This window comes from Vicugna pacos, chromosome 22, assembly GCF_048564905.1.
Source record: "Vicugna pacos chromosome 22, VicPac4, whole genome shotgun sequence".
Taxonomy (NCBI): Eukaryota; Metazoa; Chordata; class Mammalia; order Artiodactyla; family Camelidae; genus Vicugna; species Vicugna pacos.
This window is the reverse complement of record NC_133008.1, coordinates 1,762,170-2,050,527: the sequence shown is the minus strand read 5'-3', so window position 1 is coordinate 2,050,527 and position 288,358 is coordinate 1,762,170. Positions and strand designations below refer to the sequence as shown.

The following is a 288,358-nucleotide window of genomic DNA, read 5'->3' as shown; positions in this document are numbered from 1 at the left end:
TATGTATGTGTTTATTTATATGACATAGGCATAAAGGTCATGAAATATATACTCCACATTGTCAGCAGTTTTTACTCTCAGGAAAAAAGGGGAAGGGATGTAGGGGACTTTCGGTACCACAACAGATCTCTTTTCAGAATTTCAGTTAAGTATACTTGGAATTTAAAAGTTTATTTAAGTCCAAAGTAAAATGGACGAGGACTCCACAAGACAGAATGCTATACTAGTCATTAAAAATCATGCCAGGGGAGATAGAATATTGTAGAAAAATGTGTAATAAGCCGAATGGAAAATGGAGGTCTCCACACAGTATACAGGCACACATTGCTCGCTGGTTTTTATGACAGAGGTAATACACACTGATGAAAAGAACAGAAAATAGATGTTAATGTGTTAATTATTATCTCTGAGTACTGGCACCAGGATAGATCCTTTTGACCATTTTTTCAGACATTTATATTAAATACACACTATTTTTCATCTGAAAAATGCATTTTTAGATGTCTAGTACCACACATTGGAAAATTACACGAGTAATTACAGAAACAAATAACTAGGAGACACCGCAGCAGCGTCACAAAGTGTAGAAAGGGCGATCCTGAATAACACCGCGCAGTTACATAAGGACCCACAAAGTGAGAGCACCTGCTGTAACAGGGCGCGGCCCCCTTCCATTTGTCAGATGTGTCTTCAGGGCTGAGGCAGTTCTGAGCACGGCCAGTGTCAGTGCTGGTGTCTGGATGGATGCCACTGGAGGTGAGGGTACCTGCAAGCCGAGAGGAAGAACAGAAATCATCCTCTGCTTTTTCTGTCTTGTTTCTTTGTTACTTTTAAAGAGAGGCGGAAATAAGATAAACTGGATCTTTCCTACTGAAATTTCAGTAATGAAACCATTTTTAAAGTGATCACAACTTATATTCTGCCTATGACTGTCTTTTCAACAAAGCATCATATTTATAAAATGTTAATTAACTCAGTTAATTAACTCCCTGTTGAAACATTCTAGTAAAGAGCATGAACTGCAGTATGTAAAAGAACCACACCTGCAGTGACTAGCTCAGCTGTCTTGACGGCAGTGCAGTCAGCCCCCACCATCCCGTGGCCCTGAGCTCCTGATGCTGGTAAGAGAGCGCGCTGCTGCCTCAGATGGAAAGAAAAGGTGAAAGCATTTTCAGAACCCTACAGCACTGACAAAACATAACTGATAAATCCCAGGCTCCTTTGAGGCTGTCATTTTCCGTTTCTGGCCAACACCCGTCAATGAGCAGAACCACCCCATTCCCGAGTCATGGGACTCACGTGGGCAGAAGTTTTGGAGAAATTTCCAGGTATAGAATGTAAACCAACTATACATAAAACTCTGAAAAAGAAAAGATGCAATAATCTGATTTTGGAAGACACTAAAATATTCTCCTAAGCCTTAGTACTTGGAAAGGCTGGGCTTCTACTAAGCCACTTATTTATTTCACAGCCAATGAGCATCTCCCACAAACCCTGTTTCCCTGTGTCTGCTGGGAGCTTCAGGCACATTGATGTTGTCTATCTTATAAGTCACAAGGCAGAGGCGTGTGTCTCACGCTTGCAACTCTCACACAGGCTCAACTCCTAGCCTCACTGTATGAACTTGGCCCCATTTTCTCACCTGTTTATTTGGTATCTGTTCTTCTGTAAGCTGCCTGAAATGCTTATTGAAACAAGTCAGAAGAATGAGTGGGTAGAGAAATGGACAGATGGACAGGTGAGAGATGGGCAGAAAAACAGAGGGTCTCCAAGAGAAGGGGAGCAATCAAAATTACCTATGCAAAACCCTCTTCTAGTCAGGGAAGGAAACCACCACGGAGAAGTGTGAAGAGGCAGGTTGCTTAGGACTGTTTCCTGGATTCCATGAAAAGTCACACCAAGAGATGAGAGGGTAGAACTATAAATAATAAAAGAAAAAATTCATGCATGTTTGAAAAATATATCTACATTATGTACTATCTAAAGAATAGAGTCAAATCAGCAAGGCCCAATAACACAATCCTTGGGTATTTACAGAAGTGAGAATCCCATCTCCAATCTGCAAGGCATCCCTTTGGAGCACTGAGAGTCTACACGGTGCGGTCATAAAGCCATCACCGCAAAAGCGATGCTATCCTGCACTTACGAGGAAAGAGCAGCTGTGCTCGGTCTGCCTACACGTGTCTTTTACACCCCTCAGCACCTCTACGGGGGAGGGACGCCTAGCGAGCCCCATCTCTGCAGGACAGAAAACAAGTCCAAGAGAGGCTAAGCCGACCTATCAATTCTTCATCTCACAGGACTTGTCACTCCAGACCAGGACTCGAACTCGGACCCACGTTTGTAACCACAGTACTACCGTATTTTATGTGCTTTTTGTGTGTATAATACATTTGTTTCTGGCATGAAAGGGTATTTAATAAATGATCGGTTGTCTTGTCTATCTCATTAGCTCACAATCTTTGTATTTTTGAATTGTACTCTTCCCATGGAGAAAGGAACGGAAAGAGCGGGGATCAGAATGAGGTGGGGCTCCATTCTTTATCTGTTGCCTCATCTCATTGAAGTCCCCAAACAAGGAGATAGAGCAAATGTTCTCGTCATCATTTAAAGAGAGGGCTCCAGTGATGGTGACTTACTCAACTCCAAAACCAAGTCTGGGGGAAGGGCACATGCAGCAACGAGAGCAGTATCACCTGTAGGAAGGCAAAAAGAGCTCAGGGGATGGCTCAATGGGTCAGCCTGATTTCATTTCAATCGATAATACAATAACACACTCTAAAAAATCTAGCATGCAATGGATTTGCTCTTTCTTGACATCTAGCAAGTTTCCACATCTCATATGTAACATTATCAAGAACTAGTGAAAGGAAGAGTCCACAGACAAGGAAAATCAATGCCACAGGCAGGCTGAAACACAGGCTGGAGGAAAGGAAGGGAAAGGGCATAGTTAAGAAGAGGCGAAATTCTGGGAAAAAGACATCATCACAAGGAATCTCAAGCATCATCCAGCAATCATATAATCATTCTTTCAAGGGAGAGTTACTTAGGTCCTATTTTGTGCAACATTGTACAGTGGGCGAAGCAAGAGCACAGCGTCCATGGTGGCAGCAAGTTGCGGAGCTCCAATACACTTCTGATCCCGGTACCTTGCACACTTGTCCTCAGTATAAAGGCAAAATATATAGTAAAATAATCCAATGTAAACTCTATGCAATGCTGAAAAAAATTAAAGAATACCTAAATACCTGGACAGACACACCACGCACATTCCTGAATCAAATGACAGCATTCTTGGGATGGCAGTGCTCCCCAGAGCGATCCATATATTCAACGTGGACTCGATCACAATCCCAGTGGGTTCCTCTGCAGAAACTGACTATCTGCTGCTACAATTCATATGAGAATTCGAGGATCTCAGTAACCAAACCATACTTGAAATAGAAGAAGAGTTTGAGAGGACTTGTAATTCTCAATTTCAAACCTTACAACTGTATCTCCAGGTGAGATTAGAGGCCATTTTTAAGTTATAATTGTGTTTATCCTTATTTTCTAAATTCTGTACAACGAATATACCTGTTAGAATAAGAAATTTAAAAAGTAAAGTATCTTTTAAAACATGCAAACCGATTCATTCATTGGGAAGAAAATATTTTGACTATAAAGAAGTAAACAAATATCTAGTGAAAAAGGACTATTTAAAAACAGGAGTGCATTTACAGTTTTTGTAAATTGGAAACTGAAAAGCACAAACACATCAAGTTTCTAGGGAGAGTGTTGCAACATATTAATTGTTATTTCCAAAATTCTAATTGAACAATGAAAACTCAAGAAAGAGAAAATCTTGATTGACAGCCAACTGCAAACACATGGAGAGCAAAGGCCTAGAAATCACAGTTCCTTTAACTCTGCTACTAACTCAATAGGAGAGGAAATTCCTCACAGAGGGGACAGTGGAATCCCATGCATAAGACAGGATACACAGTACAAACTGCACTAGAATTGGGGGTGATTTCCATAGAAGAATTCTAAAGTTACAACATTGCTGAAAAACTATAAAAACACTGACAGACAGATTAAAACACACAGTCATATATATTATATAGAAACATATGAAGTCTGCTCCCATGTTGCATAGAAATACAAACATATTTGTTCATTTATGGGCACTGATTACTTTATCCCAGGTAGAATATTTCAACTAAAATAGATAATCAATAATACACTACTCTTGTCAAAACTAGTTGATAAGTTACTCTGCTATGTATGCATAATGTGTCTAAGATAGATTTAAAATTATTGAAGATTTTTGTATGGTTTCTTGAACCCTTCTCAAAACACCAAGCTTAATTTTAAAATAAATCTGAGCAGTATTTCTATATGATCTTTTCCCTTGTGAAATGAACAACACAGTCTGTTGTCAAAATTCTTTCCTTACAATGATTCACGAGCACTGTATACTCACAAAACTGCTGGACAGCAAGGCACTATCCAGACACTGTGACAAATCAAATGAAACACAAGGAAGACAGTTACCCTATTCTGCAGGGCTTATAATCTGTTCCAACACCGGGTTTTTATTTGATTTGTTTGATTGGTTAGAAAAATAAAATCACTCAAGTACATTCTTCTTTGAGCATTATGTAAATCATGACTCTCTTTTTAGTGTCATGAGCAGGAAAGTCTTGAGTATGAATTGATTAGAACAACTAGGCACAATCATCACTGGAGCCTGTGTAATAAATAAGTACACGAGATCTAAAATAAACCTACACAGATCTCTGCAAGGAAAATGAAGAGGTGAGTTCCCCAATGAGAAAACAAACAATCAAGAAATCAAAAAAGGAAAACTTTTTCATTAATGATTCCAGGCAGTAGTGGAGCATGGTGGTGAAGATCACAATTGCTGGGGACAAACATGAGGGTCTGAAATCCCACAGCACTGGGTAGCTGTGACACTGATATTTCAGTGAAATTTTCTGCACCTCAGTCTCCTATCCATAGACTGGGGACAACCACAGCACCCATCTCCTAGAACGGTCTTAAGAATTAAGTTATTTTTTATATAAAAGTTTAAATAAAATACCTCAGATTTTAAATATTACCCCAAAAGCTCAAGGAACAAAGAAAACAGTGATAAATTGGAGTTCATCAAATGTTAAAAATTTGCTTCAAAGGACACCATCCAGAAGGTGAAAAAACAACAGAGAGGAGAAAATTTTTTCAAATTATTTATCTGATTAAGTATTTGTATCTTCAAATAAAAGAAAAAACTCCTACAACTCAACAAGAAAAAGAGAACTCAATTAAAATGTGTATAAAGTATCTGAAAATGTATTTTTCAAAGAAAATATACAAATGGCCAATAAGCACAATCAAACGATGTTCAATATCATTAGCTGTAAAAGAAATCAAGTCAAAACCACTAGGAGAAACCGCTTCACACTTACTACAATAGGTTATAATAAAAAAAAGGTGTAACAAGCACTAATGAAGACACAGAGGAAGCGGAGCGCGCAGCCCTTGCTGGTGAGGATGTAACACAGCGTGGCCACTTTAGAAAACAGCCTGGCAGGTCCTCAGAGAGTTGAACATTTGGTTTATGAATGACCCAGCATTTCTGCTCTCTGGTCACACAAGTAAGAGAACTGAAAACAAATGTCCACATAAAAATTCCTACAGGAGTATTCACGGCGCCATTACTCTTCACAAAAAAAAGCAGAAACAACACAAACGACTATCACCTGATGAATGGGTAAACAGTAGGGCCCAGATATACAGTAGAATATAATTCAGCAATAGCAAAGCATAGAGTACTGACCCAGGCCACAACCTGGAAAAACATTGAAAAAGTTACTCAGTGTGAAAGAAGTCAGTCACAATAGACAGTTCCATTTACATGAAATAACTTGTTTTACATGAAATGTCCAGCACAGGCAAATCCATAGAGAGAGAACAATGGCTGCCTGGGGCTGGGGGAGGATGAGGAAGATGGGAATGACTGCTTGTGCATACAGGGCTTCCTGTTGGGGGATGAAAATATTCTAAGATTGACTGCGATGCACAATTCTGGGCTTTGAGTAAAAACCGCTGCACATTTTAATGGGTGAATTGTATTAAAACTGTTAAGGACAAAAGCACCTAGGGCCAGAACCTTCAAATAGTAAATGCAAATTGCTAACTTTTATTACAGGAAGAAGAAACTGCCCTCAGCATGAAAGCAGGAGATCGGCAAATATGGGTTAACAGAATTGGACAAGAGCATTTCACTTGAAAGAGTTGCTGAGTGTACACGAAATATTCAGAAATAGGAAAATCAGCTTGACATCACGAAGAAGCATTCTGCTTCAAATGCAGATCAAGGATTCGGCAAGCCCAGCTGCTAGAAATAACCAGAGAAGAAACCTGGTTCTTACAACAAGCACCAGAGCCAACAAGGAAATGGTGGTGAGGAAAGCAGGCAGCCAAAAATCTGGAACAGTTTGCTACAAATAATTTCTCCACTGAAAATTCAAAAATAAAATGAAAGTGATGCAATGCTGAGCTGGCCTCACGTTAAAGGGCTTCCTCTGCTGCTCGACAGTTCTGTAACCTCGAATGAGAGACTCAGGAGAATCAGCATGGCTCCTGGGGGTCCCCAAGTGACTGCCCACCAGCACGTTTACCACCATCACATCTGCCAGGGTTGTATTGCAGAGAAGAGACCAACTTCTAAAAGGCACAGGAAATGTTTACCAGGGAAGAAAAGGCTGCTGTCAGTCCTGGGACAGAGGCAGTGTGAGCAGAGGCCAGAAGGCTGCAGGTGAACTGGAGCAGACCTGGGGCAGGAAGGGACCACGGAAGAGCAGATCTCAATTTTCTACTCTCTCTCCCTCGGGTAGGAGAGATAAAGCCTGCATCCTTCTCACCTGGAACTGTGGGTTCTGGCTGGCAGAAGTCTTACGTACAGGGAATGAATACTCAAGACTCTGTGGAAAAAGTCACGAAAGAGAGAGGGCGTAGGGACCCAACTCCACGAGCCTCTCAAATGATCCCATATTTATTGTGTATAATCAAAGGAAAACGTCATTAACAGTTGTGTGATAGTAAGCAGGAACTTGGGGAAAGAAGGATGAGACAGAGATTGTAGAATCCACCATGAGTACAAAGGCTTAGTGTATCTTTAGGTAAGTCATGGGGTGAGGGGAATAAGATACATTCTTTAGACATGTGAATTACAAAGCAGACCACCAGACCAGCTAGGTCCTTGCTTGGGGGATAATAGAGTATCTAACTGCACACAAGCCCAGCCTTTATAGCTGTGGGCCTGGGTCATTGCTTTGCGATGAGCAGAGTGCTATCTAAAACATCATCTACGCAAGCAAAGCATTATCTCTGCTTTTTAAGGCAAGGAGACAGGAGTGAGGATGCACAGGCACTTGCTTGCAAAGCAGTTACTAAGCATACGTTTTCTTCTTAAATTTGACAGGCAGCTGGGGTCTGTTACAATTTGTTAACCCAATCATGGGCTCCCACATGGAACCATTATGGAGGACACCCTAAGGTGACAAATCCTGGCTCTAGGTCTTTTCCTGCCAGCTTCAGCCACTCTAGCAGAGTCTAGGCACATTCCTGAATAATGATCATACAGAACCACCCACACTGTTAACTCCTGGTGCTTGAAACTTAATTTTAGCTCTACACAACTTAACGTAGAAAAGTTTCAGAAATAAAAGATATTATATTTACTTTATATCTCATCATAGGACTGATTTTTCTGATTGCTATAAGCTGCTTCTTCTTGGTAAAGCACCTAATTCTGCAGGTGAATTCAGTACTTTCTTTGGGCATAACTAGCCAGTTTGGGCTCGCTAACTTCTATTGGTCAAATACCGATACACTTAATTGATTTCATTGTTCATCAATTTCAGCTGGGAGCAGAGGGAGTGTCACTCTGTTCCTCAGCCCAACCTCAACTCTTTATCATCAGCAACTCAGGACTCCGGAAACCAAAAAAAGCTTTTGTTTCCCTTCTACAGTTTCAACAAACCCAACAGGATACATAAGCCTGGAGAAAGAATTCAACACAAATGTTAAAACAAAAATCAATAAACCTGAAGCAACTCCATCTCCGAATCATGATACACAATGACATGAGATTAAGTGTGTCAGGCCCAAAGCATGGGTGAGCCTGACCACCTGATTTCTATTCTTCAAAGGAAGGAAAGTTTTCCTATTTTTTTATTATCACTCTGTCATTGTTTCTGATTAAGCCAAAAACTAGTGTATGAAATAATTAAGCATTGAAATAACAGATTTTTGTTGTATCAATTACAGAAGGCATTCAGAGGTGTTAGGAAAAACCACCTCTGTAAAAAATGCAAAATTTCTTCCACTGTGAAGAACACGTATACAAAATGCAACAGAGAATTCAAGCTCTTGTGGAGAGGAGCAAAAGCCACAGAATCAAAGCAAAGTCATTACTATGAGTCAACTCAAAATTCACTGGACAATCATGTTCAATGCATTCAATGAAATTTAAAGGCATACTGCAAACCATACACTTAATGATCTGCAGGCTAGAGGAAGAATTTCTCTCTTTAACAGACAAGAGTAATCAATAGGGTGCCCCACCAAACAAGGACCAAAGAACAATCAGGTTTTTAACAGTTATGATAAATCAGCATTTTCTAAAGATCAAAATCCAGAAATTTTAAACATTCATTCACACCACAATGAAACAAGCACTTAAAAAAAAAAAGAAAATAAGCACATAGAACATGTACATAGATCAATGAGAATTTCTTGAGACGCTGGAAGAAACAGGCTATAGTCTTTTACTTGAGAAATAAAACTACTTTTAAAGATAAATGCTAAAACACATTTCATCATTCATGTTGCCTTGAAAAATCTGAGGCACTTGTATCTGATTAGAAAAGCAATTCTGAGTAATAGTGTGTTACAATTCAGAGCCAGTTTGCTTTAGAAGAAAAGAGAAAAGAAAAGCTACCGTTTCTCATATACTGCACAAAGTGTGAAGTGTCTCCCTGCCTCTTTCTCCTCCCGTTTTCTAAGCTCATGCTTCCCAACCCTTCTGAAACAAGTATGAGAACCTCTTATTCCCGCCAATATGCCAAATGACAAAAGAAAATCAATTTATTTGTGTAAGTATATGCTTAAACCTTGAACTGGAAGAGAAAGATATCAGAAGTCTATATGGAACTTATTTCTACATTCCTGAAATCACACACACAAACGTTCACACAGACACAGACACAGACACATACCCCCTGGATTACTGGGAAATTCACAAACTTAGGATTTCCATCTTCTAGAAGATAACTTTGTAGTTAGTTTAAAATACAAAACTGTCAGCTTTGGAAAGCCTTGATCACCTGCTAAACCATCCAAATATCAAAGAGACCCAATTAGCCTTCTCGGTAGAATGTAATTTCCCATGATGGCAAAACATACCCTAAAATGTCCTGGATCTAAGTCTCGTGATTATCACTAGCTATGATCGTTTTTAAGCACATTAACAGATTCAGAAACGTATGTCTCAACAGCATTTATTCTTATTGAAATAGTATACGTGTTCATTTGCCTATACAGAGACCAGGTCCCATGATGGAGTTTAAGAGCTATTTTGTGTATTGCAATATTTATTTTTAAGTGCAGAAAAGGAGGGTGGGTATTACTCAGTTGTAGAGCACCAGCATAGCATGCACAATGTCCTGGCTTCAGTCCCCAGTACCTCAAAAAAAATAAATAAAATAAGGGCATATTTAAAAATGAGTAAAGTTATAAAAAAATGCAGACTAAAAACCACTGCAATCTAGGAGACACAATTACAATAAAAAAAAACAAGAGTTTCTGTCAATTATTGGCTATTTGCCAATCGCAGAGACAACCAGAAAGCACACCTGATAACCATCACGTGTGAGTCTCAGCAACCCTACTAAGTAGACACGGATGAGAAACCAGGCTCTGCAGATGAGGAGACGGAGCTCAGAGGAACCGGGGACGCTGACCGTCCTGCTTCCCGTGACACCACATCAGCCCAGGGCAAGCGCTGACGGAGCTGCAATGAGGGGACACCCAGCTGCATGGAACCTTGGGGCACTGGGGAGTCCCAGAAAACACTAAAAACTGTTCAGTGAAAAACCAGCTCAAATATAATACACTGTGCCACATTCTTTAAACAGGGAACATGAGTGAGACCTTTTTGATGCCTCCGTGTCCTTTCTGCCATCGTCAGCTACTTGCCCTCACAGCGTGACCAGTGATGAACTGGACCCCATATGAAGCGCACTCAGATGGCAGAGCATTTGAAGCTGGTTTATGAGGTTTGTAAGACTCTGTCTGTGCCTCACACAGGCGGTCATCCATCACTTCTCACCGGTGTGGACGTACCACCTGAAATCACTCCTTTCTGCTTTTTAAAATCCCTTCATCTACTCCAGACTATTCAACAGCAAAGAAGCAGCTAAACCACAGACAGTGGACAGCTTTTCACCAAATTTCTTGAACAGCCCATCGGACTACCTGGAAGCCCTTTACTTTTATTAAACCCACTTCCAGGTACTTCATCATTTTCGGATTGGTGGACTTGGCCTCTGACTGAGCTACTCAGAGAGCTCCCAGCCTCACATCCGTGAGAGGACCCTGCTGTTGGGAGAAATCAGTGAGAAAGGCGTACATCCCCCAGTCATGTCTGCATGGCTAGAAGTACCACAACGTGCTAAAAATTTATACCATCATAACCCCTGGGCTCCCATGGACTGGTTTCACATTAACCAAACTCATGAGACACTGATGCAAGAAAACCAGAAATTTAACTTATTAATGTAACAGAAGATGTGAAACTATGAACCAGACTGCAATATCAGAGTTCAACCATGAGTATATGTTCTCCTCCACGGCCCAAACACGGGCAGGCAGTCACATGGCAAGTGTGGACATAAGCAGAGCAGGAAGGATTTCTAGATGAATTCAATGGACTAAATTTCTGTTATACCAACAGATCTGCTGCCTGGAAAACAATTAATTCTAATCACGGTGCACTCTTCGTGGACAGTTGCCGAGACACGACTGTGAGCACCTGTGTAACTCTCCTTTCCCTGTCCTTTCTGGGCTAATTGATGCACAGACGTACAGAAATCGAGGGATGCAGATACATCTAAACACCCAAAGCCCATTCTGGGAGCCACAATACCATACAGCCAGGGTTAAAATACTTGCTCTGCCACTTACTAGTTCTGTGACCTTGGTCAACTTACCCTCTGTGTGCCTCAATTTCCACACTGTAAAACTGGGATAACAATCAAACCTTCCTTACTCGCTTGTTGAGAAGATTGAAGGATTCATTTCTGTAAAACGCTCAGAAAAGAATGTAGCACATTTTGGGTGCTCAACAAATGTCAAATTAATATTACAGTGGTTTACAAGTCTCCTTCCTAATCATCTTCTGTGTTTCCTGGCTAGACTAATACCCAAAGGATATTCTTATTTCTCCTTTTATAAACTCATGGGATGCACCCTTCTGTTCCATCCCACCACCTGTTTAAACTGATGGAAGGGATACCTCCTCCCCACTCCTCTGGGCCATGCAGAGTGCTACTCCCTTCACAGCCCTGACGCCTGGCCCACAGCTAGCCCTCCTCACATTAACAGATTGAGTTGTGATTCCAGGGAGACAAGCAGGGCATGTGAAACCCTTCCTTTCCCTCCAGTGTTGACTACCCTAGGGAAGCACCCTGGATGCTCAGCTGCATTGCAGAACAGCCCTGTGCATGATGGGGCACATTCTCTCAAGGGAAGGCTTGCTGTGGCCCAGAGATACCTGGGACAGGGTGAGTCTCTACTTCTGGGACACAGTATCATGACACTCATTTATCCACAGCCCTGAAGTTCATGGAGAACGTGGCTTCATCAGTAACAAAGAAGACATTTATCACCTGCCTACTCTTTTGTGTCATCTCTCAGTTGGCTGCTGGAGACAACATGTGTATAAGTATTGGTTCCCCTTAGGCCCCAACATATATGAAGTAACAAAAATTTCTGTGGCTTAACGTTGGTCCAGGGCGACTGTGTAACAGTTCTGACTCTGCTGATGCTAAATTATGGGTGTAGGAATTATGGAACCTCCTCAAATATCTTTCATCATAAAATCAGCTTTTCTTATTTTCTTGTTTCTTTGTAATTACCAAAGACTATAAAATGATGGCTGCACACAAAACAGCAGCTAAAGTTTATGAGCTCTCTTGACATACCCACTGTGGTAAACATGTTACATAATTACTAATTCTCACAATTCTACAAAGCAGATATGAGTGTCCCCTTCTCACAGACGAGGGGAAAACTCAGAACGAGCTGACTCAGGATCACGTGGTTCAGTGTCAGCACGTGCAGGCAAACCCAAGTCAAGAAACTACACCCCATCATATATGTACCAAATCAACTCCCACCAATTAACACACAGCGGCGGGGTCAATACTCAGGGAACTCAACACACTTTTCAGCTTTATGGTGCTCCAGAGGCAGCTTCTAGCTGTTTTAAAATATCCCGGCTCACTGGTTTCTAACACTAGAAGAAAAGCCCGATTTTGCCATTGTTTGCACAGCAAGTCTGAAATGTTCACAGCGAGATAAAAGAATAAAACTATGATATAAGCAGAAAAAATTTTCCAGGTAGAAAGACATAATGGACGTTGTGCTATTCTGAAGCATTAAGCAAAGGAATCAAAATAAAATCACATTGTTTAAGCCTTATTTTACAAACAGAAAAATTAAGACTGTAAAAAGTTGCAACAGCGCCACCTATGGCTAAAAAGATCTTCCAGGTTGCCGGGAAACATGCAACACAAAAATTGACTGTAAGATGAGAAACGAGAATCAGATAACTAGAAGCTTATGTAGCATATACTGCACTTTGCTTCGGGGGGAAGGAGGGGTATTCAGTATTTAATCTGATATTGCTAATACTCCTAAATATAAACAAAAGACATAGGCTCATGGAAGCTCATCTTAGAAGAGGAAAGAATCCAGTCCAGCCACTTCATTTTACACCAGGGGAGACTGAGACCTGAGATCTGTCCTCCTGGCAATCAGCAGCAAAGCTCTCCTAGGTCTCATGTCTTGCACTGTAGTAAAAACCAACAGAACTGTACTACGCCTATATTCATAAAAGTCACGTCTGTATTTTTCCAACAGTAGGTAATCTAAGTATCTTGCAAAATACTTCTCAAAGAGCCAGGAAATCATAGAAGGGTATTGAAATACAAAAACATTTATTTACATATTAAAACAGCATGAGCTTTATTCTCTCTATTAAAAAAGTGACATGTCAAATCAAAATTTTGAAATTTTAAAACCTGAAAAGAGTGCAGAAAAAAATCAAAATTTTCTTTAGTCACAAAAGAGAGGAGCTTATTCCCTGATAATAATCAATGTGGATTTTTCTAAACTTAATGGTTCTGGTCAGAATCCCGAGAAATTAAATGTCTGATGGATGGTTACACGGCAACATGAATTCTGAGCTGTAACAATACACATTCTGTGTAAATAATCTTCAAGGTCGTCTGCTTAAGGCAATTTAAGTAGTCCCTGTCTCACTAGAATGACACAGATTTCATTAAAGCTTCATACTGCACTTAAAAAAAAACAATCCTAGTTACTTTAAGCCATAATAATGTATATCATATATATACATATTGAATATGCATCAGAAATAAGCTACCCTTTTTAGTATTCAGAGTTGATACTTCTAAACTATCAGTCACTGTGACAGCACATTTTTATTAAGCACCTCTACGGTGCTTTGTATACAAGGCGTCCAGCTCTCACAGTCAGACAAGGTAAACCATATTACTCAAATTTCACAAATGACGAAATATACTTAAGCCATGTAAACAACTAAGATATTCATCATCAGGAAAGAAAAGAGTAAGGATTTTACTTACAATACTCACTGACAAACTTTTCTTTCATACTAAGACTACATAAAACAAATTCAGTGTTTGGAAATTTTTCAGTAAATAAGCACCACTAGAAAAAACAAGTAACATCATTAGCAACAGTTGGACTTTCAAAGACCACTTCTCTCTTGCACAATAATTATTTTAAATGTTTTGTTTTTAGTTCTCACAAAGCACTAAATTAAAAAAATATTACCTTTAAAGTCATTACCTGAGAATAAAACATTTGTGAAAATGTACAATTTTAATTTATGCCACTCTGCCTCTCATTCTCACTGGTGTCTCTCCTTTGAAGACCTCATCAGGCTGACATAGCTAAAATCGGTCATTTATGGGCTCACAGGAGTTCGGGAAAACACTCAACGGGAAGCTGATTAGAGGAGCAATTGAGAATTCATCCTGTGCAGCCTGGATTCCAGCATCGAGCTAGCCACCGCCAGCTGCGTGTGATTTGGGGCAAGCTGACCCATCTCTCAATCCCTCAGCTACAAAAAAGGAGACACTGATAACTACAATCAAACACTTGCTATGAAGTAAAACATGAGCAAAGCATTTTAGCCTCAGTTAGGCGTCCACTCACAGCAAGTTTGGTCATTATGATGATGAGGATGGCTGTTAACAAATTAAGCTCGACCAAACAGGAGAAATCACCTTAAAGGAGAAACATTCTAAGTCCATGAGCATTTCCTTTTGGATGGACTGCAGAATATTCTATAGATTTTTTTTAATAAACCAAATTTTGTCCATTAATTGTAGATTTACAGGTTCATGGACAAGTCTCCAGAAAAATAATTAGAGGCCTCTAACCTCTGAAAATTAAGATGTAAATTTTAAAAAAAATCAGGGAAGAGATTATACCTCATTTGGGAGAGTATGTACTTAGCATGCATGAGGCCCTCAGTTCAGTCCCCAGTAACTCCATCTAAAAACTTTGTTTTTTAAGAAATAGAGAATTAAAGCAAAAGGATGGAGGAATACGGAAATTTTTAGAGACTCATCTCAGATTTAAGATGGGGAAGAAACCATCCATTTCTCAGAAGAAATCTTGAGGACTATGTAAACTGGATCTGAGATGTCTAGTCTTTTAACATTATTCATGAAATCATATTACCAAGTCTTAAAACTACCTGATAACCCACAGTGGTGATACTGATCATAACAGCTACCATCACGTATCGAGCTCCGGCTAGGACTGCTCTGTTCTGACATCTCTGCCCCTAAGGCCTCACCAGGCGGAGAGCACTAAATTCGGTCATTTATGAGCATCTCGTGTAAGTCCTCCATTTGTGCTTCTCACACTCCCCTCACCAGCTCCTCTGAGGGAAGCACTGTTGTCATCTTCCCCACCCGCAGATAAGGCCACTGAGGCACAGACACTAAACCCGTTCCAGGCCACATTGGAATTAAAGGACGTCTGTATTTCTGCTGTTTTGCTTTTGACAAAGGAATCTGAGATATCAATTCAAAGCAGACTGTTAAATAATCAAGTCTGTCAGGTCTTCACCTCAAAGAGCACATACTATAAATTCCTGTTGTAGGATGAGGCTGCCGCCACAAACTGACTCAGCTTGAAATTAATATCCAAGATGAAGCAGCGGATACACGTAAATATTCACGATTGTCAAGTCTGCCCACGGGTCTGGGCCCTTCACTGCCTGAAAGGGGGTGAAATCCCCACCCGTGTCTGGGAGGGAAGCGCGGCTCTTCCCGGGCTCACCCAGGCTTCATAGGCTATTTACCCCCACAGACTAGCCTCAACGGTTAAAAGCTCTCAAGATTTTTACACCAGGCAAAACTGAAAGACATTTCTGCAGATGGAGCAATTTCTCTGGCTTAAATTTATTTGCCTACACTCAGCCAGAGGGAGAAAAGAAACAGGACTCTACAAAGTCTCTGACCCTCACCACTCACAGGAGTAGAATGACCACAGCAGAAGATGGCCCTTCACATTGCAGGATGTGAAGAAAATAAAGATGACCCAACAACAGGCACTCACAGACACAGCGCTCAGCAGTCTTCTGCACAATCACGGTTGTGCAGCCCTCAACACCTTCTATTTCCAGAACACTTCATCAGCCCAAAAGAATCCCCCTATCACTAGCATTCACCCTGTAATCCCCCTCCACCCAGCCCCTTCCAACCATCACCTGCTCTCTGCCTCTGCATGTGCCTTTTCTGGGCTTTTCAGATCACTGAAATCAACAATATGTGGCCGTTTGTGTCTGCTTCCTTTCAATTAACATGCTGTTAGCAAGGCTTGTATATTTTGAAGTGGCATCAGCATCTCTTTATTTATTTATTTTTTTTGGAAACGTTAAAGATTATTAGAAGGTGGTAAGTACTATCAAAAAGAGTAGAATGGAGCATAAGTGATTGGGTTTCAAAGGGAAAAGTGTGGGTTGAACAGTCAGGGTGGACTTCCCAAAACAGGTGGCATTTTTCATTTTCCTCTTTTTTTTTTCTTTTTTATTCACTCTTACGTGTGAATAATGTTCCACTACATGGAGATACTACATTCTGTTCATCCATTCAGCACCTATGTATGGACGAGGTCCAGAAGAATGAGTGTAAGGGATGACTAGCATGGATGGCATTTAAGCAAAGGGCAAAATGTGCTTTCAAAAAAAAGCCAACAAACAGAGGCACAAGGAAATTCAGTGCGTTTCTGAGCAAAGTGCTTGCTTGCTTCGGCAGGACTACCGTGCAGGGCTGGGGCAGATATTGGCAGGAATCACGGTGAGGGAGTCACCTGAGAAGACACCCCACTGCAAGCAGCTCAGCCAATCCTCCTCCCTCATCCTGTATTGTTAGAGCAATGTTTCTAGGTTACTCTTATTTCAATTAATAGCATTTAACTGCACGTCTGATCATCACCATCAGACCACATTACCTCCAAGTCACAGAAAATCATTCACTGACCGGAGCAGCACCAGGACATAATGGTGATGGATTAGGGAGTCCTGCAGCATTCCAGCCTGCAGGCACAAACCCCACATGTGCCCTGGTGATGTCCAGAAAATAAAATGCATGGAAATATCTCACTGCTGGAACACGACATCTGCCCTCAAATTGCCCGAAAATCATCCTGGCAAAGCACTACTCAACCTTCTCAGTACAAAAAAAAAAAAGCTAAGAAGGCAAATTTAGGCTCTTCCATTGAAAACCAGCAACCATCACTGCCAGTATCTGAGCTGGAATGCTCCTGACTTTGAAAACCACTGCGCAGTTACTTTTCAAACGTGAAACTTATATATATATACCACGTAGATGATATTGCAGTAGGATTTTTCTTTTCAAAATTTCCAGTTGCAACATTAGCACAAGAAAGTTTATGTTTAGGCTTTAAAAAAATCAATTATCCTCCATTTTCTTAATTTTGAACTTATTATTATTTTATAAATGGAGCTATGTTGCGTATTTAAAACCTTTTGATTTCTGAAAACAAGACCTTTATGACCTCACTATTTCAGAGCAAACTTTAACGATTCTTTGAGAGGTGGGGCCTGGGGTGTTCACTAACAGCTCTTTAAATACTGACAAGGATGTGCTATTAAGTAATGCAAAGGCTCTAACTCCACATTAGCTCAGAAAGCAAAGAAACTACACCAAAGACTTCCTTAAATATTTTATATATTCCTATTCTTTTGAATATTAAAGCTCTTAAAACATATGATTTTTTTTTGAAAAAGACAACAGCTGTAATAATTTTCCTCTCACCAAGAAAGCAATCTTTATCAGGAATAAAAACCCCTATGGAAATCGAAATGACAGGACGTTTCTAACTAAGTGAACATCCAGATCTGAACACAAACCTAAATCCTATCAGATCTCACTCGAAGGAGCTCTACAAAGGCCTGGGCAACCCTGGAGATTAGCTCTTTTGTTCCAAATGTTGGCTGAGCTAAGATCATCACACTAGGCAGGGAAGGAGAGAAGAGGAATGTCCACCTGGCAGCCTCCATCAGTTTTCTTCCAGCAACAAGGTGCCTCTAGGGCAGCCCCGCTAACAAGTCCCCCATAAGGAAAGCCGGCATCCACACTGCCCCTGCCGTCCCCAAGTAGCCCCGAAGCCCATATCCCAGCCTGTGAATGGTCTTCAAATGATCCCCCAGTTGGTGGCACCCTCCACCTCTTTCCCGCTACACACACACACAAAGCCACGACAGCCTTCCCAAAGCACAAATTTGGTTACATCAACCCCACTTCAAACAGTTCAGAGGCTCCCTGGTAGAGTTCTAGCCCCACCCCAGACCCTGCTCGCCCAGCCTCATCTCAGTACATAGGTCCCCAGTGACCTCAGGAGCCCCCTGACCTGCTCCTACTTCCCACTTGCCTCCAGGTTCATTTTGACTGTTTCCCAAGGAAGCCTTCCCTCCCTCCAACCTCCACAATTTGTTCCTCTCTTCCTAGAACATTCTAGGCTAAGTCAACTTCTGACAATGCTAAGCTCTCAAGAAGCAAATACATTTTGCTTATTTATGTGGCTACACTCTCTCTCCCCTAGACTCACTGAAGTGCACGTGTTATGAATAAATGAATGACGGGTTGGATCTCAAAGGGACAGACATACCTGCTCTCGCCCGTCCCGATCCTTCGGTCTGTAGAATATCAGAAGCAAAACCAGAAGTACCTTTCCTGAGGGTCACTTCTGTTGACACCCTTCACTGCCTACTGTGTCAGTTCTAGTAAAACTCAACTTCTTCCAAAGCCCTACACCCCGGACTCTCTCCAGTGTCCTCCCCAGCAGGGGCTCCCTCCACCCTGGACCGCACAGGGCACTCTCCACGGGTGCCCACGCCAAAAGCCTCCAGGCCTCTGCCCGGGCTGCACCTGCGACCTGAGCCACATTCTTGACTCCTTCTCTTGGCTGACCCTTACTCTGTCCTCACAACTGAATGTACAGCCCATTTCTTCCAGGAAGTCCTCTCTGATAATGTCCTTTAGGTCTTGACTGGGCTCTATCTATAGCAGCAGTACATGGTGACCAACTGGGTGTTTGCCCGCTCCTTTGAGACCACGAACACTTGGGAACCACGTGGGAAGGAGTGAGAGATTACAAGACAGGTGGGGGAAGCAAAAAGCAGAAATCACAGCCCAAGTCCCAAATTCAAGGATACTTTCTCAGAAAAAAGTATAAACTATTTCACACGTGTGCAATTTGGCTACTATTTTTGTGGCTTGTGGACAGCAAGAACTTGGTGTTCTAGCCCAAAACCCAGGTTACATGCAAAGAAATGTATATATTCTTATCCAAAGGAAACCAGAGCTGCTCAACAACAGTTTTCAGTTAGAACTGAAAGGAACTTTGATAAAGGCAATCTCTCTCTCTCTCTTCTTTCTTTTCTGGAATCATATAATTTTAGAAGTATTTGCGTGACTAACAGACGTCTACAGCCCGTGATTCTGCACTGAAGTGTTTGGGGCTGAGGAAGCCCAGATTACATTCACTCTGTAAATGCAATCACACCAACACACTGATAGGTGCCGTGAGTGGTGGAGCTGATGTTCCAAAGCAGGCAACATTATTCTGTAAGAGAACTCTAAATAGAAAGTAAGAAATGCAATGTCCTGTACTCAATTTCATTTGCTATATGGGCCATTAACTGATAGTATATTTTGACTAATGAAACCCAAAAATAAATTGTCAACGTCGATTTTCTTCATCTGACCATTTTATGCTAACATCGGATATTAAACTCTCACTCCATATGGAAAGCTCAGGCCTATGCTGCAGCACAGATACATCCCGAGGAAGAAAGCCGACCAAGGGAGAACTGGAGAGTTTCCCTTCAGAAGCTGCAAAGTCTGGTTTTGCACCTGTACACCATTTGCAACCACGTCATCATCAAAGGAGTTAGACGTTACCTCTCTGGGGCGAAAATCACTGCGTGCTTCAGAACCATCAAAGAATGCTGAGCTTTGTGAAACAGTCCAGAGGTGCTTAAATCATACTTTTTCTGAAAGGCTCCAAAACTGACCCACTTCACCATTCCAGGTATAACAGGGAAGTACTGGAAACAGTAGAGAGAACATGCCCTTGAATTCTGACAAGGCCCTGCTTGAATCCTGCTACAGCATTTACTAGTCACTAAACGGACCAATTCTTTAACCCCTCTGAGAAGGCTTCCCAATCCCCAAAAGGGGGCTGTCAGCACCCACCTGGGAGGCATGGATGTGAATGCAACACGCAAGTAGGGCGGCCGACTGGTACCTGACACGGGGCCTGGCTAGTTTCCCTCCGCTGCCCTTTTCCCCCTTTAAACTTGCACTGTTCCCCCGGTAACGATCAAGCCCCCGGAACAGACTGCCAGTATCTTCTGTGTATCCCTGGATACATGCCTTACCCTTAGGAGGCCAGAAAAACAACTGCCTCCTCCCAAGTCACTGACAATGTTCTTAAGAGTCTGGGTATTTTTAACTCTATTTTTCAAGAGACTATTCCAGAATTTTGCAAGCACCATTCTCCAGGTTGGCTCCCCTCCCAGTGCCCATCCCTTCTCACCTCAGATCCTCTGTCTGACTGCCTTCTGTTCATGGGAAAGCGAGTCCGGTAAGGTGGGGCTCCCTAGACCTCCCTCCCTCCCTCCCAGGTGATTGTGACTAACTTCTCCCCATTCCTCACTGCAAATCTAGCATCTGAGTAGTCTACCCTCCCGTACCCTGCAGACTCTGCACCTTCCCAAGACGCACACGTGGCCACGACCCTCCCTTCAGATTTCTTCCTGGCTGGCCCTGCCCAGCCCCTGGCCCCTTAAGGATAACTGGCATTGCTTTGAAAATGGCAAACGCCACTGACTGACACACCAAAGCTGTATGGTCTGGGCTTTCCTCCAACCAAGACACAGCCCTGCCCCCCCTCAGCCTCAGTCTGCAGCTCTCGAGATGATCTAATTCACATGCAAGGCTGTGAACACCAGCTAAGAATGACGACTCCCAACGTGTATCTCTAGTCCGGCTCCTTCACCTGAGCCCCAGGCTCATCGACCCGAGTGCCTCTTTGAATTCCTAATGTGGATGACAAATGGCATCTTAAAAATGCCTCATGTCCACCATTTACTCTAGAATTCCATTCCTGGCAGGTATCTCCCAGACTCCCCATTTTAGTAACAGCCCCAGCACCCACCGAGGTGTCTGAGGTCACATTCAATTTCCACTGTTCCCTCCCCCAGGCCCTGCCCTGGAATCAGTCCTGTTATTTCCATCAATAAGCCCATCTCAACTGTAGTTCTGTAGGGACCATGGCCGGAAACACACAAGCTCACAGCATGGTGCACTAACAGTCCTCCGTAGGGTGCTCCCTGGAGGGGGAGGCATCTCCTGCCGCTGTTCACCTCAGAAGGCAGTGGATTCTCACACAGGATGTCCAGGAGAAGGGACTCAAGGTTCTCCCATGGTCTGAGCTTTGAAGGGCCCGAGGTCTGGGGGAGCTCCTAATTAGCAGACACACTTGGCAATGAGCAGATGAGGATGGGGGAACCCACGCAAGGCTGTTATCACTCCAACTCCTGGGCTCTCAGGAGCCACGGGAAAGGCCTGTGTCCAGTGTACAGCCCAGCCATCACAGATCCCAGCCTGCATTTGCCAACCCGGACAGCCTAGACTCCATCTACTTGCGACACTTACTTCTGTTCTGTTCCCCACCCAGAATGTGATGGACTCATTCAGATATTCTGGCCTGTCTCAAGCGAGACAAATTCAGTGAAAAATAAAGTGTCCACATTTGGACCAGAGCATGAAAGGAGAAACAAGGCCTCATGGTCAGCATGATGGTGGTGGCCACACCCTTCCACCGGGTGAGATGAACCATGGTGAGGGTGAGAATCCAAGGTCCTAGGTCGGCCAAATCATCTTCCTTCACGGTTGTCTGGGGTGTTGGAGACTGACTACCACAAACTAACGACACGGCTGTCAGTGGTGGATGTCAGCTGCAACAGAAACGGATTCAACTCTTTACTGCCAACATGGGTTAAAAGTAAAGGCCGGGGCAGGGAGGTCTGCACGGCTGCTGAGGCAAACCACAGACCCAGCTCTGAATGCCCACTGGCTGAAGCAGAGAGGAAGCTATGGCCCTTTTAGCTGTCCCTATGTCCAACAGATCCAGGTGAGCCAGCTACTTAGGAGAAGGTCATGTTGTCCTGATACCCAGAAAAACCAGCCTCGTAAAGGGAACAAATAGTGTCATGGATTTTAGACCCAATTCTGCCCCTTTATGAAGGCAAAGTAAAGTAAATGGCACGGGGAAGTTGAATGCAAAAAAAAAAAATTAAAGAACCAAACGGTGACCGCTTCCTCCAACAGCGTCCCCTGCAGCTGTCACCTCCATGGCGGCCACTTCCTCACCAGTGACCGCCGGCCAGGAAGCGCCGTCACACACGTCACACAGCGACAGCCAGGAACCGCGTGCCGAGCACGTTTGTGTAAAAGCAGGAATCGAGCAAAATGCTGCAGAGTTTGACCTTACAAGTTTAAATACTCCATGAAAAGAATCCCTGAGCAGCCGACAAAATCAATTCGCATCTTACTTCTTCAAAACAATCAAACAAATTTAATAAGGGCGCATTTGTCACCAAATAAAAGGAGGACCAAACATGTTCCTCAAAAGCAAGGATTTCAACAGGTATCAAACACCAGTGGGTGATGAGCTAACAAAGCAAATATTCCAAAAAATTAGAAAATAAAAAATGACTAAGATAATAGATGGATCAAAACAGCTGTTAAGTTGTTGCTTTTTAAAGCGATGGAGACTGTACGGACGGCAATCTGACTATTTCCAATGCAGGGTGTGCACAGCCCACATTTTCAGAAGCAACAACATGCTCACTGGGCAGTACAAGTGAAAAAGGAGTAAAGAAAAAGGAAAAGAGGAACAAGATAAAATTAGAATCACACAAGAACAAAAATGATTTTGACTGCATATACAAGAATTTATGTGAGTGTGTGAGGCCAGGGACACGGGGTTGGTGAGGCCCAACCTCACCTCCTGCTCAAGGGAAAGCAGGGGCCTGAGGGGAGCGGCGCTGCCGGGGGACCACAACGTGTTCAGCTCCCCTAACCAAAATTCGACCTACAAGCGTCTAGGCAGCTTTTGAGCTACAAATTGTTGTCGCATTTCAGTCTGGACCGTTTTACTCACTTCCACCAAGAGTAGCAGGAGAGAATGAGGCTCTGCTCCTGCACCAAAGCATTGTTTAAAAAATTAATGACTGTGGAATAGTAAAAGAAACAATGGAGTAAAAGTGACTGGAGGAGAATGTGCTTGACCCTAGCTCACTGGCCGCGTTATCTCAATGACGTTCAGATGCTGGCTGAGCCCTTATGGTACCACAATAGACAGACCCACAAGGAGGCAGGTTCAATGCGCTGAACCACTGTGGGCTAAGTACACATCCGGCTACTCCGCCAAGTCCCAAGGGCAGACTTCAAAAGGCAAAAACAAGCTGGCATTCTCTGGTGGGTCTGCAGACTCAGAGACAAGCATTTGTTGAGCAAAAATGTCACCAGTGCCTCCTATGACAAAGAAGTGGCACTGGCGTGGGGGCTGGGGCAGGGCTCCAGGCTTCCACTGCTCACTCACCACTCTGTCCAGGGGTAGAAGGTGGTCCCTGCTTAGGTTTCGCTGATGCACCTACCTTGACTAATGTCTGGGGCCTCAGCAGGAGTTGACAGGTGAGGTGAACAGAGCCAGACTCTGTGTAGCACGGTGCTGGGAGCTATGCCCTCAGCAGTGCCCAGGCTCCTAAACATGTCAACTCATCTCCAAGAAGCAGATGGGGAGTGCGGGCATGTAGATCACAGGGCCCTGTGAGGACAAGTACAGATCATGGCCATGACATGCCTCTCCTCTTCCTTAAGCCATAGAGGTATTTCCGGGGAGGAACAGAAAATTCATCCAGAGCCTGCTAGGTGGGCTCTCGCAGGTGGGACTAGTGTCCCCTGTGCTTCTCACTCACAGGGCTGGTCTAGACATTCTTTTTATTAATTCTCTAGCATCTTCTCCTCCAACTTACCAACAACCAGAAAGTAGGATCTGATCTTAGGTAAGTTCAAGAATCACAGAGCACCACCTCCAAAGCGGGCCCGGTAGCACATGCCAGGTCTTCTGACCGCCACCTGTGGGACCACCATGAGCCCTCTCCAGACTCAAGGACCGAGGCCGTAGGCCGTGGGGACACAGCTTCCCTCACTCAGGCCAGCAAAGGGGGACCACGTCTCGGCAAAGGCATCTCACCCTCTTCAGCCCGAGGGACAACATGATAGATATATGGGGAAACAGAGCAGAAGGTGGGGGGTAGGCAGCCCAGAAGAGCTCATCTGTACTTCCGGGCCATTGACTTAATCACAGGGACAAAGTGGGAATGAACATTTCCCTGCTCTGTCCCATACACCGTGATACGCCTTTCCCTGCATAAGGAGTTCATTAGGAAGTCCCTGGCGGTGTTTCTGATGTCCTAACTTGGCATGGTGGCTGTCGGGCAGGAAGAGACGGCCTGAGCTGAAAAGGTGCTGGGCCTGGGAGGCAGGTGACAGCGGCTCCAGCCGCAGCTCAACCAGCGCCTCGTTCTGCCTCTCGGGGCTCAGCATCTCATCTATAAGCAAAGGGATGAGCATGTACCAGGACAGGCTGCCCAACAGAAATGAAATGAGAGCCATGTAAAGAAAGTTTCCCAGTTGCCACGTTTAAAATTTGAAACAAAGAAACAAACCAACAAACAAAAACAAATACTAGAATGTGATTTTAAGAACAGATCTTACTTAATCTACTGTATGTAAAATACTATTATTTTGACATGTAATCAATATAGGAAGTAAAGAGATAGTTTATGTACTTTTACTAGACAAGCCTCAGCGTCTGATGTGCATTTGACCTACAGCACATCTCAGCTGAGTCCAGCCTCCTCCCCAGTGCTCCTAGCATCAGTGGCTTTGGCTACTTTATTGGACAGCAACTCCAGGGGTCCCACCATGTTCCTGGCTGTAAAGCGGGAGTAAGTGTCCACACTAACCCTAAAAGGATCTCTCTGAAATAAAGGCAGATTCACTTTGAAATGTCTGGAAACCGGCGGGCTGCACCTCCATTCCCCCTTGGCTACAAGATTGACTTCTTCCTTGCTGATCCCTTTCTGGATGTAGGGAAGCAATCCAGCACACAGCCAAGGTGGACTGGCTTCCAGGTAAACTTACCTGCTGTCTGTGTCCAGTCCCATGAAGTCCTCCTTCTCAAACGGGATGCAGGGGAGGGGGATCTTGTCCCCAGAATTCTTGGGGCCACCATCCAGCCACTTGGACTTGAGCAAGATGAAGAGTGACTCAGTGAAGTCCTCGATCCTCTTCTCCACCACCCTGCAGTACTCTTAGATTGAAGGCAACGTCGGTGCGCGTCTGCTCGGCTACCTCCCCATGCTGCACAAAGACAAAAAGCTGAGAGTCATTAAGCGATGTGCCATACAGCTCCTCTGCATGTGGAGCTTCTCGAAGGCCTTGGCAGAGAGACATTCGGTAATGGTGACAAGGCCCACGACCTTGGGGTGTTTCTGGAAGACGCTCCACCGATTCTCGGGCACATAGCGGTGCCTGTAGTGGATACAGAGTGTCCACTGGGAGCCACAAGGGCTGATATGGCTAACCGAGGTGAGTAGCTGATAGATGCAAAAGAAATTCTCCTCTGAGATGATCTCTATGGATTGGACCACAACGGGACGAGTCTGGTGGTCCTCAGCACACTGCACGTAGTCAGGGATGCTCATGTTGCAGGCCCTGCCGAGAGGGGAGAGGAGATCGAGGTACATTCTCTGCTGTGTGCTACGGGCCCATCTGGGTTGCGGTGACCTGGTGTGTACCAGCCAGAAGACAAGGGAAGCCAAAGCAAATCCAAGGGTACAGTTTGTCCTCAGAGTCTGCATATGGCTACTGTAGCTCGATCACATTACCCAGCTTTTGGTCTAGGCTTCCTGCCTCTGCAGAGAAAGGTCATTTCTTATTTTCTATTTCCAAGCACCTAGCAAGGCCCTGATGCAAAGTCACTGCTCAAAAATGCTGAATAAAGAAATGAACAAAGGAAATGCTTCCCCAACCCCCTTCAGCAGAATATAAAGAAAAGGACCACAGTAGGATCAAAAGATCTGGATTCCTATTCAATTTATTTGAACTCCTAAGCTTCATAATAATGGATAAGAAAACTTGCCTTGGGGTAGAGGGTACTGTTCATTGGTAGAGCATATGCTTAGCATGTACGAGGTCCTGGGTTCAAACCCCAGTACCTCATTTTAAAAATGAAACAAGTAAATACACCTAATTACCCAGCTGAAAAAGTATTTTTTAATTCAAAAGTCAAAAAACACCTTGCAATTGACACAACATTGTAAACTTGACTATACTTCAATTAAAAAAAAAAGCCTTGCCTTACAAGAATATATCTGGATTACGGATGTTTGAAAATGTAAAATGCATAGGGTACCACCTGCATAAAAGGAGGTGACTGTACACATGTTCTATCCCTCCTTTATGAGTTATACTTCCTTTGGGGGGGTTATAACCTCTCAGAGCTAATTTTCTCAGATTAAAATATATAAACATTACCTGATTCTCAGTACTGCTGAAGAATCAGATAACTCTATGAAAGCATCTGACCCACAGAGTTTACTCAATAAATGTTTGTTGAATGAATGAATAAACAAGCAAAGTGAATGCTGCTCCCTGCCACAAACCATCATAATGGTACTGCCTGGAAATCCCAAGCCCACGTTCACCCGACTCTGCATTAACAATGTGGGTGACCTGGACAGGCCTGTGTGCTTCTCGAAGCCCCAGTTTAATCGTGAATAGAAATAAGGGCAATAACACAAACCTCAAATTGTTAGTGAGTCAGTAATGAATTGTACCCCAACACTGCAAAATGGAACCATTAAGAAAACTGGGCAAAGGGTCCATAGGCCCTCTCCATATAATCTCTTACTACCACATGGGAATCTACATTACATCTCAAAATTAAAAGTCTAATATTTTAAAGAGGTTATCGAGGTTAGGTGAGCTCACTGTCTCAAATAAGGAACACACAGTACAAATAGGACAATGCCCAGCCCATGAGATACACTCAGTTAACATTCCCACTGAGCCCACTAGTCCCTCCAACTTCAGAGCAAGAGGATGGGTCCTCGTGGCAACAGGCCACAGCACCTGAAGCTAACAAAGCTAATGGTGTCCACTTAAAAGAGCCCCTGTCACCACCCTTGTTCTAATTTTCTATTTGTAATTTTTTTCTTTTCATTAAATTGGAACTCCAAATTGCATAGAATTCTTACCAGATATCATGATGGCAGCCCTTCAAAACCTGACCACAGAGATCATGATGGCAGCCCTTCTTGGTGAAACAATAAAATGAAAAGCCATTTCCACAAGACCTCTGTGTAAATCTACTAGGGAACTTCATCCTGGACTGAGGAAGAGGACTGGGGAGTAGGGGGTAAACTGGGACATGGAGAAATATGGGCCACCTGTCCCACAATGGACTTTAGACTCACCCTCACCCTCCAGGAACGTCTAAATACACACAGACAGAGTGCTATGGACAAGAATTTTTTTTAAACAAATCCCTGAATCCCTAGCAGATCTTGTTTCTACCGAGACACAAATGTCTTATTTGTATAATGTTTCACAGAAGCCTTAAAATATTATCACCCCAACTTGACACATCAAGAAACTGAGGTAGAGAAGTTTATCACATTCTACAAGATTAGAGAGAGGCCACGTCAGACACCGTATTTAAATCCAAGTCCCTGCTCCGTTGCTCACACTAGAAAGTGTCACATACTGCCTCTTTCCTGCCCTCTCCCTGCAATAAATCTCTGAAGAGTCTTTTCTGTGTCACCTGCAATCAAAATCACATCAATTTTTCACAAAGAGCTATGTCACTCCTTGGAGGACATACCAAAATCTAAAGGGTTGGGTTGAGAGGAGATATTTGCATTTTCTGTTTCTCAAAGGAAACATGGCTTTAAAAGAAACTGAAAAGTATTTATCTAGTCTAAGCGCTCATTGTGCACAGAAAGAAACGGAGGCTCAGAGGAGAAGAGGAAAGGGCGTTATTAACAAATATTGCCTCAGTGCAGCACCAAGCCAGCCCTGGGCACTTCTGGGGGAGGATCTGGAAGGCCCAGGAGAATGAGTGTTAGAAAATAGAAAGAGAAGAAGAATATAAGGCCCCGTCTGTACACCACCATACCATGAATTTCCACCAAATTACCCAGTATGGGTGCAGCCAATATTAAGGTTGTCTAAACAGGTTATTGAAACCTGGAATTCTCAACCATAGTGGAAATTCCAGCATTTACTGTGCTTTTTTCCCAGTTCAATCATCAATTCAGTGGGCATTCTGTACCAGGGACTACACGAGACCTGGAGTTCTCCCAAATAAAGATCTCTATTACCACGTGTGCAAACCACATAAAGGCCACCAGAAGAAAAGCGCCCACAGATAAGATGGAATTACTGAAACTGAAAGCAGCCAAAGAGCATATATTACTAGGAAAAATGGTGCTCCTATAAATGGACTCATGGACATAGAAAGCAAACTGTATTTAGCAGGCAGGAAAGGAGGGATTAACAGATACAAATTAGTAAATATAAAATAAATGACAAGGACCTGCTATATAACACAGGGAACTATATTCAATTTCTTGTAATGAGTTATACTAAAAACAATCTAAAACATATGTATATACATATGCATATGTTTATAACTGAATCTCTGCTGTACACCTGAAACTAACATTGTAAATTGACTACACTTAAATAAAAAATAATTTAAAAAATAAGTAAAAATAAAAGCAACGCCATTAAGAAAAAATAAAAGAACACTCTAATCCCCTTAGCTGTAGGTGGTGGAGAATTCTGGTTGCAAACACCAAGTCCACTGGATCACTCCAGCAATGGCTGTCACTCTTTCTGACCATCAGAGAGTCACTTGTTTCACTGAGGTTTCTTTTCTCTTCTGTGAAAGGCTACAGCTGCAACTAACGATGTATAGAATCTCATCATTCACAAGCCCAACAAGTAGTGAGGACTTCCCATGGGCCAGGCTCTGGACAGAGGAAAATATAGGGTCCGAAATATATTCATGGGTAGAAGAAGTTTGTGCCATAAAGACGTTAATTCTTCCTGTTTTGATAGACAGATTCATTGCAATTCTGATTAGAATTCCTACCAGATTTTTCTTGGAATGTAACAAGTGAATTTATGGTCAAGATTAGCCAAGAAATTTCTTTAGAACCACCACTGGGGAGGGGTGGATAGGTCATTAATTTCCACTGCTCTTTCTGAAGTGATAAAAACGTTCTGGAATAATAATGGTTGCACAACTGTGAATATGCTAAAAGCTGCTGAATTTTACCATTTAAATGGATGGAATTCATGGTGTGTGAACTATATCACAATAACGCTGTTATATGAAAAAATATTTCTTGACAAATATTTTTCTTTTTATACCACTAGTCTGTCCCACAATTTAAGAAAAACAAAAAACCAATACAAACCAAACTGTGCCAGGAGTTCTTTAGGACTGCAATATCCCTGGGTCTCCAAGGCCTCTGGTGATGCTGTTCCTGTTAACACACACTAGCTGGGCTGGGCTAGTTAGGGACTGTAACTGTCTTTTTAAAATCGACGGTCACACGTTTCACCCTTGGAGAGGGAAGGAAGGAGGATATCACAGCTTCATGCCTTCAGCTCATTTTTAACAGAACCAAGCCCTGCTTTCACCACTGTTAATCCCTCTCACTATAAAAACCACGTGACATCAACAAGCACCGCCATCATAACACCTGAAAGTGTTCAAGGTACTTACCTGCGGCAGAAACACTGAGGGAGGAGACAGAAGCTTGCTCAGCACTGATGCTCCCTTTTCCCGACTCCACCAGGTGAAGCTGGGCGCTACAGCCAGAGGCTCTCAGCCCGGGGAGCAGCACACACGCCACTGAGCTGGTCCTGAGGGAGGGTGAAAGGGAAAGGAGGGCAGCCCTAGGGGGGAGGGAAAGGGGGGGTGCGGGCTGCAGCCCCACTCGGAGGCCAGCCCCAGCACCAGCATAAGCCGCCCGCTCCCGTCCAGGTCCGCAGACCACGCCCGCCCGGGAAACAGCCCGCCCATTGGTGGGGACGGGCAGGCGGCCCAGGAGAGGAAGCCCGGGAGGAGAGGACTCGCGGGCGGGAGAGGGGAAGGGGACGCCAGCCATGGACTGAGGGGATCCCGGCTGCGTGAGAGGTGGCAGGCGCACACCTGGACCTGGACAGCTGTGGCCGGGGCGCCGGGGCAGGTGGTGCTGTCAGAAGGGTCTGGCCAGAGAAATTCAGCTGAACACGGACTGACTGGCGCCCTTGGGGGCTGTGAAAGGCGTATCACCCTCCCGAAGCCGCCTGAACCCTTTCCCGGGAGCCCCCCACCTTGCACTTCCACAGCCAGAAGCCCCGGCCCCAGGCAGGAACCAAAGGCCTAACGGGCGACAGAGTTGAGAAGCATTTGGGACCAATCCCCGGCTCGGACATGGAGCTTCGAACCAGCGGACCACCAGGCACCGACAGCGCATGCGCAGGAGGGACATGGATCCTCTCTGGATTCTGAGATAGAAGGTGGGACAGCGAGGGAGGGAGAAGATGGGAGCGGGTGGAGAAGAGGGGAAAAGTGGAGGGATACAGATGGACAGGAAGAGCAGAGAAGGGATGGGTCTGGATAGGGGAGTGTCGTAGCGGAGTTGGAGAGAAAAAGCTTTACCTCTAGGGCACCCTGAGATGGCAGACCTACCTCTGTACCCTTCTGTAACCGTTCAAGTCCCGCAGCTCATGTTTTACCTCCCTGATCCAGCCCTCCATCAGATGCTTCTGCAGAAACACTACGGGGATCACACCCGTTGCCCCCATGCGGAGCTGGGTTTTCTGTTGCTCTGAGAACCAAGCACCCGCAGGTGTTGTCGCTCAGAACTTCCTTGGGAAGAGCACATATTCCCCTTTTACACGCTGGGAAACAGGCAGGAAGGATCACTGCCTTAGCTCCACTGTCCCAGGTGTTGGGCTGGGGAGAGTGGTGTGGTACAAGATCAGAGCCCCAGACAGAGCAGACTGCCTGAGTGTTGGTGCATAGTCCCCATCCCTCCTGGGTAAACCATACCCCACCCTAGTGGAAACATCAAGGGCTCACAGTGGTTTCCTGGGGGTGGGAGAGCTGTCCTCATGTGAAGGAAAAGTCCAGCTGGGCTAACAAGCTAAGTCACAAATTTAAGTGTGATAAGTGTCGGTTTACTGATCTAAGTTCTGCTGGGCTATCTCGTAAATCTGAAGTTTAGTGTCAGTTTATTGGCCTAACAACCTAACTCGTAATTCCAAGCTCAACAAGTGTCAGTAACGTGATCTATTACAAATTGATAAGCTCCAGTGTACTGATTCCTTGCTTTTTGTTCTTTAAGTCTTATTGGCTAATATCCCCTTACTTGTATTGAAGTATTTAAAACCTCATGTGCACGTCTTGGAGGTGCTCAGAACTTCGGAGAAGAAGCCCCTCTGAGCCCGCCGGCATAATAATTCTGAGTACTCCAGCACTCCGATTGGTGCTTGTTTCTTGGCTGGCCTGTTTCCATAACACTCAGCTCCAGTGCCAAGCTTTCTAGGTAGATAGGAGTGTTACCAAGTCCAAATTCATTCTCCTCAGTGCAGGACAGGCCAATAAGTTTGGAAACCAGATGTTGGGGCTTGGAATAGCAAGTTTCTGTAGACCTAGTTGGCAAACAAATGTTCTGGAAAACTATCTCCCCAAGTCACAATTCAGGCTCCTTTCCTACGCGCTTGGTTGTTGCAAACTTCTTAGTGTAGGAATTCCTTCTTGTTAGAATCCTTTGTTCTTACAGCTATCTGCGTGGGTCAGATCCCTGTAAATCTCCAACAAAACAAACGTTATTTTCTATTCTGCAATTTGCTATCTTTTAATGAATGAAAAAGTGTTAAATATCCTTAAAGGTCAGAGCTTCAGAATAAGCTCTCCTGTGTATTTCAGGCTCTAGGCAACAATTTTTTACAAGCAAGATGAAGCCTAGGAGACAGAGCATAGGGTTAAATTCAAAGGAACAGATCTAATATGGAGTCAGATTTGTTCTGTTCTATTACGCGGGCAGAAGCCACTTGAGGATTTAAATCTCTTTAAGTTAAAAATAACTAAAATTTTAAAGGAATTTACATACATAGGTGGGAATGTGCAAAGCATATCTGGAAAAGCACCCAAAAGATAGTAAACAGTGGCATCTCCAGACAGGGCTGAAAGAACAGAGGATGAGGGAAAACTTCTTTCACTTGTGTATTTTTGTGCTCTGTTTGAGTTTCTTTTTTAACCATTTGCTTGCATTTCTTTTTCAGTTAAAATAATGTGTAATGGAGCAAAGGAGTAACTAGATTAGCAAATACAGCAGCCATGGAATCACTAAGTCATCACTTTTGATTTAAGCCAGAAAGCATTTATTGACTCTCTCCAATGTGCTCAGTCCTGTTTTAAGACTTCTTTTATATTATTATTATTATTATAATACTATTATTATTTCTAGTACTATTACTATTACTATTATTACTATTATTTTATGAAATAATAACATGGTATACCTCACCCCTGCCCATGGCTGGTGGAAAACCAACTGAGTTTTTCTTGAGTTGTTTTCCAAGGAGTAGAGATGAGTTTATAAACAGAACACATCTTCAGGGCAAAACAGGCAGTGTGCATTACCAGCAGGCCAGACAGCAATGAAGGGTTTTCAATAGAGGTGCCCAGAAGCTGAGAGAGAAAGCCTCCAGGACACTACAAAAAGCTGCCCAAACTGCCATCTCCATGGTACTACTGAAATAGGAAAGAACAAATCTGACTCCATATTTGATCTGTTTCTTTGACTTTAACAAAGCCAAGTTAATATGCTCCGGTCTTTTCATGGGTTATGATGTCACAGAGGAAACGGACAGGTCAACAAGGAACCACTCTGCCGTGATCACGGAGCCGGGGAAAGGGACGGGCTGCAAGATGTATGAAGCAGCCGCAACTGTGCCCGTGCTTCTAGGCAGGTATCCAAAATCGCCTCGACGAGGTGTCAAACATTTGTGCCCATGTCCTCATCAACAGACATGTATTAAAGACAAATGGAAACATATAAAAGGCCAATACCCTTGCTGGGTACACCGTCCAAAGAACAAAGTCTCAGTTTGACAACTGGCCATCTTGGTTCCATGGGATTCATTCTTGGAGAACCTTAAAAACCACTCTTCTGTCCTCAAGAATTGCTGCATATTTGTCCTATCTTTGGCTCAGGGATGCAGCACGTTCAAGTGAACTTTAATGTCTGCACAGATTTGACTGTCTTTCTCCAGGTTCATTTGTCCATTCCAATGAGGCCTGAGCTAAGTCCATCCTCTGTAAGATCTATTCCCTCCAGTGACAGCTCATTGAGCCTGCAATTAAAAGCCAAGTGAACAAGACTGTCCTCAGCTAAAAATTTCACCCACCCTTCACTGTTTTCTTAATCTCCTCTCCTGGCTAAGTGCAACAGACTAACACCTCCCTCCACCAAGATTACCAACTATGTCATTTTGTCTCCCCAAAGAGAAAGTAAGGTCCATAATAGAGGAGACAACTACATAGTCACCTCTGAATTCGTAGCATATAGAAATGTTAATAAATAGAACTATGATCATGGCTTCTTTCCTTTAAAACCTTTCTGGTTATTTGAATGAGACCTTGGAAGGGAGGTGTTTGCTGTCCAGTATCTTGATCCACGAGACTCTGGAGGCCTTTTTCAGAATGGCTGTTCACTGATTCATTCAAAACACAACTTATCAATCAAGGAGTAGCTGTGCTTTTCTGCCAGGTGTTTGTGGTCACTCTAATGCCAGAACAACTTTAAACTATATCCTTACTTTGGATTTGTTATTTTTCCCCTCTTCCAACAAAATTGACTTTCCTTATTTTCTTGCCTTGAGGAATTTTTTTTTTTCCTATTTCACCCTTTAGTAAACCAAGATCCTCAGGATGGGCTTGGCCCATAATATGATCCCCCATCCAACTCCTAGTGTCAGAGGCCTGGGGCTCACATCCTGCCCTCCTGTCAAGGCAACTGAAAATCAGTTCAGGATCGAACCAGCACCCCAGGGATTCTAAGGCTCGCATATCTCCCAGAAACCCTGCTTTCTCATTTGTCTTGGCTTCTGAGAATTTCCCCTCACTTTCTTGACAATTAGTTGTGCAGCTTGAAAGATGAGGAAGGAAGGTTTTATTTCTTAATCAGCATTTTAAGGAACTTGTGTAATGAAAGTTTTCACGAGTTTCTAGAACCCTCCATTGCCGAGATAGAAAACACACTAGACATTTTCTAAATTTAGCTCCCATGTGCATTATTTCTTTGTTTTTGTTTTCTTAACTGTTAACAGACATTTTTTAATTAAAAAAAAATAAGGCCCCAAAAAGGATAGAACACTGAAGGGGCAATCAAAATTAAAGGGCAAAGACAGAAAAATGATAACTACTCTACAAAGTTAATATAATACATACACTATGTATCAGATCAGCAATTCTCAGTAACAGCTAATTGAAACATGACCATGAGGTAAAATTTCTCTCCTGTCAGGACATGGCCAACAGAAAATAAAATTAAACCAACAAACTAATATCCTAAGTCTGGCGAGGTACAGAAGTCTACAAGCTAAATGTGTCTTCTTCTGGAAAAGAGGAAGACACACCAGCTCTTTTCTGTGGAGCCTGAGCCCACGGGAGGACGGTGAAGTGAGCTCTGTAAGTACCCAATTAGCAAACTGAGTGATGAATAAATAGACGTGAGCTTTGATGACAGAGGTGATACTACTATTCATTTGTCCTGTAAAGTATGACTTCCGTTCAGTGATCAATACTTCGGTGTCCTCAGGAGTTGACATTATTCGAAAATGCACAGCCTGGGCCCAGACCTCCTCTTTCAGCTCGTGACACTGCACTTAGATGTCACAAGGGCACCTCCAACTCCACCTGCAAAGAGCTGACTTCACGGTGCTCCTCCAATAGCCGTCCTGCCCAGGGCCTCTGGTCCGGGGCTAAGTTCTCCGTGCCTCTCCCAACTCAGACCCATCACTCACAGATGTGAATGGACCCCTCCTTCAGGGCCCAGATATCCTCAGACACCGAGTCCCACCACCCACACCTGACCTACCAGATACTCACTGTCACTCACTCAGCACTGACTCTGTGCTGGGACCATGCTGCACACTGCAAACGTTATCTCACTGGATCTCCACAACAGTCCTGGGAATTGGGTACATCACTGTTTCAATTGATTAGATAAATTGTTTCACTTCCTTGAGTGCGTCATTCAAACTGACACGGCTACTGAGCCACAAGCCTGGGCCTGAAAACAACTTGAAAATTGGACACTGCTACACCTCGCAGCCACCCTACTCTGACTCATCACATCACCTCCTGCCAAGCCTTCTAAATGTTTCCAAGCATTCTACAAGACAAAAGTGAACTACGAGAGCACCCCACTCTCCAACATAAAATCTGTCAATGATGGTCCACTGCCCTTAGGAGAAAGCCCCACCGGGCCTGAGCACAGCCCAACGGCCCAGCATCCGCGTTCCCTGCGCGGCCGCGCCGCCTCACCCAGTACGCAGCTCTACACGTGCCTTCTCTAGGACAGGGATGCTGACTCCGCACAACCCAGGGCTTGTCTCACTTGAACAATGATCACCTTCTTCAGTGTTCATCTTCTTCTTTGCTGACCCTCAGAAAAATGTTTTCTCATGATGAATCAATATCTTTTTCCTTATAACTTCCCATCATTGATAATGAGCTCCCCCAAAAGAGAGAAGACCTAATTGTCTGTCTCCTTATCTGTAAAGTGAGATTAACAAGGAAATATGTGAGGTTTTATGAGAAATAATATTCATGTGAGGCTGAGGGACAATTCCATCATACAATAAGCACTCAATATGTGCTTAATTAATATTAATAAGATTATATTGCATTCCAGCAACCTTCAATCAATTTTTAATGACTTTGTCCAACAGACTACTGACAAACGGTTGGACGAAACACTTTGAGCAGATCAGCACAAGCGTACTGGGATAGGTAAGCGCTGACTCCAGTTGCAGCTGCAGCCACCCAGCACTATGGGGTAGAGGCAGTTTGCTCAAGCTCTTACATGTTGCTTGAGCATTTAGTTGTCGTTATTGATTAAAGACAGGTGTTCTTTAGTCAAAGCCCCTGAAACATAAATCTTCAAAGATTGATGCAAATTAGGTTTCAAGAACAACACTCTCATTAGAAATTATTTGAAAATCATAGTCTTAGCTACTCCGCACATCAAAAGGGCATGTTCTTAATGTATCTGACTAAATACACCGAAAGGGTTGTTTAAAAGAAATTACGATGAAGCCATCCTGAATAAGCTCCAGTATCATCTGCACAAAGCCCCACCCAAGGGTCTCATTTCACACTTCCACATAGGTGTTCAGGTAGCTTAACTTGGGTCTTGGTTTCTTATAACACGGGGTGGGGAATTGTTGTGGATAGATTTAAGTAGCAAATATATAACTAGGGTAATTGCTGTTAAGGAATTCTAGAAATAAGAAGATTGATATATAGTCCCACCCATAAGAAACTCAGCATTTCCAATTACAGCAGCATTAAAAATAAAATGAGAGATACATTTAACAAAAATTTACAAGATTTGTACATTGAACTTTTTGAAGTATCACCAAAATAAATTTTAAAAGATCTACATATATGGAAGACATCCCATTTCCATGGAATGATAGACAGTATTATTAAAAATATTAAGACTCCTCAAAATGATCTACATATACAGTGGAATCCCTATCAAAATTCCAGCTGACTTCTTTGCAAAAATTGAAAAACTGATCCCAAAATTAATATGGACGTGCAAGGGGCCCAGGATAGCCAAAACAACCTTGCAAAAGAAGAGTAAAGTTGGAGGACTCACTTTAAAAGGTACTAAAATGCTATAGTAATAAGTCAGTATGTTGCTGGCATAAGTTTGGATAAATAAATCTATGAGACACAATAAAAACCCATGGGGAAAAACTTACATTTACAGACAGTTTTCCACTAGGGGGCCAAAAACACCCCATTGAAAGAATAGTCTATTCAACAAATTGTGCAGGGACAGCTGGGTGTCTGCAGGCAAAAGAATCAATCTGGAATCTGAACACCCATATTTTATATAACAAATAAAAATTAAAACAAAGTAGATCACAGACAGAAATGTAAAAATTAAACCTATAAACTTTCTAAAAGAAGACACAGTATAAATCTTTGTGGTCCTAGGATAGGCTTTGGTTTCCTGGATACAATACCAAGAGCACAAGTGATAGAAGAAAAAAGCAGATAAACTGGACTTCATCAAAATTAAAACCCTTTTCTTACAAAGGACATCATCAAGAAAGTGAAATGACAGGGGAAATGGGTATCTCAAGTCAGAGAGTGCTTGCTTAGCAAGAAAAATAAAATAAATCATTACATCTAACTACCTCCCCTGTAAAGAAATTGTTTTAATGTTTAAAAAAATATAGTGAAAGACAATGTGCAGAATAGAAGAACAATTTTGCAAAACATGTATCTAATAAGAGAGTAGTATCCAGGATATATAACGAATTCTTACAACTGAACAATACAATAAAACAGACCCAATTTTTAAATTTACCACGAATTTAGATACATATACAAATGGCCAATAAGCATATGAAAAGATGCTCAACATCACTAGACAAATCAAAATCAAAATGAGATCTCATTTTACACCCACTAGGATGGTTATTACCAAATCACGGACAATAACAAATGTCGTTCAGGAGGCAGAGGAACCTCATATGCGGCCAGGGGAAAGGGACAATTGTGCAACTTCTTTGGAGAAGCCTGGTATTTCCTCAAAAGCTTAGAGTTATATGGCTCAGCAATTCCACTCCTATATGTAGAGTCATCCCTCAATACCCTTGGGGGGTTGGTTTCAGGAACCCCACACCCTGGATACCATAATCCAAGGATGTTCGAGTCCCTTTACAATCAGCCATCTGGATCCATGTAGTGGAAACTACAGATATGGAGGGCCAACTGTACAGCCAACAGAATGAAAACATATTCTCATAAAAATTTCACATCAATATTCATAGCAGTATCATTCAGAGTAGCCAAAAGTTACTAACAATATCCATCCATCAATGAACGGATAAACACATTTACCAAGAATAGGCCCACAAACTTTTGGTCATTGAAACTTTGACAAAGGAGGTGAGAACATACAATGGAGTAAAGACAGCCTCTTCAGCAAATGGTGCAGGGGAAACTGCACAGCTGCATGTAAATCAATGAAGTTAGACTACTCCCTCACAGCATACACAAAAATGAATTCAAAATGTGTTAAAGAATTAAACATATAGACAAGACACTATAAACCTCTTAGAAGCAACCATAGGCAAAACATGTGACATACATCTCAGCAATGTTTTCCTAGAGCAGTCTACTCAAGCAATAGAAAAACAACCAAAAATATACAAGAGGGATCTAATTAAACTTACAAACTTTTGCACAGCTGAGGAAACAGTAAGCAAAACAAAAAGACAACCAACCTATGGAATGGGAGAAAATATTTGCAATAAATGAAACTGCTAGGGGCTTAATTCCCAGAATATGTAAACAGCTTTTACACTTAATAAGAAACAAAAACAAACAATTCAATTCAAAAAATGGCAGAAGTCCTAAAGAAACATTTCTCCAATGAAGACGCACAAATGGCCAGTAGGCACATGAAAAAATGTTCAATATCATTATCAGAGAAATGCAAATCAAAACTGCAATCAAATATCAACTCTCACCAGTCAGAATAGCCATCATTGAGAAGTTCACAGACAATAAATACTGGGGAGGCTGCGGAGAATTGGAAACCCTCCTACACTGTGGTGGGAATGCAGTTTGGTGGAGCCATTGTGGAAAAATGTATACAGGTTCATCAAAAGACAAAACCTTGACCTCCCAGATGACCCAGCAATCCCACTCCTGGGCATATATCCAGAAGGAACCCTAATTAAAAAAGACACCTACACCCCAATATTCACAGCAGCACTATTTACAATAGCAAGACATGGAAACAACCGAAATGTCCACTGACAGATGGCTGGATAAAGAGGTTGTAGCATATTTGTCCAATAGACTACTATTCAGCCATAAAATAATAATAAAATAATGCCATTTGCAGCAACATCAATGGACATGGAGAATGTCATTCTAAGTGAAGTAAGCCAGAAAGAGAAAGGAAAATACCACATGAGATTGCTGAAATGTGGAATCTAAAAAAAAAAAAAGAAAGAAACAAAAAAATAAACTTATCTACAGAACAGAAACAGACACAGAGTCACAGAAAACAAACTGTGGTTACCAGAGGGGGGAGGGTGTGGGAAGGAATAAACTGGGAGTTCAAGATTTGCAGATACTGAGTATGTAAAGAATAAACAGCAAGTTTATACTGTATAGCACAGGAGAATATATTTAATATCTTATAGTAACTTATGTTTAAAAAGAGGATGAAAATGAATACAGGTAGGTTCCTATTTAGCTGAAGTGTTGTGCTGTACACAAGAAACTAACACAAAATTATAAACTAACAAGACTTCAATGAAAATATTTTTAAATAGACCAAAAACGAAAAAAAAAGGAAAAGGATATTATCAAGCAAAAAGAATAAAGTACTGATTCAGGCTACAATTATGGATGAACCTTGAAATTTTATGCTAAAATAAGCCAGACACAAAAAGCCAAATAGTGCCCTTTAAAGTGAACTGTATCTAAGCGTTTATTGTACTACTCCTGTAAATTTTCCAGAGGTTTGAAATCTATCAATATCAAAATAAAATGTATTATGCATTAAAAACTTAAAACGCTTCCTCACAGGAGGGCTTTAATTATTAAATGCAGAAACGCATATAAAGCTCTTGGAAAAACAATTTGCACGTCCACACACAGTCACTGCTGTCACTGCCACTCAGAGGGTGGTGACAGCGCTGATGAGAGCTGCCTCCACTCGCTCCCCTGCAGAAAGGAGTGAAGGCCTGAGCTCTGACAGGCAGGGTGAGCGTGAACCTGAGTCATACACAGCCACGTTCCAGACTCTGCGTTACCCAACTTTCTTATACAAACTGCAACATGTAATGTAAACACGCTAGAGGGATGTATCTTACAACACAGGGAATACAGACAATGTTTTACAGTAACTATAAATGGAGCATCTATTGTACACCTGAAACTAATATCATATTTTAAATCAGCTATATTTTTATGAAAAATTAAAAAATATTTTTAAAATGCTATCACTTTAATATTCAATTCGGTTTTTAAGTTACTACTAAACAGCTCAGAATGTATAAAAGCATTTAATTGTGCTGTTTGCTTACATATTTATTTACATTCAGCCTCTTGCTAAAAGAGAATTTAAACAATTCTGTTAAACACAGCTTAACAACCATAACAACAAAAAGGCAAAACTGAGAGTGAAGAGAAAATGAAGATTCAATACTTAAATGAAACCAGGGGGAAGTAAACTCATAAAAATGGATTCCATGAAGTCAGGGCAAGTGTTAAGGCTGACTAGAAATTCAGCTGTAGGATTCTTGGCAGCGAAACCAAAAAGAAAAGATGATGGGGCGGGTGGTAGAGCGTGTGCTTAGCGTGCACGGGGTCCTGGGTTGAAGCCCCAGGGCTTCCACTAACAGGTAAATACATCTAATTAACTGCCCCCCTAAAAGATCACCAAAGAAAAGGAAAAGAGAAATTTCTTTCCCAAAGAACCCTGATATTAAATTTGGATTAAATATTAAAAAAAAGAAAAAAAAGAAAAATTCAAAAGATAAGTGACACTGAAGGAAAACCACAGCTGGGCTAACAAGCTAAGTCACAAATCAAAGTGTGATAAGTGTCGGTTTCCTGATCTAAGTTTTGCTGGGCTACCTGGTAAATCTGAAGTTTAGTGTCAGTTTACTGGGCTAATAAGCTAACCCGAAAATCCAAGGTCAACAGTTGTCAGTAACGTGATCTGTTCCAAATTGATAAGCTTCAGTGTACTGATTCCTTGCTTTTTGTTGTTTGAGCCTTATTGGGTAATAGCCCCATACTTGTAATTAACCCTATAAAACCTCATGTGCACGTCTTGGAGGTGCTCAGAGCTTTGGAAAAGAAACCCCTCTGAGCCCGCCAGCGTAAAAAATCTCAGTACTCCAACCCTCTGTGTGATTCTTATTTCTTGGCTGGCCTTTTGTTTCCATAACAACACAAGCGATAATGCCCGTGAGATAAATCTGGGGAGGCTGCTGGTAAGTCCCCATGTCTCACGTGGGAAAATCTGAAACATCCTTCTCACCACTCAGAGTCATCATAAGCCCACACCACACCTCCTGCCGTTAAATGCAGGAGCACGGTTAGGGCCCGGCCTTTGCTGTCTCTGTGTCATCACAGTGATACAGGATGGAAGGGGGAAGAGCACAGCCATTCAAGGAAGGCCGCAGCAATTGACATCAAAATGGTGAAGGATTCAACCCCCAATAGGCCTTGAGGCTCAGGATGAAGAGATTTAACTTCTAGCAGATCTTGAGATTCAGTAAACACCCATTGTAATAGTAACTTGGTGAATAACATGCCCCAGGCACCATGGCAGTCCCAATGCTAGCCACAAAAGGTCAAAGGGTGGGAAATGGCCAACTCCCTGGGAATCCTAGCCCCTTGCCCTAAGGCTGGTCCTTCTACTTATTAGCATATGAAACCACCAAGCCCAAGAAAACAAGCAACACAGCGCCACCTCGCGGTCACCACTCTCTGTCCCTCTTTGGAGAAGACAGACCTTCTGTCTGTGGGGTGTGTACCTACTTCTAATCTGTGCATGAAACCCCCACACCTCGTGACGTTTCTCTTGCATTTCAATGTATCTGTCTGAATATATATACCTTTACTCAACACTGGCTTGCTCTTGAATTCTTTACTGCATGAAGTCAAAGAACAAAATCTGGTGGGGCACATCCCAGGGGCTCAACGAAAGCCTGGGACACAGCCCTTCTCATGCCCAACGTTTTTTATTCTTGTATCAACAGGACTGGGCTGTGAAGGGAGGTCTGAGGCCCCAGCTAAGGGACAGAACCAGCTTCCAGGGTTCCAATTTGAGGGCAGCCTCTTCCCCAGCTTGGGCCTTGGGTTCTGCCCGGTTCTCTGTGTTTCTCTGTTGTGCTGACTCCCCAGCCAGACAGCGTACTCCTAGGCCTGTCCCCACAAAACCCTTCTCTCCAAAATACAAGCACGTCATGTCACAATCCTCTTGTTCAACCAGGAAATGTTCAGCCCACTTTTTTCCTCCCCAATAAATTACCCAACTGTCCTCCCTCCCATCACATCACTTCTTTCTTTGTGAGAACTCTGCACTCGCCACACCCCATCATGAACACAGGTGTCTTGCTGGCTGTGACCGAGATGTTTCTTTCTCACACAGCAAGCGTCCTTTCACTTTCCCCTTGTTACCTTAAAAAAGCCTTTCCTGAGTCACCCACCCCTCTGATTATGAACTCACAATGTGCTGAAGTTGCAGTCACTATGTACATACATCCCAGTTTTGGCTAGGTTTCCATCACAAGATCTTCATTAAGGAGCTGCATCAAGAAGTTTAAAGAGGCTATTCTTACATCAGAGTGGAGGAACCTGCAAAAAAGTTGAATGGCTTTAAAGAGAGTGTTAACCAGGGACAGAGATGTCGCGGGTCCTAGTCAAAAGTGTCATGAGGAAAAATGTTCTCCCAAGGCTCAGTGTGGCTTCTGAACACAGAATCCTCAGGGAGGAGGTGACAGGCAGTGATTAGGGTGGGTGATACAGGTTACGCTCCCCAAGCTGGGGAAGAATAGGTTTTTTTTCTTGTTTTCCAAACAATTTCTTACTAACTTTTTCTCTTATTGCCACATACCATTTCCTACGAATTAAGCATATCAATGTCAGTCATTTGGGCCACTTGGGAGAAGCTACACGATGCCATTCACAGGGCTGGGACATGACAGCCACACCAGTCTAGATTGAAAGACCAGTCGGTGTATTTGCAAGGTAATCACGGGCATGCAGCAAACTCCCCAGCTTCAATGACCTCATCTCAATGCTGGGGCCAATAAAACTACCAAGCAAAGTGCGTGATGATTATGGCCAACATCTGTTTATTAGTTAAGTGCCCGAGACAACTATCGCTTAATGGGGAATGAGTAAGATCAACGAGGCCCTGTCTACCTGGCCACACGCCCCCTGCCTTCCTGCCTTGGTGCAGCAGCAGAACTTGTTTAGCTGAGATGAACACCCCCAGAGCAGCCCAGACGGGAAAGCTCCCAGCTCTGCACGGCGAGACATGTTCCTTTCCTTCTCAGAGCTGATCACAATTTGCTGTCGTCTGTTTTTATGTTTATCCCTTTTGTAACTGTCTCTCCTTCGGAGTTTTTGCTCAAGCAGCACAGGGCCAGATGTGTCTTGCGGCCTGCCGGATATTCTGGGCAGGGAAACAGCCGACTCCATATCTGGCTCTGGTGCTGAACAGAGAGGGCAGAAGACCCAGGGGCCCATGCTGAACCGAGGCCTCTGCACCCAAAATTATGGTCTGATTTTGGGCAAATTATACAGTCTTTTTACCATGAGATTCCTCATCTGTCCATGAAAATAACTGTCCATGGCACATAGAATTACAAGGATTATAGGAAATCACCAAATTCATAACCTAGCCAAGGGGCTGCAAGTGCATCCTCAACAGACAAATGCTGCCTTTACGGCTCTGACACATGCTAAGCGGGGCGGCCCCACACAGTGAACACTGCTAAGTGCCAGTGGGTTAAGTGCTTCATGTGTGCTATAATACTCTTTAGATCTTACAACAATCCCAGGGTGAAACGAATATTATGCCCATTTCACAGATTCACCAACAGGTTAAGAGATTTTGAATTCTATTCCAAGGCCCTATGGTGAAGAAATGGCAATTTAAACCGGAATCTGGGCCCAGGCCTTGGCTCCATCTCTCTCCAATCCACCTGACCACTTGCCTTTGAATTCCACCTCTCCAATACACAAGTTTCAGCCGGCCAGCTCTTAAATGCAATTTGTGCAGTTTGTCAATGTTGGTTAATTACCATAAACTGTTCTCAGAAACCACTACAGTAAAGAAAGGTGGACTTAAGGAATTCTGCATTGCGTTCTCCTGCAATGTGCAGGATCCCTTTCCTACACCTCCAAATCCAAGTGTATGCTTCCTCCCTGTTTATGTTTGCACACGGCTTATTAAAGCAGAAGGTACCTGCAGTAATTCCATCTCGGTTGCTTTCCAAGGTTGCAGATTATCCATAATCAGTCTGTGAACGAAAATACTACAATGTGAATGAGAATACTGCAACCATGACAGTAAACAAAGAATACTGAAACCAAGTCATTAAAGGCTGCCGCCACCCCCCAGCTAGGACAGGCCTGCAGCACAATTGCTACAGCAACTCACAATGGTGTCCTCTGAGCAGACTCAGAATAAGAAAGGACAGGCTACTGGCCCGAGATAGCTAGGTGCTTGTCTAAAAAATGAATTCAGTGAGTCCAAATATTTGCTTCCTCTCACACATACAAAAGTACTAAATTCTTGAACTTGAGATACCTGGCTTTCTTTAGATAACAAGCAATCTTTTATTGTTCCAACAACCTGGTCTTTGTTGTAAAGCTCCTATATATCCTAGCTCTGCCTCAACCTCTTGGGAGCAGTCCCTCAGAGAGTTCTGACAGGCTGTCATTCCGGCTCGAGTCCTTCCGCCAAATGAAACATAACTCTTAACTTTTAGGCTGCACATGTATTTCAGTCAACAGTTTTGGACACCATGAAGCACCACAGCAGATTTCTCTACACCTGAACTCTCCAAGTAACCGGAGCCTTGGTACCAGCAGTGGCCCTTTGTGCTCATCCGCCTCCTCGGGGAGTCCAGATGAATTTGGATGAGTCTCTCTAGGTTCTCGGATCTCACATATTGGTTGATGATCCTAAGTTTTATCTGGCGGTGTATCCAGGTACGTGGCCCTCCAGTTGAAAGAAACTGAGGTGAATTACCCACCCAGTGGAGACATATTGAGTGGGGCCTGGTTGAAAGATAACAGGAAATATCCACCTTGAGGATATGTCCAAAGTGGGGCTGGTGGAAACATATGAGGAAAATACTCACCCAGTGGAGACATCCTGAGTGAGTCCAAGTTGAAAGACACTGGGTTCAGGACTGAGTGGTTAGGTAACAGTCTGGTCTAATATTTTCCTCAATTTGGTTACCTCCATTGAATTTTTCAGGATAAAAGTAAAACTCTTATGAGGAAACTTTCAACTCCAAAATTCGGACCATCCTCCTGGCTGGTAACAGCTTTCTCAGGTGACAGAGAATCTTCCAGGAGTGGTAGACACAAAGACTTCATGACACAGACTTGTCCCTGTGGGAAATCTTACTAGCAAATTTATTCTGAGAACCCGACCTTACAATGGGGAATAGAACTTTCAAAAAAAAAAATAAAGAACAGAAAAGAAAAGAAAAAGAAATGACAGATTGCCAGTCTCCAACTATTACCCCAGCCAGGTTTATGTACATACAAAATTTACAACATTAATTGGGAATAAGAAAAAAAAAAAAACTTACTCTGAAAATAACTAACCAGACCTGATAAAAACATTTTTTGGAATTCTGAACTTATAAAAACAAAATCCCCTTTAGTGGGAACTTGGATTTCTCTTCCTGTGTCCTTGAAATGTAAATGTTTTATCTTTCTCTGGGTGTTTTAAGTGTGTGTATGTATGTATATGTATGTTTAGTTTATTTTTTAAAGGAAACCTTGGACTCCACCATACAAAAGTTTCAAGTATTGTGTACATATGGTGGCCACGCAAATAAATTGGGATTCTAAGCAATTCTTTGATTGTACCAATTTTCAGATATTTTGCCATCTTAAACTTTGCTGCATCAGCCTGGACCACAAAGGCTTTTAGCTTTTGGAGAGTAAACCTTTGAATTTTATTTAGGCAACACCCCGACTCTCATGTGGAAGGGCCTCTTCATCTTATTGGTTTAAAATCACTATATATATATTATATTTGTATATAAATTGACGGCCATATGATGGATTTTTTAATTTGGAAAAACATTTTAATTGGTGAAAGTTTAAAGAGATCTCATTATAAACAGTTGTTTTATGGTTTCTATTAAAATCAAGTTTAAATGTAGAAAAATATATCTAATGGTTAACCTAAGAACTTAGTTAAAAAAATAAAACTGGTTTGAAAAGCTACGTTTGTGTTTTCCTTTCTGATAAATGTTTCTAGATATGCTAATAAAAACTTAGAATAATTAATGTTAATTAGGTTGAATAACTGGAAAAATGATTGTAAAAATGTCGAAAAAAAAAATAAGTGGCTTATCCCAAAAGGATAAATATTTTTATATGGTTATTTTGAATCAAATAAATAAAATGGACATTTTTGGATTTACATACAGGGTTTTGATACTACACAACGTAAAGTTAAAAAAAAAAGGGCCAAAGAGTTCACCTACTCCCCCCCAAGATTAAAGTTCAAACAAGCCCATTTTACTTACCACAGTTTGAAATATATGTATATATAGACTGAAATACTTGATCAATAATTGGGATAACAGACCAATTAATGAAATTAAAACCTGAGAAGTGCCTAAGCTCTTTGGCTGAATCTTGGGCATCCTAGAGACTTCTATAAAATTATATACAATGCACACACACACACAAAAAGGTTTCTGGCACTCCTTCTAGAAATAAGAATTATTGATTAAACTTAATAAATATAAAAATTAAAGCTATAAGATTTAATAAAATTGAGATAAAAGTTTGTGAAATTGGTATATTTAAGTGGTCTTTATACAAAACTTTTGCTTGTGTTGTGGGATACATATGTTTAAGAGGAAAAACACTTCCCCTTCTTGGTATTATAAGGCTAGGCACATATCTGTCCCTCTGAAAATATTAATTGAACAAATTAAAATAAACCAATATAGTTACATAAGCCGTCCAATATAATGTAAAACTAAAAACTAATTTGAGTGGCTAATAAAAAAATACAGGTTTACCCTGGGTTTAACTTATAACACAAGGAAAAGAGATCTTACTAAATGCCTTATGCAAGTTTTGGAAGACATATTTAAGTAAGCCTTAAAGTTTTAAAACATGGAATTCTTTGTTTACAGCTCTTCTCACTGATACAAAAATGCCATTTAAGGAGATAAAATACGGCCTGGGTGAGAGAGCAGTTCTCTGGGGACCTGGAAGACAGTGTCTTTGTCTTGCACATCAGAAATATAAATACAACAAACAGTGACCTAGGACTGAGTCTAATTAGCTCAACGAAATAAACCTTAAGGCCAAGAAATTTTTGGCATATTAGAACTCAGAACTCTGAAGGGTCCTTCAGACATTGTGAAGAAATTTTAACTGTCTGTTTCATAAATAGTAAGCCTTAATGATTTGAGCAAGCAAATTCAGCTTACTCCAACTATTATTATACCTATCTTATAAGTAAGTTTTAAAGTGAAGCTATGAGATCTCTAGCTTTTTTCTGATTATAAGCCTGTGTACACATTATAGAAGTGAGATATTTCTACTGCTAAAGAAAAAAAATTCAAAGTCATAGAGCTCTGCTTAATTGACGTAAAAATATAAGAGCTTAAACATTAAGTATTTTTAAAATAACAACTGAACAAATTGACTTTCAGCGTCATGTGAAATGGAAAATATTCAATATTAAGGTAATATTTGATATTGTTTAGTTTAAGTATGTTCTAATTAATATAGACATCTTTAAAGTCATCAATATTATGTATAATACCTTTACTGTACCTAGGTTTAATGAAAGTCAAATAAGATCCTGTTATATCTGTTGCAGATTTGTCAAAAAAAAAATAAAAGTAATGTGCTGTGGTAAAATTTTAAGTAAATTAAATGCAAATGACATGAGAGCTTTGGGTAAATATTTAAAATATATTTTTAAAATGTATGTTTAAGATAATCTCTAAGTGTTTGGTATCTTTAAATTCTAGTGTTGTGCTAAATTAAGTTAAATGACAAGATTTTATTAAATAGCTATGCCATTTTCAGATAAAATAACATTGAAACACGAATTACTTAACATTTAACTTCCTCTTACAGTGAAACTAAAGGTATATAGAAATATTAATAAATGGTTGGTGCCACACTGAAATAGTCTCTATTAGTAAGGGAATGATCTCAGTATCCTAGGAAAGTAATATAAATGCGTAAAGGAAGATATAAGAATGGAATTATATTTTGTTAATGAAAAATAGTGACTTTCTCCTGAACCTGGTTACTTCTGAATAGAAGAAAAATAAGGGACACACTAATATAAGTATAGAAAGCTGTGGAAGGCTTGTGGAAAAGGAACCCTGAGGGAAGAGTTTTGTACATGGTCAGAATTGGCTAAGTTTAGAAACAAATTGGGCAACGTAAATGAATCTTAGAAGTAAGCTGGTACAAGATTAGAATTGTTTTTCTCTCTGTTAAGAGGAAAAAATTTTCTTAAAATGTTAATCCTCCTTCAGTAACAGATTGTAAAACTTCTTATACCACTTAGCTGATCTGTTCTGCCTTTACCTTTGACGTATTTTCTTTTTAATGAATTAGTACTACTTTACAGTGATCTATATGTTTATCTGATCAAGTGTTCTGAAATCTTTCAAAAAGCTCCCCAAATATAAAATTCTAATTAATTAAATAAAAATTAATTTAATTAATTAAAATTCTTTTAATCTCCAGTTAAGTTTGGGATGCTACAGAAGGCCCCTGAAACATCCCAAAGAGAGATTTTTAACTATAAAGTTTCATTTGGCATTTTAAATAACATGGAATTGTCAAATGAATCATAAAACTTCTAAGGTTATATTGAATGAGACAATATTATTAATATAGATATTGTAGAAATTATATGGACTCCCTAAAATTCTGGTATATCTGAAATGTTACCAGTGATAATTATGGGTATAGTGAACAGATTTCTTTATTGATTATAGTGTAACGGTGTTTAACCATGCTTTTAAATCTTTTGTCATTTATAGACAGTTAATTGTTTTCTTCTGATGGTTTTGCAAAATGCTTTCTCTTCAAGGAGATTTACTGATTCCTAATAAATTTCACACTATAGCACTGAACTAAACTGGGTAAGACATTTTAAAGTTCTAATGAAAACTCTCATTAAAAGAATTAGTTACATGGGACTGATTAACCTGCTGAATATGGTTATAATTTTTGATATTGTTTGAAATACTACTGGCTTTTAACCTGTTTCCCAGACGTAAAGAATCTCTTCTCCTTAAGCTAGTTATGGTTCACAGCAATTTGATAAATTATACCTATGTAATCACACTTGGAACACTTATCTTTTCTCTCTATCTGATCCCTCAAGAGACTAAAAACACTTAGGTCCCCAGTGGCTCTATCAAACAAATTAGGGAGATCATCTCCTAACAGATATAGGAGTATAAAGATATTTTAAGGATTTTAAAGAGAAAAGAATTTACCTAAATCTGTAAGGCAGAAACCCATGAAAAGCCTTGACGTGGCTTTCTTGGCCTTAGCAAACCTTAACATTCTACCCTGAGACTCCGTATTAAAACTTCCAACACAGCCAATTTAAAAAAGCCTATATGATCAAATAATCAGACTTAACTTGTAAAACATTAATCTTGATTTGGCTATATTTGAGAAAACTGAGGGTAACTTAAGAGAGAAAATAAATTATATTTTAGTGGATATTAAATTCTAGTTTTGTTAATTGAGGTCCATATTTACTAAGACACTTCCCAGATCGTTCCTTGCTGTTATGTCACATTACTGTACGGTTTAATTGAATTATGAAAAGGATACTCTAGGTTTGTTTCTGAAGCTCAGAAATCTATCCTTGGGTAAAGTTCCAATGCCCCATGACCTGTAGCCAGGGGATTATACATACTGCAACAGGCATGACTTAAAGAACTGTCTCCAACCTGAATGGAAGGACCCTTTTTCAGGTACTCTTTACCAGACCATACACACCAAAGCTGAAGGAAACGGAGTCTCGGATTCATTTCCTATCTGAAACATCCCCTGCAGTGCACTGGCCTATCGAGTGCTGCTCACCTTAAAACAATGCCCAAATGGAGAAAAACTACCAGACCAGGATGAGAAGAAGACGACATCTGAGCTAGACAGCTGACCCAAGACACCGGACCAGGACTGTATACCAATTACTTTGATAATTTCTCCAACCTTTGATTATGATCTACTCCACTTGTTAAGTTTATGATAAATTACCTATGTCTAGTACTTCTGTGTTACCTTGGTGGGTTTCCCTACTCCAAGGCTCTAATTAGATAGCCCTCAGAAACGTTATTCTAAAAAGAATTTATAGTTCTGTTTAGGCCACTGTTGATCTTACAAGGTGGGAGATTTCAACTGGCCAATTAATACCTGCTCTGACCCTGACCATAAATATGAACTTTCTCATAGGATCAAACTCAGAAACACAAGCAAAATTTTAACCCAAAAATACAACTTCTCGACTAGTAAATTCTTACTCGTGACTTTATTAACGTTACTAGCTGTATTACTTATATCCTGTCTATTTTATAAAATTGTTGTCTGTTACATTTCCCAATGTGTAACTAGGCCCACAAGATTGATGATGGCTAAACATCTTGAAGAAACAGATAAAATTTATAACCCTGAATAAAATAAATATAATAGTGTGATTCTAGATATGGGAATGAGCAAAGATGGGTAAACACTTTCTGTATCATAATAGACTAGTAAGACAGGTGATCCAGAGAACTTTTAGTATCAACAGGGCCTGTCAAAAAAAAACTAACACCTTGAATGGCAACTCAGAAGATTCTTCACCTGAACTAGGAATGAGCCATCCTAGCACCGTGGGACAAAATTGGTCATGAAATGTCTCTCAAAATATTGGTCAAATTTAGGACCAAGTGGGAGCACTGTGAATGAAAATACTACAATGTGCATGAAAATACTGCAACCATGACAGTAAACAAAGAATGCTGAATCCGAGTCATCAGCGGCTGCTGCCAACCCCCAGCGAGTACATGCCTACAGCCCGGCCTCTCAGCCACTCACAGTGGTGCCCTCTGAGCAGACTCAGAGTAAGAAAGGACAGGATACTGGCCCTAGATAGCCAGGGGCTTGCCAAAGGAATGAATTCAATGACTCAAATGTTTGCTTCTCACCATACATAGAAAAGCAGTAAATACTTGAACTTGAGATATCTGGTTTTCTTTAGATAACAAGCAATATTTTATTGTTCCAATTACCTGGTCTTTGTTGTAAGCTTCTATATATCCTAGCTCCTCCCCTACCTCTTGGGAGCAGTCCCTCAGAGTGATCTGAGAGGCTGTCATCCCGGCTCGAGTCCTCCAGCCAAATAAAACAAAGCCCTTAACATATAGGCTGAACGTTTATTTCAATGACGTTCCAGAATAGACACAACTCATCAATTCTGTAATGGAACACACTGAATCAGGAACCAAAGCGTGTTTTAGTCCGGAAAATCTCCGGGTTCCTATTTCTTCCTGTCATTATACAATCCCTCTAGAACTCATTAATTTGCTGTCTGCTCCTCTGGCAACAAAACTCGTAGAAGACTCAACTCAGCAGAGCGCCCTGCTGGGGAGAACACCCCGCAGAAGCACTGCAGGCTGCCTGCCCTCCTGCACGCTCTGCTGACCCTTGGTGTCCTCCGTGGAGACCAGGCCAACAGAGCTGTTCCTAACAGCTACAAATTCGCACACGTTAAATAAATCATTTTATTTTATATGATATTTTACGTATATACACATCTCTGAAAACAGCTTTGCAGAAGCTCAAATCTTCAACATCAATCCCCAAGGCAAATCCGGTCCCCAAGGGGAAACAAGACTTAAGACGACGCTAAGGCCTCCAAAGTCCTCTCAAGGACCGTCAACCAAACTGCCTGCAGGTCTGCAGCTGCAGGCTGTTACATGTCTGCTTTTAAAGCAACCCCTTCCTGCCCTCGGGTATTACAGTGTCCCTCTATGCCCTCCCGTCTCAGGGTAAAAGCAGCCGTTGCAGAACCTTGCAGGGAAGCACTGACAGGAGTCGACAAAGAAGATCAGAGCTAAGCTAATACTTCTGATGACACGACCTTGTCACTGTGTCACTTTACAGATGAAGATATATATAGAGAGAGGTGGGGTGATATTGCTCAAAGTCACACAGCTAATAAGTGGCAAAGTCCATAACTCTGCTCTTCCCTTCGGCGTGACGCCCCAGCTGGGACGCCCACAGGGTTGTCTCATGCCTGCCTGAACAATCCTCTCCTGTCACTCATAACCCACCACAGGGTCTGACCCTAGCCTGCCTTTTCAGCATCTATTTCCTCCAGTCTCTCAGGAACAAGGCCGTTTGGGCCACTGTATGACTTCCGGCTCCCGGAAACATCAGTGCTCATGCTGGTCTTGCCTGTGCATCTGGCCCGCTGCTCAGAGGCTCTTCCTCCCCTGCAGGAGTACGTTTCCACTCTCCGCAGGGACACCTCCTCAGGGGAGCCCTCTTCTCGCTCTCAGCACGGCAGGGCCACATCCCGAGCTGCCCCATTAGGACAGTGTGCCCCCAGGTCTGTTAATCAGACCAGCAGCATCAGAGCTAGGTATTATGCCCGGGCTACCCTGCAAAACTACTGCCCGCCACACAGCCCCCAGCCAGCAGGTCACCTGGAAGTCACAGCAAGTGCCCCACCCAATCCAGAAGCCTCTTCATTTGCCAGCATCGCTGATGACTGGTTTCCAAACTTTGGTCAGTTTCGCACAAAACAGCACCTTCAACTGTGAAGCAGAGGGTTTCGCTTCTGCTCCCCATCCTTACTGGTAATGTCAAGGAAAACAAAGAGGCCTTTTCTCAACACTTTTATAATGACACCCTCCCACCCACAATACTCATATGCTCAAGAGCTTTGGATCCACGTGATTTTCTTTCCCTTATGATAAGCGGCTCAAAACACTGCGGGATTCCTTCTATTTAGAGGGTATTTGTACTCAGTTTATCGGCTTTAATCTGTTTTTGTCTCTCTTCAATATCCCTAGCATTTGCCACCTCTTACTCCCTTCAGCAGCCTCCCTCCCAACATCTACTCTAGGAAATCAGCTGTGATGAGGGGCCCTGGGGCAGTCACAGACGATGCAACTAAGGCAAAGAGAGGGTCCATAATTTGCCCGAGAAGATCAGCTTCAACCCCCAACAATGTGTGTCACGTCCGTGTGTTTAACTCTTATGCTAAGCAAGATAACTTTTTGTAGATTATGGTTATAAACAGATGAGGTATAAAAATACATACAAGGACACACATCTACTCTAAGATGCTCACTAAATCCACTATTTTGTTTCTACTTATTTCTATTAAAAAATATTAAGAACCTCTGCAGTCAGTATAGCAAAATGTTACTGGGCTTTAAATCCAGAATATAGAGGTGTTAAATGTGTCATTACTCATACTTATTTGTATGTTCACAATACAAAATTATTTGAAAGTCCCTCTCACCTCCCCCTACTCACTACTGGCTCTCACCTGAGCTCCCAGACCACACATCTAACAACCTTTCACTTTACCCACAGCTGAACTCATCAGTTTTCCGCAGAACTCCCTCTGCAGCTTTCCCTCCTCAGAGCACAGAAGGACCATCATTTACCTCATTAATCCACCCAGAAACCTGGGCCTTACTCCATCCTGCATTCACAGCCAGCCTTCATCCTTTCCTTTTTACCATCTAAACATACCTTCAATATGTTCGCTTTTAAACACTGACCGTCCCACCGCTCAAGTGGAAGCCACCAACACTGCCCACCTGGACTCACGAGTCTCCTAAGTGGCCCCACAGCCGCTCTCCCCTACTTGAGACAAATGGGACTGTGCCACTCCCACGCTTTTTGGACTCTTTTAAGACCCACTCTTCTTAGAAGAAACTCCAAGTTCTTCACCAGGTGAAAGTCTTTGCCATGAAATTGTCACCTCAGGGAGGGCAGGACCCGCCCTCTCCCCTCGGCCCCACCCTCTGGCAGAGCATCAGCTTGGGAGGACCTGCTGAGCTACACCAACCTGTATTCTAAACCTGGTCTGAGTTCTTAGCAAACTGCTTCACTTATCCATACAATTCCAAGGTAAATTAGAAAGATTTTAGATGTTGAGCTAGACTATTGATTTTGGGATTTTGCACTAGCAACCTGCAAGGACATGTTCTAAAGACTCTGTCTTCTTAAAACCACACCCAGGTTAAAGGAGTATTTGTGGAATGTCTTCGGAGGAAAGGGGACTGTACTTTTACAGGCTTTATGTTTTATAACATGAACAACCCGGACAGGGTCACAAATGGAACCGCCTCACAAGTGACAGAAGACAGGTGAGAGGCACAAAGCAACAGGTTGCAAAGATGGTAAGAGTAAACATGATTCTCCAACCCCCCCAAAAAATTTTTGAAACAACCAAAAATTCTGAATTTTAAAAGTAAAAGAGTATCATATAGAGAAATGAAATAAATAATGCTCTTCATCAGGGTTTCAAGATCTCACTCCAGAGTTTTTAGCAGGCCATACTGAATCCTAGCACAGAAAAATCAAATGGACTTGTAGTGAGAAAGTTCCAGGAAAACTGCAGTAATTCCTCCACTTGTGTAAGGACATACACTCACCTGCTGAAGGTGAATGTAAACCGCATTCTGGATAAATTCGAAAGCTTCCAGGCTCCGCTTCTGGATGCCAAGGACATGGACAGCTTGGAAGCATGCTTCTAACTAAGTCACCGGCATTTTTACACTGCAGGGGAAACGGAGGCACCCAGTCAAGAGCAGAGATGTTCCTGTCGTGTCTCACAGGCCGTGCCTTGGGGATTCAGTGCCCTGCAGCAGCCCGGCCCCAGGCAAGGACCAGCAGCGTTTTCCACCCAAGCAGGAGGGGCACTGTGCTTGAGAAAGCCCATCTCCGATGGGGGCAAGAGGGGCTGGTGGGGTTCAGTGAACCTATAAATGCCCACAGAAATATGCCTGCATTCATTCAAGTGATGCAAACAACTGTAGCAGGCTATTTAACAAAATTTCAATTGTCAGTGGAAATTTTGCCATTCCTTTCCGCTTGTCCCCTGCACTCTGAGACAGGCTTAGGCTCTCTTACACCTGCAGCTCTGTGCAATAGTTGTGAAGTCATTTTACTTTACAGATACCACGGTTCTGCCCAGGGTGATATCCAGCCCAGAGAGGTGGCCCAGGCCAATTTAAAGCTATGCGGCTTGCGTGCAGGGACAATTACAGGAGCTGGTTCCGGAGCCAGGCCCCTCCCCACCCCTGCTCCCCTCTCTCCCGAGGCCCCGCTGCCAAGCACTCAGGCTCCGTGATCTTAAGTCCTACTCTTCTACTCTACTCCAAACCCTTTTCCTTTTCTTTTTTTTTCCCTAATTATTCCCAGCTGGAGTGATTTTTCAATCTCAATATCTGAAAAAATTCCTGCAGCCGGAAAAGAGGTCTCCAGAGGTCAATGCCCATATGCTGGTTCCTGAAGAGAGCCCCTGGCTACGGGGACCCTCACCAACACTCACGGGGCATCAGAGATGTTGCAGGGTCGGCCACCCCCTACAAGAGTTTGCTGTCACCCCAATGCCTGCACAGCATCCCTGCTCACAAAATATAGTTGGTACACTTATCGGTTATTAAGAAGCAAAAATACAAAATTGCTCATATTTCTTACTAATATTATCTATGAAGCTGGAAACGGAATTGTAATAAAATGTAACAGTTTTTACCCTATGTTAAATCTGTTCCTTTGAGTTTAAACCTGTGCCCTGTTTCCTAGGCTCAGACTTGGTAGCTCTGCACCATTTGAAAAAGAAAGTTGCCTTTAGCCTGAAATCTGCAGGAAAGCCTATTCTCCTGGCCCTGATCTTTAAAAATGTTAGCTCATCTGCACTTCTGTAGAGATGGCAAGTTGCATAATAGAGAATAGCCTTTGTTTTTTTGGAGGTTTTACAGGGGTACCATGATTTGATCCACATGGACAGCTGCAAGAACAGCGGATTCAAAGGACAAAAATTCATAAAGCAAGAAGTATGTAACAACCAACCACAACCCACCCCCCCTTTTTAGTATAAAAGGAGACTGAATTCTTACTTGGGGAATATAGTTCTCCAGGACATCAGTCTGCCGTCTTCTGGGTCTGCCAGCATTGCAAGTGAAGTCACTATTCCTTGCTCCAACACCTCATCTCCCGGTTTATTGGCCTGTCATGCGGCGAGCAGAATGAGTTTGGACTCGGTAACAAAATGACTGCATTGGAGGTAGTATGTCTCCAATGTTTCCTCGTTTCCAATATGTAACATGCACATCATTTATGATCTAGTGCAAATAATTCATCAAAGACAACCACAAAAAGAAACTATACTCACCTAGCTATCAACACTGAAGTCACAACCTGTCAATTTTATATCATGTTGAACAACACAATGGAAAAACCTAACATAGGGAGTTGATTCCACGGAAATAAAATTATTTCTACTCCTTCAATACTTTTTCTTTTCTTTTCTATTTTATTTTGTTTTGCTTATTGAAAGGAAAATAAAAGTCAAGTCATTTTATTTCACGTATTTTTGTTATAGCTACATTCTTTAAATACTACAAAGAGATTTAAACTGCAAAAAAATATTGTTCATATATTAGTATAAAGATATATACACAATCAATGGGGATTAGGAAAGGAATGGACATTTACTAAAAATCCACTGCAATCTTGTCTTTTACAAGCATATCCTGGAATATAAGCTGTATGATCCAGGGGGCCCCATCCCCATTCTCACTGTTGAGTCCCTTAGCAATCAACTACTAAGGCACCAGCATAGAACCATGTGATCAGTATTTGAGGAATAAATTAGGGAATTAGCACATTCAATTCTAAAACAAAAAGCCTAAAATAAATACTGAACTTATTTACAGATAAAGAAAATTGGAACCAAAAAAGTAGTTATTTCCCCAAGGTCACAAAGCTAATAACTGGTAAAGACAAGATTTGAACTCATCTGCCTGATTCTAAAAACTAAGGTGGAAATCCCATTCGACTGGGGAGGGTCCAGCAGCAGAGCCTATCACCCTATCTTTGTTCAGATCTAGCCTTAGACAGCCTGAGACAGCACCCCATTCCTATGGAACTCGAGGGCAAATGATAACAATAAGGATTTTATATCCAGTAGTTTGTTAGGTCTCATTTATATAAAGTGTCAGCAGGTCAGCAGAAAAACTCTGGAAAATATGAGTGGGTCCAGAGCTTTCTGCTGATTAGTAACTCAGTCTCTCAGGACATAGTGACCTTCCCATGAGAGGCCTCATGGACATAAACTAAAGGCAGCTGAGCAATGAAAACTAACAAGAACCTGGAACTCAAGCAAGAAGGTTCCCTGCCATCCCCCACCCAGTTGCCTCCTCACCCGCATGGACACGATGGCAGGAGACCCAGATTTTTGTCCAAGTTACATCATCATGGATTCTCATCCATAATAATGTATGACTCTATGCCACCTTATGTCCATTAAAACTCAAATATGATAACACCAATATCTCAGCAGAATATCTATGTCTCCACTTCCTGTCTTCTAATAGGAGAATATTTTTATGGACAAAAAGCAGAAATCCAATTTAAAAAACCATGCACGAAGCCAGGTGAAATTCTGCTTAAGAGACTGCTCTCACGCTGAGTAAATGAAAACTCAGAAAAAGTGGCCCGTCTCCCTCAGTAAATGGGAGGTAGCCTGATGTGTGTGTGTGTGTGTGTGCACGTGTGTGTGTGTGTAAATCAAATACAATGAATTCTGGGATGTGTACAGTTTTTTTAAGTCACTGTCATTTCATGGGAATGAGCCAACATTTAAATAATTTGAATCTAGTGTTCTGAGAGAGTCTCGGGCTCTTGGTGGAGGAGGTGAAAGGGGAGAGTGAAGGAGGAAAGAGGTACATGAAGCAAAGAAGTAAGAATACTGCCAGGGAAAGGCAAGACGTTAGTTTTGTTCTTCCTTGCACCACATACAAATTAGGGACTCGCTTTCTGCTGATGACTTATCGAGCACTGAGTTGCAGGAGAAGAGGGGACAGCTCATTGCTCACTGAGCTTGTGACTGTACGTGGCATCTTATAGACACAAATCATTTACCCTGATCAAACACTCTAGCAGCAGGCTGTAATTCTTCTGTTTTGAGAGACAACAAAGCAGGAGTTCAAACAGGATGCATAACTTGACAAAAGTCAGAGGTCCAGTAAACTAAAGAGGATTAATTCAAACTCAGATCTGAATGCAGAGTCTGATCTTCCCACTCCCAGGACTGGAAAATCCTTAACACAGGCTCCCCAGCTCCCCTGCTTTGTTCCTGGCACCAAGCATTTGCCATGGCAATGGTCACCATTTCTCACAGACACAGCGCTCTGTGCAGCAAATGACCTTGATCAGACCTTGATCATCTACCTGCCACGCCCACCAGGCTTCACCATACAGGCAGGAAAGCTGGCTTTCAAGTGCATACAAAGCCATTCCTTGTCTAACCTGGGCTCTTCTGTGGTTTCTCCAGCCTAAAGGCAGCCATGAAACTGCTCACAGTTTGTACATGAGCCACACTACCTCTCTCCATCTGTCTCCCCACCTATACTACTTAGCTATGAACATTTTGAGAATCTTCGACACAAATTTTTAAAAACAAAAAAGAAAGGATTCTGGAACAACTACTTAATACTTACAATTTTAAATGACAAATTACAAAGTGAGTATTTACAAACCGAATCTTCCTTTCTAAATTTCAGTTTTAAGCGTTTAAAAATATAATAGCAAAAAATTTTCACTTACAAAATTGACAAAAACATAAACAATAATCTGGAATAAGTTAAAAAATAATGCCCATGTTCTAAATGGAGAAACTTCAGGGCTGTACTGAGGGGTAAAGTAAGAGGTGAGAATGTAGAGACATCAACAAATTGCATGGAGGAAAGCAGTTTTGTAAAGATGTAAGTTCTCATCAGAATAATTCAAAACTTACTGAAAACTCCCATGACAACTCCAATCTGATTTTTTTTAACTTGAACAAAATATTTTGGAATTCTTCAGGAATAATAAAATCATAATACTAGACAAGAAAATTTGGGATGGAAGAAAAGAATGAAAAAAAATTCAGACTGCCAATTATTAAATAAATTTTTACAATATGTAAGTTATGGTGCTGGAGTAAGAAAGGCAGATTGACAGAAGGGAACCATGAGCTCAAAAAGAGACTCTAGTGTACATAAGTATTTTGTAAAGGTGGGATTTCAAATCAAAGAGAAAAGTATGACTTCAGTAATTGTCCTGAGACAATCAGACAATCACCTAGAAAGAATAAATACTATTCCTCTCATAAGGACCACAAGATAATTTACAGACAGTGATGTAAATATAAAAAAGTACTAATAACAGCAAATACAACACTTTGTTCTTATTAACTCAACTTACCCTTACATTAACAAGTACTATTATCATCTCCATCTTAGAGATTAAAAAAAACCTACAGAGGAGATTTATTCCAGTATAAGAAATTATTTTTAAGAATAATTTCAAAGATAAAACACATAAGGAATACATTTATTATCATAAGAATATTTTGAGACACTACCAAAATTAAAATCCTCCTAAACAAAATGAAAGGCAAGAAATGACAAGAAAAAGCTCTGTGATACATGTTGTTGAAGACAAGAAGTTAATGTTCATAACATACAAAGAGCTGTCACAAAGCAACAAGAAGCTCCCCCATTTAAATGTGTGCAAAGGATAAAAGGAATCATTCATTTTAAAAAAGTCAAATGGCTAATGAGTGAAAAATGCTCAATACCTCACTGGTCATCAAATGCAAACTAAAACAATGAAAAAGCACTTTTGCTCATCATATTGGCAAATATTTTTAAAAGATATTCTATCTAGTGTCCATCTGTGGGAGAAGAAACCATGAGCGACATTTTCAGAGGACGACATGTCAATGGATATGTAAACTCTGAAAAACGTACGTACACACTGACTCAACACCACTTCTACGAATCGTTTCCTCTAGGAAAAAACAAATTTAGTCCAAAAAGATGTACCCATCAGGGCATTTACACAGCACTGTTTACAATGGTGGGAAGAAAAACTGAAGTGAAATCATATCCAGCAATAGAGAATTGGTTACATAAGTAATTGTGCATCTTTTCATTCCCCTATGGAAGTAATTTCTAGAGTTACTTGAATGGAGTCTGTGATGAATGTAAATGTCACATCCAGGGACTAAATTTCCAGAAGCCTTAACTAAAGGAATACTCATAAAAGATCACAGGAATGTCTGTACAAGAAGGATGCCAGTCAAATATCCTTTCTGACAGTGGAAAATGGAGAAAACTTAACTGTCCACCATCAAGACAATGATGCGGTAAATCACGACGAGCTGCGAGCAATGAGGGAGCCGGCGTTTCGCCGTGGTCCAGGGCCTTGTCCACAGCATTCTCTCACCAAAGGTGTGCGTGGGAAAGAGACCACACCAGCAAATCAGGAGACCCCTCCACTCTATCTGAAAGGACCGTGTGAGTCTGGAGTGGGAGGACGTCTATGATATACACCTGAGTGATTAAAGCGAGCTGCAGAAAAACATATAGTATGGTCTCATTTTTAAATAAAGCATATATACACACACGTATACATGGAATTCTCATATGTGTGTATATATGTATGTCATAGGCATAAAGGTCATGAAACATATATATCAAATTTTCAACAGTTTTTACTCTTCGGAAATAAGGGGAAGGGAGGTAGGGCCTTCTTCTACCACCACAGTTCTCTTTTCAGTATTTCAGTTAAGTATACTTGGAATTTAAAAGTTTATTTAAGTCCGAAGTAAAATGGACAATGCCTCCACAAGACAGAATGCTATACTGGTCATCAAAAATCATGCCAGAGGAGATAGAATATTGTAGAAAAACATATAAAAAGCCGAATGGAAAATGGAGGTGTCCACACAGTAAACAGTCACAGAGTGCTCTCTGGTTTTTTATGACAGAGGTGATCCACACTGATGAAAATATACGTTAACGTGTTAATTATTATCTTTGAAAAGCGGGACAAGGATAGCCTTTTTTGCCCCCTTTTTCAGAGTTATTATTTTAAATGCACATTCTTTTTCATCTGAAAAAAAGCAATTTTAGGTGTGTATTACTATGCATTGGAGAATAATACAAGAATACTTAGAGAAACAAGTAACTAGGAGACAAAGCAGCAGCATCACACAATGTAGGACGGGCGATCCTGATTAACACCACGAAGTTACATAAGGACCCACAAAGTGAGAGCACCTGCTGTAACAGGGCGTGGCCCCCTTCTATTTGTCAGCAGTGTCTTCAGGGCTGAGGCAGTTCTGAGCACGGCCAGTGTCAGTGCTGGTGTCTGGATGGATGCTACTGGGGGTGAGGGCACCTGCAAGCCAAGAGGAAGAACAGAAATCATCCTCTGCCTTTTCTGTCTTGTTTCTTTGTTACTTTAAAAGAGAGCCATATATAAGATAAACCGTGTATCTCCCCAAATGAAATTTCAGTAATGAAACCGTTTTTAAAGACTTCACAGCTTATATTCTGCCTATAACTGTCTTTTCAACAAAGATCATATTTATTAAATGTTAATTAACTCAGTTAATTAACTCCCTGTTGAAACATTCTAGTAAAGAACATGAAATGCAGTATGTAAAAGAACCACACCTGCAGTGACTAGCTCAGCTGTCTTGACGGCAGTGCAGTCAGCCCCCACCATCCCGTGGCCCTGAGCTCCTGATGCTGGTAAGAGATTACGCTGCCGCCTCAGATGGAGAGAAACGGTGAAAGCATTTCTTGAACCCTACAGCACTGACAAAACATAACTGACAAATCCCAGGCCCCTTTGAGGCTCTCATTTTCTGTTTCTGGCCAACCCCCATCAATGAGCAGAACCACCCAATCCCCGAGCCATGGGACTCACGTGGGAAGCAGTTTTGGAGAAATTTCCAGGTATAGAATGTAACCAACTATACATAGAACTCTGAAAAAAGAAAAGATGCCATACTCTGATTTTGGAAGACACTCAAAATATTCTCCTAAGCCTTAGTAGCTGGAAAGGCTGGGCTTCTCCTAAGTCACTTATTTATTTCACAGCCAGTAAGCATCTCCCTCAAATCCTGCTTCCCTGTGTCTGCTGGGAGCTTGAAGCACACTGCTGCTGTTGATCTTATAAGTCACATGGCAGAGACATGTGTCTCACGCCTGCAATCCTCACACAGGCTCGCCTCCTAGCCTCACTGTCTGAACTGGGCCCCATTTTCTCACCTGTTTATTTGGTATCTGTTCTTCTGTAAGCTACCTGAAATGCGTTTTGGAACATGTCAGAAGAAGCAGTGGGTTGAGAAATGGACAGATTGAGAGGTGAGAGATGGGCAGACAGAGAGAGAGAGACTCCAAGAAAAGGGGAACAAATAAAATTTCCTATGCAAAACCCTCTTCTAATCAGGGAAGGAAACCACCACGGAAAAGTGTGAAGAGGCAGGTAGCTTAGGACTGTTTCCTGGATTCCATGAAAAGTAACACCAAGAGATGAGAGGGTAGAACTTTAAATAGTAAAAGAAAAAAAGCACGCATGCTTGAAAAATATATCTACAATATGTACTTTCTAAAGAATAGACTGAAATCAGCAGGACCCAATAACACTATACTTGGGTATTTACAGAAGTGAGAATCCCATCTCCAAACCACAAGGCATCCCTTCAGAGCACTGACAGTCTACATGGGGCGGTCATAAAGCCATCACCGCAAAAGCTATGCTACCCTGCACTTACGAGGAATGAGCAGCTGTGCTCAGGCTGCCCACGCGCGTCATTTACACCCCACAGCACCTCTACGGGGGGGACGCCTAGCGAGCCCCGTCTCTGCAGGACAGAAAACCAGTTCTGGAGAGGCTAAGCCGACTTACCAGTTCTCCATCTCACAGGACTGGTCTCTCCAGAGCAGGACACGAACTCGGACCCACGATTGTAACCATGGTACTACAGTGCTTTGTGTGCTGTTTGTGTGTATAATACATTTGTTTCTATCATGAAAGGCTATTTAATAAATGATCGGTTGTCTTGTCTATCTCATTAGCTCACAATCAATCTTTATACTGTTGAATTGTACTCTTTTCCCCTGAAGAAAGGAACGGAAACAGCGGGGGTCAGAAAGAGGTGGGGCTCCATTCTTTATCTGGGATCTCATCTCATTGAAGTCCCCAAACAGGGAAAAGGAGCAAATGTTCTCTTTATCTTTTAAAGAGAGGGCTCCAGTGATGGTGACTTATTCAATTACAAAATCAAGGCTGGGGAAAGGGCACATGCAGCAACTAGAGCAGTATCAGCTGTAGGAAGGTCAAAAGTGCTCATGGGAGGGCTCAGGGGGCAGCCTCATTTAATTTCAATCAATAAAACAATAACAAACTCTAAAAATACTGGCCTACAATGGATTAGCTCTTTCTTGACATCTAGCAAGTTTCCACAGCCCACATGTAACATTATCGGGAACCAGTGAAAGGAAGAGTCCACAGACAAGGAAAATCAATGCCACAGGCAGGCTGAAACCCAGGCTGGAGTTTAGGAAGAGAAAGGGCATAGTTAAGAACTGGGGAAAGGCTGGGGAAAAAAATCATCACAAGGACTCTCAAGCATCATCCAACAATCATATAATCATTCATTCAAGAGAGAGTTACTGAGGTCGTATTCTGTGCAAGATTGTACAGCGGGTGAAGCAAGAGCGCAGCGTCCATGGTGGCAGCAAGTTGCGGGGCTCAAATACACTTCTGATCCCAGTACCTTGCACACTTGTCCTCAATATAAAGGCAAAGATAATTAAAGTAAAATAATACTCTGTAAACTCAAAGCATTGTTGAAAAAAAAAGTTAAAGAAGACCTAAATACCAGGACAGACACTCCACACACATTCCCCTATCAAAAGAAAGTGCTCTTGGAATGGCAGTGCTCCCCAGAGCGATCCGTATATTCAACGTGGTCTCGATCACAATCCCAGCGGGCTCCTCTGCAGAAACTGACTATCTGCTGCTACAATTCATATGGGAATTCGTGGATCTCAGTAACCAATACGTACTTGAAAAAGAAAAATTTGAGAGGACTTATAATTCTCAATTTCAAACCTTACAACTGTATCTCCAGGTGAGATTAGAGGCCATTGTGAAGTTATTACTGTGTTAATCCTTATTTACTAAATTCTCTACAATGAATATTACTGTTACAATAAGAAAAATAAAAAGTAAGTTATCCTTTAAAACATGCACACCAATTCATTCATTGGGAAAAATTATTCTATCAATTAAGAGATAAATATCTATTGAAAAAGGACAACTTAAAAACAAGAGTGCATTTGCATTTTTCATAAATTGAAAACTGAAAAGCACAAAGACGTCAAGTTTCTAGGGAGACCAATGCAACATATTAATAGTTATTTTCAGAAATTCTAATTTAACAATGAAAACTCTGGAAAGGGAAAATCGTGACTGAGAGCCAACTGCAAACACATGGAGAGCAAAGGCCTAGAAATCACAGTTCCTTTAACTCTGCTCCTAACACAATAGGAGAGGAAATTCCTCACTGAGGGGACAGTGGAATCCCATGCATAAGACAGGATACACAGTACAAACTGCACTAGAATTGGGGGTGATTTTTTTAGAAGAATTCTAAAGTTACAAAATTGCTGAAAAACTATTAAAACACTGACAGAAAGATTAAAACACACAGTCATATATATTATATAGAAACATATGTAGTCTGCTCCCATGTTGCATTTAAATGCAAATATATTTGTTCATTTATGGGCACTTATGACTTTATCCCTGGTAGAATATTTCAACTAAAACAAATAATCAATATAACACTCCTTTGTCAAATCTACTTGATAAGTTACTCTGCTATGTAAACATAATGTGTCTAAGATAGATCTAAAATTAGTGAAAAAGAGCTTTGTATGGCTCCTTGAACTATTCTCAAAATTCAAAGCTTAATTTTAAAACAGATCTGAACAGTAATTCTATATTACCTTTTCCGTCGTGAAATGAACAACACAGTCTGTTGTCAAAATTCTGTCCTTACAATGATTCACGAGCACCGTATCCTCACAAAACTGCTGGACAGCAAGGCACTATCCAGACACTGTGACCCAACAAATGAAACACAATGAAGACAGTGACCCTATTTTGGAGGGCTTATAGTCTGTGTCAACACCAGGGTTTTATTTGATTGGTTTGATTGGTTGGCAAAATAAAATCAATCAAGTACTTTCTTCTTTGAGCATTCTATAAGTCATGACTCTGCTGTTAGTGTCATGAGCAGGAAAGACTTAAGCATGACTTGATTAGATCAGCTAGCAACAATCATCACTGGAGAGTGAGTAATAAAGAAGTTAACTGATAGCAATGCTTCTCCCTACATGAGACCTAAAATAAATCGACACTGATATCCGAAAAGAAAATGAGAATTTGAGGTCCCCAATAAGAAAAAAATCTAACAAGAAATCAAAAAAGTAAAGATTGTTTCATTAACGTTTCCTGGAAAGATTGGAGCATGGTGGTGTTGAGCTCAGATGCTAGGGAAAAACATGAGGGTCTGAATTCCCACAGCACTGGGTAGCTTTGACACTAATATGTCAGTCAAATTCTCTGCATCTCAGTCTCCGATGCATAGACTGGGGACAACAACTGCACCCATCTCCTAGAACGGTCCTAAGAATTAAGTTATTTTATATATACAAGTTTTAATAAAATACATCAGATATTAAATATTACCCCAAAAGCACAAGGAAAAATGAAAACAGAGATAAATTGGAGTTCATTAAACTTTAAAACTTTGCTTCAAAAAACACCATCCAGAAAGTGAAAAAACAACACTCAGGAGAAAATTTTTTCAAATCATTTATCTGATAAGGAATTTGTGTATCAAAAAAAAAAAATTCCACAGCTCAACAATAAAAAGGCAACTCAATTAAAAAATGAAAAAAGAATCTGAAAAGATATTTTTCAAGGAAAATATACAAATGGCCAATAAGCACAATGAAACGGTGTTCAATAACATTAGCTCTAAAGGAAATCAAGTCAAAACAACTAGGAGAAACCGCTTCACATTCACTACAATAGGTTAAAATCAAAAAAAGATTAACAAGCACTAATGAGGACACAGAGGAAGCGGAGCCCGCAGCCATTGCTGGTGAGGATGTAACACAGCGTGACCACTTTGGAAAACATCCTGGCACGTCCTCAGAGAGTTGAACATTTGGCTTCTGAATGATCCAGCAATTCTGCTTCCTGGGCACACAAGTAAGAGAACTGAAAACAAATGTTAACATAAAAACTCCTACAGGAATATTCACCATTACTTTTCGCCATTAATTTTCAGAGCCAAAAAACAGAAACAACCCAAATGTCTATCACGTGATGAATGGGTAAACAAAGGGGCCCAGCCATACAGTGAAATATTATTCAGCAATAGCAAAGCATAGAGTACTGACCCAGGCCACAACGTGGACAAACATTGAAAACGTTACTCAGTGTGAAAGAAGTCAGTCAAAATAGACGGTTCCACTTACATGAAGTGACTCGATTTGCATGAAATGTTCAGCACAGGCAAATCCACAGAGACAGAAGAGTGGCTCCCTGGGGCTTGGGGAGGATGGGGAAGTTGATAATGTCTGCTTATGCGTACTGGGTTTCCTGTTGGGGGGAAGAAAATATTCTAAGATTGACTGGGATGCACATTTCTGGGCATAGAGTAAAATCCGCTGTACATTTTAATGGGTGATTTGTATTAAAACTGTTAAGAACAAAAGCACCTCGGATTAGTACCTTCCATAGTAAATGCAAATTGCTAACATTTATTACAGGAAGAAGAAACTGCCCTCAGCATGAAAGCAGGAGATCAGCAAATATTAGTTAACCGAAATTGGACAAGAGCATTTCACTTGAAACTGTTGCTGAGTGTACAAGAAATATTCAGACATGACAAGGAAAATCAGTTTGACATCACGAAGAAGCATTCTGCTTCAAATGCAAATCAAGGATTCGGCAAGCCCAGCTGCTACAAATGACCAGAGAAGAAACCTGGTTCTTAAAACAAGCACCAGAGCCAACAAGGAAATGGTGGTGAGGAAAGCAGGCGGCCTAAAATCTGGAACAGTGTGCTACAAATAATTTCTCCACTGAAAATTCAAAAATAAAATGAAAGTGATGTAATGCTGTGTTGAACTCACGTGAATGGGCTTCCTGCAGTGCTTGACAGTTCTGTAACCCCGAATGACTCAGGAGAATCAGCATGGCTCCTGGGAGTCCCCAAGTAACTGCCCATCAGCACACTGACCACCATCACATCTGCCAGGGTTGAATTGCAGAGAAGAGAGCAACCTCTGAAAGGCACAGGGAATGTTGACAAGGGAATAAAAGGCTGCGGTCAATCCTGGGACAGAGGCCCTGTGAGCAGAGGCCAGAAGGCTGCAGGTGAACTGGAGTGGCCCTGGGGCAGGAAGGGACCACAGGGGAGCATATCTCAATTATCTCCTCTCTCTCCCTCGGGTAGGAGGGATAAAGCCTGCATCCTTCTCACCTGGAACTGTGGGTTCTGGCTGGCGGAAGTCTTACCGACACGGAATGAATTTCTCAAGACTGCGGAAAAAGGAAAGAAAGCGAGAGGGATTAGGGAGCCAAATCCACGAGTCTCTCAAATGCTCCCATATTTATTGTGTATAATCAAAGTAAAAAGTCAATAACAGTTGTGAGATAGTAGGCAGGAACTTGGGGAAAGAAGGGATGAGACAGAGATTGTAGACTCCACCATGAGTACTAAGGCTTAATTTACCTTTAGGGAAGTCATGGGCTGAGGGGAACAAGATACATTTTTTAGACATGTTCATTACAAAGCAGACCACCAGACCAGCCTGGTCCCTGTTTTGGGGATAATAGACTATCTAACACCACGCAGGCCTGGCGTTTATAGCTGAGGGCCTGGGTCATTGCTGTGCAATAAGCAGCGTGCTATCTATAACCTCAAATATGCAAGCAAGGCATTGTCTCTGCTTTTTATGGCAAGGAGACAGGAGTGAGGATGCACAGGTGTTTGCTTTAAAGCAGTTAATAAGCACATTTTTTTTCTTAAAGTTGACAGGCGGCTGGGATGTGTTACAACTTGTTAACTCAATCATGGGCTCCCACATGGAACCATTATGGAGGACATCCTAGGATGAAAAATCCTGGCTCTGGATCTTTTCCTGCCAGCTTCGGCCACTCCAGCAGGGTCTAGACACATCCCTGAATAACGATCCCACAGAACCACCTAAACTCTTAACTCCTGGTGCTTGAAACTTAATTTTAGCTCTACACAACTTAATGTAGAAAAGTTTCAGAAATAAAAGATATTATATTCTTTTTATATCTCATCATAAGACTGATTTTTCTGATTGCTCTAAGCTGCTTCTACATGGTAAAGCACCTAATTCTGCAGGTGAATTCAGTACTTTCCTTTGGGCATAACTAGACAGTCTGGGCTGTCTGACTTCTATTAGTCAAATACCAATACACTTAATTGATTTCTTTGTTCATCAATTTCAGCCTGGAGGTGAGGGTCTATCACTATTTTCCTCAGCCCACCCTCTACTCTTTTCTCATCAGCATCTCAGGCCTCCTGAAAACAAAACAAAGCATTTGTTTCCCTTCATCTACACTTTCCACAAAGGCAACAGGAATCATCATGCCTAGAGAATGAATTCAACACAAATGTTAAAACAAAAATCTATAAACCTGAAGCAACTCCATCTCCGACTCATGATACACAGTGACATGAGAGTAAGTGTGTCAGGTACAAAGCATGCGTGAGCCTGACCACCTCATTTCTATTCTTCAAAGGAAGGAAGGTTTTCGTATTTTTTATTATCATTCTTTGTCATTGTTTCTGATTAAGCCAAAAAATTTTTTATGAAATAATTAAGCACTGCAATAACAGATTTTCGCTGTATCAATTACAGAAGGAATTCAGAGGGGATAGGAAAACCCACCTCTGTAAAAAATGCAAAATTCCTTCCCCTGTTAAGAACACGAATACAAAATGCAACAGAGAATTCAAATTCTTGTGGAGAGGACAAAAGCCACAGAATCAAAGCAAAGTCATTATTATGACTCAATCCAAAATTCACTGGACAAACATGCTCAATGCATTCAAATAATTTTTAAGGCACACTGCAAACCATTCACTTAATTATCTACAGGCTAGAGGAAGAATTTCCCTCTATAACAGACAACATAAATCAATAGGTTGCCCCACCAAACAAGGAACAAACATCAGGTTTTTTGCAGTTCTGATAAATCAGCAAGTTTTAAAGATCAAAATCCAGAAAGTTTAAACATTCATTCACACCAGAATGAATCGAGCACTTAAAAAAAATAAATAACCCAAAGAAACTAAACACATTGATCACGTACCTTGATCAATGAGAAATTCTTGTACAGCTGGAAAAAAAGAACAGTCTATAGACTTATACTTGAAAAATAAAACTACTTTTAAAGATAACTGCTAAAACACATTTCATCATTCATGTTGCCTTGAAAAATCTGAGGCACTTGTCTCTGATCAGAAAAGCAATTCTGAGTATTAGTATGTTACAATTCAGTGCCAGTTTGCTTTAGAAGAAAAAAGAAAAGCTACTGTTTCTCGTCTTGCACAAAGTTTAAAGAACCTCCCTGCCTCTATCTCCTCCCATTTTCTAAGCTCATGCTCCCCAACCCTTCTGAAACAATTATGAGAACCTCTTATTTCCACCAATATGCCAAATCACAAAAGAGTATCAATTTATTTGTGTAAATATATACCTACACCTTGAACTGGAGGAGAAAGATTTCAGAAGGCTATATGGAACTTATTGCTACATTCCTGAAATCACACACATACACGTTCACAGAGACACAGACATATACAAACTGAATTACTGGGCACTTCACAAGCTAAGGACTTACAACTTCTAGAAGATAACTTTGTAGTTAGTTTAAAATACAAAACGGTCAGCTTTTGAAAGCCTTGAACATTGCAAAATCATCCAAATATCAATGAGATCCAATTAGCCTTCTCTGTAGAATGTAATTCCCCATGATGGCAAAGCAGACCCTAAGAAGTAGTGGATCCAAGACTCGTGTTTTTCACTAGCTATGATCGTTTTAAAACACGTAAACAGATTTAGAAAGGTATGTCCCTATGACATTTATTCTTATTGAGATGGCATATGTATTCAATTGTCTATGCAGAAAATAGGACCCATGATGGTGTTTAAGAAATATTTTGTGTATTGAAATATTTATTTTTAAGTGCAGACAAGGAGGGTGGGTATTACTCCATTGTAGAGCACCTGTTGTGCACGCACATGTTCCTGGCTTCAATCCCCTGTACCTTCATGAAAATAAATAAATACAAGTGCTTACTTAAAAATAAGAATAAATTTATATAAAAAAATAAATGCAGACTAAAAACCACTGCAATCTAGGAGCCACAATTATAATAAAAAACATGTGTTTCTATCAAATATTGACTATACGCCAATCACAGAGACAACCACAAATCACACCTGACAACCATCACGTGTGATTCTCAGCAATCCTACTAAGTAGACACGGATGAGAAACCCGGCTCTGCGGATGAGGAGACGGAGCTCGGAGGAGCCGGGGACACTGACCGTCCTGCTCCCCGTGACACCGCGTCAGCCCAGGGCAAGCGCTGACAGAGCTGCACTGAGGGGACACCCAGCTGCATGGAACCATGGGGGATTGGGGAGTCCTAGAAAATACTCAAAAGTGTTCAATGAAAAACCAGCTCAAATATGTTACTCTGTGCCCCATCCTCTAAACACAGAACATGTCTGGGACCTTTTTGATGCCTCCGTGTCCTTTCTGCCATCATCAGTTACGTGCCCTCTCAGCGCGACCAGTCATGAACTGGACCCCATACGAAGTGCACTCAGATGGAAGAGCTTTAAAAGCTGTTTTATGAAGTTTGTAAGACTCTGTCTATTCCTCACACAGGCGGTCATCCAGCACTACTCACCGGTGCGGATGTACCACCTGAAATCACACCTTTCTGCTTTTTAAAATCCCTTCATGTAATACAGACTTTTAAACAGCAAAGAAGCAGCTCAACCACAGACAGTGGACATCTTTTCACCAAACGGTCTCAAACAGCCCATCGGACTACCTGGAAGCCCTTTTCTTCTATTAAACCCACTTCCAGGTACTTCATCTGATTGGTGGACTCGGCCTCTGAATGGCCTACTCAGAGAGATCCCATCCTCACATCCGGGGGTGGGAGAGGACCCTGCTGCTGGGAGAAATCAGTGAGGAAGGTGGACATCCTCCAGCCATTTCTGCACGGGTAGAAATGCCACATGCTCAGAAATTATACCGTCAGCACCCCTCGGCTCCCATGGACTGGTTTCACATTAAGCAAACTTATGACACACTGATGCAAGAAAACCAGAAATTTAATTTATTAATGTAACAGGAGATGTGAAACTACAAACCAGATTGAAATATCAGAGTTCAACCATGAGTACAGATTCTCCTCCACGGCCCAATCTCGGGCAGGCAGTCACATGGCAAGCGTGGACAGAAGCAGAGCAGGAAGGGTTTCTAGATTAACTCAATGGACTAAATTTCTGTTATAAGAACAGATCTACTGCCTGGAAAACAATTAATGCCAATCACGGGGCACACTCCATGGACAGTGGCTGAAACACGACTGTGAGTACCTGTATAACTCCACTTTCCCTGTCCTTTCTGGTCTAACTGATGCAGAGGTACAGAGATCCAGGGATGCAGATACCTGTAAACACCCAAAGCCCATCCCTGGGAGCCTGGAAACCAGATAGCCAGGATTTAAATCCCAGCTCTGCCACTTACTAGCTCTGTTACCTTGGCCAAATTACTTACCCTCTGTGTGCCTCAATTTCCACACTGTAAACCTGGGATAACAATCAAATCTTTCTTACTCACTTGTTGTGAAAATTGGAGGATTCATTTCTGTAAAACTCTCAGAAAAGAATGTAGCACATTTTTGGTGCCCAACAAATTTCAATTTAATAAGAAAGTGATTTACAAGTCTCCCATCTAATCATCTTCTGTGTTTCATGACTATTCTGAGTCCCAAAGGAAATCCTTATTTCCCCTCTTATAAACTCTTGAGGAGCACCCTTCTGTTTCAAGCCACCACCTGTTTAAACTGAGGGGGGATTCCCTCCTCCCCACTCCTCTGGTCCATGGGAGACTGCTTCTCCCTTCACACTCCTGACCACTGGCCCACGGCTAGCCCTCCTCACACTAACAGATTGAGGTGTGAGTCCGGGGAGACAAGCAGGGCATATGAAAGCTTTCCTTCCCCTCCAGTGTTGGCCACCCTTAGGAAGCAGCCGGGATGCTCAGTTCCATGGCAAGACAGTCCTGTGCATTATGGGTCAGAATCTCTCAAGGGAATGCTCGCTGTGGACCAGAGTTACCTGGGACTGCGTAAGTCTCTAATTCTGGGACATAGTGTCATGACACTCACTCTCCCACAGCCCTGAATTTCATGGAGAACGTGGCTTCATCAGTAATAAAGGAGACATTTATCGCCTGCCTGTTCTTCTTTGTCATCTCTCAGTTGGCTGCTGGACACAACATGTGTATAAGTATTGGGTCCCCTTAAGCCCCAACATATATGAAGTAACAAAAATTCTGTGGCTTAACATTGGTTCAGGGCGACTGTGTAACTGTCCTGACTCTGCTGATGCTAAATTATGTGTATAGGAACTATGGAACCTCCTCAAATATTTTTCATCATAAAACCAGCTTTTCTTATTTTCCTGTTTCTCAGTAATTGCCAAAGACTATCACATGATGGCTTCACACCAAACAGCAGTTAAGATTATGAGCCCTCTTGTCATACACACTGTGCTAAACACTTTACATAATTTCTAATTCTCACAATTCTACAAAGCAGAAATGAGTGTCCCCATCTCACAGACGAGGGAAAAACTCAGAACGAACTGACTCAGGATCACGTAGCTCAGTGGCAGCGCGTGCACACAAACCCAAGTCAAAACACCACACCCCTTTGTATATGTACCAAATCTCCTACCACCCATTGACACACAGCGGTGGGGATAATACTTAGGGAACTCAGTACACTTTTCAGCTTTAAGGTGCTCCAGAGGCCGCTTCTAGCTCTTTTATAAAATCCCGGCTCACTGGTTTCTAACACTGCAAGAAAAGTCCGATGTTGCAACTGTTTGCACAGGAAGTCTGAAATGTTCACAGCGAGATGATAAAATAAAATTAAGACATAAGCAGAATAATATTTCCAGGTAGTCAGACATAATGGACATTGTGCTACCCTGAAGCATTAAGCAAAGGAATCAAAAAAAAAAAAAAAGTTTAAGACTTCCTTTACAAACAGGAAAGTTAAGACTGTAAGAAGGTGCAACAGCGCCACCTATGGCTTAAAAGGCCTTCCTGGTTGCCTGGAAAGGTGCAACACAAAAATTGCCTGTGGATCAGAAACAAGAATCAGATAACTAAAAGCTTATGTAGTACATACTGCTCTCTTAGTCTTCATGTCTTGCACTGTAGCAAAAACCAACAGATCTGCACTAGGCCTATATTCATAAAAGTCATGTCTGTATTTTTCCAACAGGAGGTAATCTAAGTATCTTGCAAAATACTTCTCAAAGAGCCAGGAAATCATAGAAGTGTATTGAAATACAAAAACATTTATTTACATATTAAAACAGCATGAGCTTCTTTCTATTAAAAAAGCTGACATGTCAAATCAATGTTTTGATATTTTAAAACCTATTAAGAGTGCAGAAAAATAAATCAAAATTTTCTTTAATCACAAAAGAGAGAAGCTTATTCCCTGAAAATGATCAATGTGGATTTTTCTAAACTTAATGCTTCTGGTCAGAGTCCTACGAATTTAAATGTCTGAGTGTATAGTTACACGGCAGCATGAACACTGAGTTGTAACAATACACATTCTGTGTAAATAATCTTCAAGGTCGTCTGCTTAAGTCAATTTAACTAGTCCCTGTCTCAATAGAATGATACAGATTTCATTAAAACTTCATACTGCACGCACACACACACACACAAAACCCTGAATCCTTGTTACTTTAAGCCATATTCATATATATCCATATTGAATATGCATCAGAAACAAGCCACCCTCTTTAGTATTCACAGTTGATCCTTCTAAACTATCTGTCATTGTGACAGCACATTTTTACTAAGCAGCTCTTGGATGCTTTGTATACAAGGCGTCTACCTCTCACAGTCAGACATGGTAAACGGCATCACTCAAATTTCACAAATGAGGAAATATACTTAAGCCATGGAAACAACGTACATATTTATCATCAGGAAAGAAAAGAGTAAAGATTTTACTTTCAATATGCACTGACAAACTTTTCCTCCATACTAAGACTACATACATAAAACAAATTCAGTCATTGTAAATTATTCTGTCAATAAGCACCACTAGAGAAAAACAAGCAACATCATTAGCAATGATTGGACTTTCAAAGCCCACTCCTATTTTGCACTATAATCATTTTTAATGTTTTGTTTTTAGTGCTTACATAGCACTAATATAAAGAAAACATAAACTATTTAAGTCATTACCTGAGAATGCAACATTTGTGAAAATGTACAATTTTAATTTATGCCGCTCTGTCTCACATTCTCACTGGTGTCTCTCCTTTGAAGGCCTCATCAGGCTGAGATCGCCAAAATCGGTCATTTATGGACTCACAGGAGTTCGGGAAACCACTCAACGGGAGGCTGATCAGAGGAGAAATTGAGAATGCATCCTGTGCAGCCTGGGTTCCAGCACCGAGCTAGGCACCGCCAGCTGCGTTTGATTTGGGACAAGCTGCCCACCTCTCAATCCCTCAGCTGCAAAAAGGAGACATTGATACCTACCGTCAAACACCTGCTTTGAAGTAAAACATGAGAAAAACAGTTTAGCCTTTGGTAGGTGTCCACTCACAGCAAGCTTGGTCATTATGATGATGAGGATTACTTTTAATAAGTTAAGCTAGACCAAAAATTAGAAATCACCATAAAGGAGAAACATTTTAACTCAATAAGCATTCCCTTTTGAATGGATTGATAAAAGTTCTAATGATTTTTTTAATAAACCAAATTTTGTCCATTAATTTTAGATTTACCGGTTTATGGACAAGTCTCCAAAAAAAGAATTAGAGGCCTCTAACCTCTGAATACTAAGAAAGTAAAGTTTAAAAAAATTATGGGGGAGAGTATACCTCAGTTGAGAGAGTATGTGCTCAGCACGCATGAGGCCCTCAGTTCAGTCCCCAGTAACTCCATTTAAAAACTTTTATTTAAAAAAAAGGGAGAATTAAAGGAAAAAGATGGAGGACTACAGAATTTTTTTAGAGAATCCACTCAGATTTAAGATGGGGAAAAAATATCCATTTCTCACAGGAAATCTTGAGAACTATGTAAACCGGATCTGAGTTGTCTAGTCTTTAACATTATTCATGAATTCATATTACCAAGTCTTAAAACTACCTGATAACCCACAGTGGTGATAGTGATCATAAAACCTGCCAATGCGGATCGAACTCCGGCTAGGACTGCTCTGTTCTGACATCTCTGCCCCTGAGGCCTCACCAGGCTGAGAGCACTAAATTTTGTCATTCATGAGCATCTCGTGTAAGTCTTCCATTTGTGCTTCTCAGTCTCCTCTCACCAGCCCCTCTGAGGGAAGCACTGTTATCATCTTCCCCACACGCAGATAAGGTCACTGAGGTACAGAAACTAAACCTGCTCCAGGTCACATCGGCATTAAAGGACGTCTGTATTTCTGCTGTTTTGCGATTGACAAAGGAATCTGAGATATCAATACAAGATAGACTGTTAAATAATCAAGTCTGTCAGCTCTTCACCTCAAAGAGCAGATACTATAAATTCCTGATGTAGGATGAGGCTGCCGCCACAAAATGACTCAGCTAGAAATTAATATCCAAGATGAAGTAGCGGATACACATAAATATTCATGACTGTCAACTCCTCTCACGGGTCTTGGCCCTTCACTGCCTGAATGGGGGTGAAATCCCCACCCGTGTCTGGGAGGGTAGCGCGGCTCTTCCAAGTCTCACCCAGGCTTCACAGGCTGTTTCCCCCTACAGACTGTCCTAAATGATTAAAAAGCTCACAAGATTTTTACACCAGCCAAAACTGAAAGACATTTCTGCATATGGAGCACTTTCTCAGGCTTAAACCATTTTTGCCTACACTCAGCAAGGGGGAAAAAAGAAACATGACTCTGCAAAGTCTCTTAGCCTTACCACTCACAGGAGTTGAATGGTCTCAGCACAAGATGACCCTTCACATTACAGGATGAGAACAAAATAAAGCCGCCCCAACAACAAGCACTCCCAGAGACAGCGCTCAGCAGTCTTCTGCACACTCACGGTTGTGCAGCCCTCACCACCATCTATTTCCAGAACACTTCATCACCCCAATAGAACACCCCTGTCACTAGCAGTCACTCCACAACCCCCCTCCACCCAGCCCCTTGCAACCATCATCTGCTCTCTGCCACTGCATGAGCCAATTCTGGGCATTTCTAAGATCACTGAAATCAACAATATGTGGCCATTTGTGTCTGGTTCCTTTCAGTTAACGTGCTGTTATCAAGGCTTTCCCATGTTGAAGTGGTATCAGCATGTCTCCTTTTTTTTGAAAATGTTAAACTTTATTAGAAGGTGGTAAATACTATCAAAAATAGTAGAGTGGGGTATAAGGGGTGGGGTTTCAAAGGGAAAAGGCCGGGTTGAGCAGTCAGGGTGGACTACCCAGAGCAGATGGCTTTTTTCATATTCCCCTTTATTTATTTTTTCTTTTTTATTCACTCTTATGTCTGAATAATATTCCACTAAATGGAGATACTACATTTTGTTCTTTCATTCAGCAGCTATATATGGACGAGGTCCAGAAGAATGAGTGTAAGTGGTGGCTAGCAGGGATGGCATTTAAGCAAAGGGCAAGATGTGCTTTCAAAAAAAAAAGTGAACAATCAGAGGCACAAGGAAATTCAGCGCGTTTCTGAGAAAGTGCATGGTTGCTTCAGTAGGACTGCCATGCAGGGCTGTGGGGGATAGTGACAGGAGACACAGTGAGGGAGTCACCTGAGAATATTCCCCACTGCAAGCAGCTCAGCCAATTCTCCTCCCTCATCCTGTATTTTAGAGACATTTTTGCTAGCTTTTCTCTTATTTCAAGTAACAGTACTTTAGTTACACATCTGATCATCTGCATCAGACCACATTAGCTCCAAGCCACAGAAAATCATTCACTGACCGGAGCAGCTCCAAGACATAACATTGATGGACCAGGGAGTCCTGCAGCATCCCATCCTGCAGGCACAAACCACACATGTTCCCTGGTGATGTCCGGAAAGTAAAATGCATGGAAATATCTCACTGCTGCTGCACGACATCTGCCCACAAATTGCCCCCAAATCATGCTGGCACAGCACTACTCAACCCTCGCACTACCCAAAAAAAAAAAAAAAAAAAAGAGAGAGAGAGAAAAGAAAAGAAAAGAGAAGAAAAGAAAAGAAAAGAAAAGAAAATATAAGAAAAGAAAAGAATAAAGCTAAGAAAGCAAATTTAGCCTCTTCCATTGAAAACCAGCAACCATCACTGCCAGTATCTGAGCTGGAATGATCCTGACTTCAAAAACCACTGTGCAGTTACTATTCAAATGTGACAGACATATATGTATTTCACTTAGATGATATTACAATAGGATTTTTCTTTTCAAAATTTCCAGTTGCAACAATAGCACAAGAAAGTTTATGTTTCATTTTTTAAAAAAATCAATTATTTTCCACTTTGTTAATTTTGAATCTATTATTATTTTATAAAGGGAGCTATGCTGCAGATTATAAACCAAATATCTGGCTTCTGCAAACAAGACCTATATGACTTCACTATTTCAGAGCAAGCTTTAATGATGCTTTCAAATTGGGGGCGCTCACTAACAGCTCTTTAAATACTGTCAAAGATGTGCTATTATGTAATGCAAAGGGTCTACCTACACATCAACTCAGAAACCAAAGAAACTACACGAAAGCCTTAGTTTATCATTTTAAAATATTCCTATTATTTTGAATATTAAATTTCTTAAAAGATAAGATATTTTTTGAGAAAGACATCAGTTGTATTAAATTTCCTCTCACCAAGAAAGCAATCTTTATCAAGAATTACTACCCCTATGAAAATCCAAAAGACAGGACGTTTCTAGCTAAGTTAACTTACAGATCTCAACACAAGCCTAAATCCTATCTGCTCTCACTTGAACGAGCCCAGCAAAGTCCTGGGCTACTCTGGAACTTAGCTCTTCTGTTCCATATGTTGGCAGAGCTAAGATCATCACACAAGGCAGGGAAGGAGAGAAGAGGTAAGTCCACCTGGCGGCCTCCATCTGTTTACTTCCAGCCACAAGGTGTCGCTAGAGCGACCCCGCTAACAAGCCCTCCACACAAGGAAACCCGGCATCCACTCTGCCCCTGCGGTCCCCAAGCAGTCCCGACGCCCCTCTCCCACTGGTGGCCTCCGAGCCTGTGAATGGTCTTCTAATGATCCTCCCAGTTGGTGACACCCTCCCCCTCTTCCCCGCTACACACACACACACACACACACACACACACACACACACACACACACAGCCAAGGCAGCCTTCCCAAAGCACAAATTTGATTACATCTCCCCCACTTCAAACCCATCAGAGGCTCCCTGGTAGAGTTCTAGCCCCACCCCCGACCCTGCTTGTCCATCCTCACCTCAGTACCAGGTCCCCAGTGACCTCAGGGGCCCCGTGACCTGCTGCTACTTCCCACTAGCCTCCAGGCTCATTTTAACTGTTTGTCAAGGAAGTCTTCCTTCCCTCCAACCTCCGCACTTTGGATTAGGTGCCCTGCTGTGTTAATAAAACATTTTAATCTAAGTCAACTTCTGACACTGCTAAGCTCTCAAGAAGCAAGTACATTTTGCTTACTACTGTGGGTCCACCCCCTCTCCCCTAGACACTCAGAATTGCGTGTGTTGTGAATAAAAGAATGAAGGGGTGGGACTCAAAAGGACAGGCAGAGCTGCTCTCCTAAGGGTCACTTCCTGCTGACACCCTTCACTGCCTCTTCTGTGTCAGTTCTAGTAAAAACCAAGCTCCTCCAAAGCCCTCCACCCCTAGGCCCTCTCCAGTGTCCTTCAAAGCAGGGTCACCCACCACCCTGGACCACACAGGGCAGTCTCCCCGAGTCCCCACCCCACAAGCCTCCAGGCCTCTACCCGGGCTGCTCCTGCCACCTGAGTCACCCTCTTGATTCCTTCCCCTGGCTGACTCTTACTCTGTCCCCAGAACTGAATGTAGAGCCAATTTCTTCCAGGAAGTCCTCCCTGATGATGTCCTTTAGCTCTTGGCTGGGCTCCATCTACAGCAGCACTGCTTGGCGACCAACTGGTATTTGTCCACCTGCTCCTATGAGACCATGACCTCTTGGAGGCCACGTGGGAAAAAGGAGTGAGGTGACAAGAGGGGTGGGAAGAGCAAACAGGAAAGTCGCAGCTCAAGTCCCATATTCAAGGATTCTGTCTCAGATAAAAAGAATAAACTGTTTCATACGTGTGTCATTTGGCTATGATTTTTGTGGCTCATGGAAAACAAGAGCTTGGTGTTCAAGCCTGAAATCCAAGTTACATGCAAAGAAATGTATATATTCATATCCAAAGGAAACCAGAGCTGCTCAACAACACTTTGCAGTTAAAATCCAAAGGAACTTTGATAAAGGCAATCTCCCTCTCTCTCTTTATTTTTATTTATTTATTTTTTTTTGGTATCATTTAGTTTTAGAAGTATTTGTATAACTAAGTGATGGCTACAGCCTATGATTCTGCACTGGAGTGTTTGGGGCTAAGGAAGCCCAGATTACATGCACTGTGTAAATGCAATCACACCAACACAATGACAGGCGCCCTAGTGGCTGAGCTGAAGTTCCAAAGCAGAGAACCTTATGTTGGAAGACAGCTCTCAGTAGAAAGTAAGAAATGCAATGTTCTGTACTCAATTTCATTAGCTTTATGAGCCATTAACAGATAGTATGTCTTGTCTAATGAAACCCCAAAATATATTGTCATCTTCGATTTTCTCCATCTGACTGTTTTATGCTAAATTTGGATATCAAACCCTCACTCCATACGGAAAGCTCAGGCCTTAGCTGCAGCACAGTTACATCCCGTGGAAGAAAGCCGATCAAGGGAGAACAGGAGAGTTTCCCTTCAGAAGCTGCTAAGTGTGGTTTTGCACCTGTATGTCATTTACAACCACGCCATCGTCAAAGGAGTAAGACCTTACATCTGTGGGGCAAAAAGCACTGCGGTGGTTCCGAACCATGAAAGAACACTGAGCTTTGTGCAACAGTCCTGAGGCACTTAAAGCGTACTTTCTCTGAAAGGCTCCGAAACTGACTCACTTCACCATTTCAGGTACAACCGGAATTAGTAGAGAGAACATGCCCTTGAAGTCTGACAAGGCCCTGCTGGAATCCTGCTACAGCATTTACTAGCTGCTAAATGAACCAATTCCTTAAACCTCTGAGGAGGCTTCCCAATCTTCAAAACGGGGCTGCCACCGCCCACTTGGGAGGCATGGATGTGAATGCAACACACAAGTAGGGCGGCCGACTGGTACGTGACACGGGACCTGGCTAGTTTCCCTCCGCTGCCCTTCTCCCCCTTTAAACTTGCACTGTTCCCCCTGGTAAGGGTGAAGCCCCAGGAACAGACTGCCCGATTCTTCTGTATATCCCCGGATACATACCTTACCCTTAGGAGGTCAGAAAAACAACTGCCTCCTCCCCAGTCACTATCAATATTCTTAAGAGTCTGGGTTTTTTTAACTCTATGTTTCAGGGAGACTATTCAAGAATTGTTCAACCAGCGTTCTCCAGGTTGGCTCCTCTCCCAAAGCCCATCCCTTCTTACCTCAAATCTTCTGTCTGATTGCCTTTTGTTCGTGGGAAAGAGAGTCCACTAGGGTGCGGACTCCCTAGGCCTCCCTCCCTTCATCACAGGAGAGTGTGACTACATTCTCCCAACTCCCCACTCCGACTCCAGCTTCTGAGGAGTTTCCCCTTCTGGACCCTGCAGCCTCTGGATCGTCCCAAGACGCGCACACGTGGCCAAAACCCTCTCTTCAGATTTCTTCCTGTGTGGCCCTGCCCACCCCCCAGAACCTTAAGGATAAATGCCATTGCTCTGAAAATCACAAACGCCGCTGACTGACACACCAAAGCTGCATGGTCCGGGCTTTCCTCCAAACCAGGCACAGCCCTGCCCCCCCTCAGACACAGTCTGCACCTCTTGAGATGAGCTGATCCACTTGCACGGCTGTGAACACCAGCTAAGAATGACGAATCCCAATGTGTATCTCTAGTCCGGCTCCTTCACCTGAGCCCCAGGCTCATAGACACGAGTGCCTCTTGGAAGTCCTAACTTGGATGACAAATGGCATCTTAAAAATGCCATATGTCAAAAAAAAAGGCCTTATGTCCACCATTTACTCTAGACTTCGATTCCTGGCAGGTACCTCCCAGGCTCCCCATTTTAGTAACAGCCCCAGCACCCACCTAGGTGTTTGAGGTCACATTCAATTTCCACTGTTCCCTCCACCTGGCCCTGCCCTGGAATCAGTCTTGTTATTTCTGTCGCTAAGCCAGTCTCAAGTCTGGTTCTGCAGGGAGCACGATGGAAACCCACAAGCTCACAGCAAGGTGCACTGAGTCACAGTCCTCCGAAGGGAGTTCCCTGGAGGGGGAGGCATCTCCTGCTGCCAGTCACCTCAGAAGGCACTGGATTCTCACAAAGAAGGACCAGAAGATGGGACTCGAGGATCTCCCGTGATCTGAGGTTTGAAGGGCCCGAGGTCTGGGGGAGCTCCTAGTTAGCTGACACTCCTGTCAGTGAGCAGATGAGGATGGTAGGAACCCAGGCAAGTCTGTTCTCGCTCCGACCCCTTTTCTCTCGGGAGCCACGAGAAAGGCCAGTTTCCAGGGCACAGACCGGCCATCACAGATCCCAGCCTGCATTTGCAACCAAGACAGCCTAGACTCCTACTTGCGACTCTTACTTCTGTTCTGTTCCCCCCCAGAATATGATGGACTCTTTCAGAAAGTCTGGACTGTCTCAAGCGAGACCAAGTCAGTGAAGGATGAAATGTCCACATTTGGACCAGAGCATGAAAGGAGAAACAAGGCCTCATGTCCAGCATGACGGTGGTGGCCAAGCCCTTTCCCTGGGTGAGATGAACCAGGGTCGGGGTGAGAATGCAAGGTCCCTTCACGGCTGACAGGGGTGTTGGAGACTCACTACCGCAAAATAACCACACGGCCGTCAGTGGTGGACATCAGCTGCAACAGACACAGAGTCAGCTATTTACTGCCAAAAAGGGGTAAAAGTAAAGGCCGGTGCAGGGAGGCCTGCACGGCTGCTGAGGCAAACCACAGACCTGGCTCTGAATGCCCACTGGCTGAAGCAGAGAGGAAGCTACGGTCCCCTTTAGCGGTCCCTGTGTCCACCAGATCCAAGTGAACCAGTTACTTAGGACAAGGCAATGTTTTCCTGATACTTAGAAAAACCAGCCTCATAAAGGGAACAAAAGAGTGGCATGGTTTTAGGCCCGCTCCTGCCCCTCTATGAATGCAAATTAAAGTAAATGGCACTGGGAAGGTGAATGCCAAAAAAAAACCAAAAAACAAAAAACCGGTGACTGCTTCCTCCAACAGCGTCCCCTGCAGCTGCTCACCCCCGAGCCGGCCACTTCCTCACCAGTGACCGCCGGCCAGGAAGCGCCGTCACGCACGCCACACAGCGACAGCCAGGAACCATGTGCCGAGCACGTTTGTGTAAAAGCCAGAATCAAGCAAGGTGCTGCAGAATTTGACTTTCCAAGTTTAAATACTCCATGAAAAAAATCCCTCAGCAGCCGCCTAAATCAATTCGCATCTCACTTCTTCAAAACAAATAAACAAAATTAGTAAGAGAGCATTTGTTACCAAATATAAGGACGAACTAACAGGTTCCTCAAAGCAAGGACTTTAACAGATATCAAACTCCAGTGGGTGATGTGCTAACATAGCAAAAATTCCAAAAAAGGAGAAAATAAGATGACTAGGATAATATACGAATCATGGCAACTGTTAAGTTTTTGCTTTTTATAGCGATGGAGACGGCACAGAGGGCGATCTGGCTATTCCAATGCAGGGTGTGCACAGCCCACATTTTCAGACCCAACAACATGCTCACGGGGTGGTATAAGGGAAAAAGGAAAATAGAAAAAGGAATAGAGGAACAGCCAAAATTAGAAACACACGAGAACAAAAATGACTTTGACAGCATTTACAAGAAATTACGTCAGTGTGATGAGGACAGGGACGCGGGGACGGTGAGACCCACCCTCACCTCCTGATCCAGGGAAGGCAGGGGCCTGAGGGGAGCGATGCTGCCGGGGGACCCCAACATGGTCAGCGCCCCAAACCAAAACTTCACCTAGATGCGTGTAGACAGCTTTTGAGCTACAAAATGTGGTCGCATTTCAAGCTGGACAACTTTACTCACTCCCACCAAGAGGAACAGGGGAGAATTAGGTTCTGCTCCTGAACCAAAGCATTGTTTAAAAAATTAATGACTGTGTAATAGTAAAAGCAACAATGGAGTAAAAGTCACTGGAGGAGAACGTGCTTGACCCGAGCTCACTGGCCACGTTATCTCACTGACGTTCAGATGCTGGCTGAGCCCTTATGGTACCAGAACAGACAGACCCACCAGGAGGGAGGTTTAATGCGCTGCTGTATTTTGATGCCGGCAGCCATGCCTGGTACACGAGGTTCTGGGTAAACAATGGTGACAGTGTCAACCACTATGGGCTAAGCACACATCCAGCTACTCCGCCAAATCCCAAGGGCAGACTTCAAAAGGCAAAAACAAGCTGGCATTCTCTGTTGGCTCTGCAGAATCAGAGCCAAGCAGTTGCTGAGCAAAAATGTCACCAGTGCCTCCTATGACAAAATAGGAGGCACTGGCGTGGGGCTGGGGCAGGGCTCCAGGCTTCCACTGATCACCCACCAGTCTGTCCAGGGGGTGAAGGAGGTCCCTGCTTTCATTGCACCGATGCACCTACCTTGAATGACGCCTTAGGACTCAACAGGAGGTGACAGGTGAGGTGAACGGAGCCAGCCTTGGTGTAGCACGGTTCTGGCAGCTATGCCCTCAGCAGTGCCCAGTTTCCTAAACCTGACACCTCATCTCCAAGGAGCAGAAGTGTAGTGTGGGCATGTAGATCACAGGGCCCTGTGAGGACAAGTACAGATCATGGCCACGACATGCCTCTCCCCTTCCTTAAGCCATAGAGGAATGTCCGGGGAGGAAGTGAAAATTATTCCAGAGCCTGCCAGGCACCACACGCAGGTGGGACACGGATCCCCTGTGTCTGTCATTCACAGGACTGGTGTGGATTTTCTTTTTATCAATTCTCTGGCATCTTCTCCTCCATCTTACCAACAACAAGAAAGTAGAATCTGACCTTAGAATCACAGAGAATCACAGAGCCCCTCCTGCACAGCGGGCCCGGCAGCACGTGCCATGTCCTCCGACCGTCACCTGTGGGACCGCCATGAGCGCTCTCCAGACTCAAGGCCCGAGGCCGTAGGCCGGGGGGACACAGCTCACCTCACTCTCCCCAGTAAAGGGGGACCACCTCTCGGCAAAGACGTCTCACCCTCTTCTGCCCGAGGGACAGCTTGAAAGATACACAGGGAAACATAGTAGAGGGTGAGGGGTTAGGCAGCCCAGAAGTGATCGTCTGCACTTCCAAGGCAGAGTGGGGCCTTTGACCTAATCACAGGGACAAAGTGAGGACGAATTTTTCCCTGCTGTGTCCCATACACCGTGACACGCCTTTCCCTGCGTAAGGAGCTAATTCGGAAGCCCCTGGCAGTGTTTCTGATGCCCTAACTTGGCATGGTGGCTGTCAGGCAGGGGAGAGGGCCTGAGCCGTGCTGGTGCTGGGCCTGGGAGGCAGGAGACATCGGCTCCACCCTGAGCTCAACCAGCACCTCGTTCTGCGTCTCGGGATTCAGAGTCTCATTTATAAGCAAAGGGATGAAACTGTCCCAGGACAGGCTGTCCAACAGGAATGAAATGAGAGTCATGTAAATAACGTTTCCCAGTTGCCACGTTTAAAATGTAACAAAAAAAAAAACCAAGTAACTGATTTTAAGAACAGACCTTACTTATTCTACTGTATGTAAAATACTATCATTTTGACGTGTAATCAATATAGAAAGTAACAAGATAGTTTATATTCTTTTTACTAGACAAGTTTCAGCGTCTGATGTGCATTTGACTTACAGCACATCTCAGCTCAGACCGGCCTCCTCCCCAGCACTACTAACATCAGTAGCTGTGGCTACTCTATTGGACAGCAACTCCAGGGGTCCCCCCAAGTGTCCTGGCTGAAAAGGGGGAGTAAGTGTCCACACTAACCCTAAAAGGATCTCTCTGAAACAAAGGCGGATTTAGTTTTAAACGTCTGAAAACCGGCGGGCTACACCTCCTTCCCGCCTTGGCTACAAGAAAGCCCTCCTCCTTGATGATCCCATTCTGGATGTAGGGAAGCAATCTGTCACACAGCCAGGGTGGCCCGGCCTTCAGGTTGACTTGCCTGCTGTCTGTGTCCAGTCCCACGAAGTCCTCCTTCTCAAATAGGATGTAGAGGAGGGGGGTCTTCTCCCCAGAATTTTCGGGGTCCCCATCCAGCCACTTGGACTTGGGCAAGATGAAGAGTGACTCAGTGAAGTCGTCGATCCTCTTCTCCACCACCCGCAGTCCTCGTAGATTGAAGGCCACGTCGGTGTGCGGCTGCTCGGCCACCTCCCCATACAGCACAAAGACAAAGAGCTGAGAGTCGTAGAGCGTGGTGCCATACAGCTCCTCTGTGCGTGGAGCTTCTAGAAGGTCTTGGCCAAGAGGCAGTCAGTAATGGTGACAAGGCCCATGACATTGCGGTGGGTCTGGAAGTCACTCCATCCATTCTCGGGCGCATAGAGATACCTATAGTAGATACAGAGTGCCCACTGGGAGCCGCACGGTCTGATCTGGCTCACCAAGGAGATTCCATTATAGATGCAAAAGAAATTCTCTAAGATGATCCCCACGGGTTGGAACACAATCGGGAGAGTCTGGTGGTTCTCAGCGCACTGCACGTAGTCAGGGGCGTTCATGTTGCAGGCCCTGCCGAGAAGGGAGGGTAAATCGATGTACATACTGTGCTGTGGGCTGCGGGCCTCACTGGGATGCGGCGACCTGGTGTGCACCAGCCAGAAGGCAAGGGAAGTCCAAGCAAATCGGGGATAATTTTGTCCTCAGCATCTGCACATGGCTACTGAAGCTCAGATCACATTACCCAGCTTTTGGTCTAGGCTTCCATCCCCTGCAGAAAAGGATCATTTCTTGTTTTCTCTTTCCAAGCACCTAGGCAGGCCCTGATGCAAAGTCGGTGCTCAAAACTGCTGAATAAATGAATGAATAAAGGAACTGCTTCCCCACCCCTCAGCAGGATATAATGAAAAGAACCATAGTAGGATCAAAATATCTGGATTTCAACGCCAATTTATTTGAACTCCTAAGGTGCAGAATAATGGGTAAGAAAACTTGCTTTGGGGAGGAGGGTACAGTTCAGTGGTAGAGCACGTGCTTAGCATGTTCAAGGACCTAGGCTCAATCCTCAGTACCTCATTTTAGAAAAATGAAACAAATAAATAAACTTAATTAACCCCCTCAAAAAATATTTTCTCCATTCAAAATTCAAAAAAAACCACCTTGCAATTGACACAACATTGTAAACTTGACTATACTTCAATTAAAAAAAAACTTCTTGCCTTACAAGAATATATCTGGATTATGGAAGTTTGCAAATGTAAAATGCCTAGGGTACCACCTGCATAAGAAGAAGGAACTGTACAAATGTACTATCCCTCATTTATGAGCTATTTTTCCTTTGGGGAGATTATAACCTCTCAGAGATATTTTTCTCATATTAAAAAAAAAAGAAAAAGAAAACATTACCTGATTCTCCATACTGCTGAAGAATCAGATAACCCTATGAAAGCATCTGACCCACAGAGTTTATTCAATAAATGTTTGTTGAATGAATGAATAAACAAGCAAAGTGAATGCTGCTCCCTGCCACAGACCATCATAATGGTACTGCTTGGAAATGCCAAGCCCACGTTCCACCCAAATCTTCACTAACCACGTGGGTGACCTGGGCAGACCTGTGTGCTTCTCTCAACACCAGTTTATTCATAAATAGAAATGAGGGCAATAACACAAACCTAAAAGGGTTAGTGAGTCACGAATGAATAGTACCCCAACTTTGCAAGATGGAACTATTAAAGAAAATTGGGCAAAGAGTCCATAGGCCCTCTCCATATTATCTCTTACAACTACATGGGAATCTACATTACATCTAAAAATAAAAAGTCTATTATTTTAAAGAGGCTATTGAGTTTAAATCAGCTCACCATCTCAAATAAGGAACACACAGTACAAATAAGAGAATGCGCAGCCCATGAGATGCACTCAGTAAATATTCCCACTGAACCCACTGGTCCCTCCAAATTCAGAGCATGAGGATGTGTCCTCGTGGCCAGAGGCCACTGCACCTGAAGCTAAAAAAGCTAATGGTCCCCACTTTCAAAAGCCTCTGCCACCAACCTAGGTCTAATTTTGTATTTGTAATTTTTTTTCTTTTTATAAAATAGAAATCCCCAATTGCATAGCCTTCAGGTCACCAAAACCTGACCACAGAGATCATGATGGCAACCCTCCTTGGTGAAACAATAAAATGAAAAGCCATTTCCACAAGACCTGTGTGTAAATCTACTAGGGAACTTCATCCTGGACTGAGAGGAAGAGGACTGGGGAGGAGGGGGCAATCTGAGGCACACAGACCCAAGGGCCACCTGTCCCACGATGGACATTACACTCAACCCTCACCCTCCAGGAACTTCAAAATACACACAGACAGAGTGATGTGGACAATATATATGTATTTTTAAAGAAATTCCGACTCTCTAGCAGGTCTTGTATCTACCGAGACACAAATGGCTTATGTGTATAATGTTTCACAAAAGCCTTAAAACATTACCACCCCAACTTGACACATTAAGAAACTAGGGATAGAGGTTTATCACATTGTGCAAGATTAGAGAGATGCCACATCAGACACTGTATTTAAAACCAAGCCTTTGCTCCAGTGCTCACACAAGAAAGTGTGACATACTGCCCCTTTCCTGCCCTCTCCCTGCAATAAATCTCTGAAGAGTCTTTTCTGTGCCACGTGGAATCACAATCACGTCAATTTACCACAAAGAGCTATGTGACTCCTTGGAGGACGTGTCAAAATCTAAAGGGTTGTGATGGGAGGAGAGATTTGAATTTTCTGTTTCTCAAAGGAAACATGGCTTTAAAAGAAACTGAAAAGCACTTATCTAGTCTAAGCCCTCATTGTGCAGAGAAGGAAATGGAGGCTCAGAAGAGATGAGGAAAGGGACTTATTAACAAATATTGCCTCAGTGCAACACCAAGCCAGCCCTGGGCCCTTCTGGGGGAGTACCTGGAAGGCCCAGGAAAATGATTGTTAGAAAAAGGAAAGAGAAGAAGCATACAAGGCCCTGTCTCTACACCACCATACCATGAAGTTCCACCAAATTATCCAGTATTGGGTGAAGCCAAAATTTAGGTGGGCTAAAGAGGTTATAGAAACCTGGAAGTCTCAACCATAGTGGAAATTCCAACATTTACTGTTTTTTTCCAAGTTCAAGCATCAGTTCAGTGGGCACTCCATACGAGGGACTACACGAGGCCTGGAGTTCTCCCAAATACAGATCTCTATTATCACGTGTGCAAACCACACACAGGCCCACCAGAAGAAAAACGCCCACACATAAGATGGAACTACTGAAACAGAAAAGAGCCAACCAGCATATATTGCTAGCAAAAACGGTGCTGCTAGAAATAGACTCATGGACATAGAAAGCAAACTGTTGTTAGCAGGCAGGAAAGGGAGGATTAACAGATACACATTAATAAATATAAAATAAATGACAAGGACCTACTATATAGCACAGGGTACTATTTTCAATTTCTTGTAATGAGTTGTACTAAAAACAATCTGAAAAACATTTATATACATATGCATAAGCTTATAACTGAATCTCTGCTGTACATCTGAAGCTAACATGGTAAATTTACAAGACTTCAATAAAAAATAATTTTATATAATAAGTAAAAATAAAAGCAACGCCATAAAAAAAAAAAGTAAAAGAACACGGTAATCCCCTTAGCTGTAGGTGGTGGAGAACTCTGCAAGCACCAAGTCCACTCGAATACTCCAGCACTGGCGGTCACTCATTCTAACCATCAGAGAATCACTTGGCTTCTACGAGGTTACTTTTCTCTTCAGTGAAAGGCTACAGTTGCATCTAATGATGTATTGAATCTCATCATTCACAAACCCAAGAATTAATGAGGATTTCCCATAGGCCTGGCTCTGGACAGATGAAAAGATAGGGTCCCAGATATATTCATGTGTAGAAGAAGTTTATGCCATAAAGACATTAATTCTTCCTGCTTTGATAGACAGATTCATTGCAATTCTGATTAGAATTCCTCCCAGATATTTCATGGAATGTAACAAGTTAATTTATGGTCAGGAACAGCCAAGAAACTTCTTTAGAACCACCACTGGGAAGGGGTGGATAGGTCATGCATTTCAACTGGTCTTTCTGATGTGATGAAAACGTTCTGGAATAATAATGGTTGCACAAATGTGAATATGCTAAAAGCTGCTGAATTGTAACATTCAAGTGGGTGGACTTCATGGTGTGTGAACAATATCACAATAAAGCTGTTATATGAAAAAATCCTTCTTGCCAATTATTTTTCCCTCTATACTACTAGTCTGTCCCACAATTTAAGTAAAACAAACAAACAAAAAAAACAAAACAAACCAGATTTTGCCAGGAGCTCTTTAGGAGTGCAATGTCCCTGGGTCTCCAACGCCTCAGGTTGTGCTGTTCCTGTTAACACACAATAGCTGGGCTGGACTAGTTAGGGACTATAAGTATCTTTTTAAGATCGACGGTCTCACGTTTCACCCTGGGAGAGTGAATGATGGAGGATGAGACAGCCTCATGCCTTCAGCTCATTTTTAACTGAACCAAGCCCTGCTTTCACCACTGTAATCCCTCTCAGTATAAAAACATGTGACATCAACAAGCACCGCCATCATAACACCTGAAAGTGTTCAAGGTACTTACCTGGGGCAGAAATCCTGATCAAGGAGACAGAAGCTCCCTCAGCACTGCCGCTCCCTTTTCCCGACTCCACCAGGAGAAGCTGGGAGTTACAGCCGCGGGCTCTCAGCCTGGGGAGCAGCGCCCACGCCGCTAATCTGGACCTCAGGGATCGGGAAAGGGAGAGGAAGGCAGCCCCGGGGTCGCGGGGCAGGGAGAGCGGGGTGGGGGACGCGGGCTGCAGCCCCGCTCGGAGGCCAGCCCCAGCCCCAGCCCAAGCCGCCCGCCCCGTCCGGGTGTGCAGACCCCGCCCGCCCGGGACACAGCCCGCCCAGTGGTGGGGACGGGTCGGCGGCCTAGGAGAGGAAGCCCGGGAGGGGAGGACTCGCAGGCGGGAGAGGGGAAGCGGACGCCAGCCGCGGACTGAGGGGAGCCCGGCTGGGCCATGAGGCGCAGGGGCACACCTGGCCCTGGACAGCTGTGGCCGGGGCGCCGGGGCAGGTGGCGCGGGCAGAGGGGTCTGGCCCGAGCAATCCAGCTGAACACACGCTGACTGGCGCCCTGGGGGGCTGTGACACGCCGACCGCCCTCCCGCAGCCGCCTCACCCCTTTCCCGATATCCCCTCGCCTTGCACTTCCACAGCCAGAGGCCCCGGCCCCAGGCAGTAGCCAAAGGCCTACAGGGCGACAGAGCTGAGAAGCCATTGGGGCCGATCCCAGGCTCGGAGCTGGAGCTTCCAACCCGCGGTCCAGCTGGCAGCAACTGCGCATGCGCAGGAGGGCCAGCGATCCGCTCTGGGTCCTGAGAGAGAAGGGGAACCGAGGGAGGGAGAATAGGGGAGGAGGAGGGGAGGCGGGGAAAAGTGGAGGGAGACACATGGACAGGAGGAGCAGAGGGAAGGCAGTTATCTGGAATTGGGAGGGGAGTAACAGAGATGGGGAGAAAGCGTTTTACCTCTTGTGGCACCCCGAAGGAGGCAGCAGTCCTGCCTATACACCCTTCTCTTACCCGTCATTGCCCACAGCTCATATTTTACGTCCCTGGCCCAGCCCTCCAGCTAAGGTCTCTGCAGAAACCCTACGGGTATCATACCCGTTGCCCCCACAAGGAGCTAGGTTTACTGTTGCTCAGGGAACCAAGCACCCGCAGGTGTTGTTTCTCAGAACTACCTTGGGAAGAGTACATATTCCCCTTTTACACGCTGGGAAACAGGCAGGCACGATCTCTGCCTTAGCTCCACTGTCCCAAATGTTGAGCTGGCAGGGAGCGGGAGGTAAAATGTCAGAGCCCCAGAAGGAGCAGACTGCCTGAGTGTTGGTGTAGAGTCCCCATCCCTCCTGGGTAAACCACACCCCAACCTCGGGGAATAATCAAGGGCTCACCGTAGGCCCCTGTGTGTGGGAGAGCTGCCCTCAGTCCCAGTGTCCAACTTGCTAGGTAGGTAGAAGTGTTATTGAGTCCAAATTCATTCTCCTCAGTGCAGGACAGGCCAGTAAGTTGGGAGACCAAGTGTTGGGGCATGGAATAGCAAGTTTCTGTAGACCTAGATGGCAAACTAATGTCCTGGAAAACCATCTCCCCAAGTCAGAATTCAGGCTGCTTTCCTATGTGCTTGGTTTTTGCAAACTTCTTGGTGTAGGAATTCCTTCTTGTTAGAATCCTTTGTTCTTGCAGCTATCTCCCTGGGTCAGATCCCTGTAAACCTCCAACAAAACAAACGTTATTTTCTATTCTGCAACGTGTTATCTTTATATGATTGGAAAAGTGTTAAATACCCTTAAAGGTCAGAGCCTTCAGAATAGGCTCTCCTGTATATTTTAGGCTCTAGGCAACATTGTTTTACAAGCAAGAAGAAGCCTAGGAGACAGAGCACAGGGTTAAAGTCAAAGGAACAGATCTAATATGGAGTCAGATTTCTTCTTTTCTATTACTGGGGCAGAAGCCACTTGAGGATTTAAATCCCTTAAAGTTAAAAATAAGTAAAACTTTAAAGGAATTTACATACATTGGTGGGAACTTGCATAGCATATCTGGAAAAGCACACAAAGGATTGTAAACATTGGCATCTCCAGGGAGGCGTGTAAGAACAGAGGATGAGGGAAAACTTCTTTCACTTGAGTATTTTTTGCTCTGTTTGAATTTTTTTAACCATATGCATATATTTCTTTTTCAGTTAAAATAAATGTGTAATGGAGCAAAGGAGTAACTAGTTCAGCAAATACAGCAGCCATAGACTCACTGAGTCATCATTTTCGATTTAAGCCAGGAAGCATTGATTGTCTCTCTCCTATGTGCCCAGTGCTGTTTTAAAATTTTTTATATATTTCTTTTATAAAATAATAACATGCTATCCCTCACCCCTGCTCAGGGCTGGTGGGAAACCAACTGAGTTTTTATTGAGTTGTTTTCCAAGGAGTAGAGATGAGTTATAAACAGAACACAACTTCAGGGCAAAACAGGCGGACTGGTTTTCCAGCAGGCCAGATAGCGATGACGGGTTTTCAATAGAGGCGCACAGAGGCTGAGAGAGAAAGCCTCCAGGACCCTACAGAAAGCTGCCCACAGTGCCTTCTCCATGGCACTACTGAAATAGGAAAGAACAAATCTGACTCCATATTAGATCTGTTCCTTTGACTTTAAACCTGTGCCCTGTTTCCTAGGCTTAGTCTTGCTGTTTCTGCACCTTTTGTGAAACAATGTTGCCTAGATCCTGAAATATACAGGAGACCCTATTCTCAAGGCTCTGACTTTGAAGGATATTATCACTTTTCCATTCGTATAAAGATAACAAGATACAGAATAGAAAATAACATTTGCTTGTTGGAGGTTTACACGGATCTGACCCAGGTGAAGAGCTGCAAGAACAAAGGATTCTAAAAACAAAGAATTCATACACCAAGTTTGCATCAACCAAGCATTCCCGCTTCCCCTTTTTAATATAAGAAGAGCCTGAATTCTGACTTGGGATGATGGTTCTCCAGGACATTGGTCTACCATCTTCTCCACTGGCTTTACAAATTAAAGCCGCTATTTCTTGCCCCAAATCCTTGTCTCCTGATGTGTTGGCCTATAATGCACGAGTAGAACAAGCGTGGACTCGGAAACACAAACATACATTGAAAGTACGCATTTGGTATATTAAATGACCTGCTTCCACTCGTATTCCTGAGGTTTTCTTCTCTTGACCACTCCTACTTTATTTATGAAAAACCTGTCATGTGGACACATTTCCTTCTCTAGCCACTACCCTTCCATGTAAAAACTGATGCCAAGAAGGCAATGGAAGTTGCTAGAAGGTATTACCTGGCCAAAAAAGAGCAGAAGTGGGTTCTGGCTGATGTTCAGGAGCAGGCCGGGGCACCTGACAAGATGTCATAAGTACGGATAGACAGCTGGGCACCAAAGGAGAAGCTTCTAAACTTCCATGAGGGACTTGGATAGGAAGGAACAGTCCCAGACTATAGCTCTGATCCCACCACGAGCTTCCTGGGCAAGGCTGGGCAAGTCATTTAAATTCTCTAGACCCGTGCTGTCCAACACGGGAGCCACCAGCCACATGCAGGATTATGATGTTATTCTGTAGCCAGACAGAATTATAAATAAACACTTTATTGCAAAGGGTCAGCAGGTATAATATTTAAAAACATTATTGGTTATCTTGCCCTAACAAGTTATTTTTGTATGTCTAGCTTTCTGTGGGTTGTAATGCCTGCGACTAATGTTTCCCTTACAGTGAGGTATTTTGAAATTATAAGTTACTGGACACAGTACACTCATATCACAGTTGAAAAAAACTGATTAAATAAGCAAGGTGATCTGACTTAGTAGTTATGAGCAGGGGCTCTGGGGCCAGCCTGCATAAGTATTAATTCTCACTCTCCCTCCAGGGAGTTCTGTGTGAATCTTGGACAAATTATTGTTGCTGTTGTTGTTGTTGTTGTCGTTGTCATTGTTATTATTTGTGCCTCTTTTTCCTTACCTTTTAAATAGCGAGGAAAATGTAGACTCTATCCCCTACAGTGTTGGCAGGATTAAATGAGTAAACGTCTGTGCTGCCCACTTCCCTGGGTTTCAGCATTCTCCAGGCAATCAGTGCAAAACACAGTGGCATTCTCCACTGTCTTCGTCAGTCTGGGATTCTGTAACAAATTACCGTGTGTCGGGTGGCTTAAACAACCAGCATATTCCTTATGGTTTGGAGGCTGAGGCTTTCAAGGTCAATGTATCTGGGAGAGGATTGCCAGCTCGAAGATGGCTGTCTTCCCACTATCTTCATGGCCCAGAGAGGAGAGAGAAGCAAGCACTTTGGGGCCCTGTATAAGAACACTAATACCATTCATGAGGGCTCTACTCTCATGACCTCATTTTAGCCTACTAATCACCTCCCAAAGGCCCCGCATCCCTATATCATCACCCTGGGAGATGAGGTTTCGACATATGGATTTTGAGGGGATGCATTCAGTCCACACATCGGCTAACTCTCCCAAACATGCAGTCATCAAACCTGTAGCTAATTTCAAAATAATGTTTATATCTCTCTGCCCATTTCCATTCCTACATCTACTAACACTGAAGCCCTGCTACATTTTATTTCTTATTTTCCTTGTGAGGTTTAATTGATTCCTCTAACTCCAAGGATTCGCTCACTCCAGTCTGCTTGACAGCCCTGCCAGGTAGGTCTTCCTTAAAACACCTTCCCACTTCACCTGGTTGTTTTTTAGGTGTAAATGTCAGAATTCTCTCCACACCCCATCCTAGACCTTTAATCCCTTACACTACCACTCACTATATTATTTTCCTATTACCACTGTAACAAATTCCCATAAGCTTAATAGCTTAAACCAGCACAGACTTATTAGCTTATGGCTGTGGATGTCAGAGATCCAACACAGTTCTCATTGGGATAAATTCAAGATACCAGCAGGGTTCCTTCCTTCTAGAGGGTCTAGAAGAGAATGTTTCCTTTTTTTTTCCCAGTTTACAGAGGTCACCCACCTTCCTTAGCTTGTGCCCCTCAACTTCCTCCATTTTCATGGTCAGCAGCCTTTCTGAACATTGCTCCATCGCTACACCACCCTCTGATTTTAAACTCAGCTGGGAAATATCCTCCATTTTAAGGACCCCTGTGATTACATTCAGCCCACCTGGACAATCCAGACTACTCACCCTATTGTCTCATCTCAGGATCCCCTTGTCCCATCCCACTCAGGCAGTATGTATGTGGCTGTGACATTCACCTTGTGTAACATTTCCTCATGAGCAATTTATGGTTCAAGGCACTTATAAGTGACTTTTTGTTTTTCTTCCTTATCCTTTCTACATTCAGTTTGTCTGGTGAGATTATATGAATCCTTTTTATTTGTGCCCCTGCACTAATCTATAATAATGTATCATGGGTTTAAAGGCTAACTAATAGACAATTTAGGAGACAGAAATCCTCTAAGATTTTTAATCCTAAAATATCTGTCATCCCTTTTGCCATGTACAGTAACATGTCACAGGTGGCTACCCTGTGGCCAGGGAGGGACATGATTCTGCCATCACACTCCCCTCATTCTCACCAATGTGCTGATCAACTAACCAAGGATCTATGCTCTCCAATTCACTCACTTCCTCCTCCTTTCCATTGACTATCCTGTTCCCACCGCTTCCTTCATTCACCACATCAGGATTTCATGACCACATTCTCCCCTAAATGAAATGGGTATCTTGCATCTAATGTCTGACAGCTGTTCTTATTGTATATGCACACACTGACCTACACATAATCCCGTCCATCTCTTTATTTTCCTAGAATCTTCCAGAAGAATCAGTTCCATGATGTTGATGATGATACTGACAATGATGACAGGGGCCTCTCAAGGATTCTGATAAAGAGGGAATCAATAAAGGGAGGGAATCATTGCAAAATTGCCCCAGAAACAGGCTTAAAGGTAAATAACTCTTATAGTGTTTAATGAAATTGACTAATATTTAACTATTTTTAAGACTTTATATCACTGAATTTAAAATTTTAACGGGAATTTTCATTCACCACTAACCAAGATTCAACTCTGGGACCAAAATCTAAGGATTTCTGTCTTCTAAAAAATTGTCCACTAGCCTTTTAAACACGTGATCCTTTTAAAAAGTTTAGTGCTGGGCTGAAAATAAGCAGGATTCATATAATCTCACGAGACACAGTGAATGTGGAAAGACTAAGAAATAAAAACAAAAAGCCATTCATAACGTCTTGAACTTTATGTTGCTCACAGGAGAAAATGTTTGCCAATGTGTGTGTCACATCAACATGACGACTGAGTGGGATGGGGAAGCTGATCTTCCTCATCAGTCATTTATGCTGATTTGTTAGATGCCAAAACAGTTTCCTCATTGAAATTGCTTCTAACAAGTATGGAAGAATTTAGGTTCTACCAAAAGCAGGCTAAATATTTTCCCCTGCTTTCAGGTCTCTGGACTGAATGTCCCTACAAGAAGGACATGGTTATGTTTCATAGGGAAGTCTTCCTGAGAAGCAACAGGCTTTTCTAGGGCAGAACTGCAGGGCCCCCCATGGAGGGCTGGAGGAGGTCTAGAGGGGACACTGGAAAAACAGCAGGAGTGAATTCAGATACTGCTGCTCAGGTCGCCAAAGACAGCATTGCTATCTCTAAGGATATGACATTCTCCCAAATTTTCCATGAGTGAAGGAGCCTGTGAACACTAAGCAGGTTGTTAAGACACAGCAGCACATAATTTGCGTGACAACACAATTAGAGTATGATTTGATATTTGGAAAATAACTAGCCCATTCTTCTTTGAAACTGCAGCAGTAGCAATAGAAATAAAAAAGACTGAGCCGTCTTGGAGACAACAATCAATAAACAATTCTAAATCTGCAGAATTCCTTGACAATATTCAAGCAATGAGCTAGATGTGTGCTGCAGATACCTCTTACTGCAGGGCTCACTCCTGCAAAGCATAGAACTAGTTTCTCAGCACACAGAGGGAACCAAGTCAAGATTCCTAATCTTTTGAGATTTACTAAATGGCTGGAAAGATCACACAAGTACATACAGGCAAATATGATTAAATGGAATCAAATAATATCAAATGTGATTTGAGCACAGACGAAAGAGAAATTCCTTTCACCTGGGATCTAGAGAGACTTCTTCAGAAAATGTGGCTTTGGAGACGGCCAAAGACATGGGTGGAATTTTGGCAGAACAGGATGTAAGGAATTTAAAAACTTATTCTATAATTCATATAAAAATTCAAAGGATCCCAAAAATCCAAAACAACTTTGAACAAGAAAAACAAAGTTGGAAGACTTGCACTATCTGATTTTCAAACTTTTTTTATAAAGCTACAGTAATCAGAAATTATGGTGTTGGTGTAAAACAGGAAAATAGAATAATGGAACACAATAGAATGTTCAGAACTAAACCAAGACTTATACAGACAATTGATTCTCAAAAAGGATGCTGTGGAGAAAGGATCTTTTCAGCATGTAGTGCTGGAACAATTAGATCGTGATACGCAAAAAAAAAAAATGAACTTTGATCCACACCTCACAAAATATACAAAATTTACCTCAAAATGGATCATGGATCTTAATAGGAAATCTAAAACTATAAAACAGCTAGGAGAACAAGCATAGGCTTAAGGTTTATGGCCTTGGGTTTGGCAAATTTTTCTTTGCTATGACACCAAAAGTATCATCTATTTTAAAAAGAAACTGATAGAGTGAACTTTATGAACATGAAGACTCTTCAATGCTCTTCTAAACACTGCTAAGCAAATGAAAAGACAAGCCATAGACAGAAGCTATTTGCAGATCATATATCTGATAAAGGTCTCTCTTTGTATCTGATCCAGAATAAAGAGGTCTCAAAATTCAATAATAATTCAAACACCTGAATGAATGAGGCCAGAAAACACACTTCAGTAAAGATATCCAGATGGATAATAAGCATATGAAAAGATGCTGATTAAAGGTGTCATTAGTCATTAGAGAAATACTTTTAAAAACCACAGTGAGATACTAGTTCACATACATACTAGAATGAATACAGTTAGAAAGACTGACCTTACAAGGTGCTGGCAAGGAAGTAGAGCAACCAGAACTGATACACACCACGAGGAATTTACAATAGTACAACCATTTTGGAAAAGTCTTTAACAGATTCTTTTAAAAAGGTAAACACCTGTGTACCATATAATCCAGATATTCCTCATCTGGTGCTTTAGAAAGGAAAAGCATATGTCCATACAAAGACTTGTAACCAAATATTCACTGCTATTTTATTTATAATAGCACAAGTTGTAAATAACCCATGCATCCATCAAGAAGTAAATGCAGAAAGAAATGATGGTCTATACAAACACTGCTCAGCATCCACAAACTACCTCATGCTAACTTGGCAGTTTGCAGAGGGTTAAATCTTATCCCTGCACAGTTCTTCATATTTAGATAATAAAAATGATGGTGTCATCATGGGTATTTTTCCATCTTTTAAATACCCTTCAGTCTTCTTATAAAGCTACTTCTAATTAAGAGACCGTGTAAATAGTTTTCAATCTTCATAATAAATAACTGTGGTTTTATCTGGTTACTTAAATTATGAATAATAATGTTCACATTTGTAAAAGTTATTAAAATCAACATTGTTTAATGAAAATATCATTTCTTTTCGCATGAACATGTATTAACTACAAGAAATGTTCCATGCTTTCTTCTAAGATTTACTGTTAGAGCCTTAAAGAATAATATTTTCCTCAAAAGATATTACGGCAAAGGGATTTCTTTTGGTGGAACTGTTCCGGCATCAAATCTGGTGCATGTCTCAGGCCACTGGCAACATAGAGATGATAGAAATTAGGAGGCATTATAAACACAGAATCATTTTTAAAGGAATTAAAAAAACTGGATGTGTGTAAACAAAGAATCAGAGAATATTCTGGTGAAATAAATGTATTTTTCAGCTTAAGCAAGACATGGGGTGAATAAATCTGAAATGAAAAAACCACCCAGAGATTAGCAGCGAGTCATGCATGCAGTGTGAATGATCAAAACCAAGTTGTTTCCAAACCAGTGTGCAGGCTTGATGCCTTCATGAATCAAATCTGTGTGGCACCAGGCCACCTCGAATACATGTTGATGAGGTATTTATAAGCCCTTCACCATCCCAAATCAAAGCCCACGCACGAGCCACAAGACCATCACCTACACATTTGGAAAACACACAACATGGTGAATAGCACTTTTCTTGTTCAGTAGCCGGTGGCAGCGAACTGTGAGCAGACAGAGATACAGGGACACAGAGGCACCTCCCCTCACTCAGCTGATAAACTTCCGTGCATCCCTGGGGACAGGATTGTCATAAAATGCACCATGGATTGATTCTCCTCCTAGGAAAGGAACCGTAGTGCTGTCATTAGGTTTGAGCAGGGGTGGGTGGAGGATCTCAGAAGAGTTGTTTCAGCACACCAATAGAATTCTTGGCCACCGTGACCACGAAAGACAAGTCCCCTGCCATCCCGGTAGGCACTTGGGCTCCTGACAAAAGCTGGGCTCAGTAAAGGGTTGAGTAGAAGGCACAGACCTGAGGGATGCCCCAGCAATAGGCAGGAGGTAGGGCCTGGTTTATACTGCTCTGGGTGTATCCCAGACTCATCCGAATACGAAATCAGAAATTTGCAAAACAGCAGAGCTGGGGTGGATCATCTACTCCAGACTCCTCACCTTACAGTTAAAAGGGTGGCAACCCTGACAGGCAAAGCAACGTGCTAAAGGCAGAGCGTGGAAGTGGCAGTGCCAGATGAAACGCAGCGTGCAACCCCCGTTCAAGGCCGCTGACTCTGACGACGGGGCCAAGGTTTCCAATGAGGAGAATAAGACAGTGTAAATACTTTGTTCCCCCTAAAACCCCAAATGTTTTTTAAAGGCACAAAAACTCACCTTAACTAGATCTCTTCTGAGGGGGCTCTCTTCTGCTTCTTCGTCTTTCTGTCTCCATTTCCCTCTCTCAGACACAAACACATTCAGTTTTGTGAAAGGGGACTTCCTTCCATACAAAGACAGACTTCACATCTTCAGAAAGATACCTGAGAAAGCACGTTTCTCAATTCAAGTCTTTGTGGGAGTTCTGGGCAACTGGCTTATTTTCTAGAACAATCGGTAGTTACAAAATCAGGAAATCATCTTCCACAAAGGCAGAGTTCTGGTCCGTGTTGATAAAGTTGGGGATGTCACATTTCATGAGTCTGTTCGGCTCCTCCTCTGGCCACCTGCTGCATCTGATGGCTTCCTGGAGCCGAATAACACTGTAAAGGGCTATGGTAGGGATACCAGCTTTGGCCTTGTCCAAGTGGTCCACTTCATTGATGTAGCAGTGAAAGAGGGACCTAGATTCGTCATTGCACTGCCAGAGAACACCTTGGGCAGCAGCGGTCTTCCAAAGTCTGACACAAAGCTGTTGAGTCTAAATCTCTTCTCGGGAGACTCTGCATTGCTACAAAGAAAACCAAAATAAAATATCGTTCACAGTGTAGCTCGGTGACCTGAAGAATCATAGTTTTTGCCATCTACTGAGAGTAAATCCCTGCACAGAGCATGCTGACATGCACTGGAATCGAAAGACATCACTTCTGAACACATACAATTAAACCCAAGGCAAAAGTCTAAAGTGAGGGCCCATGGACCATCCTAAAAAGACATCGTTCCCTGAGAATCCTCAATATTGGTGCCTCGCACACCAGTGTTTCTCCGTGGGACACTCAGATCTCTTCATCAGGATTCGTTAAAGTGCTTCTTAAAATGCAGAATTCTGGGGTGCACACCCTCAGAGTCTCCAGAGGTAGCGACTGGTAGTCTGTATTTTCATAGCCACCAGGATAACTAAACATGCTCAGGTTTAGCACCGCAGTCTACATCGGGTCACCTGAGCATCGACAATTCTGTCTCACGGGATGGGGGGTGCCATGTGTGTCAGGGTGCTGTCCTACCCATGTGTCTCCCCTGATTCTCAGAACTGACAGTGCTGCCCCATTGGGCACGAAATACCACCGTTTCACAATGCATACGCAGGGCGCCCGACTGAAAAACAATCAGTGATAGGAGAGGGGACAAAACTCAGCTTCCTGTTACCTTGTTTCACTTACTGTGGGACGAGTGATCAATTCAAGGGTAATAAATCAGTGAATGAGTGAATAACATGACTCGCGTTAGTCCCACGAGTGCCTGGAAGAGCAAGCCTGGGCACATTGAGAACCATAACAGCCCATCTACTTAAATGTCATCCTCCACAGATCTATGTAAAGGTTACTTCCACCCAGGCAGTGACTCCACAAGGGCAAGAATCATGTATGAACACACTCTCAAATCCAGAACAGAACCTGACAACAATTAGGCTCTGGAGTCTGTGTTTAGCGAGTGTGGAATCTCAGTGATTCCAGCTCTTACACCTTGCCTTCCCATCCCACCACACACGATATGGCCCTTATGTCCAGTTCTCCCGGGGCTGGGGCCACGGAACCCATTTATAGGACTGGAAGAATCTGATCATTTAAACCATCCCCCAGATTATCATCAAGAGTCACCTGCATTTCAGGGATCAGTAATCCCAGAAGCTTTGCAGTTCAGGCAGCTGAGGGATTTTTATATCAGCTCTGTCTTCTACTGTGACTGCCTGGGTGACATCAGACAAGGAATTCTGAAAAGCCTGAACTTTTCCTTTCAGGAATAATCTAATTAACAAATCTCGTTGACCACTCAACAAATGTGATGTGAAGATCAATAATTTACACAGGAGTACAACATTCACTAGGTCGTGGATTTAGAATCAGAGGAAAATCATTTTAGAAAGATTGACAGAATGTAGCTTTAATGCGAATTTAAGTATTCTTACCTTTCAGTAAATCATCTTCCCCTACTTATCACTTCACCCAAGTTTAAAAGATGTCTGAGAACAGGGATGAGTGTGTCAGCAATCTGAGACCCAATAACCTAAAATGTCACCTAGGAAAAAGAGGGGAGTAACACATTTTTAAAAAGCATGGTGAGGATGGCGGGGCCATCCCCAACCCCAGACTAAGAAGCTCTGAGTAATAGCTTTCCTGCCTGCCTGGGGCATCAGCTGATGTGAAAATCCACCCAGAAACCTCACTGTCCAGCAGCTCTTCCATAACACAGGCTACACTTTCTCAGAATTAAGAATTGCGTCCAGTAACCACTTCGCTGAAGAATAAAGACAAAGGAGAACAAGAGAGTTCTGCCCCTCCCAAGGGAGAGCCCAGACCTCGGGCTGCATGCACTGCGCCCACCTCCCTGGAGAAGAATAAACTGGAGAAGGGCGTTCTGCGAAACTGCGGCAGCAAAGGTTGAGATGGGAACAAATTGACCAGCTGGACAGGGACAGCCCCCTCCGTCGCTGCCTTGGCGGCTGCCTCAGCCCTCTCAGCCCATCCTGCCCACCTCCGGTGGCTAAGCTGTCAGAGAAATTGCTTTGCGACCTGGAGCAACAGAGGCTGCCCTCAGGCCAATCTGCGGAAAAGATGGGAGCTAAACCCCCAGCTCCCGAGCGGCAGGCTCCATACCCCCGCCAACACCCCGACGCCCCCGCACCCTACCGCAACCCCGGGGAAATATGACCCGAAGAAGTGTGACCTGGGAACGAGGGGCAGCAGAGGCCGCCCCCACGTCAGGCCTGCAGAGAGATTGGAGCTTATCCTCCAGCTCTCCAGGGGCAGCCCCTGTCCTCTCCACCTCCTGATCTCACCGCGCCCACCTTCCAGGAGCAATCAGACCAGGTGTGGGGTGTCAGGCGAATCTTGCGCCAGAGAGGACGTCCCCAGGCCAGGTCAGGGGAGAGGAGAAGAAGTGGCCCCATTAGGCGGGGCAGCCGGCCGTCGCAACTGCCTCTGCCCCTCGACCACATCGGGCCCGTCTCCCAGGAGCAAGCTGACCTGGAGACGGGCATCCGGCTTCTTGGGCAGCAGAGGACGCCCCCAGGATTGGTCACGGGGAAGAGGAGAGCAAATTGACAGGCTCCGCGCTGCAGGTCTTCTACCCCCGCCATCGCCACCCCCGCACCTTAAAGGCACCGCCCAGGGCGCCCGTCCCCCAGCAGGCTGAGTGGGACAGGTGCGTCTGGTGACCTGGGGCAGGAGAGGCCACTCCCACACCAGGCCATCGGGGAGACGGGAGCCAATCCACCAGCTCCCCAAGGCAGCCCCTACCCCCGCAGCAGCCACCACTCTTGCCCATGACCTCACAGTGGCCTCCTCTAGGGAGCAGGCTGACCTGGAGATGGACGTCCGACGAACTTGGGACAACAGGGACCGCCCCCAGGGCAAACCATGGGGGGAAGTGGGAGCAAATGGACAAGTTCCATGGGAAAACCTGCCGCTGCTGCCACCACCCCCAAAGTACCAAGTCCAACTCCCGGGGTCAGGCCGACTAGGATACACGCGTCTCATAACACAGGGCAACAGCGACCGCCCCCAGGACAAGACGCGGGGAAGATGGGAGCAAATGGTCCGCTCCCCCGCTGCAGGCCCCCGACCACCGCCACCCCTGCACCCTGACTACCCTGCCTCCCGCCCCCAGCAGACAAAGTGGGACAGGGGTGTCCCGGGACCTGGAGCAGCAGAGGCCGCCTTCAGGCCACGCGGTGCAGACATGGAGCTAATCCACAATCTCCTCCGGGGCAGCCTCCCTATGCCTGCAGCCACCACCTTACCAGCCCCCTGACCGCACCGCACCCATCTCCCAGGAGCAAGCTCACCTGGAGTCGGACCTCAGGCAAATCTCCGGCGGCAGACGTCGCCCCCAAGCCAGGCCGTGGGGGAGAGAAGAAATGGAGCAACTCCCTGGAACACATCCCCTGCCCCTGCCGCCTCCGCCGCCGCCTCCCAGGAGCAAGTTCATCTGGAGACCCGCGTCCCGCCTCTAGGGCAGCAGAAGCCGCCCCTGGCTCCGCCTCTGGGGAGAGCGGAGCGAATTGATCGGCTCCCCCGCGGCAGCCTCCCTCCCCCCGTGGGTCCCGCACCTTAACGGCCCCGCCCCCACTCCGCACTCAGCAAGCTGAGTGGGACAGGAGTGTCCGGCGACCTGGGGAAGAAGAGGCCGCTCCCAGGCCCAGCAGCCGGGACAAGGCAGCTATTCCACCCGTTCACCAGGGGTAGACCCGCTCCGCCCCTCTGCCGCTGCCACCGCCCTCTGACCTAACCGCCCCACCTCCCAGGAGCAAGCTTACCTGGAGTGCAACATCTGGCGAATCTCCGGCGGCCAAGCCCCACCCCAGGCCAGGCTGCAGGGAAGAGAAGAAATCGATCGGCTTGCCCGGGCAGCCTCCCAACCGCCACCGCCGCCGCCGCCGCCCAAAAGCATTGCAATAGCCTACCGGGGTCAGGCTGACTGCAAGGATGTGCACTTGCCTTCTTATCCTGGCCAGGTCCCTGAGCACCTCCCTGCATCCCTACACTCCCTGCACCTCTGCACCCCTGCTACTCTCTGCAATTCTGCATCCCTCCACCCCCACATCCCCTGAAATGCCTGCGCCCTCCACAGCCCCTGCACCCCTGTCACCAGTTACACTTTTGCGCTGCTTACACTCCTGCACCCCTGCATGTCCCACACACCACCTCTTGGGCCTTTGGCAGAGTCTCTGCTGTTAGACCAATGCACAGTGACTCACTCTTTGCCAGTATATGATGCATCAGTGGACGTCAGGGGTTGCCTGCAGGAAGGTACATGTTCCCGGTCACTAGCCTGGGCCACTAGGGTGATCTCTGTGAGGTCACCCAGGACGGGTTCAGAGATGCTGTTCTCTGGGAAGAGAGGAGTTGAAACCGGTCTTGAGGGCAGAGCTGTGCTCACCAGGCCGTCCACGCTTCATGTTTTACACAGGGCTTCGGAGAAGTGAAATGGATCCGGCCAAGTAATACCGGCCTGCTGTGAGCCCACCTCAGTCCTGGGCTCTGAGTCAGACCGACTGGCTCCCTCAATCAGGGCCCAGTTTGGGCACCTGAATGGTCCCTTTGAGGCATCCCAACAGTTCTCAGGATGAAGTCTGGCTGCTTCCACCCCATGGCCCTCCCTCCTACTGTGCTGGCCTCAGGAAGGTTCCTTATATGGGGAAGAAGGCAGCCCACACCCTACCCCACCCCTCACCTTTCTCTAACCCAGGCTGGTGCTCTCTCTGCCCCTCAGAGTCTGGGAAGCCATCCCTCTTCAGTTATGTCCCTTCTGAGATGGACTTGCTTCCACTCAATTCTAGGCGAGGATGCACCATGGAATGCACTGGGTAAGAGAACCAAAATAAATAATTTCTTCTGTGAGGTTGTCTGTTTATCTACTGGGGCTGGGCTGTGTGTAGTTTGCTACAGCTATTGGTGTGAGAGGCTAAAACAGCCTGTGTGTCCTTGTTTTCATCTCCCCGCTGTCTTTGGGTTTTCCCTAGACACTCCTGAGACATTTACTTCTGTTAGTATTATTCCTGTTATTACACACGGGCCCTACTGACATGGAGGTAAGGTGTTGGGGGAGCGGGACAGAGCAGGGCATCTGCAGTCCTGTGATTAGTTCTCATTGAGCCTGTGCCCTGAGCTGTGACCTCCACAAGTGTGTCTCTTTCCCCCCACCCCAATTTGGGTGACACAGAAGGGATTTCCCTTCTCCCAGGTTGGTTAGGCTCTGGTAAAATAATTTCTCATTAAAAAAACAAACAAAAAACAACTTCCCCCAATGAAACAGAATGTTCTGGGTGTATTTCAATACAGTTATTTTCTCCTCTCCAGGCAGGAAGCATGAGGAGTTATCCTCTGACCTTCATTCTGAGAACAGGACACGGTCCTGGATGTAAAATACATGAAAAAGAGCATGGGGCCCCTCTGACTGGCCCCCTGGACTTGTCACACTCTGATTTCCCCACACTGAGCCTCCTGCTGGCCTCAGGGACCTGTTAAATCTGCCTGCCCCCGGGGTTCTTACAAAAGCAGGTTCTGCCTTGGGAGCTGTGACTCTCCAAGCCTGCCCGCTGTTCCCTTTGCAAACTCTCTGGGTTGGAAGCAGCTTTCCCCCTCAGTCTTCTGGGATCTAAGAAGAGCAGTGGGTTTGCAGCTCCCTCAGATTTAGTGTTATTTTCAGGACAGGAGGAAGAACTTCTGAGCTCCACACGAGCTGGACCAGAGGCTGGAATCCTCCCTTCCTCTGCCACCGTGCAATCAGTGGCTGTGGTTCTAGCCGAGTTTCTGAAGATGTGGACTTAAACACACATATCCCAGCCCTCACAGGAGCACACAGTCCCATAAATCCCCCTAGTTTCCACTGGTAACTATGGAGCCGATGGGGACACGGGTTTCGGGACCACAGAGGCCTGACTGCACGACTTGCTCCGTGGCCTATTTACGTGGTTGCTCCGGGCCTTGTCTGAAGTGGCTTGTTTACCACACCTGGTACGTGGGAAACACAAAATAAGTACTAGAACCTTCACTTTTTCTCCCTCCAGGGCCTTCAAACGTAGAAAGTAATAAGTGAACTCAGACAGCCTAGTCACCACAATGAGGTCCGTCCAGCCCGGCTCTCCTGAGTGATGGGCACTGACTTGCACCTTAACTCGGAACAGTAGGGGAACTGCCTTCCTCTAACTGGGCCTCTCCCCACACCAGGCACGCCCGCAGCTCAGACGGGGCCAGCTCCCCCACTGAGGTGTGTGCTGGTGGCTTCAGTGTGACCTGGCCCTGCCGGGACATGAACCTGCAGTGAGTGAGGTGGAGGGTCGGGTGGAGGGGGGTCCCTTCTGGGGTGGCAGGGGGCCCGGTAGCACCCCTCCCAGCCTGGTGCCTGGGGCTCCCTAACACCTCCTACAGCTCCTGGGTTGGCTCCGGTCCTGGCCACTCCACACACCCTCCCAGTATCTTTTCATTATGTCCCTTTTCTGCTTTTATCAGCGAGAAGTGGCTTCTGTTGCTTGTTCAGTGAAACAGTACATCGGGAAACCAGACTACTTCTAACATCAGTAAAATACCAACCTCGGTCAGCTCGCCGGGCAGACCGTGCAGCACAAAGGCCTGAACAGGGCTGTGCGAACGGCTTACGTGAAGGGTCCTCAGCATCTGTCTTCAGAGATACAGAAGCTGATGGTTCAGGTAAAACCTCAGGGTGGGATTGAGGAATCCAAAGCTGGTTGGTTTCAAAGGCTAATTGGTCAGACCAGACCCCTGAGCTGTGGTCAGAAGCCTGGCTCACCGTCACGCAGACTCAGCGCCCTAAGTGCCGGGTGGGGCCGGTGCTGTTCCCTTTGTAGGCTCTCGTTGGGGATTCAGTGTAGCCCCTTAAATACAGCAGAAATTCCAGCCCCATTAGCCCCCAACCTGAGTGTTCCATGACACAAATCCCGGGAGTGTTTAATTTTCATCTTTGTTTAGGAGGATGAAGGTGGTTCAAGAGAAGACATAAATTCACACTTAGTGACACAAGGTCACAGCCAGTACTTCCTCCACGGAGAGCTATGTGCTCCCACAGTGGTGGCTGGGGGCTCGGCAGAGACCCTCTGCTGGTCCCAGAAGGACTCGCTCCTCTGGCCACAACTCATGGGTTGGACAGCAGATCCAGAGGGTGACAGAGCATCTTTCCTGGGAATTTGGAACTGACACATAGAAATCAAGTTCACTCATCTGGAGTTTGGCGGAGGGGAGGGGCGGTGGTTGGAAATCAAATGAAACCAGAGCATGAGAGACACTTAGAAGTGAAAGAGCGAGAGACAGAGAGACTGAGCTTGTGAGAGCAAATAGTCAGAAAGAAGGCAAACAATCAGGGGACAGAGGAATTCCAGCTCCTGACTGTCTAGTCTGTCCCAGCCCATCAATGACCCCGTGAGATGTTTAATAACATTCCAGTTTTGCAGATTAGGAAACAGGCTGAAAGAGGTGGGGGCTGGGTTTGGGTGCACAGTTAATTCAATTGCCACTGGACCCCACACTTCCCATTGCCTGAAGGCACCCTAATCCTCACTGGGACCCCTGTAGTCCCCTGACAGCCCAGCACCCTGATCAAAGGGACCCTGCGGGAGTGGGAACCCCTCTTGAGTGTGGAGAGTTCCCTGCCCCGAGATGCCATGCATCAGCAAGCTCCCGCTCACCCCAGGTTAACATCAGCCCAGCTGTACAGTCTCCCAACCCGCTTCCCTCCCTGCCAGGCACCCCCAACCTTACCACCGAGTGTACTGCAGGAATTCAGGCACAGGGATGCCCAAATCAACACGAGCCCACCGGCTATAGAAACAGCAGACTCCCAGCCCCACCTGGGTTGCGAGGGGACAGAAGGTGTCCTCAACTTTCATGTGTCTAAAACAATCTTCTTCAGCTGGAGGTTCTAGAGAAAAATAAAAGGTCCAAAACATAGTTCAGTGAGGAATTCCTCCAAGGACCTGACTCCAGTGTCTACAACCATGTGTACCTACCCCCGGAATTGGGGTGAAGGTGGATTATTGATCAGCACAACCCCTGGTGGCCCAGCTCCTTGGCTTGGCTGCCCAGAGGGGGCTGGGGGAATGGGTAAGGCCAGGGCACTCAGGAAAAGCACAGAGGACCTGACCTCTCCCTTCTGCACTCGTAAACCCTTCCCCAAATCTCAAGGCATTGGACAGAGATCCGCCACAATAATGAGATGCTCCCATCTCTTCACTCACTCCTGTCGGTTCACTTACATGCTGAGCATCCACTGGGTCCCAGGACAAGACACATAGAATGGCTGATGGGACAGGCTTGGTCCTTCCCCCTGGAACCTGTTCAATCTGATCAAAGAATGATCACTCATAAAGAGTTTCTCAAAATTATACAGAGACCAAAGACCAACTGCAGAGTGAACCAAATTTAAAAATATATATGAAGATCCCCCAGTCTCCCCGCCTAAGGTTAACAGCATAAAGCAAAAAATTCTTGCCTTTAATCACCAGGGAAGTTGTCACCCCCTCTCAGGTGGAAAGGAGAGTTATTCTTTGAGCACGTCACAGAAGTGCTCCATCGGATTGGACCAGGGCATCTACATTCATTCAGCAAATGTGTATAAGCTCCTACTACATACGGGAATCTCCTAACTAGACCGTTCCCAAGGCTCTCGGGCTTTATCAGTCAACAAAATAGACATGACTCCCCATCATGGGGGCTCAGAATTTTAGCAGAGGAAACAGGCAGCATGTTGGGGTAGCAAGAGTTTGGATAAATTTTTAAAAAAGAGTGATATGAGCAAACTCGGGTGATGGCGGTGGGGTGGGAGGCAGGCAGGAGAGAATAAGGCAATCCTGGCAGATCTCACGGAGTAATGAACTTGAAGCAGAATAGATCCGGAGGAAGAAGGAAGAGCCGGAGCCAGAGGCCCCCAGAGTGAGGGGGAGAGTGTGGGCAGAGAGGCAGAGCACGCCGGGTCCTGAGGCCTTTGTGATGACTTTGGCTCCTAATGACATGGTGACCCGTTTAGTGAGTTTTGAGGGGAGGGGTGATGTAGTCCAACTTATGCTTTTGTGTTTGTGTTTTTTGGGGGGAAGTAATTTATTTATTTTAATGAATGTGCTGGTGATTGAACCCAGGATCTCAAGCATGCTAAGCATGCGCCCTACCACTGAGCAACACCCACCACCCCCAATGTATGTTTTTACAGGCTCCCTCTGACTCTGTGTGGATGAGAGATTGTAGGAAAGCAAAGATGGAAACAGAAGGCTATTGGTATCCAGGAAAGGCTGAAGGTGGCTCTTAGGAGGGCGGGGAGCAGAGAGCAGGTATTTAATTAAGACAGAATATCCAGAATTTTCTAACAAGCTGGATTTGCTGTCTGTGAGTGTAAAAGAAAGAGAGAGAAAGGACATGGTTCCAACATCTGGGCCTGGACAATGGGAGGGATGTCCTCTCCGGATGGGAAAGGGGATGGGAAAAGGTGGGGCTGAGCAGGTGGAAAGGGGCTGGTATCAGCTCAGTTCTTCAATGTCATGGTTAAGGGGTGTGTTACATATTGCCACAGAAGTGCCTAATAGGTAGAGGAATCTGTTTTCTTTTTCTTTTTAACATTTAAAAAATATAATTAAACATATTAATTGTATCATGTGAATGATTTGGGAATTTTGTTTCATGCCAAGTTATATGTTATATATAGCCAAATGGAGCATATATCAAAAAGGGGAGAAATGAGGGCTTTCACATAAACTGACTGTCCGTAACGTAGGTAAAATTTCAATAAAACCAGTCTTCAGGGCAAAAACCTCATCTCGGTGTTACATAAAAATAAATGAAAAACGACTATGTTGATGTACCATTATTTCATGTTACATAATAGCCCCAAACTAACAGTGTTTAACTATGAGGCTTGTAGAAATACTATTCGCTTTATTCACATAAATACAGAAGTGCAGAAATGTTCTAAGGTAGAATTAGCATCTTAGTGGAAATAATACATATTTGAGCATTTTACATGATATATATGTACTGATTCAAAATTTGGAAAAGTAATTTCATAGTAGAACATATGTATGAATGTGAAAGCAAGATGAATGAAAGGAAAAGAATGTGATGTGAGTCTCAGGGATAAAGGCTCAGATGGAAAGGGGAAATCAGGGAATTTTGGAGAAATCGAGAAATTGATGGCATGCCAATTTCCAAGGCTGGGTTGCTTCCACCAAAGGAATAGCAGAGAGAGAGAGGAGAGGCCCAGGAACCCACCCTGGGGAACACCCACAGTATATGTTTGGAAAAAACAGGAGACATTGGCAAAGGACCAGCCAGCAGGCCAAAATCAGAAACAGACAGAGAGATGGGCTGGGGGTTGAGTGAAGCAGGAACACGGGGTAGGAGGGATGGAAGAGCTGGGTCAAATGCTGCCGAGGGGCCAAGCATGATGAGGAGTCAAAATTGACCACTATATTTAGCAACATGGGGTCACTGATGGCCTTGACAGGGCAGTTTCCATAGAGCGAGGGATCAGGCGAAAAGCCAGAATGGGTGTAAAAGGGGATGGCTCAAGAGAAGATGCAGACAGTGAGTTTAAACAGCTCCTTAAAGATTTGCTGCAAAGACACAGGGTGGCAATTGGTGGGGGTGAATTAGGGTCAAGGAGTGCTGTTGGTTTAAGAGGATGGACGTTTATATACTGATGGTGCCAACTAGCAGGAGAACAAAATAGATGAGGCAGTGAAAGAGAGGATGGTTTTGGGAGTGACAACCCAGAGAAGATGGGAGGGATGGGGCCTCGGGGACTTTTGGAGGAACTGGCTTTCGATGCCACTTTTAATAAGCAGTGGGGCACCGAGAGTGAGGTCACAGACATCAGAAGGCGAGCGGATGTGCTGGGAGTTGCTTGTGAAATTTCTCTTCTGTTGGCTTGTTTGCTTGTTCAAAGTAGAAAACTAACCTTACCAGCTGAGGAACAAGGAGGAAGAAAGAGTTACTGGAGCCATGAGCAGAAGATAAGAAAGAGCCTTCCAGGGAGAATGGGACAGTAAAAAGGGCAGGGGGAGGCGGGGGAGTGCGCTCCCAGAAAGTTACATTTTCTCTTTGACGTCCCCAAATGTGTGATGTGTTATTACCCTTCCCGCTGTCTACAAAATAAAAATTAATTATGGTTCAGAGGAAATGCTATTTCATTCTAAGAGGCTGCCTGTTTCTCAGGAATGGTCATCTTAAACTGCAAATATTACAAACAATGTTGAAAAGATGAACCTGTGTACCTAAAATCCCCTATTTTCTATTAATCTGTTTACTACTTAGTTCCCCTATCAATAACACATAACAAATACTGCCATGATGGAGGTACATCGATGCTTAAAAGGAAATGAGATCTGTATCCTTTTGCTAAATTCCATGGCTTCCTTAATATGCAGTTCCACTTGGAATTTAGGAATGTCTGGTATAAGAAGTGAGAAACAGTTTGAGAAAATCCCAACTCAGAATTATACATCACAACCACATCTCACAAGTATTTACAGCCGTAAAAAAGTTTAAAAGCAAAACTCCGTAACTACTCTTAAAGACCTTTGCAAACCTGGGCCTGCCAAGATGTTTCCAAACTGGAAAGGAACTCCAATCTCTTGCCTGGTACCGGACCAGAGGCTGGCCAGCCTTTTCTGTAAAAGCGAGAGAGTAAATATTTTCAGTTTTGCAGATCATTTTGTTGTAACCATGCAGGTAGGCAATAAGAAAGCTAAGAGCACTGGGAGATAGGAAACAAACGGGCATGCCCACACTCTCCCTTCCACTCAGGGCAGCTTCTCTGTGGTGGGGAGCTTTGCCACAATCACTTGCTTCTTTTTTCCATTGGTTTCTTTGTTTCCACCTTACTGCTCGAGCTCAGAACTTCAGGTGGGCCTGGTCCTTCAGCATCCATGCAGAGAAGGCTGAGCGGGGTTGGGAACCCCACCTGATGGAGAAGAGAGATTACTGGGAGGGACATTGTGGAGGCCACCATGACACGAGACAATCACACCTTCCGGGGTGAAAGGGAACGAAGACAAGGGAAGGACACAGTAGTGGGACCCCTAGGTCGCCTGCCAGGCTTGTTCTCCCTCCACGGCAACCATGGGGGCCTGGGGGGTGTTGGGCTTCAGCTACGGTGATTAGGATGAAGGGACTCAACATAAAGGACCCTCCAACTCCTCACTAGGTTCCAAACGCAGCCCCTCTAATTCCACCCTCTGAGTTTCTGGAACTCTGCTGGAAGAATACATGAGCAGGCCAGAACCAGAGCCCAAGCCAAACATGACAGGGGCTCGTGGGGCTGTAACCCCATGCTCAGTGGTCGGGGACTCCTTGCAAATCTGCAGAAATCCCTGTTGCACCTCATTCCTGGGAGAAACCCCAGATCTCCTCCTGCTCTGTCTGTTCTTCTCTTGAGGCTATTGTCCTGGAGGGATGCTGAGTCCTTGAACCTGGTCCTCCAAACGTACATAAGCAGCCTGTTCAATAAAACAAATTATGCACTTTTTCACATTTGCCAGTTTTTTGATTCCAGAAAGGTTGTGGGACTCATTCTCACAGTCTCCTGTGCCCCCACCACATGGTGGCCCTCTGCTCATGTAAACACGATTTCCCACAACTGCACCCTGCCTCCCAGCTTGTCAGAGGGGAGTGTCCCACAAAGACACAGGTGTTTGTGAGGATCCTGTCCCCCAGCAGAAAGCCTGCTCCTGGAGCCACGGACAGGGATCTGGCCTCCTAAGCCGCTCAGCTCTAATTCAAAGCCTAAAGTGGGGGCCCCGAACATTGCTGAATGACTTTCTGAATCACCTGGACTGGAGGGGACTGATTTTCTTTCCAGGAATGGAGGTAGCGCAGCCTCCATTTTCAGGGCTGACCTTGACGATGGATCTAGTTCCCCCGACTGCACCGCAGGAAGGAGTGGCCCTTCCATCCCACAGGTTGGAGACCCAACCCAAGGGAGTACTGAAGCAGTGCATTGCTGCCAGTTCCAGCATCCCTGCAGAGTGGCCTCTGCCCTTGAATGACCCCCTTCCCAGGGCCTTTCTTGCCCGGACACCACCACACCCCAGGCTGTGCCAGAGCTCTGGGGCTCTGCGTGTCCAGGGCACACAGGTGGCACCTGAGCCAGGTGTCCCCTGGGCCTCAAGGGAGAGAGGTCTGCTTCTGCATCAGGGGAAGGTGACCCCACAAGGCTGGCAGGACACTCTCAATATGGACCTCCAGGAGCCCTGGGAGCAGTTTCCCTGCAGGTGTTAAGAGCCATCATTAGGAGGGCAGGCCCCTCTTTGTGCAGACCATCCAGCAGTGCTGGGCCCACGTGCTGACCTCAGAAATCTACATGCCCCCAGGATACCCCAGGCAACCTCACAACTTCGTCACTTGGTGACCTGGGTACCACGAGCCCCTTGGCCATCCCATGAGGGTGGTCCTTGCAGGCATGGTCTCCAGGTTCTCCCGTTGAGAAATCCCCCTGGGTTTCTGTGGTCACAGAGCAGACACCAGAAGATTCTAGTCCTGCAGTGACCCCCATAGCAGTCAGCTCCCCTGTGCATGTCCAGGGACAAATGACAGCAATTTATTGCCAGGTACCGTGATGAACAAGGGGGTGGGATTCCATACTAAGTTCAGGATCCTGGTAACTCACTCTGCACCCCAAAAAGCTTCCATGAGAAATGTGTGTATTGGGATGTCTGTGCCCCTAGAAGAGCTGTTCCTGAGGGTTCCTGGGACCCTCCAGCCCCTCTCAAGGTTCTCAGATCCTGGGTCTAAATTTCTATCTGCCTCTTTTGGTGTACGGCCACCTGTGTCTCGTGGTCATGGGTCACTTTATTGCATGACTTGGCATCTTCTTAGTGCTCGTCCTCCACCCCTGCACTAGACTCCCAAGATGTTCCCACTGACCCTTGGCTCCCTGGGTGGCTCAGGGGGCCCTAAGTCTGCACCCTTCACTCTCCTCCTCTACCCCCACCTCTGGGGCCACCCCTAGGTGGACTTGGAGGTGTTTGTAAATGAGTCTTACACAAGGACATGTCTGGACAAAGCAGGACCCCACCCCCGGAAAACTCACCTGCTCCCTTCTCAGAAGAGGACCCCACAGCCCCACATTGCCTCCCAGGGGTCTACTCAGGACACAGTCCCCCAGTTCTGGGCAAGGTGTCTCCCTGGAATCCTTGCTTCCAGGAAGAGTCTCTCTGTCCTTCTTCAGAGTTTAGAGGTGTTCCCATGTCCCTGACCACCAAGATGCCCAGCACAGTCCCTTCAGTGACCTGGAGAGACAAGGAACTTATGTGGCCACAGGTCTCACAGGACACACCTGCTGGGACCCCAGGCTAAAGGGCTGTCCTTCTGCCTTCTCAGGTGTGGCTCCCGTGGTAACTTTTTGCAGGGGGCCCAAACGGGGAGTGTGGCCCAAAGCAGTTCATGGGGCTCTCTGGGCAGGGAAGACTTGGGCCAGGTGGCCTTGCCTGGTTTCCCTGCTGGGCCACTCTGAAAAGCCCCGCTCCTCTGGCTGTGGCTGGAGGCCCCTCAAACCTCAGGGCGGGGCTCTTTCTCTCAGCCTCCACTGACTCCAAAGCCACGCTGGTGCTGGCGAGGGGAAAGAGCTTTCTTGCCTTCTTTTGGCCAAGTTGCCACAGGTGGATGCTGCGGGGAGCTGGAGAGAGAGGTAGCACTTGCTCAGATGTGAGTGGTTAAGCAATTTGACACCCTGTCAACTAGCCTTAAACATTGGAATGAGGTCTTTCCCGGTAAAGCTGGAAGTTACTTTCAGTAACTTGTCTAAAGATTTCTTTTTTTTTCTTTTCCACTTAAAGACTCATAAAACCTCTCCCAGGTCATTCCTGGTATGGACCATTATCCAGGGATCAATCAGGAAATGCAGGAGGAGAGGGGTGGGGGTGGGGGAGAGGGGAGGTTAGATCAGAGCCCACGGAGAGGAGATGCCCCTCCCAGGAGCCTCACACTGGGCAGTGGCTTCTGGCATCCAGCTCTCCTGTTCTCAGGCCCATTCCATCTGCGGGGTTTTCCAAAAACATAATGGTGGAAGGGCCATGGAGGACACCTAGAACTTCCAGAATAGACAGGGGGAGCAGAGTTACCATGCTGGCCCTGGGTTTGGAGACAGACCTGCAGTGGAGACCACAGGCTTCTGAGAAGCCAGTTTCGAAATAAAGGCAGTATGCACTGGAATACCCGGCTCGAGAGAGTGCTTCATCATAGACATGTAATTTACATAGTTCTCACCACTAAATTCTGTGTTCCCAACACGCTACATGAATGACGGCTTCAACACACATTCATTTCTGAGATGTGAAAAAGTGTAGAGCCGCTCTTTCATCCTGCATAATGGGCATGGCTACACTTAAGAACACTTACCAAGATTTCTCAGCAAGAGCCAATTTCGAAATAAAGGCAGTTTGTGCAGGAAAACCCTGTTGGAGTGAGGGCTTCCCCATACACATGTAAGTTATAGAGTTCCCCTCACCATGAAACGCTGTTCCCAACATGCTACATGCATGAAGGCTTCGACACACATTCAGTTCTAAGCTGTTAGCATGTGGAGAGCCGCTCTTTCATTCAGCACAAAAGGCATGGTTACACCCAGGAAGATTTACCCAGATTTCTCAGCTGCTTCCTTCAGCCAGATTCAAAATAAAGGCAGTTTGTGCTGGGAAAGCCTGTTGGAGCGTGTTCAGAGCTGTTTTGGGCTCTGTCCCAGCTGGAGGGTGCAAAGCCCAACCTCCAGAAAGAGGGACCAGGACCCCACCCGCCAGGTGGTGTTGCCTTTGTAGGGGAACAGTGATCTTTGGGTAAGATATATTGCGGCTCTCTCTAAAAACTGCTTTGACTTAAGTTTGCATCCTAGTCACCAGTTCCAGGACAACAGAAAAGGCATACCCTACATCCCTTTGCACTCAACTCTTCCCAAAAGAGCAAATATTTGTCCATGAAAATACCAGCTGCTCTTCTAAGGCCCACTAAATACCCAGCAGTGTGGGCGGTGCACCCTTGGTCAGGGACAGGTGGAGAGGGAACAGCGGTCCTCCAGCAGGCTTGGCCTGGTGTGGCAGCTGCGCTGTGGGTGCGTGGTGGGGAGGGAATGCAGGGAACCCTGTTTGAGGGGCCTCTGTGCACGCCTGCATTATAGTCTGAGGTTTCATACAAAGGCTCCAGGCATCCTAACTGGTCAGATACAGCCCCCACCCTTGGGCTGGAACCACCAGGAGATAAGTACCTGTAACAGGGACGGTGCCTGGTGTGGGGAGAGGTCATGGGACACTCCGGGGGCAGGGGCGGTGGTGCTGGGGAAGGCAGGGGATGCAGTGAAGGGTGGAGGGAGCAGGGTCCTTTGCTTGGGGGTGCGAGTTCTTTGGGAGACCACAGGGAATGGCACACATCATCCCCACCCTATACCCCAAATTCCTAGCCCCGCCAACACAGGGGCTGCTCCGCACCCTCTCAACGTGGCTCTCCTGTAAGACCGCACCCAACCAGGCATCTGGCACCCTGCCCTACCTCCCCTCTTGGGACAGATCCCGTCTTCTTGGAAACTGCCTAGCAGCGCGTATTCAAGGCCGGCAGCCGGCCTGGCGGATCTGCACTTCAGGTGCCCTACCTGGCCAGACGTGCCTGCCTGGGCTCAGTCCTCTATCTTGCCCACAGGTAGCCTGGGTCCACTTCCGGTGCAAGCGGAGGCCGCGGAGCCCAGGCTGAGCCCCGCACACAGACAGGTGAGGGTGACCCCGCCCCGCTGCCCCGCCGCCGCGCCCACTGTTGGCAGCATTGCCCCAGCCTCCGGCTGGTGCCACCTGCAGCTGAGGACCTCCGCGCAGCCCCGCCCGCCCCGGCCCCGCCCAGCTGCCCCATAAGCCTCCCCCCACCCCCGTCCTGGCCGCGCCCTTGCTCCCATTGGCTCCGAATGTTCTGCTCTCGCACGTCTAGCCTCGGGAGGACGCAGACGCAAGCGCTAGGGGAGGGCCCCGCGGCGTTGCCATGGATAAAGACGCCGCGCTCCTCGCGGGCTGGCGTGCGCTTCTGGGGCAGGCAGCGGGCTCCGGAAGTGTGCAGCTGCCCGGGGCCATGGCGGTGTTTGCTGCTGGGGATGGCGGCTTGCTTGGCCGGGCCACTAGTTCTGGCCGCGTCAGTCGGCGGCCGACATCCTTTCTGGGGCGGCGTCTCACAGACGGTAAACGTACGGCAGCGCCGTTGGCGGGGCCAGTGGACATGGACCGGGGTGGGATCCGGGTTGGTGTGGCGGCCGGGGAGGGCTGAGGTCATGATGGCAGCCCTTCTTGGTGAAACAATAAAATGAATAGCCATTTTCACAAGACCTCTGAGTAAATCTACTAGGGAACTTCATCCTGGACTGAGGAAGAGGACTGGGGAGGAGGGGGCATTCAGGGGCACAGAGAATCATGGGCCACCTGTCCCACGATGGACTTTAGACTCACCCTCACCCTTCAGGAACTACTAAATACACACAGACAGAGTGCTATGGACAAGATTTTTTTTTTTAAACAAATCCCTGAATCCCTAGCAGGTCTTGTTTCTACCCATACACAAATGGCTTATGTGCATAATGTTTCACAAAAGCCTTAAAATATTATCACCCCAACTTGACACATCAAGAAACTGAGGTAGAGAAGTTTATCACATTCTACAAGATTAGAGAGAGGCCACGTCAGACACCTAATTAAATCCAAGCCCCTGCTCCAGTGCTCACACTAGAAAGTGTGACATACTGCCCCTTTCCTGCCCTCTCCCTGCAATCAATCTCTGAAGAGTCTTTTCTGTGTCACCTGGAATCACAATCACATTCATTTTCCACAAAGAGCTATGTCACTCCTTGGAGGACTTTTCAAAATCTAAAGGGTTGGTTTGAGAGGAGAGATTTGCATTTTCTGTTTCTCAAAGGAAACATGGCTTTAAAAGAAACTGAAAAGTAGTTATCTAGTCTAAGCCCTCATTGTGCAGAGAAAAAACCGGAGGCTCAGAAGAGATGAGGAAAGGGCCTTATTAACAAATATTGCCTCAGTGCAGCACCAAGCCAGACCTGGCACTTCTAGGGGAGGATCTGGAAGGCCCAGGAGAATGAGTGTTAGAAAACAGAAAGAGAAGAAGCATACAAGGCCCCGTCTCTTCACCACCATAACATGAATTTCCACCAAATTACCCAGAATGGGTGCAGCCAATATTAAGTTTGTCAAAAGAGGTTATAGAATTCTCAACCATAGTGGAAATTCCAACATTTACTGTGCTTTTTTCCCAGTTCAAGCATCAATTCAGTGGGCACTCTGTACCAGGGACTACACGAGGCCTGGGGTTCTCCCAAATACAGATCTCTATTACCACGTGTGCAAACCACATTAAGGCCACCAGAAGAAAAGCGCCCACAGATAAGATGGAATTACTGAAACTGAAAGCAGCAAAAGAGCATATATTACTAGGAAAAACGGTGCTCCTAGTAATGGACACATGGACATAGAATGCAAACTGTGTTTAGCAGGCAGGAAAGGGGGGATTAACAGATACAAATTAGTAAATATAAAATAAATGACAAGGACCTGCTATATAACACAGGGAACTATATTCAATTTCTTGTAGTGATTTATACTAAAAACAATCTAAAACATATATATATACATATGTATATGTTTATAACTGAATCTCTGCTGCACACTTGAAAATAACATTGTAAATTGACTACACTTAAATAAAAAATAATTTTAAAAAATAAGTAAAAATAAATGCAACGCCATTAAGAAAAAATAAAAGAACTCTCTAATCCCCTTAACTGTAGGTGGTCGAGAAATCTAGCTGCAAACACCAAGTCCACTGGATCACTCCAGCACTGGCTGTCACTCTTTCTGACCATCAGAGAGTCACTTGCTTCACTGAGGTTACTTTTGTCTTCTGTGAAAGGCTACAGTTGCAACTAACGATGTATAGAATCTCATCATTCACAAGCCCAAAAAGTAGTGAGAACTTCACATGGGCCAGGCTCTGGTCAGATGAAAAGATAGGGTCCCAGATATATTCATGGGTAGAAGAAGTTTATGCCATAAAGCTATAAATTCTTCCTGTTTTGATAGACAGATTCATTTCAATTCTGGTTAGAATTCCTACCAGATTTTTCTTGGAATATAACAAGTTAATTTATGGTCAGGAATAGCCAAGAAATTTCTTTAGAACCACCACTTGGGAGGGGTGGATAGGTCATTCATTTCCACTGCTCTTTCTGAAGTGATGAAAACGTTCTGGAATAATAATGCATGCACCACTGTGAATATGCAAAAAGCTGCTGAATTGTACCATTTAAATGGATGGAATTCATGGTGTGTGAACTATATCACAATAAAACTGTCCTATGAAAATTATTTCTTGACAATTATTTTTCAGTTTATACACTAGTCTGTCCCACAATTTAAGAAAAACAAAAAACATAAACAAGCCAAACTATGCCAGGAGCACTTTAGGACTGCAATATCCCTGGGTCTCCAAGGCCTCTGGTGGTGCTGTTCCTGTTAACACACAATAGCTGGGCTGGGCTAGTTAGGGACTGTAACTATCTTTTTAAAATCGACGATCACTCCTTTCACCCTGGGAGAGGGAAGGAAGGAGGATGTCACAGCCTCATGCCTTCAGCACATTTTTAACAGAACCAAGCCCTGCTTTCACCACTGCAATCCCTCTCACTATAAAAACACGTGACATCAACAAGCACCGCCATCATAACACCTGAAAGTGTTCAAGGTACTTACCTGAGGCAGAAACATGGAGGGGGGAGATAGAACCTCGCTTAGCAGTGACGCTCCCTTTTCCCGACTCCACCAGGAGAAGCTGGGCGTTAGAGCCGGAGGCTTTCAGCCCAGGTAGCAGCGCCCACGCCACAGAGCTGGTCCTCAGGGAGCGGGAAAGGGAGAGCAGGGCAGCCCCGGGGTCGCGGGGCAGGGAAAGCGGGGAGGGGGACGCGGGCTGCAGCCTCGCTCGGAGGACAGCCCCAGCCCCAGTCCCAGGCGCCCGCCCCCGTCCGGGTCCGCAGACCCCGCCCGCCCGGGACACAGCCCGCCCAGGGGCGGGGACGGGCAGGCGGACGTGGAGAGGAAGCCCGGGAGGAGAGGACTAGCGGGAGGGAGAGGGGAAGGGGACGCCAGCCGCGGACTGAGGGGATCCCGGCTGGGTGAGAGATGGCAGGTGCACACCAGGCCCTGGACACTGTGGCCGGGACGCCGGGGCAGGTGGCGCTGGCAGATTGGTCTGGCCTGAGCAATTCATCTGAACACGGGCTGACTAGCGCCCTTGGGGTCTGTGACAGGCGGACCGCCCTCCCGCAGCCGCCTGACCCCTTTCCTGGGAGCCCCCCACCTTGCACTTCCACAGTCAGAGGCCCCGACCCCAGGCAGGAACCAAAGGCCTACCGGGCGACGTAGTTGAGAAGACTTTGGGCCCGATCCCCGGCTAGATATGGAGCTCCCAACCAGCGGACCACTTGGAACTGACTGCGCATGCGCAGGAGGGCCAGCGATCCTCTCTGGGTTCTGTGAGAGAAGGTGGGACAGCGAGGGAGGGAGAAGATGGGAGCGGGTGGAGAGGACGGGAAAATTGGAGGGATACAGATGGACAGGATGAGCAGAGAGAAGGAAGGGCTCTGGAGAAGGGAGGGTCTTAGCGGAGATGGAGAAAAAAAGCTTTACCTTTGGGGCACCCCTAGGTGGCAGACCTGCCTCTGTACCCTTCTGTTACCCTTCAAGCCCCGCAGCTCAATTTTACCACCGTGATCCAACCCTCCGTCTGATGCTTCTGCAGAAACCCTAGGGAGATCACACCCATTGCCCCCACGCGGAGCTGGGTTTTCTGTTGCTCTGAGAACCAAGCACCCGCAGGTGTTGTCGCTCAGAACTACCTTGGGAAGAGCACATATTCCCCTTTTACACGCTGGGAAACAGGCAGGCAGGATCTCTGCCTTAGCTCCACTGTCCCAGGTGTTGGGCTGGCGGGGAGCGGGATGGTACAAGATCAGAGCCCCAGACAGAGCAGACTGCCTGAGTGTTGGTGCATAGTCCCCATCCCTCCTGGGTAAACCATACCCCACCCTAGTGGAAACATCAAGGGCTCACAGTAGTTCCCTGGGTGTGGGAGAGCTGTCCTCATGTGAAGGAAAAGTCCAGCTGGGCTAAAAAGCTAAGTCACAAATCTAAGTGTGATAAGTGTCAGTTTACTGATCTAAATTATGCTGGGCTATCTCGTAAATCTGAAGTTTAGTGTCAGTTTATTGGCCTAACAACCTAACTTGTAATTCCAAGCTCAACAAGTGTCAGTAATGTGATCTATTACAAATTGATAAGCTCCAGTGTACTGATTCCTTGCTTTTTGTTCTTTGAGCCTTATTGGCTAATCCCCCCTTACTTGTAACTAAGCCTTTAAAACCTCATGTGCACGTCTTGGAGGTACTCAAAACTTCGGAGCCGAAGCCCCACTGAGCCCACCGGCATAATAATTCTGAGTACTCCAACACTCCGATTGGTGCTTTTGTCTTGGCTGGCCTGTTTCCATAACACTCAGCTCCAGTGCCCAGCTTTCTAGGTAGATAGGAGTGTTACCAAGTCGAAATTAATTCTCCTCAGTGCAGGACAGGCCAATAAGTTGGGAGACCAGATGTTGGGGCATGGAATAGCAAGTTTCTGTAGACCTAGATGGCAAACTAATGTCCTGGAAAACCATCTCCCCAAGTCACAATTCAGGCTCCTTTCCTATGTGCTTGGTTAGTGCAAACTTCTTAGTGTAGGAATTCCTTCTTGTTAGAATCCTTTCTTCTTGCAGCTATCTGCGTGGGTCAGATCCCTGTAAACCTCCAACAAAAGAAACGTTATTTTCTATTCTGCAATTTGCTATCTTTTAATGAATGAAAAAGTGTTAAATATCCTTAAAGGTCAGAGCCTTCAGAATAGGGTCTCCTGTTTATTTCAGGCTCTAGGCAACATTGTTTTACAAGCAAGATGAAGCCTAGGTGACAGAGCATAGGGTTAAATTCAAAGGAACAAATCTAATATGGAGTCAGATTTGTTCTGTCATATTACCCGGCCAGATGCCACTTGAGGATTTAAACCCCTTTAAGTTAAAAATAACTAAAATTTTAAAGGAATTTACATACATAGGTGGGAATGTGCAAAGCATATCTGGAAAAGCACCCAAAGGATAGTAAACAGAGGCATCTCCAGAGAGGGCTGAAAGAACAGAGGATGAGGGAAAACATCTTTCACTGGTGTATTTTTGTTCTCTGAGTTTTTTTTAAACCATTTCCTTGTATTTCTTTTTCAGATAAAACAAATGTGTAATGGAGCAAAGGAGTAATTAGCTTAGCAAATACAGCAGCCATGGAATCACTAGTGATCACTTTTGATTTAAGCCAGAAAGCATTTTTTGACTCTCTCCAATGTGCTCTGTCCTGTTTTAAGACTTCTATTAATATTATTATTATTATTATTATTATTATTATTATTATTATTATTATTATTACTACTATTACTACAGCTACTACTAATATTACTATTACTATTATTACTATTATTTTATGAAATAATAACACGGTTTACCTCACCCCTGCCCATGGCTGGTGGAAAACCAACCGAGTTTTTCTTGAGTTGTTTTCCAAGGAGTAGAGATGAGTTTATAAACAGAACACATCTTCAGGGTAAAACAGGCAGAGTGCTTTTCCAGCAGGCCAGAGAGCTATGAAGTGTTTTCAACAGAGGCGCCCAGAAGCTGAGAGAGAAAGCCTCCAGGACACTACAAAAAGCTGCCCAAACTGCCGTCTCCATGGTACTACTGAAATAGGAAAGAACAAATCTGACTTCATATTTGATCTGTTTCTTTGAATTTAACAAAGCCAAGTTAATATCCTCCGGTCTTTTCATGGGTTATGATGTCACAGAGGAATCGGACAGGTCAACAAGGAATCACTCTGCCGTGATCACGGAGCCGGGGAAAGGGATGGGCTGCAAGATGTATGAAGCAGCCGCAACTGTGCCCGTGCTTCTAGGCAGGTATCCAAAATCGCCTCGACAAGGTGTCAAAGATTTGTGCCCATGCCCTCATCAACAGACATCTATTAAAGACAAATGGAAACATATAAAAGGCCAATACCCTTGCTGGGTACACCGTCCAAAGAACAAAGTCTCAGTTTGACAACTGGCCATCTCGGTTCCATGGGATTCATTCTTGGAGAACCTTAAAAACCACTCTTCTGTCCTCAAGAATTGCTGCATATTTGTCCTATCTTTGGCTCAGGGATGGAGCACGTTCAAGTGAACTTTAATGTCTGCACAGATTTGACTGTCTTTTTCCAGGTTCATTTGTCCATTCCAAAGAGGCCTGAGCTAAGTCCGTCTTCCGTAAGATCTATTCCCTCCAGTGACAGCTCATTGAGCCTGCAATTAAAAGCCAAGTGAACAAGACTGTCCTCAGCTAAAAAGTTCACCCACCCTTCACTGTTTTCTTAATCTCCTCTCCTGGCTAATTGCAACAGACTAACACCTCCCTCCACCAAGATACCCAACTATGTCATTTTTCTCCCCAAAGAGAAAATAAGGTCCATAAAAGAGGAGACAACTCCATAGTCACCTCTGAATTCTTAGCATATAGTAATGTCAATAAATACAACTCAGATTATTGTTAGTTTCCTTTAAAACCTTTCTGGTTATTTCAATGAGACCTTGGAAGAGAGGTGTTTGCTGTCCAGTATCTTGATCCACAAGACTCTGGAGGCCTTTTTCGGAATAGCTGTTCACTGATTCATTCAAAACACAACTTATCAATCAAGGAGTAGCTGTGGTTTTCTGCCAGGAGTTTGTGGTCACTCTCATGCCAGAACAGCTTTAAACTATATCCTTACTTTGGATTTGTTATTTTTCCCCTCTTCCAACAAAATTGACTTTTCTTACTTTCTTGTCTTGAGGAATTTTTTTTTCCTATTTCACCCTTTAGTAAAGCAAGATTCTCAGGATGGGCTTGGCCCATTATATGATCACCCATCCAACTCCTAGTGTGAGAGGTCTGGGGCTCACCTGCTTCCCTCCTGTCAAGGCAACTGAAAATCAGTTCAGGAGCCAACCAGCACACCACGGCTTCTAACGCTCACGTATCTCTCAGAAACCCTGCTTTCTCGTTTGTCTTGGCTTCTGAGAATTTTCCCTCACTTTCTTGACAATGAGTTGTGCAGCTTGAAAGATGAGGAAGGAAGGTTTTATTTCTCAATCAGCGTTTTAAGGAACTTGTGTAATGAAGGTTTTCAGGAGTTTCTAGAACCCTCCATTGCCGAGACAGAAAACACACTAGACATTTTCTAAATTTAGTTCTCATGTGCATTTTTTCTTTGCTTTTTTTTTTTAACTGCTAACAGACATTTTTTAATTAAAAAAAAAATAAGGCCCCAAAAAGAATAGAACACTGAAGGGGCAAACAAATTAACGGGCAAAGACAGAAAAATGATAACTACTCTACAAAGTTAATATAATACATACACTATGTATCAGATCAGCAATTCTCAGTAACAGCTAATTGAAACATGACCATGAGGTAAAATTTCTCTCCTGTCAGGACATGGCCAACAGAAAATACAATTAAACCAACAAACTAATATCCTAAGTCTGGCGAGGTACAGAAGGCTACAAGCTAAATGTGTCTTATTCTAGAAAAGAGGGAGTCTCACCAGCCCTTTTCTGTGGAGCCTGAGCCCACGGGAGGACGGTGAAGTGAGCTCTGTAAGTACCCAATTAGCAAAGTGAGTGATGAATAAATAGACGTGAGCTTTGATGACAGAGATAATACTACTATTCGTTTGTCCTTTAAAGTATGACTTCACGTTCAGTGATCAATACTTCAGCGTCCTTAGGAGTTGAGATTTTAGGAAAATGCACAACCTGGGCCCAGATCTCCTCTTTAAGCTCGTGACACTGCAGTTAGTTGTCTCAAAGGCAGCTCCAACTCCACATGCAAAGAGCTGACTTCACGGTGTTCCTCCCATAGCCGTCCTTACCAGGGCCCCTGGTCGGGGGGTAAGGTCTCCCTGCGTCTCCCAACTCAGGCCTATCACTCACAGATGTGAATGGACCCCTCCTTCAGGGACCAGATATCCTCAGACACCGAGTCCCACTACCCTCAACTGACCTACCAGATACTCACTGGCACTCACTCAGCACTGACTCTCTGCTGGAGACCACGCTGCACACTGCACAGTGTATCTCACTGGATCTCCACAATAGTCCTGGGAATTGGGTACATCACTGCTTCAATTGATTAGATAAATTGTTTCACTTCCTTGCGTGCGTCATTCAAACTGACACGGCTACTAAGCCACAAGCCTGGGCCTGAAAACCACTTGAAAATTGGACACTGCTACACCTCGCAGCCACCCTACTCTGACTCATCACATCATCTCCTGCCAAGCCTTCTAAATGTTTCCAAACATTCTAGAAGACAAATATGAACTATGAGAGCACCCCACTCTCCTACTTAAAATCTGTCAATGATGGTTCACTCCCCTTAGGAGAAAGCCCAACCAGGCCTGAGCACAGCCTAAGGCCCCAGCATCCGCTTTCCCTGCACGGCCGCACCGCGTCACCCACCACGCAGCTCTACACGTGCCGTGTCTAGGACAGAGATGCTGACTCCGCACAACCCAGGGCTTGTCTCACTCGAACAATGATCACCTTCTTCAGAGCTCATCTTCTTCATTGCTGACTCTCACAAAAATGTTTTCTCATGATGAATCAATATCTTTTTCCTTACAACTGCCCATCATTAATAATGAGCTCCCCCCAAAGAGAGAAGACCTAATTCTCAGTCTCCTTATCTGTAAAGTGAGAATAACAAGGAAATATGTGAGGTTTCAAGAGAAATAATATTCATGTGAGGCTGAGGGACAATTCCGTCATACAGTAAGCATTCAATATGTGCTTACTTAATATTAATAAGAATATATTGCATTCTAGCAACCTTCAATCAATGTTTTATGACTTTGTCCAACAGACTACTGACAAACTGTTGGACGAACCACTTTGAGCAGATCAGCACAAGCATACTGGGAGAGGTAAGTGCTGACTCCAGTTACAGCTGCAGCCACCCAGCACTACGGGGCGGGGGCAGTTTGCTCAAACTCTTACATGTTGCTTGAGCATTTAGTTCTCATTATAGAATAAAGACAGTTGTTCTTTAGTCAAAGCTCCTGAAACATAAATCTTCAAAGATTGATGCAAATTAGGTTTCAAGTACAACACTCTCACTAGAATTTATTTGAAAATTATAGTCTTAGCTACTCCGCACATCAAAAGGGCATAATCTTAATGTATCTGACTAAATACACTGAAAGGGTTGTTTAAAAGTAATTAAGAAGAAGCCATTCAGAATAAGCTCTCAGTATCATCTGCACAAAGACCCACCCAAGGGTCTCATTTCTCACTTCCACATAGGTGTTTTCAAGTAGCTTACCTTGGGTCTTGGTTTCTTATAACACGGGGCGGGGAATAGTTGTGGATAGATTTATGTAGCAAATATATACCAAGGGTATTTGTTGTGAAGGAATTCTACAAATAAGAAGATTGATACATAGTCCCACCCATAAGAAATTCAGCCTTTCCATTTACAACAGCATTAAAAATAAAGTGAGAGATACATTTAACAAAAATTTACAAGATTTGTACATTGAACTTTTTGAAGTAACACCAGAATAAATTTTAAAAGATCTACATATATGGAAGACATCCCATTTTCATGGAATGATTGACAATATTATTAAAAATGTTAAGAATCCTCAAAGTGAACTATATATTCAGTGGAATCCCTATCAAAATTCCAGCTGACTTCTATGCAAAATTGAAAAACTGATCCCAAAATTCACATGGACGTGCAAGGGGCCCAGGACAGCAAAAACAACCTTGAAAAAGAAGAGTATAGTTGGAGGACTCACTTTAAAGTGTACTAAAATGCTATAGTACTAAGTCAGTATGATACTGGCATAAGTTTGGATAAATAAATCTAAAAGACACAATAAAAACCCACGGGGAAAAACTTACATTTACAGACACTTTTCCACTAGGGGGCCAAAAACACTCCATTGAAAGAATAGTCTATTCAACTAATGGTTCAGGGACAGCTGGGTATCTGCAGGCAAAACAATCAATCTGGAATCTGAACACCCATATTTTATATAACAAATAAAATTAATTGGAAATAGATCACAGACAGAAATGTAAGATTTAAACTTATAAACTTTCTAAAAGAAGACACAGTATAAATCTTTGTGGGCCTAGAATAGGCTTTGGTTTCCTAGATACAAAACCAAGAGCACAAGTGATAGAAGGAAAAAGCAGATAAACTGGACTTCATCAAAACTAAAACCTTTTTCTTACAAAGGACATCATCAAGAAAGTGAAATGACAGGGGAAAAGGGTATCTCAAGTCAGAGAGTGCGTGCTTTGCAAAAAAATAAAATAAATCTTTACATCTAACTACCTCCCTTGTAAAGAAATTGTTTTAATGTTTAAAAAAATATAGTTAAAGACAATGTGCAGAATAGAAGAAAAATTTTGCAAAGCATGTATCTAATAAGAGAGTAGTATCCAGGATATATAACGAATGCTTACAACTGAACAATACAAAAAAATACACCCAATTTTTAAATTTACCACGAATTTAAATAGATATACAAATGGCCAATAATCATATGAAAAGATGCTCAGCATCACTAGGGAAGTCAAAAACAAAATGAGATCTCATTTTACACCCACTAGGATGGTTATAACCAAAACATGGACAATAACAAATGTCGTTCAGGAGGCAGAGAAACCTCATATGTGGCCAGGGGAAAGGAACAATGTTGCAGCTTCTTTGGAGAAGTCTGGTATTTCCTCAAAAGCTTAGAGTTATATGTCTCAGCAATTCCACTCCTACATATAGAGTCATCTCTCAATATCCTTGGGGGGTTGGTTTCAGGAACCCCACACCCTGGATACCATAATCCAAGGATGTTCGAGTCCCTTTACAATCAACCATCTGGATTCATGTAGTGGAAACTACAGATATGGCGGGGCAAATGTACAGCCAACAGAATGAAAACATATTCTCATAAAAAATTTCACATCAATATTCATAGCAGTATCATTCAGAGTAGCCAAAAGTTACTAACAATATCCATCCATCAATGAACGGATAAACAAAATTACCAAGAATAGGCCCACAAACTTTTGGTCATTGAAACTTTGACAAAGGAGGTGAGAAAATACAATGGAGTAAAGACAGCCTCTTCAGCAAATGTTGTAGGGAAAACTTAACAGCTGCATGTAAATCATTGAAGTTAGACTACTCCCTCACAGAATATACAAAAATGAATACAAAATGTGTTAAAGACTTAAACATGTAGACAAGACACTATAAACCTCTTAGAAGCAACCATAGGCAAAACATGTGACATACATCTCAGCAATGTTTTCCTAGAGCAGTCTACTCAAGCAATAGAAAAACAACCAAAAATATACAAGAGCGATCTAATTAAACTTACAAGCTTTTGCACAGCTATGGAAACAGTAAGCAAAACAAAAAGACAACCAACCTATGGAATGGGGGAAAATATTTACAATAAATGAAACTGCTAGGGGCTTAATTCCCAGAATATGTAAACAGCTTTTACACTTAATAAGAAACAAAAACAAACAATTCAATTCAAAAGTTGGCAGAAGTCCTAAAGAAACATTTCTCCAATGAAGACGTACAAATGGCCAGTAGCCACATGAAAAAATATTCAATATCATTATCAGAGAAATGCAAATCAAAACTGCAATCAAGTATCACCTCTCACCAGTCAGAATAGCCATCATTCAGAAGTTCACTGACAATAAATACTGGAAAGTCTGCGGAGAATTGGGAACACACCTACACTGTGGTGGGGATACAGTTTGGTGGAGCCATTGTGGAAAAGTGTATAGATGTTCCTCTAAAGACAAAAAATTGACCTCCCATATGAACCATCAATTCCACTCCTGGGCATATATCCAGAAGGAACCCTAATTGAAAAAGACACCTACACCCCAATGTACACAGCAGCACTATTTACAATATCAAGACATGGAAGCAACCGAAATGTCCACTGAGAGATGACTGGATAAAGAGGTTGTAGCATATTTGTCCAATAGACTACTATTCAGCCATAAAATAATAATAAAATAATGGCATTGGCAGCAACATCAATGGACCTGGAGAATGTCATTCTAAGTGAAGTAAGCCAGAAAGAGAAAGGAAAATACCATATGAGATTGCTCACATGTGGAATCTAAAAAAAAAAAAAAAGAAAGAAACAAAAAAATAAACTTATCTACAGAACAGAAACAGACACAGAGACATAGAAACCAAACTATGGTTACCAGTGGGGAGAGGGTGTGGGAAGGAATAAACTGGGAGTTCAAGATTTGCAGATACTGAGTAAGTAAAGAATAAACAGCAAGTTTATACTGTATAGCACAGGAGAATATATTTAATATCTTATAGTAACTTATGTTTAAAAAGAGGATGAAAATGAATGCAGGTAGGTTCCTATTTAGCTGAAGTGTTGTGCTGTACACAAGAAACTAACACAAAATTATAAACTAACAAGACTTCAATGAAAATATTTTTAAATAGACCAAAAACGAAAAAAAAAGGAAAAGGATATTATCAAGCAAAAAGAATAAAGTACTGATTCAGGCTACAATTATGGATGAACCTAGAAACTTTATGCTAAAATAAGCCAGACACAGAAAGCCAAATAGTGCCCTTTAAGGTGAACTGTATCTAAGCATTTATTGTACTACTCCTGTAAATTTTCCGGAGGTTTGAAATCTATCAATATCAAAATAAAATGTATTATGCATTAAAAAGTTAAAACACTTCCTCACAGGAGGGCTTTAATTATTAAATGCAGAAACGCATATAAAGCTCTTGGAAAAACAATTTGCACGTCCACACACAGTCACTGCTGTCACTGCCACTCAGAGGGTGGTGACAGCGCTGATGAGAGCTGCCTCCACTCGCTCCCCTGCAGAAAGGAGTGAAGGCCTGAGCTCTGACAGGCAGGGTGAGCGTGAACCTGAGTCATACACAGCCACGTTCCAGACTCTGCGTTACCCAACTTTCTTATACAAACTGCAACATGTAATGTAAACACGCTAGAGGGATGTATCTTACAACACAGGGAATACAGACAATGTTTTACAGTAACTATAAATGGAGCATCTATTGTACACCTGAAACTAATATCATATTTTAAATCAGCTATATTTTTATGAAAAATTAAAAAATATTTTTAAAATGCTATCACTTTAATATTCAATTCGGTTTTTAAGTTACTACTAAACAGCTCAGAATGTATAAAAGCATTTAATTGTGCTGTTTGCTTACATATTTATTTACATTCAGCCTCTTGCTAAAAGAGAATTTAAACAATTCTGTTAAACACAGCTTAACAACCATAACAACAAAAAGGCAAAACTGAGAGTGAAGAGAAAATGAAGATTCAATACTTAAATGAAACCAGGGGGAAGTAAACTCATAAAAATGGATTCCATGAAGTCAGGGCAAGTGTTAAGGCTGACTAGAAATTCAGCTGTAGGATTCTTGGCAGCGAAACCAAAAAGAAAAGATGATGGGGCGGGTGGTAGAGCGTGTGCTTAGCGTGCACGGGGTCCTGGGTTGAAGCCCCAGGGCTTCCACTAACAGGTAAATACATCTAATTAACTGCCCCCCTAAAAGATCACCAAAGAAAAGGAAAAGAGAAATTTCTTTCTCAAAGAACCCTGATATTAAATTTGGATTAAATATTAAAAAAAAGAAAAAAAGAAAAATTCAAAAGATAAGTGACACTGAAGGAAAACCACAGCTGGCCTAACAAGCTAAGTCACAAATCAAAGTGTCGGTTTCCTGATCTAAGTTTTGCTGGGCTACCTGGTAAATCTGAAGTTTAGTGTCAGTTTACTGGGCTAATAAGCTAACCCGAAAATCCAAGGTCAACAGTTGTCAGTAACGTGATCTGTTCCAAATTGATAAGCTTCAGTGTACTGATTCCTTGCTTTTTGTTGTTTGAGCCTTATTGGGTATTAGCCCCATACTTGTAATTAACCCTATAAAACCTCATGTGCACGTCTTGGAGGTGCTCAGAGCTTTGGAAAAGAAACCCCTCTGAGCCCGCCAGCGTAAAAAATCTCAGTACTCCAACCCTCTGTGTGATTCTTATTTCTTGGCTGGCCTTTTGTTTCCATAACAACACAAGCGATAATGCCCGTGAGATAAATCTGGGGAGGCTGCTGGTAAGTCGTCATGTCTCACGTGGGAAAATCTGAAACATCCGTCTCACCACTCAGAGTCATCATAAGCCCACACCACACCTCCTGCCGTTAAATGCAGGAGCACGGTTAGGGCCCGGCCTTTGCTGTCTTTGTGTCATCACAGTGATACAGGATGGAAGGGGGAAGAGCACAGCCATTCAAGGAAGGCCGCAGCAATTGACATCAAAATGGTGAAGGATTCAACCCCCAATAGGCCTTGAGGCTCAGGATGAAGAGATTTAACTTCTAGCAGATCTTGAGATTCAGTAAACATCCATTGTAATAGTAACCTGGTGAATAACATGCCCCAGGCACCATGGCAGTCCCAATGATAGCCACAAAAGGTCAAAGGGTGGAAAATGGCCAACTCCCTGGGAATCCTAGCCCCTTGCCCTAAGGCTGGTCCTTCTACTTATTAGCATATGAAACCACCAAGCCCAAGAAAACAAGCAACACAGCGCCACCTCGCGGTCACCACTCTCTGTCCCTCTTTGGAGAAGACAGACCTTCTGCCTGTGGGGTGTGTACCTACTTCTAATCTGTGCATGAAACCCCCACACCTCGTGACGTTTCTCTTGCATTTCAATGTATCTGTCTGAATATATATACCTTTACTCAACACTGGCTTGCTCTTGAATTCTTTACTGCATGAAGTCAAAGAACAAAATCTGGTGGGGCACATCCCAGGGGCTCAACGAAAGCCTGGGACACAGCCCTTCTCATGCCCAACGTTTTTTATTCTTGTATCAACAGGACTGGGCTGTGAAGTGAGGTCTGAGGCCCCAGCTGAGGGACAGAACCAGCTTCCAGGGTTCCAATTTGCGGGCAGCCTCTCCCCCAGCTTGGGCCTTGGGGTCTGCCCGGTTCTCTGTGTTTCTCTGTTGTGCTGACTCCCCAGCCATACAGCGTACTCCTAGGCCTGTCCCCACAAAACCCTTCTCTCCAAAATACAAGCACGTCATGTCACAATCCTCTTGTTCAACCAGGAAATGTTCAGCCCACTTTTTTCCTCCCCAATAAAGTACCCAACTGTCCTCCCTCCCATCACATCACTTCTTTCTTTGTGAGAACTCTGCACTCGCCACACCCCATCATGAACACAGGTGTCTTGCTGGCTGTGACCGAGATGTTTCTTTCTCACACAGCAAGCGTCCTTTCACTTTCCCCTTGTTACCTTAAAAAAGCCTTTCCTGAGTCACCCACCCCTCTGATTATGAACTCACAATGTGCTGAAGTTGCAGTCACTATGTGCATACATCCCAGTTTTGGCTAGGTTTCCATCACAAGATCTTCATTAAGGAGCTGCATCAAGAAGTTATACAGGGTATTCTTACATCAGAGTGGAGGAACCTGCAAAAAATTTAAACGGATTTGAAGAGAGTGTTAACCAGGGACAGAGATGTCGCGGGTCCTAGTCAAAAGTGTCATGAGGAAAAATGTTCTCCCAAGGCTCAGAGTGGCTTCTGAACACAGAATCCTCAGGGAGGAGGTGACAGGCAGTGATTAGGGTGGGTGATACAGGTTACGCTCCCCCAGCTGGGGAAGAATAGGTTTTTTTCTTGTTTTCCAAACAATTTCTTACTACCTTTTTCTCTTATTGCCACATACCATTTCCTACGAATTAAGCATATCAATGTCAGTCATTTGGGCCACTTGGGAGAAGCTACACGATGCCATTCACAGGGATGGGGCATGACAGCCACACCAGTCTAGGTTGAAAGACCAGTGGGGGTATTTGCAAGGTAATCACGGGCATGCAGCAAACTCCCCAGCTTCAATGACCTCATCTCAAAGCTGGGGTCAATAAAACTACCAAGCAATTTGCGTGAAGATTATGGCCAATGTTTACTAGGTAAGTGCCCGTGAAAGCTGCCGCTTAATGGGGAATGAGTACGATCAATGAGGCCCTGTCTACCTGCCCACACGCGCCCTGCCTTCCTGCCTTGCTGCAACAGCAGAACTTGTTTAGGTGAGATGAACACCCCCAGAGCAGCCCAGACGGGAAAGCTCCCAGCTCTGCACGGCGAGACGTGTTCCTTTCCTTCTCAGAGCTGATCACAGTTTGCTGTCGTCTGTTTTTATGTTTATCCCTTTTGTAACTGCCTCTCCTCCGGAGTTTTTGCTCAAGCAGCACAGGGCCAGGTGTGTCTTGGGTCCTGCCGGATATTCTGGGCAGGGAAACAGCCAACTCCATATCTGGCTCTGGTGCTGAATGGAGAGAGCAGAAGGCCCAGGGGCCCATGCTGAACTGAGGCCCCTGCACCCAAAATTATGGTCTGACCTTGGGCAAATTACACAGTCTTCTTTACCCTGAGATTCCTCATCTGTCCATGAAAATAACTGCCCATGTCACACAGAGTTACAAGTATTAAAGGAAATCAACAAATTCACAACCTAGCCAAGGGGCTACAAGTGCATCCTCAACAGACAAATGCTGCCTTTACGGCTCTGACGCACGCTAAGCGGGGCGGCCCCACACAGTGAACACTGCTAAGTGCCAGGGTGTTAAATGCTTCATGTGTGCTATAATACTCTTTAGATCTTACAACAATCCCAGGAAGAAATGAATATTATCATGCCCATTTCACAGATTCACCAACAGGTTGAGAGTATGCATTCTATTCCAAGGCCCTATGGTGAAGAAATGGCAATTTAAACCGGAATCTGGGCCCAGGCCTTGGCTCCATCTCTCTCCCATCCACCTGACCACTTGCCTATGAATTCCACCTGTCCAATATAAAAGTTTGCAGCCGGCCATCTCTTAAAAGCAATGTGTGCCACCGTTTGTCAATGTTGTTTAATTACCATAAACTGTTCTCAGAAACCACTACAGTTAAGAAAGTTGGACTTAAGGAATTCTGCATTGCGTTCTCCTGCAATGGGCAGGATCCCTTTCCTACACCTCCAAATCCAAGTGTATGCTTCCTCCATGTTTATGTTTGCACACGGCTTATTAAAGCAGAAGGTATCTGCAGTAATTCCATCTCGGTTGCTTTCCAAGTTTGCAGATTATCCATATTCGGTCTGTGAACGAAAATACTACAATGTGAATGAGAATACTGCAACCATGTCAGTAAACAAAGAATACTGATACCAAGTCATTAAAGGCTTCCGCCACTCCCCGGCGAGGACAGGCCTGCAGCCCAGCCACTGCAGCAACTCACAATGGTGCCCTCTGAGCAGACTCAGAATAAGAAAGGACGGGCTACTGGCCCGAGATAGCTAGGTGCTTGTCTAAAAAATGAATTCAGTGAGTCCTAATATTTGCTTCCTCCCATTCATACAAAATCACTAAATTCTTGAACTTGAGATACCTGGCTTTCTTTAGATAACAAGTAATCTTTTATTGTTCCAACAACCTGGTCTTTGTTGTAGTGCTCCTATATATCCTAGCTCTTCCTCAACCTCTTGGGAGCAGTCCCTCAGAGAGTTCTGAGAGACGGTCATCCTGGCTCGAGTCCTCCCGCCAAATAAAACATAACTCTTAACTTTTAGGCTGCACGTTTATTTCAGTCAACAGTTTTGGACACCATGAAGCACCACAGCAGAATTCTCTCCACCTGAACTCTCCAAGTAACCAGAGCCTTGGTACCAGCAGTGGCCCTTTGTGCTCATCCGCCTCCTCGGGGGGTCCAGATGAATTTGGCTGAGTCTCTCCTGGTTCTCAGATCTCACATATTGGTTGATGATCCTAAGTTTTATCTGGCGGTGTATCCAGGTACGTGGCCCTCCAGTTGAAAGAAACTGAGGTGAATTACCCACCCAGTGGAGACATCCCGAGTGGGTCCAAGTTGAAAGACACTGGGTTCAGGACTGAGTGGTTAGGTAAGAGGCTGGTCTAATGTTTTCCTCAATTTGGTTACCTCCATTGAATTTTTCAGGATAAAAGTAAAACTCTTATGAGGAAACTTTCAACTCCAAATTTTGGACCATCCTCCTGGCTGGTAACAGCATTCTCGGGTGACAGGGAATCTTCCAGGAGTGGTAGACACAAAGACTTCATGCCACAGAGTTGTCCCTGTGGGAAATCTTACTAGCAAATTTATTCTGAGAACCCGACCTTACAATGGGGAATAGAACTTTCAAAAAAAAAAAAAATACAGAACAGAAAAGAAAAGAAAAAGAAATGACAGATTGCCAGTCTCCAAGTAAAACCCCAGCCAGAATTATGTACATACAAAACTTACAACATTAATCGGGAATAAGAAAAAAAAAAACTCACTCTGGAAATAACCAGGCCTGATAAAAACATTTTTTGGCATTCTGAACTTATAAAAACAAAATCCCCTTTAGTGGGAACTTGGATTTCTCTTCCTGTGTCCTTGAAATGTAAAAGTTTTATCTTTCTCTGGATGTTTTAAGTGTGTGCATGTAAGTATATATATGTTTAGTTTAGTTTTTAAAGGAAACCTTGGACTCTGCCATACAAATTTTCAAGTATTGTGTACATACGGTGGCCACGCAAATAAATTGGGATTCTAAGCAATTGTTTGATTGTACCAATTTTCAGATATTTTGCCATCTTAAACTTTGTTGCATCAGCCTGGACCACGAAGGCTTTAAGCTTTTGGAGAGTAAACCTTTGAATTTTATTTAGGCAACACCCCGACTCTCATGTGGAAGGGCCTCTTCATCTTATTGGTTTAAAATCACTATATATATATATATATATTTATATATATATAAATTGATGGCCATATGATGGATTTTTTAATTTGGAAAAACTTTTTAATTGGTGAAAGTTTAAAGAGATCTCATTATAAACGGCTGTTTTATTGGTACCTATTAAAATAAAGTTTAAATGCAGAAAAATATATCTAATGGTTAACCTATGAACTCAGATATAAAAATATAACTGGTTTGAAAAGCTACATTTTTGTTTTTCCTTTCTGATAAATGTTTCTAGAGATGCTAATAAAAACTTAGTATAATTAATGTTAATTAGGTTGAATAACTGGAAAAAGGATAGTAAAAATGTCAAAAAAAACAGATAAGTGGCTTATCCCAAAAGGATAAATATTTTTATATGGTTATTTTGAATGAGATCAATAAAATGGACATTTTTGGATTTACATACAGGGTTTTGATACTACACTACGTAAAGTTAAAAAAAAAAGGGCCAAAGAGTTCACCTACTCCCCCCCAACATTAAAGTTCAAACAAGTCCGTTTTATTTACCACAGTTTAAAATATATTTATATGTAGACTGAAATACTTGATCAAGGATTGGGACAACAGACCAATTAATGAAATTAAAAATCGAGAAGGGCCTAAGCTCTTTGGCTGAAACTTGGGCATCCTAGAGACTTCTATAAAATTATATACAATGTACACCCACAAAAAAAAGGTTTCTGTCACTCCTTCTAGAAATAAGAATTATTGATTAAACTTAATAAATATAAAAATTAAAGGTATAAGATTTAATAAAATTGAGATAAAATTTGTGAAATTGGTATATTTAGATGGTCTTTATATAAACCTTTTGCTTATGTTGTGGGATAGATATGTTTCAGTGGAAAAACGCTTCCCCTTCTTGGTATTATAAGGCTGGGCACATGTCTGTCCCTCTGAAAATATTAATTGAACAAATTAAAGGAAACCAATATAGTTACTTGAGACGTCCAATATAACGTAAATCTAAAAAGTAATTTGAGTAGCTAAAAAAAATATACAGGTTTACCCTGGGTTTAACTTATAACTCAAGGAAAAGAGACCTTAATAAATGTCTTATGCAAGCTTTGGAAGACAAAATAAAGAAAACCTTAGTTTTAAAACATGGAATTCTTTGTTTACAGCTCTTCTCACTGATACAAAAATGCCAATTAAGGAGATAAAATTGGGTCTGGGTGACAGAGCAGTTATCTGGGGACCTGGAAGAGAGTGTCTTTGTCTTGCAGATCAGAAATATAAATACAACAAACAGTGACCTAGGACTGAGCCTAATTAGCTCAACGACATAAAACTTGAGGCCATGAAATTTTTGGCATTTTAGAACTCAGAACTCTGACGGGTCCTTCAGACTTTGTGAGGAAATCTTAATTATCTGTTTCATAAATAGTAAGCCTTAGTGATTTGAGCAAGCAAATTCAGCTTACTCCAACTATTATTATAAATATAAGTAAGTTTTAAAGTGAAGCTATGAGATCTCTAGCTTTTGTCTGTTTATAAGCCTGCATACAGATTATAGAAGTGAGATATTTCTACTGCTAAAAAAAAAAAAATTTCGAAGTCAAAGAGCTCTGCTTAATTGATGTAAAAATATAAGAGCTTAAAAATTAATTATTTTTAAAATAAAAACTTAACAAATTGACTTTCAGTGTCATGTGAATTGGAAAATATTCAATATTAAGGTAATATTTGATATTGTTTAGTTTAAGTATGTTCTAATATAGACATCTTTAAAATCATCCATCTTAACTATAATACCTTTACTGTACCTAGGTTTAATGAAAGTCAAATAAGATCCTGTTATATCTGTTGCAGATTTGTCAAAAAAAAAATAACAGTAATGTGCTGTGGTAAAATTTTAAGTAAATTAAATGCAAATGAGATGAGAGCTTTGGGTAAATATTTAAAATATATTTTTAAAATGTATGCTTAAAATAATCTCTAAATGTTTGATAACTTTAAATTCTAGAGTTGTGCTAAATTAAGTTAAATGACAAGATTTTATTAAATAGCTATGCCATTTTCAGATAAAATGATTGAAATATGAATTACTTAACATTTAACTTCCTCTTACAGTGAAACTAAAGGTGTTTAGAAATATTAATAAATGGTTGGTATCACACAGAAATAGTCTCTATTAGTAAGGGAATGATCTCAGTATCCTAGGAAAGTAATATAAATGCGTAAAGGAAGATGTAAGAATGGAATAATACTTTGTTAATGAAAAATAGTGACTTTCTCCTGAAGCTGGTTACCTCTGAATGGAAGACAAAATAAGGGACACACTAATATAAGTATAGAAAGCTGTGGAAGGCTTGTGGAAAAGGAACCCTGAGGAAAGTTTTGTACGTGGGCAGAATTGGCTAAGTTTAGAATCAAATTGGGCAACGTAAATGAATCTTAGAAGTTAGCTGGAACAAGATTAGATTTGGTTTTCTCTCTGTTAAGAGGAAAAAATTTTCTTAAAATATTAATCCACCTTCAGTAACAGATTGTAAAACTTCTTATACCACTTAGCTGATCTGTTCTGCCTTTACATTTGACATATTTTCTTGTTAATGAATTAGTACTACATTACAGTGATCTATATGTTTATCTGATCAAGTGTTCTGAAATCTTTCAAAAAGCTCCCCAAATATAAAATTCTAATTAATTAAATAAAAATTAATTTAATTAATTAAAATTCTTTTAATCTCCAGTTAAGTTTGGGATGCTACAGAAGGCCCCTGAAACATCCCAAAGAGAGATTTTTAACTATAAAGTTTCATTTGGCATTTTAAATAACATGGAATTGTCAAATGAATCATAAAACTTCTAAGGTTATATTGAATGAGAAATATTATTAATATAGGTATTGTAGAAATTATATGGACTCCCTAAAATTCTGGTTTATCTGAAATGTTACCAGTGATAATTATGGGTATAGTGAACAGGTTTCTTTATTGATTATAGTGTAATGGTGTTTAACCATGCTTTTAAATCTTTTGTCATTTATAGACAGTTAATTGTTTTCTTCTGATGGTTTTGCAAAATGCTTTCTCTTCAAGGAGATTTACTGATTTCTAATAAATTTCAAACTACAGCACTGAACTAAACTGGGTAAGAAATTTTAAAGTTCTAATGAAAACTCTCATTGAAAGAATTAGTTACATGGGACTGATTAACCAGCTGAATATGGTTACAATTTTTGATACTGTTTGAAATACTACTGCCTTTTTACCTGTTTCCCAGACATAAAGAATCTTTTCTCCTTAAGCTAGTTATGGTTCACAGCAATTTGATAAATTATAACTATGTATACAGACTTGGAACAGTTATCTTTTCTCTCTATCTGATCCCTCAAAAGACTAAAAATACTTAGGTCCCCAGTGGCTCTATCAGACAAATTAGGGAGATCATCTCCTAAGAGATATAGGAGTATAAAGGTATTTTAAGGATTTTAAAGAGAAAAGAATTTACCTAATTCTGTAAGGCAAAAATCCATGAAAAGCCTTGACGTGGCTTTCTTGGCCTTAGAAAACCTTATTAACATTCTACCCTGAGACTCCGTATTAAAACTTCCAACACAGTCAATTTAAAAAGCCTATATGATCAAATAATCAGATTTAATTTGTAAAGAAATTAATCTTGATTTGGCTATATTTGAGAAAACTGAGGGTAACTTTAGAGAGAAAAAAATTTTATTTTAGTCGGTATTAAATTCTAGTTTTGTTAATTGAGGTCCATATTTACTAAGACACTTCCCAGATCATTCCTTGCTGTTATGTCACACTGCTGTACAGTTTAATTGAATTATGAAAAGAATACTCTAGGTTTGATTCTGAAGCTCAGTAATCTATCCTTGGGTAAAATTCCAATGCCCCATGACCTGCAGCCAGGGGATTATACATACTGCAACAGGCATGACTTAAAGAACTGTCTCCAACCTGAATGGAAAGACCCTTTTTCAGATACTCTTAACTAGACCATACACACCAAAGCTGAAGGAAACGGAGTCTCGGATTCATTTCCTATCTGAAACAGCCCCTGCAGTGCACTGGCCTATAGAGCGCTGCTCACCTTAAAACAATGCCCAAATGGAGAAAAAGCTTCCATACCAGGATGAGAAGAAGACGACATCTGAGCTAGACTGCTGACCCAAGACACCGGACCAGGACTGTATACCAATTACTTTGATAATTTCTCCAACCTTTGATTATGAACTACTCCAATTGTTAAGTTTATGATAAATTACCTATGTCTAGTACTTCTGTGTTACCTTGGTGGGTTTCCCTAATACAAGGCTCTAACTAGGTAGCCCTCAGAAACATTATTCTAAAAAGAAATTATAGTTCTGTTTAGGCCACTGTTGATCTTACAAGGTGGGAGATTTCAACTGGCCAATTAATACCTGCTCTGACCCTGACCATAAATATGAACTTTCTCATAGGATCAAACTCAGAAACACAAGCAAAATTTTAACCCAAAAATACAACTTCTCGACTAGTAAATTCTTACTCGTGACTTTATTAACGTTACTAGCTGTATTACTTATATCCTGTCTATTTTATAAAATTGTTGTCTGTTACATTTCCCAATGTGTAACTAGGCCCACAAGATTGATGATGGCTAAACATCTTGAAGAAACAGATAAAATTTATAACCCTGAATAAAATAAATATAATAGTGTGATTCTAGGTATGGGAATGAGCAAAGAAGGTTAAACACTTCCTGGATCATAATAGAGTAGTAAGACAGGTGATCCAGAGAACTTTTAGTATCAACAGGGCCTGATAAAAAAAACTAACACCTTGAATGGCAACTCAGAAGATACTTCACCTGAACTAGGAATGAGCCATCCTAGCAACGTGGGACAAAATTGGTCATGAAATTTCTCTCAAAATATTGGTCGAATTTAGGACCAAGGGGGAACACTGTGAATGAAAATACTACAATGTGCATGAAAATACTGCAACCATGACAGTAAACAAAGAATGCTGAATCCGAGTCATCAGTGGCTGCTGCCAACCCCCAGCGAGTACATGCCTACAGCCCGGCCTCTCAGCCACTCACAGTGGTGCCCTCTGAGCAGACTCAGTGTAAGAAAGGACAGGATACTGGCCCTAGATAGCCAGGGGCTTGCCAAAGGAATGAATTCAATGACCCAAATGTTTGCTTCCCACCATACATAGAAAAGCAGTAAATACTTGAACTTGAGATATCTGGTTTTCTTTAGATAACAAGCAATATTTTATTGTTCCAATTACCTGATCTTTGTTGTAAAGATTCTATTTATCCTAGCTCCTCCCCTACCTCTTGGGAGCAGTCCCTCAGAGTGATCTGAGAGGCTGTCATCCCGGCTTGAGTCCTCCAGCCAAATAAACCAAATCCCTTAACATTTAGGCTGAACGTTTATTTCAATGAAGTCCCAGAATAGACACAACTCATCAATTCTGTAATGGAACACACTGAATCAGGAACCAAAAGCGTGTTTTAGTCCAGAAAATCTCCAGGTTCCTATTTCTTCCTGTCATTATACAATCCCTCCAGAACTCATTACTTTGCTGTCTGCTCCTCTGGCAACCAAACTCAGAGAAGAGTCAACTCAGCAGAGCACCATGCTGGGGAGAACCCCCCGCAGAAGCACTGCAGGCTGCCTTCCCTCCCGCACGCTCTGCTGACCCTTGGTGTCCTCCGTGGAGACCAGGCCAACACAGCTCTTCCCAACAGCTGCAAAGTCGCACACGTTAAATAAATCATTTTATTTTATATGATATTTTACGTATATACCCATCTCTGAAAACAGCTTTGCCAGAAGCCCAAATCTTCAACATTAATCTGCAAAGGCAAATCAGGTCCCCAAGGGAAAACAAGTCTTAAGACGACGCTAAGGCCTCCAAATTCCTCTCCACGACCATGAACCAAACTGCCTGCAGGTCTGCAGCTGCAGGAGGCTACATGTCTGCTTTTAAAGCAACCCCTTTCTGCCCTCGGGTGCTACAATGCCCTTTTATGCCCTCCCATCACAGGGCAAGAGCAGCCGCTGCAGAACCTTGCAGGGCAGCACTGACAGGACTGGACAAAGGGGATCAGAGCTAAACAAAGCATTCTGATGACACGTGCTTGTCACTGTGTCTCTTTACAGATGTAGATATATATAGAGAGAAGTGGGGTGATATTGCTCAAAGTCACACAGCTAATAAGTGGCAAAGTATATAACTCTGCTCCTCCCTCCTGTGTGACGCCCAACTGGGACAACCACAGGGTTCTCTCGTGGCTGCCTGAACAGTCTTTTCCTATCACTCATGACACACAATAGTGTCTGAACTTAGCCTGCATTTGCAGCATCTTTTCCCTCCAGTTTCTCAGGAACAAGGCTGTTCGGGCCTGTATGAATTCCGGCTTCCTGAAATCTCCGTGCTCAGGCTGCTCTTGCCTGTGCATCCGGCCCGCTGCTCAGAGGCTCTTCCTCCCCTGCAGGAGGACGTTTCTAACCTTCACAGGGACACAACCTCAGGGGAGCTCTCCTCTCGCCCTCAGCATGGCAGGTGTCCCAGGCCTCATCCCGAGCAGCCCCGTTAGGACGGTGTCTGCCCAGCTCTGCTAGTCAGATCAGCAGCCTCAATGCCAGGGATTATACCCAGGTCACACTGCAAACCTACTGCCCGCCTCACAGCCCCCAGCCAGCAGGTCACCTGGAAGTCACAGCAAGTGCCCCACCCAATCCAGAAGTCTCTTCTTTTGCCAGCACCACTGATGAATGGTTTCCAACCTTCGGTCAGTTTCGCACAAAACAGCACCTTCTACAGTGAAACGGGTGGTTTTTCTTCTGCACCTCATCCTTACTGGAAACGTAAAGGGAAACCAAAAGGCCTTTTCTCAACCCTTTTCTGATGACACCCTCCCACCCACAATACTCATATGCTCAAGAGTTTGGATCCACATGATTTTCTTTCTCTTAGGCTAAGTGGCTCAAAAAACTAAGGGATTCTTTCTCCTTTGAGGGTATTAGCACTCAGTTTCTCGGCTTTAATCTGTTTTTGTCTCTCTCTTCAGTGACCCTAGCAGTTGCCACCTCTTACTCCCTTCAGCAGCCTCCCTCCCAACATCTAGTCTAGGAAATCAGCTGTGATGAGGGGCACGGGGGCAGTCACAGAAGATGCAACTAAGGCACAGAGAGGCTACATAATTTGCCCAAGAAATCACTTTGAACCACCAACAGAGTGTGTCACGTCCCTCTGTTTAACTCTAATGCTAAGCAAGTTAACTTTTTGTAGATTATGTTTATAAACAGATGAGGTATGAAAATACATACAAGGACACACATCAACTCTAAGATATTCATTAACTCCACTATTTTGTTTCTATTTATTTTATTTCTATTAAAAAATTAAGAACCCCTGCAGTCAATATAGCAAAATGTTACTGGGTTTTAAATCCAGAATATACAGGGGTTGTGTCATTACTCATTCTTGTATGTATTTTCACAAGACAAAATGATTTGAAAGTCTCTCTCCCCGCCCCCTACTCACTACTGGCTCTCACCAGAGCTCCCAGACCACACATCTAACAGCCTTTCACTTTACCCACAGCTGAACTCATCAGTTTTCCCCCAGAACTCCCTCTGCTGCTTTCCCTCCTCAGAACACAGCAGGACCATTATTTAACTCATTAATCCACCCAGAAACCTGGGCCTTACTCCATGCTACCTTCACAGAAATCATTGATCCTTTCCTCTTTACCATCTAAACATGCCTTCAATCTGTTCGCTTTTACCCACTGACCGTCCCACCGCTCAAGTGGAAGCCAACAACACTGCCTACCTGGACTCATGAGTCTCCCAAGTAGCCCCACAGCCACTCTCCCCTACTTGAGACAAATGTGATTGTGTCTCTCCCACGCTTTTGGACTCATTTCAGACCCACTGTTCTTAGAAGAAACTTCAATTTCTTCACCTGGTGAAGGTCTTTGCCATGAAACTGTCAGCTCAGGAAGGGCAGGACACACCCTTGTCCCTCGGCTCCACCATCTGGCAGAGCATCAGCTTGGGAGGATTGAGTTCTTAGCAAACTACTTCACTTATCCATACAAATCCATGGTAGATTAGAAAGATTTTAGATGTTGAGCTCGACTATTAATTTGGGGATTTTGCACTGGCAACCTGCAAGTATATATTCTAATTATTGTGTCTTCTTAAAACCATACCCAGATTAAAGGAGTATTTGTGGAATGTCTTCGGAGTAAAAGGGACTGTACTTTTACAGATTTTATGTTTTAAAATATGAACAACCCGGACAGGGTCAAAAATAGTACCGCCTCACAAGTGACAGAAGACAGGTGAGACGCATATAGCAACAGGTCACAAAGATGGTAAGAGCAAAGTTGTTTCTCCAACCCCCGAAAAAATTCCTCCAAGAACTGAAAACTCAGAAATTTGAAAGTAAAATACTATCATATAAAGAAAGAAAATAAATAATCCTCTTCATCAGGGTTTCTAGATCTGACTGCAGAGTTATTAGCAGGCCATGCTGAATCCTAGCACAGAAAAATCAGATGGACTAGTGGTGAGTAAGTTCCAGGAAAACGGCAGTAACTCCTCCACTTGAAAGAGGACACACACTCACTTGTTCAAGGTGATTGTAAACCACATTCTGCAGAAATTCAGAAGATTCAGGCACCGCTTCTAGATGGTGATGACACGGAAGGACGGCTTGGATGCATGCTTCTAACTGAGTCACCGGCATTCTTACACTGCAGGGGGAAATGGAGGCCCTCAGCCAAGAGCACAGTTGTTCCTGTCATGTATCCCAGGCCGTGCCTCGGGGACTCAGTGTACTGTAGCAGTCTGGCCCCAGGTGAGGACCCGCAGCGTGGCCCAAGCAAGCAGGAGGGGCACTGTGCTTGAGAAATCCCATCCCCCATGGGGGCAAGAGGGGCTGGTGGGGTTGTGTGAACCTATAAATGCTCATAGAAATACACCTGCATACATTGAAGTGATAAAATTAAAAGTAGCAGGCTATTTAACAAAATTTCAATTGTCAGTGTTAATTTTACCATTCCATTCCGCTTGTCCCCTGCACTCTGAGACAGGCTTAGGCTCTCTCACAACTGCAGCTCTGATGCAATAGTTGTGAAGTTATTTTACTTTGCTGCAAGTGTCTTCGCTCCCAGTGTCACTGTGACTGTCGTCTCTTAACACAGTCAGATATCTTCCTGGATCTCTCCCTGAGTTCCTTGCTCCTGCTTCTCAGATCCTGAGATAAAGAACAGGTGAAGGCACATGACTGGAAAAGTCAATGTGGACTTGACCAAAGTCCTCAGTGACCCCCTAGGTGAGTGCTGCCCACCCCTTACCTTCGATTCTCAAGGTTCTGCCCAGGGTGACATCCAGCCAGGAGAGAGTCCTGGACCCTATTAAAAGCTGTGTGGCTTGGGTGCAGGGAAAGCTGCAGGAGCTGGTTCCGTAGCCGGTCCCATCCACACCTCTGCTCCTCTCTCTCCCGAGGCAGCGCTGCCAAGCCCCCAGGCTCCCTGAGCTTCTGTCTTTCTCTTCTACTCTACTTCAAGCCCTTTTCCTCTTCCTTTATTCCCTGATTATCCCTAGCTGGAGTGATTTTTCTATCACAGAATCTGAAAAAATTTCCTGCAGCTGAAAAAGAGGTGCCAGAGGTCAACGCGCATATGGTGGTTCCTGAATAGAGCCCCTGGTTAGGGGGACCCTCACCAACACTCATGGGGCATCAGGCATGTTGCAGGGTCGACCACCACCAACAAGAGTTTGCTGTGACACCAAGGCACGCACAGCATCCCTGCTCACTAAATTGTAGTTGTAGTCCTTTATTAAGAAGCAAAAATAAAAAAATTGCTCATGTTTCTTACTAAAATTATTTATGAGGGAGAAAAAGAAATTGTAATAGAAAGAACAAATTTCACTCCATGTTAGATGTGTTCATTTGGCTTTAATCCTGTACGTTGTTTTCTAGGCTCAGACTTGCTATCTCTGCACCTTTTGTAAAAGAAAGTTGCCTTTAGCCTGAAATATCCAGGAGGGTCTATTCTCCGGGCTCTGATCTTTAAGAATATTTGCTCTTCTACACTTATGTATAGATGGCAAGTTGTAAAATAGTGAATAACCTTTCTTTTTTTTGGAGGTTTTACAGGGGCACCATAATTTGACCCACATGGACAGCTGCAGGAACAAAGGATTTCAAGGACAAACAATTCATACAGCAAGAAGTTTGCAACAACCAGCCACATCCCCGCCACTTTTTAGTATAAAAGGAGACTGAATTCTGCCCTGGGGAAGAGAGTTCTACTGGATAACAATATGCCATTTTCTGGGTCTGCCAGCTTTACAAATAAAGTCTCTTTTCCTTACTCCAACATCTCATCTCCCGATTAATTGGCCTGTCATGCAGCAAGCAGAACGAGTTTGGACTTGGTAACAAATTGACTGCCTTAGAGGTAGTATGTCTCCACTGTTTCCTCATTTCCAGTATTTCACAACCTATCAATTTTATATGCTTTTTAACAACATGAACAAAAAACCTATTACAAGGAATTGATTCCACAGAAATAAAATTATTTCTACTCCTTCAAAACTTTTTTCTTTTCTATTTTATTTTGTTTTGCTTATTGAAAAGAAAATAAATTCAAATCTTTTTATTTCAAGTATTTTTATAACTAGATATTGTAAATACTACAAAGATATTTAAATTGCAATAAAAATTGTTCATATATTAGTATAAAGATATATACACAATCAATGCAGATTAGGAAAGGAGTAGATATTTACTAAAAATCCACTGCACATCCAGTCTTTTACAAGCATATCCTGGAATATAAGCTCTATTATCCAGGGTCCCCCACCCCCAATCTCACTGCGGAGTCCCATAGTAATCAACTACCAAGGCACCAGCATAGAACCATGAGATCACTATTTTAGGTATAAATGAGAGTATTAGCTCTTTCAATTCTAAAACAGAAACCTTAAAATAAATACTGAACTTACTTACAGATAAACAAATTTGGACACAAAAAAGTACAGTTTCTCCCCAAATTCACAAAGATAATAACTGGTAAAGGCAAGATTTGAACTCATCTGCCTTGAATATAAAGCTAAGTTGGAAATCCCCTTCAACTGTGGAGGACCAGCAGCACAGCCTGTCACCCTATCTTTGTTCAGATCTGGCTTTAGACAGCCTGAGACAGCACCCCTTCCTATGGAACTCGAGGGCAAACAATAACAATAAGGATTTTATATTCAGTAGTTTCTTAGGTCTCAATTATATAAAGTGTCAGCAGGTCAGCAGAAAACTCTGGGAAATATGAGTGGGTCCAGAGCTTTTTGCTGATAAGAAACTCAATCTATCAGGACAGAGTGACCTTCCCATGAGAGGCCTCATGGACATAAACTAAAGGCAACTGAGCAATGAAAACTAGCAAGAACATGGAACTCAAGCAAGAAGGATCCCTACCATCCCCTGCCCAGTTGCCTCTTCACCTTTGTGGACAAGACGGCAGAAGGTCCATGTTCTTGTCCAAGTTACAACATCATGGATTCTCACCCATATAATATTACGACTCTATGCTGTCTTAAGTCCTTTCCAACTAAAATATGATGACACCAATATCTCAGCGGAATGTCTATGTCTCCACTTTCTCTCTTCTATTAGGAGACTATATCTATGGCCACAAAGCCGAAATTCAATTAAAAACACCATGCACGAAGCCTGGTGAAAGTCTGTGTAAGAGACATTGTTCTCAAGCTCAGTGAGTGAAAACTCAGAAAAAGTGGTCCTTATCCCTCTGCAAGTGGAAGGTAGCCTGATTGTGTGTGTGTATGTGTGCACACGTGTGTGTGTAAATCAAATACAATGTATTCTGGGATGTGCACAGATTTTTTTTATGTTACTATCATTTCATGAGGATGAGCCAACTTTTAAAGTAATTTGAATCTACTATTCTGAGAGAGTCTCAGGATCTTTTGGTGGAGGATGGGAAAGGGGAAAGGAAAGGAGGAAAGAAGTAAATGAAGCAAAGCTGTAAGTATACTGCTAGGGAAAGGCAAGACATTAATTTTGTTCCTACTTGCATCACACACAAATTAGGGACTGGCTTTCCCACATGTCTTGTCAAGCACTGAGTTGCAGAAGAACAGGTGACAGCCCATTTCTCACTGAGCTTGTGACTGTACGTGGCATCTTATAGACACTAATTATTTAACCTGATCAAACAATCTAGCAGCAGGCTGTAATTCTCCTATTTTGAGAGATAAGAAAACAGGAAGTGAAAGACGGTGTATAGCTTGACAAAAGTCAGAGGACAAGTAAACTAAAGAGGATGAATTCAAACTCAGATCTGAATGCAGAGTCTGATCTTCCCACTCCGAGGGCTGGAAATTCCTTAACACACAGGGTCCCCAGCTCCTCTGCTTTGTTCCTGGCACCAAGCATTTCCCATGGCGATATTCTCCAGTTCTCAGACACAGCGCTCTGTGCAGCCAATAACCTCCATTCGACCTTGATCATCTACCTGTCACGCCCACCAGGCTTCACCAGGCAAGAAAGCTGGCTTTCAACTGCATACAAAGCCACCCCTGTTTTATCCTGGACTCTTCAGCGGCTTTTCCAGCGTAAACACAGCCATGAAAGTGCTCACAGTTTGTACATGAGCCACACTGCCTCTCTCCATCTCTGTCCCCACCTATACTACTTTGCTATGACCATTTTGAGAATCTTGGAAACAAATTTTTAAAAACAGAAAAGAAAGGATTCTGTAACAAGTACTTAATACTTACAATTTTAAATGAGAAGTTACAAAGTGAGTATTTACAAACCGAATCTGCCTTCCTAGGTGTCAGTTTTAACAGTTAAAATATACAATAGCAAAAAATTCTGACTTAAATAATTAAGAAAAACATCAACAATAATCTGGAATAAACTCTAAAACAATGCCCATGTTGTACATGGAGGAAGTACAGGACTGTACTGTGGGGTAAAGTAAGAGGTGTGAAAGTAGAGACATCAACATTTTGTATGCAGGAAAGCAGTTTTGTAAAAATGTACGTTCTCCTAAAGATAATTCAAAAGTACTAAAAAATCCCACAAGAGCACTTCTTTTTTTTTTAACTTGAAAAATTATATTAGAATTCTTCAGGAATAATAAAGTCATAATACTAACCAAGAAAATTTGGGATCGAAAAGAGAATCAAAAAATCGCACTGTCAGATATTAAATAAATGTTTACAATATGTAAGATATAGTGCTAGTGTAAGAAAGTAAGATTGATAAAAATAAACCATGAGCTCAAAAAGAGACTCTAGTGTACATAAGTATTCTTTACAGGTGGGATTTCAAGTTAAAAAGCAAAGTAGGAATTCAATAATTGTCTTGGGACAATCAGAGAATCCCCTGGAAAAAACAAATTCTATTCCAGTCATAATGACCGCAAGAAAAATTACAGAATGTGATGTGAATATTAGAAAGTACTAATAACAGCGAATATAATTCTTTGCTCATATTAATTCAACTTCTCTTCACTATAACAAGTACCATCATCATCTCCATCTTAGAGATTAAAAAAACCTACAGAAGAAATTTATACCATTATAAGAAAGTATTTCTAAGAATAATATCAGGAATAAAACCCAAAAAGAAGACATTTACAATCTTAAGATTATTTTGGGCCACAACAAAAATGAATCTACTGAACAAAATGAAAGGCAAAAAATGACAAGGAAAAGCTCTCTGATACATGTTGATGAAGACAAGGGGTTAATGTTCATAATATACATAGAGCTGTCACAAAGCAACAAGAAGCTGCCTCACTTAAATGTGTGCAAAGGACAAAAGAGATCATTCACTTTTTAAAAGTCAGATGGCTAATGAGTGAAAAATGCTCAATACCTCACTGGTCATCAAGTGCAAATTAAAACAATGAAAAAGTACTTTTGCTCATCATATTGGCACATATTTTTAAAAGATATTCTAGCTAGTGTCCATCTTTGAGACAACAAACTGTGAGCGATCTTTTGGAGGATGACATGTCAATGGATATGTAAACTCTGAAAAACGTGTGTACACACAGGCTGAACTCCACATTTTGGAATCGTTTCATTTAGAAAAATTCAGTTCAAAAAGATGTACTTATCAGAGCATTTACACAGCACTGTTTACAATGGTGAGAAGAAAAGCTGAAGTGAAATCATATCCAGCGATAGAGAATTGGTTACATAAGTTATTCTACATCTTTTCATGCCCCACAGGAGAAGGAATTTCTTGATTCACTTGAAAGGAGCCTGTGATTTATGTAGTTGTCACATCCAAGGACTAAATTTCCAGAAAACTTAACGAAAATAATACTCATACAAGATCACAGGAATGTTTGTATAAGAAGTATGCCAGTCAAACACCCTTTCTGACAGTGGAAAATGGAGAAAACTTAAGTGTCCACCATCAAGACAATGATGCGGTAAATCACGGTGAGCTGTGGGCACTAAAGTTCCGGTGTTTCGGCGTGGTCCAAGGCCTTGTCCACAGTACGCTCCCACGAAAGGTGTCCTTACACAAGAGACCAAACCTGCATATCAGGAAAACCCTCTACTCTATCTGAAAGTACCGGGTGAGTCTGGAGAGAGAGGACGTCTGTGATATATACCTGAGTGAATAAACCGAGCTGCAGAAAACATATAGTATGGCCTTATTTTTCAATAAAGCATATATACACACACATAGACATAGATTTCTCATATACGTGTATGTATGTGTTTATTTATATGACATAGGCATAAAGGTCATGAAATATATACTCCACATTGTCAGCAGTTTTTACTCTCAGGAATAAAGGGGAAGGGATGTAGGGGACTTTCGGTACCACAACAGATCTCTTTTCAGAATTTCAGTTAAGTATACTTGGAATTTAAAAGTTTATTTAAGTCCAAAGTAAAATGGACGAGGACTCCACAAGACAGAATGCTATACTAGTCATTAAAAATCATGCCAGGGGAGATAGAATATTGTAGAAAAATGTGTAATAAGCCGAATGGAAAATGGAGGTCTCCACACAGTATACAGGCACACATTGCTCGCTGGTTTTTATGACAGAGGTAATACACACTGATGAAAAGAACAGAAAATAGATGTTAATGTGTTAATTATTATCTCTGAGTACTGGCACCAGGATAGATCCTTTTGACCCTTTTTTCAGACATTTATATTAAATAAACACTATTTTTCAACTGAAAAATGCATTTTTAGATGTCTAGTACCACACATTGGAAAATTACACGAGTACTTACAGAAACAAATAACTAGGAGACACCGCAGCAGCGTCACAAAGTGTAGAAAGGGCGATCCTGAATAACACCGCGCAGTTACATAAGGACCCACAAAGTGAGAGCACCTGCTGTAACAGGGCGCGGCCCCCTTCCATTTGTCAGATGTGTCTTCAGGGCTGAGGCAGTTCTGAGCACGGCCAGTGTCAGTGCTGGTGTCTGGTTGGATGCCACTGGAGGTGAGGGCACCTGCAAGCCGAGAGGAAGAACAGAAATCATCCTCTGCTTTTTCTCTCTTGTTTCTTTGTTACTTTTAAAGAGAGGCGGAAATAAGATAAACTGGATCTTTCCTACTGAAATTTCAGTAATGAAACCATTTTTAAAGTGATCACAACTTATATTCTGCCTATGACTGTCTTTTCAACAAAGCATCATATTTATAAAATGTTAATTAACTCAGTTAATTAACTCCCTGTTGAAACATTCTAGTAAAGAGCATGAACTGCAGTATGTAAAAGAACCACACCTGCAGTGACTAGCTCAGCTGTCTTGACGGCAGTGCAGTCAGCCCCCACCATCCCGTGGCCCTGAGCTCCTGATGCTGGTAAGAGAGCGCGCTGCTGCCTCAGATGGAAAGAAAAGGTGAAAGCATTTTCAGAACCCTACAGCACTGACAAAACATAACTGATAAATCCCAGGCTCCTTTGAGGCTGTCATTTTCCGTTTCTGGCCAACACCCGTCAATGAGCAGAACCACCCCATTCCCGAGTCATGGGACTCACGTGGGCAGAAGTTTTGGAGAAATTTCCAGGTATAGAATGTAAACCAACTATACATAAAACTCTGAAAAAGAAAAGATGCAATAATCTGATTTTGGAAGACACTAAAATATTCTCCTAAGCCTTAGTACTTGGAATGGCTGGGCTTCTACTAAGCCACTTATTTATTTCACAGCCAATGAGCATCTCCCACAAACCCTGTTTCCCTGTGTCTGCTGGGAGCTTCAGGCACATTGATGTTGTCTATCTTATAAGTCACAAGGCAGAGGCGTGTGTCTCACGCTTGCAACTCTCACACAGGCTCAACTCCTAGCCTCACTGTATGAACTTGGCCCCATTTTCTCACCTGTTTATTTGGTATCTGTTCTTCTGTAAGCTGCCTGAAATGCTTATTGAAACAAGTCAGAAGAATGAGTGGGTAGAGAAATGGACAGATGGACAGGTGAGAGATGGGCAGAAAAACAGAGGGTCTCCAAGAGAAGGGGAGCAATCAAAATTACCTATGCAAAACCCTCTTCTAGTCAGGGAAGGAAACCACCACGGAGAAGTGTGAAGAGGCAGGTTGCTTAGGACTGTTTCCTGGATTCCATGAAAAGTCACACCAAGAGATGAGAGGGTAGAACTATAAATAATAAAAGAAAAAATTCATGCATGTTTGAAAAATATATCTACATTATGTACTATCTAAAGAATAGAGTCAAATCAGCAAGGCCCAATAACAAAATCCTTGGGTATTTACAGAAGTGAGAATCCCATCTCCAATCTGCAAGGCATCCCTTTGGAGCACTGAGAGTCTACACGGTGCGGTCATAAAGCCATCACCGCAAAAGCGATGCTATCCTGCACTTACGAGGAAAGAGCAGCTGTGCTCGGTCTGCCTACACGTGTCTTTTACACCCCTCAGCACCTCTACGGGGGAGGGACGCCTAGCGAGCCCCATCTCTGCAGGACAGAAAACAAGTCCAAGAGAGGCTAAGCCGACCTATCAATTCTCCATCTCACAGGACTTGTCACTCCAGACCAGGACTCGAACTCGGACCCACGTTTGTAACCACAGTACTACCGTATTTTATGTGCTTTTTGTGTGTATAATACATTTGTTTCTGGCATGAAAGGGTATTTAATAAATGATCGGTTGTCTTGTCTATCTCATTAGCTCACAATCTTTATATTTTTGAATTGTACTCTTCCCATGGAGAAAGGAACGGAAAGAGCGGGGATCAGAATGAGGTGGGGCTCCATTCTTTATCTGTTGCCTCATCTCATCGAAGTCCCCAAACAAGGAGATAGAGCAAATGTTCTCGTCATCATTTAAAGAGAGGGCTCCAGTGATGGTGACTTACTCAACTCCAAAACCAAGTCTGGGGGAAGGGCACATGCAGCAACGAGAGCAGTATCACCTGTAGGAAGGCAAAAAGAGCTCAGGGGATGGCTCAATGGGTCAGCCTGATTTCATTTCAATCGATAATACAATAACACACTCTAAAAAATCTAGCATGCAATGGATTTGCTCTTTCTTGACATCTAGCAAGTTTCCACAACTCACATGTAACATTATCACGAACTAGTGAAAGGAAGAGTCCACAGACAAGGAAAATCAATGCCACAGGCAGGCTGAAACACAGGCTGGAGGAAAGGAAGGGAAAGGGCATAGTTAAGAAGAGGCGAAATTCTGGGAAAAAGACATCATCACAAGGAATCTCAAGCATCATCCAGCAATCATATAATCATTCTTTCAAGGGAGAGTTACTTAGGTCCTATTTTGTGCAACATTGTACAGTGGGCGAAGCAAGAGCACAGCGTCCATGGTGGCAGCAAGTTGCGGAGCTCCAATACACTTCTGATCCCGGTACCTTGCACACTTGTCCTCAGTATAAAGGCAAAATATATAGTAAAATAATCCAATGTAAACTCTATGCAATGCTGAAAAAAATTAAAGAATACCTAAATACCTGGACAGACACACCACGCACATTCCTGAATCAAATGACAGCATTCTTGGGATGGCAGTGCTCCCCAGAGCGATCCATATATTCAACGTGGACTCGATCACAATCCCAGTGGGTTCCTCTGCAGAAACTGACTATCTGCTGCTACAATTCATATGAGAATTCGAGGATCTCAGTAACCAAACCGTACTTGAAATAGAAGAAGAGTTTGAGAGGACATGTAATTCTCAATTTCAAACCTTACGACTGTATCTCCAGGTGAGATTAGAGGCCATTTTTAAGTTATAATTGTGTTTATCCTTATTTTCTAAATTCTGTACAACGAATATACCTGTTAGAATAAGAAATTTAAAAAGTAAAGTATCTTTTAAAACATGCAAACCGATTCATTCATTGGGAAGAAAATATTTTGACTATAAAGAAGTAAACAAATATCTAGTGAAAAAGGACTATTTAAAAACAGGAGTGCATTTACAGTTTTTGTAAATTGGAAACTGAAAAGCACAAACACATCAAGTTTCTAGGGAGAGTGTTGCAACATATTAATTGTTATTTCCAAAATTCTAATTGAACAATGAAAACTCAAGAAAGAGAAAATCTTGATTGACAGCCAACTGCAAACACATGGAGAGCAAAGGCCTAGAAATCACAGTTCCTTTAACTCTGCTACTAACTCAATAGGAGAGGAAATTCCTCACAGAGGGGACAGTGGAATCCCATGCATAAGACAGGATACACAGTACAAACTGCACTAGAATTGGGGGTGATTTCCATAGAAGAATTCTAAAGTTACAACATTGCTGAAAAACTATAAAAACACTGACAGACAGATTAAAACACACAGTCATATATATTATATAGAAACATATGAAGTCTGCTCCCATGTTGCATAGAAATACAAACATATTTGTTCATTTATGGGCACTGATTACTTTATCCCAGGTAGAATATTTCAACTAAAATAGATAATCAATAATACACTCCTCTTGTCAAAACTAGTTGATAAGTTACTCTGCTATGTATGCATAATGTGTCTAAGATAGATTTAAAATTAGTGAAAAAGATTTTTGTATGGTTTCTTGAACCCTTCTCAAAACACCAAGCTTAATTTTAAAATAAATCTGAGCAGTATTTCTATATGATCTTTTCCCTTGTGAAATGAACAACACAGTCTGTTGTCAAAATTCTTTCCTTACAATGATTCACGAGCACCGTATACTCACAAAACTGCTGGACAGCAAGGCACTATCCAGACACTGTGACAAATCAAATGAAACACAAGGAAGACAGTGACCCTATTCTGCAGGGCTTATAATCTGTTCCAACACCGGGTTTTTATTTGATTTGTTTGATTGGTTAGAAAAATAAAATCACTCAAGTACATTCTTCTTTGAGCATTATGTAAATCATGACTCTCTTTTTAGTGTCATGAGCAGGAAAGACTTGAGTATGAATTGATTAGAACAACTAGGCACAATCATCACTGGAGCCTGTGTAATAAATAAGTACATGAGATCTAAAATAAACCTACACAGATCTCTGCAAGGAAAATGAAGAGGTGAGTTCCCCAATGAGAAGACAAACAATCAAGAAATCAAAAAAGGAAAACTTTTTCATTAATGATTCCAGGCAGTAGTGGAGCATGGTGGTGAAGATCACAAATGCTGGGGACAAACATGAGGGTCTGAAATCCCACAGCACTGGGTAGCTGTGACACTGATATTTCAGTGAAATTTTCTGCACCTCAGTCTCCTATCCATAGACTGGGGACAACCACAGCACCCATCTCCTAGAACGGTCTTAAGAATTAAGTTATTTTTTATATAAAAGTTTAAATAAAATACCTCAGATTTTAAATATTACCCCAAAAGCTCAAGGAACAAAAAAAACTGTGATAAATTGGAGTTCATCAAATGTTAAAAATTTGCTTCAAAGGACACCATCCAGAAGGTGAAAAAACAACAGAGAGGAGAAAAATTTTTCAAATTATTTATCTGATTAAGTATTTGTATCTTCAAATAAAAGAAAAAACTCCTACAACTCAACAAGAAAAAGAGAACTCAATTAAAATGTGTATAAAGTATCTGAAAATGTATTTTTCAAAGAAAATATACAAATGGCCAATAAGCACAATCAAACGATGTTCAATATCATTAGCTGTAAAAGAAATCAAGTCAAAACCACTAGGAGAAACCGCTTCACACTTACTACAATAGGTTATAATAAAAAAAAGGTGTAACAAGCACTAATGAAGACACAGAGGAAGCGGAGCGCGCAGCCCTTGCTGGTGAGGATGTAACACAGCGTGGCCACTTTAGAAAACAGCCTGGCAGGTCCTCAGAGAGTTGAACATTTGGTTTATGAATGACCCAGCATTTCTGCTCTCTGGTCACACAAGTAAGAGAACTGAAAACAAATGTCCACATAAAAATTCCTACAGGAGTATTCACGGCGCCATTACTCTTCACAAACAAAAAGCAGAAACAACACAAACGACTATCACCTGATGAATGGGTAAACAGTAGGGCCCAGATATACAGTAGAATATAATTCAGCAATAGCAAAGCATAGAGTACTGACCCAGGCCACAACCTGGAAAAACATTGAAAAAGTTACTCAGTGTGAAAGAAGTCAGTCACAATAGACAGTTCCATTTACATGAAATAACTGGTTTTACATGAAATGTCCAGCACAGGCAAATCCATAGAGAGAGAACAGTGGCTGCCTGGGGCTGGGAGAGGATGAGGAAGATGGGAATGACTGCTTGTGCATACAGGGCTTCCTGTTGGGGGATGAAAATATTCTAAGATTGTCTGCGATGCACAATTCTGGGCTTTGAGTAAAAACCGCTGCACATTTTAATGGGTGAATTGTATTAAAACTGTTAAGGACAAAAGCACCTAGGGCCAGAACCTTCAAATAGTAAATGCAAATTGCTAACTTTTATTACAGGAAGAAGAAACTGCCCTCAGCATGAAAGCAGGAGATCGGAAAATATGGGTTAACAGAATTGGACAAGAGCATTTCACTTGAAAGAGTTGCTGAGTGTACACGAAATATTCAGAAATAGGAAAATCAGCTTGACATCACGAAGAAGCATTCTGCTTCAAATGCAGATCAAGGATTCGGCAAGCCCAGCTGCTAGAAATAACCAGAGAAGAAACCTGGTTCTTACAACAAGCACCAGAGCCAACAAGGAAATGGTGGTGAGGAAAGCAGGCAGCCAAAAATCTGGAACAGTTTGCTACAAGTAATTTCTCCACTGAAACTGCCCACCAGCACGTTTACCACCATCACATCTGCCAGGGTTGTATTGCAGAGAAGAGACCAACTTCTAAAAGGCACAGGAAATGTTTACCAGGGAAGAAAAGGCTGCTGTCAGTCCTGGGACAGAGGCAGTGTGAGCAGAGGCCAGAAGGCTGCAGGTGAACTGGAGCAGACCTGGGGCAGGAAGGGACCACGGAAGAGCAGATCTCAATTTTCTACTCTCTCTCCCTCGGGTAGGAGAGATAAAGCCTGCATCCTTCTCACCTGGAACTGTGGGTTCTGGCTGGCAGAAGTCTTACGTACAGGGAATGAATACTCAAGACTCTGTGGAAAAAGTCACGAAAGAGAGAGGGCGTAGGGACCCAACTCCACGAGCCTCTCAAATGATCCCATATTTATTGTGTATAATCAAAGGAAAACGTCATTAACAGTTGTGTGATAGTAAGCAGGAACTTGGGGAAAGAAGGATGAGACAGAGATTGTAGAATCCACCATGAGTACAAAGGCTTAGTGTATCTTTAGGTAAGTCATGGGGTGAGGGGAATAAGATACATTCTTTAGACATGTGAATTACAAAGCAGACCACCAGACCAGCTAGGTCCTTGCTTGGGGGATAATAGAGTATCTAACTGCACACAAGCCCAGCCTTTATAGCTGTGGGCCTGGGTCATTGCTTTGCGATGAGCAGAGTGCTATCTAAAACATCATCTATGCAAGCAAAGCATTATCTCTGCTTTTTAAGGCAAGGAGACAGGAGTGAGGATGCACAGGCACTTGCTTGCAAAGCAGTTACTAAGCATACGTTTTCTTCTTAAATTTGACAGGCGGCTGGGGTCTGTTACAATTTGTTAACCCAATCATGGGCTCCCACATGGAACCATTATGGAGGACACCCTAAGGTGACAAATCCTGGCTCTAGGTCTTTTCCTGCCAGCTTCAGCCACTCTAGCAGAGTCTAGGCACATTCCTGAATAATGATCATACAGAACCACCCACACTGTTAACTCCTGGTGCTTGAAACTTAATTTTAGCTCTACACAACTTAACGTAGAAAAGTTTCAGAAATAAAAGATATTATATTTACTTTATATCTCATCATAGGACTGATTTTTCTGATTGCTCTAAGCTGCTTCTTCTTGGTAAAGCACCTAATTCTGCAGGTGAATTCAGTACTTTCTTTGGGCATAACTAGCCAGTTTGGGCTCGCTAACTTCTATTGGTCAAATACCGATACACATAATTGATTTCATTGTTCATCAATTTCAGCTGGGAGCAGAGGGAGTGTCACTCTGTTCCTCAGCCCAACCTCAACTCTTTATCATCAGCAACTCAGGACTCCGGAAACCAAAAAAAGCTTTTGTTTCCCTTCTACAGTTTCAACAAACCCAACAGGATACATAAGCCTGGAGAAAGAATTCAACACAAATGTTAAAACAAAAATCAATAAACCTGAAGCAACTCCACCTCCGAATCATGATACACAATGACATGAGATTAAGTGTGTCAGGCCCAAAGCATGGGTGAGCCTGACCACCTGATTTCTATTCTTCAAAGGAAGGAAAGTTTTCCTATTTTTTATTATCACTCTGTCATTGTTTCTGATTAAGCCAAAAACTAGTGTATGAAATAATTAAGCATTGAAATAACAGATTTTGTTGTATCAATTACAGAAGGCATTCAGAGGTGTTAGGAAAAACCACCTCTGTAAAAAATGCAAAATTTCTTCCACTGTGAAGAACACGTATACAAAATGCAACAGAGAATTCAAGCTCTTGTGGAGAGGAGCAAAAGCCACAGAATCAAAGCAAAGTCATTACTATGAGTCAACTCAAAATTCACTGGACAATCATGTTCAATGCATTCAATGAAATTTAAAGGCATACTGCAAACCATACACTTAATGATCTGCAGGCTAGAGGAAGAATTTCTCTCTTTAACAGACAAGAGTAATCAATAGGGTGCCCCACCAAACAAGGACCAAAGAACAATCAGGTTTTTAACAGTTATGATAAATCAGCATTTTCTAAAGATCAAAATCCAGAAATTTTAAACATTCATTCACACCACAATGAAACAAGCACTTAAAAAAAAAAAAGAAAATAAGCACATAGAACATGTACATAGATCAATGAGAATTTCTTGAGACGCTGGAAGAAACAGGCTATAGTCTTTTACTTGAGAAATAAAACTACTTTTAAAGATAAATGCTAAAACACATTTCATCATTCATGTTGCCTTGAAAAATCTGAGGCACTTGTATCTGATTAGAAAAGCAATTCTGAGTAATAGTGTGTTACAATTCAGAGCCAGTTTGCTTTAGAAGAAAAGAGAAAAGAAAAGCTACCGTTTCTCATATACTGCACAAAGTGTGAAGTGTCTCCCTGCCTCTTTCTCCTCCCGTTTTCTAAGCTCATGCTTCCCAACCCTTCTGAAACAAGTATGAGAACCTCTTATTCCCGCCAATATGCCAAATGACAAAAGAAAATCAATTTATTTGTGTAAGTATATGCTTAAACCTTGAACTGGAAGAGAAAGATATCAGAAGTCTATATGGAACTTATTTCTACATTCCTGAAATCACACACACAAACGTTCACACAGACACAGACACAGACACATACCCCCTGGATTACTGGGAAATTCACAAACTTAGGATTTCCATCTTCTAGAAGATAACTTTGTAGTTAGTTTAAAATACAAAACTGTCAGCTTTGGAAAGCCTTGATCACCTGCTAAACCATCCAAATATCAAAGAGACCCAATTAGCCTTCTCGGTAGAATGTAATTTCCCATGATGGCAAAACATACCCTAAAAAGTCCTGGATCTAAGTCTCGTGTTTATCACTAGCTATGATCGTTTTTAAGCACATTAACAGATTCAGAAACGTATGTCTCAACAGCATTTATTCTTATTGAAATAGTATACGTGTTCATTTGCCTATACAGAGACCAGGTCCCATGATGGAGTTTAAGAGCTATTTTGTGTATTGCAATATTTATTTTTAAGTGCAGAAAAGGAGGGTGGGTATTACTCAGTTGTAGAGCACCTGCATAGCATGCACAATGTCCTGGCTTCAGTCCCCAGTACCTCAAAAAAAAAAATAAATAAAATAAGGGCATATTTAAAAATGAGTAAACTTATAAAAAAATGCAGACTAAAAACCACTGCAATCTAGGAGACACAATTACAATAAAAAAAAAACAAGAGTTTCTGTCAATTATTGGCTATTTGCCAATCGCAGAGACAACCAGAAATCACACCTGATAACCATCACGTGTGATTCTCAGCAACCCTACTAAGTAGACACGGATGAGAAACCAGGCTCTGCAGATGAGGAGACGGAGCTCAGAGGAACCGGGGACGCTGACCGTCCTGCTTCCCGTGACACCACATCAGCCCAGGGCAAGCGCTGACGGAGCTGCAATGAGGGGACACCCAGCTGCATGGAACCTTGGGGCACTGGGGAGTCCCAGAAAACACTAAAAACTGTTCAGTGAAAAACCAGCTCAAATATAATACACTGTGCCACATTCTTTAAACAGGGAACATGAGTGAGACCTTTTTGATGCCTCCGTGTCCTTTCTGCCATCGTCAGCTACTTGCCCTCACAGCGTGACCAGTGATGAACTGGACCCCATATGAAGCGCACTCAGATGGCAGAGCATTTGAAGCTGGTTTATGAAGTTTGTAAGACTCTGTCTGTGCCTCACACAGGCGGTCATCCATCACTTCTCACCGGTGTGGACGTACCACCTGAAATCACTCCTTTCTGCTTTTTAAAATCCCTTCATCTACTCCAGACTTTTCAACAGCAAAGAAGCAGCTAAACCACAGACAGTGGACAGCTTTTCACCAAATTTCTTGAACAGCCCATTGGACTACCTGGAAGCCCTTTACTTTTATTAAACCCACTTCCAGGTACTTCATCATTTTCGGATTGGTGGACTTGGCCTCTGACTGAGCTAATCAGAGAGCTCCCAGCCTCACATCCGAGAGAGGACCCTGCTGTTGGGAGAAATCAGTGAGAAAGGCGTACATCCCCCAGTCATGTCTGCATGGCTAGAAGTGCCACAACGTGCTAAAAATTTATACCATCATAACCCCTGGGCTCCCATGGTCTGGTTTCACATTAACCAAACTCATGAGACACTGATGCAAGAAAACCAGAAATTTAACTTATTAATGTAACAGAAGATGTGAAACTATGAACCAGACTGCAATATCAGAGTTCAACCATGAGTATATGTTCTCCTCCACGGCCCAAACACGGGCAGGCAGTCACATGGCAAGTGTGGACAGAAGCAGAGCAGGAAGGATTTCTAGATGAATTCAATGGACTAAATTTCTGTTATACCAACAGATCTGCTGCCTGGAAAACAATTCTAATCACGGTGCACTCTTTGTGGACAGTTGCCGAGACACGACTGTGAGCACCTGTGTAACTCTCCTTTCCCTGTCCTTTCTGGGCTAATTGATGCACAGACGTACAGAAATCGAGGGATGCAGATACATCTAAACACCCAAAGCCCATTCTGGGAGCCACAATACCATACAGCCAGGGTTAAAATACTTGCTCTGCCACTTACTAGTTCTGTGACCTTGGTCAACTTACCCTCTGTGTGCCTCAATTTCCACACTGTAAAACTGGGATAACAATCAAACCTTCCTTACTCGCTTGTTGAGAAGATTGAAGGATTCATTTCTGTAAAACGCTCAGAAAAGAATGTAGCACATTTTGGGTGCTCAACAAATGTCAAATTAATATTACAGTGGTTTACAAGTCTCCTTCCTAATCATCTTCTGTGTTTCCTGGCTAGACTAATACCCAAAGGATATTCTTATTTCTCCTTTTATAAACTCATGGGATGCACCCTTCTGTTCCATCCCACCACCTGTTTAAACTGATGGAAGGGATACCTCCTCCCCACTCCTCTGGGCCATGCAGAGTGCTACTCCCTTCACAGCCCTGACGCCTGGCCCACAGCTAGCCCTCCTCACATTAACAGATTGAGTTGTGATTCCAGGGAGACAAGCAGGGCATGTGAAACCCTTCCTTTCCCTCCAGTGTTGACTACCCTAGGGAAGCACCCTGGATGCTCAGCTGCATTGCAGAACAGCCCTGTGCATGATGGGGCACATTCTCTCAAGGGAAGGCTTGCTGTGGCCCAGAGATACCTGGGACAGGGTGAGTCTCTACTTCTGGGACACAGTATCATGACACTCATTTATCCACAGCCCTGAAGTTCATGGAGAACGTGGCTTCATCAGTAACAAAGAAGACATTTATCACCTGCCTACTCTTGTGCCATCTCTCAGTTGGCTGCTGGAGACAACATGTGTATAAGTATTGGTTCCCCTTAGGCCCCAACATATATGAAGTAACAAAAATTTCTGTGGCTTAACGTTGGTCCAGGGCGACTGTGTAACAGTTCTGACTCTGCTGATGCTAAATTATGGGTGTAGGAATTATGGAACCTCCTCAAATATCTTTCATCATAAAATCAGCTTTTCTTATTTTCTTGTTTCTTTGTAATTACCAAAGACTATAAAATGATGGCTGCACACAAAACAGCAGCTAAAGTTTATGAGCTCTCTTGACATACCCACTGTGGTAAACATGTTACATAATTACTAATTCTCACAATTCTACAAAGCAGATATGAGTGTCCCCTTCTCACAGACGAGGGGAAAACTCAGAACGAGCTGACTCAGGATCACGTGGTTCAGTGTCAGCACGTGCAGGCAAACCCAAGTCAAGAAACTACACCCCATCATATATGTACCAAATCAACTCCCACCAATTAACACACAGCGGCGGGGTCAATACTCAGGGGACTCAACACACTTTTCAGCTTTATGGTGCTCCAGAGGCAGCTTCTAGCTGTTTTAAAATATCCCGGCTCACTGGTTTCTAACACTAGAAGAAAAGCCCGATTTTGCCATTGTTTGCACAGCAAGTCTGAAATGTTCACAGCGAGATAAAAGAATAAAACTATGATATAAGCAGAAAAAATTTTCCAGGTAGAAAGACATAATGGACGTTGTGCTATTCTGAAGCATTAAGCAAAGGAATCAAAATAAAATCACATTGTTTAAGCCTTATTTTACAAACAGAAAAATTAAGACTGTAAAAAGTTGCAACAGCGCCACCTATGGCTAAAAAGACCTTCCAGGTTGCCGGGAAACATGCAACACAAAAATTGACTGTAAGATGAGAAACGAGAATCAGATAACTAGAAGCTTATGTAGCATATACTGCACTTTGCTTCGGGGGGATGGAGGGGTATTCAGTATTTAATCTGATATTGCTAATACTCCTAAATATAAACAAAAGACATAGGCTCATGGAAGCTCATCTTAGAAGAGGAAAGAATCCAGTCCAGCCACTTCATTTTACACCAGGGGAGACTGAGACCTGAGATCTGTCCTCCTGGCAATCAGCAGCATAGCTCTCCTAGGTCTCATGTCTTGCACTGTAGTAAAAACCAACAGAACTGTACTACGCCTATATTCATAAAAGTCACGTCTGTATTTTTCCAACAGTAGGTAATCTAAGTATCTTGCAAAATACTTCTCAAAGAGCCAGGAAATCATAGAAGGGTATTGAAATACAAAAACATTTATTTACATATTAAAACAGCATGAGCTTTATTCTCTCTATTAAAAAAGTGACATGTCAAATCAAAATTTTGAAATTTTAAAACCTGAAAAGAGTGCAGAAAAAAATCAAAATTTTCTTTAGTCACAAAAGAGAGGAGCTTATTCCCTGATAATAATCAATGTGGATTTTTCTAAACTTAATGGTTCTGGTCAGAATCCCGAGAAATTAAATGTCTGATGGATGGTTACACGGCAACATGAATTCTGAGCTGTAACAATACACATTCTGTGTAAATAATCTTCAAGGTCGTCTGCTTAAGGCAATTTAAGTAGTCCCTGTCTCACTAGAATGACACAGATTTCATTAAAGCTTCATACTGCACTTAAAAAAAAACAATCCTAGTTACTTTAAGCCATAATAATGTATATCATATATATACATATTGAATATGCATCAGAAATAAGCTACCCTTTTTAGTATTCAGAGTTGATACTTCTAAACTATCAGTCACTGTGACAGCACATTTTTATTAAGCACCTCTACGGTGCTTTGTATACAAGGCGTCCAGCTCTCACAGTCAGACAAGGTAAACCATATTACTCAAATTTCACAAATGACGAAATATACTTAAGCCATGTAAACAACTAAGATATTCATCATCAGGAAAGAAAAGAGTAAGGATTTTACTTACAATACTCACTGACAAACTTTTCTTTCATACTAACACTACATAAAACAAATTCAGTGTTTGGAAATTTTTCAGTAAATAAGCACCACTAGAAAAAACAAGTAACATCATTAGCAACAGTTGGACTTTCAAAGACCACTTCTCTCTTGCACAATAATTATTTTAAATGTTTTGTTTTTAGTTCTCACAAAGCACTAAATTAAAAAAATATTACCTTTAAAGTCATTACCTGAGAATAAAACATTTGTGAAAATGTACAATTTTAATTTATGCCACTCTGCCTCTCATTCTCACTGGTGTCTCTCCTTTGAAGACCTCATCAGGCTGACATAGCTAAAATCGGTCATTTATGGGCTCACAGGAGTTCGGGAAAACACTCAACGGGAAGCTGATTAGAGGAGCAATTGAGAATTCATCCTGTGCAGCCTGGATTCCAGCATCGAGCTAGCCACCGCCAGCTGCGTGTGATTTGGGGCAAGCTGACCCATCTCTCAATCCCTCAGCTACAAAAAAGGAGACACTGATAACTACAATCAAACACTTGCTATGAAGTAAAACATGAGCAAAGCATTTTAGCCTCAGTTAGGCGTCCACTCACAGCAAGTTTGGTCATTATGATGATGAGGATGGCTGTTAACAAATTAAGCTCGACCAAACAGGAGAAATCACCTTAAAGGAGAAACATTCTAAGTCCATGAGCATTTCCTTTTGGATGGACTGCAGAATATTCTATAGATTTTTTTTAATAAACCAAAATTTGTCCATTAATTGTAGATTTACAGGTTCATGGACAAGTCTGCAGAAAAATAATTAGAGGCCTCTAACCTCTGAAAATTAAGATGTAAATTTTAAAAAAAATCAGGGAAGAGATTATACCTCATTTGGGAGAGTATGTACTTAGCATGCATGAGGCCCTCAGTTCAGTCCCCAGTAACTCCATCTAAAAACTTTGTTTTTTAAGAAATAGAGAATTAAAGCAAAAGGATGGAGGAATACGGAAATTTTTAGAGACTCATCTCAGATTTAAGATGGGGAAGAAACCATCCATTTCTCAGAAGAAATCTTGAGGACTATGTAAACTGGATCTGAGATGTCTAGTCTTTTAACATTATTCATGAAATCATATTACCAAGTCTTAAAACTACCTGATAACCCACAGTGGTGATACTGATCATAACAGCTACCATCACGTATCGAGCTCCGGCTAGGACTGCTCTGTTCTGACATCTCTGCCCCTAAGGCCTCACCAGGCGGAGAGCACTAAATTCGGTCATTTATGAGCATCTCGTGTAAGTCCTCCATTTGTGCTTCTCACACTCCCCTCACCAGCTCCTCTGAGGGAAGCACTGTTATCATCTTCCCCACCCGCAGATAAGGCCACTGAGGCACAGACACTAAACCCGTTCCAGGCCACATTGGAATTAAAGGACGTCTGTATTTCTGCTGTTTTGCTTTTGACAAAGGAATCTGAGATATCAATTCAAAGCAGACTGTTAAATAATCAAGTCTGTCAGGTCTTCACCTCAAAGAGCACATACTATAAATTCCTGTTGTAGGATGAGGCTGCCGCCACAAACTGACTCAGCTTGAAATTAATATCCAAGATGAAGCAGCGGATACACGTAAATATTCACGATTGTCAAGTCTGCCCACGGGTCTGGGCCCTTCACTGCCTGAAAGGGGGTGAAATCCCCACCCGTGTCTGGGAGGGAAGCGCGGCTCTTCCCGGGCTCACCCAGGCTTCATAGGCTATTTACCCCCACAGACTAGCCTCAACGGTTAAAAGCTCTCAAGATTTTTACACCAGGCAAAACTGAAAGACATTTCTGCAGATGGAGCAATTTCTCAGGCTTAAATTTATTTGCCTACACTCAGCCAGAGGGAGAAAAGAAACAGGACTCTACAAAGTCTCTGACCCTCACCACTCACAGGAGTAGAATGACCACAGCAGAAGATGGCCCTTCACATTGCAGGATGTGAACAAAATAAAGATGCCCCAACAACAGGCACTCCCAGACACAGCGCTCAGCAGTCTTCTGCACAATCACGGTTGTGCAGCCCTCAACACCTTCTATTTCCAGAACACTTCATCACCCCAAAAGAATCCCCCTATCACTAGCATTCACCCCGTAATCCCCCTCCACCCAGCCCCTTCCAACCATCACCTGCTCTCTGCCTCTGCATGTGCCTTTTCTGGGCTTTTCAGATCACTGAAATCAACAATATGTGGCCGTTTGTGTCTGCTTCCTTTCAATTAACATGCTGTTAGCAAGGCTTGTATATTTTGAAGTGGCATCAGCATCTCTTTATTTATTTATTTTTTTTGGAAACGTTAAAGATTATTAGAAGGTGGTAAGTACTATCAAAAAGAGTAGAATGGAGCATAAGTGATTGGGTTTCAAAGGGAAAAGTGTGGGTTGAACAGTCAGGGTGGACTTCCCAAAACAGGTGGCATTTTTCATTTTCCTCTTTTTTTTTTTCTTTTTTATTCACTCTTACGTGTGAATAATGTTCCACTACATGGAGATACTACATTCTGTTCATCCATTCAGCAGCTATGTATGGACGAGGTCCAGAAGAATGAGTGTAAGGGATGACTAGCATGGATGGCATTTAAGCAAAGGGCAAAATGTGCTTTCAAAAAAAAGCCAACAAACAGAGGCACAAGGAAATTCAGTGCGTTTCTGAGCAAAGTGTTTGCTTGCTTCGGCAGGACTACCGTGCAGGGCTGGGGCGGATATTGGCAGGAATCACGGTGAGGGAGTCACCTGAGAAGACACCCCACTGCAAGCAGCTCAGCCAATCCTCCTCCCTCATCCTGTATTGTTAGAGCAATGTTTCTAGGTTACTCTTATTTCAATTAATAGCATTTAACTGCACATCTGATCATCACCATCAGACCACATTACCTCCAAGTCACAGAAAATCATTCACTGACCGGAGCAGCACCAGGACATAATGGTGATGGATTAGGGAGTCCTGCAGCATTCCAGCCTGCAGGCACAAACCCCACATGTGCCCTGGTGATGTCCAGAAAATAAAATGCATGGAAATATCTCACTGCTGGAACACGACATCTGCCCTCAAATTGCCCGAAAATCATCCTGGCAAAGCACTACTCAACCTTCTCAGTACAAAAAAAAAAAAAGCTAAGAAGGCAAATTTAGGCTCTTCCATTGAAAACCAGCAACCATCACTGCCAGTATCTGAGCTGGAATGCTCCTGACTTTGAAAACCACTGCGCAGTTACTTTTCAAACGTGAAACTTATATATATATCCCACGTAGATGATATTGCAGTAGGATTTTCTTTTCAAAATTTCCAGTTGCAACCTTAGCACAAGAAAGTTTATGTTTAGGCTTTAAAAAAAATCAATTATCCTCCATTTTCTTAATTTTGAACTTATTATTATTTTATAAATGGAGCTATGGTGCGTATTTAAAACCTTTTGATTTCTGAAAACAAGACCTTTATGACCTCACTATTTCAGAGCAAACTTTAATGATTCTTTGAGAGGTGGGGCCTGGGGTGCTCACTAACAGCTCTTTAAATACTGACAAGGATGTGCTATTAAGTAATGCAAAGGCTCTAACTCCACATTAGCTCAGAAAGCAAAGAAACTACACCAAAGACTTCCTTAAATATTTTATATATTCCTATTCTTTTGAATATTAAAGCTCTTAAAACATATGATTTTTTTTGAAAAAGACAACAGCTGTAATAATTTTCCTCTCACCAAGAAAGCAATCTTTATCAGGAATAAAAACCCCTATGGAAATCGAAATGACAGGACGTTTCTAACTAAGTGAACATCCAGATCTGAACACAAACCTAAATCCTATCAGATCTCACTCGAAGGAGCTCTACAAAGGCCTGGGCAACCCTGGAGATTAGCTCTTTTGTTCCAAATGTTGGCTGAGCTAAGATCATCACACTAGGCAGGGAAGGAGAGAAGAGGAATGTCCACCTGGCAGCCTCCATCAGTTTTCTTCCAGCAACAAGGTGCCTCTAGGGCAGCCCCGCTAACAAGTCCCCCATAAGGAAAGCCGGCATCCACACTGCCCCTGCCGTCCCCAAGTAGCCCCGAAGCCCATATCCCAGCCTGTGAATGGTCTTCAAATGATCCCCCAGTTGGTGGCACCCTCCACCTCTTTCCCGCTACACACACACACAAAGCCACGACAGCCTTCCCAAAGCACAAATTTGGTTACATCAACCCCACTTCAAACAGTTCAGAGGCTCCCTGGTAGAGTTCTAGCCCCACCCCAGACCCTGCTCGCCCAGCCTCATCTCAGTACATAGGTCCCCAGTGACCTCAGGAGCCCCCTGACCTGCTCCTACTTCCCACTTGCCTCCAGGTTCATTTTGACTGTTTCCCAAGGAAGCCTTCCCTCCCTCCAACCTCCACAATTTGTTCCTCTCTTCCTAGAACATTCTAGGCTAAGTCAACTTCTGACAATGCTAAGCTCTCAAGAAGCAAATACATTTTGCTTATTTATGTGGCTACACTCTCTCTCCCCTAGACTCACTGAAGTGCACGTGTTATGAATAAATGAATGACTGGTTGGATCTCAAAGGGACAGACATACCTGCTCTCGCCCGTCCCGACCCTTTTGTCTGTAGTATATCAGAAGCAAAACCAGAAGTACCTTTCCTGAGGGTCACTTCTGTTGACACCCTTCACTGCCTACTGTGTCAGTTCTAGTAAAACTCAACTTCTTCCAAAGCCCTACACCCCGGACTCTCTCCAGTGTCCTCCCCAGCAGGGGCTCCCTCCACCCTGGACCGCACAGGGCACTCTCCCCGGGTCCCCATGCCAAAAGCCTCCAGGCCTCTGCCCGGGCTGCACCTGCGACCTGAGCCACATTCTTGACTCCTTCTCCTGGCTGACTCTTACTCTGTCCTCACAACTGAATGTACAGCCCATTTCTTCCAGGAAGTCCTCTCTGATAATGTCCTTTAGGTCTTGACTGGGCTCTATCAATAGCAGCAGTACATGGTGACCAACTGGGTGTTTGCCCGCTCCTTTGAGACCACGAACACTTGGGAACCACGTGGGAAGGAGTGAGAGATTACAAGACAGGTGGGGGAAGCAAAAAGCAGAAATCACAGCCCAAGTCCCAAATTCAAGGATACTTTCTCAGAAAAAAGTATAAACTATTTCACACGTGTGCAATTTGGCTACTATTTTTGTGGCTTGTGGACAGCAAGAACTTGGTGTTCTAGCCCAAAACCCAGGTTACATGCAAAGAAATGTATATATTCTTATCCAAAGGAAACCAGAGCTGCTCAACAACAGTTTTCAGTTAGAACTGAAAGGAAATTTGATAAAGGCAATCTCTCTCTCTCTCTTCTTTCTTTTCTGGAATCATATAATTTTAGAAGTATTTGCGTGACTAACAGACGTCTACAGCCCGTGATTCTGCACTGAAGTGTTTGGGGCTGAGGAAGCCCAGATTACATTCACTCTGTAAATGCAATCACACCAACACACTGATAGGTGCCGTGAGTGGTGGAGCTGATGTTCCAAAGCAGGCAACATTATTCTGTAAGAGAACTCTAAATAGAAAGTAAGAAATGCAATGTCCTGTACTCAATTTCATTTGCTATATGGGCCATTAACTGATAGTATATTTTGACTAATGAAACCCAAAAATAAATTGTCAACGTCAATTTTCTTCATCTGACCGTTTTATGCTAACATCGGATATTAAACTCTCACTCCATATGGAAAGCTCAGGCCTATGCTGCAGCACAGATACATCCCGAGGAAGAAAGCCGACCAAGGGAGAACTGGAGAGTTTCCCTTCAGAAGCTGCAAAGTCTGGTTTTGCACCTGTACACCATTTGCAACCACGTCATCATCAAAGGAGTTAGACGTTACCTCTCTGGGGCGAAAATCACTGCGTGCTTCAGAACCATCAAAGAATGCTGAGCTTTGTGAACCAGTCCAGAGGCGCTTAAATCATACTTTTTCTGAAAGGCTCCAAAACTGACCCACTTCACCATTCCAGGTATAACAGGGAAGTACTGGAAACAGTAGAGAGAACATGCCCTTGAATTCTGACAAGGCCCTGCTTGAATCCTGCTACATCATTTACTAGTCACTAAATGGACCAATTCTTTAACCCCTCTGAGAAGGCTTCCCAATCCCCAAAAGGGGGCTGTCAGCGCCCACCTGGGAGGCATGGATGTGAATGCAACACGCAAGTAGGGCGGCCGACTGGTACCTGACACGGGGCCTGGCTAGTTTCCCTCGGCTGCCCTTTTCCCCCTTTAAACTTGCACTGTTCCCCCGGTAACGATCAAGCCCCCGGAACAGACTGCCCGTATCTTCTGTGTATCTCTGGATACATGCCTTACCCTTAGGAGGCCAGAAAAACAACTGCCTCCTCCCAAGTCACTAACAATGTTCTTAAGAGTCTGGGTATTTTTAACTCTATTTTTCAGGGAGACTATTCCAGAATTTTGCAAGCACCATTCTCCAGGTTGGCTCCCCTCCCAGTGCCCATCCCTTCTCACCTCAGATCCTCTGTCTGACTGCCTTCTGTTCATGGGAAAGCGAGTCCGGTAAGGTGGGGCTCCCTAGACCTCCCTCCCTCCCTCACAGGTGATTGTGACTAACTTCTCCCCATTCCTCACTGCAACTCTAGCATCTGAGGAGTCTACCCTCCCGTACCCTGCAGACTCTGCACCTTCCCAAGACGCACACGTGGCCACGACCCTCCCTTCAGATTTCTTCCTGGCTGGCCCTGCCCAGCCCCTGGCCCCTTAAGGATAACTGGCATTGCTTTGAAAATGGCAAACGCCACTGACTGACACACCAAAGCTGTATGGTCTGGGCTTTCCTCCAACCAAGACACAGCCCTGACCCCCCTCAGCCTCAGTCTGCAGCTCTCGAGATGATCTAATTCACATGCAAGGCTGTGAACACCAGCTAAGAATGACGACTCCCAACGTGTATCTCTAGTCCGGCTCCTTCACCTGAGCCCCAGGCTCATCGACCCGAGTGCCTCTTTGAAGTCCTAATTTGGATGACAAATGGCATCTTAAAAATGCCTCATGTCCACCATTTACTCTAGAATTCCATTCCTGGCAGGTATCTCCCAGACTCCCCATTTTAGTAACAGCCTCAGCACCCACCGAGGTGTCTGAGGTCACATTCAATTTCCACTGTTCCCTCCCCCAGGCCCTGCCCTGGAATCAGTCCTGTTATTTCCATCAATAAGCCCATCTCAACTGTAGTTCTGTAGGGACCATGGCCGGAAACACACAAGCTCACAGCATGGTGCACTAACAGTCCTCCGTAGGGTGCTCCCTGGAGGGGGAGGCATCTCCTGCCGCTGTTCACCTCAGAAGGCAGTGGATTCTCACACAGGATGTCCAGGAGAAGGGACTCAAGGTTCTCCCATGGTCTGAGCTTTGAAGGGCCCGAGGTCTGGGGGAGCTCCTAATTAGCAGACACACTTGCCAATGAGCAGATGAGGATAGGGGAATCCACGCAAGGCTGTTATCACTTCAACTCATGGGCTCTCAGGAGCCACAGGAAAGGCCTGTGTCCAGTGTACAGCCCAGCCATCACAGATCCCAGCCTGCATTTGCCAACCCGGACAGCCTAGACTCCATCTACTTGCGACACTTACTTCTGTTCTGTTCCCCACCCAGAATGTGATGGACTTATTCAGATATTCTGGCCTGTCTCAAGCGAGACAAATTCAGTGAAAAATGAAGTGTCCACATTTGGACCAGAGCATGAAAGGAGAAACAAGGCCTCATGGTCAGCATGATGGTGGTGGCCAAACCCTTCCACCGGGTGAGATGAACCATGGTGAGGGTGAGAATCCAGGGTCCTAGGTCGGCCAAATCATCTTCCTTCACGGTTGTCTGGGGTTTGGAGACTGACTACCACAAACTAACGACACGGCTGTCAGTGGTGGATGTCAGCTGCAACAGAAACGGATTCAACTCTTTACTGCCAACATGGGTTAAAAGTAAAGGCCGGGGCAGGGAGGTCTGCACGGCTGCTGAGGCAAACCACAGACCCAGCTCTGAATGCCCACTGGCTGGAGCAGAGAGGAAGCTACGGCCCTTTTAGCTGTCCCTGTGTCCAACAGATCCAGGTGAGCCAGCTACTTAGGAGAAGGTCATGTTGTCCTGATACCCAGAAAAACCAGCCTCGTAAAGGGAACAAATAGTGTCATGGATTTTAGACCCAATTCTGCCCCTTTATGAAGGCAAAGTAAAGTAAATGGCACGGGGAAGTTGAATGCAAAAAAAAAAAAATTAAAGAACCAAACGGTGACCGCTTCCTCCAACAGCGTCCCCTGCAGCTGTCACCTCCGTGGCGGCCACTTCCTCACCAGTGACCGCCGGCCAGGAAGCGCCGTCATGCACGTCACACAGCGACAGCCAGGAACCGCGTGCCGAGCACGTTTGTGTAAAAGCAGGAATCGAGCAAAATGCTGCAGAGTTTGACCTTACAAGTTTAAATACTCCATGAAAAGAATCCCTGAGCACCCGACAAAATCAATTCGCATCTTACTTCTTCAAAACAATCAAACAAATTTAATAAGGGCGCATTTGTCACCAAATAAAAGGAGGACCAAACATGTTCCTCAAAAGCAAGGATTTCAACAGGTATCAAACACCAGTGGGTGATGAGCTAACAAAGCAAATATTCCAAAAAATTAGACAATAAAAAATGACTAAGATAATAGATGGATCAAAACAGCTGTTAAGTTGTTGCTTTTTAAAGTGATGGAGACTGTACGGAGGGCAATCTGGCTATTTCCAATGCAGGGTGTGCACAGCCCACATTTTCAGAAGCAACAACATGCTCACTGGGCAGTACAAGTGAAAAAGGAGTAAAGAAAAAGGAAAAGAGGAACAAGAGAAAATTAGAATCACACAAGAATAAAAATGATTTTGACTGCATGTACAAGAATTTATGTGAGTGTGTGAGGCCAGGGACACGGGGATGGTGAGGCCCAACCTCACCTCCTGCTCAAGGGAAAGCAGGGGCCTGAGGGGAGCGGCGCTGCCGGGGGACCACAACGTGTTCAGCTCCCCTAACCAAAATTCGACCTACAAGCGTCTAGGCACCTTTTGAGCTACAAATTGTTGTCGCATTTCAGTCTGGACCGTTTTACTCACTTCCACCAAGAGTAGCAGGAGAGAATGAGGCTCTGCTCCTGCACCAAAGCATTGTTTAAAAAATTAATGACTGTGGAATAGTAAAAGAAACAATGGAGTAAAAGTGACTGGAGGAGAATGTGCTTGACCCTAGCTCACTGGCCGCGTTATCTCAATGACGTTCAGATGCTGGCTGAGCCCTTATGGTACCACAATAGACAGACCCACAAGGAGGCAGGTTCAATGCGCTGAACCACTGTGGGCTAAGTACACATCCGGCTACTCCGCCAAGTCCCAAGGGCAGACTTCAAAAGGCAAAAACAAGCTGGCATTCTCTGGTGGGTCTGCAGACTCAGAGACAAGCATTTGTTGAGCAAAAATGTCACCAGTGCCTCCTATGACAAAAGAAGTGGCACTGGCGTGGGGGCTGGGGCAGGGCTCCAGGCTTCCACTGCTCACTCACCACTCTGTCCAGGGGGAGAAGGTGGTCCCTGCTTAGGTTTCGCTGATGCACCTACCTTGACTAATGTCTGGGGCCTCAGCAGGAGTTGACAGGTGAGGTGAACAAAGCCAGACTCTGTGTAGCACGGTGCTGGGAGCTATGCCCTCAGCAGTGCCCAGGCTCCTAAACATGTCAACTCATCTCCAAGAAGCAGATGGGGAGTGCGAGCATGTAGATCACAGGGCCCTGTGAGGACAAGTACAGATCATGGCCACGACATGCCTCTCCTCTTCCTTAAGCCATAGAGGTATTTCCGGGGAGGAACAGAAAATTCATCCAGAGCCTGCTAGGTGGGCTCTCGCAGGTGGGACTAGTGTCCCCTGTGCTTCTCACTCACAGGGCTGGTCTAGACATTCTTTTTATTAATTCTCTAGCATCTTCTCCTCCAACTTACCAACAACCAGAAAGTAGGATCTGATCTTAGGTAAGTTCAAGAATCACAGAGCACCACCTCCAAAGCGGGCCCGGTAGCACATGCCAGGTCTTCTGACCGCCACCTGTGGGACCACCATGAGCCCTCTCCAGACTCAAGGACCGAGGCCGTAGGCCGGGGGGACACAGCTTCCCTCACTCACCCCAGCAAAGGGGGACCATGTCTCGGCAAAGGCATCTCACCCTCTTCAGCCCGAGGGACAACATGATAGATATATGGGGAAACAGAGCAGAAGGTGGGGGGTAGGCAGCCCAGAAGAGCTCATCTGTACTTCCGAGGCAAAGTGGGTCCATTGACTTAATCACAGGGACAAAGTGGGAATGAACATTTCCCTGCTCTGTCCCATACACCGTGATACGCCTTTCCCTGCATAAGGAGTTCATTAGGAAGTCCCTGGCGGTGTTTCTGATGTCCTAACTTGGCATGGTGGCTGTCGGGCAGGAAGAGACGGCCTGAGCTGAAAAGGTGCTGGGCCTGGGAGGCAGGTGACAGCGGCTCCAGCCGCAGCTCAACCAGCGCCTCGTTCTGCCTCTCGGGGCTCAGCATCTCATCTATAAGCAAAGGGATGAGCATGTACCAGGACAGGCTGCCCAACAGAAATGAAATGAGAGCCATTTAAAGAAAGTTTCCCAGTTGCCACGTTTAAAATTTGAAACAAAGAAACAAACCAACAAACAAAAACAAATACTAGAATGTGATTTTAAGAACAGATCTTACTTAATCTACTGTATGTAAAATACTATTATTTTGACATGTAATCAATATAGGAAGTAAAGAGATAGTTTATGTACTTTTACTAGACAAGCCTCAGCGTCTGATGTGCATTTGACCTACAGCACATCTCAGCTGAGTCCAGCCTCCTCCCCAGTGCTCCTAGCATCAGTGGCTTTGGCTACTTTATTGGACAGCAACTCCAGGGGTCCCACCATGTTCCTGGCTGTAAAGCGGGAGTAAGTGTCCACACTAACCCTAAAAGGATCTCTCTGAAATAAAGGCGGATTCACTTTGAAATGTCTGGAAACCGGCGGGCTGCACCTCCATCCCCCCTTGGCTACAAGATTGACTTCTTCCTTGCTGATCCCTTTCTGGATGTAGGGAAGCAATCCAGCACACAGCCAAGGTGGACTGGCTTCCAGGTAAACTTACCTGCTGTCTGTGTCCAGTCCCATGAAGTCCTCCTTCTCAAACGGGATGCAGGGGAGGGGGATCTTGTCCCCAGAATTCTTGGGGCCACCATCCAGCCACTTGGACTTGAGCAAGATGAAGAGAGACTCAGTGAAGTCCTCGATCCTCTTCTCCACCACCCTGCAGTACTCTTAGATTGAAGGCAACGTCGGTGCGCGTCTGCTCGGCTACCTCCCCATGCTGCACAAAGACAAAAAGCTGAGAGTCATTAAGCGATGTGCCATACAGCTCCTCTGCATGTGGAGCTTCTCGAAGGCCTTGGCAGAGAGACATTCGGTAATGGTGACAAGGCCCACGACCTTGGGGTGTTTCTGGAAGACGCTCCACCGATTCTCGGGCACATAGCGGTGCCTGTAGTGGATACAGAGTGTCCACTGGGAGCCACAAGGGCTGATATGGCACACCGAGGTGAGTAGCTGATAGATGCAAAAGAAATTCTCCTCTGAGATGATCTCTATGGATTGGACCACAACGGGACGAGTCTGGTGGTCCTCAGCACACTGCACGTAGTCAGGGATGCTCATGTTGCAGGCCCTGCCGAGAGGGGAGAGGAGATCGAGGTACATTCTCTGCTGTGTGCTACGGGCCCATCTGGGTTGCGGTGACCTGGTGTGTACCAGCCAGAAGACAAGGGAAGCCAAAGCAAATCCAAGGGTACAGTTTGTCCTCAGAGTCTGCATATGGCTACTGTAGCTCGATCACATTACCCAGCTTTTGGTCTAGGCTTCCTGCCTCTGCAGAGAAAGGTCATTTCTTATTTTCTATTTCCAAGCACCTAGCAAGGCCCTGATGCAAAGTCACTGCTCAAAAATGCTGAATAAAGAAATGAACAAAGGAAATGCTTCCCCAACCCCCTTCAGCAGAATATAAAGAAAAGGACCACAGTAGGATCAAAAGATCTGGATTCCTATTCAATTTATTTGAACTCCTAAGCTTCCTAATAATGGATAAGAAAACTTGCCTTGGGGTAGAGGGTACTGTTCATTGGTAGAGCATATGCTTAGCATGTACGAGGTCCTGGGTTCAAACCCCAGTACCTCATTTTAAAAATGAAACAAGTAAATACACCTAATTACCCAGCTGAAAAAGTATTTTTTAATTCAAAAGTCAAAAAACACCTTGCAATTGACACAACATTGTAAACTTGACTATACTTCAATTAAAAAAAAAAGCCTTGCCTTACAAGAATATATCTGGATTACGGATGTTTGAAAATGTAAAATGCATAGGGTACCACCTGCATAAAAGGAGGTGACTGTACACATGTTCTATCCCTCCTTTATGAGTTATACTTCCTTTGGGGGGATTATAACCTCTCAGAGCTAATTTTCTCAGATTAAAAAATATAAACATTACCTGATTCTCAGTACTGCTGAAGAATCAGATAACTCTATGAAAGCATCTGACCCACAGAGTTTACTCAATAAATGTTTGTTGAATGAATGAATAAACAAGCAAAGTGAATGCTGCTCCCTGTCACAAACCATCATAATGGTACTGCCTGGAAATCCCAAGCCCACGTTCACCCGACTCTGCATTAACAATGTGGGTGACCTGGACAGGCCTGTGTGCTTCTCGAAGCCCCAGATTAATCGTGAATAGAAATAAGGGCAATAACACAAACCTCAAATTGTTAGTGAGTCAGTAATGAATTGTACCCCAACACTGCAAGATGGAACCATTAAGAAAACTGGGCAAAGGGCCCATAGGCCCTCTCCATATAATCTCTTACTACCACATGGGAATCTACATTACATCTCAAAATTAAAAGTCTAATATTTTAAAGAGGTTATCGAGGTTAGGTGAGCTCACTGTCTCAAATAAGGAACACACAGTACAAATAGGACAATGCCCAGCCCATGAGATACACTCAGTTAACATTCCCACTGAGCCCACTAGTCCCTCCAACTTCAGAGCAAGAGGATGGGTCCTCGTGGCAACAGGCCACAACACCTGAAGCTAACAAAGCTAATGGTGTCCACTTAAAAGAGACCCTGTCACCACCCTTGTTCTAATTTTCTATTTGTAATTTTTTTCTTTTCATTAAATTGGAACTCCAAATTGCATAGAATTCTTACCAGATATCATGATGGCAGCCCTTCAAAACCTGACCACAGAGATCATGATGGCAGCCCTTCTTGGTGAAACAATAAAATGAAAAGCCATTTCCACAAGACCTCTGTGTAAATCTACTAGGGAACTTCATCCTGGACTGAGGAAGAGGACTGGGGAGTAGGGGGTAAACTGGGACACAGAGAAATATGGGCCACCTGTCCCACAATGGACTTTAGACTCACCCTCACCCTCCAGGAATGTCTAAATACACACAGAGTGCTATGGACAAGAATTTTTTTTAAACAAATCCCTGAATCCCTAGCAGATCTTGTTTCTACCGAGACACAAATGTCTTATTTGTATAATGTTTCACAGAAGCCTTAAAATATTATCACCCCAACTTGACACATCAAGAAACTGAGGTAGAGAAGTTTATCACATTCTACAAGATTAGAGAGAGGCCACGTCAGACACCGTATTTAAATCCAAGTCCCTGCTCCGTTGCTCACACTAGAAAGTGTCACATACTGCCTCTTTCCTGCCCTCTCCCTGCAATAAATCTCTGAAGAGTCTTTTCTGTGTCACCTGCAATCAAAATCACATCAATTTTTCACAAAGAGCTATGTCACTCCTTGGAGGACATACCAAAATCTAAAGGGTTGGGTTGAGAGGAGATATTTGCATTTTCTGTTTCTCAAAGGAAACATGGCTTTAAAAGAAACTGAAAAGTATTTATCTAGTCTAAGCGCTCATTGTGCACAGAAAGAAACGGAGGCTCAGAGGAGAAGAGGAAAGGGCGTTATTAACAAATATTGCCTCAGTGCAGCACCAAGCCAGCCCTGGGCACTTCTGGGGGAGGATCTGGAAGGCCCAGGAGAATGAGTGTTAGAAAATAGAAAGAGAAGAAGAATATAAGGCCCCGTCTCTACACCACCATACCATGAATTTCCACCAAATTACCCAGTATGGGTGCAGCCAATATTAAGGTTGTCTAAACAGGTTATTGAAACCTGGAATTCTCAACCATAGTGGAAATTCCAGCATTTACTGTGCTTTTTTCCCAGTTCAATCATCAATTCAGTGGGCATTCTGTACCAGGGACTACACGAGACCTGGAGTTCTCCCAAATAAAGATCTCTATTACCACGTGTGCAAACCACATAACGGCCACCAGAAGAAAAGCGCCCACAGATAAGATGGAATTACTGAAACTGAAAGCAGCCAAAGAGCATATATTACTAGGAAAAATGGTGCTCCTATAAATGGACTCATGGACATAGAAAGCAAACTGTATTTAGCAGGCAGGAAAGGAGGGATTAACAGATACAAATTAGTAAATATAAAATAAATGACAAGGACCTGCTATATAACACAGGGAACTATATTCAATTTCTTGTAATGAGTTATACTAAAAACAATCTAAAACATATGTATATACATATGCATATGTTTATAACTGAATCTCTGCTGTACACCTGAAACTAACATTGTAAATTGACTACACTTAAATAAAAAATAATTTAAAAAATAAGTAAAAATAAAAGCAACGCCATTAAGAAAAAATAAAAGAACACTCTAATCCCCTTAGCTGTAGGTGGTGGAGAATTCTGGTTGCAAACACCAAGTCCACTGGATCACTCCAGCAATGGCTGTCACTCTTTCTGACCATCAGAGAGTCACTTGTTTCACTGAGGTTTCTTTTCTCTTCTGTGAAAGGCTACAGCTGCAACTAACGATGTATAGAATCTCATCATTCACAAGCCCAACAAGTAGTGAGGACTTCCCATGGGCCAGGCTCTGGACAGAGGAAAATATAGGGTCCGAAATATATTCATGGGTAGAAGAAGTTTGTGCCATAAAGACGTTAATTCTTCCTGTTTTGATAGACAGATTCATTGCAATTCTGATTAGAATTCCTACCAGATTTTTCTTGGAATGTAACAAGTGAATTTATGGTCAAGATTAGCCAAGAAATTTCTTTAGAACCACCACTGGGGAGGGGTGGATAGGTCATTAATTTCCACTGCTCTTTCTGAAGTGATAAAAACGTTCTGGAATAATAATGGTTGCACAACTGTGAATATGCTAAAAGCTGCTGAATTTTACCATTTAAATGGATGGAATTCATGGTGTGTGAACTATATCACAATAACGCTGTTATATGAAAAAATATTTCTTGACAAATATTTTTCTTTTTATACCACTAGTCTGTCCCACAATTTAAGAAAAACAAAAAACCAATACAAACCAAACTGTGCCAGGAGTTCTTTAGGACTGCAATATCCCTGGGTCTCCAAGGCCTCTGGTGATGCTGTTCCTGTTAACACACACTAGCTGGGCTGGGCTAGTTAGGGACTGTAACTGTCTTTTTAAAATCGACGGTCACACGTTTCACCCTTGGAGAGGGAAGGAAGGAGGATATCACAGCTTCATGCCTTCAGCTCATTTTTAACAGAACCAAGCCCTGCTTTCACCACTGTTAATCCCTCTCACTATAAAAACCACGTGACATCAACAAGCACCGCCATCATAACACCTGAAAGTGTTCAAGGTACTTACCTGCGGCAGAAACACTGAGGGAGGAGACAGAAGCTTGCTCAGCACTGATGCTCCCTTTTCCCGACTCCACCAGGTGAAGCTGGGCGCTACAGCCAGAGGCTCTCAGCCCGGGGAGCAGCACACACGCCACTGAGCTGGTCCTGAGGGAGGGTGAAAGGGAAAGGAGGGCAGCCCTAGGGGGGAGGGAAAGGGGGGGTGCGGGCTGCAGCCCCACTCGGAGGCCAGCCCCAGCACCAGCATAAGCCGCCCGCTCCCGTCCAGGTCCGCAGACCACGCCCGCCCGGGAAACAGCCCGCCCATTGGTGGGGACGGGCAGGCGACCGAGGAGAGGAAGCCCGGGAGGAGAGGACTCGCGGGCGGGAGAGGGGAAGGGGACGCCAGCCGTGGACTGAGGGGATCCCGGCTGCGTGAGAGGTGGCAGGCGCACACCTGGACCTGGACAGCTGTGGCCGGGGCGCCGGGGCAGGTGGTGCTGTCAGAAGGGTCTGGCCAGAGAAATTCAGCTGAACACGGGCTGACTGGCGCCCTTGGGGGCTGTGAAAGGCGGATCACCCTCCCGAAGCCGCCTGAACCCTTTCCCGGGAGCCCCCCACCTTGCACTTCCACAGCCAGAAGCCCCGGCGCCAGGCAGGAACCAAAGGCCTAACGGGCGACGGAGTTGAGAAGCATTTGGGGCCAATCCCCGGCTCGGACATGGAGCTTCGAACCAGCGGACCACCAGGCACCGACAGCGCATGCGCAGGAGGGACATGGATCCTCTCTGGATTCAGCGAGAGAAGGTGGGACAGCGAGGGAGGGAGAAGATGGGAGCGGGTGGAGAAGAGGGGAAAAGTGGAGGGATACAGATGGACAGGAAGAGCAGAGAAGGGATGGGTCTGGATAGGGGAGTGTCGTAGCGGAGTTGGAGAGAAAAAGCTTTACCTCTAGGGCACCCTGAGATGGCACACCTACCTCTGTACCCTTCTGTAACCATTCAAGTCCCGCAGCTCATGTTTTACCTCCCTGATCCAGCCCTCCATCAGATGCTTCTGCAGAAACACTACGGGGATCACACCCGTTGCCCCCATGCGGAGCTGGGTTTTCTGTTGCTCTGAGAACCAAGCACCCGCAGGTGTTGTCGCTCAGAAGTTCCTTGGGAAGAGCACATATTCCCCTTTTACACGCTGGGAAACAGGCAGGAAGGATCACTGCCTTAGCTCCACTGTCCCAGGTGTTGGGCTGGGGGGAGTGGTGTGGTACAAGATCAGAGCCCCAGACAGAGCAGACTGCCTGAGTGTTGGTGCATAGTCCCCATCCCTCCTGGGTAAACCATACCCCACCCTAGTGGAAACATCAAGGGCTCACAGTGGTTTCCTGGGGGTGGGAGAGCTGTCCTCATGTGAAGGAAAAGTCCAGCTGGGCTAACAAGCTAAGTCACAAATCTAAGTGTGATAAGTGTCGGTTTACTGATCTAAGTTCTGCTGGGCTACCGTAAATCTGAAGTTTAGTGTCAGTTTATTTGCCTAACAACCTAACTCGTAATTCCAAGCTCAACAAGTGTCAGTAACGTGATCTATTACAAATTGATAAGATCCAGTGTACTGATTCCTTGCTTTTTGTTCTTTAAGTCTTATTGGCTAATATCCCCTTACTTGTATTGAAGTATTTAAAACCTCATGTGCACGTCTTGGAGGTGCTGAGAACTTCGGAGCAGAAGCCCCTCTGAGCCCGCCGGCATAATAATTCTGAGTACTCCAACACTCCGATTGGTGCTTGTTTCTTGGCTGGCCTGTTTCCATAACACTCAGCTCCAGTGCCCAGCTTTCTAGGTAGATAGGAGTGTTACCAAGTCCAAATTCATTCTCCTCAGTGCAGGACAGGCCAATAAGTTTGGAAACCAGATGTTGGGGCTTGGAATAGCAAGTTTCTGTAGACCTAGTTGGCAAACTAATGTTCTGGAAAACCATCTCCCCAAGTCACAATTCAGGCTCCTTTCCTACGCGCTTGGTTGTTGCAAACTTCTTAGTGTAGGAATTCCTTCTTGTTAGAATCCTTTGTTCTTACAGCTATCTGCGTGGGTCAGATCCCTGTAAATCTCCAACAAAACAAACGTTATTTTCTATTCTGCCATTTGCTATCTTTTAATGAATGAAAAAGTGTTAAATATCCTTAAAGGTCAGAGCTTCAGAATAAGCTCTCCTGTGTATTTCAGGCTCTAGGCAACAATTTTTTACAAGCAAGATGAAGCCTAGGAGACAGAGCATAGGGTTAAATTCAAAGGAACAGATCTAATATGGAGTCAGATTTGTTCTGTCATATTACCCGGGCAGAAGCCACTTGAGGATTTAAATCTCTTTAAGTTAAAAATAACTAAAATTTTAAAGGAATTTACAAACATAGGTGGGAATGTGCAAAGCATATCTGGAAAAGCACCCAAAAGATAGTAAACAGTGGCATCTCCAGACAGGGCTGAAAGAACAGAGGATGAGGGAAAACTTCTTTCACTTGTGTATTTTTGTGCTCTGTTTGAGTTTTTTTTAAACCATTTCCTTGTATTTCTTTTTCAGATAAAAGAAATGTGTAATGGAGCAAAGGAGTAATTAGCTTAGCAAATACAGCAGCCATGGAATCACTAAGTCATCACTTTTGATTTAAGCCAGAAAGCATTTATTGACTCTCTCCAATGTGCTCAGTCCTGTTTTAAGACTTCTTTTATATTATTATTATTATAATAATACTATTATTATTTCTAGTACTATTACTATTACTATTATTACTATTATTTTATGAAATAATAACATGGTATATCTCACCCCTGCCCATGGCTGGTGGAAAATCAACTGAGTTTTTCTTGAGTTGTTTTCCAAGGAGTAGAGATGAGTTTATAAACAGAACACATCTTCAGGGCAAAACAGGCAGTGTGCATTACCAGCAGGCCTGACAGCAATGAAGGGTTTTCAATAGAGGCGCCCAGAAGCTGAGAGAGAAAGCCTCCAGGACACTACAAAAAGCTGCCCAAACTGCCATCTCCATGGTACTACTGAAATAGGAAAGAACAAATCTGACTCCATATTTGATCTGTTCCTTTGACTTTAACAAACCCAAGTTAATATGCTCCGGTCTTTTCATGGGTTATGATGTCACAGAGGAAACGGACAGGTCAACAAGGAACCACTCTGCCGTGATCACGGAGCCGGGGAAAGGGACGGGCTGCAAGATGTATGAAGCAGCCGCAACTGTGCCCGTGCTTCTAGGCAGGTATCCAAAATCGCCTCGACGAGGTGTCAAACATTTGTGCCCATGTCCTCATCAACAGACATGTATTAAAGACAAATGGAAACATATAAAAGGCCAATACCCTTGCTGGGTACACCGTCCAAAGAACAAAGTCTCAGTTTGACCACTGGCCATCTCGGTTCCATGGGATTCATTCTTGGAGAACCTTAAAAACCACTCTTCTGTCCTCAAGAATTGCTGCATATTTGTCCTATCTTTGGCTCAGGGATGCAGCACGTTCAAGTGAACTTTAATGTCTGCACAGATTTGACTGTCTTTCTCCAGGTTCATTTGTCCATTCCAATGAGGCCTGAGCTAAGTCCATCCTCTGTAAGATCTATTCCCTCCAGTGACAGCTCATTGAGCCTGCAATTAAAAGCCAAGTGAACAAGACTGTCCTCAGCTAAAAATTTCACCCACCCTTCACTGTTTTCTTAATCTCCTCTCCTGGCTAAGTGCAACAGACTAACACCTCCCTCCACCAAGATTACCAACTATGTCATTTTGTCTCCCCAAAGAGAAAGTAAGGTCCATAATAGAGGAGACAACTACATAGTCACCTCTGAATTCGTAGCATATAGAAATGTTAATAAATAGAACTATGATCATGGCTTCTTTCCTTTAAAACCTTTCTGGTTATTTGAATGAGACCTTGGAAGGGAGGTGTTTGCTGTCCAGTATCTTGATCCACAAGACTCTGGAGGCCTTTTTCAGAATGGCTGTTCACTGATTCATTCAAAACACAACTTATCAATCAAGGAGTAGCTGTGCTTTTCTGCCAGGTGTTTGTGGTCACTCTAATGCCAGAACAACTTTAAACTATATCCTTACTTTGGATTTGTTATTTTTCCCCTCTTCCAACAAAATTGACTTTCCTTATTTTCTTGCCTTGAGGAATTCTTTTTTTTCCTATTTCACCCTTTAGTAAACCAAGATCCTCAGGATGGGCTTGGCCCATAATATGATCCCCCATCCAACTCCTAGTGTCAGAGGCCTGGGGCTCACATCCTGCCCTCCTGTCAAGGCAACTGAAAATCAGTTCAGGATCGAACCAGCACCCCAGGGATTCTAATGCTCGCATATCTCCCAGAAACCCTGCTTTCTCATTTGTCTTGGCTTCTGAGAATTTCCCCTCACTTTCTTGACAATTAGTTGTGCAGCTTGAAAGATGAGGAAGGAAGGTTTTATTTCTTAATCAGCATTTTAAGGAACTTATGTAATGAAAGTTTTCACGAGTTTCTAGAACCCTCCATTGCCGAGATAGAAAACACACAAGACATTTTCTAAATTTAGCTCCCATGTGCATTTTTTCTTTGTTTTTGTTTTCTTAACTGTTAACAGACATTTTTTAATTAAAAAAAAATAAGGCCCCAAAAAGGATAGAACACTGAAGGGGCAATCAAAATTAAAGGGCAAAGACAGAAAAATGATAACTACTCTACTAAGTTAATATAATACATACACTATGTATCAGATCAGCAATTCTCAGTAACAGCTAATTGAAACATGACCATGAGGTAAAATTTCTCTCCTGTCAGGACATGGCCAACAGAAAATACAATTAAACCAACAAACTAATATCCTAAGTCTGGCGAGGTACAGAAGGCTACAAGCTAAATGTGTCTTCTTCTGGAAAAGAGAAAGACACACCAGCTCTTTTCTGTGGAGCCTGAGCCCACGGGAGGACGGTGAAGTGAGCTCTGTAAGTACCCAATTAGCAAACTGAGTGATGAATAAATAGACGTGAGCTTTGATGACAGAGGTGATACTACTATTCATTTGTCCTGTAAAGTATAACTTCCGTTCAGTGATCAATACTTCGGTGTCCTCAGGAGTTGACATTATTCGAAAATGCACAGCCTGGGCCCAGACCTCCTCTTTCAGCTCGTGACACTGCACTTAGATGTCACAAGGGCACCTCCAACTCCACCTGCAAAGAGCTGACTTCACGGTGCTCCTCCAATAGCCGTCCTGCCCAGGGCCTCTGGTCCGGGGCTAAGTTCTCCGTGCCTCTCCCAACTCAGACCCATCACTCACAGATGTGAATGGACCCCTCCTTCAGGGCCCAGATATCCTCAGACACCGAGTCCCACCACCCACACCTGACCTACCAGATACTCACTGTCACTCACTCAGCACTGACTCTGTGCTGGGACCATGCTGCACACTGCAAACGTTATCTCACTGGATCTCCACAACAGTCCTGGGAATTGGGTACATCACTGCTTCAATTGATTAGATAAATTGTTTCACTTCCTTGAGTGCGTCATTCAAACTGACACGGCTACTGAGCCACAAGCCTGGGCCTGAAAACAACTTGAAAATTGAACACTGCTACACCTCGCAGCCACCCTACTCTGACTCATCACATCACCTCCTGCCAAGCCTTCTAAATGTTTCCAAGCATTCTACAAGACAAATGTGAACTATGAGAGCACCCCACTCTCCAACATAAAATCTGTCAATGATGGTCCACTGCCCTTAGGAGAAAGCCCCACCGGGCCTGAGCACAGCCCAACGGCCCAGCATCCGCGTTCCCTGCGCGGCCGCGCCTCCTCACCCAGTACACAGCTCTACACGTGCCTTCTCTGGGACAGGGATGCTGACCCCACACAACCCAGGGCTTGTCTCACTTGAACAATGATCACCTTCTTCAGTGTTCATCTTCTTCTTTGCTGACCCTCAGAAAAATGTTTTCTCATGATGAATCAATATCTTTTTCCTTATAACTTCCCATCATTGATAATGAGCTCCCCCAAAAGAGAGAAGACCTAATTGTCTGTCTCCTTATCTGTAAAGTGAGATTAACAAGGAAATATGTGAGGTTTTATGAGAAATAATATTCATGTGAGGCTGAGGGACAATTCCATCATACAATAAGCACTCAATATGTGCTTAATTAATATTAATAAGATTATATTGCATTCCAGCAACCTTCAATCAATTTTTAATGACTTTGTCCAACAGACTACTGACAAACTGTTGGACGAACCACTTTGAGCAGATCAGCACAAGCGTACTGGGATAGGTAAGCGCTGACTCCAGTTGCAGCTGCAGCCACCCAGCACTATGGGGTAGGGGCAGTTTGCTCAAGCTCTTACATGTTGCTTGAGCATTTAGTTGTCGTTATTGATTAAAGACAGGTGTTCTTTAGTCAAAGCCCCTGAAACATAAATCTTCAAAGATTGATGCAAATTAGGTTTCAAGAACAACACTCTCATTAGAAATTATTTGAAAATCATAGTCTTAGCTACTCCGCACATCAAAAGGGCATGTTCTTAATGTATCTGACTAAATACACCGAAAGGGTTGTTTAAAAGAAATTACGATGAAGCCATCCTGAATAAGCTCCAGTATCATCTGCACAAAGCCCCACCCAAGGGTCTCATTTCACATTTCCACATAGGTGTTCAGGTAGCTTAACTTGGGTCTTGGTTTCTTATAACACGGGGTGGGGAATTGTTGTGGATAGATTTAAGTAGCAAATATATAACTAGGGTAATTGCTGTTAAGGAATTCTAGAAATAAGAAGATTGATATATAGTCCCACCCATAAGAAACTCAGCATTTCCAATTACAGCAGCATTAAAAATAAAATGAGAGATACATTTAACAAAAATTTACAAGATTTGTACATTGAACTTTTTGAAGTATCACCAAAATAAATTTTAAAAGATCTACATATATGGAAGACATCCCATTTCCATGGAATGATAGACAGTATTATTAAAAATATTAAGACTCCTCAAAATGATCTACATATACAGTGGAATCCCTATCAAAATTCCAGCTGACTTCTTTGCAAAAATTGAAAAACTGATCCCAAAATTAATATGGACGTGCAAGGGGCCCAGGATAGCCAAAACAACCTTGCAAAAGAAGAGTAAAGTTGGAGGACTCACTTTAAAAGGTACTAAAATGCTATAGTAATAAGTCAGTATGTTGCTGGCATAAGTTTGGATAAATAAATCTATGAGACACAATAAAAACCCATGGGGAAAAACTTACATTTACAGACAGTTTTCCACTAGGGGGCCAAAAACACCCCATTGAAAGAATAGTCTATTCAACAAATTGTGCAGGGACAGCTGGGTGTCTGCAGGCAAAAGAATCAATCTGGAATCTGAACACCCATATTTTATATAACAAATAAAAATTAAAACAAAGTAGATCACAGACAGAAATGTAAAAATTAAACCTATAAACTTTCTAAAAGAAGACACAGTATAAATCTTTGTGGTCCTAGGATAGGCTTTGGTTTCCTGGATACAATACCAAGAGCACAAGTGATAGAAGAAAAAAGCAGATAAACTGGACTTCATCAAAATTAAAACCCTTTTCTTACAAAGGACATCATCAAGAAAGTGAAATGACAGGGGAAATGGGTATCTCAAGTCAGAGAGTGCTTGCTTAGCAAGAAAAATAAAATAAATCATTACATCTAACTACCTCCCCTGTAAAGAAATTGTTTTAATGTTTAAAAAAATATAGTGAAAGACAATGTGCAGAATAGAAGAACAATTTTGCAAAACATGTATCTAATAAGAGAGTAGCATCCAGGATATATAACGAATTCTTACAACTGAACAATACAATAAAACAGACCCAATTTTTAAATTTACCACGAATTTTGATACATATACAAATGGCCATTAAGCATATGAAAAGATGCTCAACATCACTAGACAAATCAAAATCAAAATGAGATCTCATTTTACACCCACTAGGATGGTTATTACCAAATCACGGACAATAACAAATGTCGTTCAGGAGGGAGAAAAACCTCATATGCGGCCAGGGGAAAGGGACAATTGTGCAACTTCTTTGGAGAAGCCTGGTATTTCCTCAAAAGCTTAGAGTTATATGGCTCAGCAATTCCATTCCTATATGTAGAGTCATCCCTGAATACCCTTGGGGGGTTGGTTTCAGGAACCCCACACCCTGGATACCATAATCCAAGGATGTTCGAGTCCCTTTACAATCAGCCATCTGGATCCATGTAGTGGAAACTACAGATATGGAGGGCCAACTGTACAGCCAACAGAATGAAAACATATTCTCATAAAAATTTCACATCAATATTCATAGCAGTATCATTCAGAGTAGCCAAAAGTTACTAACAATATCCATCCATCAATGAACGGATAAACACATTTACCAAGAATAGGCCCACAAACTTTTGGTCATTGAAACTTTGACAAAGGAGGTGAGAACATACAATGGAGTAAAGACAGCCTCTTCAGCAAATGGTGCAGGGAAAACTGCACAGCTGCATGTAAATCAATGAAGTTAGACTACTCCCTCACAGCATACACAAAAATGAATTCAAAATGTGTTAAAGAATTAAACATATAGACAAGACACTATAAACCTCTTAGAAGCAACCATAGGCAAAACATGTGACATATATCTCAGCAATGTTTTCCTAGAGCAGTCTACTCAAGCAATAGAAAAACAACCAAAAATATACAAGAGGGATCTAATTAAACTTACAAACTTTTGCACAGCTAAGGAAACAGTAAGCAAAACAAAAAGACTACCAACCTATGGAATGGGAGAAAATATTTGCAATAAATGAAACTGCTAGGGGCTTAATTCCCAGAATATGTAAACAGCTTTTACACTTAATAAGAAAGAAAAACAAACAATTCAATTCAAAAAATGGCAGAAGTCCTAAAGAAACATTTCTCCAATGAAGATGCACAAATGGCCAGTAGGCACATGAAAAAATGTTCAATATCATTATCAGAGAAATGCAAATCAAAACTGCAATCAAATATCACCTCTCACCAGTCAGAATAGCCATCATTGAGAAGTTCACAGACAATAAATACTGGAGAGGCTGCGGAGAATTGGGAACCCTCCTACACTGTGGTGGGAATGCAGTTTGGTGGAGCCATTGTGGAAAAATGTATAGAGGTTCATCAAAAGACAAAACCTTGACCTCCCAGATGACCCAGCAATCCCACTCCTGGGCATATATCCAGAAGGAACCCTAATTAAAAAAGACACCTACACCCCAATGTTCACAGCAGCACTATTTACAATAGCAAGACATGGAAACAACCGAAATATCCACTGACAGATGGCTGGATAAAGAGGTTGTAACATATTTGTCCAATAGACTACTATTCAGCCATAAAATAATAATAAAATAATGACATTTGCAGCAACATCAATGGACATGGAGAATGTCATTCTCAGTGAAGTAAGCCAGAAAGAGAAAGGAAAATACCACATGAGATTGCTGACATGTGGAATCTAAAAAAAAAAAAGAAAGAAACAAAAAAATAAACTTATCTACAGAACAGAAACAGACACAGAGTCACAGAAAACAAACTGTGGTTACCAGAGGGGGGAGGGTGTGGGAAGGAATAAATTGGGAGTTCAAGATTTGCAGTTACTGAGTATGTAAAGAATAAACAGCAAGTTTATACTGTATAGCACAGGAGAATATATTTAATATCTTATAGTAACTTATGTTTAAAAACAGTATGAAAATGAATGCAGGTATGTTCCTTTTTAACTGAAGTCTTGTGCTGTAGACAAAAAACTGACACAACATTATAAACTGACTAGACTTCAATGAAAATATTTTTAAATAGACTAAAACCAAAAAAAATGGAAAAGGATATTATCAAACAAAAAGAATAAAGTACTGATTCAGGCTACAATATGGATGAACCTTGAAATTTTATGCTAAAATAAGCCAGACACAGAAAGCCAAATAGTGCCCTATAAGGTGAACTGTATCTAAGCGTTTATTGTACTACTGTAAATTTTCCAGAGGTTTGAAATCTATCAATATCAAAATTAAATGTATTATGCATTAAAAACGCTTCCTCACAGGAGGGCTTTAATTATTAAATGCAGAAACGCATATAAAGCTCTTGGAAAAACAATTTGCACGTCCACACACAGTCACTGCTGTCACTGCCACTCAGAGGGTGGTGCCAGCGCTGATGAGAGCTGCCTCCACTCGCTCCCCTGCAGAAAGGAGTGAAGGCCTGAGCTCTGACAGGCAGGGTGAGCGTGAACCTGAGTCATACACAGCCACGTTCCAGACTCTGCGTTACCCAACTTTCTTATACAAACTGCAACATGTAATGTAAACACGCTAGAGGGATGTATCTTACAACACAGGGAATACAGACAATGTTTTACAGTAACTATAAATGGAGCATCTATTGTACACCTGAAACTAATATCATATTTTAAATCAGCTATATTTTTATGAAAAATTAAAAAATATTTTTAAAATGCTATCACTTTAATATTCAATTCGGTTTTTAAGTTACTACTAAACAGCTCAGAATGTATAAAAGCATTTAATTGTGCTGTTTGCTTACATATTTATTTACATTCAGCCTCTTGCTAAAAGAGAATTTAAACAATTCTGTTAAACACAGCTTAACAACCATAACAACAAAAATGCAAAACGGAGAGTGAAGAGAAAATGGAGATTCAATACTTAAATGAAACCAGGGGGAGATAAACTCATAAAAATGGATTCCATTAAGTTAGGGCAAGTGTTAAAGGCCGACTACAAGTTCAGCTGTAAGATTCTTGGCAGCTAAAGCAAAAAGAAAATGATGAAGGGGCGGGTGGTAGAGCATGTGCTTAGCGTGCACGGGGTCCTGGGTTCAAGCCCCAGGGCTTCCACTAACAGATAAATACATCTAATTACCTCCCCCCCAAAAGAACCCCAAAGAAAAGATAAAGAGAAATTTCTTTCCCAAAAAACCCTGATATTAAATTTGGGTTAAATACTTAAAAAAAGATAAAAAGAAAAATAAAAAATATAAGTGACACTGTGAAGGAAAACCCCAGCTGGGCTAACAAGCTAAGTCACAAATCTAAGTGTGATAAGCGTCGGTTTACTGATCTAAGTTTTGCTGAGCTACCTGGTAAACCTGAAGTTTAGTGTCAGTTTAATGGGCTAATAAGCTAACACGTAAATCCAAGGACAACAATTGTCAGTAACGGGATCTGTTCCAAATTGATAAGCTTCAGTGTACTGATTCCTTGCTTTTTGTTGTTTGAGCCTTATTGGCTAATAGCCCCATACTTGTAATTAACCCTATAAAACCTCATGTGCACGTCTTGGAGGTGCTCAGAGCTTTGGAAATGAAGCCCCTCTGAGCGTGCCAGCTAAATAAATCTCAGTACTACAACCTTGTGAGTTGTACTTGTTTCTTGGCTTGCCTGTTGTTTCTATAACAACACAAGCGATAATGCCCGTGAGATAAATCTGCGGAGGTTGCTGTCAGGTCCCCATGTCTCACGTAGGAAAATCTGAAACATTTTTCTTATCATTCAGGGTCATCATAAGCCCACCTCACACCTCCCACCTTTAAATGCAGGAGCACAGGTAGGGCCCGACCTTTGCTGTCTCTGTGTCATCACAGTGAGACAGGATGGAAGGGGGAAGAGCACAGCCATTCAAGGAAGGCCACAGCAATTAACATCAAAATGTTAAAGGATTCAAACCCCAATAGGCCTTGAGGCTCAGGATGAAGAGATTTAACTTCTAGCAGATCTTGAGCTTCAGTAAACATCCATTGTAATAGTAACTTGGTGAATAACATGCCCCAGGCAACATGGCAGTCCCAATGCTAGCCACAAAAGGTCAAAGGGTGGGAAATGGCCAACTCCCTGGGAATCCTAGCCCCTTGCCCTAAGGCTGGTCCTTCTACTTATTAGCATATGAAACCACCAAGCCCAAGAAAACAAGCAACACAGCGCCACCTCGCAGTCACCACTCTCTCTCCCTCTTTGGGGAAGGCCCACAATGTGTGGAGTGTGTACCTACTTCTAATATGAGCATCAAACCCCCACACCTCGTGAAGTTTCTCTTGCCTATCAATGTATCTCTCTGAATAAATCTACCTTTACTCAACACTGGCTTGCTCTTGAATTCTTTACTGCATGAAGTTAAGGAACAAAATCTGGTGGGGCACATCCCAGGGGCTCAATGAAAGCCTGGGACACAGCCCTTCTCATGCCCAACGTTTTTTATTCTTGTATCAACAGGACTGGGCTGTGAAGGGAGGTCTGAGGCCACAGCTAAGGGACAGAAGCAGCCTCCAGGGCTCCAATTGGTGGGCAGTCTCTCCCCCAGCATGGGTCTTGGGGTCTGCCCGGTTCTCTGTGTTTCTCTGTTGTGCTGACTCCCCAGACATACAGCGTACTCCTAGGCTTGTCCCCACAAAACCCTTCTCTCCAAAATACAAGCACATCATGTCACAATCCTCTTGTTCAACAAGGAAATGTTCAGCCCACTTTTTTCCCTCCCCAATAAATTACCCAACTGTCCTCGCTCCCATCACACCACTATTTTCTTTGTGAGAACTCTGCACTCTCCACACCCCATCCTGAACACAGGTGCCTTACTGGCTGTGATTGAGATGTTTCTTTCTCACACAGCAAGCGTCCTTTCACTTTCCCCTTGTTACCTTAAAAAAGCATTTCCTGAGTCACTCACCCCTCTGATTCTGAACTAACAAAGTGCTGAGTTTGCAGTCACTATATGCATACATCCCAGTTTTGGCTAGGTTTCCATCACAAGATCTTCATTAAGGAGCTGCATCAAGAAGTTTAAAGAGGCTATTCTTACATCTGAGTGGAGGAGCCTGCAAAAAAGTTGAATGGCTTTGAAGAGAGAGTTAACCAGGGACAAAGAAGTTGCAGGTCCTAGTCAAAAGTGTCATGAGGCAAAATGTTCTCCCAAGACTCAGTGTGGCTTATGAACACGGAGTCGGCGGGGAGGAGGTGACAGGCAGTGAGTAGGGTGAGTGATACAGGTTACGCTCCCCCAGCTGGGGAAGAAAAGGTTTTTTCCAGTTTTCCAAACAATTTCTTACTACCTTTTTCTATTATTGTCACATACTATTTCCAACGAATTAAGCATATCAATGTCAGTCATTTGGGCCACTTGGGAGAAGCTACACGATGCCATTCACAGGGCTGGGACATGACAGCCACACCAGTCTAGATTGAAAGAACAGTCGGGGTATTTGCAAGGTAATCACGGGCATGCAGCAAACTCCCCAGCTTCAATGACCTCATCTCAATGCTGGGGCCAATAAAACTACCAAGCAAAGTGCGTGATGATTATGGCCAACATCTGTTTATTAGTTAAGTGCCCGAGACAACTGTCGCTTAATGGGGAATGAGTAAGATCAACGAGGCCCTGTCTACCTGGCCACACGCGCCCTGCCTTCCTGCCTTGGTGCAGCAGCAGAACTTGTTTAGTTGAGATGAACACCCCCAGAGCAGACCAGACGGGAAAGCTCCCAGCTCTGCACGGCCAGACATGTTCCTTTCCTTCTCAGAGCTGATCACAATTTGCTGTCGTCTGTTTTTATGTTTATCCCTTTTGTAACTGTCTCTCCTTCGGAGTTTTTGCTCAAGCAGCACAGGGCCAGATGTGCCTTGCGGCCTGCCGGATATTCTGGGCAGGGAAACAGCCGACTCCATATCTGGCTCTGGTGCTGAACAGAGAGGGCAGAAGGCCCAGGGGCCCATGCTGAACCGAGGCCTCTGCACCCAAAATTATGGTCTGATTTTGGGCAAATAATACAGTCTTTTTACCATGAGATTCCTCATCTGTCCATGAAAATAACTGTCCATGGCACATAGAATTACAAGGATTATAGGAAATCACCAAGTTCATAACCTAGCCAAGGGGCTGCAAGTGCATCCTCAACAGACAAATGCTGCCTTTACGGCTCTGACACATGCTAAGCGGGGCGGCCCCACACAGTGAACACTGCTAAGTGCCAGTGGGTTAAGTGCTTCATGTGTGCTATAATACTCTTTAGATCTTACAACAATCCCAGGGTGAAACGAACATTATGCCCATTTCACAGATTCACCAACAGGTTAAGAGATTTTGAATTCTATTCCAAGGCCCTATGGTGAAGAAATGGCAATTTAAACTGGAATCTGTGCCCAGGCCTTGGCTCCATCCCTCTCCAATCCACCTGACCACTTGCCTTTGAATTCCACCTCTCGAATACACAAGTTTCAGCCGGCCAGCTCTTAAATGCAATTTGTGCAGTTTGTCAATGTTGGTTAATTACCATAAACTGTTCTCAGAAACCACTACAGTAAAGAAAGGTGGACGTAAGGAATTCTGCATTGCGTTCTCCTGCAATGTGCAGGATCCCTTTCCTACACCTCCAAATCCAAGTGTATGCTTCCTCCCTGTTTATGTTTGCACACGGCTTATTAAAGCAGAAGGTACCTGCAGTAATTCCATCTCGGTTGCTTTCCAAGGTTGCAGATTATCCATAATCAGTCTGTGAACGAAAATACTACAATGTGAATGAGAATACTGCAACCATGACAGTAAACAAAGAATACTGAAACCAAGACATTAAAGGCTGCCGCCACCCCCCAGCTAGGACAGGCCTGCAGCTCAGCTGCTACAGCAACTCACAATGGTGTCATCTGAGCAGACTAAGAATAAGAAAGGACAGGCTACTGGCCCGAGATAGCTACGTGCTTGTCTAAAAAATGAATTCAGTGAGTCCAAATATTTGCTTCCTCTCACACATACAAAAGTACTAAATTCTTGAACTTGAGATACCTGGCTTTCTTTAGATAACAAGCAATCTTTTATTGTTCCAACAACCTGGTCTTTGTTGTAAAGCTCCTATATATCCTAGCTCTGCCTCAACCTCTTGGGAGCAGTCCCTCAGAGAGTTCTGACAGGCTGTCATCCTGGCTCGAGTCCTCCCGCCAAATGAAACATAACTCTTAACTTTTAGGCTGCACATGTATTTCAGTCAACAGTTTTGGACACCATGAAGCACCACAGCAGATTTCTCTCCACCTGAACTCTCCAAGTAACCGGAGCCTTGGTACCAGCAGTGGCCCTTTGTGCCCATCCACCTCCTCGGGGAGTCCAGATGAATTTGGGTGAGTCTCTCTAGGTTCTCGGATCTCACATATTGGTTGATGATCCTAAGTTTTATCTGGCGGTGTATCCAGGTACGTGGCCCTCCAGTTGAAAGAAACTGAGGTGAATTACCCACCCAGTGGAGACATATTGAATGGGGCCTGGTTGAAAGATAACAGGAAATATCCACCTTGAGGATATGTCCAAAGTGGGGCTGGTGGAAACATATGAGGAAAATACTCACCCAGTGGAGACATCCTGAGTGAGTCCAAGTTGAAAGACACTGGGTTCAGGACTGAGTGGTTAGGTAAGAGTCTGGTCTAATATTTTCCTCAATTTGGTTACCTCCATTGAATTTTTCAGGATAAAAGTAAAACTCTTATGAGGAAACTTTCAACTCCAAAATTCGGACCATCCTCCTGGCTGGTAACAGCTTTCTCGGGTGACAGAGAATCTTCCAGGAGTGGTAGACACAAAGACTTCATGACACAGAGTTGTCCCTGTGGGAAATCTTACTAGCAAATTTATTCTGAGAACCCGACCTTACAATGGGGAATAGAACTTTCAAAAAAAAAATAAAGAACAGAAGAGAAAAGAAAAAGAAATGACAGATTGCCAGTCTCCAACTATTACCCCAGCCAGGTTTATGTACATACAAAATTTACAACATTAATTGGGAATAAGAAAAAAAAAAACTCACTCTGAAAATAACTAACCAGGCCTGATAAAAACATTTTTTGGAATTCTGAACTTATAAAAACAAAATCCCCTTTAGGGGTAACTTGGATTTCTCTTCCTGTGTCCTTGAAATGTAAATGTTTTATCTTTCTCTGGGTGTTTTAAGTGTGTGTATGTATGTATATGTATGTTTAGTTTATTTTTTAAAGGAAACCTTGGACTCCACCATACAAAAGTTTCAAGTATTGTGTACATATGGTGGCCACGCAAATAAATTGGGATTCTAAGCAATTCTTTGATTGTACCAATTTTCAGATATTTTGCCATCTTAAACTTGGCTGCATCAGCCTGGACCACAAAGGCTTTTAGCTTTTGGAGAGTAAATCTTTGAATTTTATTTAGGCAACACCCCGACTCTCATGTGGAAGTGCCTCTTCATCTTATTGGTTTAAAATCACTATATATATATTATATTTGTATATAAATTGACGGCCATATGATGGATTTTTTAATTTGGAAAAACTTTTTAATTGGTGAAAGTTTAAAGAGATCTCATTATAAACAGTTGTTTTATGGTTTCTATTAAAATCAAGTTTAAATGTAGAAAAATATATCTAATGGTTAACCTAAGAACTTAGTTAAAAAAATAAAACTGGTTTGAAAAGCTACGTTTGTGTTTCCTTTCTGATAAATATTTCTAGATATGCTAATAAAAACTTAGAATAATTAATGTTAATTAGGTTGAATAACTGGAAAAATGATTGTAAAAATGTCGAAAAAAAAATAAGTGGCTTATCCCAAAAGGATAAATATTTTTATATGGTTATTTTGAATCAAATAAATAAAATGGACATTTTTGGATTTACATACAGGGTTTTGATACTACACAACGTAAAGTTAAAAAAAAAAAGGGCCAAAGAGTTCACCTACTCCCCCCCAAGATTAAAGTTCAAACAAGCCCATTTTACTTACCACAGTTTGAAATATATGTATATATAGACTGAAATACTTGATCAATAATTGGGATAACAGACCAATTAATGAAATTAAAAACTGAGAAGTGCCTAAGCTCTTTGGCTGAATCTTGGGCATCCTAGAGACTTCTATAAAATTATATACCATGCACACACACACACAAAAAGGTTTCTGGCACTCCTTCTAGAAATAAGAATTATTGATTAAACTTAATAAATATAAAAATTAAAGCTATAAGATTTAATAAAATTGAGATAAAAGTTTGTGAAATTGGTATATTTAAGTGGTCTTTATACAAAACTTTTGCTTGTGTTGTGGGATACATATGTTTAAGAGGAAAAACACTTCCCCTTCTTGGTATTATAAGGCTAGGCACATATCTGTCCCTCTGAAAATATTAATTGAACAAATTAAAATAAACCAATATAGTTACATAAGCCGTCCAATATAATGTAAAACTAAAAACTAATTTGAGTGGCTAATAAAAAAATACAGGTTTACCCTGGGTTTAACTTATAACACAAGGAAAAGAGATCTTACTAAATGCCTTATGCAAGTTTTGGAAGACATATTTAAGTAAGCCTTAAAGTTTTAAAACATGGAATTCTTTGTTTACAGCTCTTCTCACTGATACAAAAATGCCATTTAAGGAGATAAAATACGGCCTGGGTGAGAGAGCAGTTCTCTGGGGACCTGGAAGACAGTGTCTTTGTCTTGCACATCAGAAATATAAATACAACAAACAGTGACCTAGGACTGAGTCTAATTAGCTCAACGAAATAAACCTTAAGGCCAAGAAATTTTTGGCATATTAGAACTCAGAACTCTGAAGGGTCCTTCAGACATTGTGAAGAAATTTTAACTGTCTGTTTCATAAATAGTAAGCCTTAATGATTTGAGCAAGCAAATTCAGCTTACTCCAACTATTATTATACCTATCTTATAAGTAAGTTTTAAAGTGAAGCTATGAGATCTCTAGCTTTTTTCTGATTATAAGCCTGTGTACACATTATAGAAGTGAGATATTTCTACTGCTAAAGAAAAAAAATTCAAAGTCATAGAGCTCTGCTTAATTGACGTAAAAATATAAGAGCTTAAACATTAAGTATTTTTAAAATAACAACTGAACAAATTGACTTTCAGCGTCATGTGAAATGGAAAATATTCAATATTAAGATAATATTTGATATTGTTTAGTTTAAGTATGTTCTAATTAATATAGACATCTTTAAAGTCATCAATATTATGTATAATACCTTTACTGTACCTAGGTTTAATGAAAGTCAAATAAGATCCTGTTATATCTGTTGCAGATTTGTCAAAAAAAAAATAAAAGTAATGTGCTGTGGTAAAATTTTAAGTAAATTAAATGCAAATGAGATGAGAGCTTTGGGTAAATATTTAAAATATATGTTTAAAATGTATGTTTAAGATAATCTCTAAGTGTTTGGTATCTTTAAATTCTAGTGTTGTGCTAAATTAAGTTAAATGACAAGATTTTATTAAATAGCTATGCCATTTTCAGATAAAATAACATTGAAATACGAATTACTTAACATTTAACTTCCTCTTACAGTGAAACTAAAGGTATATAGAAATATTAATAAATGGTTGGTGCCACACTGAAATAGTCTCTATTAGTAAGGGAATGATCTCAGTATCCTAGGAAAGTAATATAAATGCGTAAAGGAAGATATAAGAATGGAATTATATTTTGTTAATGAAAAATAGTGACTTTCTCCTGAACCTGGTTACTTCTGAATAGAAGAAAAATAAGGGACACACTAATATAAGTATAGAAAGCTGTGGAAGGCTTGTGGAAAAGGAACCCTGAGGGAAGAGTTTTGTACATGGTCAGAATTGGCTAAGTTTAGAAACAAATTGGGCAACGTAAATGAATCTTAGAAGTAAGCTGGTACAAGAATAGAATTGTTTTTCTCTCTGTTAAGAGGAAAAAATTTTCTTAAAATGTTAATCCTCCTTCAGTAACAGATTGTAAAACTTCTTATACCACTTAGCTGATCTGTTCTGCCTTTACCTTTGACGTATTTTCTTTTTAATGAATTAGTACTACTTTACAGTGATCTATATGTTTATCTGATCAAGTGTTCTGAAATCTTTCAAAAAGCTCCCCAAATATAAAATTCTAATTAATTAAATAAAAATTAATTTAATTAATTAAAATTCTTTTAATCTCCAGTTAAGTTTGGGATGCTACAGAAGGCCCCTGAAACATCCCAAAGAGAGATTTTTAACTATAAAGTTTCATTTGGCATTTTAAATAACATGGAATTGTCAAACGAATCATAAAACTTCTAAGGTTATATTGAATGAGACAATATTATTAATATAGATATTGTAGAAATTATATGGACTCCCTAAAATTCTGGTATATCTGAAATGTTACCAGTGATAATTATGGGTATAGTGAACAGATTTCTTTATTGATTATAGTGTAACGGTGTTTAACCATGCTTTTAAATCTTTTGTCATTTATAGACAGTTAATTGTTTTCTTCTGATGGTTTTGCAAAATGCTTTCTCTTCAAGGAGATTTACTGATTCCTAATAAATTTCACACTATAGCACTGAACTAAACTGGGTAAGACATTTTAAAGTTCTAATGAAAACTCTCATTAAAAGAATTAGTTACATGGGACTGATTAACCTGCTGAATATGGTTATAATTTTTGATATTGTTTGAAATACTACTGGCTTTTAACCTGTTTCCCAGACGTAAAGAATCTCTTCTCCTTAAGCTAGTTATGGTTCACAGCAATTTGATAAATTTTACCTATGTAATCACACTTGGAACACTTATCTTTTCTCTCTATCTGATCCCTCAAGAGACTAAAAACACTTAGGTCCCCAGTGGCTCTATCAAACAAATTAGGGAGATCATCTCCTAACAGATATAGGAGTATAAAGATATTTTAAGGATTTTAAAGAGAAAAGAATTTACCTAAATCTGTAAGGCAGAAACCCATGAAAAGCCTTGACGTGGCTTTCTTGGCCTTAGCAAACCTTAACATTCTACCCTGAGACTCCGTATTAAAACTTCCAACACAGCCAATTTAAAAAAGCCTATATGATCAAATAATCAGACTTAACTTGTAAAAAATTAATCGTGATTTGGCTATATTTGAGAAAACTGAGGGTAACTTAAGAGAGAAAATAAATTATATTTTAGTGGATATTAAATTCTAGTTTTGTTAATTGAGGTCCATATTTACTAAGACACTTCCCAGATCATTCCTTGCTGTTATGTCACATTACTGTACGGTTTAATTGAATTATGAAAAGGATACTCTAGGTTTGTTTCTGAAGCTCAGAAATCTATCCTTGGGTAAAGTTCCAATGCCCCATGACCTGCAGCCAGGGGTTATACATACTGCAACAGGCATGACTTAAAGAACTGTCTCCAACCTGAATGGAAGGACCCTTTTTCAGGTACTCTTTAACAGACCATACACACCAAAGCTGAAGGAAACGGAGTCTCGGATTCATTTCCTATCTGAAACATCCGCTGCACTGCACTGGCCTATCGAGTGCTGCTCCCCTGAAAACAATGCCCAAATGGAGAAAAAGCTACCAGACCAGGATGAGAAGAAGACGACATCTGAGCTAGACAGCTGACCCAAGACACCGGACCAGGACTGTATACCAAATACTTTGATAATTTCTCCAACCTTTGATTATGAACTACTCCACTTGTTAAGTTTATGATAAATTACCTATGTCTAGTACTTCTGTGTTACCTTGGTGGGTTTCCCTACTCCAAGGCTCTAACTAGATAGCCCTCAGAAACGTTATTCTAAAAAGAAATTATAGTTCTGTTTAGGCCACTGTTGATCTTACAAGGTGGGAGATTTCAACTGGCCAATTAATACCTGCTCTGACCCTGACCATAAATATGAACTTTCTCATAGGATCAAACTCAGAAACACAAGCAAAATTTTAACCCAAAAATACAACTTCTCGACTAGTAAATTCTTACTCGTGACTTTATTAACGTTACTAGCTGTATTACTTATATCCTGTCTATTTTATAAAATTGTTGTCTGTTACAATTCCCAAAGTGTAACTAGGCCCACAAGATTGATGATGGCTAAACATCTTGAAGAAACAGATAAAATTTATAACCCTGAATAAAATAAATATAATAGTGTGATTCTAGGTATGGGAATGAGCAAAGATGGGTAAACACTTTCTGTATCATAATAGACTAGTAAGACAGGTGATCCAGAGAACTTTTAGTATCAACAGGGCCTGACAAAAAAAAACTAACACCTTGAATGGCAACTCAGAAGATTCTTCACCTGAACTAGGAATGAGCCATCCTAGCACCGTGGGACAAAATTGGTCATGAAATTTCTCTCAAAATATTGGTCGAATTTAGGACCAAGTGGGAGCACTGTGAATGAAAATACTACAATGTGCATGAAAATACTGCAACCATGACAGTAAACAAAGAATGCTGAATCCGAGTCATCAGCGGCTGCTGCCAACCCCCAGCGAGTACATGCCTACAGCCCGGCCTCTCAGCCACTCACAGTGGTGCCCTCTGAGCAGACTCAGTGTAAGAAAGGACAGGATACTGGCCCTAGATAGCCAGGGGCTTGCCAAAGGAATGAATTCAATGACCCAAATGTTTGCTTCTCACCATACATAGAAAAGCAGTAAATACTTGAACTTGAGATATCTGGTTTTCTTTAGATAACAAGGAATATTTTATTGTTCCAATTACCTGGTCTTTGTTGTAAGCTTCTATATATCCTAGCTCCTCCCCTACCTCTTGGGAGCAGTCCCTCAGAGTGATCTGAGAGGCTGTCATCCCGGCTCGAGTCCTCCAGCCAAATAAAACAAAGCCCTTAACATATAGGCTGAACGTTTATTTCAATGACGTTCCAGAATAGACACAACTCATCAATTCTGTAATGGAACACACTGAATCAGGAACCAAAGCGTGTTTTAGTCCGGAAAATCTCCGGGTTCCTATTTCTTCCTGTCATTATACAATCCCTCTAGAACTCATTAATTTGCTGTCTGCTCCTCTGGCAACAAAACTCGTAGAAGACTCAACTCAGCAGAGCGCCCTGCTGGGGAGAACACCCCGCAGAAGCACTGCAGGCTGCCTGCCCTCCTGCACGCTCTGCTGACCCTTGGTGTCCTCCGTGGAGACCAGGCCAACAGAGCTGTTCCTAACAGCTACAAATTCGCACACGTTAAATAAATCATTTTATTTTATATGATATTTTACGTATATACACATCTCTGAAAACAGCTTTGCAGAAGCTCAAATCTTCAACATCAATCCCCAAAGGCAAATCCGGTCCCCAAGGGGAAACAAGACTTAAGACGACGCTAAGGCCTCCAAAGTCCTCTCAAGGACCGTCAACCAAACTGCCTGCAGGTCTGCAGCTGCAGGCTGTTACATGTCTGCTTTTAAAGCAACCCCTTCCTGCCCTCGGGTATTACAGTGTCCCTCTATGCCCTCCCGTCTCAGGGTAAAAGCAGCCGTTGCAGAACCTTGCAGGGAAGCACTGACAGGAGTCGACAAAGAGGATCAGAGCTAAGCTAATACTTCTGATGACACGACCTTGTCACTGTGTCACTTTACAGATGAAGATATATAGAGAGAGAGGTGGGGTGATATTGCTCAAAGTCACACAGCTAATAAGTGGCAAAGTCTATAACTCTGCTCTTCCCTTCGGCGTGACGCCCCAGCTGGGACGCCCACAGGGTTGTCTCATGCCTGCCTGAACAATCCTCTCCTGTCACTCATAACCCACCACAGGGTCTGACCCTAGCCTGCCTTTTCAGCATCTATTCCCTCCAGTCTCTCAGGAACAAGGCCGTTTGGGCCACTGTATGACTTCCGGCTCCCGGAAACATCAGTGCTCATGCTGGTCTTGCCTGTGCATCCGGCCCGCTTCTCAGAGGCTCTTCCTCCCCTGCAGGAGTACGTTTCCACTCTCTGCAGGGACACCTCCTCAGGGGAGCCCTCTTCTCGCTCTCAGCACGGCAGGGCCACATCCCGAGCTGCCCCATTAGGACAGTGTGCGCCCAGGTCTGTTAATCAGACCAGCAGCATCAGAGCTAGGGATTATGCCCGGGCTACCCTGCAAAACTACTGCCCGCCACACAGCCCCCAGCCAGCAGGTCACCTGGAAGTCACAGCAAGTGCCCCACCCAATCCAGAAGCCTCTTCATTTGCCAGCATCGCTGATGACTGGTTTCCAAACTTTGGTCAGTTTCGCACAAAACAGCACCTTCAACTGTGAAGCAGAGGGTTTCGCTTCTGCTCCCCATCCTTACTGGTAATGTCAAGGAAAACAAAGAGGCCTTTTCTCAACACTTTTATAATGACACCCTCCCACCCACAATACTCATATGCTCAAGAGCTTTGGATCCACGTGATTTTCTTTCCCTTATGATAAGCGGCTCAAAACACTGCGGGATTCCTTCTATTTAGAGGGTATTTGTACTCAGTTTATCGGCTTTAATCTGTTTTTGTCTCTCTTCAATATCCCTAGCAGTTGCCACCTCTTACTCCCTTCAGCAGCCTCCCTCCCAACATCTACTCTAGGAAATCAGCTGTGATGAGGGGCCCTGGGGCAGTCACAGACGATGCAACTAAGGCAAAGAGAGGGTCCATAATTTGCCCGAGAAGATCAGCTTCAACCCCCAACAATGTGTGTCACGTCCCTGTGTTTAACTCTTATGCTAAGCAAGATAACTTTTTGTAGATTATGGTTATAAACAGATGAGGTATAAAAATACATACAAGGACACACATCTACTCTAAGATGCTCACTAACTCCACTATTTTGTTTCTACTTATTTCTATTAAAAAATATTAAGAACCTCTGCAGTCAGTATAGCAAAATGTTACTGGGCTTTAAATCCAGAATATAGAGGTGTTAAATGTGTCATTACTCATACTTATTTGTATGTTCACAATACAAAATTATTTGAAAGTCCCTCTCACCTCCCCCTACTCACTACTGGCTCTCACCTGAGCTCCCAGACCACACATCTAACAACCTTTCACTTTACCCACAGCTGAACTCATCAGTTTTCCGCAGAACTCCCTCTGCAGCTTTCCCTCCTCAGAGCACAGAAGGACCATCATTTACCTCATTAATCCACCCAGAAACCTGGGCCTTACTCCATCCTGCATTCACAGCCAGCCTTCATCCTTTCCTTTTTACCATCTAAACATGCCTTCAATATGTTCACTTTTAAACACTGACCGTCCCACCGCTCAAGTGGAAGCCACCAACACTGCCCACCTGGACTCACGAGTCTCCCAAGTGGCCCCACAGCCGCTCTCCCCTACTTGAGACAAATGGGACTGTGCCACTCCCGCGCTTTTTGGACTCTTTTAAGACCCACTCTTCTTAGAAGATACTCCAAGTTCTTCACCAGGTGAAAGTCTTTGCCATGAAATTGTCACCTCAGGGAGGGCAGGACCCGCCCTCTCCCCTCGGCCCCGCCCTCTGGCAGAGCATCAGCTTGGGAGGACCTGCTGAGCTACACCAACCTGTATTCTAAACCTGGTCTGAGTTCTTAGCAAACTGCTTCACTTATCCATACAATTCCAAGGTAAATTAGAAAGATTTTAGATGTTGAGCTAGACTATTGATTTTGGGATTTTGCACTAGCAACCTGCAAGGACATGTTCTAAAGACTCTGTCTTCTTAAAACCACACCCAGGTTAAAGGAGTATTTGTGGAATGTCTTCGGAGGAAAAGGGACTGTACTTTTACAGGCTTTATGTTTTATAACATGAACAACCCAGACAGGGTCACAAATGGAACCGCCTCACAAGTGACAGAAGACAGGTGAGAGGCACAAAGTAACAGGTTGCAAAGATGGTAAGAGTAAACATGATTCTCCAACCCCCCCAAAAAATTTTTGAAACAACCAAAAATTCTGAATTTTAAAAGTAAAAGAGTATCATATAGAGAAATGAAATAAATAATGCTCTTCATCAGGGTTTCAAGATCTCACTCCAGAGTTTTTAGCAGGCCATACTGAATCCTAGCACAGAAAAATCAAATGGACTTGTAGTGAGAAAGTTCCAGGAAAACTGCAGTAATTCCTCCACTTGTGTAAGGACATACACTCACCTGCTGAAGGTGAATGTAAACCGCATTCTGGATAAATTCGAAAGCTTCCAGGCTCCGCTTCTGGATGCCAAGGACATGGACAGCTTGGAAGCATGCTTCTAACTCAGTCACCGGCATTTTTACACTGCAGGGGAAACGGAGGCACCCAGTCAAGAGCAGAGATGTTCCTGTCGTGTCTCACAGGCCGTGCCTCGGGGATTCAGTGCCCTGCAGCAGCCCGGCCCCAGGCAAGGACCAGCAGCGTTTTCCACCCAAGCAGGAGGGGCACTGTGCTTGAGAAAGCCCATCTCCGATGGGGGCAAGAGGGGCTGGTGGGGTTCAGTGAACCTATAAATGCCCACAGAAATATGCCTGCATTCATTCAAGTGATGCAAACAACTGTAGCAGGCTATTTAACAAAATTTCAATTGTCAGTGGAAATTTTGCCATTCCTTTCCGCTTGTCCCCTGCACTCTGAGACAGGCTTAGGCTCTCTTACACCTGCAGCTCTGTGCAATAGTTGTGAAGTCATTTTACTTTACAGATACCACGGTTCTGCCCAGGGTGATATCCAGCCCAGAGAGGTGGCCCAGGCCAATTTAAAGCTATGCGGCTTGCGTGCAGGGACAATTACAGGAGCTGGTTCCGGAGCCAGGCCCCTCCCCACCTCTGCTCCCCTCTCTCCCGAGGCCCCGCTGCCAAGCACTCAGGCTCCGTGATCTTAACTCCTACTCTTCTACTCTACTCCAAACCCTTTTCCTTTTCTTTTTTTTCCCTAATTATTCCCAGCTGGAGTGATTTTTCAATCTCAATATCTGAAAAAATTCCTGCAGCCGAAAAAGAGGTCTCCAGAGGTCAATGCCCATATGCTGGTTCCTGAAGAGAGCCCCTGGCTACGGGGACCCTCACCAACACTCACGGGGCATCAGAGATGTTGCAGGGTCGGCCACCCCCTACAAGAGTTTGCTGTCACCCCAATGCCTGCACAGCATCCCTGCTCACAAAATATAGTTGGTACACTTATCGGTTATTAAGAAGCAAAAATACAAAATTGCTCGTATTTCTTACTAATATTATCTATGAAGCTGGAAACGGAATTGTAATAAAATGTAACAGTTTTTACCCTATGTTAAATCTGTTCCTTTGAGTTTAAACCTGTGCCCTGTTTCCTAGGCTCAGACTTGGTAGCTCTGCACCATTTGAAAAAGAAAGTTGCCTTTAGCCTGAAATCTGCAGGAAAGCCTATTCTCCTGGCCCTGATCTTTAAAAATGTTAGCTCATCTGCACTTCTGTAGAGATGGCAAGTTGCATAATAGAGAATAGCCTTTGTTTTTTTGGATGTTTTACAGGAGTACCATGATTTGATCCACATGGACAGCTGCAAGAACAGCGGATTCAAAGGACAAACAATTCATAAAGCAAGAAGTATGCAACAACCAACCACAACCCCCCCCCTTTTTAGTATAAAAGGAGACTGAATTCTTACTTGGGGAAGATAGTTCTCCAGGACATCAGTCTGCCGTCTTCTGGGTCTGCCAGCATTGCAAGTGAAGTCACTATTCCTTGCTCCAACACCTCATCTCCCGGTTTATTGGCCTGTCATGCGGCGAGCAGAATGAGTTTGGACTCGGTAACAAAATGACTGCATTGGAGGTAGTATGTCTCCAATGTTTCCTCGTTTCCAATATGTAACATGCACATCATTTATGATCTAGTGCAAATAATTCATCAAAGACAACCACAAAAAGAAACTATACTCACCTAGCTATCAACACTGAAGTCACAACCTGTCAATTTTATATGATGTTGAACAACACAATGGAAAAACCTAACATAGGGAGTTGATTCCACGGAAATAAAATTATTTCTACTCCTTCAATACTTTTTCTTTTCTTTTCTATTTTATTTTGTTTTGCTTATTGAAAGGAAAATAAAAGTCAAGTCATTTTATTTCACGTATTTTTGTTATAGCTACATTCTTTAAATACTACAAAGAGATTTAAACTGCAAAATAATTGTTCATATATTAGTATAAAGATATATACACAATCAATGGGGATTAGGAAAGGAATGGACATTTACTAAAAATCCACTGCAATCTTGTCTTTTACAAGCATATCCTGGAATATAAGCTGTATGATCCAGGGGGCCCCATCCGCATTCTCACTGTTGAGTCCCTTAGCAATCAACTACTAAGGCACCAGCATAGAACCATGTGATCAGTATTTGAGGAATAAATTAGGGAATTAGCACATTCAATTCTAAAACAAAAAGCCTAAAATAAATACTGAACTTATTTACAGATAAAGAAAATTGGAACCAAAAAAGTAGTTATTTCCCCAAGGTCACAAAGCTAATAACTGGTAAAGACAAGATTTGAACTCATCTGCCTGATTCTAAAAACTAAGGTGGAAATCCCATTCGACTGGGGAGGGTCCAGCAGCAGAGCCTATCACCCTATCTTTGTTCAGATCTAGCCTTAGACAGCCTGAGACAGCACCCCATTCCTATGGAACTCGAGGGCAAATGATAACAATAAGGATTTTATATCCAGTAGTTTGTTAGGTCTCATTTATATAAAGTGTCAGCAGGTCAGCAGAAAAACTCTGGAAAATATGAGTGGGTCCAGAGCTTTCTGCTGATTAGTAACTCAGTCTCTCAGGACATAGTGACCTTCCCATGAGAGGCCTCATGGACATAAACTAAAGGCAGCTGAGCAATGAAAACTAACAAGAACCTGGAACTCAAGCAAGAAGGTTCCCTGCCATCCCCCACCCAGTTGCCTCTTCACCCGCATGGACACGATGGCAGGAGACCCAGATTCTTGTCCAAGTTACATCATCATTGATTCTCATCCATAATAATGTATGACTCTATGCCGCCTTATGTCCATTAAAACTCAAATATGATAACACCAATATCTCAGCAGAATATCTATGTCTCCACTTCCTGTCTTCTAATAGGAGAATATTTTTATGGACAAAAAGCAGAAATCCAATTTAAAAAACCATGCACGAAGCCAGGTGAAATTCTGCTTAAGAGACTGCTCTCACGCTGAGTAAATGAAAACTCAGAAAAAGTGGCCCTTCTCCCTCAGTAAATGGGAGGTAGCCTGATGTGTGTGTGTGTGTGTGTGTGTGTGCACGTGTGTGTGTGTGTAAATCAAATACAATGAATTCTGGGATGTGTACAGTTTTTTTAAGTCACTGTCATTTCATGGGAATGAGCCAACATTTAAATAATTTGAATCTAGTGTTCTGAGAGAGTCTCGGGCTCTTGGTGGAGGAGGTGAAAGGGGAGAGTGAAGGAGGAAAGAGGTACATGAAGCAAAGAAGTAAGAATACTGCCAGGGAAAGGCAAGACGTTAGTTTTGTTCTTCCTTGCACCACATACAAATTAGGGACTCGCTTTCTGCTGATGACTTATCGAGCACTGAGTTGCAGGAGAAGAGGGGACAGCTCATTGCTCACTGAGCTTGTGACTGTACGTGGCATCTTATAGACACAAATCATTTACCCTGATCAAACACTCTAGCAGCAGGCTGTAATTCTTCTGTTTTGAGAGACAACAAAGCAGGAGTTCAAACAGGATGCATAACTTGACAAAAGTCAGAGGTCCAGTAAACTAAAGAGGATTAATTCAAACTCAGATCTGAATGCAGAGTCTGATCTTCCCACTCCCAGGACTGGAAAATCCTTAACACAGGCTCCCCAGCTCCCCTGCTTTGTTCCTGGCACCAAGCATTTGCCATGGCAATGGTCACCATTTCTCACAGACACAGCGCTCTGTGCAGCAAATGACCTTGATCAGACCTTGATCATCTACCTGCCACGCCCACCAGGCTTCACCATACAGGCAGGAAAGCTGGCTTTCAAGTGCATACAAAGCCATTCCTTGTCTAACCTGGGCTCTTCTGTGGTTTCTCCAGCCTAAAGGCAGCCATGAAACTGCTCACAGTTTGTACATGAGCCACACTACCTCTCTCCATCTGTCTCCCCACCTATACTACTTAGCTATGAACATTTTGAGAATCTTCGACACAAATTTTTAAAAACAAAAAAGAAAGGATTCTGGAACAACTACTTAATACTTACAATTTTAAATGACAAATTACAAAGTGAGTATTTACAAACCGAATCTTCCTTTCTAAATTTCAGTTTTAAGCGTTTAAAAATATAATAGCAAAAAATTTTCACTTACAAAATTGACAAAAACATAAACAATAATCTGGAATAAGTTAAAAAATAATGCCCATGTTCTAAATGGAGAAACTTCAGGGCTGTACTGAGGGGTAAAGTAAGAGGTGAGAATGTAGAGACATCAACAAATTGCATGGAGGAAAGCAGTTTTGTAAAGATGTAAGTTCTCATCAGAATAATTCAAAACTTACTGAAAACTCCCATGACAACTCCAATCTGATTTTTTTTAACTTGAACAAAATATTTTGGAATTCTTCAGGAATAATAAAATCATAATACTAGACAAGAAAATTTGGGATGGAAGAAAAGAATGAAAAAAAATTCAGACTGCCAATTATTAAATAAATTTTTACAATATGTAAGTTATGGTGCTGGAGTAAGAAAGGCAGATTGACAGAAGGGAACCATGAGCTCAAAAAGAGACTCTAGTGTACATAAGTATTTTGTAAAGGTGGGATTTCAAATCAAAGAGAAAAGTATGACTTCAGTAATTGTCCTGAGACAATCAGACAATCACCTAGAAAGAATAAATACTATTCCTCTCATAAGGACCACAAGATAATTTACAGACAGTGATGTAAATATAAAAAAGTACTAATAACAGCAAATACAACACTTTGTTCTTATTAACTCAACTTACCCTTACATTAACAAGTACTATTATCATCTCCATCTTAGAGATTAAAAAAAACCTACAGAGGAGATTTATTCCAGTATAAGAAATTATTTTTAAGAATAATTTCAAAGATAAAACACATAAGGAATACATTTATTATCATAAGAATATTTTGAGACACTACCAAAATTAAAATCCTCCTAAACAAAATGAAAGGCAAGAAATGACAAGAAAAAGCTCTGTGATACATGTTGTTGAAGACAAGAAGTTAATGTTCATAACATACAAAGAGCTGTCACAAACCAACAAGAAGCTCCCCCACTTAAATGTGTGCAAAGGATAAAAGGAATCATTCATTTTAAAAAAGTCAAATGGCTAATGAGTGAAAAATGCTCAATACCTCACTGGTCATCAAATGCAAACTAAAACAATGAAAAAGCACTTTTGCTCATCATATTGGCAAATATTTTTAAAAGATATTCTATCTAGTGTCCATCTGTGGGAGAAGAAACCATGAGCGACATTTTCAGAGGACGACATGTCAATGGATATGTAAACTCTGAAAAACGTACGTACACACTGACTCAACACCACTTCTACGAATCGTTTCCTCTAGGAAAAAACAAATTTAGTCCAAAAAGATGTACCCATCAGGGCATTTACACAGCACTGTTTACAATGGTGGGAAGAAAAACTGAAGTGAAATCATATCCAGCAATAGAGAATTGGTTACATAAGTAATTGTGCATCTTTTCATTCCCCTATGGAAGGAATTTCTAGAGTTACTTGAATGGAGTCTGTGATGAATGTAAATGTCACATCCAGGGACTAAATTTCCAGAAGCCTTAACTAAAGGAATACTCATAAAAGATCACAGGAATGTCTGTACAAGAAGGATGCCAGTCAAATATCCTTTCTGACAGTGGAAAATGGAGAAAACTTAACTGTCCACCATCAAGACAATGATGCGGTAAATCACGACGAGCTGCGAGCAATGAGGGAGCCGGCGTTTCGCCGTGGTCCAGGGCCTTGTCCACAGCATTCTCTCACCAAAGGTGTGCGTGGGAAAGAGACCACACCCGCAAATCAGGAGACCCCTCCACTCTATCTGAAAGGACCGTGTGAGTCTGGAGTGGGAGGACGTCTATGATATACACCTGAGTGATTAAAGCGAGCTGCAGAAAAACATATAGTATGGTCTCATTTTTAAATAAAGCATATATACACACACGTATACATGGAATTCTCATATGTGTGTATATATGTATGTCATAGGCATAAAGGTCATGAAACATATATATCAAATTTTCAACAGTTTTTACTCTTCAGAAATAAGGGGAAGGGATGTAGGGCCTTCCTCTACCACCACAGTTCTCTTTTCAGTATTTCAGTTAAGTATACTTGGAATTTAAAAGTTTATTTAAGTCCGAAGTAAAATGGACAATGCCTCCACAAGACAGAATGCTATACTGGTCATCAAAAATCATGCCAGAGGAGATAGAATATTGTAGAAAAACATATAAAAAGCCGAATGGAAAATGGAGGTGTCCACACAGTAAACAGTCACAGAGTGCTCTCTGGTTTTTTATGACAGAGGTGATCCACACTGATGAAAATATACGTTAACGTGTTAATTATTATCTTTGAATAGCGGGACAAGGATAGCCTTTATTGCCCCCTTTTTCAGAGTTATTATTTTAAATGCACATTCTTTTTCATCTGAAAAAAAGCAATTTTAGGTGTGTATTACTATGCATTGGAGAATAATACAAGAATACTTAGAGAAACAAGTAACTAGGAGACAAAGCAGCAGCATCACACAATGTAGGACGGGCGATCCTGATTAACACCACGAAGTTACATAAGGACCCACAAAGTGAGAGCACCTGCTGTAACAGGGCGTGGCCCCCTTCTATTTGTCAGCAGTGTCTTCAGGGCTGAGGCAGTTCTGAGCACGGCCAGTGTCAGTGCTGGTGTCTGGATGGATGCTACTGGGGGTGAGGGCACCTGCAAGCCGAGAGGAAGAACAGAAATCATCCTCTGCCTTTTCTGTCTTGTTTCTTTGTTACTTTAAAAGAGAGCCATATATAAGATAAACCGTGTATCTCCCCAAATGAAATTTCAGTAATGAAACCGTTTTTAAAGACTTCACAGCTTATATTCTGCCTATAACTGTCTTTTCAACAAAGATCATATTTATTAAATGTTAATTAACTCAGTTAATTAACTCCCTGTTGAAACATTCTAGTAAAGAACATGAAATGCAGTATGTAAAAGAACCACACCTGCAGTGACTAGCTCAGCTGTCTTGACGGCAGTGCAGTCAGCCCCCACCATCCCGTGGCCCTGAGCTCCTGATGCTGGTAAGAGATTACGCTGCCGCCTCAGATGGAGAGAAACGGTGAAAGCATTTCTTGAACCCTACAGCACTGACAAAACATAACTGACAAATCCCAGGCCCCTTTGAGGCTCTCATTTTCTGTTTCTGGCCAACCCCCATCAATGAGCAGAACCACCCAATCCCCGAGCCATGGGACTCACGTGGGAAGCAGTTTTGGAGAAATTTCCAGGTATAGAATGTAACCAACTATACATAGAACTCTGAAAAAAGAAAAGATGCCATACTCTGATTTTGGAAGACACTCAAAATATTCTCCTAAGCCTTAGTAGCTGGAAAGGCTGGGCTTCTCCTAAGTCACTTATTTATTTCACAGCCAGTAAGCATCTCCCTCAAATCCTGCTTCCCTGTGTCTGCTGGGAGCTTGAAGCACACTGCTGCTGTTGATCTTATAAGTCACATGGCAGAGACATGTGTCTCACGCCTGCAATCCTCACACAGGCTCGCCTCCTAGCCTCACTGTCTGAACTGGGCCCCATTTTCTCACCTGTTTATTTGGTATCTGTTCTTCTGTAAGCTACCTGAAATGCGTTTTGGAACATGTCAGAAGAAGCAGTGGGTTGAGAAATGGACAGATTGAGAGGTGAGAGATGGGCAGACAGAGAGAGAGAGACTCCAAGAAAAGGGGAACAAATAAAATTTCCTATGCAAAACCCTCTTCTAATCAGGGAAGGAAACCACCACGGAAAAGTGTGAAGAGGCAGGTAGCTTAGGACTGTTTCCTGGATTCCATGAAAAGTAACACCAAGAGATGAGAGGGTAGAACTTTAAATAGTAAAAGAAAAAAAGCACGCATGCTTGAAAAATATATCTACAATATGTACTTTCTAAAGAATAGACTGAAATCAGCAGGACCCAATAACACTATACTTGGGTATTTACAGAAGTGAGAATCCCATCTCCAAACCACAAGGCATCCCTTCAGAGCACTGACAGTCTACATGGGGCGGTCATAAAGCCATCACCGCAAAAGCTATGCTACCCTGCACTTACGAGGAATGAGCAGCTGTGCTCAGGCTGCCCACGCGCGTCATTTACACCCCACAGCACCTCTACGGGGGGGACGCCTAGCGAGCCCCGTCTCTGCAGGACAGAAAACCAGTTCTGGAGAGGCTAAGCCGACTTACCAGTTCTCCATCTCACAGGACTGGTCTCTCCAGAGCAGGACACGAACTCGGACCCACGATTGTAACCATGGTACTACAGTGCTTTGTGTGCTGTTTGTGTGTATAATACATTTGTTTCTATCATGAAAGGTTATTTAATAAATGATCGGTTGTCTTGTCTATCTCATTAGCTCACAATCAATCTTTATACTGTTGAATTGTACTCTTTTCCCCTGAAGAAAGGAACGGAAACAGCGGGGGTCAGAAAGAGGTGGGGCTCCATTCTTTATCTGGGATCTCATCTCATTGAAGTCCCCAAACAGGGAAAAGGAGCAAATGTTCTCTTTATCTTTTAAAGAGAGGGCTCCAGTGATGGTGACTTATTCAATTACAAAATCAAGGCTGGGGAAAGGGCACATGCAGCAACTAGAGCAGTATCAGCTGTAGGAAGGTCAAAAGTGCTCACGGGAGGGCTCAGGGGGCAGCCTCATTTAATTTCAATCAATAAAACAATAACAAACTCTAAAAATACTGGCCTACAATGGATTAGCTCTTTCTTGACATCTAGCAAGTTTCCACAGCCCACATGTAACATTATCGGGAACCAGTGAAAGGAAGAGTCCACAGACAAGGAAAATCAATGCCACAGGCAGGCTGAAACCCAGGCTGGAGTTTAGGAAGAGAAAGGGCATAGTTAAGAACTGGGGAAAGGCTGGGGAAAAAAATCATCACAAGGACTCTCAAGCATCATCCAACAATCATATAATCATTCATTCAAGAGAGAGTTACTGAGGTCGTATTCTGTGCAAGATTGTACAGCGGGTGAAGCAAGAGCGCAGCGTCCATGGTGGCAGCAAGTTGCGGGGCTCAAATACACTTCTGATCCCAGTACCTTGCACACTTGTCCTCAATATAAAGGCAAAGATAATTAAAGTAAAATAATACTCTGTAAACTCAAAGCATTGTTGAAAAAAAAAGTTAAAGAAGACCTAAATACCAGGACAGACACTCCACACACATTCCCCTATCAAAAGAAAGTGCTCTTGGAATGGCAGTGCTCCCCAGAGCGATCCGTATATTCAACGTGGTCTCGATCACAATCCCAGCGGGCTCCTCTGCAGAAACTGACTATCTGCTGCTACAATTCATATGGGAATTCGAGGATCTCAGTAACCAATACGTACTTGAAAAAGAAAACTTTGAGAGGACTTATAATTCTCAATTTCAAACCTTACAACTGTATCTCCAGGTGAGATTAGAGGCCATTGTGAAGTTATTACTGTGTTAATCCTTATTTACTAAATTCTCTACAATGAATATTACTGTTACAATAAGAAAAATAAAAAGTAAGTTATCCTTTAAAACATGCACACCAATTCATTCATTGGGAAAAATTATTCTATCAATTAAGAGATAAATATCTATTGAAAAAGGACAACTTAAAAACAAGAGTGCATTTGCATTTTTCATAAATTGAAAACTGAAAAGCACAAAGACGTCAAGTTTCTAGGGAGACCAATGCAACATATTAATAGTTATTTTCAGAAATTCTAATTTAACAATGAAAACTCTGGAAAGGGAAAATCGTGACTGAGAGCCAACTGCAAACACATGGAGAGCAAAGGCCTAGAAATCACAGTTCCTTTAACTCTGCTCCTAACACAATAGGAGAGGAAATTCCTCACTGAGGGGACAGTGGAATCCCATGCATAAGACAGGATACACAGTACAAACTGCACTAGAATTGGGGGTGATTTTTTTAGAAGAATTCTAAAGTTACAAAATTGCTGAAAAACTATTAAAACACTGACAGAAAGATTAAAACACACAGTCATATATATTATATAGAAACATATGTAGTCTGCTCCCATGTTGCATTTAAATACAAATATATTTGTTCATTTATGGGCACTTATGACTTTATCCCTGGTAGAATATTTCAACTAAAACAAATAATCAATATAACACTCCTTTGTCAAATCTACTTGATAAGTTACTCTGCTATGTAAACATAATGTGTCTAAGATAGATCTAAAATTAGTGAAAAAGAGCTTTGTATGGCTTCTTGAACTATTCTCAAAATTCAAAGCTTAATTTTAAAACAGATCTGAACAGTAATTCTATATTACCTTTTCCGTCGTGAAATGAACAACACAGTCTGTTGTCAAAATTCTGTCCTTACAATGATTCACGAGCACCGTATCCTCACAAAACTGCTGGACAGCAAGGCACTATCCAGACACTGTGACCCAACAAATGAAACACAATGAAGACAGTGACCCTATTTTGGAGGGCTTATAGTCTGTGTCAACACCAGGGTTTTATTTGATTGGTTTGATTGGTTGGCAAAATAAAATCAATCAAGTACTTTCTTCTTTGAGCATTCTATAAGTCATGACTCTGCTGTTAGTGTCATGAGCAGGAAAGACTTAAGCATGACTTGATTAGATCAGCTAGCAACAATCATCACTGGAGAGTGAGTAATAAAGAAGTTAACTGATAGCAATGCTTCTCCCTACATGAGACCTAAAATAAATCGACACTGATATCCGAAAAGAAAATGAGAATTTGAGGTCCCCAATAAGAAAAAAATCTAACAAGAAATCAAAAAAGTAAAGATTGTTTCATTAACGTTTCCTGGAAAGATTGGAGCATGGTGGTGTTGAGCTCAGATGCTAGGGAAAAACATGAGGGTCTGAATTCCCACAGCACTGGGTAGCTTTGACACTAATATGTCAGTCAAATTCTCTGCATCTCAGTCTCCGATGCATAGACTGGGGACAACAACCGCACCCATCTCCTAGAACAGTCCTAAGAATTAAGTTATTTTATATATACAAGTTTTAATAAAATACATCAGATATTAAATATTACCCCAAAAGCACAAGGAAAAATGAAAACAGAGATAAATTGGAGTTCATTAAACTTTAAAACTTTGCTTCAAAAGACACCATCCAGAAAGTGAAAAAACAACACTCAGGAGAAAATTTTTTCAAATCATTTATCTGATAAGGAATTTGTGTATCAAAAAAAAAAATTCCACAGCTCAACAATAAAAAGGCAACTCAATTAAAAAATGAAAAAAGAATCTGAAAAGATATTTTTCAAGGAAAATATACAAATGGCCAATAAGCACAATGAAACGGTGTTCAATAACATTAGCTCTAAAGGAAATCAAGTCAAAACAACTAGGAGAAACCGCTTCACATTCACTACAATAGGTTAAAATCAAAAAAAGATTAACAAGCACTAATGAGGACACAGAGGAAGCGGAGCCCGCAGCCATTGCTGGTGAGGATGTAACACAGCGTGACCACTTTGGAAAACATCCTGGCACGTCCTCAGAGAGTTGAACATTTGGCTTCTGAATGATCCAGCAATTCTGCTTCCTGGGCACACAAGTAAGAGAACTGAAAACAAATGTTAACATAAAAACTCCTACAGGAATATTCACCATTACTTTTCGCCATTAATTTTCAGAGCCAAAAAACAGAAACAACCCAAATGTCTATCACGTGATGAATGGGTAAACAAAGGGGCCCAGCCATACAGTGAAATATTATTCAGCAATAGCAAAGCATAGAGTACTGACCCAGGCCACAACGTGGACAAACATTGAAAACGTTACTCAGTGTGAAAGAAGTCAGTCAAAATAGACGGTTCCACTTACATGAAGTGACTCGATTTGCATGAAATGTTCAGCACAGGCAAATCCACAGAGACAGAAGAGTGGCTCCCTGGGGCTTGGGGAGGATGGGGAAGTTGATAATGTCTGCTTATGCGTACTGGGTTTCCTGTTGGGGGGAAGAAAATATTCTAAGATTGACTGGGATGCACATTTCTGGGCATAGAGTAAAATCCGCTGTACATTTTAATGGGTGATTTGTATTAAAACTGTTAAGAACAAAAGCACCTCGGATTAGTACCTTCCATAGTAAATGCAAATTGCTAACATTTATTACAGGAAGAAGAAACTGCCCTCAGCATGAAAGCAGGAGATCAGCAAATATTAGTTAACCGAAATTGGACAAGAGCATTTCACTTGAAACTGTTGCTGAGTGTACAAGAAATATTCAGACATGACAAGGAAAATCAGTTTGACATCACGAAGAAGCATTCTGCTTCAAATGCAAATCAAGGATTCGGCAAGCCCAGCTGCTACAAATGACCAGAGAAGAAACCTGGTTCTTAAAACAAGCACCAGAGCCAACAAGGAAATGGTGGTGAGGAAAGCAGGCGGCCTAAAATCTGGAACAGTGTGCTACAAATAATTTCTCCACTGAAAATTCAAAAATAAAATGAAAGTGATGTAATGCTGTGTTGAACTCACGTGAATGGGCTTCCTGCAGTGCTTGACAGTTCTGTAACCCCGAATGACTCAGGAGAATCAGCATGGCTCCTGGGAGTCCCCACGTAACTGCCCATCAGCACGCTGACCACCATCACATCTGCCAGGGTTGAATTGCAGAGAAGAGAGCAACCTCTGAAAGGCACAGGGAATGTTGACAAGGGAATAAAAGGCTGCGGTCAATCCTGGGACAGAGGCCCTGTGAGCAGAGGCCAGAAGGCTGCAGGTGAACTGGAGTGGCCCTGGGGCAGGAAGGGACCACAGGGGAGCATATCTCAATTATCTCCTCTCTCTCCCTCGGGTAGGAGGGATAAAGCCTGCATCCTTCTCACCTGGAACTGTGGGTTCTGGCTGGCGGAAGTCTTACCGACACGGAATGAATTTCTCAAGACTGCGGAAAAAGGAAAGAAAGCGAGAGGGATTAGGGAGCCAAATCCACGAGTCTCTCAAATGCTCCCATATTTATTGTGTATAATCAAAGTAAAATGTCAGTAACAGTTGTGAGATAGTAGGCAGGAACTTGGGGAAAGAAGGGATGAGACAGAGATTGTAGACTCCACCATGAGTACTAAGGCTTAGTTTACCTTTAGGGAAGTCATGGGCTGAGGGGAACAAGATACATTTTTTAGACATGTTCATTACAAAGCAGACCACCAGACCAGCCTGGTCCCTGTTTTGGGGATAATAGACTATCTAACACCACGCAGGCCTGGCGTTTATAGCTGAGGGCCTGGGTCATTGCTGTGCAATAAGCAGTGTGCTATCTATAACCTCAAATATGCAAGCAAGGCATTGTCTCTGCTTTTTATGGCAAGGAGACAGGAGTGAGGATGCACAGGTGTTTGCTTTAAAGCAGTTAATAAGCACATTTTTTTTCTTAAAGTTGACAGGCGGCTGGGATGTGTTACAACTTGTTAACTCAATCATGGGCTCCCACATGGAACCATTATGGAGGACATCCTAGGATGAAAAATCCTGGCTCTGGATCTTTTCCTGCCAGCTTCGGCCACTCCAGCAGGGTCTAGACACATCCCTGAATAACGATCCCACAGAACCACCTAAACTCTTAACTCCTGGTGCTTGAAACTTAATTTTAGCTCTACACAACTTAATGTAGAAAAGTTTCAGAAATAAAAGATATTATATTCTTTTTATATCTCATCATAAGACTGATTTTTCTGATTGCTCTAAGCTGCTTCTACATGGTAAAGCACCTAATTCTGCAGGTGAATTCAGTACTTTCCTTTGGGCATAACTAGACAGTCTGGGCTGTCTGACTTCTATTAGTCAAATACCAATACACTTAATTGATTTCTTTGTTCATCAATTTCAGCCTGGAGGTGAGGGTCTATCACTATTTTCCTCAGCCCACCCTCTACTCTTTTCTCATCAGCATCTCAGGCCTCCTGAAAACAAAACAAAGCATTTGTTTCCCTTCATCTACACTTTCCACAAAGGCAACAGGAATCATCATGCCTAGAGAATGAATTCAACACAAATGTTAAAACAAAAATCTATAAACCTGAAGCAACTCCATCTCCGACTCATGATACACAGTGACATGAGAGTAAGTGTGTCAGGTACAAAGCATGCGTGAGCCTGACCACCTCATTTCTATTCTTCAAAGGAAGGAAGGTTTTCGTATTTTTTATTATCATTCTTTGTCATTGTTTCTGATTAAGCCAAAAAATTTTTTATGAAATAATTAAGCACTGCAATAACAGATTTTCGCTGTATCAATTACAGAAGGAATTCAGAGGGGATAGGAAAACCCACCTCTGTAAAAAATGCAAAATTCCTTCCCCTGTTAAGAACACGAATACAAAATGCAACAGAGAATTCAAATTCTTGTGGAGAGGACAAAAGCCACAGAATCAAAGCAAAGTCATTATTATGACTCAATCCAAAATTCACTGGACAAACATGCTCAATGCATTCAAATAATTTTTAAGGCACACTGCAAACCATTCACTTAATTATCTACAGGCTAGAGGAAGAATTTCCCTCTATAACAGACAACATAAATCAATAGGTTGCCCCACCAAACAAGGAACAAACATCAGGTTTTTTGCAGTTCTGATAAATCAGCAAGTTTTAAAGATCAAAATCCAGAAAGTTTAAACATTCATTCACACCAGAATGAATCAAGCACTTAAAAAAAATAAATAACCCAAAGAAACTAAACACATTGATCACGTACCTTGATCAATGAGAAATTCTTGTACAGCTGGAAAAAAAGAACAGTCTATAGACTTATACTTGAAAAATAAAACTACTTTTAAAGATAACTGCTAAAACACATTTCATCATTCATGTTGCCTTGAAAAATCTGAGGCACTTGTCTCTGATCAGAAAAGCAATTCTGAGTATTAGTATGTTACAATTCAGTGCCAGTTTGCTTTAGAAGAAAAAAGAAAAGCTACTGTTTCTCATCTTGCACAAAGTTTAAAGAACCTCCCTGCCTCTATCTCCTCCCATTTTCTAAGCTCATGCTCCCCAACCCTTCTGAAACAATTATGAGAACCTCTTATTTCCACCAATATGCCAAATCACAAAAGAGTATCAATTTATTTGTGTAAATATATACCTACACCTTGAACTGGAGGAGAAAGATTTCAGAAGGCTATATGGAACTTATTGCTACATTCCTGAAATCACACACATACACGTTCACAGAGACACAGACATATACAAACTGAATTACTGGGCACTTCACAAGCTAAGGACTTACAACTTCTAGAAGATAACTTTGTAGTTAGTTTAAAATACAAAACGGTCAGCTTTTGAAAGCCTTGAACATTGCAAAATCATCCAAATATCAATGAGATCCAATTAGCCTTCTCTGTAGAATGTAATTCCCCATGATGGCAAAGCAGACCCTAAGAAGTAGTGAATCCAAGACTCGTGTTTTTCACTAGCTATGATCGTTTTAAAACACGTAAACAGATTTAGAAAGGTATGTCCCTATGACATTTATTCTTATTGAGATGGCATATGTATTCAATTGTCTATGCAGAAAATAGGACCCATGATGGTGTTTAAGAAATATTTTGTGTATTGAAATATTTATTTTTAAGTGCAGACAAGGAGGGTGGGTATTACTCCATTGTAGAGCACCTGTTGTGCACGCACATGTTCCTGGCTTCAATCCCCTGTACCTTCATGAAAATAAATAAATACAAGTGCTTACTTAAAAATAAGAATAAATTTATATAAAAAAATAAATGCAGACTAAAAACCACTGCAATCTAGGAGCCACAATTATAATAAAAAACATGTGTTTCTATCAAATATTGACTATACGCCAATCACAGAGACAACCACAAATCACACCTGACAACCATCACGTGTGATTCTCAGCAATCCTACTAAGTAGACACGGATGAGAAACCCGGCTCTGCGGATGAGGAGACGGAGCTCGGAGGAGCCGGGGACACTGACCGTCCTGCTCCCCGTGACACCGCGTCAGCCCAGGGCAAGCGCTGACAGAGCTGCACTGAGGGGACACCCAGCTGCATGGAACCATGGGGGATTGGGGAGTCCTAGAAAATACTCAAAAGTGTTCAATGAAAAACCAGCTCAAATATGTTACTCTGTGCCCCATCCTCTAAACACAGAACATGTCTGGGACCTTTTTGATGCCTCCGTGTCCTTTCTGCCATCATCAGTTACGTGCCCTCTCAGCGCGACCAGTCATGAACTGGACCCCATACGAAGTGCACTCAGATGGAAGAGCTTTAAAAGCTGTTTTATGAAGTTTGTAAGACTCTGTCTATTCCTCACACAGGCGGTCATCCAGCACTACTCACCGGTGCGGATGTACCACCTGAAATCACACCTTTCTGCTTTTTAAAATCCCTTCATGTAATACAGACTTTTAAACAGCAAAGAAGCAGCTCAACCACAGACAGTGGACATCTTTTCACCAAACGGTCTCAAACAGCCCATCGGACTACCTGGAAGCCCTTTTCTTCTATTAAACCCACTTCCAGGTACTTCATCTGATTGGTGGACTCGGCCTCTGAATGGCCTACTCAGAGAGATCCCATCCTCACATCCGGGGGTGGGAGAGGACCCTGCTGCTGGGAGAAATCAGTGAGGAAGGTGGACATCCTCCAGCCATTTCTGCACGGGTAGAAATGCCACATGCTCAGAAATTATACCGTCAGCACCCCTCGGCTCCCATGGACTGGTTTCACATTAAGCAAACTTATGACACACTGATGCAAGAAAACCAGAAATTTAATTTATTAATGTAACAGGAGATGTGAAACTACAAACCAGATTGAAATATCAGAGTTCAACCATGAGTACAGATTCTCCTCCACGGCCCAATCTCGGGCAGGCAGTCACATGGCAAGAGTGGACAGAAGCAGAGCAGGAAGGGTTTCTAGATTAACTCAATGGACTAAATTTCTGTTATAAGAACAGATCTACTGCCTGGAAAACAATTAATGCCAATCACGGGGCACACTCCATGGACAGTGGCTGAAACACGACTGTGAGTACCTGTATAACTCCACTTTCCCTGTCCTTTCTGGTCTAACTGATGCAGAGGTACAGAGATCCAGGGATGCAGATACCTGTAAACACCCAAAGCCCATCCCTGGGAGCCTGGAAACCAGATAGCCAGGATTTAAATCCCAGCTCTGCCACTTACTAGCTCTGTTACCTTGGCCAAATTACTTACCCTCTGTGTGCCTCAATTTCCACACTGTAAACCTGGGATAACAATCAAATCTTTCTTACTCACTTGTTGTGAAAATTGGAGGATTCATTTCTGTAAAACTCTCAGAAAAGAATGTAGCACATTTTTGGTGCCCAACAAATTTCAATTTAATAAGAAAGTGATTTACAAGTCTCCCATCTAATCATCTTCTGTGTTTCATGACTATTCTGAGTCCCAAAGGAAATCCTTATTTCCCCTCTTATAAACTCTTGAGGAGCACCCTTCTGTTTCAAGCCACCACCTGTTTAAACTGAGGGGGAATTCCCTCCTCCCCACTCCTCTGGTCCATGGGAGACTGCTTCTCCCTTCACACTCCTGACCACTGGCCCACGGCTAGCCCTCCTCACACTAACAGATTGAGGTGTGAGTCCGGGGAGACAAGCAGGGCATATGAAAGCTTTCCTTCCCCTCCAGTGTTGGCCACCCTTAGGAAGCAGCCGGGATGCTCAGTTCCATGGCAAGACAGTCCTGTGCATTATGGGTCAGAATCTCTCAAGGGAATGCTCGCTGTGGACCAGAGTTACCTGGGACTGCGTAAGTCTCTAATTCTGGGACATAGTGTCATGACACTCACTCTCCCACAGCCCTGAATTTCATGGAGAACGTGGCTTCATCAGTAATAAAGGAGACATTTATCGCCTGCCTGTTCTTCTTTGTCATCTCTCAGTTGGCTGCTGGACACAACATGTGTATAAGTATTGGGTCCCCTTAAGCCCCAACATATATGAAGTAACAAAAATTCTGTGGCTTAACATTGGTTCAGGGCGACTGTGTAACTGTCCTGACTCTGCTGATGCTAAATTATGTGTATAGGAACTATGGAACCTCCTCAAATATTTTTCATCATAAAACCAGCTTTTCTTATTTTCCTGTTTCTCAGTAATTGCCAAAGACTATCACATGATGGCTTCACACCAAACAGCAGTTAAGATTATGAGCCCTCTTGTCATACACACTGTGCTAAACACTTTACATAATTTCTAATTCTCACAATTCTACAAAGCAGAAATGAGTGTCCCCATCTCACAGACGAGGGAAAAACTCAGAACGAACTGACTCAGGATCACGTAGCTCAGTGGCAGCGCGTGCACACAAACCCAAGTCAAAACACCACACCCCTTTGTATATGTACCAAATCTCCTACCACCCATTGACACACAGCGGTGGGGATAATACTTAGGGAACTCAGTACACTTTTCAGCTTTAAGGTGCTCCAGAGGCCGCTTCTAGCTCTTTTATAAAATCCCGGCTCACTGGTTTCTAACACTGCAAGAAAAGTCCGATGTTGCAACTGTTTGCACAGGAAGTCTGAAATGTTCACAGCGAGATGATAAAATAAAATTAAGACATAAGCAGAATAATATTTCCAGGTAGTCAGACATAATGGACATTGTGCTACCCTGAAGCATTAAGCAAAGGAATCAAAAAAAAAAAAAAAAAGTTTAAGACTTCCTTTACAAACAGGAACGTTAAGACTGTAAGAAGGTGCAACAGCGCCACCTATGGCTTAAAAGGCCTTCCTGGTTGCCTGGAAAGGTGCAACACAAAAATTGCCTGTGGATCAGAAACAAGAATCAGATAACTAAAAGCTTATGTAGTACATACTGCTCTCTTAGTCTTCATGTCTTGCACTGTAGCAAAAACCAACAGATCTGCACTAGGCCTATATTCATAAAAGTCATGTCTGTATTTTTCCAACAGGAGGTAATCTAAGTATCTTGCAAAATACTTCTCAAAGAGCCAGGAAATCATAGAAGTGTATTGAAATACAAAAACATTTATTTACATATTAAAACAGCATGAGCTTCTTTCTATTAAAAAAGCTGACATGTCAAATCAATGTTTTGATATTTTAAAACCTATTAAGAGTGCAGAAAAATAAATCAAAATTTTCTTTAATCACAAAAGAGAGAAGCTTATTCCCTGAAAATGATCAATGTGGATTTTTCTAAACTTAATGCTTCTGGTCAGAGTCCTACGAATTTAAATGTCTGAGTGTATAGTTACACGGCAGCATGAACACTGAGTTGTAACAATACACATTCTGTGTAAATAATCTTCAAGGTCGTCTGCTTAAGTCAATTTAACTAGTCCCTGTCTCAATAGAATGATACAGATTTCATTAAAACTTCATACTGACGCACACACACACACAAAACCCTGAATCCTTGTTACTTTAAGCCATATTCATATATATCCATATTGAATATGCATCAGAAACAAGCCACCCTCTTTAGTATTCACAGTTGATCCTTCTAAACTATCTGTCATTGTGACAGCACATTTTTACTAAGCAGCTCTTGGATGCTTTGTATACAAGGCGTCTACCTCTCACAGTCAGACATGGTAAACGGCATCACTCAAATTTCACAAATGAGGAAATATACTTAAGCCATGGAAACAACGTACATATTTATCATCAGGAAAGAAAAGAGTAAAGATTTTACTTTCAATATGCACTGACAAACTTTTCCTCCATACTAAGACTACATACATAAAACAAATTCAGTCATTGTAAATTATTCTGTCAATAAGCACCACTAGAGAAAAACAAGCAACATCATTAGCAATGATTGGACTTTCAAAGCCCACTCCTATTTTGCACTATAATCATTTTAGGATATTTTTAATGTTTTGTTTTTAGTGCTTACATAGCACTAATATAAAGAAAACATAAACTATTTAAGTCATTACCTGAGAATGCAACATTTGTGAAAATGTACAATTTTAATTTATGCCGCTCTGTCTCACATTCTCACTGGTGTCTCTCCTTTGAAGGCCTCATCAGGCTGAGATCGCCAAAATCGGTCATTTATGGACTCACAGGAGTTCGGGAAACCACTCAACGGGAGGCTGATCAGAGGAGAAATTGAGAATGCATCCTGTGCAGCCTGGGTTCCAGCACCGAGCTAGGCACCGCCAGCTGCGTTTGATTTGGGACAAGCTGCCCACCTCTCAATCCCTCAGCTGCAAAAAGGAGACATTGATACCTACCGTCAAACACCTGCTTTGAAGTAAAACATGAGAAAAACAATTTAGCCTTTGGTAGGTGTCCACTCACAGCAAGCTTGGTCATTATGATGATGAGGATTACTTTTAATAAGTTAAGCTAGACCAAAAATTAGAAATCACCATAAAGGAGAAACATTTTAACTCAATAAGCATTCCCTTTTGAATGGATTGATAAAAGTTCTAATGATTTTTTTAATAAACCAAATTTTGTCCATTAATTTTAGATTTACCGGTTTATGGACAAGTCTCCAAAAAAAGAATTAGAGGCCTCTAACCTCTGAATACTAAGAAAGTAAAGTTTAAAACAATTATGGGGGAGAGTATACCTCAGTTGAGAGAGTATGTGCTCAGCACGCATGAGGCCCTCAGTTCAGTCCCCAGTAACTCCATTTAAAAACTTTTATTTAAAAAAAAGGGAGAATTAAAGGAAAAAGATGGAGGACTACAGAATTTTTTTAGAGAATCCACTCAGATTTAAGATGGGGAAAAAATATCCATTTCTCACAGGAAATCTTGAGAACTATGTAAACCGGATCTGAGTTGTCTAGTCTTTAACATTATTCATGAATTCATATTACCAAGTCTTAAAACTACCTGATAACCCACAGTGGTGACAGTGATCATAAAACCTGTCAATGTGGATCGAACTCCGGCTAGGACTGCTCTGTTCTGACATCTCTGCCCCTGAGGCCTCACCAGGCTGAGAACACTAAATTTTGTCATTCATGAGCATCTCGTGTAAGTCTTCCATTTGTGCTTCTCAGTCTCCTCTCACCAGCCCCTCTGAGGGAAGCACTGTTATCATCTTCCCCACACGCAGATAAGGTCACTGAGGTACAGAAACTAAACCTGCCCCAGGTCACATCGGCATTAAAGGACGTCTGTATTTCTGCTGTTTTGCGATTGACAAAGGAATCTGAGATATCAATACAAGATAGACTGTTAAATAATCAAGTCTGTCAGCTCTTCACCTCAAAGAGCAGATACTATAAATTCCTGATGTAGGATGAGGCTGCCGCCACAAAATGACTCAGCTAGAAATTAATATCCAAGATGAAGCAGCGGATACACATAAATATTCATGACTGTCAACTCCTCTCACGGGTCTTGGCCCTTCACTGCCTGAATGGGGGTGAAATCCCCACCCGTGTCTGGGAGGGTAGCGCGGCTCTTCCAAGTCTCACCCAGGCTTCACAGGCTGTTTCCCCCTACAGACTGTCCTAAATGATTAAAAAGCTCACAAGATTTTTACACCAGCCAAAACTGAAAGACATTTCTGCATATGGAGCACTTTCTCAGGCTTAAACCATTTTTGCCTACACTCAGCAAGGGGGAAAAAAGAAACATGACTCTGCAAAGTCTCTTAGCCTTACCACTCACAGGAGTTGAATGGTCTCAGCACAAGATGACCCTTCACATTACAGGATGAGAACAAAATAAAGCCGCCCCAACAACAAGCACTCCCAGAGACAGCGCTCAGCAGTCTTCTGCACACTCACGGTTGTGCAGCCCTCACCACCATCTATTTCCAGAACACTTCATCACCCCAGTAGAACACCCCTGTCACTAGCAGTCACTCCACAACCCCCCTCCACCCAGCCCCTTGCAACCATCATCTGCTCTCTGCCACTGCATGAGCCAATTCTGGGCATTTCTAAGATCACTGAAATCAACAATATGTGGCCGTTTGTGTCTGGTTCCTTTCAGTTAACGTGCTGTTATCAAGGCTTTCCCATGTTGAAGTGGTATCAGCATGTCTCCTTTTTTTTGAAAATGTTAAACTTTATTAGAAGGTGGTAAATACTATCAAAAATAGTAGAGTGGGGTATAAGGGGTGGGGTTTCAAAGGGAAAAGGCCGGGTTGAGCAGTCAGGGTGGACTACCCAGAGCAGATGGCTTTTTTCATATTCCCCTTTATTTATTTTTTCTTTTTTATTCACTCTTATGTCTGAATAATATTCCACTAAATGGAGATACTACATTTTGTTCTTTCATTCAGCAGCTATATATGGACGAGGTCCAGAAGAATGAGTGTAAGTGGTGGCTAGCAGGGATGGCATTTAAGCAAAGGGCAAGATGTGCTTTCAAAAAAAAAAGTGAACAATCAGAGGCACAAGGAAATTCAGCGCGTTTCTGAGAAAGTGCATGGTTGCTTCAGTAGGACTGCCATGCAGGGCTGTGGGGGATAGTGACAGGAGACACAGTGAGGGAGTCACCTGAGAATATTCCCCACTGCAAGCAGCTCAGCCAATTCTCCTCCCTCATCCTGTATTTTAGAGACATTTTTGCTAGCTTTTCTCTTATTTCAAGTAACAGTACTTTAGTTACACATCTGATCATCTGCATCAGACCACATTAGCTCCAAGCCACAGAAAATCATTCACTGACCGGAGCAGCTCCAAGACATAACATTGATGGACCAGGGAGTCCTGCAGCATCCCATCCTGCAGGCACAAACCACACATGTTCCCTGGTGATGTCCGGAAAGTAAAATGCATGGAAATATCTCACTGCTGCTGCACGACATCTGCCCACAAATTGCCCCCAAATCATGCTGGCACAGCACTACTCAACCCTCGCACTACCCCCCAAAAAAAAAAAAAAAGAGAGAGAGAGAAAAGAAAAGAAAAGAAAATATAAGAAAAGAAAAGAATAAAGCTAAGAAAGCAAATTTAGGCTCTTCCATTGAAAACCAGCAACCATCACTGCCAGTATCTGAGCTGGAATGATCCTGACTTCAAAAACCACTGTGCAGTTACTATTCAAATGTGACAGACATATATGTATTTCACTTAGATGATATTACAATAGGATTTTTCTTTTCAAAATTTCCAGTTGCAACAATAGCACAAGAAAATTTATGTTTCATTTTTTTTAAAAAATCAATTATTTTCCACTTTGTTAATTTTGAATCTATTATTATTTTATAAAGGGAGCTATGCTGCAGATTATAAACCAAATATCTGGCTTCTGCAAACAAGACCTATATGACTTCACTATTTCAGAGCAAGCTTTAATGATGCTTTCAAATTGGGGGCGCTCACTAACAGCTCTTTAAATACTGTCAAAGATGTGCTATTATGTAATGCAAAGGGTCTACCTACACATCAACTCAGAAACCAAAGAAACTACACGAAAGCCTTAGTTTATCATTTTAAAATATTCCTATTATTTTGAATATTAAATTTCTTAAAAGATAAGATATTTTTTGAGAAAGACATCAGTTGTATTAAATTTCCTCTCACCAAGAAAGCAATCTTTATCAAGAATTACTACCCCTATGAAAATCCAAAAGACAGGACGTTTCTAGCTAAGTTAACTTACAGATCTCAACACAAGCCTAAATCCTATCTGCTCTCACTTGAACGAGCCCAGCAAAGTCCTGGGCTACTCTGGAACTTAGCTCTTCTGTTCCATATGTTGGCAGAGCTAAGATCATCACACAAGGCAGGGAAGGAGAGAAGAGGTAAGTCCACCTGGCGGCCTCCATCTGTTTACTTCCAGCCACAAGGTGTCGCTAGAGCGACCCCGCTAACAAGCCCTCCACATAAGGAAACCCGGCATCCACTCTGCCCCTGCGGTCCCCAAGCAGCCCCGATGCCCCTCTCCCACTGGTGGCCTCCGAGCCTGTGAATGGTCTTCTAATGACCCTCCCAGTTGGTGACACTCTCCCCCTCTTCCCCGCTACACACACACACACACACACACACACACACAGCCAAGGCAGCCTTCCCAAAGCACAAATTTGATTACATCTCCCCCACTTCAAACCCATCAGAGACTCCCTGGTAGAGTTCTAGCCCCACCCCCGACCCTGCTTGTCCATCCTCACCTCAGTACCAGGTCCCCAGTGACCTCAGGGGCCCCGTGACCTGCTGCTACTTCCCACTAGCCTCCAGGCTCATTTTAACTGTTTGTCAAGGAAGTCTTCCTTCCCTCCAACCTCCGCACTTTGGATTAGGTGCCCTGCTGTGTTAATAAAACATTTTAATCTAAGTCAACTTCTGACACTGCTAAGCTCTCAAGAAGCAAGTACATTTTGCTTACTACTGTAGGTCCACCCCCTCTCCCCTAGACACTCAGAATTGCGTGTGTTGTGAATAAAAGAATGAAGGGGTGGGACTCAAAAGGACAGGCAGAGCTGCTCTCCTAAGGGTCACTTCCTGCTGACACCCTTCACTGCCTCTTCTGTGTCAGTTCTAGTAAAAACCAAGCTCCTCCAAAGCCCTCCACCCCTAGGCCCTCTCCAGTGTCCTTCAAAGCAGGGTCACCCACCACCCTGGACCACACAGGGCAGTCTCCCCGAGTCCTCACCCCACAAGCCTCCAGGCCTCTACCCAGGCTGCTCCTGCCACCTGAGTCACCCTCTTGATTCCTTCCCCTGGCTGACTCTTACTCTGTCCTCAGAACTGAATGTAGAGCCAATTTCTTCCAGGAAGTCCTCCCTGATGATGTCCTTTAGCTCTTGGCTGGGCTCCATCTACAGCAGCACTGCTTGGCGACCAACTGGTATTTGTCCACCTGCTCCTATGAGACCATGACCTCTCGGAGGCCACGTGGGAAAAAGGAGTGAGGTGACAAGAGGGGTGGGAAGAGCAAACAGGAAAGTCGCAGCTCAAGTCCCAAATTCAAGGATTCTGTCTCAGATAAAAAGAATAAACTGTTTCATACGTGTGTCATTTGGCTATGATTTTTGTGGCTCATGGAAAACAAGAGCTTGGTGTTCAAGCCTGAAATCCAAGTTACATGCAAAGAAATGTATATATTCATATCCAAAGGAAACCAGAGCTGCTCAACAACACTTTGCAGTTAAAATCCAAAGGAACTTTGATAAAGGCAATCTCCCTCTCTCTCTTTATTTTTATTATTTATTTTTTTTGGTATCATATAGTTTTAGAAGTATTTGTATAACTAAGTGATGGCTACAGCCTATGCTTCTGCACTGGAGTGTTTGGGGCTAAGGAAGCCCAGATTACATGCACTGTGTAAATGCAATCACACCAACACAATGACAGGCGCCCTAGTGGCTGAGCTGAAGTTCCAAAGCAGAGAACCTTATGTTGGAAGACAGCTCCCAGTAGAAAGTAAGAAATGCAATGTTCTGTACTCAATTTCATTAGCTTTATGAGCCATTAACAGATAGTATGTCTTGTCTAATGAAACCCCAAAATATATTGTCATCTTCGATTTTCTCCATCTGACTGTTCTATGCTAAATTTGGATATCAAACCCTCACTCCATACGGAAAGCTCAGGCCTTAGCTGCAGCACAGTTACATCCCGTGGAAGAAAGCCGATCAAGGGAGAACAGGAGAGTTTCCCTTCAGAAGCTGCTAAGTGTGGTTTTGCACCTGTATGTCATTTACAACCACGCCATCGTCAAAGGAGTAAGACCTTACATCTGTGGGGCAAAAAGCACTGCAGTGGTTCCGAACCATGAAAGAACACTGAGCTTTGTGCAACAGTCCTGAGGCACTTAAAGCGTACTTTCTCTGAAAGGCTCCGAAACTGACTCACTTCACCATTTCAGGTACAACCGGAATTAGTAGAGAGAACATGCCCTTGAAGTCTGACAAGGCCCTGCTGGAATCCTGCTACAGCATTTACTAGCTGCTAAATGAACCAATTCCTTAAACCTCTGAGGAGGCTTCCCAATCTTCAAAACGGGGCTGCCACCGCCCACTTGGGAGGCATGGATGTGAATGCAACACGTAAGTAGGGCGGCCGACTGGTACGTGACACGGGACCTGGCTAGTTTCCCTCCGCTGCCCTTCTCCCCCTTTAAACTTGCACTGTTCCCCCTGGTAAGGGTGAAGCCCCAGGAACAGACTGCCCGATTCTTCTGTATATCCCCGGATACATACCTTACCCTTAGGAGGTCAGAAAAACAACTGCCTCCTCCCCAGTCACTATCAATATTCTTAAGAGTCTGGGTTTTTTTTAACTCTATGTTTCAGGGAGACTATTCAAGAATTGTTCAACCACCGTTCTCCAGGTTGGCTCCTCTCCCAACGCCCATCCCTTCTTACCTCAAATCTTCTGTCTGATTGCCTTTTGTTCGTGGGAAAGAGAGTCCGCTAGGGTGCGGACTCCCTAGGCCTCCCTCCCTTCATCACAGGAGAGTGTGACTACATTCTCCCAACTCCCCACTCCGACTCCAGCTTCTGAGGAGTTTCCCCTTCTGGACCCTGCAGCCTCTGGATCGTCCCAAGACGCGCACACGTGGCCAAAACCCTCTCTTCAGATTTCTTCCTGGGTGGGCCTGCCCACCCCCCAGAACCTTAAGGATAAATGCCATTGCTCTGAAAATCACAAACGCCGCTGACTGACACACCAAAGCTGCATGGTCCGGGCTTTCCTCCAAACCAGACACAGCCCTGCCCCCCCTCAGACACAGTCTGCACCTCTTGAGATGAGCTGATCCACTTGCACGGCTGTGAACACCAGCTAAGAATGACGAATCCCAATGTGTATCTCTAGTCCAGCTCCTTCACCTGAGCCCCAGGCTCATAGACACGAGTGCCTCTTGGAAGTCCTAACTTGGATGACAAATAGCATCTTAAAAATGCCATATGTCAAAAAAAAAAGGCCTTATGTCCACCATTTACTCTAGACTTCGATTCCTGGCAGGTACCTCCCAGGCTCCCCATTTTAGTAACAGCTCCAGCACCCACCTAGGTGTTTGAGGTCACATTCAATTTCCACTGTTCCCTCCACCTGGCCCTGCCCTGGAATCAGTCTTGTTATTTCTGTCGCTAAGCCAGTCTCAAGTCTGGTTCTGCAGGGAGCACGATGGAAACCCACAAGCTCACAGCAAGGTGCACTGAGTCACAGTCCTCCGAAGGGAGTTCCCTGGAGGGGGAGGCATCTCCTGCTGCCAGTCACCTCAGAAGGCACTGGATTCTCACAAACAAGGACCAGAAGAAGGGACTCAAGGATCTCCCGTGATCTGAGGTTTGAAGGGCCCGAGGTCTGGGGGAGCTCCTAGTTAGCTGACACTCCTGTCAGTGAGCAGATGAGGATGGTAGGAACCCAGGCAAGTCTGTTCTCGCTCCGACCCCTTTTCTCTCGGGAGCCACTGGAAAGGCCAGTTTCCAGGGCACAGACCGGCCATCACAGATCCCAGCCTGCATTTGCCAACCCAGACAGCCTAGACTCCTACTTGCGACTCTTACTTCTGTTCTGTTCCCCCCCAGAATGTGATGGACTCTTTCAGAAAGTCTGGACTGTCTCAAGCGAGACCAAGTCAGTGAAGGATGAAGTGTCCACATTTGGACCAGAGCATGAAAGGAGAAACAAGGCCTCATGTCCAGCATGACGGTGGTGGCCAAGCCCTTTCCCTGGGTGAGATGAACCAGGGTCGGGGTGAGAATGCAAGGTCCCTTCACGGCTGACAGGGGTGTTGGAGACTCACTACCGCATAATAACCACACGGCCGTCAGTGGTGGACATCAGCTGCAACAGACACAGAGTCAGCTATTTACTGCCAAAAAGGGGTAAAAGTAAAGGCCGGTGCAGGGAGGCCTGCACGGCTGCTGAGGCAAACCACAGACCCGGCTCTGAATGCCCACTGGCTGAAGCAGAGAGGAAGCTACGGTCCCCTTTAGGGGTCCCTGTGTCCACCAGATCCAAGTGAACCAGCTCCTAAGGACAAGGCAATGTTTTCCTGATACTTAGAAAAACCAGCCTCATAAAGGGAACAAAAGAGTGGCATGGTTTTAGGCCCGCTCCTGCCCCTCTATGAATGCAAAGTAAAGTAAATGGCACTGGGAAGGTGAATGCAAAAAAAAAAACCAAAAAACAAAAAACCGGTGACTGCTTCCTCCAACAGCGTCCCCTGCAGCTGCTCACCCCCGAGCCGGCCACTTCCTCACCAGTGACCGCCGGCCAGGAAGCGCCGTCACGCACGTCACACAGCGACAGCCAGGAACCGTGTGCCGAGCACGTTTGTGTAAAAGCCAGAATCAAGCAAGGTGCTGCAGATTTTGACTTTCCAAGTTTAAATACTCCATGAAAGAATCCCTCAGCAGCCGCCTAAATCAATTCGCATCTCACTTCTTCAAAACAAATAAACAAAATTAGTAAGAGAGCATTTGTTACCAAATATAAGGACGAACTAACAGGTTCCTCAAAGCAAGGACTTTAACAGATATCAAACTCCAGTGGGTGATGTGCTAACATAGCAAAAATTCCAAAAAAGTAGAAAATAAGATGACTAGGATAATATACGAATCATGGCAACTGTTAAGTTTTTGCTTTTTATAGCGATGGAGACGGCACAGAGGGCGATCTGGCTATTCCAATGCAGGGTGTGCACAGCCCACATTTTCAGACCCAACAACATGGTCACGGGGTGGTATAAGGGAAAAAGGAAAATAGAAAAAGGAATAGAGGAACAGCCAAAATTAGAAACACACGAGAACAAAAATGACTTTGACAGCATTTACAAGAAATTACGTCAGTGTGATGAGGACAGGGACGCGGGGACGGTGAGACTCACCCTCACCTCCTGATCCAGGGAAGGCAGGGGCCTGAGGGGAGCGATGCTGCCGGGGGACCCCAACGTGGTCAGCGCCCCAAACCAAAACTTCACCTAGATGCGTGTAGACAGCTTTTGAGCTACAAAATGTGGTCGCATTTCAAGCTGGACAACTTTACTCACTCCCACCAAGAGGAACAGGGGAGAATTAGGTTCTGCTCCTGAACCAAAGCATTGTTTAAAAAATTAATGACTGTGTAATAGTAAAAGCAACAATGGAGTAAAAGTCACTGGAGGAGAACGTGCTTGACCCGAGCTCACTGGCCACGTTATCTCACTGACGTTCAGATGCTGGCTGAGCCCTTATGGTACCAGAACAGACAGACCCACCAGGAGGGAGGTTTAATGTGCTGCTGTATTTTGATGCCGGCAGCCATGCCTGGTACATGAGGTTCTGGGTAAACAATGGTGACAGTGTCAACCACTATGGGCTAAGCACACATCCAGCTACTCCGCCAAATCCCAAGGGCAGACTTCAAAAGGCAAAAACAAGCTGGCATTCTCTGTTGGCTCTGCAGAATCAGAGCCAAGCAGTTGCTGAGCAAAAATGTCACCAGTGCCTCCTATGACAAAATAGGAGGCACTGGCGTGGGGCTGGGGCAGGGCTCCAGGCTTCCACTGATCACCCACCAGTCTGTCCAGGGGGTGAAGGAGGTCCCTGCTTTCATTGCACCGATGCACCTACCTTGAATGACGCCTTAGGACTCAACAGGAGGTGACAGGTGAGGTGAACGGAGCCAGCCTTGGTGTAGCACGGTTCTGGCAGCTATGCCCTCAGCAGTGCCCAGTTTCCTAAACCTGACACCTCATCTCCAAGGAGCAGAAGTGTAGTGTGGGCATGTAGATCACAGGGCCCTGTGAGGACAAGTACAGATCATGGCCACGACATGCCTCTCCCCTTCCTTAAGCCATAGAGGAATGTCCGGGGAGGAAGTGAAAATTATTCCAGAGCCTGCCAGGCACCACACGCAGGTGGGACACGGATCCCCTGTGTCTGTCATTCACAGGACTGGTGTGGATTTTCTTTTTATCAATTCTCTGGCATCTTCTCCTCCATCTTACCAACAACAAGAAAGTAGAATCTGACCTTAGAATCACAGAGAATCACAGAGCCCCTCCTGCACAGCGGGCCCGGCAGCACGTGCCATGTCCTCCGACCGTCACCTGTGGGACCGCCATGAGCGCTCTCCAGACTCAAGGCCCGAGGCCGTAGGCCGGGGGGACACAGCTCACCTCACTCTCCCCAGTAAAGGGGGACCACCTCTCGGCAAAGACGTCTCACCCTCTTCTGCCCGAGGGACAGCTTGAAAGATACACAGGGAAACATAGTAGAGGGTGAGGGGTTAGGCAGCCCAGAAGAGATCATCTGCACTTCCAAGGCAGAGTGGGGTCTTTGACCTAATCACAGGGACAAAGTGAGGACGAATTTTTCCCTGCTGTGTCCCATACACCGTGACATGCCTTTCCCTGCATAAGGAGCTAATTCGGAAGCCCCTGGCAGTGTTTCTGATGCCCTAACTTGGCATGGTGGCTGTCAGGCAGGGGAGAGGGCCTGAGCCGTGCTGGTGCTGGGCCTGGGAGGCAGGAGACATCGGCTCCACCCTGAGCTCAACCAGCACCTCGTTCTGCGTCTCGGGATTCAGAGTCTCATTTATAAGCAAAGGGATGAAACTGTCCCAGGACAGGCTGTCCAACAGGAGTGAAATGAGAGTCATGTAAATAATGTTTCTCAGTTGCCACGTTTAAAATGTAACAACAACAAAAAAAAACCAAGTAACTGATTTTAAGAACAGACCTTACTTATTCTACTGTATGTAAAATACTATCATTTTGACGTGTAATCAATATAGAAAGTAACAAGATAGTTTATATTCTTTTTACTAGACAAGTTTCAGCGTCTGATGTGCATTTGACCTACAGCACATCTCAGCTCAGACCGGCCTCCTCCCCAGCACTACTAACAACAGTAGCTGTGGCTACTCTGTTGGACAGCAACTCCAGGGGTCCCCCCAAGTGTCCTGGCTGAAAGGGGGGAGTAAGTGTCCACACTAACCCTAAAAGGATCTCTCTGAAACAAAGGCGGATTTAGTTTTAAACGTCTGAAAACCGGCGGGCTACACCTCCTTCCCGCCTTGGCTACAAGAAAGCCCTCCTCCTTGATGATCCCATTCTGGATGTAGGGAAGCAATCTGTCACACAGCCAGGGTGGCCCGGCCTTCAGGTTGACTTGCCTGCTGTCTGTGTCCAGTCCCACGATGTCCTCCTTCTCAAATAGGATGTAGAGGAGGGGGGTCTTCTCCCCAGAATTTTCGGGGTCCCCATCCAGCCACTTGGACTTGGGCAAGATGAAGAGTGACTCAGTGAAGTCGTCGATCCTCTTCTCCACCACCCTGCAGTCCTCGTAGATTGAAGGCCACGTCGGTGTGCGGCTGCTCGGCCACCTCCCCATACAGCACAAAGACAAAGAGCTGAGAGTCGTAGAGCGTGGTGCCATACAGCTCCTCTGTGCGTGGAGCTTCTAGAAGGTCTTGGCCAAGAGGCAGTCAGTAATGGTGACAAGGCCCATGACATTGCGGTGGGTCTGGAAGTCACTCCATCCATTCTCGGGCGCATAGAGATACCTATAGTAGATACAGAGTGCCCACTGGGAGCCGCACGGTCTGATCTGGCTCACCAAGGAGATTCCATTATAGATGCAAAAGAAATTCTCTAAGATGATCCCCACGGGTTGGACCACAATCGGGAGAGTCTGGCGGTCCTCAGCGCACTGCACGTAGTCAGGGGCGTTCATGTTGCAGGCGCTGCCGAGAAGGGAGGGTAAATCGATGTACATACTGTGCTGTGGGCTGCGGGCCTCACTGGGATGCGGCGACCTGGTGTGCACCAGCCAGAAGGCAAGGGAAGTCCAAGCAAATCGGGGATAAGTTTGTCCTCAGCATCTGCACATGGCTACTGAAGCTCAGATCACATTACCCAGCTTTTGGTCTAGGCTTCCATCCCCTGCAGAAAAGGATCATTTCTTGTTTTCTGTTTCCAAGCACCTAGGCAGGCCCTGATGCAAAGTCGGTGCTCAAAACTGCTGAATAAATGAATGAATAAAGGAACTGCTTCCCCACCCTTCAGCAGGATATAATGAAAAGAACCATAGTAGGATCAAAATATCTGGATTTCAACGCCAATTTATTTGAACTCCTAAGGTGCAGAATAATGGGTAAGAAAACTTGCTTTGGGGAGGAGGGTACAGTTCAGTGGTAGAGCACGTGCTTAGCATGTTCAAGGACCTAGGCTCAATCCTCAGTACCTCATTTTAGAAAAATGAAACAAATAAATAAACTTAATTAACCCCCTCAAAAAATATTTTCTCCATTCAAAATTCAAAAAAAACCACCTTGCAATTGACACAACATTGTAAACTTGACTATACTTCAATTAAAAAAAAACTTCTTGCCTTACAAGAATATATCTGGATTATGGAAGTTTGCAAATGTAAAATGCCTAGGGTACCACCTGCATAAGAAGAAGGAACTGTACAAATGTACTATCCCTCACTTATGAGCTATTTTTCCTTTGGGAAGATTATAACCTCTCAGAGATATTTTTCTCATATTAAAAAAAAAAGAAAAAGAAAACATTACCTGATTCTCCATACTGCTGAAGAATCAGATAACCCTATGAAAGCATCTGACCCACAGAGTTTATTCAATAAATGTTTGTTGAATGAATGAATAAACAAGCAAAGTGAATGCTGCTCCCTGCCACAGACCATCATAATGGTACTGCTTGGAAATGCCAAGCCCACGTTCCACCCAAATCTTCACTAACCACGTGGGTGACCTGGGCAGACCTGTGTGCTTCTCTCAACACCAGTTTATTCATAAATAGAAATGAGGGCAATAACACAAACCTAAAAGGGTTAGTGAGTCACAAATGAATAGTACCCCAACTTTGCAAGATGGAACTATTAAAGAAAATTGGGCAAAGAGTCCATAGGCCCTCTCCATATTATCTCTTACAACTCCATGGGAATCTACATTACATCTAAAAATAAAAAGTCTATTATTTTAAAGAGGCTATTGAGTTTAAATCAGCTCACCGTCTCAAATAAGGAACACACAGTACAAATAAGAGAATGCGCAGCCCATGAGATGCACTCAGTAAATATTCCCACTGAACCCACTGGTCCCTCCAAATTCAGAGCATGAGGATGTGTCCTCGTGGCCAGAGGCCACTGCACCTGAAGCTAAAAAAGCTAATGGTCCCCACTTTCAAAAGCCCCTGCCACCAACCTAGGTCTAATTTTGTATTTGTAATTTTTTTTCTTTTTATAAAATAGAAATCCCCAATTGCATAGCCTTCAGGTCACCAAAACCTGACCACAGAGATCATGATGGCAACCCTCCTTGGTGAAACAATAAAATGAAAAGCCATTTCCACAAGACCTGTGTGTAAATCTACTAGGGAACTTCATCCTGGACTGAGAGGAAGAGGACTGGGGAGGAGGGGGCAATCTGAGGCACACAGACCCATGGGCCACCTGTCCCACGATGGACATTACACTCAACCCTCACCCTCCAGGAACTTCAAAATACACACAGACAGAGTGATGTGGACAATATATATGTATTTTTAAAGAAATTCCGACTCTCTAGCAGGTCTTGTATCTACCGAGACACAAATGGCTTATGTGTATAATGTTTCACAAAAGCCTTAAAACATTACCACCCCAACTTGACACATTAAGAAGCTAGGGATAGAGGTTTATCACATTGTGCAAGATTAGAGAGATGCCACATCAGACACTGTATTTAAACCCAAGCCTTTGCTCCAGTGCTCACACAAGAAAGTGTGACATACTGCCCCTTTCCTGCCCTCTCCCTGCAATAAATCTCTGAAGAGTCTTTTCTGTGCCACGTGGAATCACAATCACGTCAATTTACCACAAAGAGCTATGTGACTCCTTGGAGGACGTGTCAAAATCTAAAGGGTTGTGATGGGAGGAGAGATTTGAATTTTCTGTTTCTCAAAGGAAACATGGCTTTAAAAGAAACTGAAAAGCACTTATCTAGTCTAAGCCCTCATTGTGCAGAGAAGGAAATGGAGGCTCAGAAGAGATGAGGAAAGGGACTTATGAACAAATATTGCCTCAGTGCAACACCAAGCCAGCCCTGGGCCCTTCTGGGGGAGTACCTGGAAGGCCCAGGAAAATGATTGTTAGAAAAAGGAAAGAGAAGAAGCATACAAGGCCCTGTCTCTACACCACCATACCATGAAGTTCCACCAAATTATCCAGTATTGGGTGCAGCCAAAATTTAGGTGGGCTAAAGAGGTTATAGAAACCTGGAAGTCTCAACCATAGTGGAAATTCCAACATTTACTGTTTTTTTCCAAGTTCAAGCATCAGTTCAGTGGGCGCTCCATACGAGGGACTACACGAGGCCTGGAGTTCTCCCAAATACAGATCTCTATTATCACGTGTGCAAACCACACACAGGCCCACCAGAAGAAAAACGCCCACACATAAGATGGAACTACTGAAACAGAAAAGAGCCAACCAGCATATATTGCTAGCAAAAACGGTGCTGCTAGAAATAGACTCATGGACATAGAAAGCAAACTGTTGTTAGCAGGCAGGAAAGGGAGGATTAACAGATACACATTAATAAATATAAAATAAATGACAAGGACCTACTATATAGCACAGGGTACTATTTTCAATTTCTTGTAATGAGTTGTACTAAAAACAATCTGAAAAACATTTATATACATATGCATAAGCTTATAACTGAATCTCTGCTGTACATCTGAAGCTAACATGGTAAATTTACAACACTTCAATAAAAGATAATTTTATATAATAAGTAAAAATAAAAGCAACGCCATAAAAAAAAAAGTAAAAGAACACGGTAATCCCCTTAGCTGTAGGTGGTGGAGAACTCTGCAAGCACCAAGTCCACTCGAATACTCCAGCACTGGCGGTCACTCATTCTAACCATCAGAGAATCACTTGGCTTCTACGAGGTTACTTTTCTCTTCAGTGAAAGGCTACAGTTGCATCTAATGATGTATTGAATCTCATCATTCACAAACCCAAGAATTAATGAGGATTTCCCATAGGCCTGGCTCTGGACAGATGAAAAGATAGGGTCCCAGATATATTCATGTGTAGAAGAAGTTTATGCCATAAAGACATTAATTCTTCCTGCTTTGATAGACAGATTCATTGCAATTCTGATTAGAATTCCTCCCAGATATTTCATGGAATGTAACAAGTTAATTTATGGTCAGGAACAGCCAAGAAACTTCTTTAGAACCACCACTGGGAAGGGGTGGATAGGTCATGCATTTCAACTGGTCTTTCTGATGTGATGAAAACGTTCTGGAATAATAATGGTTGCACAAATGTGAATATGCTAAAAGCTGCTGAATTGTAACATTCAAGTGGGTGGACTTCATGGTGTGTGAACAATATCACAATAAAGCTGTTATATGAAAAAATCCTTCTTGCCAATTATTTTTCCCTCTATACTACTAGTCTGTCCCACAATTTAAGTAAAACAAACAAACAAAAAAAACAAAACAAACCAGATTTTGCCAGGAGCTCTTTAGGAGTACAATGTCCCTGGGTCTCCAACGCCTCAGGTTGTGCTGTTCCTGTTAACACACAATAGCTGGGCTGGACTAGTTAGGGACTATAAGTATCTTTTTAAGATCGACGGTCTCACGTTTCACCCTGGGAGAGTGAATGATGGAGGATGAGACAGCCTCATGCCTTCAGCTCATTTTTAACTGAACCAAGCCCTGCTTTCACCACTGTAATCCCTCTCAGTATAAAAACATGTGACATCAACAAGCACCGCCATCATAACACCTGAAAGTGTTCAAGGTACTTACCTGGGGCAGAAATCCTGATCAAGGAGACAGAAGCTCCCTCAGCACTGCCGCTCCCTTTTCCCGACTCCACCAGGAGAAGCTGGGAGTTACAGCCGCGGGCTCTCAGCCTGGGGAGCAGCGCCCACGCCGCTAATCTGGACCTCAGGGATCGGGAAAGGGAGAGGAAGGCAGCCCCGGTGTCGCGGGGCAGGGAGAGCGGGGTGGGGGACGCGGGCTGCAGCCCCGCTCGGAGGCCAGCCCCAGCCCCAGCCCAAGCCGCCCGCCCCGTCCGGGTGTGCAGACCCCGCCCGCCCGGGACACAGCCCGCCCAGTGGTGGGGACGGGTCGGCGGCCAAGGAGAGGAAGCCCGGGAGGGGAGGACTCGCGGGCGGGAGAGGGGAAGCGGACGCCAGCCGCGGACTGAGGGGAGCCCGGCTGGGCCAAGAGGCGGCAGGGGCACACCTGGCCCTGGAGAGCTGTGGCCAGGGCACGGGACAGGTGGCGCGGGCAGAGGGGTCTGGCCCGAGCAATCCAGCTGAACACACGCTGACTGGCGCCCTGGGGGCTGTGACACGCCGACCGACCTCCCGCAGCCGCCTCACCCCTTTCCCGATATCCCCTCGCCTTGCACTTCCACAGCCAGAGGCCCCGGCCCCAGGCAGTAGCCAAAGGCCTACAGGGCGACAGAGCTGAGAAGCCATTGGGGCCGATCCCAGGCTCGGAGCTGGAGCTTCCAACCCGCGGTCCAGCTGGCAGCAACTGCGCATGCGCAGGAGGGCCAGCGATCCGCTCTGGGTCCTGAGAGAGAAGGGGAACCGAGGGAGGGAGAATAGGGGTGGAGGAGGGGAGGCGGGGAAAAGTGGAGGGAGACACATGGACAGGAGAAGCAGAGGGAAGGCAGTTATCTGGAATTGGGAGGGGAGTAACAGAGATGGGGAGAAAGCGTTTTACCTCTTGGGGCACCCCGAAGGAGGCAGCAGTCCTGCCTATACACCCTTCTCTTACCCGTCATTGCCCACAGCTCATATTTTACGTCCCTGGCCCAGCCCTCCAGCTAAGGTCTCTGCAGAAACCCTACGGGTATCATACCCGTTGCCCCCACAAGGAGCTAGGTTTACTGTTGCTCAGGGAAGAACTGCAGGGCCCCCCATGGAGGGCTGGAGGAGGTCTAGAGGGGACACTGGAAAAACAGCAGGAGTGAATTCAGATACTGCTGCTCAGGTCGCCAAAGACAGCATTGCTATCTCTAAGGATATGACATTCTCCCAAATTTTCCATGAGTGAAGGAGCCTGTGAACACTAAGCAGGTTGTTAAGACACAGCAGCACATAATTTGCGTGACAACACAATTAGAGTATGATTTGATATTTGGAAAATAACTAGCCCATTGTTCTTTGAAACTGCAGCAGTAGCAATAGAAATAAAAAAGACTGAGCCGTCTTGGAGACAACAATCAATAAACAATTCTAAATCTGCAGAATTCCTTGACAATATTCAAGCAATGAGCTAGATGTGTGCTGCAGATACCTCTTACTGCAGGGCTCACTCCTGCAAAGCATAGAACTAGTTTCTCAGCACACAGAGGGAACCAAGTCAAGATTCCTAATCTTTTGAGATTTACTAAATGGCTGGAAAGATCACACAAGTACATACAGGCAAATATGATTAAATGGAATCAAATAATATCAAATGTGATTTGAGCACAGACGAAAGAGAAATTCCTTTCACCTGGGATCTAGAGAGACTTCTTCAGAAAATGTGGCTTTGGAGACGGCCAAAGACATGGGTGGAATTTTGGCAGAACAGGATGTAAGGAATTTAAAAACTTATTCTATAATTCATATAAAAATTCAAAGGATCCCAAAAATCCAAAACAACTTTGAACAAGAAAAACAAAGTTGGAAGACTTGCACTATCTGATTTTCAAACTTTTTTTATAAAGCTACAGTAATCAGAAATTAGGGTGTTGGTGTAAAACAGGAAAATAGAATAATGGAACACAATAGAATGTTCAGAACTAAACCAAGACTTATACAGACAATTGATTCTCAAAAAGGATGCTGTGGAGAAAGGATCTTTTCAGCATGTAGTGCTGGAACAATTAGATCGTGATACGCAAAAAAAAAAAATGAACTTTGATCCACACCTCACAAAATATACAAAATTTACCTCAAAATGGATCATAGATCTTAATAGGAAATCTAAAACTGTAAAACAGCTAGGAGAACAAGCATAGGCTTAAGGTTTATGGCCTTGGGTTTGGCAAATTTTTCTTTGCTATGACACCAAAAGTATCATCTATTTTAAAAAGAAACTGATAGAGTGAACTTTATGAACATGAAGACTCTTCAATGCTCTTCTAAACACTGCTAAGCAAATGAAAAGACAAGCCATAGACAGAAGCTATTTGCAGATCATATATCTGATAAAGGTCTCTCTTTGTATCTGATCCAGAATAAAGAGGTCTCAAAATTCAATAATAATTCAAACACCTGAATGAATGAGGCCAGAAAACACACTTCAGTAAAGATATCCAGATGGATAATAAGCATATGAAAAGATGCTGATTAAAGGTGTCATTAGTCATTAGAGAAATACTTTTAAAAACCACAGTGAGATACTAGTTCACATACATACTAGAATGAATACAGTTAGAAAGACTGACCTTACAAGGTGCTGGCAAGGAAGTAGAGCAACCAGAACTGATACACACCACGAGGAATTTACAATAGTACAACCATTTTGGAAAAGTCTTTAACAGATTCTTTTAAAAAGGTAAACACCTGTGTACCATATAATCCAGATATTCCTCATCTGGTGCTTTAGAAAGGAAAAGCATATGTCCATACAAAGACTTGTAACCAAATATTCACTGCTATTTTATTTATAATAGCACAAGTTGTAAATAACCCATGCATCCATCAAGAAGTAAATGCAGAAAGAAATGATGGTCTATACAAACACTGCTCAGCATCCACAAACTACCTCATGCTAACTTGGCAGTTTGCAGAGGGTTAAATCTTATCCCTGCACAGTTCTTCATATTTAGATAATAAAAATGATGGTGTCATCATGGGTATTTTTCCATCTTTTAAATACCCTTCAGTCTTCTTATAAAGCTACTTCTAATTAAGAGACCGTGTAAATAGTTTTCAATCTTCATAATAAATAACTGTGGTTTTATCTGGTTACTTAAATTATGAATAATAATGTTCACATTTGTAAAAGTTATTAAAATCAACATTGTTTAATGAAAATATCATTTCTTTTCGCATGAACATGTATTAACTACAAGAAATGTTCCATGCTTTCTTCTAAGATTTACTGTTAGAGCCTTAAAGAATAATATTTTCCTCAAAAGATATTACGGCAAAGGGATTTCTTTTGGTGGAACTGTTCCGGCATCAAATCTGGTGCATGTCTCAGGCCACTGGCAACATAGAGATGATAGAAATTAGGAGGCATTATAAACACAGAATCATTTTTAAAGGAATTAAAAAAACTGGATGTGTGTAAACAAAGAATCAGAGAATATTCTGGTGAAATAAATGTATTTTTCAGCTTAAGCAAGACATGGGGTGAATAAATCTGAAATGAAAAAACCACCCAGAGATTAGCAGCGAGTCATGCATGCAGTGTGAATGATCAAAACCAAGTTGTTTCCAAACCAGTGTGCAGGCTTGATGCCTTCATGAATCAAATCTGTGTGGCACCAGGCCACCTCGAATACATGTTGATGAGGTATTTATAAGCCCTTCACCATCCCAAATCAAAGCCCACGCACGAGCCACAAGACCATCACCTACACATTTGGAAAACACACAACATGGTGAATAGCACTTTTCTTGTTCAGTAGCCGGTGGCAGCGAACTGTGAGCAGACAGAGATACAGGGACACAGAGGCACCTCCCCTCACTCAGCTGATAAACTTCCGTGCATCCCTGGGGACAGGATTGTCATAAAATGCACCATGGATTGATTCTCCTCCTAGGAAAGGAACCGTAGTGCTGTCATTAGGTTTGAGCAGGGGTGGGTGGAGGATCTCAGAAGAGTTGTTTCAGCACACCAATAGAATTCTTGGCCACCGTGACCACGAAAGACAAGTCCCCTGCCATCCCGGTAGGCACTTGGGCTCCTGACAAAAGCTGGGCTCAGTAAAGGGTTGAGTAGAAGGCACAGACCTGAGGGATGCCCCAGCAATAGGCAGGAGGTAGGGCCTGGTTTATACTGCTCTGGGTGTATCCCAGACTCATCCGAATACGAAATCAGAAATTTGCAAAACAGCAGAGCTGGGGTGGATCATCTACTCCAGACTCCTCACCTTACAGTTAAAAGGGTGGCAACCCTGACAGGCAAAGCAACGTGCTAAAGGCAGAGCGTGGAAGTGGCAGTGCCAGATGAAACGCAGCGTGCAACCCCCGTTCAAGGCCGCTGACTCTGACGACGGGGCCAAGGTTTCCAATGAGGAGAATAAGACAGTGTAAATACTTTGTTCCCCCTAAAACCCCAAATGTTTTTTAAAGGCACAAAAACTCACCTTAACTAGATCTCTTCTGAGGGGGCTCTCTTCTGCTTCTTCGTCTTTCTGTCTCCATTTCCCTCTCTCAGACACAAACACATTCAGTTTTGTGAAAGGGGACTTCCTTCCATACAAAGACAGACTTCACATCTTCAGAAAGATACCTGAGAAAGCACGTTTCTCAATTCAAGTCTTTGTGGGAGTTCTGGGCAACTGGCTTATTTTCTAGAACAATCGGTAGTTACAAAATCAGGAAATCATCTTCCACAAAGGCAGAGTTCTGGTCCGTGTTGATAAAGTTGGGGATGTCACATTTCATGAGTCTGTTCGGCTCCTCCTCTGGCCACCTGCTGCATCTGATGGCTTCCTGGAGCCGAATAACACTGTAAAGGGCTATGGTAGGGATACCAGCTTTGGCCTTGTCCAAGTGGTCCACTTCATTGATGTAGCAGTGAAAGAGGGACCTAGATTCGTCATTGCACTGCCAGAGAACACCTTGGGCAGCAGCGGTCTTCCAAAGTCTGACACAAAGCTGTTGAGTCTAAATCTCTTCTCGGGAGACTCTGCCTTGCTACAAAGAAAACCAAAATAAAATATCGTTCACAGTGTAGCTCGGTGACCTGAAGAATCATAGTTTTTGCCATCTACTGAGAGTAAATCCCTGCACAGAGCATGCTGACATGCACTGGAATCGAAAGACATCACTTCTGAACACATACAATTAAACCCAAGGCAAAAGTCTAAAGTGAGGGCCCATGGACCATCCTAAAAAGACATCGTTCCCTGAGAATCCTCAATATTGGTGCCTCGCACACCAGTGTTTCTCCGTGGGACACTCAGATCTCTTCATCAGGATTCGTTAAAGTGCTTCTTAAAATGCAGAATTCTGGGGTGCACACCCTCAGAGTCTCCAGAGGTAGCGACTGGTAGTCTGTATTTTCATAGCCACCAGGATAACTAAACATGCTCAGGTTTAGCACCGCAGTCTACATCGGGTCACCTGAGCATCGACAATTCTGTCTCACGGGATGGGGGGTGCCATGTGTGTCAGGGTGCTGTCCTACCCATGTGTCTCCCCTGATTCTCAGAACTGACAGTGCTGCCCCATTGGGCACGAAATACCACCGTTTCACAATGCATACGCAGGGCGCCCGACTGAAAAACAATCAGTGATAGGAGAGGGGACAAAACTCAGCTTCCTGTTACCTTGTTTCACTTACTGTGGGACGAGTGATCAATTCAAGGGTAATAAATCAGTGAATGAGTGAATAACATGACTCGCGTTAGTCCCACGAGTGCCTGGAAGAGCAAGCCTGGGCACATTGAGAACCATAACAGCCCATCTACTTAAATGTCATCCTCCACAGATCTATGTAAAGGTTACTTCCACCCAGGCAGTGACTCCACAAGGGCAAGAATCATGTATGAACACACTCTCAAATCCAGAACAGAACCTGACAACAATTAGGCTCTGGAGTCTGTGTTTAGCGAGTGTGGAATCTCAGTGATTCCAGCTCTTACACCTTGCCTTCCCATCCCACCACACACGATATGGCCCTTATGTCCAGTTCTCCCGGGGCTGGGGCCACGGAACCCATTTATAGGACTGGAAGAATCTGATCATTTAAACCATCCCCCAGATTATCATCAAGAGTCACCTGCATTTCAGGGATCAGTAATCCCAGAAGCTTTGCAGTTCAGGCAGCTGAGGGATTTTTATATCAGCTCTGTCTTCTACTGTGACTGCCTGGGTGACATCAGACAAGGAATTCTGAAAAGCCTGAACTTTTCCTTTCAGGAATAATCTAATTAACAAATCTCGTTGACCACTCAACAAATGTGATGTGAAGATCAATAATTTACACAGGAGTACAACATTCACTAGGTCGTGGATTTAGAATCAGAGGAAAATCATTTTAGAAAGATTGACAGAATGTAGCTTTAATGCGAATTTAAGTATTCTTACCTTTCAGTAAATCATCTTCCCCTACTTATCACTTCACCCAAGTTTAAAAGATGTCTGAGAACAGGGATGAGTGTGTCAGCAATCTGAGACCCAATAACCTAAAATGTCACCTAGGAAAAAGAGGGGAGTAACACATTTTTAAAAAGCATGGTGAGGATGGCGGGGCCATCCCCAACCCCAGACTAAGAAGCTCTGAGTAATAGCTTTCCTGCCTGCCTGGGGCATCAGCTGATGTGAAAATCCACCCAGAAACCTCACTGTCCAGCAGCTCTTCCATAACACAGGCTACACTTTCTCAGAATTAAGAATTGCGTCCAGTAACCACTTCGCTGAAGAATAAAGACAAAGGAGAACAAGAGAGTTCTGCCCCTCCCAAGGGAGAGCCCAGACCTCGGGCTGCATGCACTGCGCCCACCTCCCTGGAGAAGAATAAACTGGAGAAGGGCGTTCTGCGAAACTGCGGCAGCAAAGGTTGAGATGGGAACAAATTGACCAGCTGGCCAGGGACAGCCCCCTCCGTCGCTGCCTTGGCGGCTGCCTCAGCCCTCTCAGCCCATCCTGCCCACCTCCGGTGGCTAAGCTGTCAGAGAAATTGCTTTGCGACCTGGAGCAACAGAGGCTGCCCTCAGGCCAATCTGCGGAAAAGATGGGAGCTAAACCCCCAGCTCCCGAGCGGCAGGCTCCATACCCCCGCCAACACCCCGACGCCCCCGCACCCTACCGCAACCCCGGGGAAATATGACCCGAAGAAGTGTGACCTGGGAACGAGGGGCAGCAGAGGCCGCCCCCACGTCAGGCCTGCAGAGAGATTGGAGCTTATCCTCCAGCTCTCCAGGGGCAGCCCCTGTCCTCTCCACCTCCTGATCTCACCGCGCCCACCTTCCAGGAGCAATCAGACCAGGTGTGGGGTGTCAGGCGAATCTTGCGCCAGAGAGGACGTCCCCAGGCCAGGTCAGGGGAGAGGAGAAGAAGTGGCCCCATTAGGCGGGGCAGCCGGCCGTCGCAACTGCCTCTGCCCCTCGACCACATCGGGCCCGTCTCCCAGGAGCAAGCTGACCTGGAGACGGGCATCCGGCTTCTTGGGCAGCAGAGGACGCCCCCAGGATTGGTCACGGGGAAGAGGAGAGCAAATTGACAGGCTCTGCGCTGCAGGTCTTCTACCCCCGCCATCGCCACCCCCGCACCTTAAAGGCACCGCCCAGGGCGCCCGTCCCCCAGCAGGCTGAGTGGGACAGGTGCGTCTGGTGACCTGGGGCAGGAGAGGCCACTCCCACACCAGGACATCGGGGAGACGGGAGCCAATCCACCAGCTCCCCAAGGCAGCCCCTACCCCCGCAGCAGCCACCACTCTTGCCCATGACCTCACAGTGGCCTCCTCTAGGGAGCAGGCTGACCTGGAGATGGACGTCCGACGAACTTGGGACAACAGGGACCGCCCCCAGGGCAAACCATGGGGGGAAGTGGGAGCAAATGGACAAGTTCCATGGGAAAACCTGCCGCTGCTGCCACCACCCCCAAAGTACCAAGTCCAACTCCCGGGGTCAGGCCGACTAGGATACACGCGTCTCATAACACAGGGCAACAGCGACCGCCCCCAGGACAAGACGCGGGGAAGATGGGAGCAAATGGTCCGCTCCCCCGCTGCAGGCCCCCGACCACCGCCACCCCTGCACCCTGACTACCCTGCCTCCCGCCCCCAGCAGGCAAAGTGGGACAGGGGTGTCCCGGGACCTGGAGCAGCAGAGGCCGCCTTCAGGCCACGCGGTGCAGACATGGAGCTAATCCACAATCTCCTCCGGGGCAGCCTCCCTATGCCTGCAGCCACCACCTTACCAGCCCCCTGACCGCACCGCACCCATCTCCCAGGAGCAAGGTCACCTGGAGTCGGACCTCAGGCAAATCTCCGGCGGCAGACGTCGCCCCCAAGCCAGGCCGTGGGGGAGAGAAGAAATGGAGCAACTCCCTGGAACACATCCCCTGCCCCTGCCGCCTCCGCCGCCGCCTCCCAGGAGCAAGTTCATCTGGAGACCCGCGTCCCGCCTCTAGGGCAGCAGAAGCCGCCCCTGGCTCCGCCTCTGGGGAGAGCGGAGCGAATTGATCGGCTCCCCCGCGGCAGCCTCCCTCCCCCCGTGGGTCCCGCACCTTAACGGCCCCGCCCCCACTCCGCACTCAGCAAGCTGAGTGGGACAGGAGTGTCCGGCGACCTGGGGAAGAAGAGGCCGCTCCCAGGCCCAGCAGCCGGGACAAGGCAGCTATTCCACCCGTTCACCAGGGGTAGACCCGCTCCGCCCCTCTGCCGCTGCCACCGCCCTCTGACCTAACCGCCCCACCTCCCAGGAGCAAGCTTACCTGGAGTGCAACATCTGGCGAATCTCCGGCGGCCAAGCCCCACCCCAGGCCAGGCTGCAGGGAAGAGAAGAAATCGATCGGCTTGCCCGGGCAGCCTCCCAACCGCCACCGCCGCCGCCGCCGCCCAAAAGCATTGCAATAGCCTACCGGGGTCAGGCTGACTGCAAGGATGTGCACTTGCCTTCTTATCCTGGCCAGGTCCCTGAGCACCTCCCTGCATCCCTACACTCCCTGCACCTCTGCACCCCTGCTACTCTCTGCAATTCTGCATCCCTCCACCCCCACATCCCCTGAAATGCCTGCGCCCTCCACAGCCCCTGCACCCCTGTCACCAGTTACACTTTTGCGCTGCTTACACTCCTGCACCCCTGCATGTCCCACACACCACCTCTTGGGCCTTTGGCAGAGCCTCTGCTGTTAGACCAATGCACAGTGACTCACTCTTTGCCAGTATATGATGCATCAATGGACGTCAGGGGTTGCCTGCAGGAAGGTACATGTTCCCGGTCACTAGCCTGGGCCACTAGGGTGATCTCTGTGAGGTCACCCAGGACGGGTTCAGAGATGCTGTTCTCTGGGAAGAGAGGAGTTGAAACCGGTCTTGAGGGCAGAGCTGTGCTCACCAGGCCGTCCACGCTTCATGTTTTACACAGGGCTTCGGAGAAGTGAAATGGATCCGGCCAAGTAAGACCGGCCTGCTGTGAGCCCACCTCAGTCCTGGGCTCTGAGTCAGACCGACTGGCTCCCTCAATCAGGGCCCAGTTTGGGCACCTGAATGGTCCCTTTGAGGCATCCCAACAGTTCTCAGGATGAAGTCTGGCTGCTTCCACCCCATGGCCCTCCCTCCTACTGTGCTGGCCTCAGGAAGGTTCCTTATATGGGGAAGAAGGCAGCCCACACCCTACCCCACCCCTCACCTTTCTCTAACCCAGGCTGGTGCTCTCTCTGCCCCTCAGAGTCTGGGAAGCCATCCCTCTTCAGTTATGTCCCTTCTGAGATGGACTTGCTTCCACTCAATTCTAGGCGAGGATGCACCATGGAATGCACTGGGTAAGAGAACCAAAATAAATAATTTCTTCTGTGAGGTTGTCTGTTTATCTACTGGGGCTGGGCTGTGTGTAGTTTGCTACAGCTATTGGTGTGAGAGGCTAAAACAGCCTGTGTGTCCTTGTTTTCATCTCCCCGCTGTCTTTGGGTTTTCCCTAGACACTCCTGAGACATTTACTTCTGTTAGTATTATTCCTGTTATTACACACGGGCCCTACTGACATGGAGGTAAAGTGATGGGGGAGCGGGACAGAGCAGGGCATCTGCAGTCCTGTGATTCGTTCTCATTGAGCCTGTGCCCTGAGCTGTGACCTCCACAAGTGTGTCTCTTTCCCCCCACCCCAATTTGGGTGACACAGAAGGGATTTCCCTTCTCCCAGGTTGGTTAGGCTCTGGTAAAATAATTTCTCATTAAAAAAACAAACAAAAAACAACTTCCCCCAATGAAACAGAATGTTCTGGGTGTATTTCAATACAGTTATTTTCTCCTCTCCAGGCAGGAAGCATGAGGAGTTATCCTCTGACCTTCATTCTGAGAACAGGACATGGTCCTGGATGTAAAATACATGAAAAAGAGCATGGGGCCCCTCTGACTGGCCCCCTGGACTTGTCACACTCTGATTTCCCCACACTGAGCCTCCTGCTGGCCTCAGGGACCTGTTAAATCTGCCTGCCCCCAGGGTTCTTACAAAAGCAGGTTCTGCCTTGGGAGCTGTGACTCTCCAAGCCTGCCCGCTGTTCCCTTTGCAACCTCTCTGGGTTGGGAGCAGCTTTCCCCCTCAGTCTTCTGGGATCTAAGAAGAGCAGTGGGTTTGCAGCTCCCTCAGATTTGGTGTTATTTTCAGGACAGGAGGAAGAACTTCTGAGCTCCACACGAGCTGGACCAGAGGCTGGAATCCTCCCTTCCTCTGCCACCGTGCAATCAGTGGCTGCGGTTCTAGCCGAGTTTCTGAAGATGTGGACTTAAACACACATATCCCAGCCCTCACAGGAGCACACAGTCCCATAAATCCCCCTAGTTTCCACTGGTAACTATGGAGCCGATGGGGACACGGGTTTCGGGACCACAGAGGCCTGACTGCACGACTTGCTCCGTGGCCTATTTACGTGGTTGCTCCGGGCCTTGTCTGAAGTGGCTTGCTTACCACACCTGGTACGTGGGAAACACAAAATAAGTACTAGAACCTTCACTTTTTCTCCCTCCAGGGCCTTCAAACGTAGAAAGTAATAAGTGAACTCAGACAGCCTAGTCACCACAATGAGGTCCGTCCAGCCCGGCTCTCCTGAGTGATGGGCACTGACTTGCACCTTAACTCGGAACAGTAGGGGAACTGCCTTCCTCTAACTGGGCCTCTCCCCACACCAGGCACGCCCGCAGCTCAGACGGGGCCAGCTCCCCAACTGAGGTGTGTGCTGGTGGCTTCAGTGTGACCTGGCCCTGCCGGGACATGAACCTGCAGTGAGTGAGGTGGAGGGTCGGGTGGAGGGGGGTCCCTTCTGGGGTGGCAGGGGGCCCGGTAGCACCCCTCCCAGCCTGGTGCCTGGGGCTCCCTAACACCTCCTACAGCTCCTGGGTTGGCTCCGGTCCTGGCCACTCCACACACCCTCCCAGTATCTTTTCATTATGTCCCTTTTCTGCTTTTATCAGCGAGAAGTGGCTTCTGTTGCTTGTTCAGTGAAACAGTACATCGGGAAACCAGACTACTTCTAACATCAGTAAAATACCAACCTCGGTCAGCTCGCCGGGCAGACCGTGCAGCACAAAGGCCTGAACAGGGCTGTGCGAACGGCTTACGTGAAGGGTCCTCAGCATCTGTCTTCAGAGATACAGAAGCTGATGGTTCAGGTAAAACCTCAGGGTGGGATTGAGGAATCCAAAGCTGGTTGGTTTCAAAGGCTAACTGGTCAGACCAGAACCCTGAGCTGTGGTCAGAAGCCTGGCTCACCGTCACGCAGACTCAGCGCCCTAAGTGCCGGGTGGGGCCGGTGCTGTTCCCTTTGTAGGCTCTCGTTGGGGATTCAGTGTAGCCCCTTAAATACAGCAGAAATTCCAGCCCCATTAGCCCCCAACCTGAGTGTTCCATGACACAAATCCCGGGAGTGTTTAATTTTCATCTTTGTTTAGGAGGATGAAGGTGGTTCAAGAGAAGACATAAATTCACACTTAGTGACACAAGGTCACAGCCAGTACTTCCTCCACGGAGAGCTATGTGCTCCCACAGTGGTGGCTGGGGGCTCGGCAGAGACCCTCTGCTGGTCCCAGAAGGACTCGCTCCTCTGGCCACAACTCATGGGTTGGACAGCAGATCCAGAGGGTGACAGAGCATCTTTCCTGGGAATTTGGAACTGACACATAGAAATCAAGTTCACTCATCTGGAGTTTGGCGGAGGGGAGGGGCGGTGGTTGGAAATCAAATGAAACCAGAGCATGAGAGACACTTAGAAGTGAAAGAGCGAGAGACAGAGAGACTGAGCTTGTGAGAGCAAATAGTCAGAAAGAAGGCAAACAATCAGGGGACAGAGGAATTCCAGCTCCTGACTGTCTAGTCTGTCCCAGCCCATCAATGACCCCGTGAGATGTTTAATAACATTCCAGTTTTGCAGATTAGGAAACAGGCTGAAAGAGGTGGGGGCTGGGTTTGGGTGCACAGTTAATTCAATTGCCACTGGACCCCACACTTCCCATTGCCTGAAGGCACCCTAATCCTCACTGGGACCCCTGTGGTCCCCTGACAGCCCAGCACCCTGATCAAAGGGACCCTGCGGGAGTGGGAACCCCTCTTGAGTGTGGAGAGTTCCCTGCCCCGAGATGCCATGCATCAGCAAGCTCCCGCTCACCCCAGGTTAACATCAGCCCAGCTGTACAGTCTCCCAACCCGCTTCCCTCCCTGCCAGTCACCCCCATCCTTACCACCGAGTGTACTGCAGGAATTCAGGCACAGGGATGCCCAAATCAACACGAGCCCATCGGCTATAGAAAAAGCAGACTCCCAGGCCCACCTGGGTTGCGAGGGGACAGAAGGTGTCCTCAACTTTCATGTGTCTAAGACAATCTTCTTCAGCTGGAGGTTCTAGAGAAAAATAAAAGGTCCAAAACATAGTTCGGTGAGGAATTCCTCCAAGGACCTGACTCCAGTGTCTACAACCATGTGTACCTACCCCCGGAATTGGGGTGAAGGTGGATTATTGATCAGCACAACCCCTGGTGGCCCAGCTCCTTGGCTTGGCTGCCCAGAGGGGGCTGGGGGAATGGGTAAGGCCAGGGCACTCAGGAAAAGCACAGAGGACCTGACCTCTCCCTTCTGCACTCGTAAACCCTTCCCCAAATCTCAAGGCATTGGACAGAGATCCGCCACAATAATGAGATGCTCCCATCTCTTCACTCACTCCTGTCGGTTCACTTACATGCTGAGCATCCACTGGGTCCCAGGACAAGACACATAGGATGGCTGATGGGACAGGCTTGGTCCTTCCCCCTGGAACCTGTTCAATCTGATCAAAGAATGATCACTCATAAAGAGTTTCTCAAAATTATACAGAGACCAAAGACCAACTGCAGAGTGAACCAAATTTAAAAATATATATGAAGATCCCCCAGTCTCCCCGCCTAAGGTTAACAGCATAAAGCAAAAAATTCTTGCCTTTAATCACCAGGGAAGTTGTCACCCCCTCTCAGGTGGAAAGGAGAGTTATTCTTTGAGCACGTCACAGAAGTGCTCCATCGGATTGGACCAGGGCATCTACATTCATTCAGCAAATGTGTATAAGCTCCTACTACATACGGGAATCTCCTAACTAGACCGTTCCCAAGGCTCTCGGGCTTTATCAGTCAACAAAATAGACATGACTCCCCATCATGGGGGCTCAGAATTTTAGCAGAGGAAACAGGCAGCATGTTGGGGTAGCAAGAGTTTGGATAAATTTTTAAAAAAGAGTGATATGAGCAAACTCGGGTGATGGCGGTGGGGTGGGAGGCAGGCAGGAGAGAATAAGGCAATCCTGGCAGATATCACGGAGTAATGAACATGAAGCAGAATAGATCCGGAGGAAGAAGGAAGAGCCGGAGCCAGAGGCCCCCAGAGTGAGGGGGAGAGTGTGGGCAGAGAGGCAGAGCACGCCGGGTCCTGAGGCCTTTGTGACGACTTTGGCTCCTAATGACATGGTGACCCGTTTAGTGAGTTTTGAGGGGAGGGGTGATGTAGTCCAACTTATGCTTTTGTGTTTGTGTTTTTTGGGGGGAAGTAATTTATTTATTTTAATGAATGTGCTGGTGATTGAACCCAGGATCTCAAGCATGCTAAGCATGCGCCCTACCACTGAGCAACACCCACCACCCCCAATGTATGTTTTTACAGGCTCCCTCTGACTCTGTGTGGATGAGAGATTGTAGGAAAGCAAAGATGGAAACAGAAGGCTATTGGTATCCAGGAAAGGCTGAAGGTGGCTCTTAGGAGGGCGGGGAGCAGAGAGCAGGTATTTAATTAAGACAGAATATCCAGAATTTTCTAACAAGCTGGATTTGCTGTCTGTGAGTGTAAAAGAAAGAGAGAGAAAGGACATGGTTCCAACATCTGGGCCTGGACAATGGGAGGGATGTCCTCTCCGGATGGGAAAGGGGATGGGAAAAGGTGGGGCTGAGCAGGTGGAAAGGGGCTGGTATCAGCTCAGTTCTTCAATGTCATGGTTAAGGGGTGTGTTACATATTGCCACAGAAGTGCCTAATAGGTAGAGGAATCTGTTTTCTTTTTCTTTTTAACATTTAAAAAATATAATTAAACATATTAATTGTATCATGTGAATGATTTGGGAATTTTGTTTCATGCCAAGTTATATGTTATATATAGCCAAATGGAGCATATATCAAAAAGGGGAGAAATGAGGGCTTTCACATAAACTGACTGTCCGTAACGTAGGTAAAATTTCAATAAAACCAGTCTTCAGGGCAAAAACCTCATCTCGGTGTTACATAAAAATAAATGAAAAACGACTATGTTGATGTACCATTATTTCATGTTACATAATAGCCCCAAACTAACAGTGTTTAACTATGAGGCTTGTAGAAATACTATTCGCTTTATTCACATAAATACAGAAGTGCAGAAATGTTCTAAGGTAGAATTAGCATCTTAGTGGAAATAATACATATTTGAGCATTTTACATGATATATATGTACTGATTCAAAATTTGGAAAAGTAATTTCATAGTAGAACATATGTATGAATGTGAAAGCAAGATGAATGAAAGGAAAAGAATGTGATGTGAGTCTCAGGGATAAAGGCTCAGATGGAAAGGGGAAATCAGGGAATTTTGGAGAAATCGAGAAATTGATGGCATGCCAATTTCCAAGGCTGGGTTGCTTCCACCAAAGGAATAGCAGAGAGAGAGAGGAGAGGCCCAGGAACCCACCCTGGGGAACACCCACAGTATATGTTTGGAAAAAACAGGAGACATTGGCAAAGGACCAGCCAGCAGGCCAAAATCAGAAACAGACAGAGAGATGGGCTGGAGGTTGAGTGAAGCAGGAACACGGGGTAGGAGGGATGGAAGAGCTGGGTCAAATGCTGCCGAGGGGCCAAGCATGATGAGGAGTCAAAATTGACCACTATATTTAGCAACATGGGGTCACTGATGGCCTTGACAGGGCAGTTTCCATAGAGCGAGGGATCAGGCGAAAAGCCAGAATGGGTCTAAAAGGGGATGGCTCAAGAGAAGATGCAGACAGTGAGTTTAAACAACTCCTTAAAGATTTGCTGCAAAGACACAGGGTGGCAATTGGTGGGGGTGAATTAGGGTCAAGGAGTGCTGTTGGTTTAAGAGGATGGACGTTTATATACTGATGGTGCCAACTAGCAGGAGAACAAAATAGATGAGGCAGTGAAAGAGAGGATGGTTTTGGGAGTGACAACCCAGAGAAGATGGGAGGGATGGGGCCTCGGGGACTTTTGGAGGAACTGGCTTTCGATGCCACTTTTAATAAGCGGTGGGGCACCGAGAGTGAGGTCACAGACATCAGAAGGCGAGCGGATGTGCTGGGAGTTGCTTGTGAAATTTCTCTTCTGTTGGCTTGTTTGCTTGTTCAAAGTAGAAAACTAACCTTACCAGCTGAGGAACAAGGAGGAAGAAAGAGTTACTGGAGCCATGAGCAGAAGATAAGAAAGAGCCTTCCAGGGAGAATGGGACAGTAAAAAGGGCAGGGGGAGGCGGGGGAGTGCGCTCCCAGAAAGTTACATTTTCTCTTTGACGTCCCCAAATGTGTGATGTGTTATTACCCTTCCCGCTGTCTACAAAATAAAAATTAATTATGGTTCAGAGGAAATGCTATTTCATTCTAAGAGGCTGCCTGTTTCTCAGGAATGGTCATCTTAAACTGCAAATATTACAAACAATGTTGAAAAGATGAACCTGTGTACCTAAAATCCCCTATTTTCTATTAATCTGTTTACTACTTAGTTCCCCTATCAATAACACATAACAAATACTGCCATGATGGAGGTACATCGATGCTTAAAAGGAAATGAGATCTGTATCCTTTTGCTAAATTCCATGGCTTCCTTAATATGCAGTTCCACTTGGAATTTAGGAATGTCTGGTATAAGAAGTGAGAAACAGTTTGAGAAAATCCCGACTCAGAATTATACATCACAACCACATCTCACAAGTATTTACAGCCGTAAAAAAGTTTAAAAGCAAAACTCCGTAACTACTCTTAAAGACCTTTGCAAACCTGGGCCTGCCAAGATGTTTCCAAACTGGAAAGGAACTCCAATCTCTTGCCTGGTACCGGACCAGAGGCTGGCCAGCCTTTTCTGTAAAAGCGAGAGAGTAAATATTTTCAGTTTTGCAGATCATTTTGTTGTAACCATGCAGGTAGGCAATAAGAAAGCTAAGAGCACTGGGAGATAGGAAACAAACGGGCATGCCCACACTCTCCCTTCCACTCAGGGCAGCTTCTCTGTGGTGGGGAGCTTTGCCACAATCACTTGCTTCTTTTTTCCATTGGTTTCTTTGTTTCCACCTTACTGCTCGAGCTCAGAACTTCAGGTGGGCCTGGTCCTTCAGCATCCATGCAGAGAAGGCTGAGCGGGGTTGGGAACCCCATCTGATGGAGAAGAGAGATTACTGGGAGGGACATTGTGGAGGCCACCATGACACGAGACAATCACACCTTCCGGGGTGAAAGGGAATGAAGACAAGGGAAGGACACAGTAGTGGGACCCCTAGGTCGCCTGCCAGGCTTGTTCTCCCTCCACGGCAACCATGGGGGCCTGGGGGGTGTTGGGCTTCAGCTACGGTGATTAGGATGAAGGGACTCAACATAAAGGACCCTCCAACTCCTCACTAGGTTCCAAACGCAGCCCCTCTAATTCCACCCTCTGAGTTTCTGGAACTCTGCTGGAAGAATACATGAGCAGGCCAGAACCAGAGCCCAAGCCAAACATGACAGGGGCTCGTGGGGCTGTAACCCCATGCTCAGTGGTCGGGGACTCCTTGCAAATCTGCAGAAATCCCTGTTGCACCTCATTCCTGGGAGAAACCCCAGATCTCCTCCTGCTCTGTCTGTTCTTCTCTTGAGGCTATTGTCCTGGAGGGATGCTGAGTCCTTGAACCTGGTCCTCCAAACGTACATAAGCAGCCTGTTCAATAAAACAAATTATGCACTTTTTCACATTTGCCAGTTTTTTGATTCCAGAAAGGCTGTGGGACTCATTCTCACAATCTCCTGTGCCCCCACCACATGGTGGCCCTCTGCTCATGTAAACACGATTTCCCACAACTGCACCCTGCCTCCCAGCTTGTCAGAGGGGAGTGTCCCACAAAGACACAGGTGTTTGTGAGGATCCTGTCCCCCAGCAGAAAGCCTGCTCCTGGAGCCACGGACAGGGATCTGGCCTCCTAAGCCGCTCAGCTCTAATTCAAAGCCTAAAGTGGGGGCCCCGAACATTGCTGAATGACTTTCTGAATCACCTGGACTGGAGGGGACTGATTTTCTTTCCAGGAATGGAGGTAGCGCAGCCTCCATTTTCAGGGCTGACCTTGACGATGGATCTAGTTCCCCCGACTGCACCGCAGGAAGGAGTGGCCCTTCCATCCCACAGGTTGGAGACCCAACCCAAGGGAGTACTGAAGCAGTGCATTGCTGCCAGGTCCAGCATCCCTGCAGAGTGGCCTCTGCCCTTGAATGACCCCCTTCCCAGGGCCTTTCTTGCCCGGACACCACCACACCCCAGGCTGTGCCAGAGCTCTGGGGCTCTGCGTGTCCAGGGCACACAGGTGGCACCTGAGACAGGTGTCCCCTGGGCCTCAAGGGAGAGAGGTCTGCTTCTGCATCAGGGGAAGGTGACCCCACAAGGCTGGCAGGACACTCTCAATATGGACCTCCAGGAGCCCTGGGAGCAGTTTCCCTGCAGGTGTTAAGAGCCATCATCAGGAGGGCAGGCCCCTCTTTGTGCAGACCATCCAGCAGTGCTGGGCCCACGTGCTGACCTCAGAAATCTACATGCCCCCAGGATACCCCAGGCAACCTCACAACTTCGTCACTTGGTGACCTGGGTACCACGAGCTCCTTGGCCATCCCATGAGGGTGGTCCTTGCAGGCATGGTCTCCAGGTTTTCCCGTTGAGAAATCCTCCTGGGTTTCTGTGGTCACAGAGCAGACACCAGAAGATTCTAGTCCTGCAGTGACCCCCACAGCAGTCAGCTCTCCTGTGCATGTCCAGGGACAAATGACAGCAATTTATTGCCAGGTACCGTGATGAACAAGGGGGTGGGATTCCATACTAAGTTCAGGATCCTGGTAACTCACTCTGCACCCCAAAAAGCTTCCATGAGAAATGTGTGTATTGGGATGTCTGTGCCCCTAGAAGAGCTGTTCCTGAGGGTTCCTGGGACCCTCCAGCCCCTCTCAAGGTTCTCAGATCCTGGGTCTAAATTTCTATCTGCCTCTTTTGGTGTACGGCCACCTGTGTCTCGTGGTCATGGGTCACTTTATTGCATGACTTGGCATCTTCTTAGTGCTCGTCCTCCACCCCTGCACTAGACTCCCAAGATGTTCCCACTGACCCTTGGCTCCCTGGGTGGCTCAGGGGGCCCTAAGTCTGCACCCTTCACTCTCCTCCTCTACCCCCACCTCTGGGGCCACCCCTAGGTGGACTTGGAGGTGTTTGTAAATGAGTCTTACACAAGGACATGTCTGGACAAAGCAGGACCCCACCCCCGGAAAACTCACCTGCTCCCTTCTCAGAAGAGGACCCCACAGCCCCACATTGCCTCCCAGGGGTCTACTCAGGACACAGTCCCCCAGTTCTGGGCAAGGTGTCTCCCTGGAATCCTTGCTTCCAGGAAGAGTCTCTCTGTCCTTCTTCAGAGTTTAGAGGTGTTCCCATGTCCCTGACCACCAAGATGCCCAGCACAGTCCCTTCAGTGACCTGGAGAGAAAAGGAACTTATGTGGCCACAGGTCTCACAGGACACACCTGCTGGGACCCCAGGCTAAAGGGCTGTCCTTCTGCCTTCTCAGGTGTGGCTCCCGTGGTAACTTTTTGCAGGGGGCCCAAATGGGGAGTGTGGCCCAAAGCAGTTCATGGGGCTCTCTGGGCAGGGAAGACTTGGGCCAGGTGGCCTTGCCTGGTTTCCCTGCTGGGTCACTCTGAAAACCCCCGCTCCTCTGGCTGTGGCTGGAGGCCCCTCAAACCTCAGGGCGGGGCTCTTTCTCTCAGCCTCCACTGACTCCAAAGCCACGCTGGTGCTGGCGAGGGGAAAGAGCTTTCTTGCCTTCTTTTGGCCAAGTTGCCACAGGTGGATGCTGCGGGGAGCTGGAGAGAGAGGTAGCACTTGCTCAGATGTGAGTGGTAAGCAATTTGACACCCTGTCAACTAGCCTTAAACATTGGAATGAGGTCTTTCCCGGTAAAGCTGGAAGTTACTTTCAGTAACTTGTCTAAAGATTTCTTTTTTTTTTTTCCACTTAAAGACTCATAAAACCTCTCCCAGGTCATTCCTGGTATGGACCATTATCCAGGGATCAATCAGGAAATGCAGGAGGAGAGGGGTGGGGGTGGGGGAGAGGGGAGGTTAGATCAGAGCCCACAGAGAGGAGATGCCCCTCCCAGGAGCCTCACACTGGGCAGTGGCTTCTGGCATCCAGCTCTCCTGTTCTCAGGCCCATTCCATCTGCGGGGTTTTCCAAAAACATAATGGTGGAAGGGCCATGGAGGACACCTAGAACTTCCAGAATAGACAGGGGGAGCAGAGTTACCATGCTGGCCCTGGGTTTGGAGACAGACCTGCAGTGGAGACCACAGGCTTCTGAGAAGCCAGTTTCGAAATAAAGGCAGTATGCACTGGAATACCCGGCTCGAGAGAGTGCTTCATCATAGACATGTAATTTACATAGTTCTCACCACTAAATTCTGTGTTCCCAACACGCTACATGAATGACGGCTTCAACACACATTCATTTCTGAGATGTGAAAAAGTGTAGAGCCGCTCTTTCATCCTGCATAATGGGCATGGCTACACTTAAGAACACTTACCAAGATTTCTCAGCAAGAGCCAATTTCGAAATAAAGGCAGTTTGTGCAGGAAAACCCTGTTGGAGTGAGGGCTTCCCCATACACATGTAAGTTATAGTGTTCCCCTCACCATGAAACGCTGTTCCCAACATGCTACATGCATGAAGGCTTCGACACACATTCAGTTCTACGCTGTTAGCATGTGGAGAGCCGCTCTTTCATTCAGCACCAAAGGCATGGTTACACCCAGGAAGATTTACCCAGATTTCTCAGCTGCTTCCTTCAGCCAGATTCAAAATAAAGGCAGTTTGTGCTGGGAAAGCCTGTTGGAGCGTGTTCAGAGCTGTTTTGGGCTCTGTCCCAGCTGGAGGGTGCAAAGCCCAACCTCCAGAAAGAGGGACCAGGACCCCACCCACCAGGTGGTGTTGCCTTTGTAGGGGAACAGTGATCTTTGGGTAAGATATATTGCGGCTCTCTCTAAAAACTGCTTTGACTTAAGTTTGCATCCTAGTCACCAGTTCCAGGACAACAGAAAAGGCATACCCTACATCCCTTTGCACTCAACTCTTCCCAAAAGAGCAAATATTTGTCCATGAAAATACCAGCTGCTCTTCTAAGGCCCACTAAATACCCAGCAGTGTGGGCGGTGCACTCTTGATCAGGGACAGGTGGAGAGGGAACAGCGGTCCTCCAGCAGGCTTGGCCTGGTGTGGCAGCTGCGCTGTGGGTGCGTGGTGGGGAGGGAATGCAGGGAATCCTGTTTGAGGGGCCTCTGTGCACGCCTGCATTATAGTCTGAGGTTTCATACAAAGGCTCCAGGCATCCTAACTGGTCAGATACAGCCCCCACCCTTGGGCTGGAACCACCAGGAGATAAGTACCTGTAACAGGGACGGTGCCTGGTGTGGGGAGAGGTCATGGGACACTCCGGGGGCAGGGGCGGTGGTGCTGGGGAAGGCAGGGGATGCAGTGAAGGGTGGAGGGAGCAGGGTCCTTTGCTTGGGGGTGCGAGTTCTTTGGGAGACCACAGGGAATGGCACACATCATCCCCACCCTATACCCCAAATTCCTAGCCCCGCCAACACAGGGGCTGCTCCGCACCCTCTCAACGTGGCTCTCCTGTAAGACCGCACCCAACCAGGCATCTGGCACCCTGCCCTACCTCCCCTCTTGGGACAGATCCCGTCTTCTTGGAAACTGCCTAGCAGCGCGTATTCAAGGCCGGCAGCCGGCCTGGCGGATCTGCACTTCAGGTGCCCTACCTGGCCAGCCGTGCCTGCCTGGGCTCAGTCCTCTATCTTGCCCACCGGTAGCCTGGGTCCACTTCCGGTGCAAGCGGAGGCCGCGGAGCCCAGGCTGAGCCCCGCACACAGACAGGTGAGGGTGCCCCCGCCCCTCTGCCCCGCCGCCCCGCCCACTGTTGGCAGCATTGCCCCAGCCTCCGGCCGGTGCCACCTGCAGCTGAGGACCTCCGCGCGGCCCCGCCCGCCCCGGCCCCACCCAGCTGCCCCATAAGCCTCCCCCCACCCCCGTCCTGGCCGCGCCCTTGCTCCCATTGGCTCCGAATGTTCTGCTCTCGCACGTCTAGCCTCGGGAGGACGCAGACGCAAGCGCTAGGGGAGGGCCCCGCGGCGTTGCCATGGATAAAGACGCCGCGCTCCTCGCGGGCTGGCGTGCGCTTCTGGGGCAGGCAGCGGGCTCCGGAAGTGTGCAGCTGCCCGGGGCCATGGCGGTGTTTGCTGCTGGGGATGGCGGCTTGCTTGGCCGGGCCACTAGTTCTGGCCGCGTCAGTCGGCGGCCGACATCCTTTCTGGGGCGGCGTCTCACAGACGGTAAAAGTACGGCAGCGCCGTTGGCGGGGCCAGTGGACATGGACCGGGGTGGGATCCGGGTTGGTGTGGCGGCCGGGGAGGGCTGTGGTGCCGGGGAGCGGGTTGGGGCGGGGGGGACAGGGCTGGGGCACAGCCTCCGGCTTTCCTCCCCCTCGGGCTCTGGGGCTTGGACCGCGAGTCCGGGTAGCCCTGCGTGGCCGCGGCCTCCCAGAACCCCTGGGAAGGGCAGGTGGAGGACCCGTCTTTTATGAAGCGGGGCCTTACCCGCGTTTTGAAGAGCCCCAGAATCAGATGTTGGAATAGGGTGGTTTATCAGCCTTGTATATCAGCAGGGAAATTTCAGTTCCATCCAGATGTTGGCTCCTTCGCTAAAACTCAGGAATAAGACAAGGGTCAGTGTCAATTAGCAGTTATCTAGGGCTTGACTCAAAATAGACTGTGCGGGGTGTAGAGATGGTAGATGGGCCCTCCCTTTCAAGGTTGGTAGTCTTCTGGGATTAGAGGCCTCAGTTGAGGATTACATCCTCATCTGCAGTAATGGAGGTTGTGGGAAACATTAACACAGAGAAGGGAGGGGTGTTGCTGCGGTAACTCATTAAAGAAGCCAGGACACTTGCCTGGCTCTTGTGTAGGAGAGTCTCGCCTAGGGTAGGGCAGCAGTTATCAAAGTGAGTCCGAGGCCCCTGAGATGCAAGACTATTTTCGTAGGAACGCCGGGAAGTCACCTGCCTTTTGCACACTCTTGCACTCCCGAGTTTCCTGTGGGGTTTTCCAGGGAAAACCTAGTCTGTGATATCACAAAACAGGTAATGTAGAGGCAGATAGAATTAAGCTCTCACCAGTCCAAAAGAGATTCTCAGAAATTAAAATCACTGCTATTCCTCTCATTAATGATTTTTGTTTAGAAAAATATACTTATTTTTTGCTTAAGAGTATTAATGGTATCATGTAGTAGGTTGTTATTATTTTTAAGTGAACTCATAAGCATTTTTTAAAGTTCTTATTTAACTTCTAACACAGGAACTATTGATAGATTTAACCCACATAAACAGCAGCCTTTTGAAGTCCTCAGTATTTAAGAGTGTACAGGGGTCTTTAGGCCAAGAAGTTTGAGATTCCCTGGAGAACGGGTGCTCAGGTACTAGTCAGGTGCTTAGCGTTGATAGACAGATGCCAAGAAGTCTTCTGCATGTGCTCCCGGACTCGAAATAATTGGCCACACAGAGATCGGTGGGCAGTGCCTCCACTATACAAACCAGAAGCTGCTGAACGTGTCTTGAGTCTAGGCCATGTGCTGTGCAGAGATTCCCATTGTATCTGTTCTATCTAAGCCGGGATTCCTGTGCAGAGACCTGGCTCTGAAGACCTGCTCTCCTTTGCTCCCTGCCAGGTACCTTCTGTGTTATGTCAACCCTCCGGAGGGCTTCAGCCTCCGTAGGGGCGTCTGTATCCACATTGCCTTCCTCCTGAAGACCCTGCTGAAAATGGAAGAGTCGGTGCTGGTGATACCCCCTTGGGGCCGCCTCTACCATTAGCAGAGCCTGGACATCCACCAGGTCCGGATTCCCTGGTCTGACTTTTTTGATCTCTCAAGTCTCAACAGAAACATCCCTGACAATGAGTACGAACAGTTCATTGCAGGTGAGATGGTGATCGTTTAACTGGGGCCAGACGGTTTTTGTTCTGGTTCCGATGTGAACATCGGGCCGTCTTGCTTCGGGTTTGTCAGTCTGCTTAGGGGCCGTGCTCATGTTTCCTGCACTGCAGGTGAATTTGGTCTTTCCACAGTTTTTCTCAGGAAATATATCTGAAGTGTATGAGCTCTGTGTTCCCTCCCCTCTGAAAACCCTGGCCTTCTGGTGAGATGGAGCGGTGACAAGGAGGCCACTGCCACAGAGGCCTTGTCCCAGCAGGACTCGCTCCCTGGGCAGTAAGGGCCATTCTTACCTGAAGGAAAACACGATGTATGTGTACCATGGGCCACGTGCTGGAGAAGGTATGTAACCTCTCATTCAGTATAATTTGGTCCTGCTCAAGCTTCCCATTTTACTTTTTGTAGGAGGTAAGATTTGAAGATTTTCTTTGAATACAGCTATTTAGAGCTTATCTTTTTTTTTAATTGAAATGTGGTTGATTTACAATGTTTAGTTAGTTTCAGATATACAGCTGTTTTGTTAGTTTCAGGTATACAGCATAGTGATTCAGTTGTACATATACATAGTCTATTCTTTTTCAGGTTCTTTTCCATTATAGGTTGCAAGATACTGAACATTTTCCCCTGTGTTCTACAGTGAATCCTTGCTGTTTGTCTGTTTTACATATAGTAGTTTGTAATTGTTAATCCCAAACTCCTAAGTTTGTTTCCTAAGTCTGTGAGTCTGTTTTTGTTTTGTAAATAAGTTTATTTGTATCTTTTTTAAAAATTCCACATATAAGTGGTATCATATGTTACTTGTCTTTCTCTGTCTGAGTTATTTCACTTTAGAGTGATAATCTCCAAGTCCATCCATGTTGCTGTAAATGGCATTATTTCCTTTTTTGTTACAACTGTGTAATATTCTTTTATATCTAAATACTACATCTTTATCCAGTCATTTGTCAGTGGGCGTTTAGGTTGCTTCTATGTCTTGGTCATTGAAAACAATGCTGCTGTGAACATTGGGGTGCAGGTATATTTTGAAATTAAGGTTCCCTCTGGATATATGCCCAGGAGTGGGATTGCTGGATCAAATGATGTCTTTTTTTAGTCTTTTGAGGTATCTCCATATTGTTTTCCACATTGGCTTCACCAAACTACATTCCCAGCAATAATGTAGGAGGGTTCCCTTTTCTCCAAGCCTCTCCAGCATCTATGGTGAGTGGATGTTTGAATGGTGGCCATTCTGAGTAGTGTGAGATGATAACTTATTGTAGTTTTGATTTGCATTTCTAAGATAATTAGCGATATTGTGCCTTTTTTTCATATGCCTATTGGCCATTTGTATATCTTCATTGGAGAATTGCTTGTTTAGTTGTTCTGCCCATTTTTGGATTGGGTTGTTTATTTTTTTTTCTTATTAAGTTGTATGAACTATTTTTATAGTCTACAAGTTAAGCCATGTTCAGTCTCATCTTTTGCAAATATTTTCTCACATTCCATAGGTTGTCTTTTCATTTTGCTTATGGTTTCTATTGCTTTGAAATAGCTGATAGGTGTAACTAGGTCCCATTTGTTTATTTTGGCTTTTATTTTCTGTTGCTTGGGTGGATTGCCCTAGGAAAACACTGCTGAGATAGATGTCAAATAATGTTTTGCCTATGTTTTCTTCTGAGAGTTTTTTAGCGTCTTGTCTAATGTTTAAGTCTTTAAGCCATTTAGAGTTTGTTTCTTTTTTGGTTTTTTTTTTCAACTCTATTATATGCTTTCGATTTGTGGTTACCCTATTTTTCAAGTATATCAACCCATTATCATATCTATTTCCTTTAGACTGATAATCACGTAGGCTCCAACACATCCTAAGAATAATGAGAAAAAGGAAAAAGAAAGAGAAAAAAATCTATCTTTTCTTGCTACCGTCTCCCTTTCCCACCTTTTTGTATTTTGATATACTTTTTCTTTTTTACATCTTCATGTTTATTGTCTTGTAACTCGTTATTTCATTTCCAATGATGGTTTTCCCATTTCTATAGCATCCTGCTTCCTTTCTGTTTAGAGTAGAACCTTTTAATGTCTCTGTTTGGTTCCATAATGCTGAATTATCTCCCTAACCGCCTCCACCCTGAGCCTCTGAATACTCAGTACAGGGAAGCCAAACCATCCTAGCCTTCATCAGTCTTGGGATGCAATCTTCAGAGTGGGAAAGAAGAATCATTGAAAAATAATATTCTGTTTGTTGCTTTCTACCCTTGCCCAGAGAGTGAGAATCACCTCTGAAGGTGGAGGAAGAAAGATGGGGGCATGGGGCACAAAGTCTTTTCTCCTTTTGCTACTGAAAAAATGATTTCTTTTGTAATTAGTGATGATGCCCTTTAAATTGGTAAGATCGAGATTCCACAGCTTCAGCGCCTGTGAATAACCAGCTGGGAGAAAGCTCTCCAGGGCCCCTGCAGTGGGAAATGCAGCCCCTCTGAGCACCTGTTGTCCTGTATTCTTCCGGCCTCCACACAGTTTCGCTAGGCACTGTGCAGGACGATGCAGTTCCCCAAGGTGGAGGACTGGGAGACCCCTGCTTGGTGGCAAGCCACAGGAGCCCACACTTGAAGGACAAAATGAAGAGTAGTGGGGCGGGCATAGGAACAGAGGATGGTTGAGACCCAGGATAGTTTCCTGGAGGCCAGCAGGTGAGACTGGCGGGGCAGATGGGGCCCTGGTGCATGGGCAGTCCTTGAGGGATCTGAAGCAAACATATGAACCAAGATACTGGATTCGTGTGGGGGTAAATCGCCCCCTGGAGGCCACGTGGCAGTGCAGCGAGCCCAGGAGGAGGGGGCATTTCCCCAAAGTTGGGTTGACAGATCACAACCAACTCACTGGGAACCGAGAGGTACAGAGATATTGTTAACTTTTTGTCCCTCTTCCTGGAAAAAAAATTGCTTCCTGTTGAATAGCCTGTGTAGTTAGTGAGAATTAAAGACATGAAGTAACATTTCCTCAAAAGTCATCCATTGTGCAGTTGTTAATAATGGTCAAATGCAAACTTGAATAGATTAAATCAAACAGTCATCATCGTATTTTAAAATCTTTTAAAATAAAAAATCTTGCTGTCTTTGTTCTTCATTTCAGGGTTCACTTGGTGATAATAGTAACAAAAGCAACAGCAAACCTTTAAAGAATTCTGTCCTGCTGTTCAAGGAACTCTGTGTTCATGACAAACAAATGAGGTGGCACTTTACAGGAAGGACAGTCATTAATCACACAGCTAGTAAATGGCAGGGGTGGGACTTGAACCCAAGCTGTCTGACCCCAGAGCCCCCTCTCAGGCCCTTCAGTGCAGCTCATCACTTGGTATGCCCAACAGAGGCCAGCATTAAAGAGCAGCATGACCTTGGCTGCTTGGCCTCTGTTTCTTCATCTGTAGAATGGGGGTGTGGGCAGTGAACTCTGTGAGCTCAGTGGTCACTTCCTCCAGCTCTGCTATTCTACTGCTTTGAGTTAATTTAAGAAGTATCCGAGCCCCTGAATGGCCCACCCATAGGCTGGCGCTTTGCTAGGCCATGGGTTACGGAGAAAAATAAGATCAGCCTGCTTCTCCAAGGAGCCTGTGTCCCTCCACGGCAAACGGCTTTGAGGCCCAGGCTCCCTCGCTGGCAGTCGGGGACTGGGCAGGAATGTCTGATAGAAGATGGAGGCAGAGCCCCTCCGGGAACAGTGGTGGCCACAGAGCTATCAGGAGCGGGAGCATCTGTCCAGGCTGCTGAGAGGGGGGCCCTCATGAGGCCAGTAGGCCCCCAAACTAAGCCCTCAGGACAAAGATCCAGCCATTCCTGCAGTGTCACAACAGAGCCAGTCCATCCTCATCACTGTGCCCCTGTGCTCCTTTGTCCTGGGGCCTCTCTTCCCCCTACACCCAGAAGACTCATCTCTCTCTCTTCTCTGAGTGTCCCCTCACTTCACCCATGGTCCCTGCTTCCTAGGCCACCATCTCTGGAGTTGACGATTTGCCCCCTCACACTCTCCGTTTGATCAGGAGCCTGGGTTGACCTCCTTGTGCTCACTTTCCCCCATGAGGTGATTTCTCCTCCTCTCTTGGGAACACCTGGAAAACCCAGTCCATTCCTAGCAGTGCCTGCCACCCTGGCCTCCCTGCTCATCTGCCTCAGTCAGGAGCAGCTGGACCACCAACTCTGTATTGCCTCACCGCCTACCATCAAGACGTCAATGTTGATTCTCCCTCCACCACCCAGTATGGTCATTGTAGGGTCTTCTTCTCCGTCAGCCTAAGCCAGACACCTCCCATTCACCCTACCCCCGGGCTCATACCTGGGCGTGTCTCCACCCCAGGTCCAGCCTCTCTCCTTTATGTGCCCAACTCTAGCCATCCAGCTGCTTCTCCACCAGCCTCGTTGGCCCTCCTTCACCCTCACTGGGGCATCATGCACTGACTCCTCTGCTTTCCTACCTGTCCACGTTCCTCTTACTTCCACTTCCCCACCTTCCAGCTCTGCATCCACAGTCAGCACTCTCTTTATGACAAACAAAACTCCCTTGACCCTTGATCTTTTCATTTCCTCACCAGGATGACTTCCATCTCGGTTCACCCAGCTCTATTTGTTCTGAGCCTGCAGGCAGCAGGCTCTCCCAGCACAGATTTCTAAGACTACAAATCAATGCCCAGCATGTTGCCACTGCCAGGCAACCCTCCAGGATTTCTCTAGTGAGCACATTTCCCCACTTGCCACACAGTGGTGTCAACATTCTATGCTCTCTGCACACCTCTAAGCTTCCCTCTGTCTCTTCCCTGACTCCCAGCAGATGGCCTTGCCTCCTGCTTCAGAGAGAATGACATGTTACTTGAAGGGAACTCGCTCACCTGCAGCAAATCTGCTCACCTCACCTTTTATCTGTCCCTCTCCCACCTGGACTCTAGCTGTAGTTGTTCTTAATTTAGTGAGTTTAGTTGACATATATATACAAAGTTAAAAGCTTAGCACACTTTAGGCTACCTTCTTGGGCTTACTTTTTCAATTTAACATAGGGTGTATGATGCATCCACTTCGTTGCATGTACCTGCAGTTCATTTGTTTTAACTGATCTTAAATGTTGTGTGTGTGAAAGTAACACAAGGCAAGTGTAAGCCAGGATTCAGGATGCTGGTTACTTCCTGTGAGAAGAGGCCTAGGGCAGGATAGGACACAGTATGTCACTGTCAATAGTCCTGTTCTGGTGCTGGGTGACAGGTTCACAACTGTTTCTTATAATATTAATTTTAATACATAAATACTTCTGACAGGCACTTAAGGTGAGAATGTGTCATGAGCCAAGATATACAATGGATAATATTACATCATTATTGTTATGTAATCTTGTTATAAAATATAATATTCATAATCCTACATTGTTATGTGTTATATATTATATAGATGCATGAATTATATATTATGTATATAAATAACTACATATGTATTATATACTATCTGATAATAAATAAACAGAACATAACATGCTAGTATATCTACTATTATGTATTATTTAATAAATAATATACTATATCCTGTTATATGACATGGCACCTAATCTTTAATCAAATAAAAATATGTCACTATATGTAATGGTAATTAATAAAATTAAATGAAAATGCCCGCAGCTTTTAACGCCAACACCGCTCCAGCTGTCACTGTCTATCTTCTTCCCTTTCATGGTCGAGGTCCTCACGGTGCTATCTGTTCCCCTTTTCATCTCGTTATCCTGAACCTTCCCCCCCTCCCATCCCATGCTGCCTTCTTCCCCGTGGTCCCTCTAGTCACCAGCGGCCTCTGGGGCACTGATTTCAGGGCAGTGTCTCAGGCCCAAGCTCACCCGCCTGTCCTCCACCTCTGCCACTGCTGGTGGGGATGGGGCGGGGGGCAGAGTGCACCTGTTGTCCTGGAAGAGAATACAGCACAGACTCCGTGACCAGCAGGAGGTGTGGCCGGAACCTGCAGGACTGGGGGGAGAGCCAGACTGTCTGCATCCAGACCAGGGGCACTTGGAGTGTGAAGAAGCCCAGTCCTCACTGCCCCTGAAGTGAGGAAAACACCCTCAGGTGAGTTAAAGTGCTTATGACCTAGGTCTGTTGGCTGCAAAGGACAAAGGGGTCCCTAAGGGGAGGTTAGTTGATGTTCCAGGCCCCACAAAGGCCCTAAGGGCTGGCGGGGAAGCAGGCTGGACGCTCCACTGGACCCAGTGTCCCCTCGGGGGTGGGGCCTTCCGGAACAAGCAGAAAGCCCTCAGTCTCTGGGGGAACGCGGCAGTGTGGGAGCATCCCTGCAGTGAGTCAAGTGACGTCAGGGCCTGTGGGATCCGTTTTTATGGCCACATTGAGCCACAGCAGAAGCCACAGCAGGAGTGGATTCCTGTCTCTCCAGCTGACATCCTCGTGTCTGAGTGCCAGGCTTCAGACCCGATCCCCTGGGGTGCTAGGACAGTTATACACAGAGGCGGCTCGGGGAGGCCTCAAGAGGGCTGTACTGGCCTTGCTGTCGACATGATTACACAAAGATCAAACAATCCATCGATGGGAAGAAAATAAGAACCATGGTCACATCTGGACCGCAAGCTTAGATGTGGTATATGGGTGATATTTATCGACAATCTGGCGAGGATCTGGTCAAAGCTAGAGGCCAAGGCAGCAAACCGGTAGTGACACTAAGGAACATCGTGGTGCAGAGGCTGGATTGGGGGTCTGAAGGCTCCTCCCAGGAGGAGCCTCAGTGTTTGGGAGGTGGCTAATGTGCCTGCTTCATGTCACTAGCAAGTGATGCCACCTGCGGAAAATCAGCTATAATCCTGAGCCGGGTCAGCCCTGGGTGATGTGATAAAGGCTCCTACAAGAGGAGGCGCCAGACGGATAGTGAACCAACCAACAGGCTGATGAGTTTCTGGCCTGTGTTTATCGTGCTTTCGCAGCCAAGAATGAGGAGAGAGTTGAATGGTTCACCATGAAGATTTTAACAACTTAAGAGAGTTCCGTGTCTCACTGCATTTCAGTGTCACCCGGAGGAATTCAAGAGGTGTTTAGACCCAGAAGGGACTAACAGCCTCTTGGTTCCTCATCAACCTGACAAACCCACCAGCCCTCTATGGCCAGACCTTGGCAAGTGCCTTCCCTTGTTCTAACAAATCCCTTTCCACTCACGCCTGTGGTATGCTTTTATTTTTGTTTAATTAATGGGAATGAAGATACCTTACAGCCTCTTCAGACCTTTCCTTAGGCCTTCTGCTCTTAGACCCCGGCAAGGGGGCCCGCTGCCCTGGGTCCTGCACTGCAGAGGGTCCCTCTGGCCCTGACACTTCCTCTGGCCACGCCCTCCATGGGGTGGAGTCAGCAGGGCCAAGGGGGCAAGGTCATTGGCTCCATCCCATGCTCTAGAAGCCCAGGACCCCAGATGCCCTGTCTCAGCAGCCCCTGACCCATTCCTAGTGCCTGCACCGGCTCTCCCGGAAGCTCAGATTCCCAGGACTCACAGAGAGGCCAAAGGGCAGCTGTATGTATGGAGGGTATGAGCAGATCCCGAATGTGAGTTTTGAGTGTCCCCCTGTGAACATCCAAGGCCACTTGTGGCAAGGGATGGACCCAGCATTGGGAAGAAAAGGATCAGGCTAGTGGTCAGAGACTGGGAATCAGCTCTCCCCACACGCTCACTTTCTTTGCCGGACTCCCCTGTGTCTTGGAATTCTAAATTTGAACCTGGTCTTCCCCCTTATAATGAACGTATATTTGTAAAGGCAGGACTTTAGAACCTACTGCACTTAACATGTTTACATGTACAGGATGTGAGCTCCCAGGTATGCTCTGGCCTGCACTTCCAAAGGTCCAGAGCAGTTATGTTGGCTCTACTGAGACTGTAATTGGTAAAGACCATCTCCAGAGAGGAGAGCTCCTGCTTCACGCTCCAAAGTCAGGACCTTCTGAGTGGATAAAACAATGGACACTGTGACCCTCAATTGTAAATTGATTTAGAATAACGCCAAAGTGTGTAAGACGTGTGTGTGTGCACGCGCGCACCTGGGGACGTGTGTTGTACATGACTGTGTGTTTGTGTGTGCTCACGTGCACCTGGGGATGTATGTGGTTCTGTATGTTATGTGTGTGTGTGCGCCTGAGGATGTGTGTGGTTGTGCGTATGTTATGGGTGTGTGGGTGGTACATGACTCCATGTGTGTGTGCCCGTGGGGATGTATGTGGACTAGAGCCAGTGTGTCTGCACGTGTGTTTGTGTGTACGTGCATGCATTACTTTTAATAGTAGAAGCTGTCCTTTAGAAATACGATGTAGTAAAAATTGTATGATGTCCTTTGCTGTATAAATCAAAATTAAAATTATCTTCAATCACCAGAAATTTAGTCCCCCTCAGATTCTGTTTTTTTTCCATATTGATTATGTCCTCATTTTACTGATGAGGAAACTGTAGCTTAGAGATGTTGACTGACTCAACCAAGGGCATGGAGCTCGCGCGCCCAGGGCCAGGACCCAGTCCAAGCCGCACTGCTCCAGAGGCCTGGAGCCCTGCTCATGATCATGCGTGGCCTCTTGGCGGGGGAACAGATTCTGATGGGCTGTGGCCAGCGTGCAGGCTGCCCGTGCCGGGGACTCGGGAAGCCGGGTGGAGAGTACCAGACAGCAGACAAGAGTGAAGGGCTGCTCAGAAGTCAGATAGTTTCCTAGGTCTTGGATGAGGAAGGAGGCTCACTGCTCATCCTTGATCCCTTTGCTGGTGGCCAAAAGGGACCAAGGCCCACGAGAGCACTTCTGGGAGCTGCCTGCCAACACCTGGAAAAGGACTGCTCAGGACTGGCTCTGCAGTAGGAGCAGAGAAAGGAAATGTCGCCTCCTGGTGGACATCCTTTGTGATGGCAGTAGGAGGCCTAGGAGCCTTGGTATCGAGGTGGCAAGGCAAGGTCCTAGTGGATGATCATTTCCACGTGTCTTAAAAATCATTGCTTCATATATTTTATCCATTTTGTGGTTTATTTTAGGGTGGTAAATATGGTCAGTGTTACTCCATATTACCTAGATTAATTAATTTTTTTATTGTTAATTTTCTCTTCAGTGATTTGGAAGCTATATTGCCTCTTAAAGAAAATTCTCTCTAAATCTTTATAAATCATCTCTAAGTTCATAAATTTTTATGCAATTGGACCAGTATTCCTATAAGAGTCTCAAAAATGAAATGATCTATTAGATCCTGTTCCTCAATAATGATAAATTTAGCATATTTTACCTCTCTGTTGTTCTAAATTGTGTGTGTGTGTGTGTTTGTGTGCTCCAGTTACTACTTTTTAGACAGTTGCTTTAAGTTTGTTACATTAACAAAGAAAATATAGGTATATACATCTTGGATTTCATTGCTCACTACCACTATTTAATCCCATGTCTTTCCCACTTTTGAGTTATTTACTTATTGGGATTTCCCAATCAACTGGACACATGATTGACTAATTGTTTTTGAGTGGTGGACTTGGAACACTTACATATCTATATGCAGATTTATGTTCTCCTCGTCAACAATTCTCAGAGTGTTGTTGATGGCCCAAGCCTTGTTTTAAATTAAGGCATTGTTTTTCATCACCAAAAAAAAAATTATTAATTTAAGGTGTTGTCTTTTTATGGCTGGCTAGTCTTTTATGGTGAATGGATATTAATAGAGATTTCCTTAACCTTCCTCCTTCTTTTTGCCATAACTCGAATTCATTGAGAAACATGTTTTTACCATTTCTCAGATGGGCTTCAACTTTGACTTCTGCTTTAAACCATCATCCCACTCTTTTTCTCCATGCTTATTCCTGAAAAAGTGAGCTCTCTATTGGTTTATAGGTGGTTCCCGTCAAAGATTTGTGACTCCCTGTCCAAAGTTCCAAAGGAAGAGAAAAGGAAAGATTCCTGTTTCTGGTGGTTACATTTTGTCAGGTTAGAGATCTAGTTATCCATGTGGCTGCAGTGGAATCTGCAATATCTTGGCTCAGAGTTTCGTTTTTCTGGCTTACTAGGGGAACCGCATTAGCTGGGGTCACGTCACTGTGGCCGTTGTCAGGATCCTGGGACTGAGGCAGCCCCTTTGCCTCCTTGTTATTTTGATCTTGCAAACTGGGTCCCAGTTATGTGAACCCTGCACCTGGTGGCCAGGATCGCCCCACACGTGACGTGTACCCAGTTCCTTGGCGTCCCTCACTGCTGTCAGCTAGTTCCAGTAAGAGTACGTGATGGCTTCCACTACTGTCCTTCCTCCATCCTCTCCAGGCAGGCCCTCCTTTCCCACTAGTTGGCCCTAAACCTTCTCTCCTGCTCTACATACGCTGACGGAATTCCTCAGGGTTTCCAGCAGGTAGATGGGTCTCTTCTATGTTTGGACCCCTTCAGTGCTTGCAGTGAAAATATAGGATGTGGGAAGGAGGAGCTTGGGGATTCTCCATATCTAGGGCCTCCCTATCCAGCAGATTCAACTAACGGTGGATTGAAAATATTGTTGAAAAAACAGAAAGTTTCAAAAAGCAACACTTGAATTTGCCATACACTGGCAACTACTTACATAACATTCATGTTGTATTAGATACCATGAGTAATCTAGAGATAACTTAAAGTACACAGGAGGACACAGTGAAAGAGAAAGTGACAACAAATATATGTGTATACTCATGTATAACTGAAAACTTGTGCTGTATGCTGGAATTTGATACAACTTTGCAAAATGACTATAACTCAATAAAAAAAGTTTGTATATATATATAAAAGTAGATGGGGGGATGTACATGAGTCCCATGCAAGTCCTATGTCATTTTATACAAGAGGCGTCAGCATCCATGGATGTTGACTTCAGGGTGAGTCCTGGAACCAGTGCCCCATGGTTACCAAGGGATTACTGGAAGTCCAGGCTCCTTATCCCAGCCTGCCGTGTCCCCACATGGTCTGACTCCTACCTGTACCACACTTCCCTTGTCACTCTCCTCCAGCCCTGGCAGACTGCCCTCTGATTCTTGAACAGGCCACACTCACTGCACTTCATGTCTGGCCCTTAGAAATACCCATTACTTTCTGAGCATGGCTCTGCTTTCACAAGATGGGCTGCATTGTCACTAGAGAAGTCAGTGTGGAGGTTCCTTTAAAAACTGAAAATGGACTTAACTCATGATCCAGCCTTCCCATTCCCGGGCATATGTCAAAAGAAAACTCTAATTCAAAAAGTCACATGCACCTCAATGCTCACAGCAGCAGTATTTATAATAGCCAGGACATGGCAACAACCCAAATGTCCATTGACAGGTGACTGGATAAAGAAGTAGTAGTATATTTATACAATGGAATACTACTCAGCCATGAAAAAACAAATAGTGTCATTTGCAGCAACATGGATGGACGTAGAGATAGTCATTCTAAGTGAAGTAAACCAGAAAAAGAGAAAAATGCCATATGATATCACTTATATGTGGAATCAAAAAAAGAAACATATGAACTTAAATACAGAAGATAAACAGACCCACAGACATAGAGAAACAAACTTACGGTTCACAGGGAGAGAAGGGGATGGGAAGGGATATATATGGGGATTCGAAAAGTGCCCCTCTTGGGGAGTGATGGAAATGTTAGCTATCTTGATCGTGGTTATGGTTTTCTGGGTGTAGACATTTATCAAATTCACCAAGTAGTACATGTGAAATATGTGTATTTTATTGTACAGGTATCATACCACAATAAACGTGCCCTTAAAAAAAAAACAGGAAAACACTGGCAGCATTTTGTCCTACGTTTTTATGTGTCTTAAGTGAGTGGGTCTTCAAGATTCTGGTCTGCCATATTTTCTGAACCAGAAGTGCCCTCCTTCCCTTTTCTTTGGTAAACTGTCAGTGGGTGGCATTTATTCCCATGGCTTCAACTGCTCTCTGTCCAATGATTAACTGTCAAATCTTTTCCAGCATGGACATCTCAGTTCAGTCCCAGAAATATATTTCTAATTGACAAGTAGACATTCACATTTGGTTAGCACATAAAAATCTCAAGCTCTGTTTGTCTGGATTTACACTCGCCCAGAACTAGTTTTACTTTTTCAAACAATGGCATCACTGTCCCATCTCTTTTCTGTGCCAAACATCTGGGAGTTTTCCTTTACTTTTCCACTCCCTCACCCCCATCAGTACTACAATTCTATTCCTTAATGTCCCCCAAATAAGTCCCTGCTCCTCGCTCCCCACTGCATTAATTCCCACCCCTTTCTAGTCTCCCCAGTGCTGTACTTTAGAGTGAACAATCCACTTTGCTCACTTTTAATGACTAATCTGTGTCACTCTCCTCCTTAAAACCGCAAAGAATTCCACGCTGCGTGTGTGAGGAAGTCCACGCTCTCTGATTTAACGTCACACCTTCTCATCACCTCGTTGCTGCTTTTTTTCAGCCTCAGCTTCCGTTAGTTCCTCACAGCCTCTAGCCTCACTGACCTTCCTTCCCTAAGTGCAAAGTGCTCTTAGACATGACCAGGGGTCTGCACAAGACACGCAAGCTGCTGAGAATCCCGTCCCCACCACGCACTCTCCTGGTCTAGAGATTTGCTGGAATCCGTCAGATGTCAGTGCAGAAAGCATTTCCTCTCTGACACCTTCCCTACCTTCTAGAACACAGCCCCAGGCAGTGCAAGAGCCCCTCTGAACATATAGTATATATGATGCAAAGTGACTCTTACCAAATTGTTTTGAAAACCTATTTAAATTTTTCCCTTCCACGACACACTGTGATCTCCTTGAGGGATGGGGGGCTGTGTGGTATTTGTCTAGACAGCTAATGTCTGACATAGACCCCGGGCCATCGGAAACAGTCTGCTGACTCATCAAGAAGACTTGTCGTCTTTGCGATGTACGAAAGACTACATGCTCTCTGATCTTACACCATCCGGCAAGGGTCAAAATAATTTCACATAGAACTACAGAGGCAAAATATGTGTATTCTTTTCCTCTTTGTGAGCCCTAGATCATAGGCATCCTGGAACGGAGGTGTCACTCAAAGCTGTCTGTCCCCTAGGCTGTTACGCCCAGCTTCAACATATTTTTTGAAGTTGTAGGGATACGTGTACATCACCCCGTCTTAGAGCAAATGGTGCTTCAGCCTGACCAAGTTTAATGTCCATATAAAAATCAGAAATCTTCCAAACTGAAGCCTGAAGAAACATTTCCCTTTTCTCCTTCCAGTCTGTGTGTCATCTGCACCCCACATCCCCACTGCTCATCTGCGTCAGGCCACGTTCTATCTAGAAACATTTCCGGTGGGACACTTGGACAAGAACTAATTACAGCAGTAATGAAACTGGTCCCATGAACGTAGGCTCTGCACAACAAGGATGTTTGACGGGAGGCCTCAGCCGCGGCCTGCAGGGTCTGTTCACGTTTTCTGCCTGGCTTCCCTGCAGATGTTGTTCAGAAAATGAAGCCTGCAGTTAAAGTCATAGAAGGCCTAAGAAATCCAGAAAAATGGAGTGAGATTCATCTCCTTGGGAATATTTTTGAAAACCATCCACTAATAAGAAGAAATTTAAGAGGTTCGTTTCAGAGCAGATGATGTCCAACTGCAGGTGGGTCAGTTTTGTCATTGTTGCTCGCTAGTTGGCTTTCTGCTGCTTCTAACACGCCGCTTTTAAGAGAAGTGGCCTGAGTCGGCCCTCAGAGCAGAAAGGTGAGCTGGGCCTGGAGACAGCCAAGCTCCTCTGCTGTGTAGTGACCCGCTGAGAAGGAAGGGTTGGCCCAGGGCTTCCTCTGACTCTCTCCCTCAGTTATAAACTCTATGAAGGGAAAATGGAACAAAAATCTTAATTCAATATGGTATTGTCAAAGTATAAACATAATTGTCTTTGGAGGGGATGGTATAGTTCAAGGGGTAGAGTACATGCTGGATTCAATTTGCGGAACCTCAATGTAAAAAAATAATAAGAAAAAATCTTTAAAAAAAGAAAAATAATGAAGAAGAAAAGAGATCTCAAACAACCCCTGTTTAAAAAGAAAAAAAATTCTTTTAAAAATAGTAGTCAGCTAGGTCTTTTGCTAGATTAGGAGTTTGGGATTAACAGGTACACACTACTATGTATAAAATAAATAACCAACTCTCAGGTCCTTAATAAATTATTTCAACCTGAATCCTTTTTCTTTTTTCCCCTAAGCAACCCGTGGAAGCCTCTGAAATTCTCATCTTATAAAAGAATTCATTTAAAGGTGGTTTGAAAGTTACTGGTTAAAACAGTTATTTGTGGTTCCATGAATATAGGTCTAGTAAGAAAGACAGACAGTAAACCAGTAAGCAAATAAATATATGATGTACTACCAGGTACTAATAATTGCCACAAAGAAACATAAAGCATTTTAGGAGGGAAAATGTTTGAATAGGAAATATGTGCATGCTATTCTAAATAATCTGGTCAGATAAGTCCTCTCTGAGGGTAAATAAGTTGAACAAAGTCCTGAATAAAGCAAAAGAATAAGCCACGTATGTAACAGACAAGAAAAGCCTCCCAGGCCGGAAGAAGTGTAAGTACTAGACTTGGAGTTAGAAACGCAGCTGTCCTGGTGGGGACCATCGGGGCGGTGAAGATGGGCTGGAGCAGAACGGTGAGAGCTGAGGCTGCAGAGATCGGTGAGGGCCCGGATCACATAGGGCCTTGGTAGGGACTCTGGATATCCTTCTGAATACAATGGAAAATCACAAAAGTATTTTGCAATGCGGAACAACTTGATCTGATTCATACTTTAATAAGACCGTTGTGGGTAACGTATGGGGAATAAGCAATGGAAGCAGGGCAAGGTAAGCTGATGGGAAGCCAGTGGGAAGAGTACTGCTGACCTGGAGAGAGACACCGAGGTTGGACTGGGATGATGGCGGGAGACGGGCAGAAATGGGGACACGAATTAACAGTAACGGTCACAGGCCTTAATGCTCGAGTTGGACACAGACACAGAGTGGTACAGGGTGATGGGTATGTGATATTTGGGGATGAGCCACAGTTTTTGTGCAGAGACCTGACAGGAGAATAAAGTGGGGATGTTGACGTCGGTAAGAAAGGTTGGTGGGTTTTGAATTCCCCCTAGAGTCGCGTCTGTTTCTCTGTACATGACGTCAGCCGAGCAGGGATGGCTGTTCCTACTTCTGCAGAGAATTGCGTGTCCTCCTCATCGACTAATTCGAGAGGCCGACCTGCCCATCCAATTGCAACATCTTGAATCTGCTTCTTTCTATCCAGGAGGAGATTTCCAACTAAGATGCTAATCAAAAATTCCCGTGTCCAGAGTTAGAGATGTGTGCCTTTGGGAGGATCTCAGAGATGCCTCCACAGAGGCTCGGTGTGCTCTCTCTCCCTCAGAGAACACAGTTCCCTTCAGCCCACTGGGTCTCAGCAGAGAAGATTTCACACATAGCCCCTCTCAGGCCCTGGGGACCAACCTCCCGCTTGGCCGAGCTCTGAAAATGAGCACGAGTTCCGGGCAAAGGGCCTTCTCCAGGGGGCCATCTGGCAGATTACATGAGGACAGTGTACAAAAGGGTGGGAGGGTTGATGGTATAAATGCATTTTAATTTTTGATCTGAAACTGATTCTGTCCTTCTGTTTTGTTAAGCAAGTGTTCTTAGGCCAGACATGATTCTCCTTTTTTCTTTATATTTGATCATCCAAGAGGTTTAGATAGGGGATTTGTTTTAGGGTAAGAATCTTTAAAAAAAAAAAAACCTTGCAAATAGCGTCTTGTTAGGCATTTTGACAAGTGAATTCTCCAGGCAGTATTGAACCCCCTTGTTCCTCCAGGGGGTCTCCAAAGGTATACATGTTCCAAATCTGACCCAAAACCAATGAGACTTTTCTTTTTTTTAAGAACTTCACCATGGGCAAAAGATGTCACTAAAGAAGGTGAGAAAAGAGCAGGTCCCCATAATCCAGAGTCCCTCCCAAAGAGCCCACAGAAGTAAAGAGGAGATGAACGAGAGAAACGTTTTATTTATACACACGCAGGAGCCAACCAGAAAAGTACCTACCATGTTAAATGGTGAAAGTTAAAGGCTTTTTTATCAACCTAACTTAATAGGGAAAAGGGAAAGGAGAGAATTGGCTTCCATGACAGGTTTTCTTCTGCATCTTTTGAATCTCAGTTATTTTCAGCTTAAAGAGGTTTTGTATTAACCGAGGGTTCCATCTGACTTTCCATTCCTCGAACTTTGTTCTTCTTTTTCAAGATTCACTCATGTATTCTGACCCCCTGGATTTTCCACGTGAATTTTAGATTGATTGTCAATTCCTGCAAAATACCACCTGGGATTTGGGTAGGCATTCTTTGAATCCTTAGATCTATTCATGGACCTTTGTCATCTTAGTAGAATGAAGCCTTCTGCTCCATGAATATGGGATTATTCTCTTTGAATGTAGGTCTTAATTTCTCTCAACAGACTCTCTCATCTATTGTAGTCTTCAGTGTCCAAGTCGGGTACTTCTTGCTCACCTGTATTGGATGCTGATTCAGAAGAGACACGACCTCCTGGAGAACCTCTGCTTCCACTGAGCTGAAATGGAACTGAGTCCTGAGAAGGCTTTAAATTCTTTTAAAAATAGGATTAATGTACTTTAATTACTCCATAGATGAGTAATGAATGGGTCACATTAGCATAGGATTTTAATCCTTTTAGAATTAGTAGAGTAATACAGACACAGTACAAAAAATTGAAATATTGCCTAAAAAAGAAGTGATTTGTAATTCCCACCCACAGCGGTGTCTGTCATGAATGATTTGGTGCTTATGTCTCAGTCTCTGTGTCTCTCAGTATGTCTCTCTCCATCTCTGTCTCTCACACACTCACAATCAGATCAATTTCCATCTATATTGATTTCACACACATGTGGTCGTGCAGATGGGACCCTGGATGCAGAGAGTGGGTCTGCATACTTCCACCCTGAGGCCTCCCTTGACATTGGGTTGAGACCAGGCACCCACTTTTCCAACTGAACAGCATTCATTCATCCACATGAACCAGAACGAATGGACCCCATCCCCTCTCCATCAATATTATTGTTGCTTTAATTCCGACTGTTTCAACCAGTGCTGTGATGAACACCCTTGAAAAGGCATCTTTGAATAGGTGTGTAAGGATTTTAGCGGGATGAACTGTAAGTATCAGATCTTCTGAGGAAGAGATGCATCTGTCGCTCTTTGATGCGTCCTGCACCCTGTTCTCCTGAAGAGGAGCGTCCCTTCACTCTTCCCTCCAGGGGATCTGCTGGAGCCTCTGCCTGCTTACATTGTCACCAGGGCTGGTTGTCACCTGACTAAAGAACCGCCAGTGTGATGGTGACCAATGCTGTCTCTGCAGTGTTTCCGTCTGCCTCTGTTCTCACCTGAGAGGTCAAGCATCTCTAACACACACTGGCCACCTGCATTGCCTCTCATTGGAACTGCCCATGTCTGTTCTGTTTCTGTTTAGAACACTGAGTTTCAAAAGGATTTTGGACTACAGGAATGGGAAAAATTTCTCCAACCTTGGGTTATGAGGAATGCATTTTCCAGGTTGTGGTTTGCCTTTCAAGCAATTTTTCTGGGCTTTTACTAATTTTTTTGATTCGTTTGGTTTTGTTTTTGCCACAGGAAGAGCTAAGCATCTCCCTTGTGTCTTCTGGCTGTGGTGTCACAGGGGGAACAGCAGTGTCTACCCTGAGATTATGCACAGAGTTACCAAAAGGGCTTCATTTTGTGCATCACATCTTTAATCCCCCTGCATATCCCCTGAAAATAATAAAAATGCTGTTTCAAGTGAAAACAAACAAAAATCCTCAGCCCCAGGTGAAAACATGTGGGCAGGAAGGAAAAAATCCTTTTTTAAAATTTCATTGGCAGGGAACAACCAGTAGAGGTAAAGACACGCAAAGAGAAAGAGGACTTGGGGTTGTCAGGGGCTGGGTGAGGAGGGAGGGGAGTGCATGCTCTGGATCCAAGGTTTCACTTTGAGGAAAGAAATAGTGTGAAACTAGATGGTAGTGATGGTCGCACAACATTGTGAATGCCCCTAATGCTCCTGAATTGCACAATTTAAAAGGGGAAAAGTCTACATTTTATTACATGAAACTCTAAAAAGAAAAATAAAGGATGTCATAAATGATGTGAAACAAGCAAAGGAAACTAAAGAAAATGAAACAAAAACATCTCCAGCGGAAGGGACGTCAAGTTTGTGGGGGGACTGACGGTGGAATTTTGGAGAACATTTTGGAGAAGAAGGTGTGGGTGGGTGCAGAGGGGGCTCTACCCCAGGTGGTGGTGATGCCTGAACTGTTTCTCCGTTGCCCAGCAGTCCAGCTGCAGACGCAGGTTCAGGAGGAGCTGCAGGAGCGGCAGGAGGGAGCTCGAGGTCTCCTGCTGGATCCAGTTCGTCCCATTTTTGGTCTCTGACATCTTCCCCTGCCCCTGCCTCCTCTGTAACTATTGGAAGTGGAGAGAGTTTTAAGTCTTGTGGAAGATCTCATGCTGTGAGAGAGGAAAAATTTACGCACCTGCCTCCCTTTCCATGTGCCTCTACAAGGACAGAAATCTTCCCAGAGCTTTCCAGACAGCTCCCACCCAGAAAGTGCCCACAGGATGTATTCTGTGACTGAATTTTTCCAGACAGGTGTTCTGAGGCCATTCTTTTTTCTGGTCCCAACAGTAGCCTCTAGGGACACCTCCCTGTGTGGCCCAGCCTTCGCCCCACCCTCACCTACACACATACACCAGCCCTGCTTTTTTGACCTTTGGTCTCTGCTTCGGGGGCTCCTGGTCCTCCACCTGACTTGCAGCGAGGTGGGCACGGTGCTCCAGGTCAGACCAGGGTGTGCTGAGCTACCCGTCAGCCCCGGGTAGGTCCCTGGGAGAGCCCTGGGTGATGTCTGGGTCGGAGGCCTGCCCCACTGATTTGTGGGCCATGGTGGTGGGGACCCCTCCATATCCAGACCCACCAGGAGTCTGCGCTGGCCCTCAGAAGAGTGACACACCAGTCCTTCACTTGGGGAGGGGGCGTTGGTGTTCTTATTCATCAGCTTCTTTTCAACATGTGGTATCTGGCTCTGCAATGATAGTGACCAGCAGCTGACCCAGCATGGAAGTCTCAGAGTCCTTCCCGGCCAGGAACACTCCTGATTCTGTAGACTCTACCCTCTGCTGCTAGATCAGACCGGAACCTTGTTCAGCTCAGACATCCGGGAGGGAAAATGCATACCCAGAGAGCATGGGCTCCACCTCGGGCGGCAGGACCCTTCCCCGGCTCTCCACATCCCAGCCAGCCAGCTTTGTCCTGGGCTGTCTACGTGACTGGGCCCCCAGGCCTCTGTCCTGCTCTTTCTTGAGGCAGATACCCATCCCCAACATGACTGCTCCACCTCCACCAGGCAGGATGGGGCCGTGTGGCTACCTGGATGGGATCTGAGTGGTGGCCCAGCCTGCCCTGGGCCTCCCTGTGTTACCTTTGGGTCTCTCTGGCCAAAAGGCCAGAGGCGCCTTGGGTGAGACCTGACCCAGTGCCGGCAGCGTTGGTAGAGACCCTCGCTGAGGGCTTTCCGGGGCCTGTGGCCTCAGGATAATGGGATGCAGCAGAACATGCCTCTGTCTCCAACCAGGTGAGCTGAGTAGGGACTTCTCTACAGAGCGGGTGCCTGGTGACTTCGGTTCCAAGTTCTGTTGGGCTCTATTGCCAGGGAAGTGAGGTCACTTCCTGGGGTCCACTTCTCCAAGCTTCCTCCTGACACAAAGCTCCTCAAGGGCCTTTCTGGGCTTCCAATCTCTCATTTCTCACTCCATGCCATGTCCACACACAGTGACACCAACTCAGCCCCCCCCATAGCCCTGGGGAGTCCTGGATGCAACCAGTGCCGCAGCTCTGAAGACACAGCTGGGTTCAGACCTGGCTCCCCCTACTCAGCAGTGTTATCATCCTGGACAAGCCACGTGCCTCTCAGGGTCTCCCCAATCCCCCATCAGCACAGTGGGGATCATTCTGGCCCCTGCTTCCTAGAGAAGCCATCCTGTCTCTAGACCTAGAAACACCTATTGCATCTGTCACCCCCACGGGCTGGCATCACAGGGAGATCGTGCACAGACTCAGCAAAGGAAGGAACCCACAGAGGGCTGGTGGAGTGCAAAGCACACCCCACACAGGCCGGGGTCTGCCCTGGGGTCTGGAGAAAGTCACTTTCCTTGCTGCTTGCTTCCCCGCTCACAGTCGTGAGACTGAAATTAAATACAACTCTGACATCGTCCGCTCTGGCATACAACCTCCTAGGTCATTCTGTCATGTTGACATACAGGCCCAGTGTCCCATCTCGGCCTCTGTGGTGGGCTGCCCCACAATGGCTTCCTATTTTTTTGCCTTCTGTTCCCACACCCTTGTGGGATCCCCACACCCTCCCCTGGAGGGTGGATCGACTTTGGGACCAGGTTCTGACACATAGACTGACTTGTGAAAATGTATGTGAGTTCCACTCATTACCAGCTCCAGTGTTCCTTCTCTCTGTCTCTGTCTCTCAGTGCCTCTCTGAGTTGTCTCTCTCTCTGTTTCTCTGTCTCCCCCTGCTTCTCTGTGTTTCAGTCTGTCTGTCTCTTTTCCTGTATGTATGTGTGTATATATTTATGTGTATATGTGTGTATTTTTGTGTGTGTATTGTACGGGTCCAGGGCAGGTCACTTCTGAAAATCCCTTGACGACATATTGATTATTTTGAATTCATGTTACTGAAGAAACATTATCTTTGAAAATTGTGCAAGCACTTTGGTGGGATCTTCTCTAAGGCTCAGCACTGCTAGGGAAGGGATGCACCTGTGGCACTTTGATGCATCCTACACCTTGTTCTGCCGGAGAGGAGCGTCCATTTGCTCTTCCTTCCAGGGTACCTCCTGGGGCCTCTGCCTGCTCACGTTGTCACCAGGGCTGGTTGTCACCGGGCTAAAGACCTGCCAGGGTGATGGTGGCCAATGCTGTCTCTGCAGTCTGTCTGTCTGCCTGTGTCCTCACCTGAGAGGTCAAGCATCTCCAGTACAAACCGGCCACCTGCACTGCCTCTCGTTGGAACTGACTCTGTGTGTTTTGTTTCTTTTCAGAACACTGGGCTTCAAGAGCTTTTTGGACCACAGGGATGTGAAGCTTTTTTCCGATCTTGGGTCATGAGGAAAGGTTTTTCCAGGCTGTGGTTTGTCTTTCCAGCTGTCTTTCTTGGCCTTTGTTTTCTGCTTTTGTTTGGATTTATTTTGCCACAAGAAGAGCTAAGCATCTCCCTTCTGGCTCTGGTTTCACAGTTAGAACAGCAGTGCCTACCCCGAGATTATACACAGAGTTACTAAAAGGGCTTCATTTGGTACGTCTCATCTTTAATCCATCTGGACTTTCCTCTCAAAATACAAAAATGCTAATTCACGTGAAAACAAAAAAAAAATAATTCACCCGTCCCTACTTACGATATGTGGGCACACAAACCAAAAAAAAAGCCACCTTTTATACGATTTCACTGATAGGGAACCTCCAGGATACGTAAAGACATAGAGAGAGAAAGGGGATTAGGGCTTGTCATGGGCTAGGGGAGGTAGGACGTGGGGTGCTCTTTGTATACAAGCTTTTACTTTGAGGAAGGAAATAGTCTGAAACAAGTGGTGCTGGTCTCACAGCACTGTGAATGCAATTAATGCTCCTTAAAATTGCACAATTTAAAATGGGAAAAGGCTAAACTTTATTCTTATATACTTAAAACAAAAATAGAATATAGTATAATAGAAAAGAAAAAATCTGACTCCATAGAAGATCTGTCCTTTTGGCTTTAACCCTTTGCCCTCTTTTCTAGGCTTAGTTTTACTAGCTCTGCACCTTTTGTAAAACAATGTTGCCTTTAGCCTTAAATATACAGAAGAGCCTACTTTCAAGGCTTTGATTTTTTAAGGATATTAACACTTTTGCACTTATATAAAGACAACAGGTTGTAGAATAGAAAACTACTTTTGTTTTGTTAGGGGATTTACAGAGGCACTATGACCTGGTCTACGTAAACAGCTGTAAACCAAGATAATGGCGGACTAATATCTTGGAGAACCGTCTTCCCCATGTCAACTTCAGGCTCCTTTTCTACTAAAAAGGGGAGGGGCTGTGGTTGGTTGTTGCAAACTTGTTGGTGTAGGAATTCTTTGTTCTTGGAATCCTTTGCAGCTGTCCACGTGGGTCAGATCATGGTGTTCCTGCAAAACCTGCAACAAAACAAACTTTTTCTATTCTGCAACTTGTTATCTTTATAGGAGTGCAAAGTGTTAATATCCTTAAAGCTCAG

At 43.9% G+C, this 288,358-nt stretch overlaps 2 protein-coding genes and 1 long non-coding RNA gene across 6 annotated transcripts; 1 reads left to right on the top strand and 2 right to left on the bottom strand.

Moving 5' to 3' along the window:
* Positions 1 to 66,189: 66,189 nt before the first annotated feature.
* LOC140688314 (uncharacterized) lies at positions 66,190 to 92,342 on the bottom strand. Of its 4 annotated transcripts, XM_072946937.1 has the most exons (7): positions 91,964 to 92,342; positions 91,209 to 91,489; positions 90,605 to 90,683; positions 67,739 to 67,797; positions 67,389 to 67,506; positions 66,729 to 66,852; positions 66,190 to 66,447 (listed from the first exon to the last, which is right to left on the bottom strand). In XM_072946937.1, the coding sequence occupies exons 1-5, from the start codon at positions 92,154 to 92,156 to the stop codon at positions 67,501 to 67,503; spliced, it is 618 nt and encodes a 205-aa protein (XP_072803038.1). In that variant the 5' UTR covers positions 92,157 to 92,342; the 3' UTR covers positions 66,190 to 66,447; positions 66,729 to 66,852; positions 67,389 to 67,500. The 4 variants fall into 4 exon arrangements, with proteins under 4 accessions (XP_072803038.1, XP_072803035.1, XP_072803037.1 ...); XM_072946935.1 differs by lacking the exons at positions 66,190 to 66,447; positions 66,729 to 66,852; positions 67,389 to 67,506; positions 67,739 to 67,797 and adding exons at positions 86,355 to 86,513; positions 86,686 to 86,712 and having other exon boundaries at positions 90,605 to 91,489; XM_072946934.1 differs by lacking the exons at positions 66,190 to 66,447; positions 66,729 to 66,852; positions 67,389 to 67,506 and having other exon boundaries at positions 67,544 to 67,797; positions 90,605 to 91,489.
* A 13,467-nt stretch (positions 92,343 to 105,809) lies between these two features.
* Positions 105,810 to 242,442, bottom strand: LOC140688318 (uncharacterized). The gene is made up of 23 exons (XM_072946943.1): positions 242,206 to 242,442; positions 219,368 to 219,426; positions 219,018 to 219,170; positions 218,358 to 218,481; positions 207,855 to 207,964; positions 206,390 to 206,513; positions 176,790 to 177,008; positions 153,571 to 153,692; positions 153,074 to 153,134; positions 152,818 to 152,915; positions 152,316 to 152,540; positions 146,072 to 146,271; positions 145,642 to 145,768; positions 133,594 to 133,720; positions 115,557 to 115,677; positions 115,093 to 115,291; positions 113,384 to 113,500; positions 112,791 to 112,965; positions 112,591 to 112,672; positions 109,271 to 109,357; positions 108,777 to 108,936; positions 107,595 to 107,682; positions 105,810 to 105,864 (listed from the first exon to the last, which is right to left on the bottom strand). Exons 3-7 carry the CDS (start codon positions 219,128 to 219,130, stop codon positions 176,916 to 176,918), a joined length of 564 nt encoding a protein of 187 aa, XP_072803044.1. The 5' UTR covers positions 219,131 to 219,170; positions 219,368 to 219,426; positions 242,206 to 242,442; the 3' UTR covers positions 105,810 to 105,864; positions 107,595 to 107,682; positions 108,777 to 108,936; positions 109,271 to 109,357; positions 112,591 to 112,672; positions 112,791 to 112,965; positions 113,384 to 113,500; positions 115,093 to 115,291; positions 115,557 to 115,677; positions 133,594 to 133,720; positions 145,642 to 145,768; positions 146,072 to 146,271; positions 152,316 to 152,540; positions 152,818 to 152,915; positions 153,074 to 153,134; positions 153,571 to 153,692; positions 176,790 to 176,915.
* A 23,427-nt stretch (positions 242,443 to 265,869) lies between these two features.
* LOC140688323 (uncharacterized) lies at positions 265,870 to 269,437 on the top strand. The gene is made up of 3 exons (XR_012062963.1): positions 265,870 to 266,047; positions 266,195 to 266,402; positions 269,169 to 269,437. It is a non-coding gene; the product is annotated as an uncharacterized lncRNA (long non-coding RNA).
* The last annotated feature ends 18,921 nt before the right edge of the window (positions 269,438 to 288,358 follow it).

Bases quoted from the DNA above. Each gene is read 5' to 3' on its own strand.
- LOC140688314 (XM_072946934.1), bottom strand. From the start codon at position 92,156: ATGGTTTTCCAGGACATTAGTTTGCCATCTAGGTCTACAGAAACTTGC. The intron at 91,490-91,963 runs GTGAGCCCTTGA...TCCCAATTCCAG, and splicing joins CCCACACACAGGGGCCTACG to ATAACTGCCTTCCCTCTGCT. The intron at 67,798-90,604 runs GTAAGTACCTTG...CTTTTTCCGCAG, and splicing joins GATCAGGATTTCTGCCCCAG to TCTTGAGAAATTCATTCCGT.
- LOC140688318 (XM_072946943.1), bottom strand. From the start codon at position 219,130: ATGGTGGTCAGCGTGCTGATGGGCAGTTACGTGGGGACTCCCAGGAGC. The intron at 207,965-218,357 runs GTAAGTGGAACC...GCCGCATGACAG, and splicing joins TGCAAATCGAGTCACTTCAT to GCCAATAAACCGGGAGATGA. The intron at 206,514-207,854 runs GTAAGAATTCAG...TTTCCCCTGCAG, and splicing joins TGGAGAACTATCTTCCCCAA to TGTAAAAATGCCGGTGACTG.